The 215,216-nt window shown below is 50.3% G+C and overlaps 6 protein-coding genes and 1 long non-coding RNA gene across 35 annotated transcripts; 3 read left to right on the top strand and 4 right to left on the bottom strand.

Annotated features, from left to right (window-relative positions):
* Positions 1–27,914: 27,914 nt before the first annotated feature.
* RPA1 (replication protein A1) lies at positions 27,915–90,812 on the bottom strand. 2 transcript variants are annotated; one of them, XM_028835862.2, is made up of 17 exons: positions 90,683–90,812; positions 81,643–81,693; positions 80,204–80,282; positions 79,525–79,633; positions 72,147–72,235; positions 54,429–54,521; positions 51,097–51,229; positions 49,288–49,390; positions 47,045–47,113; positions 46,701–46,893; positions 46,408–46,547; positions 45,817–45,965; positions 42,887–43,019; positions 37,779–37,955; positions 34,397–34,504; positions 30,862–30,948; positions 27,915–28,912 (listed from the first exon to the last, which is right to left on the bottom strand). In XM_028835862.2, the coding sequence occupies exons 2-17, from the start codon at positions 81,685–81,687 to the stop codon at positions 28,808–28,810; spliced, it is 1,812 nt and encodes a 603-aa protein (XP_028691695.1). In that variant the 5' UTR covers positions 81,688–81,693; positions 90,683–90,812; the 3' UTR covers positions 27,915–28,807. The 2 variants fall into 2 exon arrangements, with proteins under 2 accessions (XP_028691695.1, XP_028691697.1); XM_028835864.2 differs by having other exon boundaries at positions 90,691–90,812.
* An 84-nt stretch (positions 90,813–90,896) lies between these two features.
* On the top strand, positions 90,897–137,173 carry SMYD4 (SET and MYND domain containing 4). Of its 15 annotated transcripts, none has more exons than XR_013405898.1 (11): positions 90,897–91,082; positions 92,802–92,947; positions 104,732–104,876; positions 111,017–111,106; positions 113,574–114,735; positions 128,493–128,675; positions 129,159–129,322; positions 131,177–131,405; positions 132,562–132,678; positions 132,879–133,002; positions 135,189–135,565. XR_013405898.1 is itself a non-coding variant. In XM_028835860.2 (11 exons), the coding sequence occupies exons 2-11, from the start codon at positions 92,802–92,804 to the stop codon at positions 135,340–135,342; spliced, it is 2,421 nt and encodes an 806-aa protein (XP_028691693.2). In that variant the 5' UTR covers positions 90,897–91,082; the 3' UTR covers positions 135,343–137,173. The 15 variants fall into 15 exon arrangements, 11 of the variants coding, with proteins under 11 accessions (XP_028691693.2, XP_028691692.2, XP_028691690.2 ...); XM_028835860.2 differs by having other exon boundaries at positions 131,270–131,405; positions 135,189–137,173; XR_013405900.1 differs by having other exon boundaries at positions 90,904–91,297; positions 135,189–135,503.
* A 2,576-nt stretch (positions 137,174–139,749) lies between these two features.
* Positions 139,750–157,955, bottom strand: SERPINF1 (serpin family F member 1). Of its 2 annotated transcripts, none has more exons than XM_077969798.1 (8): positions 157,902–157,955; positions 152,431–152,522; positions 147,723–147,921; positions 145,954–146,278; positions 145,045–145,248; positions 142,181–142,323; positions 140,535–140,745; positions 139,750–140,129 (listed from the first exon to the last, which is right to left on the bottom strand). In XM_077969798.1, the coding sequence occupies exons 5-8, from the start codon at positions 145,124–145,126 to the stop codon at positions 139,870–139,872; spliced, it is 696 nt and encodes a 231-aa protein (XP_077825924.1). In that variant the 5' UTR covers positions 145,127–145,248; positions 145,954–146,278; positions 147,723–147,921; positions 152,431–152,522; positions 157,902–157,955; the 3' UTR covers positions 139,750–139,869. The 2 variants fall into 2 exon arrangements, with proteins under 2 accessions (XP_077825924.1, XP_014973677.1); XM_015118191.3 differs by having other exon boundaries at positions 145,954–146,109.
* Positions 157,956–166,073: 8,118 nt separating this feature from the next.
* On the bottom strand, positions 166,074–179,240 carry SERPINF2 (serpin family F member 2). 10 transcript variants are annotated; one of them, XM_077969792.1, is made up of 12 exons: positions 178,508–178,607; positions 178,338–178,397; positions 178,018–178,118; positions 176,092–176,158; positions 175,938–175,976; positions 175,758–175,820; positions 175,247–175,448; positions 173,973–174,116; positions 173,623–173,826; positions 172,666–172,808; positions 168,553–168,757; positions 166,074–167,220 (listed from the first exon to the last, which is right to left on the bottom strand). In XM_077969792.1, exons 4-12 carry the CDS (start codon positions 176,152–176,154, stop codon positions 166,808–166,810), a joined length of 1,476 nt encoding a protein of 491 aa, XP_077825918.1. In that variant the 5' UTR covers positions 176,155–176,158; positions 178,018–178,118; positions 178,338–178,397; positions 178,508–178,607; the 3' UTR covers positions 166,074–166,807. The 10 variants fall into 10 exon arrangements, with proteins under 10 accessions (XP_077825918.1, XP_077825923.1, XP_077825917.1 ...); XM_077969797.1 differs by having other exon boundaries at positions 175,748–175,820; positions 178,508–178,537; XM_077969791.1 differs by lacking the exon at positions 178,338–178,397 and having other exon boundaries at positions 178,508–178,642.
* A 1,465-nt stretch (positions 179,241–180,705) lies between these two features.
* On the bottom strand, positions 180,706–195,161 carry WDR81 (WD repeat domain 81). Of its 4 annotated transcripts, none has more exons than XR_003723576.2 (10): positions 191,245–195,161; positions 189,712–189,819; positions 189,251–189,441; positions 188,938–189,128; positions 188,043–188,208; positions 187,606–187,771; positions 186,210–186,913; positions 183,853–183,998; positions 183,352–183,531; positions 180,706–181,936 (listed from the first exon to the last, which is right to left on the bottom strand). XR_003723576.2 is itself a non-coding variant. In XM_015118187.3 (10 exons), the coding sequence occupies exons 1-10, from the start codon at positions 194,903–194,905 to the stop codon at positions 181,616–181,618; spliced, it is 5,820 nt and encodes a 1,939-aa protein (XP_014973673.2). In that variant the 5' UTR covers positions 194,906–195,161; the 3' UTR covers positions 180,706–181,615. The 4 variants fall into 4 exon arrangements, 1 of the variants encoding a protein (XP_014973673.2); XR_013405895.1 differs by having other exon boundaries at positions 187,661–187,771; XR_001440222.3 differs by having other exon boundaries at positions 186,224–186,913; positions 187,661–187,771.
* Positions 195,162–203,909: 8,748 nt separating this feature from the next.
* LOC144335231 (uncharacterized) lies at positions 203,910–209,587 on the top strand. Its single transcript, XR_013405893.1, has 5 exons — positions 203,910–204,046; positions 204,834–204,976; positions 206,662–206,744; positions 207,101–207,259; positions 207,624–209,587. It is a non-coding gene; the product is annotated as an uncharacterized LOC144335231 (long non-coding RNA).
* Positions 209,588–210,826: 1,239 nt separating this feature from the next.
* Positions 210,827–213,230, top strand: TLCD2 (TLC domain containing 2). Its single transcript, NM_001194730.2, is given in 4 exon segments — positions 210,827–211,002; positions 211,178–211,260; positions 211,492–211,574; positions 212,778–213,230. Coding segments are annotated over 4 exon segments (795 nt in total).
* Positions 213,231–215,216: the final 1,986 nt, after the last annotated feature.

The following is a 215,216-nucleotide window of genomic DNA, read 5'->3' as shown; positions in this document are numbered from 1 at the left end:
CCCATGTTAAGTGTGACAGACTCCTGTAGTCCGGGCAGCGAAAGAAGAGCTGGCCCCATCCTCCTTCCACCTACAGAGTACCATGAGGCTGCCACTGGGAATTCCTTCCACCACGTGAAGGAAGATAGTGGACACCTGGAATCCCAGCACTTTGAGAGTCCAAAGCATGAGGATCTCTTGGAGTTAGGAGCTTGAGACCAGCCTGGGCAACACAGCAAGACTCCGTCTCTACAAAAAATACAAAAAATGGCTGGGTGTGGTGGTTTACGCCTGTAATCCCAGCACTTTGGGAAGCCGAGGTGGGAGAATCACTTGAACCCAGGAGTCCAAGACCAGCCTGGGCAGCAGAGAGAGACCCCATCTCAATTTAAACATAAAAAACAAATACATAAAAATATTTAAAAATTAGCTGGTATGGTGGTACACGTTTGTAGTCCCAGCTGCTCAGGAGGCTGAGGCAGGCGGATCACTCGAGCCTGGGAGGTCCAGGCTGCAGTAGGCCATGGTGGAGCCTCCAGTCTGCAGACCACTGGAAGACAATGGGCACAAGGTGACTCAAAGTTGACAATCATTGAGAAGAATCTTTACTCTTAAAAAAAAAAAGTTGACAACCAGGCCTGCAAGAACCACATAGGGGCTTCTCTGCACAGATATAAAATAGGTACATCCTGGGCCGGACGCAGTGGCTCACCCTGTAATCCCAGCACTTTGGGAGGCCGAGGCGGGTGGATCACGAGGTCAGGAGTTCAAGACCAGCCTGGCCGAGATGGTGAAATCCTATCTCTACTAAAAATACAAAAAATTAGCCAGGCGCGGTGGCAGGTATCTGTAATCCCAGCTACTCAGGAGGTTGAGGAAGGAGAATCATTTGAACCCGGAGGATGGAGGTTGCAGTGAGCCAAGATTGTGCCACTGCACTCCAGCCTGGGCGACAGAGTGAAACTCTGTCTCAAAAAATAAAAAAATAAATAAAAATAAAAATAAATAGGCACAGGTTGGGCGCAGTGGCTCATGCCTGTAATCCCAGCACTTTGGGAGGCCGAGGAGGGCAGATCACGAGGTCAGGAGGTCGAGACCATCCTGGCTAACACAGTGAAACCCCGTCTCTACTAAAAGTACAAAAAATTTAGCTGGGCGTGGTGGCGGGCACCTGTAGTTCCAGCTACTCGGGAGCCTGAGGCAGGAGAATGGCGTGAACCCAGGATTGCCCTGTTGCACTCCAGCCTGAGTGACAGAGTGAGACTCCGTCTCTCTCTCTATATATAGATATATATATATATCTATATATATATCAAATTGACTGGTCGCAGTGGCTCCCACCTGTAATCCCAGTACTTTGGGAGGCTGAGGTGACATGTGGTGAAACCCCGTCTCTACCAAAAATGCGAAAAAAAATTAGCCAGGTGTTGTGGCATGTGCCTGTAATCTCAGCTACTCTGGAGGCTGAGGTAGGAGAATCGCTTGAACCCGGGAGGCAGAGGTTGCAGTGAGCCGAGATCACGCCATTGCACTCCAGCCTGGGCAACAAGAGCAAGGCTCTGTCTCAAAAAATAAAAAAAATTTTTTTAGAGATGGGTCTCGCTATGTTACCCAGGTTGGTCTTGAACTCCTGGCCTAAAGTGTCCTCCCTACTTGGCCTCCCAAAGCATTGGGATTACAGATGTCAGCCACCACACCCAGCCCAGAATGTACCTATTTATTTATTTTTATTTATTTATTTTTTTTGAGACAGAGTCTCCCTCTGTCGCCCAGGCTGGAGTGCGGTGGCGCGATCTCAGCTCACTGCAACCTCCACCTCCTGGGTTCGCGCCATTCTCCTGCCTCAGCCTCCCGAGTAGCTGGGACTACAGGCACCCGCCATCACGCCCGGCTAATTTTTTGTGTTTTTAGTAGACACGGGGTTTCACCCTGTTAGCCAGGATGGTCTCGATCTCCTGACCTCGTGATCTGCCCGCCTCAGCCTCCCAAAGTGCTGGGATTACAGGCATGAGCCACCACGCCCGACCTGTACTTATTTATTTCTATTTATTTATTTATTTATTTATTTATTTATTTTTTGAGACGGAGTTTCACTCTGTTGCCCAGGCTGGAGTGCAGTGGCATGATCTTGGCCCACTACAACCTCTGCCTCCTAGGTTCAAGTGATTCTCCTGCCTTAGGCACCCAATATTGGCCTTGGTTTTGAGCCCAGGAGTTCAAGACCAGTCTGGGCAGCCTGAGTGGCTGTAGACCCATCGTGCCTGGCTCTACCAAAAATATTGTTTTAATTAGCTGCACAGGCTAGGCGTGGTGGCTCGCTCTTGTAATTCATGCACTTTAGGAGGCTGAGGCAGGAAGATCACTTGAGCCCTTACGTTTGTGACCAGCCCGGGCAACATAGACTCTCGAGCTACAGAAAAAAAAAACAAAAAACAAAAAACAAAAAACAAAACAAACGAACAAAAAAACCCACAAAAAATAGGCCAGCACAATGGCTCACGTAATCCCAGCACTTTGGGAGGCCGAGGCGGGCAGATCACGAGATCAGGAGATCGAGACCATCCTGGCTAACATGGTGAAACCCGTCTCTACTAAAAATACAAAAAATTAGCCGGGCGTAGTGGCGAGCACCTGTAATTCCAGCTACTCGGGAGGCTGAGGCAGGAGAATGGCGTGAACTCGGGAGGCGGAGCTTGCAGTGAGCTGAGATCCTGCCACTGCACTCCAGCCTGGGTGACAGAGTGAGACTCCGACTCAAAAAAAAAAAAAAAAAAAAAAAGCTGGGCCTAGTGGCAATTTTGGGCCTCTTCTCAAGAGCTTTTGTGAATCCTGGGACTGTCCTTGGAATTTATATTTTCTTTTCACTGTTTTTTACTCATTTGAAAAATTGTCGTAAAATTTTCATGTTAATTTCAATCAAATACGTCTACTTTTCTTATCTGGAATATTTTCATGGATTTTAATATTTTGTTTCCAATTTTAAATGGTCTAATAGCAAATTGGCTTAAAAACTGTATCGATTTATCCTAGGTGATACTACAACGTTTTACAATGTGTCTTAGTTTTTTTCTTTTTATTTGGAAATTATTACAGGTTCACAGGAAGCTGAAAAAAAGAAAGTGCAGGGAGGTCCTGGAGCCCTTTCACCCAGTTTCCCTTAATGGTAATATCTTGTGTAACTCCCTGTTAGTTCGCCATTAAAAAATATATATTGGCCGAGCGCAGTGGCTCACACCTGTAATCCCAACACTTTGGGAGGCTGAGGCGGGCGGATCACGAGGTCAGGAGATTGAGACCATCCTGGCTAACACGGTGAAACCCCGTCTCTACTAAAAATACAAAAAATTAGCTGGGCATGGTGGTGGGTGCCTGTAGTCCCAGCTGCTGGGGAGGCTGAGGCAGGAGAATGGCATGAACCCGGGAAGCGGAGCTTGCAGTGAGCTGAGATTGCACCACTGCACTCCAGCCTGGGTGACAGAGCGAGACTCCGTCTAAAAAAAAAAAAATTGGGGCCTAGCACAGTGGCTCAGGCCTGTAATCCCAGCACGTTAGGAGGCTGAGGTGGGCAGATCTCAAGGTCAAGAGATCAAGACCATCCTGGCCAACATGGTGAAACCCCGTCTCCACTAAAAATACAAAAATTAGCCGGGCGTGGTAGCGGGCGCCTGTAGTCCCAGCTACTCAGGAGGCTGAGGGAGGAGAATTGCTTGAACCCGGGAGGCGGAGCTTGCTGAGCCGAGATGGTGCCACCGCACTCCAGTCTGGGCGACAGAAGGAGACTCCGTCTGAAAAAAGAAAAAGAAAAAAAAAATTGGGCCTTTTCCTGTCAGAAGTTCCCTCTCTCTCACTAGAGACAGAGAGCTGTTTACCTTTCTCCTGTCTCTTTCTTTTGTCTATTAAACCTCTGCTCCAAACATATATATTTTTTGTTTTCAGTTAATGATATTCATTTTACCTATTTAGGTAAAGTTTTCACATATTCAAACAATTTTGATAAAGAAAAAAATAAAGCTTCCAAGAGGCACAAAGGAAGGAATAGTCCTTTTTTTTTTTTTCTTGGATATTTCTGAATGAAACTTAAGGATTTTAAACATCATTATATCATTGAACTGAGAAATGGAAAATGAGAAGTGTTTGCCCAGGTGCAGGGTTTATGGCCAGAATCCCCCTAACAAGGTTGGGGAGATGAAGAAGGAGGTGTCCACAAACCTCCTGGAATTCAATGCAGGGCCCCTGGAATGTGCAGGTTTCCAGAGCGAGCTTTCTTTTTCTTTCTTTCTTTTTTTTTTTTGAGACACAGTTTCGCTCTGTCACCAGGCTGGAGTGCCATGGCATGATCTCGGCTCACTGCAACCTCTGCCTCCTGGGTTCAAGCGATTCTCCTGCCTCAGCCTGCCGAGTAGCTGGGACTACAGGTGCCCGCTACCACACCCGGCTAATTTTTTGTATTTTTAGTAGAGACGGGGTTTCACTGTGTTAGCCAGGATGGTCTTGATCTCTTGACCTTGTGATTCGCCCACCTTGGTCTCCCAAAGTGCTGAGATTACAGTCGTGAGCCACCGTGCCAGGCCAAAAGCTTTTTTTTTTTTTTTTTTTAATTTTTTTGAGATAGAGTCTCAATCTGTTGCCCAGGCTGGAGCACAGTGGCACCATCTCAGCTCACTACAACCTCCGCCTCCCGGGTTCAACTGATTCTCCTACCTCAGCCTCCCCAGTAGCTGGGATTACAGGCATCCATCACCACGCCTGGCTAATTTTTGTATTTTTAATAATTTTGTATTTTAGGGGTTGGGTTTCACCATGTTAGCAGGCTGGTCTCAAACTCCCGACCTCAAGTGATCCACCTGCCTCGACCTCCCAAAGTGCTGGGATTACACGTGTGAGCCAACTGTGCCCGGCCTTTATTATTAATTATTGTTATTTATTAATTAATTTTATGTTTTTGAGACGGGGTCTTGCTCTGTTGCCCAGGCTGGTCTCAAACTCCCGGGCTCAAGCGAACCTCCTGCCTCTGCCTTGTTAGCTCGGCCCACAGGTGCATGCAGGCCCCACACGGCCTTTTCATCAGATCCTGAAAAAGGCTGAGAACTGGCCCAGACTCCTTCCCTTCACCCTCCGCAACGCCGCCCCCCACCTGGCACGTAGGTGGCGCTCTGCCTGGGGATGACGAGTTCTCGGCTCTCCTGGCAGAACTGGCTTGTGGAACAGCCAAGGCCGCGGCGGAAAATGTCTTTCTTGACCAGCTTGTCCTTGTGACCAATTTGGTTTCAACCCAATCGTCTACGCCTCCACTCTGTCACACAAGGAAAATGGGGGGAGGGAGTGGGGGAAATGGATGGAGCGGCTGGTTCCAGAAGACGCCGGCAACGGAATTTTAAACCCAGGCAATCTGCTTCCTTGTCATCCTAAAAGCTGTGGCAACTGGCAGGCTCCAAGCTCTCTGGAACACTGGCTTCCAAATGCTAGTTTGGAGACAAGGGGAGCCTGTGATTGCGATTTTACCGATTTGCAACGAAACATTAATGTAGGGAGTTTTTGCTAAGCCAAATTTATTCCATCTAAAGATAATCCTTTATTCTGAAATCATGTCCTTGTTTTTTTTTTTTTTTTCCTTTGGTTTGGGGAGGGAGAAGGGTGTTCTAAAAAGATCTTTCTTTGGCCGGGCGCAGTGGCTCACGCCTATAATCCCAGCACTTTGGGAGGCCAAGGCGGGTGGATGACCTGAGTTCGGGCGTTCGAGACCAGCCTGGTCAACATGGCGAAACCCCGTCTCTACAAAAAATACAAAAAAATTAGTCAGGCCTGGTGGCGGGTGCCTGTAATCTCAGCTACTTGGGAGGCGGAGGCAGAAGAATTGCTTGAACCGCGTGGTGGAGGTTGCAGTGAGCCAAGATCGCATCATTGCACTCCAGCCTGGGTGACAGAGTGAGACTCTGTCTTAAAAATATGTATATTTATTTCTTTTCTGAACCAACAGGACTGGTGCATAGCAGCTGCTGTGTCTTGGGGTCTCTCATTGGCCAAACAAAATGCTGGCAACCCAAGGCAAGCCCTCCACATTATTTCTGGAACCCTACTGCTCTGTGGAATGCAGAAACTCTGGGAATGGTGATTTTGGAGGAGTCTGGCAGTGTGGCCCTTTTGCCTTATGCTGTGCCCAGCCCCGACCCAACACCACTCTGGCCAATGGCTCTGCTCACCTGTGCCAGCTCCGTGCGCACGGCCTCCTTCCTCTTCATTACCTGCCTTCCATTATTTGCAGATAAGTGTCTGCAATAACCAGCCTGTTACCCTTAGACAATTACATTCTCTTTTTCTTTTTTTTGAGACAGAGTCTCACTCTGTTGTCCAGGCTGGAGTGCAATGGTGTGATCTCGGCTCACTACAACTTCCGCCTCCCAGGTTCAACCAATTCTCCTGACTCAGCCTCCCAAGTAGCTGGGATTACAGGCACCTGCCACTACGCCCAGCTAATTTTGTATTTTCAGTAGAGACAGGGTTTCACCATGCTGACCAGCCTAACCTTGAACTCCTAACCTCAGGCGATCTGCCTGCCTTGGCCTCCCAAAGTGCTGGGATTACACTCATGAGCCACCGCGCCCAGCCGACAGTTATATTCTTCTATCAGCAAACATTGATATTCTTTTGTTACATCTTTTAATGAAGCTGACATTAGGGAGATGTTTTCTTTTCTTTTCTTTTTTCCTTTTTTGTTTTTGAGACGGAGTCTCTCTCTGTCGCCCAGGCTGGAGTGCAGTGGCGTGATTTCGGCTCACTGCAACCTCTGCCTCCTGGGTTCCCGCCATTCTCCTGCCTCAGCCTCCCGAGTAGCTGGGACTACAGGTGCCTGCCACCACGCCCGGCTAGTTTTTTGTATTTTCAGTCGAGAGGGTGTTTCACTGTGTTAGTCAAGATGGTCTCAATCTTCAAACCTGGTGATCCGCCTGCCTCACTCTCCCAAAGTGCTGGGATTGCAGGCGTGAGCCACCGTGCCCGGCCTATTTTCATAAAGTCAAATGGCTGCCTTTTAAGAGGGTTTGGGTTCCAGGTTAATGTTTCAAAACCTTCACTAGGGGATGGGTGTTTGGTGCTGATGGTGGAAGCAGAAAAGGAGTTAGGAGGACTTCCTCCCTGTTGATCCAAGAAGAGCTGCTTTGAGAGGTCAGATCCCCAGGGGACCCAGTACAGCATGCCAGCCCCTCCCCAAGCTAATGAGCTCTAAAAGTATCAACACGATGAGCTCAGCCCTGCGGTGAAATCATTCAGACGTGTTGCTCTCATAGCTGTGGCTGCCTCTTACTGACCACAGCTTAAATCCTCCCTCCCTGCAGCCTCCTCGGGGGACCTCCAGAGCTAATCACTTCAGGGAGCTTCACTGAAATGTGCTCCTGGGCTGGGCGCAGTGGCTCACGCCTGTCATCCCAGCACTTTGGGAGGCCGAGACGGGCGGATCATGAGGTCAGGAGATCGAGACCATCCTGGCTAACACGGTGAAACCCCGTCTCTACTAAAAAATACAAAAAACTAGCCAGACGAGGTGGCAGGCGCCTGTAGTCCCAGCTACTCGGGAGGCTGAGTCAGAAGAATGGCGTGAACCCGGGAGGTGCAGTGAGCTGAGATCCGGCCACTGCACTCCAGCCTGGGCGACAGAGCGAGACTCCGCCTCAACAACAACAACAACAAAATGTGCTCCTCCCCCTGGGCTACTCATAAAAGCTTTATCGTGGGTGAAGCCTGACCCAGATGGAACAGCAGCATCTCCCAGGTCAGGGGGCCAAAGGCGCTAGCCGAGGCAGGATCTAGGCTTACAGAAATAACTCGGTTACTATTAAAAAGCCGGGGGCGGGGGAAGAGGCTGTAATTTTATCTCTTCCTGCGTGCCCCTCTCTTTACGGTTTGGGCCTGACCTGGTGACTATTTGTACTTGAGTCACTCACTGTGGGCCAGACAACATCAAGATGCAATTTCTTTCAAAGTTAGAAAAAAAGATAAATAAACGGAAGCCTGCTCCTGCTGGGTTTATAAAGAGCTGTTTTCTTCCTGAGCTCTATGGCATGGTGGCTCCAATCTGAAATTTCTTTTTAATCATAGCAGGAGTCCCAATTAGCATGTTGGGTAATCTTTCAAGTAGAACTGGGAGTTCCGTGACCATAGAGAGCCGAGGAAATGTTATGCGTGAAGCTCTGGAGGGAGAGGGCTGAGAAGGCCGTGCTGTCAGGCTCGTGCACACACGTATGTCAATCAATGTGCATTTGCAGGCTGGATCCCAGTCCCAGTTGCAGGCATGTGCACCCTGGGTTTCTTGACCCCCAGTTCTATCATACCAAGACCAGAAGGATTGTATGGAGTGTACATAGTGTTGCCTTCGGTGCAGAAACCCCAACTCTGCCCCGTCCGTAAGCCAGCATGCCAACACACAGGCCACGCACGCATACCTACCCCTTCCCCCTGAGAACACAGGGCAGGAACCAAGCTGCATGTGCCAGGCTGTGGCGCAGAGTTTGGGGCGCCCCCGGCTCTCCGTGAGATGGGCCGCAGCCCCGGACTCAGCTGGCACCGGGGCCCAGCTCCGATCCGGCACGCCGCTGACCTACTTTCCTTTGTTGTTGTTTTTGGAAGTGCTGATGTCGATGCAGAACTCAGCAGAGAGGCTGAGTGAGAAAAAAAAAAAAAAGAGAAGGGGGTAGAGAGAGAAGAAGGGAAAGAATGAAGGGGAGGGAGAGCGCCAGATAGGGATGGTGGTGGCAAGTTCCCTGCTACAGGGCTAACTGCCTACTGCCACTGTCCCTACAGGGCCTGCCCAGTGGGGCTGGGAGCAGCCTGGGCCCTGTGGGCTGAGTAAACAGGCAAGAGGCTTCTTCCCCCTCTCAATGCACAAGGGGCAGGAGGAGCTGCCCAGGCAGGCATGCCCAGAGGTGCCTTCCCTCAGAGAAGGAGCCAGGCGCGTCGGGCACCTCCCCGTGCTCTCCCCAGGTGCCTGGAGGTGCCGGGTGTGCCTCCATCTGTCACGCCATCGGAAGATGCTGAGCGAGCCGCAGCCACCCTGACGGCTGGGACTCGGTGGAGGCTCCCCACACTTGCTGGGGCTGGAAGAAATTGGCCTTTGGGGATTCTGAAGGCAGCTTCCTCTATTCTCTTGTTCCTTGGTAACCCACATGACAGAGCTCGGCCGGTAACTGGCCTGCTCACACCTCCCGTTCACAGGTGCCCCAGGAGACTGGCAGGGATTGGGGCGAGAGGAGCCCAAGACTGCCCCAAATGTACTGCAGAGGACTGTTCAACACGCTGCCCGCCCCCCTGGGGTCTGAATATCGCCCCTTCCTCGCTGCCTGACTTTCCCATGCTACAGTTGAGGTTGAACTCTGGCCCTGGGATGACAAAGACTCTGCCCTTTCCACCCATTCGCAGAGCCCAGCTGCTCCTCCAGTGTCCCTGCACCAGCTGCTACACGGAACCGCGGCCGGAGCCTCAGGCTGAACCCCTCCTCCGGACACTTGGCCAACAGTTTCTTAATGATCAAACCATTTCAGATCCACACTCCTGAAACTCAAGGTTATAAGCCTTGTGATTCCACCTACGCCACACAGCGCCCCAGCCCGGGCTTTTGTTTTTTTTGTTTGTTTGTTTGTTTGTTTTGAGACGGAGTCTCGCTCTGTGGCCCAGGCTGGAGTGCAGTGGCCGGATCTCAGCTCACTGCAAGCTCCGCCTCCCGGGTTCACGCCATTCTCCTGCCTCAGCCTCCCGAGTAGCTGGGAGTACAGGCGCCGCCACCTCGCCCGGCTAGTTTTTTGTATTTTTTTAGTAGAGACGGGGTTTCACCGGGTTAGCCAGGATGGTCTCGATCTCCTGACCTCGTGATCCGCCCGTCTCGGCCTCCCAAAGTGCTGGGATTACAGGTTTGAGCCACCGCGCCCGGCCGGGCTTTTGTTTTTATCCGTGTGCCAAAGGGACTCCATTCCAGTGGGGCTGGGACATGGAGTGTGTCAGCTTCTCCTGTTTCCCTCTCGGACGCTTCAGCTTCCAAACAAGCTTGGCACAGGATTAAAGTCACTCTCTCCTGCTCCATAAGCTCATACATTTTTCAAGCAAGGAAACATACAGAGGAGACAAAGCCCTCATATGCTGAAATTACACCCCGAAAAATAGGTTACTTGACAATGACTTGTTTCTAAGTGGAGCAGACGTTTCTAGGGGCGGAAGTGTTGGCTGGGTTGCCGGGGCCGCCGCCTTTTCCTCCCAACTTACTGCCTCTTAACCTCGCCCAGTCCCTGGGTTTAGAGCCGGGATAATAATTCTCCACACCTCCCTCCTCCCTGAGCTGGTGGAAGGCGTAATGAATCAACATCTGAAGCTCTCTGAAGAGGCCGAGTTCAGGGCGCCGTGCGAGTACACAGCACCACCAGCCACCTCTCGAACCTACATCGAGCTGATTTATTTACCTCCCAAGAAAGAGACAACAGTCATCATATTTACACTTCACGCTGCAGCTTCGTGCATTTCCCTACAGCACCCCGCCCTCTGCCATTGCTAACACTCCATTAAAGACGCTGCTTTTCCACGGAAGAGACGTTCCCTCTCCCAGCATCTCTCTCGTCCTGAGGGTCGCAGCCTCCTTCCCCAAATCACAATCTGTTGCCACAAAACATGTCGCCCCACGGTACACAGGGGGCCACAGCCTCTCCCCAGGAGGATGAGGAAATGGATTCCGTAGGAAAAGAGGAAGTCAGATGCTGCCAATAATTACGAAGCGAAGCAGAGGTGCGTGAAAGGTAAATGGATGTCGTTTAAATGTTGGTCATTTAAAGAGTGCGTAGCGCCCGAGTCCCTCATTACCACGCAGGGCCGCAGACTGGTGGCAATTAGGCTGGCACAGGTAGGACCACCCTGCTGAGAAATGGGGGGATCGTGGCACACCTGCCAGTGAGTGCTGCTGGGGGTAGCATTGGACTTCTCTTCTTTCTGGTTTTTGACAGCCCTCTCGTTTTCAGTAGCATTCCGTCCTTGGTGCTCTCACACAGCTAATAATACTAAAAGAAAAAAAGAAGAAAGAAAGAATGAGATGAAAAGGTTTAAAAGGTTCTTCTAGGCCAGGAGCGGTGGCTCACGCCTATAATCCCAGCACCCTGGGAGGCCATGGAGGGCGGATCACAAGGTCAGGAGTTTGAGACCAGCCTGGCCAAGATGGTGAAATCCCGTCTCTACTGAAAATACAAAACTAGCCGGGCGTGGTGGTGCAAACCTGTAATCCCAGCTACTGGGGAGGCTGAGGCAGAAGAATTGCTTGAACCCAGGAGGCAGAGATTGCAGTGAGCCGAGATTGTGCTGCTGCACTCCAGCCTGGGCAACAGAGCAAGACTTTCTCTCAAAAAAAAAAAAAAAAAAAGTTCTTCTTGGTTCTGAGAATCAGAAAGGCCGCTGCTCCTCGGACATCGAGCCTGGCTGGGAGAATCTCGACAGATGTTCTGGAGTGACAGGGTCCCATACGAGGGCATCTTGGGTGCCACCTGCCAGGAGACAGGATCGATGGACACTCGCTGCTTAGAGCAAAGCCCAGGGGCTGACTCCCCCACACCAACGGTAAAGGGGATATCAGCAGAGGCCCCCTTAAAAATGATGTCTTGGCCGGGCGCGGTGGCTCAAGCCTGTAATCCCAGCACTTTCGGAGGCCAAGACGGGCGGATCACGAGGTCAGGAGATCGAGACCATCCTGGTTAACACGGTGAAACCCCGTCTCTACTAAAAAATACAAAAAACTAGCCGGGCGAGGTGGCGGGCGCCTGTAGTCCCAGCTACTCGGGAGGCTGAGGCAGGAAAATGGTGTGAACCTGGGAGGCAGAGCTTGCAGTGAGCTGAGATCCAGCCACTGCACTCCAGCCCGGGCGACAGAGCGAGACTCCGTCTCAAAAAAAAAAAAAAAAAAAAGTCTCTATTTCCATACTAATCCTGGGTTGCGCTGAGAAGAGACACTTCTGGCCGGGCGCGGCGGCTCACGCCTGTAATCCCAGCACTTTGGGAGGCCGAGGCGGGCGGATCACAAGGTCAGGAGATCGAGACCACGGTGAAACCCCGTCTCTACTAAAAATGCAAAAAATTAGCCGGGCGCGGTTGTGGGCGCCTGTAGTCCCAGCTACTCGGGAGGCTGAGGCAGGAGAATGGCGTGAACCCGGGAGGCGGAGTTTGCAGTGAGCCGAGATCGCGCCACTGCACTCCAGCCTGGGCGACAGAGCGAGACTCCGTCTCAAAAAAAAAAAAAAAAAAAAAAAAGAGAAGAGACACTTCTGTCTGAAAAGCAGGGCAGGCCCATTGAAGCTCAAAGAACCACACCCAGGGGTTCTGCTGTTCTAGGAGAAGGCAGGGGGCTGGGGGTGGGGGCAGTGGTGGATGGGAGGGAACAGCCCAGCATGCCGCCTTCACGGCCACCTCTAGACCCCCTGCAGCCGATCTTCAGCTCCCGGAAGACAGCGCCGGCTCCAAAGGGATGTCACTGCTGGGCCTTCCAGCTTCTCTCCCCAGTGCTCTCCAGATCAAAACCCCCAAACTCGTTAACTAAAAACTTTGCTGAGGGAACAGTACATGCCGAGGTGCAGGATGGATGTGGTGCCAACTCTCTCATTAAAGTGCCTTTCACCACGAGAACTCACTGCCGATCACAATGAGCACTTGGTCGCTGCCATTTCAGAGTCAGAGGCTGAAGGGAGGAGAGGAAACAGCTGTGTCCAGGTCAAAACAGATCAAATTTATGACTGGTGGAATGTGGCTGAAAGCTATTTACTGCATGCTTGGTGCCACTATTTTCTTTTCTTTCTTTTTTTTTTTTCTTTTTTTGAGATGGAGTCTCGCTCTGTCCCCCAGGCTGGAGTGCAGTGGCACGATCTTGGCTCACTGCAAGCTCCGCCTCCCGGGTTCATGCCATTCTCCTGCCTCAGTCTCCCAAGTAGCTGGGACTACAGGCGCCCGCCACCACGCCCAGCTAATTTTTTGTATTTGTAGTAGAGACGGGGTTTCACCATGTTAGCCAGGATGGTCTCGATCTCCTGATCTCGTGATCCGCCCGCCTCAGCCTCCCAAAGTGCTGGGATTACAGGCGTGAGCCACCGCGCCCGGCCTAGGGTCTCACTCTGTCACCCAGGCTGGTGTGCCCTGGCATAATCATGGCTCAGAAGGCTCTACCTCCTGGGGCTCAAGCCATCCTCCCTCCCCAGCCTCCCTCCTGAGTAGCTGGGACTACAGGCATATGACACCATGGCTACTTTTTTTTTTTTTTTAATCTTATTCTGTGCCTTTCTCTTGGCGTCTGGTGGCTGCACACAATCTTTGGTGTTCCTGGGTTTGTAGGGACATCCGTCCAGCCTCTCTGCCTCTATCTTCACGTCCCCTTTTCTGGGCGTCCTGTCTCCTTTTCCTTCTGTTCTCCTAGAAGGACACTTGTCATTGGATTTAGGGCCCACCCTATCCAGGATGACCTTGTCTTGCAATCCTTAACAAACACATCTGCAAGGACCCTTTTTCCCATCAAGGTTTCATTCTCTGTTTCCAGATGGACATATCTTATGGGCAGCCACCGTTCGACCTACTGTGGTAGCCACGGTGACCCAGAGAACTTCTCTCTCAGCCCCCACTGGATCCTCTGCTGTCAATGGGACAGAGAAGAAAAAAGAGAAGGGGGTAGAGAGAGAAGAAGGGAAAGAATGAAGGGGAGGGAGAGTTAGCCAGTTAGCCAGTAACTGCCCCCGCCTACTGCCAGTAACTCAGTCACCCCTTGGGTTACCATAATTTTGGTGGTTTTTTTTTTTTTCTTCTTGAGACGGAGTCTCGCTCTGTTGCTCAGGCTGGAGTGCAGTGGCCGGATCTCGGCTCACTGTAACCTCCACCTCCCACCTTCAAGCGATTCTCCTGCCCCAGGCTCCCAAGCAGCTGGGACTACAGGCGCACACCACCACCAGGCCCGGCTAATTTTTATATTTTTGGTAGAGAAATATAAAAATTTCGCCATGTTGGCCAGGCTGGTCTCGAACTCCTGACCTCAAGTGATCTGCCCACCTCAGCCTCCCAAAGTGCTGGGATTACAGGCGTGAGCCGCTGTGCCTAGCCGGGTAACTGTAATTTTGGATCCATCACAAAGCCACGGGGGTATTGGACCTTTCCCGAGACAGGCCACACCTGCCTAAACCACGTCCCTGTCTCAGAGGGTCCCTCAGCCCCGAGTCCCTTCTCGCTGAGGCGGTTTCTAAAGCGGGAGACCACAGCAGAGCATCTTGCCCACAAGGCACCCTCAGCGAGGAACGGAGCCAAAAGAGAAGTCTGAGCCAAGCACGGGAACCAGGGATACTCCTCCTCACGTGTCCTCACCGGAAGCTGGCAGTCGCCAGGGCCAAGCACAGAGCTCTCCTCCTATAGGGGGCTTTGCAGACATTTACCAGCCTTTTGTCGATGGGAAAGGGACGGAAGCTCATTCTACTGTAATGGAACCTATTATGTCACAGGTGGGTTCTGATCATTAGAAAGCACTTTTTTTGGTTGAGTCAAAACCAACCTGCCTGCAATGCTGTTCACCCACTGTCCCAAATTTGCCTTCAGGAGCTCGAAGAAATGATGGTCACCACCAGACTCCAGAAGCTGCCTCACGCTAATCACCCAAGGGCATGAAAACATCCCCCAGAGGTTCCAGGGCACCAGCAGCTGGGCCAGACTGACCAAAGGAATTTCCATGTTTCCTTGAGCATGGATAGCAGCCATCACTGCATTTTAAAAAAATGTAGCCCACGTCTCCCAGAATTAGATGTATAAAAGAAAAAAACATGTTAGCCCACGATATGCTAGGTGTTTTACGTATGGTATTTCTAATCCTTACAACTGGCCCCGAAGGCATGCACTAATATCATCCTTGCTTTATACACGAGGGAATAAGTTCTGAGGTCAGGTAAATGGAAGATGGGGGATTTGAACTCAGATCTGCCTGACCACAGTCCTCACGTTGTCTTTCTCCCCACGCTGCCTCCCTCATGTGCAAAGGAACAGTCTATTTTCTACGCCTGGGGGCCGGAAAGTGGGGAAAGAATGAGTGTCCTCAAAGGAGGGTGAGGATAAAGCAGAAACTCCACTTTCATATCTAAACTAAGTAATCATGTTTTATTTCCATTTCCCTGAACACATAGTTCAGTTACACGGTTTAAAAAAAATACAACGGGTTCTCGAGAAATGTCAAGTATTACATTTCGGCGGACGTGTACAGAACAATCAAAATGTTGGACATCCCCAAACAGATGCAAACCTTCACCAAAGTCTCTTCCAGAGGCACGTCACTGAGGTTTGAAAAGAGCAGCTCATGGATCGGGCCCGGTTGATTTTCCTCGTGTGTGAGCTTCATACCTCCAAAGTCTGGTTCACCCAGAGGAGAAAATATAATAATTATGATTCCTTGCACATTTATGGACTGTTTTATGTTTTTCCTTTCCCACAAATTATTGTGTTTGATCCTCACTTCCACCCTGTGAGGTGGGAGAGACAAATGTGCCCCTGGCTGCACATGTCAGGACACCAGGAGGTGCAGGAGTCCCTGGAGGAGGGCGGGAGGTAAGCAGGTGTCCTCTTTCCTCTGCTCTTCTTGCAGGAGGCCCACTGTCCCCTTTTTTTTTTTTTTTTTTTTTTTTTTTTTTTGAGATGGATCTGGCCCTGTCGCCCAGGCTGGAGTGCAGTGGTGCAATCTTGGCTCACCGCAACCTCCACCTCCCGGGTTCAAGGGATTCTCATGCGTTAGCCTTGCGAGCAGCTGGGATTACAGGCATACGCCACCACGCCTGGCTAATTTTTGTATTTTTAGCAGAGATGGGGTTTCACCACGTTAGCCAGACTGGTCTCAAACTCCTGACCTCAGGTGATCCATCCACCTAGGCCTCCCAAAGTGCTGAGATTACAGGCATGAGCCACTGCGCCCGGCCCCCCATCCCCTTTCAAGCTTTAGAGTCCCCCCAAAAAAGTTGTGGCCATTGTGGGCATGGTGGCTCATGTCTGTAATCCCAGCACTTTGGGAGGCCAAGGTGGGTGGATCACCTGAGGTTAGAAGTTCGAGACCAGCCTGGCCAACATGGCAAAACCGTCTCTACTAAAAACACAAAAATTAGCCGGGCATGGTTGTGAGTGCCTGGAATCCCAGCTACTCTGGAGGTGGAGGCTGAGGCTGGAGAATCGCTTGAACCCAGGAGGCGGAGGTTGCAGTGAGCCAAGATTGTGCCATTGCACTCCAGCCTGGGCAACAAGAGCGAAACTCCATCTAAAAAAACAAAGAAATCTATCTATCTATCTATCTATCTATCTATCTATCTATCTATCTATCACCATTGGAGATCCCACCAAAGAGTTGATGTAGAAAGACAGAAGATGGAAAAGGGAGAGGAAGGACCATGGTAATTCCCAAAAGAGGAACTATGGTATCCCTAAAGCCAGAGACCGGATTACAGCTTGTGCCAGGGACACCAGTCAGCCAGAGCAGCCAGGCTCCCCCCAGAAGGAGGAACCAGAAGCCTTTTGAAATGGAATGTTCTTCCCGCTTGCAGGACCTTTTTCTTGGGACCCCGAGCTTGCCTTCAGCAACAATGGTGTTGGCCCAGAGAGATCTGGAAGGCTGGCAGACACTAGTCCCCTCTGCTGTCTGTGGCCAGAACAGAGCATAGCTGCACGTGCTTCTCCGAGGTCATATTGGCTAATGAATTAAGGTTAGCAGCTAAACACCGAAAAGAAAGGGCACTGAACTTTACTCTGCTACCACTTTGCTTCTAAGTAAATACTCTGGGGATTGCCTCACTCGCTCATCAAATGCCAGCAGTTCCTCTGAATGACAAGCTGACGGCCCCCAGTGGGCGTTCATAATACATGAGTAGACTCATTCTTCCTTGAGACGGTCAGGCTGGCCTTTGCCTCATGCAGAACTCCCAGGACATAGAAAAGCTTCACGGCCACACCTCAAAAAATTCTGTTGGCTTCATAATTCCCACCCAGAAGGGAACTGACTCCTGAAACAAGGGATCCCCAGAGCTTGGCCCCTTCCCCCATGGCCTGGGGGTGCCTTCCTACAGCACACCTCCTGGAAACCTCTGTTTCCATGTTGGGGGACCACTCTGCTCCTGCACACGGAGAAAGGAAGAGTTGAGGTTTCCATGGTCATTTTTTCGTTACAGTAATGAAAGTCTTGAAATGATCACAGAAGGAAAACTGGAAAATTTTCTCCTAAAAAGAGCTGAGGCAAATTATTATAGCAACCGAATCCTAAAAGGAATTTTCAAGTAAAAATATGGCTCATGTGAAGTTGTTATGGCAACTGACATTTAAAAGTAACTGGATTGGGGCAAGTTTCTTTCTCCACCCTCTCTGCAAAGTCTTGCAGTAACTTCATGCTAAAATTATGCTTCAATTTTAATTAGCCAAATAGGTCATAAATACAGCGTATTCCCAAATCCTTACGATTTCCGCCCTGTGCGCAGCTGATCTACTAATGAGAAACTATTTCCAAGAAAACCCATTTACCGTTAAAACTCCTATCCAATATTTTTCTAATATAATTGATCCATTTAAACACATTGCATAATGTGATTATTCTATTAGAATAGAATATTCTAATAGAATGTGTAGCATTCTATTAACATGATAAATAGCAGTGGGGGGGTGGGGAAGCCCAAGAGATTAAACATATTGCAAGCAGTGTAACTGTATTTAAATAACTCCAGCCACTGCCGAGGTAAACGCACTGTTCCCATCATCAAATACGGTCTAAACTCGGCTGCGTATCCCAGACTGCACGGGTATTAATAGGACGGCAGAAGGGGGGGGCAATAAGAAATGACAGGCAACTTCAAAGACATAAAATTTCTATTAGGCTTTGTTATAAGATTACATCAAAGCAGTTCATGTGTTTTAATCTGGGGAGAGAAGCAGCAACTACTCGGGGTTTGTGCCTGGGGGTTGCCTCTGTGTACTGAACCAGACGGTTTGCATAATGAACAATTTTCATTCAATCAGGATTTCAGCACAGATAGCTAGCTCCCTCTTCAAGGTCCCAGGCACAAGCTCCTAGTTTTCATTCTCCCAGCTCCACCTGCTGGAGAAACAGCTTGGAACCGGGAGGAAGGGGACGCAGGGCAGCGTTTCTAAGCCACGATGCTAAATTCGGGTGCCTGAAATTAGGGATCTGACTTGAGACACCCCGGCCCGCTGCGCCCCGCAGACAGGGCGTCTGTGAGATACCTGGGGGCGCAGCCTGGGTCCGCCCCTGCAGCCTGCAGAGAAGGCGCGGGGGGTCCAGGCCTGAAACCTCCGCCCCTCCCAGCGCCTCCGGAATGAGGGAATTTGGAATGAATCGAACCCCAGGGAGAACGGAGTTGGGGGAAGGCGGTTCGCCCCAGAGACTGGCGGACAAGGTGGCTGGCTTCAAACACCAAACGCGGTTCCCACCTGGCCCAGTCACCTTTCAAGTTTCCCGGCCACCCGGGTCTCCGGGAAATCAAACGGGCGAGAAAAAGCTGCCCGCGTGGAATTGCATTTTCATGCACAATGGGGAACTGAAGCGCTGAGCAGAACGTTTTGAAAACCTGGCACAGCCGACGCAGGCTGGGAGGAAGGGAAGTCCCGGGCGGGCGGGCGAGCGGCTGCGCCCGGACTCGGGGCTGCGGCCTAATCCGCGCTGATCCCGGGGCTTAGCGCGCGCCCCTCCCGGGCTGAGGCCGCAAGACCCCGAGGCGCCACCTGGCTGCGTCCCCGTGGGGAGGCCGCCCGGGGAGGGCAGGCGACATCAAGCCGCGTGCAACTGTTTTCGAAAACCTGGGATGATCATTTAAATGTTTAAAATATGCACATGGTAATTCAAAACTAATTACCCTGAGCACATTTGAAACATTTATGCCATCGTCTCTGGATCCTGCCTACCGATTGTGCGCGGCGGCTCACTCTGCTGTTTCTATAAACTGCTTCAGTGATTTTAACTTCCAGGCTAAATCCGGCAGCGCAGGCTCTGCCTCCCGCCCTTGGTTGGTGGAGGGACCCCTTTCCTGACTTCCAGGAGAGGAGGCTGTGCCCCGTTTCCCTGGAGAGCCATTTGTCACGGTCTCGCAGCTCTGGCTGCGGAATCCTGGCCCTCGTTGTGTTCATCATGGTCATATCCATTATTTAATTTAGGTTAAAAATGACCTTTCTCCCCACCTATTCCTTTTCTTGTTGTTTTCTCCCCATTTCCCCTTCCTCTGTCTTGGCACGTGGCCTCCATTTCCCAATCACAGCCCACCCGGCTCCTTCTCCATTTGGGGGTGCACCCGGAAGGCTTTTGGGGGTTGTAAGGTGGCCACATCCACCAGCTACCCTGAGAAGCAGGACTGAACTGGGCCAACCTGGGCGAACAGCAGCCACTGCCGGGCACGTTATGGTGGCTGCCAGGGCACACACACGTGCACATGCCACACACACGTGTGCACACACACCATCCACGTGCACGCATGCCTCAGACACGGAGCCAGGCCTGCTTACAGACTGGACTAATTAGACCTGGGCAGGTCCTGAAGCAAATTCACTTCCCCAATTTCCAGAATAAAATGAGTTCTCTTCCTCTGGGGGCACTAAACCAGCATGCCCGGCTCAGGGACAGAGAATGGTGGTGTGGCCAAAACGACCTGACTTCCCAAACCTATCCGGGGAGACTGACCGGGGGCTGGGATTGGAAGAGGCGCCATTCTGGAGTCCAGAAATTAACACAGGCTTATAAATATGTTCCGGGACACAGACGAGCAATGACTGGTTCCTTATTAACACTGCAAAGATGCCCGTGGCAGGTTTTAGGCGTTTAGGAATACAAAAGTGGGTTAGATTCCCACAGCCAGCTCCAGTTTGATAGAGCTGATATTACTAGGTTTAACTAGAACCATTAAGAGACTCTTCATTATCCCCACACCACCGCTACCGAAGTTATCACACGAGCCATAATGCAAGAGAATTTCCATTCCATCAACAAGAGAGGGAGCCAGTCTATCTTTGTCCAAAGAAAATGAGCAGCCCAGCACGAAGCTTGGGAGGAATCGAGTGCATAACCCACCAATAACACCCCCGGCAGGATTTCCTCAGCTATGCGGTGGGCTAAGCGGAGGCAGGCTGCTCCGGTGTGCTCTTCCCGTGTACCTGGCCTGCGAGAATGCCAGCTCTATGAGCAGCTGAAAGGTCAATTAGTGACAAAGGACACTCCTAGGACCTACATTCCACAGGGCTTAAGTCTTAAGCTCCAAAGAAATGAAGATCCACGCCGCCCTCCCGGTGTGCAGCAATCTCATTTATTTTTCTACAAAGACTCACCGCTCAAACCAAGCTAATTTTCTTGGTATCACCTGCACCTGGTTTACTGGCTCCTGCGCAAAGTGCCGGTCCTTCAGTCTGAAGTGGACTTTTCTTCCAGCTGGTCCCCGTTTTGCACCTTCACGATGATCACTCACCGGTCTTGTGTCTGCCTCCACCAGACTGTCCCCTCTCCTCCACTGGACTCCCTTCCCACACCACATACTCGGCACCCTCTGTCACTCTGCTTTTGCTTATAGAAAGTGCTCTTCCGTTGTGTGAGGCTCCCCGGCTCATGGATGGAAATTGAGAAGGGTCCGGGTCTTCTATTTCCTTCACATTTCTTGTGTCACCTCAAGTGTCTTCTCACGGGACAGACACCATGTCAGATATACGGAGGACCCGGTTTTATCGCTGGAGTCAGAAGCCCCACAAGATGACCCCGCACACCCCCATACACAGCAGAAATTGGGCCCCTCATTCAGATGTTCCTGGCATCCTATAACTCGCCTAAAGCTAGATTTATTGCTCCTGCTGTAAAGTGTATCTGCTCTAAGCCTCGCTTAAAAGCTACCACTTGGCAGAAGATCAAGTTAGAAGTGCAGGCCAGCAGGTGATGGTGAGGGAGGGGAGGAGGGGGTGGGGAGGTGGCGGGGTGGAGCCAAGAATGGAAGCGCTGAGAACTACCAGCTCAATATTTAACCTAACTGGTAATTTGCTGTGACAATTACGCCACAAACGGAACACTACCACTATGCAAGAATGTTGCGCTCTAATCAAGAGGGCTCTGCTTTTCCTAGTCACTGGCACTTTAATCACACACACAAAATGAGGCTTGGCTGCAGGAGCTCAGGGTTCTATCAGGAAGCACGTGCAGCACGCCGCGGCGGCCTGCACATCGGTCTGAGTGCTGCTGCCCGGTGAGCCTGCTAACACCTTCAATTCTCCCTCAGACAGAGATGGAAGGGAACAGAGCAGTCAGGCCCTCTCACGACGAGAGCCGCTTTGACTGACAGGCGTCTTCCCGGAGAGCCTGTGCGTGCCCCCACTGCAAATCGACACTCTTCCCAGCGCCTCTTTCCAACCAGGAAGGCTTGGTGTGGGTTTGATCCTTACAGAGTAACTTTAACAAGGATTTCCATAAAAATAAAAGTCCACGGAAACACATCTTCCTCTTCAAGATGGAGAGCAAGACAGGCACAGGGACACACACACACACAGCCAAACACCGAAACCGCCAGTTAAAGACCCTGGTATGAGACAAAAGAATATTGTTAACATCACGGCTATAAAGGATGTTGCCATCTTCTAAACTGACTGCTGGGTTCCTGAAACGTGGCTAAGTAAGACAAACTGTTTTTTGCGTAATTAGTGGCTCCTTTATGGAAGGTTTGCTGCCTGGGAAGAGCCCATTAGAGGAGGAGAGCTCATTTGCAAGGATGCACCTTATACAGCTATTCAGGTTTTGAATGAATCGTGGAGCAGGAAATGGGTGGTGGTGCTGGTGATGGTGGGAGTCGCGGCGTTATGGAAGCAGAAAAGCTTTCTGCAAGAGACAGGCTTTGCATTACAAGCCTAAGTACTGAGGAGATCAGCGTTCCCAGGCAAACATATAAGCCTCTAAAATTTTAGGCCAGTAGAAATGACCTCTGTACCATGGCTGACTGAAGATATAAATAAACTTCAACTTGAACAGCAGTGTCAACGGTGAGAGGAGATGAGAGTCCAATTGGGGCTTATTTTTAAAAAGTCCTAGCTGTTCTGACTCCATTTCAGGGCAGGGCATTCAAGAGCACAGAGCTGGAGCTCCCTGTAGCGAGCCCTCCTCTGTAACAGCCACCAGCCCCTGGGTTACCTGGCTGTTGAAAGGAGGCTGCACCACACACAAGTTAAATATAGGTTTGGTTATTTGCATTTTACAAGCACCGAGAATGTTATCTGAGGAAGCTGTCATTTTTAATGACAGCACAAACTTCCAATTACCAACTGGGTAATGCACTAGGGAACGGGCATAATTTTATAAGAACGGCTCACCATTATTAAAAGTTTACATGATCACTTTCGAATTGGCTATATAAATATTTCTCACGAGGCAGGTGGGATTCAGTTTTTCACAAGGTCTATTCAAGGCTGAAAAAAATGGTTTGTTTTATTGAAAAGTACACATTTTGAGACTCATCAACAGCTAAAGAGAGGGTGTAAAGTGACAGCTACTAAGAGCCTGAGAAGCTGCAAATGCGGCCAGGTGGCTGGTTCAAAGCCTGTCACCCACACTCACGAGCTCACTGGCGAGTCAGACCCTCTCACGACAAACCCAGTGCAGGTTAGGGGTACGGCGATGGATAACACAAGAACCTCTTACTGGCCGGGCACAGCGTCTCACCTCCGTAATCCCAGCACTTTGGGAGGTCGAGGAGGCCGGATCACCGGAGGTCAGGAGTTCAGGATCAGCCCGGCCAACATGGTGAAATACTGTCTCTACTAAAAATACAGAAATTAGCCGGACATGGTGACACATGCCTGTAATCCAAGCTACTCAGGAGGCTGAGGCAGGAGAATCGCTTGAACCCGGGAGGTGGAAGTTGCAATGAGCCGAGACTGCGCCACTGCACTCCAGCCTGGGCAACAGAGAGACTCCATCTCAAAAAATATATATATACCTTTTACTCAGCCCATGCTCAAACCCTACCCTATTTGCACCAGGAACCCAGCTCCCTTTGGTGCCTCTACCCAGCCTCCATGGCACTGCGTGGCTTCATGTCAGTGACGAACACAGCACACGCCACCGTTTCCCGGTATTGCTCTCGGTCTTCCACACACAGACCAGACAGCCCTGACCTAAATGAAGGCTCTAATCTGTGAGTCTCAAATCACCCAATTCTTTATGAAGTCTTTCCTGATTGACTGCAGTCTTCCAGCAATTTCTCCCTCAACTGCATTTTAATTTCACTGTGATGTGACTACTTAGCTTCCAAGCCTTGCTCCAAATAGTCCACAGTTCTCAGGGACAGGTATCTTTTTTTTTTTTTTCTTTTTGTTGTTGTTGAGACGGAGTCTCGCTCTGTCTCCCAGGCTGGAGCGCAGTGGCGCGATCTCAGCTCACTGCAAGCTCCGCCTCCCAGGTTTATGCCATTCTCCTGCCTCAGCCTCCCAAGTAGCTGGGACTACAGGTGCCCACCACCTTGCCCGGCTAGTTTTTTGTATTTTTTAGTAGAGACGGGGTTTCACCGTGTTAGCCAGGATGGTCTCGATCTCCTGACCTCGTGATCCGCCCGTCTCGGCCTCCCAAAGTGCTGGGATTACAGGCTTGAGCCACCACGCCCGGCCAGGGACAGGTATCTTGATTTAAAGTCACACACTGGCTGGGCGCCGTGGCTCATGTCTGTAATCTCAGCACTTTGGGAGGCCAAGGTGGGCGGATCACCTGAGGTCGAGAGTTTGAGACCAGCCTGACCAACATGGAGAAACCCCGTCTCTACTAAAAATACAAAATTAGCTGGGTGTGGCGGCGCAAGCCTGTAATCCCAGCTACTCCAGAGAATGAGGCAGGAGAATTGCTTGAACCTGGGAGGCAGAGGTTGCAGTGAGCCGAGATCACGCCACTGCACTCCAGCCTGGGCAACAAGAGCGAAACTCTGTCTCAAAAAAAAAAAAAAAAAAAAAAAGTAACACACTAAGGCCGGCGTGGTGGCTCACGCCTGTAATCCCAGCACTTTGGGAGGCTGAGGCGGGCAGACCACGAGGTCAGGAGACTGAGACCATCCTGGCTAACGTGGTGAAACCCCGTCTCTACTAAAAATACAAAAAACTAGCCGGGTGTGGTGGCGGGCGCCTGTAGTCCCAGCTACTCGGGAGGCTGAGGCAGGAGAATGGTGTGAACCCGGGAGGCAGAGGTTGTAGTGAGCCGAGATCGTGCCACTGCACTCCAGCCTGGCAACAGAGTGAGACTCTATAAAAAAAAAAAAAAAAGAAAAGAAAAATCAGCTGGGCGTGCTAGTGCACACCTGTAGTCCCAGCTACTCAAGAGGCTGAGGCAGGAGAATCACTTAAACCCAGGAGGTGGAGGTTGCAGTGAGCCGGGATCGCACCACTGCACTCCAGCCTGGCCGATAGAGACTCCATCTCAAAAAATAAAGTCACATACTGAGAGGCTGGAACCAGGAAGACAAGTGACTACATACTTTTCTCAATGACTTTTCAAAACCACCATTACAAATATAATTACAAGATTTAATGATCATTAATAGCTTTAGATAATCAGGTTGATTTATAGGCAAGTCAAATGTATTCTCAAGAGGCCATTTTTGCCAGGCTGGTGGAAAACAAAGAGTTTAGCCTCTTCATAGGCACAACCCCCATCTGTGTAGTAGGCAGGATGAAACTAGGGCTCCAAAGCCTTCCTTTCCCCTCCCCTCCCTACATTAATCTACCTGCTTCCAAGGGCCTGCTCAAATTACCTGCCAGCCCTTGATGGTCTACAGGGTTAGAGGAGTTATCCCTGGACTTGGGCAAAGAAAAATCAGAGAACCTGCGGTGGCTCAAGCCTGTAATCCCAGCACTTTGGGAGGCCGAGACGGGCGGATCACGAGGTCCGGAGATCGAGACCATCCTAACACGGTGAAACCCCGTCTCTACTAAAAAGTACAAAAAATTAACCGGGCGTGGTGGGTCGTGCCTGTAGTCCCAGCTACTCGGGAGGCTGAGGCAGGAGAATGGCGTGAACCCGGGAGGCGGAGCTTGCAGTGAGCCAAGATCACGCCACTGCACCCCACCCTGGGCGACAGTGCATGACTCCGTCTCAAAAAAAAAAAAAAAAAAAAAAGGAAGAAAAAATTAGCCAGCTACACAAGTGTTTATTACTGGTTGGTGAAATCCTAAGTAATTTTATTTTTCTTCTGCCCTTTTTTTTTTTTTGAGATGGACTCTCGCTCAGTCTCCCAGGCGACAGCGCAGTGGTGCGATCTCAGTTCACTGCAGCCTCTGCTTTCCGGGTTCAAGTGATTCTCCTGCCTCAGCTGCCCAAGTAGCTGGGATTACAGGAGCCCGCCACCACACCTGGCTAATTTTTGTATTTTTAGTAGAGGTGGGGTTTCACTATGTTGGCCAGGCTGGTCTCGAACTCCTGACCTGAGGTGATCCACCTGCCTTGGCCTCCCAAAGTGCTGGGATTACAGGGGAGAGCCATCGCACTCACCCTTTTTCTTTTTTGAGATAGGGTCTCGCTCTGTTGCCCAGGCTGGAGTACAGTGGCACAATCTTGGCTCACTGCAACCTCGACCTCCTGGGCTCAGGTGATTCTCCCACCTCAGCCTCCCAGGTAGCTGGGACTACAGGCACAGGCCACCACACCCAGCTAATTTTTATTTTGTAGGGATGGGGTCTCCTTATGTTGCCCAGGCTGGTCTCAAACTCCTGGGCTCAAGCGATTTGCCCGCCTCAGCCTCCCAAAGTGCTGGGGGTATAGACGTGAGCCACTGTGCCAGGCCCATTTTGTTTTTCTTAACTGCAGATTATCTTCCTAAAATAAACGGATTACTTGCATAAGAAATAGTCAATAGTCCAAATAATCCTTTTCTTTTTTCTTAAACATGTACTTAATATCTTAATAACAAAACATACCAGTCTTTTTTTTAATAAGTGAAAATTAAACATCTAAGCTCTGTTTTTGAGGAACTGATGATTTCCAAAGGTGTTTAGAAAAGCCAGAACTCTACCAGCACTGTGGATATGAGGCTAAGAGCTAACAAACCACATAAAAGGAGACGGGGTGGGGGCGGGGGGCGGATTCTTCTCTTTGAGACAAGGAAGCAATCAATTTACTAGGGGAATAGTGGCCTTCTAACAAGTGAAAAGAAGAAAAGGAGACCAAACAGCCTGTTTCATTCTCTATAAATAAAACCCTGGGCGGCATATTGCCAAAGAAACAGGAGTCAATATAAACCTTTACATACTGGGCAGCCAAACTTCACTTTTAGACAGTATATTAATTATGTAGTCAATAACTATGGGTTTCATTAGTGTATTAAATACCACGATCAATAGTATTTATACTTTTCGAAGACAGCCCACTCAGGAAACAAAAGTGGGGAAGGGGAACATTTTTGACTCCGCAGTTCGAAACAGGATGGCACGCGAGAGATTAGCAAGGTTTTAATGGAAAGTATAAAACACTGGAAATATGAACAGAAATCAGATTATTACCCTTTTATTTTTTTTCCCTATCTCTTTCACAATGAGACTGGAGGGAATTCAAGAACCGCTTGAAATAAAGGCGAAATGATTAGATTTTTTTCTCCTATTTGCTTTACGCTGATGTCATGGTGTATGCAAAATCGACATTGATCTCTAAGTGAAAGAGGAGAAATAGAACCACAAGAATAGCCTTTCGAGGTAAACTATATCCAAGAGAATTCTACGAACTGTGGGCCAGAATCTATTTAGGCAACCCTCAGGGACCAAAATCTGTTAAAAGCCCAACAGTGGAGCCCATTTCTGACGCTCCTCTGCTGGTGATCCGACCTTTTAGTGGGGAAATCTGTTCGAAATATCCTCCTTAAGGGAGCCCTACCCCCCAGCACTGGCCCTGGGTTTCCAATCACATCCACGGAGACGTGCTGGGTTCGTCACGCTGGCCACTGAGAAGGCGCGGGGACGGGCGTTAGCGTTCCCTGGATGCGTCCTGGTGCCACGGCTGCTCAGGCCTCTTCGCTGTGTGGACAGACACGTGGGGAGAGGAGGGAATGCTGGGAGTAGCAGGCGTAAGAGACTGGTTACTGGGCTGAAAGCTAGATCACCACTTCCCACCCACAATTTGTCAATCCAGAAGAGGCTGAAGACTGTAATTTTCTAGTCGGTGCTTTATGAGCAAGGTCAGACAGAAAAGAACTTTCGTAAAAATGGCTGAGGCCTCGGAGACTGACATGTGACCCGGTTACCATCTCCTGAGACTAGAGAAGGGTAGGAAGGAATGTGTCTAAACCATTAGTGAGGCTGAGCAGGAGTCCCTGTGTCTGTCCTCAGGAACGTCAGTCATCCCGTCTAGGGCTGGCTGGCTCCTGTGTCAAGGGCGGACAGCGAGGGGGGAGACAGACAAGACACCACCTCCTCCAAAAGCCTCCACGGGTGGCATCTGCAGCGATGAACAGCAGGTCCTCTGGCAGCAGACTGACAACTGACCGCCGCACTGCCGGGGTACGAGGGTGAGATGTGCAGCCAATGGCAGGCGGTGTGTTGCAGCCACCAGATAGATAATTAATATGATTAGGAACACACAGAGCAAGCATGCTCTTGCTGACTGAAAGGCCCAGTAGCATAATTACTGTTTTCTTACCAGCTCACTGTCTGTACACATTTCAAAGCCTGGTTGGTGTTAGACTGCTGTGTAAACATCAATAAAATCCCAAGCGCCGGATCATCCGCATCCTTTGGCAACATGGCTTTTTGTTTTTAGTGTTTTCATGCTTTTAAAGATGCATTTCAGGGCTGCAAACACTAGGAAGAAGGATCTCCATGCCTTGGACTAATCTTCGGGTTTATAGTGAGTTAACATCTCCCCCAAGTGAACATTTATTATGAAGGCTAATTAATCGCTTTCCAGTTATGGGAACTCTTTGCATTCAAAGAAAGTAGGATTCACAAGCAAAGAATATACTGTTTATTAAAACAAAGCAAGGGAAACAAAAGGCTTCAAAACCCTTTCCGTGTAACATAGCTTTAGTAAAAAAAAAACACAAAATATACGAATGCCAGGAATACGTACAGGTAGAAAAAGTACGCATTCACCAAGCGAAATGCAACATTAATTGAAATGAAAACTAAAGAAACGCTTTGTAGTCGCTTGGATTTCCCTAGGGGACAGCAAGTCAATGCTTATCAGCAGTCCTCAGAAGAGACAATTTTGATTAGTATCAGACCCATCTGACTCAGTCTATTAAACCCTGAAGGAAGGATACTCTTCAGATAGAAAAGAGATGCCTTTGATTAATAATTCTGCCCTATTGCCATTCCAAGCATTAACAACTATGTAGCACCTCTAGAAAGAGAGAGCCTTTGAATTCTAGGAAGACACACTTACTAAAATACCCAGGTGCCCACAAATGCTTCTCAGCTCTCCCTGCTGAGAAGAGCCCAAGTTGTGAGGCAGGGGGGTCACTGCTGGAGAAGCAAAAACCTAGTTACATAATTTACTTCATGGTCTGCCGTTAGGGTCAGTGACTTATGACATAATTCCTGCTTGAGGATAATGAGATTGACAAAAGCCTGAAGGCAGAGAGAGTGACTGGTCTTACACTCACCGCTGGCTGACTCCCTAGGCCTGACACGGTCTACACCGCAGCCACCCGAGCGTATTTCCTTTGCCTACCGATGGGTTCTGAGATGCACACACGAGAGGAAATTGCTTAGTCTACCATAAAGAGCCTCTGTGCGGAGTAGCTAACACGGGATCGTCACAGGGAGGTGGGAGGAAATCGATTCCATTCTGGCTCTTTATTTGCAAACTTCTACCCAATGGGCACTGCTCTCCTCACATCGACGCGCTTCTCCTGATGCTCAGGACCAGCCTTCGGCCGTACTCTCTGTAGTCCACCGGCTTCACGTCCATCACAGTGGCCTTAATTCGAGACTCGTCCTTCAAAGAGAGAAGCGGTTTGTGAGCGGTGAAAGCGTGGCGTGGAGCAGTGAAGCCCCTTTTGCTTCAGTGGTTTCAGTGAGCCCAGCGGGAGGGAACAGACACACCGGCCTCCGAGTTCAGTCATTTCGGTGAGTGACAGCCTAGTCCTGATGTCTGCGGCTGGGCGAGCAAACAGGTCCTTTCTCTAGCACACGCCCTTCTGATTCTTTACCCAAGCTCCCAAACACTCAGAAGCCTAGAATCCTAGTGAGATGGACTTTCGAGGGTTTCTCTAGTTTAATTTATTCTCTCTACTGCAGGGGATACAGGCCAGAGAGGACATGGGACTTGCCCAAAGCCACACAGCTAGTTCTGAAAGCTCAACTTTTAAACTTTCAAGAAAAGCAGAGTTGTGAAAGAAAGAACACCCGCAGCAGAGGGAGACGACCGAGCCCGTCCCGTCTCAGCTCTGGGAGGCAGCCTCTCTTCACCTCACCTGCCCCGTCCAGACACGATGGGGCTGAAGGACCCCAAAAATCCCCTCTGGGCCCAGCCCACTCCCTGACGTTGTTTCAGTGACATCTGATCCTCTATCTCATTTAACGTTGATAGTGGCACGCCTAACAACAGGTATTAAGGTAAATACATGAGCACACCTGCCATCAGCAAGGGCGTTTTCACCACTCCCCCGTCCCACTCCTACGTTTACATTCCAGGCCTGAATGGTGCCTTTCCGGGCAGAAGGGAGGAAGCCCAGGAAGGCTGCACAGGCGAGCTCGGGACTGTCACGCCGCTGTGTGCTTGGTCATTACTAAATCCAGTGACACTCATAAGCATGATCAAGAGCAAAGCTCTGAAGTCAGGCTGCCCGGGTTGGACTTTAGCTCGGCCACTTGCTAGCATACGACTTAGGCAGGTGACTTGTTCTGTGAACGCCCCCGTGTCTCTGTATGTATTCCTTCAGTGGCAAAACAGGGTAACAGCAGTTTCTACATAGAGGCTTACTAGGCTCAAGTGAGATATTCCACGTGAAGGATGTAGAACAGTATCTGGCAGACAGCGCTCAATAATACTGTTCGATTATAACTATATAACTCGGCCGGGTGCGGTGGCTCATGCCTGTAATCCCAGCACTTTGGGAGGCTGAGGTGGGTGGATCACCTGAGGTCAGGAGTTCGAGGCCAGCCTGGCCAACATGGTGAAACCCTGTCTCTACTAAAAATACAAAAATTAGCCGGGCGTGGTGGCGGGTGCCTGTAGTCCCAGCTACTCGAGGGGCTGAGGCAGGAGAATCACTTGAACCCGAGAGGTGGAGGTTGTAGTGAGCCGAGATTGTCCCACTGCACTCCAGCCTGGGCGACAGAGACTCTGTCTCAAATAAATAAATAAATAAATAGTATTATGGTCACTTTAAGGAATTTTCAAGGTAGTTTTAACTACATGTGGTCTTTGTTTCATATACTGACTGACTTAGAAATGGGGTCTCACTATGTTACCCAGGCTGGCCTTGAACTCCTGCCTCAGTCTCCGAGTAGCTGGGACCACAGGCGCACACCACGACGCCCAGCTCATATACTTAATATACTTATCCACAATCTAAATTTGTCAAAGATGTGACTCTACTGCATGTGTTATAATTTTTATCAGAACACAGATAAAAAAATCCTAGGATTTAACTGAAAACAAAAAACAAAAAAAAAACCCCCAAAAACAAAAATAAACAACAACAAAAAAAACCCATACAGTATTCGCTACCCGCCGCCGTTGTTTTGACAGGACACTTAAGCTCTCTCTCTTTCCTCATGTGAAATGGGGACAATAACAGTACCTGCGTTGGGCAAAGTCAGCACTGGGGTCTGGCACACGGTGCGTACAGTAACTCCCTGCCAGTGAGTGCCGCGGCTCTGCCGTGGGTGACAAACGGCACCTCCCCGCCACTAACCCTGCTGCCCTGGGCCCTTACTTACGTTGTAGGTCTCTACTTTGACCCTGACTCTGAATATGAAAGATCGGAAGTTGGCATTCTGGAAAACTTCTTCAAATGCCTGTTCATTCTGCAAAAACAAATAGAAAACTTGACACATGGAAACCACTGGACAACCTGCAAATACCAATAAGACTTTTCAAAAGACTTCTGAAAACCACTCTCCCGGGTTGTCTGAAATTACTTAGGAATGACTAATCTACAGGTAACATTACATAAAACTGTTTTGAGTAGAATTTTACTGAAAATTCAAACACTAATCAAATTGACAAAAGGTAGAATGGCAGTTGTCAGGGCCGGGGGAAGAGGGTTTTGGAAAAGGAGCTACTGCTCAATGTACGGAGTTTCAAATCACCGCCCATGAACAGTGGGTCTCCATTCTCCCCTTCCCTCGACCCTTGGAAAACACAAGTCTGTCGTCTGTCTTTATGAATTTGCCTATTGGCCGGGCGCGGTGGCTCAAGCCTGTAATCCCAGCACTTTGGGAGGCCAAGATGGGCGGATCACGAGGTCAGGAGATCGAGACCATCCTGGCTAACCCGGTGAAACCCCGTCTCTACTGAAAAATACAAAAAACTAGCCGGGCGAGGTGGCGGGCGCCTGTAGTCCCAGCTACTCGGGAGGCTGAGGCAGGAGAATGGCGTGAACCCGGGAGGCGGAGCTTGCAGTGAGCTGAGATCCGGCCACTGCACTCCAGCCTGGGCGACAGAGCGAGACTCCGTCTCAAAAAAATAAAAAATAAAAAATAAAATGAATTTGCCTATTAAAAAAAGTACTGGAAAAGGATGGTGGTGACAGGGGTGCAGTATGTGAATGTACCTAACGCCGCTAAATTGTACACGTAAAAATGGTTACAAAGGCAAATTTGTTATGTCTGTTTTACTAGACACAAAAAATTAAAAACACTCTTAGGAATTTTCTAAGACTTTAAGGCCGGGCGCCATGGCTCCTGCCTGTCATCCCAGCACTTTGGGAGGCCGAGGCTGGCAAATCACCTGAGGTTGGGAGTTCAAGACCGGCCTGGCCAACATGGTAAAACCCCATCTGTACTAAAAATACAAAAATTAGCTGGGCGTGGTGGCAGGTGCCTGTAATCCCAGCTACTAGGGAGGCTGAGGCAGAAGAATGGCTTCAACCTGGGAGGTGGAGGCTACAGTGAGCTGAGACTGCACCACTGCACTCCAGCATGGGCTACAGAGCGAGACTCTCCAAAAAAATAAAAAAATAAAAAAGAATTAAGAGGAGGTCGGGTATGGTGGCGCATGACTATAATCCCAAAGTTTTGGGAGAGACCAAGGTGGGAGGACTGCTTGGGGCCAGGAGTTCAAGATCAGTCTGGGCGACATAGCAAGACCCCATCTCTACCAAAAAAAAAAAAATTTAAGCCAGGTATGGTGGCATGTGCCAGTAGTCTCAGCTACTCAGGAGACTGAGGTGGGAGGACTGTCTGAGCCCGGGAGTTTGAAGCTGCAGTGAGCCACGATCACACACCACGGCACCCCAACCTGGGTGACGAGGCAAGACCTTGTCTCAGATAAAAAAAAAAAAAAAAAAGGAAAAACACTCAGAAGAAAGTTTAATATAATTCATGATTTCAGCCTCTGTATTTATAGCTACTGATTTGGCGTGCAAGCAGAGAAGACTGTTGAAGTGGGCAAAGGCTAGGGAAGGCCTAGAAACAATCCTCTTCCCTCTGTCACTCCTCAAATGCAACTTGTTTCTTTCTTAAAAAAAAAAAAAAGCTGGTAAACAGGAATTAGAGAATACACTATGTACAAAGATGCATAAATAAATGTGTAATAACTATATTAACATAGTTGATCGAGACCCTTGACAAAAAAAAAAGAAATTAATAGTTCACACCAGCCTAGCAGCCTAGTATTTTCTGCAAGTCACGCCGAGCATGAGAGCAGCTTTGCTATACAGAACTCTATTCTGTAAAGGTTACTTGATCAAAACCCAAACCCAAACCAAATGCATCCCCTGGACTTTCAGATATGAAAATAAAACAATGGGTTAAAGCTGGAGAAGATGACAGCAGCTCCCATCATACTCCCAAGCTGAGGGGCGTGGAGCGCCTACTCCAGGATCTCACGGTTCCTCGGGGGAGTTTCTGTATGTCCTCATTCACCAGCAGTAAAAACAGTCAAATATAACAAGCTCATAAAAAATCCTGAAAGGCTGACTTGAGCCTTAAAATCTGATACGAAAATTGAGGACCAGGTAAAAACAGACAAAAGATACTATCACACTTTAAAGTCAGTTCTAGTTATTTCTGTAACAGGATTTGTTGAGACTATTTTGAGAGCTCTCATGGACAATTTAAAGACAGAGTCGGGGCAGAGCCCAGACAGACAGAACTGGGGACGGGAAAGGAAAAGAAAAACACACCAGAGCAAACGGTGAAGGCTTTCATCTTCGTGGCCGTTACAAGTGCTCCAACCAATTTGGAGGAAATCGGGGAAAAACCACCTACAGACAGGTGGCCGTTTATGTGGCCCAGAAAACACAGCTTTTATTGGTCTTCCTTATGTTTTATCTGAGCAACTACCCTTCCTAAATTCAGCATTATTAGCAATCTATTCTGTGCATTAAATAAACCTAATATGTGAAAATGCAAACTTATGAAACTGAAATGGACAAAGTTATCTTACGGAAGAAAGTCACTTCATAAGAATTGCATCTGATGGGCTAAAATGGCAGGCACCTTATATGTGGATTTATTATTATTGTTTTATAGGACAGACCCAGGAACTTGATATATGTGCATTTAAACCAGGATCTGACTCCACTTTTCTGGAACATATTTACTATGTTAAAAAAGCATGCCTGTAATAATTCAGGTTGTTTCAAGGACACCTGCCGATCTAAGTCATCTCAGGCACACTAGCTCTGAGTGCTAATAGGAACAGGAGAAACGAGTGGCTTAGACTTAGAAAGTGCTCTGGTTTTAAAGTACTTTTATATACATTATTTCAATGTTAAGCACATCCAAAATGGACAAAACTAGATAACATCAGATGAGCTCTTAAATAATTATCAGGTTGAGAAACTGTATACAATACCTAAAAGAAACAAACTAAAAAATACTAAACAGCAAAAAGAGGGTCAGTGTTGGGCAAGGCGCGGTGGCTCACGCCTGTAATCCCAGCACTTTGGGAGGCTGAGGCGGGCAAATCACAAGGTCAGGAGTTTGAGACCAGCCTGGCCAACATAGTGGAACCCTGTCTCTACTGAAAATACAAAAATTAGCCGGACGTGGTGGCAGGCGCCTGTAATCCCAGCTACTTAGGAGGCTGGGGCAGGAGAATCACTTCAACCCGGGAAGCAGAGGTTGCCGTGAGCTGAGATTGCGCCACTGCACTCCAGCCTGGGTGACAGAGCTAGACTGTCTCAAAAAAAAAACAAAAAACAAAAAACAAAAAAAAAAGAAAAAAACCCCCAAACAGTGTGTGGGGGGGGGGGTCAGTGTTATAGGATGAGAACCATTAAAAGTTATAACAAAATATGTGGCTGACCTTGTCTTTTAATTCCCCAAGATAAGCAGCATTTTGTCCAAGGATAGCTTCAGCAGACTCCTGGAAACAAGTCACCCACTGATTCTCTTGAAAATCTGCAATATTTACCTAAAAAACACAATTCTACATTATTTCAGCAAAGAAATGATAAAAAGAAGACACACTAAGAAGATGGGGAGAGGTTAATGTTCTTTTTCCACTTATTAAAATAATTTCCAGAGAGGGCCGGGTGCAGCGAGACCACGTCTGTAATCCCAGCACTTTGGGAGACCGAGGCAGGTGGATCACTTGAGGTCAGGAGTTTGAAACCAGCCTGGCCAACATGGTGAAACCCTGTCTCTACTAAAAATACAAAAATTAGCCAGGCGTGGCAGCATGCGCCTATAATCCCAGCTACTTAGGAGGCTGAGGCGGGAGAATCACTTGATCCTGGGAGGCGGAGGCTGCGGTGAGCCGAGATCGCGCCACTGCCCTCCAGCCTGGGTGACAGCGAGAGGCTCGTCAGATTAGTTCCTGCCCAGGTGCAGCTGGCTTTGGATGAAGGGTTTTGAGTGAATCGGGGGAGTTCTCTGCATTTTCAATTGTCCACTCTGTAGTCACTAGGAGGAGTTCCGTGAGACGGCTCTGTCACAGATGGGCACCCAGACAACTGCAGAGCCTGGCCGTGGGCCTCCGTCAGTCACCAAATTGACCTGGCAAAGGAAATCAGCCATCAAGTGTCTCCCATTGGGCTGTGGTGTAAAATTAAATAGGAGAAAGTCAAGGAAGAAAGCGGATCTCAAAGAATCCACTTGCTAAAGTAAAAGCCTTTGTAGAAATCAGAGTAGTTTTTCTTTAAGGCATCATTTTGACGATTTTACATCTTCATTTTGCATGTGAACAAGGCTTTTAATAGAGGGAACGTGATGATGAAAAATAAGGTGACGAAACCAGTTAAAAGCACAAAGCGGGCCGGGCGCGGTGGCTCAAGCCTGTAATCCCAGCACTTTGGGAGGCCGAGATGGGCGGATCACGAGGTCAGCAGATCGAGACCATCCTGGTTAACACGGTGAAACCCCGTCTCTACTAAAAAATACAAAAAACTAGCCGGGCGACGTGGTGGGCGCCTGTAGTCCCAGCTACTCGGGAGGCTGAGGCAGGAGAATGGCGTAAACCCAGGAGACGGAGCTTGCAGTGAGCTGAGATCGCGCCACTGCACTCCAGCCTGGGCAGCAGAGCAAGACTCCGTCTCAAAAAAAAAAAAAAAAAAAAAAAAAAAAAGCGCTCTCAATACACAGCAACAGGATCACACCCTGGGCTCACACTTCCTTTACCCTGCACGATCCTTCCAAGAAGCAAAGAGTATCTCATTACCTAAGGCAAGAACTGCAATGACACAGACGTGTGATAAATATCAAATCAAACAAGTGTGCGGGAGATTGTGCCGTGGAGGAGTTTAACAGAAAGGCTGATGTTTCAATAAACTAAAACAAATTTTCTTCATCTTAGGTTCAATGAAAAGTTTATAGTTTACAAAAAATGAGCCTTAATGTAAAACTCTCCTGCTACACTTACATTTCATTTTACTTACTTATTATTTATTTTTTTTTTTGAGACGGAGTCTCGCTCTGTTGTCCAGGCTGGAATGTGGTGGCGCGATCTTGGCTCACTGCAAGCTCCGCCTCCCGGGTAAACGCCATTCTCCTGCCTCAGCCTCCCAAGGAGCTGGGACTACAGGCGCCCGCCGCCACGACCGGCTAATTTTTTTGTATTTTTAGTGGACACGGGGTTTCACCGTGTTAGCCAGGATGGTCTCGATCTCCTGACCTCGTGATCCACCCACCTCAGCCTCCCAAAGTGCTGGGATTACAGGCACGAGCCACTGCGCCTGGCCTTACTTATTTATTTTTTAAAGACAAGGTCTGACTCTGTCATCCAGGCTGGAGTGCAGCGTCACGATCACGGCTCACTGCAGCCTTGACCTCTCAGGCTCAAGTGATCCTCCTACCTTGGCCTCATGAGTAGTTGGGACAAGTGCATACCACCATGGCCAGCTATTTTACTTTTTGTAGAGACAGGGTCTTGCCATGTTGCCCAGACTGATATCGAACTCCTGGCCTCAAGCAATCATCCTGCCTCAGTCTTCCAAAGTGCTGGAGTTATAGGCATGAGCCACCGCACCTGGCCAATATGAACATTTTTAAGGCTTCTGATATGTTACTGCCAAATCATCTTTTGGAAAAATGTGAAACTGTTTTCTTTTTTTGAGATAGAGTTTTGCTTGTCGCCCAGGCTGGAGTGCAATTGCGTGATCTCGGCTCACTGCAACCTCCGCCTCTTGGGTTCAAGTGATTCTCCTGCCTCAGCCTCCCAAGTAGCTGAGACTACAGGTGCCCGCCACCACACCCAGCTAATTTTTGTATTTTTAGTAGAGATGGGGTTTCACCATGTTGGCCAGGCTGGTCTCAAACTCCTGACCTCAGGTGATGCACCTGCCTCGGCCTCCCAAAGCGCTGGGATTACTAAAGTGAGCCACTGTGCCCGGCCTTAAACTATTTTCTTAAACTGCTATTATTGCCTAGTTGAAAACAAAACAAAACAAAATAAAAACCTTAAGGCTGGGTGCAGTGGCTCAGGCTTGTAATCCCAGCACTTTGGGAGGCTGAAGTGGGAGGATGACTTGAGGCCAGGAATTTGAGACCAGCCTGAACAGCAGACCGAGATCCTGTCTCTACAATAAAATAATTTTAAAAATCAGCTGGGTGTGGTGGTGCACCCCTGTAGTTGCAGCTACTTGGGAGGCCAAGGTGGAAGGATTGCTTAAGCTCAGGAGGTTGGGGCCACAGTGAGCTGTGATAATGCCACTGCACTCTATTCTGGGCAACAGAGTGAGACCTCTGTTTTTTTTTTTAAAAAATGTAAAAACCCAACTCGACAACTTTTTTTTAAACATTTTTAAAACAGAAAGAAACAATTCTTAAAATGCAAAGAAGCAACAATCTCACATCAGCACACCGTCAGGTTCCTCTGAAGTCAGCGATACTAAAGCTAGAGAATAGATTAGCCACACGAAAATAACTCAATACAGGCACTGGCTGTGTAAGCACAATCACTGCTGTCTAAAAATGCCATTTCAAATTAATCTATCTTCATAGCAGTTATTAGCAGACACGTGTCACTGACGTTATGATTGTATGACATACATGAAAGACTGAAATCAGCTGGGGGATCTCAACGCCACTTTCTGGCGTGAAAAAGAGGAAGAATAAGCTCTTCCACACCTACTCACCTGCAGGCTTCCTACCAGGAATGCCTTTGTTTCTACTGTTGTGACCACAGTGCCTGGCACACGGGACGGCCTCAATGAACACAACCGTGGTTCTCATCTACCAAGGGTACTTACTGACAGGATCATGCGGTACTTGAAATTGGGAAATTCCGTGTCGCACTTCTCACAGCGGTACAATCCGTTCTGTTGATCAATCACTTTCTTATTGCAGTCCTGAGTCGGACAGGCTTGGTACATGCAGTTCTCTTTGCGAAGATATACCACTGTGGCCACAGAACTGAAGTAGTCCGGCTTCGGGAGAAAAGAATGGCGTGAGGCACAGAGCAGCGAGCCCACGCGGGATCAGACTGAGAGGCAGTTCAAAGCTTGCCCTTACGTTTAGGTGGTAAGTGTTTATATATTCCAATCCTCAAGATCACAAATGATCACAGGGAATAATTCATTCAGTACTTTTAGAAATCACATGTGCCAAGTACAAAACCCATGAAAGTAATAAGCCAAGTTCTAATAAGCCAAGTTCTAAGGCATATAATTCCTTAACAATAAAAGAGTTAATTCTAAACTAGACTGAGTTAATCAAAAGTGAAATTGTTTTCTCTTTGCTTGAAGACTGTATGAAAGACAAAGATTTGTTTCTCCTGATCCTGTGATCCTCCAAAGGCCACAGATCTAGGAAATACAGAATGCGGACCACGCAAATCCAGCGCAGCAACCATCAGTCATTCCTCCCGTGTTAAAAACACGACAGTCATTTCTAGGCCTAGATTCACCTTTTCCTTGTTTAGGCCAGGGATCAGCAAGCTGCTTCTGTAAAAGGCTGAATGGTAAATATTTCAGGCCTCAGCAGGCGTTTGGTCATACTCTCTGCTGCAACTATAGGCGCACCTCACTTCACTGTGCTTTGCTTTACTGCACTTGATAGGGCATTTTTCACAGATTGAGGACTTGTGGTGCCCCTGGGTCAAGTAAATGCACAATTTTCCCAATAGCAGGTACCCACTTTATGTCTCTCTGTCACATTTTGGTAATTCTTACAAGATTTCAAACTTTTTCATTATGTGTGTGTGTGTGTGTGTGTATATATATATATATATATATTTTTTTTTTTTTTGAGACAGAGCCTTGCTCTGTCGCCCAGGCTGGGGTGCAGTGAGTGGCGTGATCTCGGCTCACTGCAAGCTCTGCCTCCCAGGTTCAAGTGATTCTTCTGCCTCAGCCACCCAAGTAGCTGGGACTATAGGCATGCGCTACCACACCTGGCTAATTTTTGTATTTTTTAGTAGAGATGGGGTTTTGCCATGTTGGCCAGGCTGGTCTCTAACTCCAAACCTCAAGTGATTCACCCACCCTGGCCTCCCAAAGTGCTAGGATTATAGCAGTAAGCCACCATGCCTGGTCCTTTTTTCATTATTATTATATCTGTTATGGTGGGTTTTTTTTTTGTTTGAGACAGTCTTGCTCTGTCACCAGGCTAGAGTGCAGTGGCACGATCTCAGCTCACTGCAACCTCCGCCTTCCAGGGTCAAGCGATTCTCCTGCCTCAGCCTACCGAGTAGCTGGGACTACAGGCATGTGTCACCACGCCCGGCTAATTTTTGTATTTTTATTTTTTATTTATTATTTATTTATTTATTTATTTTTTGAGACGGAGTCTTGTTCTGTCGCCCAGGCTGGAGTGCAGTGGCGCCATCTCGGCTCACTGCAAGCTCCGCCTCCCGGGTTCAGGCTATTCTCCTGCCTCAGCCTCCCCAGTAGCTGGGACTACAGGTGCCCGCCACCACGCCCAGCTAATTTTTTTTTTTTTGGTATTTTTAGTAGAGACCGGGTTTCACCATGTTAGCCAGGAAGGTCTCGATTTCCTGACCTCGTGATCCGCCCGTCTCAGCCTCCCAAAGCGCTGGGATTACGGGCGTGAGACACCGCGCCCGGCCTAATTTTTGTATTTTTAGTAGAGATAGGGTTTTACCATGTTGGTCAGGATGGTCTTGATTTCCTGACCTCAGGTGATCCGCCCGTCTCGGTCTCCCAAAGTGCTGGGACTACAGGCGTGAGCCACCGTGCCTGGCCTATGGTGATCTTTAACGGCACTATTGTAGTTGTTTTGGGGTGCCACTAACTGCACCCACATAAGATGGGGAACTTATATTGATAAATGTTGTATGTATGCTGACTGATCCTCCAATTAACTATTCCTGTCTCTCTCCTTTGAACATATAAAGAAGAAAGCAAACAGTCTTATTGCTGATATGGAGAAAGTGGTAGTGGTCTGGATAGAAGATCAAGCCACAACATTCTCTTAAGCCAAAGCCTAATCCAGAACAAGGCCTCACCTTTCTTCAATTCTATGAAGGCTGAGAGAGGTGAGAAAGCTGCAGAAGAGGCCAGGTGCGGTGGCTCACGCCTGTAATCCCAGCACTTTGGGAGGCCGAGGTGAGAGGATTACCTAAGCCCAGGAGTTCGATACCAGCCAGGCAACATAGTGAGACCCAGTCTCTACAAAAAACTGTCAGGGCATGGTGGTGTGCACCTGTAGTCCCAGCTACTCCGGACGCTGAGGTGAGCCGTGATTGTGCCACTGCACTCCAGCCTGGGTGACAAAGTGAGACTCTGTCTCAAAAAAAAAAAAAAGCCGCAGAAGAAAAGATGGAAGCTAGCAGATGTTGGTTCATGAGGTTTAAGGAAAGAAGTCGTCTCCATAACAAAAGTGGAAAGTGAAGCAGCAAGTGCTGATGGAGAAGCTGCAGCAAGTTCTCCAGAAGATCCAGCTAAGACCACCAATGAAGGTGGCTGCACTCAACAGCCGAGTTCAGCGGAGACAGAACAGTCTTCCGGAAGAAGATGCCTTCAAGAACATTCATCCTAGACAGTAGAAATCAACGCCTGGCTTCAAAGCTTCAAAGGACAGGCTGACTCTCCTGTTAGGCGCCTATGCAGCTGGGGACTGTAAGGTAAAGCCAGGGCGCGCTGACCGTGTCAAAAATCCTAGGGCTCATAAGAACTATGCTGAATCTACTTTGCCTCTGCTTTATAAATAGAACCTCAAAGCCTGGATGACAGCATAGTGTGGTTTATTGACTGTTTTAAGCCCACTGTTGAGACCTACTGCTCAGAAAAAGAGATTCCTTTAAAAATACGACTGCTCATTGACAATGCACCTGTTCACCCGAGGGCTCAATGGAGACACACAGTAAAGGAGATTAATACTGTTTTCATGCTTGATAACAACGTCTATTCTGCAGCCCATGCAGATCAAGGAGTAACTTTGACTTTTTAAGTCTAAGAGACACATTTCACGAGGCAATAGCCGCCAGAGTGATTCCTCTGATGGATCTGGGGAAAGTAAATTGAAAATCTGAAAAGGATTCACCATTCTAGATGCTATTAAGAACAGTTGGCTGGGCACAGTGGCTCACGCCCGTAACCCCTGGCACTTTGGGAGGCTGAGGCAGGGAGATCCCTTGAACCCAGGAGTTTGAGAGCAGCCTGGGCAACATGGCAAAATGCCGTCTCTACAAAAAACACAATTAGCCAGGTGTGGTAGCACCTGTAGTCCCAGCTTGGGAGCCTGGGAGGTGGAGACTGCAGTGAGCTGTCATCAAGCCACTGCACTCCGGCCTGAGTGACAGAATGAGACCCTGTCTCAAATTAAAAAAAAAAAAAAGGAACATTCATGATTCATGGGAGGCCAAAATCCCAACATCGACAGGAGTTTGGAACAAGTTGATTCCCACCCTCATGGCTGACACTGAGGCTTCAAGACTTTAGTGGAGGAGGGACCTGCAGATGTGATGAAAACAACAAGAGAACTAGAATCAGAAGTGGGGCCTGAAAATGGGCCTGAACTGCTGTAATCTCAGGATCAAACCTGAACGGATGAGGAGCTGCTCCTTACGACGGGCAAGGAAAGTAGTTTCTCGAGATGAAATCTCTTCTGGTGAGGATGCTATGAGCATTGTTGAAAGGACAACAAAGGATTTAGAATTTGCAAATCCTTTTGCGATGGTTGATAAAGCAGTGACAGGACCCGAGAGGGACAGACTCCAATTTGAAAAAGTTCTACTGTGGGTAAAATGCTGTCAAACAGCATCACCTGCTACGGAGAAATCTTTTGTGAAAGGAAGAGTCAACCAACGTGGCAAACTTCACTGCTGTCTTATTTTAAGAAACTGACAAAGACACCCTGATGTTCAGCAACCATTGCCATGATCAGCCAGCCATCCACACTGAAACAAACCCCCACCAACGAGAAGATGACGACTTGCCGAAGGCTCAGATGATTGTCAGCATTTTTTAGCAAGTAAGTTTTTGTTTTTAAGAGAAGGGGTCTCCCACGTTGCTCAGTAGAACTCCTGGGCTCCTGCGATCCACCTGCCTCAGCCTCCCCGGTGGCTGGGATTACAGAGAACCGAAAGACTGGGTGTCCCATGACAGGACGACAAGGATCTGTCCAGTGTTTGATTCTCGAGATGTTCTATAAGAGCACTGTAAGAGCTGCTGTTGACAATGATGGATGAGGGTGTACAGTGAAATGAGAGTAGGAAGGAAACCTACACTGTATATGACGAAAATAAAAGACAGGCATTGCTATTTTAGGAGCATAAAGGAGAAATAAATGATCTAAACACTGAACTGCCGGCAGAATACAGGTTTAGATCAAGATGGGAGGAGGGTCATTAAATACAAACACTGAAAGGAAAGCTGCAACTAAAAGTCAAATATCAGGGCCAATCCTTGTCAGGGAATGCCGGCAGCTCTCAGCCTACGAGGTTAATACACTGTCTTCTACAGCCAGGAACAGCACCCGTGAAACTGCCTCATGTTTGACACTGAGCCGGACTAATGCTCATCTCAAAAAACATCTTTTTGATATGTGGGAACTTTAATTTGCAGGAAGGATCACAGAAAAGACACATGGACCCAAAGGCAGCTGATACGATACCACAAAGCTCGACTGTCACCCCTGCTCCAAGATCCCTCTCGGAATTGACTCTAAGAGTTCTTCAGACTCTCCTGCCTCCAGTCCCCTGAGGGTTAACACACACTCCCATGAGCCCACCTGGCTACTTCCCTTGCCAGGGAATCTCAACGCCCACGTCACACTCGGGTCACAGCCCCGGGTAGGAATTATAGCTCTGACAGCTGGTGTCGGAAGTCAGGTTCCTAAATCTATCCTCCTGCACACTTTGCAGGCCTCTGTGAAGGTGGTTAGGAATGCCGGGTACCTTATCGCCTTGACCCAGGTTCTCGGATTTGACCTCGTACAAGGTCTTCCAGTTGGTGTTACCCCCTCCAACGCCGCCGCTCTTTAGATCAGAGATGGAAACACCGTCTAAGGCTTGTCCTTCTGCGTCAAACCTGAGAACGTGAACAAACAGCGGATGATGAGTCCTCGGTATGTATGATATGCTTCTCAACACGCGACTTGTTGCTATACGCCAGACACAGGTTTCCCACCACCCGCCCAGCTTCCACACAGGTCACGGTCACCTCGGCTGAAGTCAGTATCTTCGTAATTCTATCTTTTTTTAAATATTTAAATTAAACAGAAAAATGGTGTCAGCGTTTCACTCTGTCAGCCAGGCTGGAGTGCAATGATACAGTCACGGTTCAAGGCAGCTCTGACCTCCTGAGCTCAAGGGATCCTCCCACCTTAGCCCCGCTAAGTAACCAGGACTACCATGCCCAGGCCCATTAAAATTTTTTTTTTTTTTTTTTTTTAGAGATAGGGTCTTGTTATGTTGACCAGGCTGAGCTCAAACTCCTGGACTCAGGCATTCCTCCTCCCTTGGCCTCCCAAAGTGCTAGGATTTCAGGGCGTGAGGCACTGCTTCTGGCCCAAAGTCTACTGAAGAAAGGGAATGACCTCTCTTTGAATCCCAGTTGCTTTGATGCCCCCCAGTGGTGAAGAGAATCACTGCCAAAGTACCGAAGAATCCCTTCTTAAACTAGCCTTGCCTATCAGCAGTGGCCGGACCACCCCAGGCCTAAAATCAGAAACCGGGAAAGTCAACAACCAGTAAGCTATAAAGTGGCCGTCTGGGCTAGTCCTTTAGGCTACTAATGCTCATTCTCAGCCAGCAGCTGCATTCTGATCTTTCCCGAAAAGTATCAGTATGGAGAGGGACAGTCAATATACCGTGATAGCAAAAGGGTTTCCATGAAAGGCCTCCTATGCCTGATACAGAAGCCAAAAGTGTTTTTTTTTGTTTTGAGACAGAGTCTTGCTTTGTCACCCAGGATGGAGGGTAGTGGTACCAACTTGGCTCGCTGCAACTTCCACCTCCTGCCAAGTGCTTCTCATGCCTCAGCCTCCCGAGTTAGCTGGGACTACAGGCACGTGCCACCACGCCTGGCTGATTTTTGTGTTTTTTGTAGAGACAAGGTTTCACCATGTTGGCCAGGCTGGTCTTGAACTCCTGGCCTCAAACAATTGCCCACCTTGGCCTCCCAAAGTGCTGGGATTACAGGCGTGAGCCACTATGCCTGGTCCAAAAGATTTTATAAACCAGAGCAACTAATCAGAAGGCATTATCTTTTTTCTTGTAGATTTACTTTCTTAGTGAAATTTTACTTTTGCTAATACTAAAGTTAATTTGTATTAAATTATGAAAATTGATTGTACTTCTTGATCACACATCAACTGATACGAAGAAAAAGGGGCCAAGGAGAAAGTGCTCAGGATCACAGCTGCGGCAGAGAGGAGCCGGCCTGAGATGAAAGGCATATGCCAAACACCATCCGACGGTGGGTAACTGCACAGAGAACAGGCTCCCGAAACGGAGACCATCGAACAGAATGGATGGTGCCCTAAGCTGCAGACAACTGCCTTCTCCTGTCAGGTCAGCGGCTAAATCCCTCACAGGGGCACAGCAAGGCCCATAAATCTGTTTCTCCACTACTAGCTACACAAGTTTACGGTTTCGAAAGCTCCAAGGACATATTTGCCACCAAAGACCACTCGTCAGGAGTGGTGACTAGCAAGAGCAAGGAGAGAGGTGGCCCTTCTTACAGTAAAAACTCTACATTGTTATGGCCAAGATCTAAACATCTCTAATCCTTGTCCAGATAGCGTGTGTGCACTGAACTTGTCTTTGATCAATGCCAAGTTATTTTATTCTGGGGACAGCCGTGCTTTTTATGTTGACTAGGATCATGGTTACTGGCAAGTAAAATATGAAGACCTTAACGTGGGAATGCAATTAACCTGGAGTGGAGCTTCAGAGCGCGAAAGAAAATCAAGCAACAAGAACAAACCAAATCTGTGGCTAGTTCTGGTCAGACTATGGACGGACCCTGCAGTGCGGCAGACACGTGTGGCCCAGTGCTCGTGCGGATGGCTTAGTGACTGAACATTCCAGAAGATGGCTCAGGAAACTGGTCAGACACCAGTGCCATTGGTTCAAATGAGTCAAAACAAAGGAGGAGTATATAAAATAAGCTCATTCTTCAGTTGCTTAAATCCTAAGACACAGCTGGAAACCGACGCACATCCCCCGTGACTACAGCTACAGGAATTACTGAAGCTCGGGCTGGCGAAGTGTTTTCCCTGCCCGCATCAATCCTTGCATCCCGTGTTTCGGTTTGAAGCACTCTTTTAAGACAGAGTTTGAATGTCCTGAAAAGCTAGATACAGTGAGGAGATTTTAACAGGCTCTCCTCATCCCTTGAGTGCTTTGGGAATAGCAATCTAATCCTAACAAAAAGCCCATTGTTCTCACCATACTTGATCAGAGTCCAGTGAATACACACTAGAAGATGTGATCGGCACCAAAGACTTGACAGAGAAAGAAAGCGTGGGTTCCCCCCACACCACCGAGGCCCAGAGCTGAAGCCCTGGAAAGCAAGGCGCCCTCAGCACTCCGCACAGCCGCTGAAGCCTGGCCGTCCCCTCCTGTGGCAGGATCGAGGTCAGCAGGCAGCACTCACATTCTAATTGCCTCCTCCGACTCTAGGTTTGTCCTGGGAGGACAGGTTTGTCAGTTTAAGGACTTTAAAGCCCTCCTCTCGGAAGGCATAACGCCTCCCAGAAACACAGGAGCTGCACCACTCAGTAACGAAGCCTTCTGCTCGGCAGAGCTCACATACTGACCGGAACCAGCTTTTCTCAAAGCCCAGCCTCAAGTAACCCTTTGTTTAGCCCCACAAAACTTACCAACCACGGAGCTTATAGGCCTCCGGGATGTCAGGATTCGCAATGATAGTGCTTGAAGACAGCACGGAGAGGCTCCGTCCACCGAAATCAGAGACTCTGGCTCCTTTGATGGCCAACACGGGCTGTCTAGAACCATCAAATTTATCAGCCTGTAAAAGAAACACCAGACATAGACAAGTGTCACTGGCAGGAAGAACAGAGACGGTTTTTATAGGAAACAAGGCAAACAGTCAATAGTAGAGTGAATGTAATCAGTGTACACGGAATCTTATACAAGACAGACCTCACACACGAGAATCTGCTCAGAGACACATCGAAACTATCACCGCTTTCCTCGAGTCGGGGGAAAGAGCGTTTCCCCACGTAAAGCTTGAATCACAGCAAATCTCACGGAGGATAAAGGATTTCAAGTATTTGCCAGACAGCACAACCCTTCCCATCTACACGGTGAAAGCTCCCAACTCATAGGACAAAATCGCCCCCACGAGGAGCTTCTCCTGTGTGTGCTGAAGACCCCATCCTACAGGACAAGACCGCCTCCACCCCAGGAGCTCCTCCTGTGTGTGCTGACCGCCCCATCCTAGCACTTACATCTTCCCCCCACAGCGTGGCAGTCACCACCTTCCCAGATGTGTCCATCAGGTAGATATTCCTCTTGGCAACCTCTCTGTTGTTAGACCTCACTGTGATTTTAGTGGCATCTTCGTAGCTCTTGCAGATCCCGATGATGTCTAAAACACAGGCGCGTGTGAGCAGGAGGCGTTCAAGGCTCCCACTCTGACGCCAGCAAAGGGTGAAGGGCAAGCACTGAAGTCCTGACACCGCCCCGTACGGTGCAAAGAAAGCGAGTCCTCCCTGCTCCTCCGTCCCATGCATGAGCTTACCTACGAGTGAGTCTTTCGACTTGCTCTCGAGGTCATCGATCCCCGTGAAATCAAACTGAACCGTAGGTAAATGACGGTCGTCTTCACAGGGCATGACGGAAGTCTCGTTATTGAAGGTCATCTCGTAGTCATTTTTAACAGCTGTGAACTGTTTGTTAGCAATCTTCAGAGTGCCTTTCGAGAAATAATACACCTGCGCAGGAGGCCACGTCACAGAATTTGAGACTGCCATCATATTGGACAGAAACCCCTGGTCTGTCACCACACACCCCTCCCCTGGGCCAGAGTCTTCTCATCCGCCTCCACCCCGGGGCGTGTCAGTTCTCAAGTCAGCACAGCCATACCTTGTTCACTTCAATAAGGGGAAAGAACTTGTCCACTTGCTCGTTGAAAGCTGTAGCTCTGATTTCACCCTGCAGAAGCAAGTGGGCAGGTTAGGGCTGCGGGACTGAGCACAGGCCACCCCAGCACCAAGAGACACTGGGACTGAGCACAGGCCACCCCAGCACCAAGTGACACTGGGATCGAACACAGGCCACCCCAGCATCAAGTGACACTGGGACTGAGCACAGGCCACCCCAGCACCAAAGTGACACTGGGACTGAGCACAGGCCACCCCCGCACCAAGTGACACTGGGATTGAACACAGGCCACCCCAGCACCAAGTGACACTGGGACTGAACACAGGCCACCCCAGCACCAAGTGACACTGGGATCGAACACAGGCCACCCCAGCACCAAGTGACACTGGGACTGAGCACAGGCCACCCCAGCACCAAGTGACACTGGGACTGAAAACAGGCCACCCCAGCACCAAGTGACACTGGGATCGAACACAGGCCACCCCAGCACCAAGTGACACTGGGACTGAAAACAGGCCACCCCAGCACCAAGTGACACTGGGATCGAACACAGGCCACCCCAGCACCAAGTGACACTGGGACTGAGCACAGGCCACCCCAGCACCAAGTGACACTGGGATCGAACACAGGCCACCCCAGCACCAAGTGACACTGGGATCGAACACAGGCCACCCCAGCACCAAGTGACATCTGAGAGCAGGGGCACACACACAAACGGGGCCCAGAGAGGACTACGGACATCCCAGGAACCCGCATTTTACAGTCACACATTCAAGTCACTGGCCCCGCTGAAGAATGAGAATTTCAACTAGCTGATCCCATAATCATGCTGCATTAGCCTCAACTGAGAAACACAACAGCACAAAAGGGCAACGACGAGTTTAATTTATTCTGACAATAAAAACCAAAAACAGCTGAATACTGAGGGACACGCCCGGAGCCCACGAGGAAGGTGCTGCACGGGGGTGATTCACCAGCTCCCTTCAGCTGCCCTCTCGGTGACAAACCACTTCACATTCGGGGCCATTGCCAAAAATGTCAGAATAAGTCATGTTTTCAAGTTGCTTGTGATCTGATTTTCACTTTTGCTTTTCTGTCAGCCAGAATGCTACAGGTGGACAAGAAATTTTAGCCAACCCACCACACATTGGAGCAATACTTTGTAAAAAAAAAAAAAAAAAAAAAAAAAAAAAAAAAAAATTAGGTTCTAATATTGATTCTGCCATCACACAGTCAAACATTCTGGGTGTTAACTTCCAGAAAAAAAAAAAAAAAAAAAAAAGACATCTACTTTTTTTTCTCCCCCTTTGGGAGTTTGAACCAACAGGAAATCTGCAGCAGTTTGAAAAGAAGGCTGAAGTACATTTTAGGAATTATTATTATTACTATTATTATTATTATTATTATTTAGATGGAGTCTTGCTCTATCGCCCAGGCTAGAGTGCAGTGGTGCAATCTTGGCTGGCTGCAACCTCTGCCTCCTGGGTTCAAGCGATTCTCCTGCCTCAGCCTCCCAAGTAGCTAGGACTACAGGCACCTGCCACCACACCTGGCTAATTTTTGTATTTTTAGTATAAACGGGGTTTCACTATGTTAGCCAGGCTGGTCTCAAACTCCTGACCTCAAGTGATCTGCCCATCTTGGCCTCCCAAAGTGCTGGAATTACAGGCGTGAGCCACCATGCCCGGCAATTGCAGGAATTATTAATAAAACTAATAGATGAACAGCTATCAAGACTGTCATGCTTCCATGGGATAGGAATTTTGTCTCATTGTCATGGTTTGGTTTAGTTTAAATAAAGCAAATAAAGAATGTGCACAGTCAGAGCCCATTTCCCACAAAACCATTTCTGTACCAAGGGCACAACTGTGTGCCTTCTGCGGTGGCCCAAAGCTGCACTGTGCTCACAAGCAGGCATCACCTCCCAGTGCTCTGACTGCACCTGCCAGCAAATCAGATGGTCTCCAGTCCCTCCTGCCCATGGGGCTACTTACACATTTAGAAAACTACTTTCTACTGCTACAAACACTGTACTTGAGATCAAAGATTTTATTTATGACCTTAACCCTCTACTCCAGACAGCATCAAAAGACAGAGGGAAAAGCACAATAACAATCATGCTTGTCTCTGGCCTACTATTATTTTTCACCTCATAGGCCCGCAGAGCTGAGCTTTTTGTTTCTCAGTGAGTCTACTACTTACTTCCCCACGTGACAAATACTCACACTTTCATCAACCAGTTCTAGAGAGAAAAGCTTCCCTTCCCCTCGGGAGTTGCTCCAGGTACGGATCTGACTTTTGTTGGTAACACGAGCACAAATAGTCCACCTACAAACCAAATCGATTATATTAGTGTTTGGAGTCTTCCTTAGAAAAGATCAAGTAAGAAATCATCTTCCTACAGCCTTTCTCGTCTTCAAACACATATTTCATTTTCCAACCTGTATTTTAATCCAGCTAATTAAAACCCCAAGATGACACATCGGTTTGACAGTTTACAGAATAAGCAAATAGTAAAACATGCAAGGTGATTTAATACTAACTCATTCTCCTGTCAAATAAGTAAATTTATAAACTCTCTCCCTTCTCCAAAAAGCATCACCAAGGCAACAATATCCCCTTAATGAAAGGTTCTAAGCTGGAAAATACAGTAACACCAGCAATTATATTTTGCCATGGTTTTCAATTATGGGAACTGATGTAACTGGTGTCAAACTTCTGCCTCACTCCTAATGTACCCTGAATAGAAATCCACGATGTCGGTGGACCATCAGGGAGAACACGCCGAAGCAGCATGACCTTGCAGAGAGGCACGGAAAAAGGAGGCACAGGGCACATTAGGTACCTTACTTATAATTTCACAGGGAAAAATATCTTCCTGCATTACAGAGTATTGAAGAATAAATGTAAACATATCTGGAAGGATTCTGAAAAAGGAACTCTAATTTTTTTTGTTTGTTTGTTTTTTGTTTTTTGAGACGGAGTCTCGCTCTGTCACCCAGGCTGGAGTGCAGTGGCGCAATCTCGGCTCACTGCAAGCTCCGCCTCCTGGGTTTATGCCATTCTCCTGCCTCAGCCTCCTGAGTAGCTGGGACTACAGGTGCCCGCCACCGCGCCCGGCTAATTTTTTGTATTTTTAGTAGAGACGGGGTTTCACCGTGGTCTCGATCTCCTGACCTTGTGATCCGCCCGCCTCGGCCTCCCAAAGTGCTGGGATTACAGGCGTGAGCCACCGCGCCCAGCCAGGAACTCTAATTTTTAACTATTCAAATTACTTTATTTTGTGTATTTGTTTTGTGAGACAGAATTTCACTCTGTCACTCAGGCAGGAGTGCAGTGGCACGATTTCAGCTCACTGCAACCTCTGCCTCCCGCGTTCAAGTGATTCTCCTGCCTCAGCCTCCTGAGTAGCTGGGATTACAGGAGTCCGCCACCACACCTGGCTAATGTTTGTATTTTTAGTAGACACAGGGTTTCACCATGTCAGCCAGGCTGGTCTCGAACTCCCGACCTCAGGTGATCCGCCCACCTCAGCCTCCTAAAGTGCCGGGATGACAGGCATGAGCCACCACGCCCAGCCTCAAATTAATTTTTAGTGGAAAAAGTCATATAAATGAAATATAGGCTCAGGGTATGTTAATGTGGTTAATACAAATTCTGCAGATTATCTAGCCAACTAAACCAAAGACGAAGTCACCTATTTATAGGAGAAGAGTAAATGCCTTTTGAATTATCAGAAATATTTATTTTTACTCATAAGACTACCAACTGATTAAGCATTAAATATTTTTAATTTCAAATTCTTTCAAAATGAATGAAACCTCACAGGCTATGGCAGATTGCTATTGCTGTATTTTCCAACAAGAGTTAAAGGTTGCCACAATCTGTACCCCTTTCCTCCTCAGAAAAAAAAAAAGAGTAAACCCATTTTATTTGGTGGTAACCCTGAAGTTTGCGCATAAATAACTCAAGGGTCCATAACAGCTTCTACGATTCTGTAATCACACTCTGAACTTATTCTATGCATAACTCACTTGGACTGGTAAGGAGTGAGGCTGGCAATGGGCACCACTTTGGACTGTGTTCCCCCAGAAGTGTTTGACAGGCTGGGACCTCCAGCTTTTCCAAATGTCTTTGAAGCACCATAAGCCTTAGAAACAGTGGAACCTTAAAAAACAAACGCAAACAGAAAGGAGCATTATTATTCTACTTAGCTTTTTTATAGTAAGCTTTACAATAACTCTAAATGTTTGAGGTGCCGCTAGTGAAATCCTATAACACGAGAGGCAAAGCTTTTCCTTTGTAGCATGCAAGAGATACGCAGATCAAACAAGACTGAGGCTGGAGGCTAGAAAAGCAATCTAGAACGAAGGCTGCGCACACAGACGCTCACTGTTACGTTTGCTGACGTCAGCCCCGAGGTCAAGGCAATAATGGTAATGAATCCAGACACTGTTCTTTCTGAAGGCCGCCCTCTTACACACTTCTCTTGCCTCAATGGGCAAGATAAAGGGTCAGAAAAAGGAAATCAACTGTCGTAACTGGTAAAACTGACGGCAAGGCACGAGTTACGTAAGAAAAAAAGCAAGAGGAAAGACAGGACGTAAAGGACGTATCACAAATCGATGGCCTCCGAATCCCCAGACAACTCCCAGATCTCCACGCGTCTAGAGGACTAAATAGTCTAGAGTGAAGTCCGTAAGAATGAGTTGAGTAAAGGGCAGGAATCAGTTCTGGTCAAGACACGTAAGTGGGTGACCACTAAGACCCTTCCGCCTCCTTAATCCAAACCTGAGCAGCTGCCCGGCACCGGGAAGCCACAGGGATCAGATGCGTTCTTTTAGACGCACCACGTGTCTGCAAAACTCAACCTCCAAATTCAGAAAATATAATTTAGTTCAGTGATTTCATACCCTCTATATCAAAACATTTTTTCAGAATAGAATTTGGCTAAAAGGATCAATACACCATCTATCCAGTATTTATTTACGGAGTTTCCACAGCATGTACCACACCCTTCTAGGCACTCGTAGTAATTAGTAAAAAATATACATAGGAGTGTTCCAGGGTTAAAATTTTCTGTTCTAACGGGGGAGTCAAGAGAGATCAATACACACACAACAGTAATTACCTCAAGACTGTGTACGGAAACGCATGTCCTTTGTAGAATACATGTGTATACCCATACGTAATTTATAATTTCATAAAACACACACAAGCATCCATTCATCCAATTTATTTCATGCTGGGTAGCTTCTCCTCCGTACATATCCAGTTCATTTTCTTTCACTACATAGTTTAGGGAACATTAACTGATTTTCATTTTTTTGAGACAAGGTCTTGCTCTGTCCCCCAGGCTGGAGTGCAGTGGCATGATCTTAGCTCGCTGCAGCCTCAAATTCCTGAGCTCAAACAATCCTCCCACTTCAGCTTCTCGAGTGACTGGGACTATAGGCGTGCACCACCATGCCCGACTGATTCTTTTAAAAATATTTTTATAGAGATAGGATCTTACTATGTTGTCCAGGCTGGTATCAAACTCCTGGGCTAAGCAATCCTCCCTGCTCTGGCCTCCCGAAGTGCTGGGATTACAGGTGTAAGCCACTGTGCCCAGCCCAGATTTTTTTAAATGTATTTTAATATAAGGCAAAGATAGACAACCAGAAAAATAATTCTGTGGAGGGAGAGAGAGGAATAATGTACTATTTGTATATCAGCCTAAGGAAATGATTATTTACTACGTTAGAGTCTATTTCACCACCCTCTTCAAAAGTGTATGTGTGTGTGTGTGTGTATTTTTTTTTTTTTCTTTTGAGACAGAATCTCACTCTGTTGTCCAAGCTAGAGGGCACTGGTGCAAACTTGGCTCACTGCAACCTCCACCTCCTGGGTTCAAACGATTCTCATGCCTCAGCCTCCCGAGTAGCTGGGATTACAGGCACACACCACCGCGCCTGATTAATTTTTGTATTTTCAGTAGAGATGGGGTTTCACCATGTTGGCCACGCTGGTCTCGAACTCCTGCAGGTGATCTGCCCACCTCAGCCTCCCAGAGTGCTGGGATTATAAGCGTGAGCCACCACGCCTGGCCAACAGCATATTATTTGAGAGTTGTGTATAAATAGATCCACTTATAAAAGGAGAGAGAGAGAGAGAGAGCTCGTAAGAGCGAGAAAGAAAGCGCGAGAGAGAGAGAGCTCGTAAAAGTGAGAGAGAGAGTGAGCGAGAGAGAGAGAGAGCTCGTAAGAGCGAGAGAGGTAGACAGACATTGCGAGGCAGATTAAAAACAACGAAGAGCAATGGGGGGAAACGTCCTGAAAGTTTCACAGAAACATTAGTGACGTCTTAACCTCGCTTTTCTTAGAATCTTAGCACTGAAAAATAGAAACTAATAGTTGAGGGGAGGAGAGGAGGTGTATGTGAAGCCGTGACAGAAAAAAGGACCTCTAAAAATAAATCCAACCACATTCTACAAATCCAAATTTTCAACGGTGACTTCCCAAATCAAGAGGTTCCTAAAGTAAAGGCCAGAAAGTAAACAAAATGATTTCATTAGGGCCTCTCAGGACCTGCTGCAGAGAAAAGTAAATGAAGAAACCATTTCTCATCCATGAAATTGAGAAGGAGAACCTATGACCAATGTAAGTAATACTGTCTTCACGCAAACGATAAACACCCACGAGGCCCAAAATGGGAAACTTGGAGACGGACAAGCCAAATTTACTAAGTGGGTCCTGAATAGTTAAGAGGCAAGAACTTGAAAGGAATGCAAATTCGCAGAAAGTCAGAGGGTGTAAAACCTGAAGAGGTGGGAAACTAAGAAACTACATGGTAAACTATGAACAGAGAAGAATGTATCAATTTGATTTTTTTTTTTTTAAAAAAAGTCTGACTATTAAGTATCTTTAAAAGACTATCTTTGGCTGGACACTCTGGCTCACACCTATAATCCCAGCACTTTGGGAGGCCAAGGACGGAGGATTGCTTGAGGCTAGGAGTTTGAGACCAGCCAGGGCAACATAGTAAGACATCATTTCTACAAAAAAATTAGCCAGGCACAGCGGCATGTGCCCACAGTACCAGCTACTTGGGAGGTTAAGGCTGCAATGAGCTGTGATGGTACCACTGCACTCCAGCCTGGGTGACAGAGCAAGATCCTACCTCAAAAAAAAAAAAAAAAAAAGACAATCTTTAATCATTTTTTCAATCACATACTCTAAAATATGAATCAGAATTTTCCTTTGCAAGACACAACCCTGTAATGAATGGCATCTGGAAAACTCCCTTTAGTCCCAGATTAAATTTCAAAACATGATTCCCAAGCCTGACGCCCACGGTCAGCGCGTGCCCTCGTGAGGCGTCTTACCCGCTCCCGAGCTTCCATGCTGTTGCTGGGGCTTGCTGCTTGCCGCCGGGCTGCCTGCTGACGCTGGAGGAGCTGCTTGTGGCTGCCCATGTCCTGAAGACCAAAAGGGAAAGCTCATTTTAGTGCAAAGGATTTGAGTTAAGAGATTTAAACTGGGGTGGAAGAAATGCTCTGGGAAAGTGTAAATTTTTTTATTTTGTCAAAGACTCCCATGGGTTAGAATTCATGCGGAGGCATTCAACGGCACGCAGTGCATCTGCTAGGGGTTCACTTTGTGTTTTCATTACACAAAAGGTTGGCTCCATCTACCTTTCACCTGCTTAGAATTGATAGCCTTCAGTTTTAATGAGGTTCTCCCCTAAAGCCTTGCCCATTTCTCCTGCAACAACCTGCAGTAAAGTCACTGGGTTGAATCTGGGACATTACCACTATTTCCATAGCAACAAATCGATGTCATCAACAGAACCGTGTGTTCACCGCAGGATCAATCAGAAGAAAAAGCTGGGTGGTAAGAAAAACCTAAAAGCAGTTCAATTGTCTCTGAAGTGCTCCTGCTTCAAAGGAAAAGGAGACATTCGGAAAGGATTCTACCCTCTCCCTCCCAAACAAAGCAACCTTATTTTGCAACTGACAGTTGGTGGAAAACGCAAGTTGAAAGAGGCTCCGGTACCGTGAAGTGCTGGTGAACCGTCACAGCAGGGAGAGATGACAATGGGGTTCAGAAGCAGGTGTGTCAAGGAAACAGGCAGATTAAAAGGAAAGGGGGGAAATGAGCGTGTCTGAAGCAGAAAATAAGAAATGCCACCGTAAGAGTATGTATTTACCCACCACTCCTTACACAAGTGTTGATGGAGCTGAAGAATGTGAAAACTGTAAAATACACCTCATTTTGTGAAATAACAGATTTCTGGAATTTGACTTTGCCTTGGCGACTGGCTCTAAAAGGCAGAAGTCAGCCTCCTCTGGGCAGCTCACCAAGGGTACCTGCAGCACACAAAGGCAACTCAAAAAAATGTACTAGAGTGCCCTAAGAACAAAAATGGTACCCACAGCTGGGAGGGCTTCCCACCTGCCACCCTGTCTCTGCCTTTTCCAACTGATGAGTTTGCGTTCCTGCTGCGTTTTCCAAGGTCCTAACTCAAACGGGCACGTTACACACTGATTTAATTTACTTCTGCCAATATTACTCTTAACTGGCACGACTAAATGAGAGGTGGTGGTGCCATTAGAGTAAAATAAATTTAGCATAAAATTAAAAAGGTTAAATGGAACCGTTTAGTTCTTCCTATGGAGAGAAGAATTGAGAGACCTTATTTACATAGAAAAAGAGCCAGATTATTGACAGTGAAATTTTTGTGTTTACATTTTGGCTTTTCCATTATCTCTGAATTTACAAAGTGTCACATAAAATTGCAAAGGAAAACTGCTCTTCTCTGACGAGGCATCTCGTGAAGGAACAGTCTAAAATTCTGTAGTGAACCTTTTTTAAAATCAGTAGAAAAAGATGAGTTGCTCAGGAAATAGTACTGGGGCTAAGTGGTTGGAAAGAAATAGAACAAAAGCTGTATCTTTACCTGCTTCATGAATTATATTCAAGAGAATAAAGATGTAAACATTCAAAAATAGAAGAGTACCATAAAAATACATAAGCCCCTGCTACACTCCCTCCCACTTCCTCCCTCCAAAATCTCTAAACTAGATAATTCCCTCCTCAGATCATGTCTGCTTGTTTAAGAACCTTGATGAAAAGGACGTGGTCATCCAATCTTGCTGATCACATAGATTCAATTTCTATAAAAATGTAGCTAAATCAGGCCAGGCACGGTGGCTCACGCCTGTAATCCCAGCACTCTGGGAGGCCAGGGCGGGCGGATCACGAGGTCACGAGATCGAGACCCTCCTGGCTAACATGGTGAAACCCCATCTCTACTAAAAATACAAAAAATTAGCTGGGCGCCGTGGCAGGCGCCTGTAGTCCCAGCTACTCAGGAGGCTGAGGCAGGAGAATGGTGTGAACCCGGGAGGCAGAGCTTGCAGTGAGCAGAGATCCGGCCACTGCACTCCAGCCTGGGCGACAGAGCGAGACTCCATCTCAAAAAAAAAATGTAGCTAAATCGTAAGAGGGATCTACCATAGACACATTCCCAGGGACAGAAAGCAGAAGAAGGGTTACCAGAGACTGGCGGGAGTGGGGAATGGAGAGCTCGTGTTTAATGGGCACGAGAGTTTCGGTTTGGGATGACGAGAAAGTTCCAAAGATGGATGGTTTTGATGGCTGTACAACAACAATGTTGATGGACTTAATGTCACTGAACTGTATGCTTAAAAATGGTCAAATGTAAATTTCATGTTAGGTATATTTTACCACAACTTTTAAAAATGTGACTTACCTTAGTTTACCTATTCTAAGATCCACATTTTTTTCATGTAAATCAATGTCTTACCATCACCTCCTTTTAGTAGTACATAATATAACGGTACAGTCTTGTGATCACTGGATTCTGAGATTCAATGAAGCACAGCATATTTAACCAGTCTCCAATCAAGCCCTATAATATGTATAAATAATAACTACCCTTTTTTGAGTGCTTACCCTGCTTCAGGTACTGCATTCAGGAGAATGCAGGTACATGCATTCCTACAGTGCCTGCCAGCCCTATGACGTAGACACTATTATCATACCCTCTAACAGATGAGAACGCTGGGTTAGAGGAACCATGTAACCTGCTCAAATCGCACAGCTGGGAAGCAGGACATCATCCTGAACTGAGCCTTTTATGACTAGATCCATGTACTTCATCATCATCTTGGTAACTGTGAACTGTGAACAACCAATTCTGGCAGCCGCAACTCTAGTTATGAGATCTGATAATTAGGAAAAGCTACTAATCCACTTACTAGAGCCAATCCTTAACTCCTGCTCTGGACCAGATGTGCAAATCTGGCACAAGAGACAAGAGACGGCCCAGAGCCAAATGGACGGCAAGAAATCAGTGCATTCGACACAGCAAGAGCTACCTTCCAGGGAATGCACGGCAGCACAGCAGCGGGCCACGAGACCGAGAAAATTCAGTCTACAGCTAAGTAAAAATCCCTCCAAAAATTAAATTACGCCCCAAAGCAGTAATGCAGAGACTTAACTTCTGATACATCTTCTGCTTTGTGTCACCTGCAAATCAAACCATTCCAATAACACAGGTCAACATTACGGTAAGTCTCGCTCTTATTCCCCAGGCTGGAGTGCAATGGTGCGATCTCAGCTCGCTGCAACCTCTGCCTCCCAGGTTCAAGTGATTCTCCTGCCTCAGCCTCTCGAGCAGCTGGGATTACAGGCGCCTGCCACCACGCCCGGCTAATTTTTGTATTTTTAGTAGAGACAGGGTTTCACCATGTTGGCCAGGCTGGTCTCGAACTCCTGACCTCAGGTGATCCACCCGCCTCGGCCTCCCAAAGTGCTGGGATTACAGGAGTGAGCCACCGTGCCCGGCCAAGACAATTTCAATGCACATTTTGGAATTCCTGCCTATTTGTGGGCTGGACTTAAGTAACTGTACTGGTCACCTCACATGGCACAAGTTCTGGATTAGGTGCTGGGAGAATACAAAATGAACTTCAGTTCTCTACCCGCTAGTACAGACTATGCTTCCTTTCCCAACAGAGGAGAAAGCACTGCTGTGAAACGCCCTGTGAGGTAGAAGTCACTACAAGAAAGCTATTTCCGCACTGGCTCACTGATCTGGTTACGATGAGATTCGAGAGTACGTAATCCTGAACAGCAATCTTCTCATCCCTCTGAGCTTTAACAGACACTGGAGAGAGGAAATAGAGGAATATTTTCCCATAGCCTTGTGTTTCTTTTCTTTTTCTTCCCCCCGCCCCTGCCCCCTTGAGACAGGTATTGCTGTGATGCCCAGGTTGGAGTGCAGTGGCATGATCATGGCTCACTACAGGCCTTGACCTCCTGGCCTCAAGCAATCCCCCCACTCAGCCTCCCCAGTAGATGGAACTACAGTTACACAAGATCACGCCTGGCTTATTTTTTGTATTTTTTTGTAGAGACTACTTTTGTGTCTACAGCTACCCAGGCTGATCTTGAACTCCTGGGCTCAGCTGATCCTCCCGCCTCGACCTCCCACAGTGCTGGGATTACAGGTGTCAGCCACGGCACCCGGCCCACAGCCCTATATTTCTGACTAAGCAATAAGTATCCTTCAATCCTTCCATCATCTCTATCTTCTTTTTTTTTTTTTTTTTTTTGAGACAGGGTCTCCATCTGTCACTCAGGCCGGAATACACTGGTGTGACTACAGAGCACTGCAGCCTTGACCTCCTGGGCTCAAGGGATCCTCCCACCTCGGCTTCCTGAGGAGCCAGGACTAGAGGAGTGTGCTAATACGCCTGCCTAATTTTTTTGTTTGTTTTTTTGTGGAGACAGGGTCTCACTATGTTGCCCCGGCCAGTCTTGAACTCCTGGCCTCCAGCGATCCTCCTGCCTCGGCCTCCCCAAGTGTAGGTATTGAAGGTATGAGCCACTGGCCACTGAGCCCAGCCCATCTTCACTGGGCTTTTGCCCCCAAAACAGAAAATGTCCAAAGCAATCATTCAATTAAATAGAGCACACACACAAAAAAAACACTAGAAACCTGGCCAGAGGTGATAAAGCTGGGCACAGTCACCTCTCTCTTGTCCTGACTGCATCCAAAGGTTTCAGAAAAATGCTAAGCATTGCTTTGTCTTAGCTCACCTTCCTAAAAGCTGAGAATGTGATAATCAATTCGCTCATTTTAACAAAACATTACTACTGCAAAACAAAACTGATGTGTCGATTTAATAATTTAGAACTTTACTTACTCAATTCCCTCTCCAATTTAAAGGATCAAATTACAATTTGTGTAAATAAAAATTAATATCTAGCAGGTTCTATTTCTGGAAAGAACATAGTGATGGCCTAGCCCCACATCTTCCCACTTCTAAAAACCAATACAGAGCCATAGGAACAAATACCGGCTGCGTACACATATGTGCGTACACATACGTGTACACACATACGTGCACATATACATGCGTACACATACGTGCACGCGCACACAGACATAGGCACATCCCTCATTACAAACGACATCTTCCGTGAAACCAGGGAACAGAGAAAACCCGCACATTCCAAGTTGTGTGAAAATGAAGCCCAAAACACTATAAATCAAGAATCCACAACAGTGTAAGACAGAAGCAGCATGAATAATTTCAGTGTAAAAACTAAAACTGTGGCTGGGTGTGGTGGCTCACGCCTGTAATTCCAGCACTTTGGGAGGCAGAGGTGGGCAGATCACTTGAAGTCAGGAGTTCGAGACCAGCCTGGCCACCAGGGTGAAACCCCATCTCTACTAAAAATATAAAAAAATTAGCCAGGCATGGTGGCAGGTGCCTGTGATCCCAGCTACTAGGGAAGCTGAGACAGGAGAACGGCTTGAACCCAAAAGGCAGAGCTGAGATTGCGCCATTGCACTCCACCCTGGGTGACAGAGAGACTCTGTCTCAAAGAAAAAGAAAAAGATCTCTAAGCATATACTAGTATATGGAAATACCTCTAGGCCAGAAAAAAACCTTTTTTTTTTATTTTTGAGATGGAGTCTCACTCTGTCACCCAGGCTGGAGCACAGCAGCACGACCCTGGCTCACTGCAGCCTCTGCCTCCCAGGCTCAAGTGATCCTCTCACCTCAGTCTCCCGGGTGGCTGCGACTGCAGGTGTGCACCGCCACACCTGGCTAATTTTTTGTATTTTTGGTAGAGACAGGGTTTCACCATGTTGCCCAGGCTGGTCGTGAACTGAGCTCAAGCAATCTGCCCAGCCTGGCCTACCAAAGTGTTGGGATTACAGGCGGGGGCCACCGCACTTGGCCAGAAAATTTTTAAAAAACAGGATATGGCTGGGTGCAGTGCTCACACCTGTAATCCTAGCACTTTGGGATTGAAGTGGGAGAATCGCTTGGGCCTAGGAGTTTGAGACCAGCCTGAAGAGCATAGTGAGGTCTCACCTCTATTAAAATAATGACAAATAAATAAAAGCAGGATAAAAAGACAAGATAGTGTACACGGAATGCTGCCTTTTGTGGAGGCAAAGTGGAGTACAGAACGAGAATATATATTTGTATTTGGTTACATTCTCATGAAGAAACGCCTGAAGGATAAAAAGAAACCACGAAAACTCTACCTCTAGAGGGCAGCAGTGGGTGGGGGGCGGCAAGGGTAGGAGTAAGACTCCTCCGAACACACAATCCGGTAGCTGTGACTTGAAGTCATGTAAGTATATTATCTTTTTGAAATCATTTAACCATATTATCTATTCAAGATTAAGGTTTATTAAAGAAAACAGATGTCTGATTATCTCAATTATATTTTACATTTCTTTAATTATGCAAGTTTTAATGGATAAATATACAAATGTGAAATAGAGATAATTTCAATTATGTATATAACATTCCTGCAATAGACTCACTCACACGATCTATGTACTTAAATACAATTTTCAAGTAGGCAAAAACTTTGGTATGAAGGTTAATCTTTGAAGCTCTGGGCACAATGGAAACTGTTCTCACTGGGAAATGATAAATGTTCATTCTCATTTCTTGTAGCATCCCCACTGTGTGACCTTGGGTAAGTTACTTCACTGCCTCATTCACGCTTTTATTTAATAATTAAAAACTGATCAACTGATCTCTAAAACAGTTTCCTCTATCTCAACATTCTGTGATTGTGCTGAATTCACAGCTAAGGTCCAGACCTGAGACTCTCCAACTTTCCTTTCTTTTCCATTATTTCACTTGGGCAAAAGCCAGGACTCACTTCCAAGTAGGAAAACGAAGACAGGATGCAGTTTGTCTCCGGCGTAAGAGTTACTGGGTTCAATTCAATTCCACTTATCCTTAAGCAAAAACCCTACTACTGTAAAAGTTAGTTACGGACAAATTGAAGAACCACGTTGCTAAGGTTATTTTTATTTATTTATCTTTGAGACGCAGTTTCACTCCTGTTGCCCAGGCTGGAGTACAATGGTGCAATCTCAGGTCAATGCAACCTCCGAGTCCCAGGATCAAGCGATTCTCCTGCCTCAGCCTCCCAAGTAGCTGGGACTATAGGCGCACGCCACCTTGCCCAGCTAATTTTTTGTACTTTTAGTAGAGATGAGGTTTCACCATATTGGCCAGGCTAGTCTCAAACTCCTGATCTCAGGTGATTTGCCCGCCTCAGCCTCCCAAAGTGCTGGGATTACAGGCACCTGCCATCATGCCCGGCTAACTTTGTATTTCAGTAGAGAGGGGGTTTCTCCATGTTGGTCAGGCTGGTCTTGAACTCCCGACCTCAGGTGATTTGCCCGCCTCAGCCTCCCAAAGTGCTGGGATTACAGGCATGGGCCACTGTGCCCCGCATATGTTGGTAAGGTTAAATCAAGACAGTGAATTCGTGTGCTTCAGTGGGAAGCAGCTAAGCACCTCTGTCTATTGGGAGCAGCAGAGAGACAGTTTAGTTTTTAAGAAACGGCTGCTTCTCTGAGTTCAAACACAGCCTCCTACGGGAAATCACTTGGGAAAGAGGAGATAAAGACGCTGGAAGATTTCAGACAAGCCACACGACCATCTTCCAGCTTCCTGATGCTGATCGGCTTAAAGTCAATTTTATATTTTCAGTGTCACAGTTATAGTTAGTTAATATATGTATTTAATGAGTGATATGTCATTAAAATTATTCGATACACTCTGAACATGTCTTTTCTATAAATTATATCACAAATGTTTTTCCAAATATTCATGACTGACCATCATCTCTTAGTGACCTCAGATTTAGTTCAAAAATTGGCTGATTAGTAAAACAATAAAATGATGTTGTTCTGCTTACCAAAAACATCTATCTGAAAACATAACAACCATTTGAAAGTTGCCTTCTACACATATGTTTTGAAAACTTTAAATTTTTAACAAAGCAAGATATGTTTCATAGAAAAACTTAAATCTGACCGGCCATTTAAATTTTGATGTTGGCCCCATGCAAGGGCTCATGTTGGTAATCCCAGCACACTGGGAGACAGGCGGGCAGATTACCCGAGCTCAGGAGCTCAAGATCAGCCTCGGCAACATGACAAAACTCTGTCTTTACAAAAAATATGAAAATTAGTTGGGGCTGGGCGTGGTGGCTCACATGAGGTCAGGAGTTCGAGACCAGCCTGGCCAACATGGTGAAACGCCGTCTCTACTAAAAATACAAAAAATTAGCCAGGTGTGGTGGCGGGCACCTGTAACCCTACCTACTCAGGAGGCTGAGGTGGGAGAATTGCTTGAAGTCAGGAGGTGGAGGCTGCAACAAGCCAAGATCGTGCCATCACATTCCAGTTTAGGTGACAGGGTGAGACTCCGTCTCAAAAAAATAAATAAATAAAAATAAAATAAAATAAATTAGTTGGGTGTGGTGGTTCACGCTCCCAGCTACTGGGAAAGCTGAGGTGGGAAGATTGCTTGAGCCTGGGAGGTCGAGGCTACAGTGCGCCGTGTTTGAGCCACTGCACTCCAGCCTGGATGACGAAGCAAGACCCTGTCTCCAAATAAGTAAATATATAAATTTTGACTGGGCGCGGTGGCTCATGCCTGTAACCCTAGCACTTTGGGAGGCCAAGGCAGGTAGATCACCTGAGGTCAGGAGTTCGAGACTAGCCTGGCTAACATGGCGAAACCTCATCTCTACTAAAAATACAAAAATTAGCCGGGCATGGTGGCGGGCACCTGTAATCCCAGCTACTTGGGAGCCTGAGGCAGGAAAATCACTTGAACCTGGGAGGTAGAGGTTGCAGTGAGCCTAGATCATGCCACTGCACTCCAGCCTGGGCAACAAAGCGAGACTCTGTCTCAAATAAATAAATAAATTAATTAATTAATTAATTTTGATCTAATCTGATATTAACATCTACTTCTTCCATGTGGACAGCGGGATAGGGGAAGTATAAGAGAGCTACATGCTAAGCTGGGCACAGTGGCTCACACCTGTAATCCTGGCACTTTGGGAGGCTGAAGTGGGTGGATTGCTTGAGCCCAGGAGTTTGAGACCAGCCTGGGCAACACAGTGAGACTCCATCGCTACAAACAAACAAACAAACAAAAATTAGCAGGGAGCGGTGGTGCACACCTGTAATCCCAGCTACTGAGGAGGCTGAGGCAAGGAGGATTGCTTGAGTCCAGGAGGCGGAGGTTGCAGTGAGCTCAGATCACACCACTGGACTCCAGCCTGGGTGACAGAGCGAGACTTAAAAAAGAAAAAAAGAGCTGGGGGTGGGGGGAGGGAGGGAGGGCAGGGGAGAGAGAGAGAGAGAGAGAGAGAGAGAGAGAGAGAGAGAGCGAGAGCACGCCACATTCTAATCTCCTGTAGTGTGAAGTTAATAAACAAATGTTTCAACTGAAAGAATTAACAAAGAGCAGCACAAACGTGTTACTTAGAAATACGGAGACAAAGAGAGATGAAACAGCTGTAGATCTGAAACAGACTGTCTCCAGACAGGAGTCAGAGGCCAAAGGAAAGTGAGCCAGGAGAATGCTGTTTTGTTTTTAAGGACACACCTTGCAAAAATACGCAACTTTTAAAACTATGTACGGGACATGATGGAGCAACAGAGACCAGGTTTACCCTGACACCTAAAATAACCCCCTCCCCCCACCAAAAAGGGAGAAAATATCTGAAACACACGGTTTTCAAGACACGAGACACGAAGCAATGAAGGGCAGCGACCGCTGTGCGCAGGAAGGAGAGCGAGTGAGTCTGCACAGCTCAGGGCCTCGAGGGCTTAGGGGGCCAAGAGTCTGGGGAGGTCACCGTCCAGCTGGCCGGACAGAGGAGCAGAGAAGAGAGGGCTGTACGCAGAGAACTCCAGAGATGGGTGGCAGGTCTCCTGGGTAGTCAGCAGAGTACTGGTCGGCCCGTGTGTGTGTGGATACTATCTGAGGCCAGGGTGAGAATCATCTGAGAAGGCCAGAAGGAGCCATGCCTGTGTTTATAGCAAGCTTGAAATCGTACCTGTTTCTACCAGTCAGACGGGAAAAATTCATATTCATGGGGCACGAAGTAGAACAGCCTGTCAGGTCCTGATTCAGTATTGGGAATAACTGCACCTAGACTAAAGGCAGCTCTCTGATCCCGCCTAGTAAATCTTAAAAGCAACACACCAAAAGATCAAACTGTCTCCAAGTTAACTGTATCCCTGAAAAAAGCTCAAGAATAATTACAGGCAAAAGTTTCCAGCACCCAACAAGGTCCGAATCCCAACATCATTCGTCCGAGGCATTCGGTCCGAGGGCCAGGCATGAAAAGAAGCCGGAAAATATGATCCATGATGGGAGAGGCCGGGATCAACTGATGGAAACAAATCCGGACCTTACACAGACATCAGAATCCACAGACAAGGACCTTAAAACAAATATCGTCTTTGTGCTCTGTATGTCCCCAAAATTAAGCAGAGACGTCGAAGAGATTTTAAAAGACCCAAAAATCAAGCTTCTAGGGATGAAAATTATACTATTTGAGAAGAAAAATACACTCAATGGGATTAACAGCAGATTAGGCATTGTCTGAGAAACGATTAGTGAATTTGAATGGCTAGCAACAGAAAGTATACACAATGGCCAGGCAAGGTAGCTTAGGCATGTAATTCAGCCTTTCGAGAGGCTATGGCGGGAGGACTGAGGCCTGCAGTTTGAGACCAGCCTGGGCAACAAAGTTAGACCCCATCCCTACAAATAAAAATAAAAGTAATGAGCTGCGCATGGTGGCACCGTAGTCCCAGTCCAGGCAGGCCCAGTACTCCACCTCCCAGACTACCAATGTAGCCTGCAGTCCAGTTACTTGGGAGGCTGAGGAAGGAGGATTGCTGGAAGTCAGGAATTCAAGACCAGTCCTGCAACATGACAGGACTCCATGTCCACAAAAAATAAAATTAGGCCGGGCGCGGTGGCTCACGCCTGTAATTCCAGCACTTTGGGAGACTCAGGTGGGTGGATCATGAGGTCAAGAGATAGAGACCATCCTGGCCAACATGGTGAAACCCCATCTCTACTAAAAATACAAAAACAAGCTGGGCGTGGCGGTGCATGCCTGTAGCCCCAGCTACTCAGGAGGCTGAGACAGGAGAATCACTTGAACCTGGGAGGCAGACGTTGCAGTGAGCTGAGATCGTGCCACTGCATTCCAGCCTGGCAACAGAGTGAGACTTTGTCTCAAAAATAAATAAACAAAAACCAAAATTAAATAAAATTAGCTGGGCGTGTTGGCACATGCCTGTAGTCCCAGCTACTCAGGAGGCGGAGGTGGGAGGATTGCTTGAGCCCAGGCCATTGAGGCTGCACTGGGCCGTGAATGTACCACTGTACTCCAGCCCAGGCAACAGAGCGAGGTGTTGTCTCTACGAGGAAAAAAAAAAAAAAAAAGAACGCCAAAGTGGCTATGCTAATATCAAAGCAGACTTCGAAGCACAGAACTTCACCAGGGATAAAGTCATTTCATAATGATAAGAGTCAATTCTTCAAGTGGACACAAGAATTCTAAATTATATAGATATTTAATAATAGAGCTTTGAAATACATGAAGCAAAAACTAATAGAACTGCAAGGAGAGATAGAAAAACTTACAATTATTACAGTTAGAGATTTCAACGTCCCTCTCAGTAATTGACAGAACAAGTAAACAGAAAATCAGGGCCGGGCGCGGTGGCTCAAGCCTGTAATCCCAGCACTTTGGGAGGCCGAAGACGGGCAGATCATGAGGTCAAGATATCGAGACCATCCTGGCTAACACGGTGAAACCCCGTCTCTACTAAAAAAATACAAAAAACTAGCCAGGCGAGGTGGCGGGCGTCTGTAGTCCCAGCTACTTGGGAGGCTGAGGCAGGAGAATGGCGTGAACCTGGGAGGCGGAGCTTGCAGTGAGCTGAGATCGCGCCACTGCACTCCAGCCTGGGCGACAGAGCGAGACTCCGTCTCAAAAACAAAAAACAAACAAACAAAACAAACAAACAAACAAAAAAAAACAGAAAAACAGTAAGGATATAGAAAAACTGAATAACAATTTACAACTCAACTTAATTGACATTTATAAGACTGCCCAACAACAGAATACATCTTCTTTTCAAGTACACATAGAATTTACCAAAAGAGATCATAAGCTGGACATAAAATAAGACTCAAGGCTGGGCACGGTGAGTCACACCTGTAATCCCAGCACCTTGGGAGACTGAGGTGGGTAGATCACCTGAGGTCAGAAGTTCGAGACCAGCCTGGCCAATATGGCGAAACCCTGTCTTTACTAAAAATACAATAATTAATTGGCATGGTGGTAGGCACCTGTAGTCCTAGCTACTTGGGAGGCTAAGGCAGGAGAATCGCTTGAACCTGGGAGGTGGAGATTGCAGTGAGCCAAGATCATGCCACCGCACTCCAGCCTGGGTGAAAGAGTGAGTCACCATCTCAAAAATAAATAAATAAATAAAAATAAAACAAAATAAGACTCAATACATTTAACAGGATTCAGGTCACACAAAGTATGTTGTTTGATCACACTGGAATTAAATTAGATATCAAAAACAAGAAGATCTCTAGAAAATACCCACATTTGGCCGGCTCGGTGGCTCATGCCTATAATTCCAGCACTTTGGGAGGCTGAGGCAGGCAGATCACTTGAGGGTAGGAGTTTGAGACCAGCCTGGCCAACATGGCAAAACTCTGTCTCTACTAAAAATATAAAAAATGAGCCAGGCATGGTGACGCACACCAGTAGTCCCAGCTACTCAGGAGGCTGATGTGAGAGGATCGCTTGAACCCAGGAGGCGGAGGTTGCGGTGAGTCGAGATTGCACCACTGCACTCCAGGCACTCCAGCCTGGGTTGACAGCAAGACTCTGTCTCAAAAAAAAAAAAAAAAAAAAAAAAGAGAAAAAGAGAAAATCCCCACATTTAAAAACTAAACACCTTTCTAAATAACAGAATGTCAAAGATGAAACTGAAAAGGAAATAAGAAAGTATTATGAATTGAATATGAAAGAGAATATAACATATCCAAATTTGCAGGATGCTATTAAGGCAGTAGCTAAGGGCAAATTTATAAAGCTACATGCCTATGTTAGAAAAAAAGATCTCAAATCAATGAAGTCAGCTTCCACCTTAAGAAACGAGAAAAAGAACATACAAAATCCAAAGTAAGTAGAAGAAAATATTAAAGATCAGAAGCATAAATCAATAGAATACAAAACATAAGAGAAAAATCAATAAAACCAAAAGTTGCTCCTTTGAGATCAATAAAATTGATAAAACTCTCAAATTCTACAGATACTCAAAGGATAACAAGAAAACATATACACACACACACACACACACACACACACACACACACACACACAGTTTTTTTTTGAAGACAGAGTCTCATTCTGTCGGCCTAGTTGGAATGCAGTGGTATGATCTCGGCTCACTGCAACCTTCGCCTCCCGGGTTCAAGTGATTCTCCTGCCTCAGCCTCCCGAACAGCTGGGACTACAGGTGTGTGCCACCATGCCTAGATAATTTTTGTATTTTTTTAGCAGAGACGGGGTCTCACCATACTGGCCAGGCTGGTCTCCAACTCCTGACCTCGTGATCCGCCTGTCTCATCCTCCCGAAGTGTTGGGATTATGGGCACGAGCCACAGTGCCTAGCACTTTTTCTCTTTTTAAATGGGGTCTCGCTCTGTCGCCCAGGCTGGAGTGCAGTGGCGCCATCTCAGCTTCCTGCAACCTCCACCTCCTGGGCTCAAGTAGCTGGGACCACAGGTGCACGAGCGCCACCACATCCAGCTACTTTTTTGTATTTTTGGTAGAAACTGGGTTTCATCATGTTGGGCAGGCTGGTCTTGAACTCCTGAGCGCAAGCGATCGGCTTGCCTCGTTCTCCCAAGGTGTTGGGATTACAAGTGTGAGCCACCGCACCTGGCCGGAAATATATTTTTTTAATCCATTTGATAATTTCTAACAATTGGGGTGTTTAGAATATTTCTATTTCTATAGACTAATAAATTCAAGAACTTAAATGAAATTAAATTCCTTGAAGCATATAATCTACCAAAGTCTACTCAAGAAGGTTGCCTGAATAACCCTGTATCTCTCTATTAAAGAAACTGAACTTACAGTTTAAGACTTTTCCATAAAAAAATAACATCAGGCCCAGATGGCTTCACTGGTGAATTCAACTGAACATCTAAGGAAGAAGTTATAACAAGTCTACACAAACTGCTGCAGCAAATTTAAGACAGAACACTTTCCAGCTTATTCCATAAGGTCAGGGTTACTCAGGTATCAAAATCAGAGATGTAACAAGAAAAGAAAACTAAAGAAAAATATCTCTCATGAATACAGATACAGAAATTCTAAACAAAGTAAATCAAATCAAATGGATTTAGAAAATCAAATCCAACAATATGTAAAAAGAATAACACATCAGGCCGGGCGCAGTGGCTCAATCCTGTAATCCCATCACTTTGGGAGGCCGAGACAGGCAGATCACGAGGTCAGGAGATTGAGACCATCCTGGCTAACACGGTGAAACCCCGTCTCTACTAAAAAAATACAAAAAAACTAGCTGGGCGAGGTGGCGGGCACCTGTAGTCCCAGCTACTCAGGAGGCTGAGGCAGAAGAATGGCGTGAATCTGGGAGGTGGAGCTTGCAGTGAGCTGAAGTTCGGCCACTGCGCTCCAGCCTGGGCGACAGAGCGAGACTCAGTCACAAAAAAAAAAAAAAAAGAATAATACATCATGACATAGACTTATTCCAGAGATCCCAGATTGGTTTAGCGCTCAAAAACCAATCGCAGTGGCCGAGCGCAATGTAATCCCAGAACTTTGGGAGGCTGAAGTGGGTGGACCACTAGAGGTCAGGAGTTCGAGACCAGCCTAGCCAACATGGCAAAATCCCGTCTCTACTAAAAATACAAAAAAAAAAAAAAAAAATTAGCCCGACGTGATGGCATACACCTGTAATGCCAGCTACTCTGAGGCTGAGGCACGAGAATCGCTTGAACCTGGGAGGCGGAGGTTGCAGTGAGCCAAGAAGGCACCATTGCACTCCAGCCTATGTGACGGAATGAGACTGTCTCAAAAAAAAAAAAAAAGTCAATCAATGTAACTCACCATATTAACCAATGAACAAAGAAAACCACATGATCATCAGATCATCAGCAAGCACAGAAAAAGCATTTGACAAAACTCACCAACCATTTCTGATGAAAGCCCTCAGCAACTAGGAACAGAAATAAACTTCTTTATTTCTGATAAAAAGACTCTAAGAAAACCCTACAGCTAACATGATATTTCATGGTGAAAGTCTGAATGCTTTCTCCCTGAGATCAGGAACAAGACAAAGATAACGAGCAAGGCTGAAGATGTTTTCTAATGTATCAGCCATCTGTTTTCCTTCTATAGTGAACAATCTATTTTTCTCCAATGCCTGCTGCTAATGAACTACTTTATTCCTTAATATGCAAAAAATTCAATAAATAGTAAAGATAGTAACCCTTTGTCAATCCTATCAGTTGCAAATATTTTATCCTAGTTTAAGGTGACATACTTTTAATTTTTTGCAGTGGGGTATAGCAGACACTTGCTGTGTCCCCAGGCTGGAGGGCAGCGGTGCGATCACAGCTCACGGCAGCCTCAACCTCCCAGGCTCAAGTAATCCCCCAATCTCATCCTCCCAAGTAGCTGAGACTACAGGTGTGAGCCATCACATCTGGCTAAGTTTTTAAAAAATTATTGTAGGTATGGGGTCTTCCTGTGTTGCCCAGGCTGGTCTCGTCCTCCTGGACTCAAAGCAATTCTTCCATCTCAGCCTCCTCAAGTGCAGGGATTACGGGTGTGAGGCACTGTGCCTGCTTTCCTATTTTTAATACGTAATTTTAAAATTTCAATTTAAACAAATATTCACTGTGAATTATTCTTTGTGCAGCCTCTTCTTTTTGATTTTCGATGGTTTCATTTTCTAACTTGAAAAGATACATCTCAAATTTATTTTGGTGTAAAGTGAGGCTTTTATTTTATTTTTTGACTTGATGTAAGGGCAAACAATCTTTTCCTTTAAGAGGGCCAGTGATTTGAAGATTTTTTTTGCCTTTCTCTAGAATTGTCTCTTTCATCTAAAGTAATGATTTTTTTTTTCAGCTTCTTTTAGGACGCAAAGAAAAAATGGACTTTTTTTTCTGATTTCATTGTGCTTTTCTATACATTTTCATGAGAAAATTAAATCATTAGTAATTTCATCATCAAGAGATAATCACAGTAAAATAATGTTATATATTCAACTTGTTTCAACAAATACTTTAAAGGCCAGCCTCAAGTCAGGCACTAGAACAAACATGATCTCTGCCTTCACATAGTTTACTCATGGCTTAGCAGTAAACAGAGATAATTCTAAAAGCTACCAGTGCGGTGAGTGCTATCACAGGAGTGATAGACTGCATGCTTCACACTTTTAAAAAACAAAAGTGTGCCAAGCGCAGTGGCTCATGCCTGTAATCCCAGCACTTTGGGAGGCCGAGGCGGGCGGATCACAAGGTCAGGAGATGGAGACCATCCTGGCTAACATGGTGAAACCCCATCTCTACTAAAAATGCAAAAAATTAGGCGGGCATGGTGGAGGGCACCTGTAGTCCCAGCTACACGGGAGGCTGAGGCAGAAGAATGGTGTGAACCCGGGAGGCAGAGCCTGCAGTGAGCCAAGATTGCGCCACTGCGCTCCAGCCTGGGCGACAGAGCAAGACTCCGTCTCAAAAAACAAACAAACAAACAAAAAAAACAAAACAAAAGTGTGCACAAGATAAATCTTAGGAAAACATGTTTCTCATTAATATTACAGATACCCTATAATATCACAGATATTTTTTTTTTACTCTAGTATAACTGAATCTTTGTCCATTACTTTCTTTTTTTTTTTTTTTGAGAATCCCACGCCATTCCTCCCGGTCCCACGCCATTCTCCTGCCTCAGCCTCCCGAGTAGCTGGGACTACAGGCGCCTGCCACTGCGCCCGGCTAATTTTTTTTTTGCATTTTTAGTAGAGACGGGGTTTCACCGTGTTAGCCAGGATGGTCTCGATCTCCTGACCTTGTGATCTGCCCGCCTCGGCCTCCCAAAGTGCTGGGATTACAGGCGTGAGCCACTGCGCCCGGCAACTTATTTTTTTTTGAGACACAGTCTTGCTCTGTCACCCAGGCTAGAGTGCAGTGGCATGATCTCGGCTCACCGAAACCTCTGCCTCCTGGGTTCAAGCAATGCCTCTGCCTCAGCCTCCTGAGTAGCTGGGATTACAGGTGCGGGCCACTATGCCTGTACTTTTTGTATTTTTAGTAGACATGGGGTTTTGCCATGCTGGCCAGACTGGTCTCAAACTCCTGACCTCAAATGACCTACCTGCTTTGGCCTCCCAAAGTGCTGGGACTACAGGTGTGAGCCACTGTGCACCCAGCCCATTTGTCCATTGCTTTCTAATTGTGCCCTTTCTTCATACATCGTTTCTTTAGAACTGAAACAGCCTGACAGAATAACCTGGTTGCTAGACCCCAGAATCACTATCATTTTTTTAACACTAACAAGTCAAACTGAATCCAAAAGGTAGAATTTCGACTATATAAAGAGGTATTCAATTGAGTGCTACAATCTATGCCAAAGCATTTTACCTTCATTATAGGGCACTGGATTGCCAATCTTTACTCCAACTGCTTCAGCGGACTTCAAAACTTCTAATTCCATCAAAATAACGACTCTCCTGCAAAAGCAGACAAACAGAAACAGGTTAGAAAAATAAATTCCGTTCAAATGATAAGCTACTCAAAATGCTTTCCCTGATGATCATTCTGACAAAACTATTTTCCCTTTGTCACCTGTTTACATAAATATTTCTCTTAAGCTTTCACCGCGTCATGATCAAGCCTTTTCTAGATTGCAGGGTTTTCATTTTTCATCTAGTTCCTTAATTAAAATGCAGTGTTCTTGCTACGTACCGTATCTTCAAGGAGCAACTGACACGGTAAGAATTTAGATGACTAAACACAAGAATGTATGGCATAAAAAGGGATGGCCTGTTTTCAGAAACACATACTCATCTAAACAATGACTTTTTCCCAGTGAAAACTAATTATGACAACGAATATGTTTTACAATGTAATTAGGACCCATTTTTAAGAACTTACTGTTCTTTGATTTTTTTTTTTTTTTTTTTTTTTTTTGAGACGGAGCCTCGCTCTGTTGCCCAGGCTGGAGTGCAGTGGCTGGATCTCGGCTCTCTGCAAGCTCTGCCTCCCGGGTTCACGCCATTCTCCTGCCTCAGCCTCCCGAGTAGCTGGGACTACAGGCACCCGCCACCTCGCCCGGCTAGTTTTTTGTACTTTTTAGTAGAGACGGGGTTTCACCATGTTAGCCAGGATGGTCTCGATCTCCTGACCTCGTGATCCGCCCACCTTGGCCTCCCAAAGTGCTGGGATTTGTTCTTTGATTTTTAACTCTGACTGAAACCTTGCGATAACTTCCCAATGACCTTAGGCCAAAAAGAAAAACTTGTGCCATGGCTTGCCTGGCCTGGCCTGGCCTTGCTAACCCCCCTCCAGCACATCCATGGGGCTGCCTTGCCCTCTGCCTTTCCTGTTTCCTTTCAGTGCTGCCATATGCGACAGTCCCTCTGGCCAGAAGGCCTTTGTCCGTGCTGCTCTGCGATCGTGGTGGTGTGTTCTTCCTCATTTTGCCTCATCTAATACTCGCTTTTTAGCTCTCATCTCAAACATCACTTCAAGAGATGCTTCCTTAATCTCTAGTTGAGATCAGGTTGCTTTGTTCTAGTCTTTCCTACAGCCACGATTTCTTTCCTTCAGAACACTCTGCCCCATCTTAATTATATGTCCATTAGTGATTATTTTATTATTCTCTATCTCTCCTACTAGACTGTACTGTCAATAAAGACAGGTCTCCATCCCTCCAGTGCTTAATGAAGCAAACGGCCCACAGTTGTTGCTCAGTACATACTTGATGAGCACATCACAATGTCTGCATTTTAAAAAGAACTGAAACACGAAGAAGGAATTTAACGGGAACACAATTGGAGGCAGGGAGACCAAGAGAAGAGACGAAATGACAGAGGCCTGAATGAGGTTAATGGCTGTGGAGATGAAGAAACTGGCCTAGAGCAATACTTACGCGATAATCTACCCGGTTTCATCACATTTTACACTTCAAATGGTCTGACTGCTGGTTCTGGATTTTTACATACAATCAGTCCGTGTGTGCTACCCTTATCAGGTTTCACATCAGAGTTTCAATCAGATAAGCTTGAAATTATCTGTTCCTGAAAACGATATCTAGATTCCCTGTAATAACTACCTGATAGATACTTAAGTGGCAGATATTTAACTACTTTCCAAAATTATACAAATCACTCCAGAACATATAAAAATAGAAGGCTTATGAATCATTCAGTATGACTCTAATACTAAAACCTAAGATGAAACACACACACAAAACCAAAACTAATTTCATCCTGCGATATCCCACAAATCCTAAATAAAATATCAGCGAGATGAATCTAGCAGCATATTAAAAGAAGACACCAATATCGACTTACAGAGAATACAGATGACAAGGACACATTAAGTGACTTTACAGGGATGCAATCAGCCAAATCCAGACTAGGGGAAACTGCATGAGGTGAAGGATGAATGACCTGGTTTCTTCAGCAAATAAACAGTAAAGGAGAAAAAAGGTAGAGGCAGAGCCTACAGATTCAGAGAGACTTAACAGACCGTCAATCTACTGTCACGGGAACCTTATTTTGGATTCTGATTCATGTAGATTGTGCAGGCGCACACGCACACACATGTGCACACACACGACAAGTTGGAAATGCAACACTGACAGCGCATTTGTTATTTTAGGTGTGAAATGGGATAGTGTCTTTTTAAGAGTTCTTATCTTTCAAAAACATATACTAAAATATTTATGGATGAAATAATACGATGTCTGAGATTTACTTCGAAATTACAGAGGAGAGTGGACGTTGCAAGGATGGAGATAAAGCAAAAGTGGACAACAGGTAACAATGAAGGGCTATATGGGGACTCATCAAACTACCGTGTATTCTGTCTATTTTTGTAGATGTTTAAAATTTTCCAGAAAAAAAGATTTTAAAAAATAAAAACAGAAAGAAAATGAGCAAGCTAAGAGGATTATTATTATTATTTTTTGAGAGAGAGTCTCACTCTGTCGCCCAGGCTACAGTGCAGTGGCACAATCTCAGCTCACTGCAACCTCCGCCTCCCAGGTTCAAGCGATTTTCCTGCCTCAGCCTCCTGAGTAGTTGGGATTACAGGCACCTGCCACCACACCTGGCTAATTTTTGTATTTTTAGTAGAGACGGGGTTTCCCCATGTTGGCCAGGCTGGTCTTGAACTCCCCACCTCAGGTCATCCACCTGCCTCAGCCTCCTAAAGTGCTGGGATTACAGGTGTGAGCCACCAGCCCAGCCTAGGATTATTTTCTTAAGGCACGATTTATTGCAAGAAAGAAACAAGAGTTGAGTATTAGGCAATCTTTTTTTTTTTTTTTTTTTTTTGAGACACAGTCTTGCTCTGTCGCGCAGGCTGGAGTGCAGTGGGGCGATCTCAACTCACTGCAACCTCCACCTCTCGGGTTCAAGTGATTCTCCTGCCTCAGCCTCCTGGGTAGCTGAGATTACAGGCACCTGCCACCACACCCGGCTAATTTTTGTATTTTTAGTAGAGACAGGGTTTCACTATGTTGACCAGGCTGGTCTCGATCTCCTGACCTCAGGTGATCCGCCTGCCTCAGCCTCCCAAAGTGCTGGGATGACAGGCGTGAGCCACCGTGTCTGGTTGATAATTATTTTTTTTTTTTTTTTTTTTTTGAGACGGAGTCTCGCTCTGCCGCCCAGGCTGGAGTGCAGTGGCCAGATCTCAGCTCACTGCAGGCTCCGCCTCCCGGGTTCACGCCATTCTCCTGCCTCAGCCTCCCGAGTAGCTGGGACTACAGGCGCCCGCCACCTCGCCCGGCTAGTTTTTTGTATTTTTTAGTAGAGACGGGTTTTCACCGTGTCAGCCAGGATGGTCTCGATCTCCGGACCTCGTGATCCGCCCGCCTCGGCCTCCCAAAGATAATTATTTTTTAAAATATTACTAATACACAGTATGTTGACAAACTTAATGACAAACACTTCTTTTTAAATAACATGTTTATTGAGAGATCACTCACATACCATAATGAATTCGCCCTTTCAGAGAGGATAATCCCAGGAGTTTTGCATTCCGCAGTTACGCAAGCATCACCACTACCTAACTTGAGAACGTTGTCATCATCCCCAAAAGAAACCATGTGTACAATGACAGTCACTCCACACTTTACCACCCCTGAGAACCAATCATTGAATTTGTTTGTATGAATTTGTCTATTCAGAAATAGGTACGCTTTTTTTTTTTTTTTTTTGAGATGGGGTCTTGCTCTGTCACCCAGGCTGGAGTACAACGGCACAATCTCGGCTCACTGCAATCTCTGCCTCCCGGGTTCAAGCGATTCTCCTGCCTCAGCCTCCTGAGTAGCTGGGATTACAGGCACCCACCACACGCCCAGTTAATTTGTGTATTTTTAGTAGAGATGGGGTTTCACCATGTTGACCAGGATGGTCTCAATCTCATGACCTTGCGATCTGCCCGCCTCAGCCTCCCACAGTGCTGGGATTACAGGCGTGAGCCACCGCACCCGGTCAATAGATACTCTTATGTAACATTTATGAGTAAAATGGGTACACTTTCCATAGGTGTCCTTTGACCCCACAATACAAATTCTAATAATCTGTTATTCAGAAATAAAAGCGTAAACACGTAAAGTACAAGGATGACTGCTAAAGTGCTGTTTAGAATAAACCTAGATGATCACCAAAAAAGCATGGAGTAAATAAACCCAGCCACACACAGGCTCTCAGCAGAGGTACAAAAGAACACCAGGCAAGCCTCCAAGCTGAGGCAGTGCAGTCAAGCAAAGCCCAGGGGAGCGGAGCTGTCCCCGTGACTGGAGAGAGTGAGCTGTGAAGAGTTTCCCAGCAGGGACTGCACCCCATCCCAGCAACGCTTCCACCTTCTCCCACGACCACGCCCTGGAGGACAGAAGAGTGGCTGGAAAGCATCACGTAAGCACCCAAGGTGGCCTGGACTGGAAGACAAAAGCTCCCACATGAGAAGACTGGCAACGGGTACCTCGCCTAGACTATGTCAGAGCAAATGCCAAGTCGGGATGGGACTGTCCACATGAAGCATGAACAAAATAAAAAGGATGACAGAGCAACCACACAACACACAACAATGCGTCCGAGTGAAAGGAACGGGGAGGCAGAGACGATTAAAGAACCCACTCTAGAAGAAAGTGCGAGCCAAGATAAGGAGCAAGCCCTCCTCCAAAGCGATCTGCAAAATAAGTACGAATGTACACATTCGACCAATGAAGAGCCAAACGACGAGCTAAAACAGGAGATGAAGAAGAAAAGGGAGCTTGAACAGCTAAGAAAAAACAGAACAAAATAAATACTATTATACATCTCATAATTTATAAAGACAGAGGAGCAGAAAAGAGAAGGCTAAAAACTATACTATTATGTTGGAAAACCTTGAGGCGAGCCAATGCATCCATTAGAAAAAAGGTTAAACTAAAGACCTATATGGAGGTCAAAGTTATCTACAACATATGTAAAGACTAGAACTCAATAAATGAAATACAAAACAACATTAAGGAATAACACACAGAAAAACTTCCTTGGCAAGAACTGAATCTGCGGACTGAACGAGCACATCACATACCAGAAAAAAAAAAAAGAATATGTGCAACTGACATTGAGGCATAGCCTGGTTAAGTACTGAAGTTGAGATATAAACAAAAAAATCTTCAAGAATATAGGTAGAAAAAGCAAAGCTTATTAGCTGGCCACGGTGGTAAGTGCCTGTAGTCCCAGCTACGCGGGAGGCTGAGGTGGGAGAATCACCTGAACCCGGGAGGTCAAGGCTACAGTAAGCCCTGATGGTGCCACTGCACTCCCGCCTGGGCAACCAAAGTGAGGCCTCGAGAGAAAAAAAAAAAAGCAAGGCTTTCTACAAGGGAAGAAATCAAACCAGGCTGCCCTTAAGACTTCTCCAGATCAACATTCAATGCCAGAAGACAAAATTCTGTGGGTAAAGTCACAGAACCTAAGAATAGACAGCCAGGCAAGTTGTCATCCAGCAGAAAGGCCAACAGGCTGATAATGGGGAATATGGCATGAAAGGGCCCGTCCAGAAAAAAGTTCTTGAGCGAAATCCAACCAACCTAAAGAGGTAGGAGAAAAGAACAGCTGGAGAAAATTAAGAGTCCTAAAACCAGTGTAACCCAATTTTAAAAAACTACTTACTTAAACCTTTTAGTATTGTTGATCGTTTTTTATCTTGGTGCTGGTGGTGGTTGTTGTTTTGGACTTTTTTGAGACAGGATCTTACTCTACTGTCCAGCCTGGAGTGCAGTGGCACAATCTCAGCTAACCGCAGCCTTCACCTCTCAGGGTTCAGGCCATTCTCTCTCCTCAGCCTTCCGAGTAGCTGGGACCACAGGCACCTGCCACTACGCCCGGCTTTTATTTTTTTTCATAGAGACAAGGTCTCACCATATTGTCCGGGCTGGTCGCAAACTCCTGGGCTCAAGTGATCCTCCCTACCTGGTCTCCCAAAGTGTTGGGACAACAGGTGTGAGCCACTGCACCTTGCCTAAAATAAGTCATTTTTTAGCCATGATAATAACAGTTCTGTTCATCATTCTATCTCCAGCATGCAGCAACTTGTTGGTGTACAACACATTCTTTTTTTAAATTTGTTTTTTTTTTTTTTTTTGAGACGGAGTCTCACTCTGTCGCCCAGGCTGAAGTGCAGTGGCACAATCTCGGCTTACTGCAAGCTCCGCCTCCTCGGTTCACACCATTCTCCTGCCTCCGCCTCCCGAGTAGCTGGGACTACAGGCGCCCGCCACCTCGCCCGGCTATTTTTTTTTTTTTTTGTATTTTTTTAGTAGAGACGGGGTTTCACCATGTTAGCCAGGATAGTCCCAATCTCCTGACCTTGTGATCTGCCCGTCTCGGCCTCCCAAAGTGCTGGGATTACAGGCTTGAGCTACCGCGCCCAGCCTTTTTTTTTTTTTTTTTTTTTTAAGAGATAGTCTCTTGCTGTGTTGCCCAGGCTGGAGTACAGTGGTGCAATCACAGCTCACTGCCGTCTCAAACTCCTGGGGTTAGGGAATCCTCCCACTTCAGCCTCCCATGTAGCTAGGACTGTAGCATGTGCCACCACACCTCGCTAATTTATGTAACTTTTTTTTTTTGTAGAGACAGGGTCTGGCTATGTCACCCAGGCTGGTCTCAAACTCCTGACCTCAAGCAACACTCCCACCTTAGCCCCTCAAAGTGCTGGGATTACAGGCATGAGCCACCATACGTGGTTCAATATATTCTATATTGGCTAAATACAGCATTTAATATAAAAGATTCAAGATTGCACACACACACACAAAAGCAGCATTACAAAATAATTATTGTTTTCTGCTGTAAAATAAGGGACCTCTTTTCATTAAAAGATACTTTTGAGGCCAGGCGAGGTGGCTCGCACCTGTAATCCCAGCACTTTGGGAGGCTGAGGTGGGCGGATTGCCTAAGTTCAGGAATTTGAGACCAGCCTGGGCAACATGGCAAACCCTGTTTCTACCAAAAACAAACAAACAAAAAAGATAAGATACTTTTGGGGGAAATCCTGAAAGCGCTGCTTCTGAAGAAATTAGAAATAACAAGATTTCTGCGTTCTACTTTAATCTGCTGTGAAATTTCCGACTTGTTTCCATGTATTTCTTCCTTGGGTGCCATGTGTTAGCCACTCGAGTTCTTAACTGAATAGCTGTTAAATTCTTAGCTGAAAACTCACTCTTGCCTTTTTTGTTCTTAAATTCGTTCCCATTCTACAATACAATAAGACAGAAAAAAAACACACGGCATACCTTCCGTCTTTCAGCGTGTTCACGATGAATCGGTGAATCTGGCAAATGCAGTTGCTGGACAGTCGTTCTTGCTCCACCAGGGGGTTCAACTGTGTTGCCAACATGAAAGCTGAAAAGCACAGAGATTTCTTCAGCCTCCAAAATCCTGCAGTCTTAAGAATCTGAAAGGTACTCATACCTGTGCTAGCGAAGAAAAACGCCTTACATATGTTCCTGAAATGAAAACTAGTCAGACTCTACATAGTGAAAAACTGTGTATTTTGCTGTTAAACATTTGCTGCTCCTCTTAAATGAGTGAATTTGCTAAAGTGGTCAAAATCATTTAAAAATTCTCTCCTTTCTCCCCTTTAGAGCTTCCGACACAGAAATAAAACCCCCAAACAGGAAAGTATAGGGCAGCTAACCCATCACGCTCACCAATGTCAACATCATCCTTAGGGAAATTAATCAGAGAAAACACAGAACACCAGTTAGAGAAAATTAATTAAGCCGAGTGGCAGCTTTCCACTACCTCTAGTCTATTGTTGGAATGCTGACAGCTGCAATTCTGTCTGAATGAAGTACACAGCCAAGCAAGTATGGACTTCATGAATGCCCCCAAATTATGGCAACCAAAGGGCTGGGTGTGCTTCTATTATTTAAATACTCACACATTTCTAGATGGATACGCCATACTCACAGGACAGAGTGTTCAATCCATCACTCATAAGCAGTCGGTAACGCGGCGGACTATTCCCCGTGGTAATGGGACGGATGTTCTAGGACAGAAAACTTGATTGATTAGCCAGGTTGTCTGCCCCGTCCCCAGGGATAAGTAAACCGAAGTGGCAGGAGAGTGAGTTTGCCATTAGTTCAACACAAACTGAACTGTTTGCCCATTCTCTTGACACCTAAATCCAAGTAAAAGAAAATTGGATTTGATGATTTTCCCACTCACCTCTCCACTAACATTATGAAGCACAATACAGAGGGAAGTAAAACGAGCTGCCTGTACTCTTGAGTTCTGACTCAAATTTGGCTGAAAATCAATTACCAAAATAAATAAATAAATAAATAAATAATGAGGCACCCAATATACACAAGGTGTTTTGTAGGAAATGTGCTAAAAATACAAAATGAACAACAAGTACCCTTGTCCTGAAGGGGCTAACGACTGGGGTGGAGATGGAGGCAGAGACCTAAGTGACATGTGCCCATGATCAGGTGGCAGAGCTGAGACCTTCATCCCCACCTGAGAGAGAGCAGAGGCAGGTTTCCAAAGGAAGTGAAATCTGCCCACAGAGGCCCACGCTGACCCACAGCTAGTGCCCTGCAACAGAGACCCATCAGACCGGCTGACTGAAACCCCGCACGCGTGAGCCCACATTCTGCCTCTAGTGTTCAAAACTCCCACTGAAGTTCGAGAACCCCTTAAACAAATGATGTGTTAACTGAAGAATGTTAAGGAGGCAAGTTCATATTAGATGTATTTCTGAAGTCATATAAAAGGCTGATGTGAGGCCGGGTGCGGTGGCTCAAGCCTGTAATCCCAGCACTTTGGGAGGCCGAGACGAGCGGATCACGAGGTCAGGAGATCGAAACCATCCTGGCTAACGCAGTGAAACCCCGTCTCTACTAAAAATAATACAAAAAAAAAAACTAGCCGGGCGTGGTGGCAGCGCCTGTAGTCCCAGCTACTCGGGAGGCTGAGGCAGGAGAATGGCGTGAACCCGGGAGGCAGAGCTTGTAGTGAGCCGAGATCCAGCCACCGCACTCCAGCCTGGGCGACAGAGCGAGACTCCGTCTCAAAAAAAAAAAAAAAAAAAAAAAAAGGCTGATGTGAACGAGACAAACCCAAGGGCAGAAAGGCAAGGTGCACCACAGTCATCTATCAACGGCGAGGAGGGAGTGAGGCAAAGCCTTCGATCTGAACCTCCAAAGACAGTAGAACTTAGCAGCTCACGTAGTAATATTTTCAAAAAGCCTGGCTCCTTTCAGGGGTACAATGGAGACTGGCCTATTTTTTGTGACAAGGCGGGGAATTTCCGAAAGTGGACAAATCTGTCCGTCCTTCATCGGACGTAATTTATAATCAGCTGACTCTAATGAAGTTGACAAGGAACACACACAGGTACTTACAATGACTTGGAGGATGGGCTTTATGGATGTATCCCCCTGCTGCATGATGGCCTGAGGGAGTAAAAACAGGTTTGTGTGAGATATGCACTCAAAGCACGAAGAAAATGACATGTTTTTATAGTTCGTATTTGGAATATACAGATAAGATTGTTAAAAGAGCCCATTCAGAGCCTGTCAGCTGAAACATCTAGTTGATCACTCTGGACAAATCATAAAATGGTAAGAGGGAGATACGTGTTTTACAACAAGGAAACACAGTACATCTCTAACACCGACATCACGTATGTATTCATTATTCACAACAGCACATTCATTTCCCTCTAGTACTCGTTAACAGGGGATTAGATAAATAAATTCTATATATATTAAAGAGATAATAAGGGAACGTTAGGAACAACTTTATAAAACAACCAAGATAAAGTGGATAAACCTCTCGAAAAATACAAATTATCAAAACTGATACAAAAGAAAATCTATGTAACTCTATATCTATTAAAGAAATTGAATTTATAATTCTAAATATTCCAAAAGAGAACACTCTAGGTCCAGATGGCTTTACTGGTGAATTCTAACATTTAAGAAAAAACAAACAAACAAAAACTTGCATAAATTATTTCAGAAAATAGAAAAGAAGACTTTCTTTCCAAGTCATTTTATGATGTTACGTTTACTACGACAGGAAAAAAAAAAAAAAGACCACCCCATGCAGTGGTTCATGCCTATAATCCTAGCACTTTGGGAGGCCGAGGTGGGAGGACTGTTTTGAGCCCAAGACTTCAAGACCAGCCTAGGCAACATAGCGAGACTCTGTCTAAAAAAAAAAAAAAAAAAAAATCTTCAACAAATAGCAAATCAAATCCAGCACTATATAAAATGGGTAATATGTCATGACCAAGTGTGATTTAGTCAAGGAAGGCAAGGTTTATTCAACAACTGAAAAATCAATGTAATTTGTCACATTCACAGAAGAGAAAAATCATTATCAACTGAACAGATACAGAAAAGGCAACACTTATTCATTATAAAGTCTTAGCAAACTAGGCATAGAAGTCATGCTTAAACTGATAGCTGACATCTACAAAAAAAATCTATGGTTACCATCACACTTAACAGTAAAAGACAATCACAGGCTACTAAGATCGGGAATAAGGCAAGGATATACCTCTTAACATCTTTATTCAACGTGGTATTAGAGGTTCTAACTCATGCAATAAGGCAAGGGAAAAATGGGCATAAAGATTAAAAAGGAACCGGCCGGGTGCAGTGGCTCACGCTTGTAATCCCAGCACTTTGGGAGGCCAAGGCGGGCAGATCACTTGAGGTCAGGAGTTCGAGACCAGCCTGGCCAACATGGTGAAACCCTGATCCTTCCAAAAATTAAAAACTTAGCCGGGCGTGATAGTGCATGCCTGTAATCCCAGCTGCTGGGGAGGCTGAGACAGGAGACTCGCTTGAACCCAGGAGGCGGAGGTTGGAGGGAGCTGAGATCGCGCCACTGCACTGCAGCCTGGGCCACAGAGTGAGGCTCCCTCTCCAAATAAAAAATAAAAATATTAAAAAGGAACAAATAAAACTTCCTTTATTTGTAGACAACATGATCCTTTACACAGAAAATCCTACGGTATCTATAAAAACTAGTAAGTTGATTTAGCAAGTTTGCAGGACACAAGGTGGGTTGTGGAAAAATCATGTGTATTTCAATACACTAGCAATAAACAACTGAAGAATGAAATTTTCAAAAATGCCACTTAGACACCATAAAAAAAAATTTTTTTTTTTGAGACAGTCTCGCTGTGTCGTGCTAGAGTGCAGTGGCGCAATCTCAGCTCACGGCAACCTCTAACGCCCGGGTTCAAGCAGTTCTCCCGCTGCAGCCTCCTGAGTAGCTGGGGTTACAGGCGTGCACCACCACATTTGGCTAATTTTTGTATTTTTGTAGAGATGGGGTTTCACCATGTTGGTCAGGCTGGTCTCGAACTCCTGACCTCTGGTGATCTGCCCACCTCAGCCTCCCAAAGTGCTGGGATTACAGGTGTGAGCCACCACACCGGGTCTCAAAAGTAAATTATTTAGGGATATATTTAACAGTACATATGTAAGAACTGCACACTGAAAACTACCAACAAGGCTCATGCTTATAATCTCAGCACTTTCGGAGACGGAAGGAGGAGGATCACTTGAGCCCAGGAGTTTGAGACCAGTCTGGGCAAGATAAGGAGCCCCGTCTCTATAAAAAGTTAGCCAGGTGGGGCCGGGCGCGGTGGCTCACACTTGTAATCCCAGCACTGTGGGAGGCCAAGGCGGGCGGATCACGAGGTCAGGAGATTGAGACCATCCTGGCTAACATGGTGAAACCCTGTCTCTACTAAAAATACAAAAAACTAGCCAGGTGTGGTGGTACACGCCTATAGTACCAACTACTTAGGAGGCTGAGGCAGGAGAATCGCTTGAACCTAGGAGGCGGAGGTTGCAGTGAGCCAAGATTGCGCTATGGCACTCCAGTCTGGGTGACAGAGAATCCATCTCAAAAGAAAAATATATATATATTAGCCAGGTATGTAGTGCCTACCTGTAGTCCCAGCTACTCAGAAAGCTGAGGAACAATCAGCCCAGGAGGTCTAGGCTGTAGTGAACTGTGATTGCACCACTGCACTACAGCCTGGATGACAAAGCAAGACCATGTCTCAAAACAAACATCTGTTTTCATTTTCTTTTTCTTTTCTTATTGTACTTTGTTTCTCTATACTTCAGCGGATGCAAAGGGATCAGTACTTTGGGAGGCTGAGACAGGAGGATTGCTTGAGGTCAGGAGTTCGAGACCAGCCTGGCCAACATGGCAAAACCCCGTCTCTACAAAAAATACAAAAAGTAGCTGGGTGTGGTGGCACACGCCTGCAGTCAAGGTGAGATGGCACCACTGTACTCTAGCCTGAATGACAGAGTAAAGCCCTGTCTCAAAAAAAAAAAAAAAAAAAAAAAAAACAATTAGCTGGGCGTAGTGGTCCCAGCTACTTGGAGGGTGAGGTGGGAGGATCACTTGAGCCAGGGAGATAAAGCTGCAGTAAACTATGATCATGTATGTCACCGCACTCCAGCCTGGGTGACTGAGTGAGATCCTGCCTCAAAAAATAAAAATAAAAATAAAAATAAGAAATGAAGCTGGAGGCCAGGCACGGTGGCTCAGGCCTATACTCCCAGCATTTTCGGAGGCCGAGGCAGGCGGATCACATGAGGTTGGGAGTTCGAGACTAGCCTGGCCAGCATAGTGAAACCCCATCTCTACTAAAAATACCAAAATTAGCTGGGTGTGGTGGCGGGGGCCTGTAATCCCAGCTATTCAGGAGGCTGAGGTAGGAGAACTGCTTGAACCCGAGAGGTAGAGGTTGCAGTGAGCACTGCACCACTGCAGCCTGGGTGACAGAGTGGGACTCCGCCTCAAAAAAAAAGAAAGAAATGAAGCTGCAGAATTTACAATGCCAAATTTCAAGATTTACTATAAATCTGCAATTTTTATGACAATGTGGTATTGACGTAAGCACCAACATAGAAATCAATTGCAGAACAGACATTCCAGAGATAGAGATATACACATATACAGTCCATTGATTTTATCTAAAGTGACTAAGTCACTCAATGTAACAGGATAGTCTTTTCAATAAACAGGGCTGGAACAACTGAATATCTATATTAAAAAAAAGATCTATATATCATAGATAAAATAGTAAACTTGAAATGCATCATGGACCACAAGGCAAGGCTAAAACTATAAAACTTCTGGAAGAAAACACAGTATAAAAGATTTGTGACCTTGGGTGGGGTAGTCAAAGATTTCTTTTTTTTATTTTTTTGAGACTGAGTTTCACTCTTGTTGCCCAGGCTGAAGTGCAATGGCGCGATCCTGGCTCACCGCAACCTCCGCCTCCTGGGTTCAAGCCATTCTCCTGACTCAGCCTCCCGAGTAGCTGGGATTACAGGCACCTATCACCACGCCCTGCTAATTTTGTATTTTTAGTAGAGACAAGATTTCTCCATGTTGGCCAGGCTGGTCTCGAACTCGCGACCTCAGGTGATCCGCCCGCCATGGCCTCTCAAAGTGCTGGGATTACAGGCATGAGCCACTGCGCCCAGCCTAGCAAAGATTTCTTAGGACACACAAATACAAGACTGCAAAAAACAAAACAAAAACAGACAAAAAACCCACAACCTGATAACCTGGACTTCACCAAAATTTAAAAATGCACTTCAAAAAAAGAAAATTTCAAAAAAGAAAGAGCAAGTCACAGATTGGGAGAAAATATATGTAATATTTATATTTAACAAAAGACCCATCAAGAATAAAGAATTCTTACAACTCTTTAATAAGCACAAAACCCAATTTTTAGGTGAACAAAAGACGTGAACAGACATTTCTTTTGTGAAGATATACAAATGGCCAGTAAGCCCATGAAAAGATGCTCATTAGTCACCAGAGAAATACAAATTAAAACCACAGTGAGATACCTTTATACTTTCACTAGACTACTCAAGATCAAAGACTGACGACTGGCAAGGACATGGAGCAACTAGAATTCTCATAATCACACTGGAAAAGTTTGGCAATTTCTTTTAAACATTCAGTTACCTATGACCCAGCAATGATGCACCTAGATATTTATCCCAGAGAAATGAAAACATATTTCCACAAAAAGATTTGTACTTAAATGGTCATAGCATCTTCATTTAAGTCAAAAGATGAAAATAACCCAAACGTGCAATAATAAACAAATTTTGTTATAGTCACACAATGGAATACTACTGAGCAATACAAAAGTGCAAATTACTGAATTAACATGGATAAAGCTCAAAAACCATTTTGGTCCAGAGTGGTGGCTTATGCCTGTAATCCCAACACTTCGGGAGGCCAAGGTGGGAGGATCACTTGAGCCCAGGAGTTCAAGATCATCCTGGACAACACATCAAGACTCCATCTCTACAAAAAATATTTTTAGGCCGGGTGTGGCGGCTCACGTCTGTAATCCCAGCACTTTGGGAGGCCGAGGTGGGTGGATCACGAGATCAAAAGATTGAGACCATCCTGACCAGTATGGTGAAACCCCGTCTCTACTAAAAATACAAAAATTCATCAGGCATAGCTACTTGGGAGGCTGAGGCAGGGGAATCGCTTGAACCCAAGAGGCAGAGGTTGCAGTGAGCTGAGGTCACGCCACTGCACTCCAGACTGGCAACAGAGCAAGACTGTGTCTCAAAAAAAAAAAAAAAAAAAAAATTTTTTTTTTTTTTAATTAGCCAAGAGCGGTGGCATGCATCTGTAGTCCCAGCTACTCAGGAGGCTGAGGTGCGAGGATCTCTTAAGTTCAGGAGGTCAAGGCTGGAGTGAGTCATGACTGTGTCACTGTACTCCAGCCTGGGTGACAGAGACCCTACCTCTGGAAAAAAAACAAAAAAATTGCTGAAAGAAGCCAGACACAAAAAGGTAGATATTATTTGATTCCATTTATATGAAGTCTTAGGAAAGTCAAAACTGACCTACAGAGAGAAACCAGAACACTGACTGCCTCGGGTGAGGACGGAGGTGAGGAAGGAGTGGGAGGTGGGGTGCACTGATGGGATTATTCTGTATCTCCACTGGGGCAATGCAGCTACAGCGGTGCGTACATTTGTCAAAGTTCATCAAGCTGTACACTTACAATAGGTGCGATTTGGCTGGGCGTGGTGGCTCATGCCTGTAAATCCCAGCACTTCAGGAGGCCAAGGCGGGCAGATCATGTGAGGTCAGAAGGTTGAGACCAGCCTGGCCAACATGGCAAAACCCTGTCTCTACTAAAAGTACAAAAATTAGCCGGGTGAGGTGGCGTGCACCTGTAACCCCAGCTATTAAGGAGGCTGAGGCATGAGAATTGCTTGAACCTGGGAGGCAGAGGTTGCAGTGAGCTGACAGTGCACCACTACACTCCAGCCTGGGCAACAGGAGACTCTGCTTAAAAAAAAAAAAAGGTACAATTTACTATATGTAAGTGAAATGTCAATGACAGTGATTTTTCTAAAAAGCAGTTATTTCTGTGGAATAGAAGTGGACAAGGTAGGGCAGAAGGTCAGTAATTACATTAAACACCTCTTTCTTTCTTCTTTATAAATGAAATAGAGACAGGATCTTGCTATGCTGCCCAGCCTGGTATCAAACTCCTTCTTGGCCTCAAGGGATCCTCCTGCCTTAGCCTCCCCAAGTGACATTAACACATGTGAGCCACCATGCCCGGCCATAAACACTTTTCTGTTCCGTTTGATTTTAAAACCACACGCGTATATGAGAGGAATTGAAAAAGTACATGAAAAATGTGCATTATGAAAAAACTATCCATGCATTTCAAAAATATTTTGCACTGAAATAAACTCATACTAACTTGTTATAACGTGTCTGAACAAGATCTAGTGTGAGGCACTAAGAAGGATTAGACATCAATTTGAAAAGAGTCCCATGGGAGCAACACGAATTCTGCTAAAATGGAAGCAACAATGAACACCAAATTCAAGGTGAAGCTTGGGTGGAAGAAGGGTGAAATCACCAATGCTTTATGAAAGAAAAGTATATGGGGACAATGCTCCCAAGAAACCAGCTGTTTACAAATGGATAACTCGTTTTAAGGGACAAGGCCAGGCACAGTGGCTCATGCCTATAATCCCAAAGACTTGGGAGGCAAGGCAGGAGAACTGTTTGGAGGCCAAGAGTTCGAGACTAGCTTAGGCAAGATGGTGAAACCCCATCTCTACACAAAATTAAAAAAAAAAAAATTAGCTGGGCACGGTGGCATGCACCTGTAGTCCCAGCTACTCGAGAGGTTGGGGTGGGAGGATCACTTGAGCCCAGGAGTTAGAGGTTGCAGTGAGCTATGATCGTACCACTACACTCTAGCCTGAGAGACAAAAAACGAGACTGTCATTTAAAAAAAAAAGACTACGGCCCGGTGCAATGGCTCAAGTCTGTAATCCCAGGACTTGGGGAGGCCGAGGTGGGCAGATCACTTGAAGACAGGAGTTCAAGACCAGCCTGACCAATATGACAAAACCTCGTCTCTACTAAAAATACAAAAATTAGCTGGGCGTGGTGGCACACGTCTGTAATTGGGAGGCTGAGGCAAAAGAATCGCTAGAACCCGGGAGGTGGAGGTTGCCACGAGCCGAGATCGCGCCTCTGCACTCTAGCCTGGGCAACAGAGTGAGATCCTGTCTAAAAAAAAAAAAAAAAAGAAAAGCCCTAGTAAGTATACAAAGCGACAAAATGTAATACTCAAGGGCACATATGTTCGGCCAGGCGAGGTGGCTCATGCCTGTAATCCCAGCACTTTGGGAGGCCGAGGCAGGAGGATCATGAGGTCAGGAGATCGAGACCATCCTGGCTAACACGGTGAAACTCCATCTCTACTAAAAATACAAAAAATTAGCTGGGCATGGTGGCGGGCGCCTGTAGTCCCAGCTACTTGGGAGGCTGAGGCAGGAGAATGGCGTGAACCCGGGAGGTGGAGCTTGCAGTGAGCCGAGATCCTGCCATTGCACTCCAGCCTGGGCGCCTGGGCGACAGTGCGAGACTCCGTCTCAAAAAAAAAATGTTCAAATGCCCCATGGAAGAAGGGAGGAGTATGAAAAATACCAGAAATCTAAATGTAAAAAAAAATGTGGGGGTGACTGGAGAGTAGGCTGAGAGTATGCTGTGGATGGGAATGGTGGCAGGAACGTATGCTGAGTGGAAGTGAACAGCCCAGGCAAAAAAAAAAAAAAAAAAGATGGTGCCAGTATGGATGGAAAGAAGCCGGTGGGCTTGGTAGATCTACGCGGAGGTACAATACACTTCGCTTGGTGAGGAACTGGACGCCCAGGTGATGGACAATGTAGGAGGAATGATTTCTCAATCTCTGGTTAGCACTGAATTGAACAGATAATGGTACCATTCGTGGAGATAGGGATCAAGAGGCCCAGACTTAGAAAGATAACGAATTTGCTTTGGGATATGTATATTGAACTTAAAAGCCTCTGAAGCATGGAATAAGCAGATAGATTATAGAAGTTTGTCTTTTAGAGTAAAGGTGGCTCAGTACAAAGAAATTTGTCACGCCTGTAATCCCAGCATTTTGGGAGGCCGAGGCGGGCGACACAATGGAGGTCTGGAGTTCGAGATCAGCCCGGCCAACATGATGAAACCCTGTCTCTAATAAAAACACAAAAAAGTAGCCAAGTGTGGTGGCGCACACATGTAGTCCCAGCTACTCGGGAGACTGAGGCAGGAGAATCGCTTGAACCCGGGAGACGGAGGTTGCAGTGAGCCGAGATCGCGCCACTGCACTCCAGCCTGGGCGACACAGTGTGACACTCACACAGTGAGTGTCGCCCAGGCTGGAAGAAAAAAAAAAAAAAGAAATTGCCTTTGGGAGTCAAGAGGGCCTAGAGGGAGCCTTGAGTCAACAAAAATTTACAAAGAGGGGCCTGCAAATAAGACGGGGATAGACCCGCCAAGCTGAGCCACTAAAACCCAAGGAAGAGGGCGTGAGCAGAAGAAGCAGGGCTCAAAAGCAAACGCTGCTGAGAACTCAGGTAAGCTGAAAACGGAAAAGGGCTGGATTTAGCAACTTGGAGGACACTGGTCCCTTGAGCCAGGGTTTTCTACAGCGATCAAGGGGATGCCTGGAGTGGGTTAAAGAGTTGATGAGAGGCGAAGAAAGGAAGTGGCTGAAACCAGACAAGAAGTTTGGCTGCGGGGCAGGAAAGGAGAAGAAACAGAAAGTGGCCGCAGGTGAAAGATCCAGAAAAAGGCAAGCGTTTATTTACTTTGTTCTTAAGTAGGAAAAACGTGAGCGTGTTTCAAAGACGATCAGAAGAATGCTTTGAGGAGGGGGTGATGACACTACACGGGGGCTCGGCGAGTCCCCACCGCCCCCCGCCTTCTCCTCCCCTCGCGTTCATCCCCCGTCGCCCCGGGCTCCCCTCCCCCTCTCCACTCCGCGAGGCTCGGGGCCGCAGCCACCCGCACCGCCGGCCCGGCCCCCGGCACCTCCTCACCGCAATGGCCCCCTCGCTCAGTTGGCCGACCATGGCTCCGCCGCCCCGACTCCCGCGCGGACCCCGCGACAGCTGGAGCTTCCCCACCGGGGTCCCGCGCGCTGCGCAGTTATTGGCCCGAGGAGTTGCGTGCGCCGCTCCCGCCCCCGACGTGCGCGCGGCCCAGGGGCGGGCCCGGGCGCTGCGCAGCCGCCACATTGGCCGAGGCGCGGCGCACGTGACTTGCTCGCGGGCCCAAAGGAGGCCTGGCGCGGAACACGGGGCGCGGGGCGGGGCGCCGAGGGGCGCGCCAGGAGCTGCGCGGGCGCGGGGAGGGAGTCCGCGGCCCAGTTCCGGGCGCCTGTGAGCGGGCTCACGAGGCTTTCTCGCCTCGGTTTCTGGCCAGTGCACGGGTTGGTAGCCCAGAGGAGGTTAAAGCTGTTCCCTGAGACCTCAGCTGCTAAATGGAGTCGCAGCAGTGACCCGGTTCCTCCAGCAACGCGGGGCTGACTTCTCGACCGGGGCCAAACCCTGAGCTTGGCACCGTTGAGGGGGGGGTCTCCGAAGGGGAATCAGACCTGGTCCCTGTCCGTGGAGAAGAGGACAGTGTGTGGGGGCACTTTATGCCGTGAGTAGCCCCAGCGCCAGGTAGACGTGGTACAGGCCCCAAGAGTGTTGGAAATCAGGGAAGCCTTCCCAGAGGACGTGCCGTTTGAACCGAGTCGAAGAACGAACCTGTGGGAATTTTCCAGGTGGACTCCATAAGCCAGGGTAGGATTGGTCCGGAAAGCACGAATAGCCTCTGCCAAAACCTTGGAGAGATGAAATAGCCTGGCAAGCCGGGGATCGCAATGAGTAGTTCAGTATGCAAGGCTGCAGAGGAACAAGTGAGACCTGAGAATTAGAAAGTCAGCCAAGGGTCAAGTAAGGACGGTTTTGTCCTGGGCTTCCTGATATGCTTGGAGTAGCGTTGATGAATTTAAGGCAGAGCACTGACTTCTGTCTCAGTGTTGGAGGCTGGATTGAAAGTTGGGGGGGGTGCCAATGGCATGGACACTAATTATGACACTCTAGGAAGAATGCCAGACGAGATGGTGAGGACTTAAACCGAAGGAATGACCTGGGGGTTGAAAGAGAACGCTGAACTATATGAGAGAGAGAAATACCTGTTAATTGAATAGTTGCTGGGGTGGGTGAGAAAGAAAAATCTGGGGAAGTGTCTCAGGTTTCAGACTTGAGAAACTAGGGGGATCAGGCCGGGCGCGGTGGCTCACACTTGTAATCCCAGCGCTTTGGGAGACCCAGGCTGGAGGATCACCTGAGGTCAGGAGTTCGAGACCAGCCTGGTCAACATGGTGAAACCCCATCTCTACTAAAACTACAAGAATTAGCCAAGAGTAGTGGCGCACTCCGTAATCCCAGCTACTCCGAGGCTGAGGCAGGAGAATTGTTTGAACCTGGGAGGCAGAGGGTGCAGTGAGCCGAGATCGTGCCACAGCGCTCCAGCCTGGGGGACAGAGCAAGACTGTCTCACGCACAAAAAAAAACACTAAGAGGACACGGATGATAGCTATCTAGTCTGCTTCCTCTTTGTATAACCATCACCTGCATGGTGCCTGTCACAAAGTAGTCTTTCAGTAAATATTTCTGAATGGAAGGATGTTGAGTGAATTGCTGTGAGAGAATATAGATCTTTCCTTAGCATGTAAACTAGAGGAAAAGACCACAAGAATTGATTTTATTGCTTTAGGCTTCCTTGAATGAAATCTTGATTTTCCTTTTTTTTTTTTGACACAGAGTCTCCCTCTGTTGCCTAGGTTGGAGTGCAATGGTGTGATCTCAGCTCACTGCAACCTTGGCCTCCCCAGTCAAGTGATTCTCTTGCTTCAGCCTCCAGAGTAGCTGAGACTACAGGCGTGCGCCACCACACCCGGCTAATTTTTTTGTATTTTTGGTAGAGACGGGGTTCACTGTGTTAGCCAGGATGGTCTCGATCTCCTGACCTCATGATCCACCCACCTCGGCCTCCCAAAGTACTGGGATTACAGGTGTGAGCCACTGCACGGGGCCAAACTCTTGATTTTCTAAAATCGTGCGTTTGTGAGATTCCTATTTTCTTCCTCATTGTATAGATGGAAAGCAGCATGGGTCTGCCTGCGGATGAGTGGAAATCATACCTGCTTCAAAAGTGGGCTTCACTCCCGAAGTCCATTCAGCTCACCATTTCTACAGCAGAGACCTTGAGCGATATCTTTCTTCATTCCTCTTCACTTCTTCAGTAAGTACATGGAAGCGTTAACGAGGCAATTGTGACCTGAAAAACGTTCTGTTTTGTCATTTGCTCTGAAGTAATCTCTGTCTCTCTCTCTTTCTTAAATAGAGATGGAGTCTTGTTATGTTGCCCGGGCTGGTCTCAAATTTCTGGGCTCAAGCAATCTGGCCTCCCACGGTGCTGGGAGTACAGGTGTGAGCCATCATGCCTGGCCCAGTAATATCTCTTTTTTTTTTTTTTTAATTTTTTATTATACTTTAACTTCTAGGGTACATGTGCACAATGTGCAGGTTTGTTACGTATGTATACGTGTGCCATGTTGGTGTGCTGCACCCATTAACTCATCATTTACATTAGGTGTGTCTCCTAATGCCAACCCTCCTCCCCCCCCCCCCCGCCCCGTAATATCTGTTTTTGATGGAAAATGCCTGAAGTGCTTTTCGTGGTTCCTTTCTATCCCAGCATGTCCTGTGAACTAATTCACTTCTGTCATCCCGCAGGATTAGCCAGATCTTTCCTCAGGAAAGCTCTCACTGAGCCTCAGCTGGGCCATCTTTACTCTGTACATTTACAACGCTGTGTGATTTTCCTTTATATATGTGTGTGCTCTTTTGACTAATGCCTGCATTTGCCACTAGATTGTGAACTTCATGAGGGAAGGGACCATGTTTGTATTTGTTTGTGTTTCTTTTTTTTTTTTTTCGAGACAGGGTCTCGCTCTATCGCCCAGGCTAGAGTGCAGTGGCGCAATCTCAGCTCACTGCCTCTGCCTCCCAGGTTCAAGCGATTCTCCTGTCTCAGCTTCCCGAGTATTTGGGATTACAGACGCACACTACCACGCCTGGCTAATTTTTTTTTTTTTTTTTTTTTTTTGAGACAGGGTCTCACTCTGTCACCCAGGCTGGAGTGCAGTGACACGATCTCAGCTCACTGCAACCTCCGCCTCCTGGGTTCAAGCGATTCTCATGCCTCAGCGTCCCAAATAGCTGGGACTACAGGCATATGCCACCACATCCGGCTAATATTTTTGTATTTTCAGTAGAGATGGGGTTTCACCATGTTGGCCAGGCTGGTCTTGAACTCCTGCCCTCAAATGATCCGCCCATCTCAGCCTCCCAAAGTGCTGGGATTACAGGCATGAGCCACTGTGCCCGGCCTGTTTGTCTTTCTATAGACAAAAATAGTGCAGTGTCAAAAAACAATTGCTCAGTAAACATTAATTGAATGATAGTTTGGTAAAGTACATAAAGTTCTTAGTTTAGTGACTGGCTCTTATTAGTGCTTAATATGTCATATAAACCAGAACCTTATATATTTGCAGATCCACAAACACACACCTTTAAAGTTCAAGGTTGACATCTTTGTGCCAGGAACTGGCACAGTGCCTGGCACTTAGTAGGTGCTCAGATATTAATTGAATGAAATAATGAGTTCAGTTTTGAGCCTTGCCAGTTCAGATACTTGGTACAATTAGGGTTATACTTCTTTTGTTATTCTTCTTTTCTTTTTTTTTTTTAGACAGAGTTTTGCTCTTGTTGCCCAGGCTGGAGTACAGTGGGGCAATCTTGGCTCACTGCAACATCCGCCTCCCAAGTTCAAGCAATTCTGCCTTAGCCTCCCGAGTAGCTGGGATTGCAGGCTCATGCCACCACACCCGGCTAATTTTGTATTTTTAATAGAGATAGGGTTTCGCCATGTTGGGTAGGCTGGCCTCCAACTCCTGGCCTCAGAGGATCCGCCCGCCTTGGCCTCCAAAAGTGCTGGGATTGCAGGCATGAGCCAGCACACCCGGCCCCCCAGTACATTTTTATTTCTAGCCTCTTTGTGTCCCTTGCCCATTTTCTAGTGGGTTGTCTTTCTTTCTCTTGTTCATTTGTAGGAGATCTTCATAAATCTAGCTGTGTAATTCTTTGCTATGTAAGTTATTATTTGCTATATAAATTATTCCCAATCTGTTTATCTTTTTTACCTTATTTACAATGTAAATTTTGTACATTTACATTCTATATAAATTGTGTATATAGGTTTTAAATTTTTAAATTTTATTTAAATTTTTTTAGAGACAAAGTCTCAGTATGTTGTTCAGGCGGACCTCAAGCTCCTGGGCTCAAGCGATCCTCCTGCCTTGCTTGGGATGGTGGAGTAAACCATCCTAAGCAAGACATAACCCAGAAGCTATAAAAGAAGATGAAGTTGGGTGTGGTGGCTCATGCCTGGAAACCTAGCACTTTGGGGGTCAGAGGTGGGAGGACTGCTTGAGCCCAGGAGCCTGGGCAACATAGTGAAAAATTAGCCAAGCATGGTGGCATATGCCTGTCATCCCAGCTACTCAGGAGGCTGAGGTGGGAGGATCACTTGAACCTGGGAGGTCAAGGCTGCAGTGAGCCATGATCGTGCCACCGCACTCCAGCCTGGGTGACAGAGCAAGGCTATTTCTCAAAAAAAAAAAAAAAAAGGAAAATGACAGATAAGGCTTTATAAAAATCAAGCCAGACATGGTGACATATGCCTGTAATTCCAACTACTTGGGAGTTTATAAAAATATTCTTTGTTGGCCGGGCATAGTGGCTCACGCCTGTAATCCCAGCACTTTGGGAGACTGAGGCAGGTGGATCACAAGGTCAGGAGATCGAGACCATCCTGGCTAACACAGTGAAACCCCGTCTCTACTAAAAATACAAAACAGTCGGGCATGGTGGCGGGCACCTGTAGTCCCAGCTTCTCGGGAGGCTGAGGCGGGAGAATGGTGTGAACCCGGGAGGCGGAGCTTGCAGTGAGCAGAGATCACGCCACTGCACTCCAGCCTGGGCGACAGAGTGAGACTCTGTCTCAAAAAAGAAAAGAAAGGAAAATAGTGCCACTGCACTCCAGCCTGGGTGACAGAGCGAGACTCCGTCTCAAAAAAAAATAATAATAATATCTTGGGTATTTTGTGTGCATTTCCCCCATGTGAACTTTAGAATTGGCTTATTAAGTTCCTTTTTTTTTTTTGAGATGGAGTCTGTCGCCCAGGCTGGAGTGGCGCGATCTCAGCTCACTGCAAGCTCTGCCTCCTGGGTTCACGCCTCAGCCTCTCGAGTAGCTGGGACTACAGGCACCTGCCACCATGCCTGGCTAATTTTTTATATTTTTAGTAGAGACGGGATTTCACCATGTTAGCCAGGATGGGATTACAGGCGTGAGCCACCGCACCCAGCCAACTTCTCAAATTCTATAAAAAATGTTGTGGGTTTTTGATTGAGAATGTGTTGGATTTATAGATTCATTTAAGGAAACCTGACATCTTGACAATATCAAATTTCCTAATCCAAGGGTATGTCTTCCCATTTATTTAAGGCTTCTTTTACATCGTTAAGTAAAGTTTTATAGTTTTCTTTATATAGGTCTTACACATTTCTTGTTCAACTTATTCTCGTTGTAAGGTTTTTGTTGTTATTGTGAATGAGCCTTTTCCCCCCAATTACATTTTCTAATTGGTGATTGGTGGTGTAAATAAAAAATAAAAGTCATCCGATTTAAAATCATTTGGCTGGGTGCGGTGGCTCACACCTGTAATCCCAGCACGTTGGGAGCCCAAGGCAGGCGGATCACCTGAGGTCAGGAGTTCAAGACCAGCCTGGGCAACGTGGTGAACTCCTGTCTCTACTAAAAATACAAAAAATTAGCTGGGCATGGTGGCGGGCGCCTGTAATCCCAGCTGATACCATGGTGGGTTATGGTAGCCTCAGAATGAATTTGGAGAGCTTCCTGCCTTTTTCTATGCTCTGAAATCGTTTATATAATGTAGGAATTATGTGGTTCTTAAAGGCTAGTAGAAAAATCCTGTAAAACTATGTAGACTGGATGCCTTAGTGAAAATATTTTCCTTCCTTAGTTTAATTTTTTATCAGAATAATATGTGTACATACTTTAAGAAATCAAATAGGCTGGGCGCGGTGGCTCACACCTGTAATCCCAGCACTTTGGGAGTCCGAGGTGGGCGGATCACGCCTACCATGCCCATGTCAGGAGATTGAGACCATCCTGGCTAACACGGTGAAACCCTGTCTCTACTAAAAATACAAAACATTAGCCAGGTGTGGTGGCGGGTGCCTGTAGTCCCAGCTACCCAGGAGGCTGAGGCAGGAGAATGGCGTGAACCCGGGAGGCGGAACTTGCAGTGAGCCGAGATCGCGCCACTGCACTCCAGCCTGGGAGATAGAGCAAGACTCCATCTCAAAAAAAAGAAAAGAAATCAAATAGTGCTTCAAAATTTATGAGGAAAAACAGCAACTCCCTGTCCACTCTTCCCCATTCCTGATTTTTATTCCCCAGAGACAGCTACTTTAAATTATTTTAACTGTTTCTTCTGGCATTTAAATTTTTCATTTATTTATTTATTTGTTTGTTTGTTTGTTTATTTTGAGTCAAAGTCTCACTCTGTCACCCAGGCTGGAGTGCAGTGGCGCGATCTCAGTTCACTGCAACATCCGCCTCCCAGGTTCAAGTGATTCTCTTGCCTCAGCCTTCCGAGTAGCTGGGATTATAGGCACACATCACCACGCCCAGCTAATTTTTGTATTTTTAGTAGAGATGGGGTTTCACCATGTTGGCCAGGCTGGTTTCAAACTCCCAACCTCAGGTGATCTGCCCACCTTGGTCTCCCTAAGTGCTGGGATTACAGGGGTGCCACTGTGCTCAGCCTTCTGACAATTTATTCTTTCTAAACAGTGCAAACACTGCTCTTTCTTGAGTTTGTATAATTTTAGATGTAATTTTGCTCTCTTATCCCCAACTCACAGGCATATACTTTGTTTTTTGCTTTTGTTTTTTTGAGATGGAGTTTCGCTCTTGTTGCCCAGCCTGGAGTGCAATAGCACCATCTTGGCTCACAGCAACCCCCGCCTCTCTAGTTGAAGCGATTCTCCTGCCTCTACCTCCCAAGTAGCTGGGATTACAGGCACGTGCCACCATGCCCGGCTAATTTTGTATTTTTAGTAGAGACGAGATTTGTCCATGTTGGTCAGGCTGGTCTCAAACTCCTGACCTCAGATGATCCACCTGCCTCAGCCTCCCAAAGTGCTGGAATGACAGGCGTGAGCCACCACTCCTGGCCTATACTTTGTTTTTCCCTCATTCCCTCATGATAACTGTTATAATATAACCAATAGAATATTAAATTGATTGAACCAACATTCAGTGCATATATTCTTATGTCTGTGTAAATATTGCTCCCATGAACCACGAAGGATGCTTTGAATTACATTTCCTTTGTTGTACCGCTCTCGTTTCCTCTGGGGTTAATAAATCACCTCCATTTTTGTTTGCTCTATATGTCTCTCACTAATTCATACCGAGCCCTCTCTCCTTAAAAACAAGTTCGCTCAAATAGCTGTTTTTAAGTCTGTTCAATCACAATCTAAAGTAACCAAAAAAGATTTAAACTTCTGATCTCCACATGCATGCCTGTTAGGTAAAAATAGGAATTGGCCCTTTAAAGTCTAAAGCCAAGCAGGCACTTTTCTTTCTTGCCAATGGACATTCTTTGAGGAATGTTTTCCCACAAGAGATGCCTTTCATCTGTTGAAAATCTTTTGAGACCAAAGATCCCCTACTGTCCACCCCTACCTCTCCACTCCTGCAATTAATAATCTCCTACAGTGTCGCAGGAAATCTTCATAACTTCACTATCCACACTCACAGCCTTCTTGCTTGTTTTTATTTTGTACTGATTCAGTTGGAATAACTTGTGTCAGAAAACAAGGAAGTGCTCGAAGACGAATAGAGTTCTATAAAAAAGAGCCTAGGCCAGGTATGGTGACACCACTCACACCTGTAATCCCAACACTTTGGAAGGCTTAGGCAAGAGGATTGCTAGAGCCCAGGAGTTTGAGACCAGCCTGTGCAACATAATGAGACTATGTCTCCACAAAAAAATTAAAAGTTAGCTGGGCATGGTGTCACATGCCTGTAGTCATAGCTACTTGGGAGGCGGAGGTGGGAAAATTGCCTGAGCCCAGGATGCCGCGGCTGTAGCGAGCTATGATGGTACCACTGTCCTCCAGCCTGGACAACAGAGCAAGACCCTAGATCAAAAACAAAAATAACATAGGAACCAGTCTGAAGAGGTTCTCACTGGCCAACATTAGCATAATTTGACCATGAAAAAGTGTAATGGTGGTAATAGTTTATGATAGTAAATTATTTAAGTCCATAGTGGTACTGTAAATATCTGAGTTTACTTTCTTATTTGACTTTTGAGCAGGCATGGTGGCTCATGCCTATAATCCCAGCACTTTGGGAAGCCAAGATGGGCGGATCACCTGAGCTCAGGAGTTTCAGACCAGCCTGGCCAACATGACGAAACCCCATCTCTACTAAAAATGCAAAAATTAGCTGGGCGTGGTATCAGGTGCCTGTAATCCCAGGTACTTGGGAGGCTGAGGCAGAAGAATTGCTTGAACCCCAGAGGCGAAGATTGACGTGAGCCAGGATCACGCCACTGCACTCCAGCCTGGGAAACAGAGTGAGACTCTGTCTCAAAACAAACAAAAATAAGTAGATACATATTATGTCTGTGTGAATATTGCTCACACAAAACAAGTAAAAGAAGAAAAAGGAGGAAGTTTGTCTTTACAAAAGAATGCCAATTAATAAATTTAGAAATAATGGTAGAATCAGAAAACTCACCATTTTGTAACCCCCGCGTGATGGATGATTCTGGCAATTATCAGTGGATGCTCAAACTTGTAGACGTAACATCATTGGGAAACAGGCTCTTCACGTGATCTCAAAGTGTGGCCCTATAGATTATTTAACTCTAAGGGAAAGGTGTCTTTACATTGCAAAGATTCAGCAATTACCACCTTAACTGAGTGACCAAACTTAGCTTCCACAGTGCTGGGGAGACATCATATGTCTCCTGATTTGAGGCAACAAGAAGTATATAGATTTAACTATGTAGTCATTTTGTTTGTTTGTTTGTTCTGCGACATAGTCTCGCTCCGTCTCTCAGGCTGGAGGGCAGTGGCGCGATCTCTGCTCACTGCAACCTCTGCCTCCCAGATTCAAGCGATTCTCCTGCCTCGGCCTTCAGGGTAGCTGGGATTGCAGGCATGCGCCACTGTGCCTGGCTAATTTTTGTATTTTTAGTAGAGACGGGGTTTCACCATGTTGCCCAGGGTGGTCTCGAACCCCTGACCCCAGGTGATTCACCTGCCTTAGCCTCCCAAAGTGCTGGGTTTACAGGTGTGAGCCACCGCACCCAGCCATATTCTTAATAAAAATTGTTTAATGTGAATCTAACCATGAGGAAACAATGAGGCAAAACCAGAATGTGAAACATTTTTCTGGTGTTGAATCTTTAAAAAAAAAAATTACGCATTAAAAAAACCCAAAAAATTATAGTTGGCCAAGTGCAGTGGCTCACACCTATAATCCCAGCACTTTGGGAGGCTGAAGCAGGCAGATCCCTTGAGCCCAGGAGTTGGAGGCCAGCCTGGGCAACACAGTGAGACCCCATCTGTATTTTATATAAAAAGTCATTTAGCTGGGCGTGGCAGTACATGCTTATAGTCCTAGCTACTCGGGAGGCTAAGGCAGGAGGTAGAGGTTGCAGTGAGCAGAGGTCGTACCACTGCACTCCAGCCTGAGCAATGGAAGTAAGACTCTGTCTCAAAAAAAAAAAATTAAAAATAAATTTAAAAATAACAGCACTATCTAAAAGGAGACTAAAGAGAAATAACTAAATTCAATACACGAGAACATAGGGTGAGAAAAAGATGAAACAGACATTTTAGGAATAATTGGTAACATTTAAATTTAAATATTTGAATTACTGTTATTTTTTAGTGATAATGATATTATGGTAATATAGGAGAATGTCCTTATTTTTAAAGCAGAGGCCTGCAAATATTTAGAGGTGAACATCCATGATGCCTGTACTTACTTTCAAATGGCTTAGAGAAAAAATGGTGCATATGTGGATATGTCCCAGTTATTAAGCTATTATGTCCAATCTCAGTAATCTGCACTCTACTTTGGGGCCAGAGCTGGGACTTTCTGCTTCACCAGTTAGCTCCGTGAAAGGCTTTACATCCCCAGGGTTCTAGGAGAGAAGGCAAGGATGGAGGAAGAAAAACTGTGTTGGTTTTTTTTGTCTGTATCCTAATGACAATCTACATGCAGAAGGCTGAAGTTGGGCCTTTATATCCAAAAATTAACTTAAGGCCGGGCGCGGTGGCTCACGCCTGTAATCCCAGCACTTTGGGAGGCCGAGGCGGGCAGACCACGAGGTCAGGAGATCGAGACCATCCTGGCTAACACAGTGAAGCCCCGTCTGTACTAAAAATAGAAAAAAAAATTAGCCGGGCATGGTGGTGGGCGCCTGTAGTCCCAGCTACTTGGGAGGCTGAGGCAGGAGAATGGCATGAACCTGGGAGGCGGAGCTTGCAGTGAGCCCAGATTGCGTCACTGCACTCCAGCCTGGGTGACAGAGGGAGACTCCATCTCAAAAAAAAAAAAAAGTCGAGTTCATCATCTATTGCTAGGCAAGAATAATTTTGCTATTACTGTTTACCACAAACCTTTTGTTTGAACTAGGATTTTTAGGTTTAACCTAATTTAAAACAAAAACAGATGCTGGGCATGGTGGCTCATACCTGTAATCCCAGGACTTTGGGAGGCCGAGGCAGGAGGATCACGAGGTCAGGAGATCGAGACCATCCTGGCTAACACGGTGAAACCCCGTTTCTAATAAAAATACAAAAATAATTAACCGGGCTTGGTGGCGGGCACCTGTAGTCCCAGCTACTTGGGAGGCTGAGGCAGGAGAATGGTGTGAACTCAGGAGGCAGAGCTTGCAGTGAGCCGAGATCGCACCACTACACTCCAGCCTGGGTGACAGAGCGAGGCTCCATCTCAAAATAAATAAATAAATAAATAAACAAAGCAAAAACAAAAAAGAACAAGCTCTATGGTGTAGCAGACAGGCATAGGGTTTTGCCTTCGTATTTTCTGGACTGGAGTAAATGTAGAACAGGCAAGCATACCTCTTAAATTAAATAAAATCATTCCTAGTTTTTCTTTTTTGTATTATTTGACCCAGACTGGAGTGTGGTGGTGCAATCCCAGATCACTGCAACCTTCGCCTCCCGAGCTCAAGCGATTCTCGTGCCTCAGCCTGCCGATAGCTGAGACTGCAAGTGCTTGCCACCACGCCCGGCTAATTTTTGTATTTTTTATAGATATGGGTTCCACTATGTTGCCCAGGCTGGTCTCAAAGTCCTGGACCAGGTGATCTGCCCACCTCAGCCTCCCAAAGTGCTGGGATTACAGGTATAAGCCACCGCGCCGAGCCCTATTTGTGACTTTCGTATGTTGTATTTAAATATTAATAAAATCATATTTGATACTAACTTTGTTTTTACCTCATACGTAGCAAAGATAAATAATGGTTTATAAAATTTTCATATATTCAAACACAAAAGTGTTATACTGAGTCACAATGTAAAAGGTATTTCTTATTGTGGGTCTTTGTAAACAAAAATTTTAAAAATACTTGTAAACATTCTCCAGGGCTTTTTGTTCTGTTTTTTGTTTTTTTGAGACAGGGCCTCACTCTGTCACCCAGGCTTGGATGCAGTGGGGCCATCACGGCTCCCGCAGCCTCGACCTCCTGGGCTCAGGCAGTCCTCCCTCCTCAGCCTCCCAAGTAGCTGGGACTATGGGCATGTGCCACCACACCCAGCTAATTTTTGTATTTTTTGTGAAGACAGGGTCTTCCCATGTTCCCCAGGCTGGCCTCCTCCTGAGCTCAGGCAGTCCTCCCTCTTCAGCCTCCGAAAGTGCTGGAATTACAGGCGTGAGCCACCGCACCTGGCCATTCTGCAGCTCTGTGATTTCTTCTTTGATTCAAGAGTTGCTTAAGAGAATTTTTAGTTTCCATGTCATTTGTGTTTCTACTTTTGTTATTCGTATTTTACTTTATGGCATTATAGTCAAAGACAATAGTCTAGGTTATTGTATATTATTTCTTTTTATTGGAAGATGGGTATATTTTTTGTTAGTATGTGTATATGTGTATATGTCTCTATATGTGTTAGCTCAGCTTTATTTTATTATGTAGCGCATTTATATATTTATTAAACTTTTTAGTTGGAAATAATTTCAGACTTACTTGCAAAAATAGTACAAAGAGTCTGGGCACAGTGGCTTACACCTGTCATGCTAGCACTTTGGGAGGCCGAAGTGGGCAGATTGCCTGAGCTCAGGAGTTCAAGACCAGCCTGGGCAACATGATGAGATCCCGATCCCATCTCTGCTAAATATACAAAACATTAGCCGGGCGTGGTGGTTCACACCTGTAATCCTAGCTGCTCCCGAGGCTGAGGCACAAGAATCGCTTGAACCCGGGAGGCGGAGGTTGCAGTGAGCCCAGATCATGCCACTGTTGCACTACAGCCTGGTGACAAAGGGAGGCTCTGTCTCCAAAAAAAAAAGTACGAAGAATTGGTGAATTCTTCCAAATTTGGCAAGTGTTCATGTTTTACTACATTTACTTTATGATTCATTCTCATTATCTCTCTTCTTTTCTGTCAGCCACTCAAGTATTTTCAGCAGTTGAAGTGGAGAATACTCCTTGGTTCGAAAGACACCATATATTAATCTCATTCTCCAGACGCAAGATCCTGGCTGGGCACAGTGGCTCACGCCTGTAATCTCAGCATTTGGGAGGTCCAGGCAGGCGGATCACTTGAGATCAGGAGTTCAAGACAAACCTGGCCAAAATGGCGAAACCCTGCCTGTACTGAAAAAACAAAAATTAGCTGAGCGTGGTGGTGCGTGCCTGTAATCCCCACTGCTCGGAGAGGCTGAGGCAGGAGAATCGCTTGAACCCAGGAGACAGAGTTGGCAGTGAGCTGAGATTGTGCCACTGCACTCCAGCCTGGGTGACAGAGCGAAACTCTGTCTCAGAAAAAAAAAAAGATATTTATGATGTATGAGCCGAGGGATGGTTCATTGGCCAATAATTATGAGATAAAGAATAAAAAATTAGCATTCAGTCCTCTAAATAGAAATTCTAGCCAGGCGCGGGGGCTCACACCTGTATTCCCAGCACTTTGGGAGGCTGAGGCAGGTGGACCATTTGAGGTCAGGAGTTCGAGACCAGCCTGGCTAACATGGCGAAATGCTTTCTCTACTAAAAATACAAAGATTAGCTGGGCATGGTGATGGACGCCTGTAATCCCACCTACTCAGGAGGCTGAGGCAGGAGAATCACTTGAACCGGGGAGGTGAAGGTTGCAGTGAGCCGAGATCATGACGCTGCACTCCAGCCTGGGTGACAGTGAGACTCCATCTCAAAAAAAAAAAAAAAAGAAAAAGAAATTCTGCTGATCATTTGAGCCTAGGAGTTCAAGACCAGCCTGGGCAACATGGCAAAACCCTACCTCTACAAAAAGTACAAACATTAGGCAGGCCTGGTGGCACACATCCTCCCAATTAGTGTAGCTACTCAGGAGGCTGAGGTGGGAGAATCTGAGCCTGGGAAGTCAAGACTGCAGTGAGTGGAGATGGCACCACTGTACTCCAGCCTGGGTGACAGAGTGAGACCCTGTCTCAAAAAAATTCTGGTCCCTGTGTCTCTGAGACTATGAAATTTCTTTCCTCTAATCACATTGCACAATATACACATCCTCATGTGTGCGAAATGTTTTGCAGGCCCGCTTTCTTGTTTTGAAGGCAATGGTTTGGAGCTTTCCTTGAAATAACGCATTTCTGCTGCTTTTGTTTCCTCCTCTCTCCACGCAGACCTGAGGATGAACTGTTTCTAAAAAGACTTTCTAAAGGTTACTTGGTGGGAAAGGACTCGGACGCTCCCCTTTTCTACAGAGAACAAGGAAACAAAAAATTTCAGGAGAAAGATTACACAGGAGCTGCAGTGCTGTATTCTAAGGTAAAACACTCCCAGCTCAAGCAATTTGTTTGTTTATTTTTCTTTGAGACAGAGTCTTGCTCTCTTGCCCAGGCTGGAGTGCAGCGGTGCGATCTCAGCTCACTGCAACCTTCGCCTCTGGGATTCAAGCAATCCTCCCACCTCATTCTCCCGAGAAGCTGGGATTACAGGCATGCGCCACCATGCCTGGCTAATTTTTGTATTTTTAGTAAAGATGGGTTTTCGCCATGTTGGCCAGGCTGGTCTCAAACTCCTGACCTCAGGTGTTCCGCCTGCCTCAGCCTCCCAAAGTGCTGGGATTGCAGGCATGAGCCACCATGCCTGGCCCAGCTCAGCAATTTAACAATGCATATTTCTTCAGGAGGTAGAGCCATATTGCTAAATTTCATAGCCAGTGTTACCTTTATCTATAATACATTGAATGGATTTTAAAAAGAAACCTGACAGAATTCTGCTGTGGTTATAGTCTAAAACAAAAGGTAGTTTATAGGCCCAGTGCAGTGGTTCACACCTGTAATCCCAGCACTTTGGGAGGCTGAGTCGGGAGGATCACTAGAGACCAGGAGTTCAAGACCAGCCTGGACAATATAGGGAGACCCCTTCTCCACACACAAAAAAATTTTTAAATTAGCCTGACTGGTGGTGGCAGGCATCTGTGGTCCTGAAATGGGAAATGTTCCCTTCTTCCCCTCGCAGGGCGTGCAGTGGAGGTGTGGCTCGCTTCTTCAGTGCCCTGCTGCTCAAACCTCTAGGGGAGCATTCAGACGGGCAGGCTGTGGGGCTCTGACCCGAGGGCAGTGTCTAGGGTTGAATGTTTACAGCTGAAGCCACAGTGGGCGCGTGTTCCATGGTGCTACTTTAGTTTGCTGTCTCTAGGCGGCTTGTGTTGACCAGCTCGGTTAGACTCGCCACCTTGTCGCAAGGATGGGGGCTTCCTGTATCCCGGGTTCTTGCCTCGGTGTACTGGAAGAATCAGATCATGCGTGGCTTGGAGAATGAGTGCAGGGTTTTACCGAGTAGAAGTAGCTCGCAGCAGGTTGGGGAGCCAGAAGGGAGATGGTTTTCCCCTGGAGTCCGGCCACTCAGCGACCCAACTCTTCTCCAACTGCTGTGGCCAAACGCTGTGTCGTTCTGCCACCGGTCGGTGGCATGCTGGTGCCTGTCGGCTGCTCTTCTGCCGGCATACTCCTGACAACGTCCAGCTGCTTATGTGTCCGCCTGCTGGGGTCTTGGGTTTTTATAGGCCCAGGCTGGGGGCGTGGCAGACCAGGGTGGTCTTGGAAAATGCAACATTCGGGCGCGAAGGCAGGAGTGCCTGTCCTCACCTAGGTCAGTGGGCACGGCCCGAGGGTGAAGCCCTAGCCAGGGACTCGCCGTTATGCAGCGTTCCCTGCCCACCTGCCATATCAGTGTCAGCTACTCAGGAGGCTGAAGGCAGGAGGGTCACTGAGACCAGGAGTTCCAGGCTTCAGTGAGCTGTGATGGTGCCACTGCACTAGCCTGGGTGACAGAGTGAGACCCTGCCTCAAAAAAAAAAGTAATTTATGTGTTCTGAATTTATTCAAGAAACTTCTGTGTCCATATTCCTTCCGATACCTTGTAGCGGTAAGCTTACTGGCCCCTCGCCTGCCTTGCCCATGTCTGTCAGCCGCTGTTGAACTGCATGCCACTTTTGTCTGAATGTGTGATGAGACTGTTAGCTTGACGGAATCAGTCATCTGTTACTCTTGGCCAGGCACAGTGGCTCACACCTGTAATCCAGCCCTTTGGGAGGCTGGGGCAAGAGGATTGCTTAAGCCCAGGAGTTCAAGACCAGCCTGGGTAACATAGCAAGACCCCATCTATACCATAATGTATAAATGACTCTTGTTGTCCTGCTTTCATAGTAAGAACTGGAACAAGATCCGTTGAGCAACTTCCTTCCATAGCTTTTAAGAGACTTACATGGGCTTAAAGCAGGAACGTATCAATCTCTTGCACCAGTTCTGTGACCTTGGATATTAAAAGAGTAAGTTTAAATTTGAAGGGTAGGCTGGGCACAGTGGCTCACTCATGTAATTCCAACACTTTAGGAGACCCAGGCGGCAGGATCGCCTGCGCCCAGGAGTTCAAGGCAGGCCTAGGTAACACAGCGAGGCCCTGTCTCTGTTCAGAACAATTTTTTTCATTTGAAGGGTGTGGATCCTACTCTGAATCTTTAACAGGTTTATGCTTGAACGTGCTTGCAGTTTGGGATTAATTTTCCAAAAACGATCACACCTACAACAGCAGCTTCTACAGTTGATAAAATCCCTGCTTTGTAGTGTTATAATAAAGTATTTAGCTAAATAATGTAAGCTTTAGTGATTGCTGAGGGATTAAAGTCCGTTAGGTGTAATGATCCAGTGATAAATGGCTTAATAGTTCTTTTTTCAGAGCTAATCTCTTCAACTTTATGTATGTGCATCATAAATGTGATCACATGGGAAGTTCTTCAAGGAAAACAGGGAAAATAAAAACTGAAGCCAGAGAAAAAATTAAGGTTTGCTCTGACTGCGGAGGGAGATGAGCCTGCCTATTTCATGAAGCCAGTATGTCGGTGATTACGGTGCTGTGCAATTTTCTAGAAAGCTGCTATTCTCTTTGTAAAAATATTTGTTGTTTTTATCTGATTGTAAAAGTAATATATGTTTACTTCGAAAAGTACAGAGAAGCACAAAGAGGAAAAAAAACCTCATAACCCGTGATAGGCACTGTTAACGTTTTTGCTTACATCCATCCAGCCAGACTTTTTCCTCCGAAAATATGTTTTTACAAAATTGGGATAATGCTGCACCTTCTGTTTTGTGACCTGCCTTTTTCCCTCGACAATTGATTGTGCCCATTTTCTCATGTTGTTAAATTTTCCACTGGAACACGATGCTTTACGGCTGGCTTAGTGTTCCATGACGGAGAAAAAGCCGTACTTGATTTCACATCTCCTAATGTTGGCAAATTGTTCGGGATCATAACACTGCAATGAGCATCTTTCTATGTAAATATTTGCATATATCCGATTGCTTGCTTAGGGTAAATTCCTAGAAGGGTAATTGCTGGGGCAGAAGGAATGTATTTTTTCAGGCCTTTGGTACTTGATGCTGAATTGTTCTCCAGGAAAGAACTAGTTAACATCCCTGCTGGCGGAGTACGGGAATGTTCATTTCTCCGTATCCCAAGCAGTACTGGTTGTGATGATTACAGTTTCATTATTATATCGGTTTATTGGTGAGTAGAGAATCTGTTCCCATAGATTTTAAAAGTGCAGGAGTGTACAGTGTCGTCTGCCTCTCCTGTCGCCTGACCACGTGATTTTCTGTTCCCATAAACTAGCACCGTTGAGTGTATTTCCAGAGCATACTCCAGACGTGTGTAAATACAGCCTTCCACCCCTGCACACACACCGTGTTTTTACGTCCGTAACATTCTGCACATATTGTTCAGCATCATGCCTTGTCCACTTAACAGTAATAGTTTAAAGATCATTCCATTTCAGTACATAAAGAGCATCCTCAGGCCGGGCGCGGTGGTTCACACCCGTAATCCTAGCACTTTGGGAGGCCGAGGCAGATGGATCACCTGAGGTCAGGAGTTCAAGACCAGCCTGGCCCACAGGACGAAACCCTGTCTCTACTAAAAATACAAAAATTAGCTGGGCGTGGTGGGGCATGCGCCTATAATCCCAGCTACTTGGGAGGCTGAGAGAGGAGAATTGCTTGAACCCCAGTGCGGGGGGTGGGGTGGGGGGGTGTGTGGAAGTTTTAGTGAGCCAAGAACATGCCACTTCGCTGTAGCCTGGGCGAAAGAGCAGAACTCTGTCTCAAAAAACAAGAGCGTCCTCATTCTTTATTATGGCTACATGGTGTTCCATTAAATGGGTGTATCAATTTATGTAACCAGTATCCTGTGGATCAATGCTTGTTTCCTATCTTTTGCTATTTCAAACAATTCTGTGATGAGAAACTTTGCACAGGGCCAGGCACGGTGGCTCACACCTATAATCCCAGCACTTTGGGAGGCCGAGACGGGTGGATCCCCTAAGGTCAGGAGTTCAAGACCAGCCTGGCCAACGTGGTGAAACCCCGTCTCTACTAAAAATACAAAAATAAACTGGCATGGTGGCATATGCCTGTAACCCTAGCTACTTGGGAGGCTGAGGCAGGAGAATCACTTGAACGCAGGAGGCGGAGGCTGCAGCGAGCTGAGATCGCCCCACTGGACAACAAAGAGAGACTGTGCCTCAGAAAAAGAAAAAAAAACCTTGCATGAATGTCATTTTTCATATATAACTGTATGATAAATGATTGTAGGATTAATTCCTAAAAGAGGAATTGCTGGGTCAATGGATATTTTATATGTATGTAAGAGATATATACATATAGAATTTTGACATATATTGTTAAATTACCCTCGGTAATTATGAAACCAGTGTACACCCCCACTAACCGCATAATGAGAATGTCCATTATCCCACTCCTTGACCAGCTCTGTGTGCCATCAATTTTATTTTGCTTTGCCTGATAGGTAAAAAATGGCCTTTCTGTACAGTTTTAATTTGCATTTTATTGATTGTATGAGGCTGAGCATTTTTTTTCACATATTTAAGAGCCATTTTTATTTCCTGTGAGAACTGTCCATATCGTTGCCCATTTTCCTGTTGATTTATTGGTTGTCATCTTAGTGATCTGTAGGAAATCTTGACAAAGTAAAGAAATCAGCTCTTTGCCTGTAATATGAATTGCAGGTATTTTTTCCAGTTCAGTGTTTGCCTTTTGCTTGTGTTTGTTTTTGGTGTGAAGATATTGTTTATTTTCAGGCAGTCAAGTTTATTCACCTTTTATGGCCTCTGGGTTTTGTGTCACAGTCAGGGATTCTTCCAGCATTACTTTGCATGCTTTCTATAGTTCTTCTAGTGCTCCTGTTGCTTTGTTTTTACATTAAGAATTTGATGTATTTGGAATTTATCCAGTGAAAGATTTATCACTTTATTTTGCTCATCGTCTACCTACTTATCCATATATATATGTTTATTTTATTATTATTATTATTTTTTGAGACAGAGGCTGGAGTGCAGTGGTATGATCTCAGCTCCCCACAACCTCTGCCTCCTGAATCCAAGCAATTCTCCTGCCTCACTCACCCAAGTAACGGGGATTACAGGCGTGCGCCACCACGCCCAGCTAATTTTTGTATTTTTCTTAGTAGAGATGGGTTTTTGTCATGTTGGTCAGGCTGGCCTCGAACTCCTGGCCTCAAGTGATCCACCTGCCTCGACCTCCCAAAGTGCTGGGGTTGCAGGCCTGAGCCACCACATCGGGTCTTATCCCAGTACTTTTATTGAATGCTCACCATCTTTCCTACCTTTACTTGAGTACCATATTTATGGTTATTATTAATCCTTGCCAATTTGATGATAGAAAAAAGTACTCTTTTTTGTTTATTTGTCTGTTTGTGACCATCTCACTCTGTCACTCAGGCACTATCTCAGCTCACTGCAACCTCCGCCTCCCAGGTTCAAGCCATTCTCATGCCTCAGCCTCCCAAGTAGCTGGGATTGCAGGCACACATTACCATGCCCTGCTATTTTTTTATATTTTTAGTAGAGACGGGATTTTGTCATGTTGGTCAGGCTGGTCTCGAGCTCCTGGCCTCAAGTGATTCACCTGCCTCAGCCTGGAATTACAGATAGGAGCCACCACGCCCATCCTAGTATCCCTTTTTTTGCATTCATTTTCATCTATTTGGCTATCCGTATGTGAATTAATCATTTGTTTTCTGTAACTATTTATGTTTCTCCTTGTGTGAATTTCTATGTGTGCCACCCACCCTTTGTTATATTCAGGAAATGGGATATTATGCTTGCAGGTACTTCCCTCAGTTTCTTATTCACCTTCAGTGTTGTTTGTGGTTGAAGCTGTATCTGACAAAGTGCTTTTAATACTGATGTCCTCACTTGCTCTTCACAGCTTTGCTCTCAGGTAGTTAAAACGTAAGCTGAAGCACAACGAGGTTCAGTAACTTTCCCAGTTTCACAGTCTTTAGTACAAGAGCCCGTAATATCTGAAAAATGTACTTTAGAGATGCTAGTTTCCATTTATACCTTTAACCAGTTCATTGTTTTGCAGGGAGTGTCACATTCAAGGCCTAACACTGAGGACATGTCGCTGTGCTATGCTAACCGCTCGGCAGCCCTCTTCCACCTGGGTCAGTACGAGGTGAGTATCAGATACCTAGTGTGCGTGCAGAGGATCCGGGGGGCCTTCACTGGAGGACTAGACCTTCGTCTCTGCTTCTTCCATGGAGCTCTCAAATCAGGTCGTGCTGCTATTGGTTGAATCGGAAACACATTAGCATCTACCTAAAGTTGGGCTGGGCGCTCACACCTATAATCTCAGCACTTTGGGAGGTCGAGGCAGGCGGATCACCTGAGGTCAAGAATTCAAGACCAGCCAGGCCAACACGGTGAAACCCCATCTCTATTAAAAATACAGGGATAAAAATTAGCCAAGTGTAGCGTAGTGTAGTCCCAGCTACTAAGGAGGCTGAGGCAGGAGAATCACTCAGGAGGTGGAGGTTACAGTGAGCCAAGATCACGCCACTGCACTCCAACCTGGGTGACAGAGTGAGACTCTCTCTCAAAAAAATGTACTAGGCCAGACATGGTGGCTCACACGTGCAATCCCAGCCCTTTGGGAGGCCAAGGCAGGCGGATCACGAAGTCTGGAGTTCGAAACCATCCTGGCCAACGTGGTGAAACCCCATCTCTACTAAAAATACAAAAATGAACTGGGCATGGTGGCAGGCACCTGTAGTCCCAGCTACTCAGGAGGCTGAGGCAGGAGTATTGCTTGAACCTGGGAGGCAGAGGTTGCAGTGAGCCCAGATCGCACCACTGCACTCCAGCCTGGGCGACAGAGCGAGACTCCATCTCAAAAAATATGTATAAATAACTAAACTTGCTCTTTCTCCTGAGTCATTTCACTGATCACAGGTGACCATATGGGATAGTGTTGATTGACAAGAAAGAGCTATGGGGCCGGGCGCAGTGGCTCACGCCTGTAATCACAGCACTTCGGGAGGCCAAGGCGGGCGGATCACTTGAGGTCAGGAGTTCGAAACCAGCCTGGCCAACATGGTGAAACCCCGTCTCTACTAAAAATACAAAAATTAGCTGGGCAGGTGGCGGGCGCCTGTAATCCCAGCTACTCAGGAGGCTGAGGCAGGAGAATCACTTGAACCTGGGAGGCAGATGTTGCAGTGAGTCAGTGAGCTGAGATCGTGCCACTGCACTCCAGCTTGGGTGAGAGAGGGCTCTGTCTCAAAAGAAAAGGGAAAGAGCGATGGGACATTCAGTGGGGATGTGGACTGTATCCAACAGGTCAGCAGTGCTCAGTGTCAGGATTAGCTGAGTGACTAGTTGCTGCTAATACTTCAGGTTCCAAGTGTTTGCAAAGTATACTGTTTGCTTCTTTTTTTTTTTTTTGAGTCAGAGTCTTGCTCTGTCACCCAGTCTGGAGTGCAGTTACGCTATCTCGGCTCACTGCAAACTCTGCCTCCCGGGTCCACACCATTCTCCTGCCTCAGCCTCACAAGTAGCTGGGACTACAGGCGCCCGCCACCATGCCTGGCTAAGTTTTGTATTTTTAGTAGAGAGAGCATTTCACCACGTTGTTCAGGCTGGTCTCAATCTCCTGACCTCGTGATCCTCCCGCCTCAGGCTTCCAAAGTGCTGGGATTACAGGCGTGAGCCAGGCATCCAGCCGTGTCAGTGGAGTTTTTAAAACAGGAAGTGACCAAAATCAGATTACTGTTTTAGGAGGATATCTCTGAGGCATCTGGAATTTGTATTAGAGAAGTCTAAGGACAAGCTCTAAAATGCCATTTTGATACATCTGTTTCAGAATTCTACAAAAATTCAAATTATACCCTAGAGTTGAGAACTATTGGAATAGTAAGAAGTCCACACTTACCTGCCCTTCAGACTAAAAGAGAAAAGCAGGAATCTAACTCTAGACTCTAAGCAAGAAAGTCCTGGACTACTGAGGCCAATGATTAGGAAGAAGAACTTCCAGTACATTTAACCCTTTATAACTTTTCTTGTTTGTTTTTTTTTGTTTTTTTTTTTTTTTTTTGAGACGGAGTCTCGCTCTGTCGCCCAGGCTGGAGTGCAGTGGCCGGATCTCAGCTCACTGCAACCTCCGCCTCCCGGGTTCACGCCATTCTCCTGCCTCAGCCTCCCGAGTAGCTGGGACCACAGGGGCCCGCCACCTTGCCCGGCTAGTTTTCTGTATTTTTTAGTAGAGACGGGGTTTCACCGTGTTAGCCAGGATGGTCTTGATCTCCTGACCTCGTGATCTGCCCATCTCAGCCTCCCAAAGTGCTGGGACTACAGGCTTGAGCCACCATGCCCGGCCCATACTATAATTCTTCTATCCAGAAGACTTTTTTTCCTAAAAAAATAGAAATATTTAATCCAAGAACATTAAGCATACCAGTATCCTCAACAAGTATTGCTAATCACTGAAAGGATCACTCAAAACTATATGATTTAAATAAGCATGTGGTTGTAATTGTTCCATTTTTAGTAATCCTTAACTTTCCTATAGATTTTTGGAAATACTTTCAGTAAACATTGAAGACTAGGGACCAAGGGTCATTGTGGGATTTTCTTTCTGTTTTCAGACGTGTATTAAAGATATTAGCAGAGCACAGACGCATGGCTATCCAGAAAGACTGCAGCCCAAGATCATGTTACGTAGAGCAGAATGTCTGGTGGCCCTGGGGAGACTACAGGAGGCGAGCCAGACCGTCGGTGATCTTGAAAGGAACTTCACGGCCACACCAACCCTAGCAGATGTCCCCCGTCAGACTCTGCAGAGAAACCTCCATCATCTGAAAATGAAGGTACAGGAAAAGGAGAATCCCACAGAAACCTTCCCAGCAACTCTGGCCAAAACCCTTGAGGATGTGGCGCTCAGGGGAGAGAATGAACGACTTTCCAACGCCTCATCATCCGTCGGCTTGTGCATAGATCCTTTGAAAGGTCGCTATCTTGTTGCCACGAAAGATATTCTCCCAGGAGAGGTCCTGGTGAAGGAGGATGCTTTTGTGAGTGTTCTCAACCCCGGAGAACTGCCACCACCGCATCATGGCCTAGACAGCCAGTGGGACACCAGAGTCACCAATGGGGACCTCTATTGTCACCGATGTTTGAAGCACACTTTGGCCACAGTTCCATGTGACGGATGCAGTTATGCCAAGTATTGCAGCCAGGAGTGTTTGCAGCAGGCCTGGGAGCTCTACCACAGGACAGAATGTCCTCTGGGGGGGCTGCTTCTCACACTGGGTGTCTTTTGCCACATTGCCCTGAGGTTGACTCTTGTGGTGGGAGTTGAGGATGTTCGCAAAATCATGAAGAAGCTTTGTGTTAAGATTAGTAACAAGGACATCTGTTTACCAGAAAGCGACAATCAGGTCAAGACACTTAATTATGGCCGAGGAGAGAGTGAGAAAAATGGCAATATGGTTGAGACCCCGATTCCTGGATGCGATGCTAATGGGAAGTATGACAGTAATTATGATGCTGTCTTCAACCTTTTGCCCCATACTGAAAACCATAGCCCGGAGCACAAATTCCTCTGTGCTCTCTGTGTTTCTGTACTGTGCAGGCAGCTAGAAGCAGCCGGTTTACAGGCCATCCCAACAGGTGTGAACTCCTCTCAGCTCACAGCAGCAGTGACACCTGAGTCGTGTCCCGACGTGACTATTTGGGGAGTGGCAATGCTGAGGCACATGTTACAGCTGCAGTGTAATGCTCAGGCGATAACCACCGTACAACACACAGGTAAGAGGGAGACTGACGCTCAGGCGATGGCCACCGTGCAACACACAGGTAAGTGGCCAGATCACAAGGTCCAGAGATCAAGACCATCCTGGCCAACATGGTGAAACCCCGTCTCTACTAAAAATAAAATTTTAAAAATTAGCTGGACGTGGTGGTGGGTGCCTGTAATCCCAGCTACTCGGGAGGCTGAGACAGGAGAATCACCTGAACCCGGGAGGTGGAGTTTGCAGTGAGCCGAGATTGTGCCACTGCACTCCAGCCTGGGTGACAGAGCAAGACTCCATCTCAAAAAAAAAAAAAAAATTATTTGATCTCGTTCTGCCCCAGTGTCTCATATGGAAAATGGGTAGTTTTATCCCAGCTAACTTTACAGAGTTGTGCAAAGCTATGTTTGTAAAATTCTTTTTAAATTCTTTAAAAAGTTCATGTTGCTGACAAAAAAAAATTTTTTTTTTTGAGACAGAGTCTTGCTCTCTCCCAGGCTGTAGTGCAGGGGTGCAATCTTGGCTCACTGCAACCTCCACCTCCCAGGTTCAAATGATTCTCATGCCTCAGCCTCCCAGGTAACTGAGATTACAGGCATACGCCACCACACCTGGCTAATTTTTTTGTGGTGTTAGTAGAGACGGGGTTTTGCTATGTTGGCCAGGTGGGACTTGAACTCCTGGCTTCAGGTGATCCAACTGCTTTGGCCTCCCAAAGTGCTGAGATTACAGGCATGAGCCACCTCACCCGGCCTTTTTTTTTTTTTTTTAAATTTACTTTTTTTTTATTCCTTTATTTATTTATTATTTTTTTATTATACTTTAAGTTCTAGGGTACATGTGCACAACGTGCAGGTTTGTTACATATGTATACTTGTGCCATGTTGCTGTGCTGCCCCCATCAATTCGTCAGCACCCATCAACTTGTTATTTACATCAGGTATAACTCCCAATGCAATCCTTGCCCCCTCCCCACTCCCCATGATAGGCCCCGGTGTGTGATGTTCCCCTTCCCGAGTCCAAGTGATCTCATTGTTCAGTTCCCACCTATGAGTGAGAACATGCGGTGTTTGGTTTTCTGTTCTTGTGATAGTTTGCTAAGAATGATGGTTTCCAGCTGCATCCATGTCCCTACAAAGGACACAAACTCATCCATTTTTATGGCTGCATAGTATTCCATGGTGTATATGTGCTCACCCGGCCTTTTAAAATGTTTTTAATAGAGATGAGGACTTGCTATGTGGCCCAGGCTGGTCTTGAACTCCTGGGCTCAAGCAGTCCTCCCGCCTCAGCCTCCCCAAGTGCTGGGATTACAGGTGTGAGCCACCGCACTCAACCTGAAATTTTTTGGTTATGAAGGAAAACTGTCTTAAACAGTAATAGCAAGTTTGTTATAAGGTACATACACAAAAGGCCTGACACAGTGGCTCACGCCTGTAATCCCAGCACTTTGGGAGGCCGAGGTGGGCCAGGTCACTTACTTGAGCTCAAGAGTTCGAGACTAGCCTGGGCAACATGACAGAATACAAAAATTAGCCGGGTACAGTGGTGTGCACCTGTAATCCCAGCTACTTGGGAGGCTGAGGCAGGAGAATCGCTTGAACCTGGAAGGCTGAGGCAGGAGAATCACTTCAGCCCAGGGGCAGAGGTTGCAGTGAGCCATGATCGCACCACTGCACTCCAGCTTGGGTGAAACCCTGTCTTTTTTTTTTTTTTTTTTTTTTTTTTTTGAGACGGAGTCTCGCTCTGTCACCCAGGCTGGAGTGCAGTGGCCGGATCTCAGCTCACTGCAAGCTCCGCCTCCCGGGTTTACGCCATTCTCCGGCCTCAGCCTCCCGAGTAGCTGGGACTACAGGCGCCCGCCACCTCGCCCGGCTAGTTTTTTGTATTTCTTAATAGAGACGGGGTTTCACCGTGTTAGCCAGGATGGTCTCGATCTCCTGACCTCGTGATCCGCCCGTCTCGGCCTCCCAAAGTGCTGGGATTACAGGCTTGAGCCACCGCGCCCGGCCAGAAACCCTGTCTTAAGAAAAAAAAAAAAAATACATGCACAAGATTCCAGAGAAAGCTATATAGTTTCTCCTTAGGGAGGGCAGAAATAATAGTCAAACCAGACTGCAGAAAGCAGAGTCTCAGTAGTTGAGTAACGTATCAAACTCTTTTTTTTCATTTTTTTCTGAGATGGAGTGTTGCCCTATCACCCAGGCTGGAGTGCAGTGGCGCGATCTCAGCTCACTGCAATCTCCGTCTGCCGGATTCAAGCGATTCTCCTGCCCCAGCCTCCCGAGTAGCTGGGATTACAGTCATGCACCACCACGCCCAGCTAATTTTTGTATTTTTAGTAGAGATGGGGTTTTACCATGTTGGCCAGGCTGGTCTCGAACTCCTGACCTCAGGTGATCCACCCGCCTCGACCTCCCAAAGTGCTGGGATTACAAGCGTGAGCCACTGCGCCCGGCCAGGTATCAGACCCTTAACTCACTCAGCTACTCTCTGTCTTCTTTTGCAATTGACCAAGATTTCCCATTTCTTCTAAATTTCCAAGAGAGGAACCCAGCCCAGTGCAGCCTTCCACCCGACACTGTACCAGCAGCTGCCAGCCTACATATTGCCCGTCCTTTGATCAGGTGGCCAGACCTCAAGGGGCCACCTCTAAACACAGACCAGCCGGCTCAGCCCTGCTTTCCTGAACTGGAGCCTACAGATAACACTATTTAAGATAGATAGGGGCCGGGTGCGGTGGCTCGCACCTATAATCCCAGCACTTTGGGAGGCTGAGGTGGGTGGATCATGAGGTCAGGAGATCGAGACCATACTGGCTAACACCGTGAAACCCCGTCTCTACTGAAAATATGAAAAATTAGGCCGGGCGCGGTGGCTCAAGCCTGTAATCCCAGCACTTTGGGAGGCCGAGACGGGTGGATCACGAGGTCAGGAGATCCAGACCATCCTGGCTAACACGGTGAAACCCCGTCTCTACTGAAAACATACAAAAAACTAGCCAGGCGAGGTGGCGGCGCCTGTAGTCCCAGCTACTCAGGAAGCTGAGGCAGGAGACTGGTGTGAACCCGGGAGGTGGAGCTTGCAGTGAGCCGAGATCGCGCCACCGCACTCCAGCCTGGGCAAAAGAGGGAGACTCCGTCTCAAAAAAAAAATAGACGGGAAGCTTGGATGTGCCGAGAATCATGATCCAGCTTGACATCTCCAGTGTGACTGTACTGACAACAGATACAGCTATTATTAGAAAAGCGGCATTTGCAGTCTTTCTATTTTATGATCTTCATTTTAGCAGAAAATGTTTTTTGACTCAATCCATTCATTATACTTTTCTTAATTTTTTTGATTAGCTCTCTTGAGAGGGAGGAAGCCAGGTGTTAGCTAAACCGAGTTTTTATAGACAGATGAATATTAAATGTGGCTTCACTGAACTACACACGCTTAGCTCATTTGATCTTCTCACATCAGGTTATCTAGAATTTGTCAGCCTATTTTGATGTGTGTGTTTATGTTTAATTCAGCAGGCAGGTTATATGGAATATAGGTATCTCAGCAGACATGTTTTGGCCAAGATTCCCTTCCCCATCCTGAAGCACATGGAACATGTAAAAATAGGACTGGCCTGGTCCCGTGAAACTACTAAATCACATTTCAAGTTGGCCTGTGTTCTCCTCTGCCCTCCTTTGCTTCTTTGAGCCGTTGCTACCATCTAAAATACAGCTGTTGAGTGTTTTTCCAGAATTATGTTATCCTTTGGGTACACTCACTTGCATTTTCTAGTATACTTATTTTGTTCTGTTTTTCTGAACATAAAAATATATGGGGCTTCCCTATTAAATGGCAGAAAGTTACCAACTCTTGATTCCATATCTTGCCTTTAAAATACTTAATAGGGCCGGGTGCAGTGGCTCATACCTATTATCCCAGCACTTTGGGAGGCCAAGGCGGGCAGATCACGAGGTCAAGAGATAGAGACCATCCTGGCCAACGTGGTGAAACGCCATCTCTACTAAAAATACAAAAATTACCTGGGCATGGTGGCGCGCACCTGTCGTCCCAGCTACTCGGGAGGCTGAGGCAGGAGAATTGCTTGAACCTGGGAGGTGGAGGTTGCAGTGAGCCGAGATCGTGCCACTGCACTCTAGCCTGGTGACAGAGCGAGATTCCGTCTCAAAAAAAAAAAAAAAAGAATACCTGAAGCCAGCCACAGTGGCTCACGCCTTTAATCCCAGCACTTTGGGCTGCTGAGGTGGGCAGTTCGCTTGAGCTGAGGAATTTGAGACCATCCTGGGTAACATGGTGAAATCCCGTCTCTACTAGAAATACAAAAATTAGCCAGGCGCGGTGGCATGCACCTGTAGTCCCAGCTACTTGGGAGGCTGAGACAGGAGAATTGCTTGAACCCAGAAGGCGGAGGTTGCAGTGAGCCGAGATCACGCCACTGCAATCCTGCCTGGGTGTCAGAGCAAGACTCCGTCTCAAAAAAAAAAAAAAAAAAAAAAAGCCAGGCAGGCACTGTGGCTCACACCTGTAATCCCAATAGTTTAGGAATTGAGGAAGGAGGATCACTTGAAGCTACAAGTTTGAGATCAGTCTGGGAAAGAGAGTGAGACCCCCATCTCTACAAAATGTAAAATAAAAAGGCTAGTCATGGTGGCATCCACCCGTAGTCCCAGCAACTCAGGAGGTTGGCCCAGGAGGATGGCTTGAGCCTGCGTTCAAGGCTGCAGTGAGCTATGACCGTGCCACTGGACCCCAGCCTGGGTGTCAGAGCAAGATCCCCTTTTGGGATTAAATTTTTTTTAAAAAGCCGGGCACAGTGGCTCAAGCCTGTAATCCCAGCACTTTGGGAGGCCGAGACAGGCGGATCACGAGGTCAGGAGATCGAGACTATCCTGGCTAACATGGTGAAACCCCGTCTCTACTAAAAAAAAATACAAAAAAAACTAGCCGGGCGTGGTGGCGGGCGCCTGTAGTCTCAGCTACTTGGGAGGCTGAGGCGGGAGAATGGCGTGAACCCGGGAGGCGGAGCTTGCAGTGAGCCGAGATCACGCCACTGCACTCCAGCCTGGGAGACACAGCGAGACTCCGTCTCAAAAAAAAAAAAAAAAAAAAAAAAAGCCAGATCCATTTGTTTCCATGTGAATTCTTTAAAACTTTTAAGGAACATATTTAACCGTAATTCAAAAAAAGAAAAGAAACATCTCTCAAGAACAGACCAAAGCCAAGCACAGTGGCTCATGCCTGCAGTCCCAGCACTTTGGGAGACTAAAGTGGGAGAATCGCTTGAGCCCAGGAGTTGGAGACCAGCCTGGGAAACACAGCAAGAGCCCATCTCTACAAAAAAGTTTAAAAATCAGTTGGGCATGGTGGCACACGCCTGTGGTCGCAGCCACTCAGGAAGCCGAGGTGGGAAGATCCATAGAGCCAGGAAGTCAAGGCTGCAGTAAGCTATGATGGTGCCATTGCACTCTATCTTGGTTGACAGAGTGAGACCCTGTCTCAACAGCCCAGGCGCGGTGGCTCACACCTGTAATCCCAACACTTTGGGAGGCTGAGGCGGGCAGATCACCTGAGGTCAGGAGTTTGAGACCAGCCTGGCCAACATGGTGAAACCCCATCTCTACTTAAAATACAAAAATTTAGCCGGGCGTGATGGCAGGTGCCTGTAATCCCACCTACTCGGGAGGCTGAGGCAGGAGAATTGCTTGAACCTGGAAGGTGGAGGTTGCAGTGAGCTGAGATCGCACCACTGCTCGCCAGCCAGGGCGACAGAGCAAGTCTCTCTCTGTATAGATAGATAGATAGGAAGCTGAGGCGGGAGGAACACTTTAGCCCTGGAGTTGGAGACCAGCCTGGACAACATAGCAAGACCCCACCACTGGGAACAACAACAAAAGAACAGCTCGTAGGCCGGGTGCGGTGGCTCACGCCTGTAATCCCAGCACTTTGGGAGGCAGAGCTGCACGAATCACCAGGTCAGGAGATGGAGACCATCCTGGCTAACACAGTGAAACCCCGTCCCTACTAAAAATACACAAAATTAGCCGGGCAAGGTGGTAGGCACCTGTAGTCCCAGCTGCTTAGGAGGCTGAGGCAGGAGACTGGTGTGAACCCGGGAGGCGGAGGTTGCAGTGAGCCAAGATTGCACCACTGCACTCTAGGCTGGGTGACAGAGCGAGACCCGTCTCAAAAAAAAAAAAAAAATACAAAAATTAGCTGGGCATGGTGGCAGGTGCCTGTAGTCCCAGCTACTCAGGAGGCCAAGGCAGGAGAATCGCTTGAATCCGGTAGGCAGAGGTTGCAGTGAGCCGAGATCACACCACTGCACCCCAGCCTGGGCAACAAGAGTGAAACTTCATCTCAAAAAAAAAACCACACTGAGAGGCAGAAGACCTAATCTCCTGAACCTCTGTGTATCTCAGTGTCGTCACGGACATGACTAGATTGGATAAGCCTCAGAGCCTCTGGGGAAGGCCGTTTACAAACATGACCACAGTTTCTCCCATCCCTGTAAGTTGCCTCTTTGCAGCTTGACATTGCTGCTTCTCTTGTTAAAAAGTGGAGTTTTTTTCCCCCTTCCCTTGAATCTGGGTTAGCTCTGTAACTTGCTTTGACCAATAGACAGAAGTGATGTTATGTAACTTTGGAGTCTAAGCCTTAATTGCCTCCACTGTCACCTTCTTGGAATGATACTGTAGCCCTGTGAACAAGCCTGGGCTGGCTGCCTTGAGGATAAAAGACCACCTGCCACAGGAATGCAGGCATGTGAGTAAGCCCCAGGCAAAACCAGCAGAAAAAAAAAATATTCAACTGAGCTGAGCCAAAACTGCTGGGGTACAGAATTGTGAACAAATGAAATTGTCATTGTTTTAACAACACCCCCCCCCAAAAAAAACCTCATAAACAAAAATCAAGATGTAAATGGACAAAATGAGGGAACATCTCTAGCAACTATACAGCTCTTAAAATCAACGTTTAGAAATATGCATAGCGGCCAGGCACAGTGGCTCATACCTGTAATCCCAGCACTTTGGAAGGCTGAGGAGTTAAGAGACCACCCTGGGCAACATGGCTAAACTCCGTGTCTACAAAAATACAAAAATTAGCTGAGCGTGGTGGTGCACGCTTGTGGTCGCAGCTACTCGGGAGTCTGAGGTGGGAGGACAACTTGGGCCCAGGAGGTCAAGGCCACAGTGAGCTGAGGTCAGCCCATTGCACTACAGCCTGGGCAACGGAGTGAGACCCTGTCTAAAAGAAGCAAGGTAAAAATAAAAATGTGCATAATGATGAAAATGTAAAACCGGTCATGTTTGCCCAATCATGTAAATTTCCCCCCAAAAAAGCACTGAATTGTACCCGTAAGTGAATTTTATGGTAGACGGATTCTATCTCAGTACAGCTGTTAAAAGCATACATGCAGGGCCGGGCATGGTGGCTCACGCCTGTAATCCCAGCACTTTGGGAGGCCGAGGCGGGCGGATCACAAGGTCAGGAGATCGAGACCACGGTGAAACCCCGTCTCTACTAAAAATACAAAAAATTAGCCAGGCGCAGTTGTGGGCGCCTGTAGTCCCAGCTACTCGGGAGGCTGAGGCAGGAGAATGGCGTGAACCCGGGAGGCGGAGCTTGCAGTGAGCCGAGATGGCGCCACTGCACTCCAGCCTGGGCGACAGAGCGAGACTCCGTCTCAAAAAAAAAAAAAAAAAAGCATACATGCGCAAGCACTGTATTGATAATGATAAGTAAAATCGGTCATGATTGATATTATTTATCGATAGTGATAAATAAAATAGTGATAAATAAAAACGGTCACTAACCTCTCTCTAGTAATTAAAACCAGATACTCTTGTGGGCCTATCACAGCAGCAAGTTATTTTATTGGTTTTGTTTTTGTTTTTTGAGACAGGGTCTCTGTTGCCCAGGCTGGAGTGCAGTGGCACGATCTCAGCTCACTGAAGCCTCGACCTCCAGGGTTCAAGTGCTCCTCCCTCCTCAGGCACCCAAGTAGCTGGGCTCAGGTGTGCACCACTACACCAGGCTAACTTTTGTATTTTTTGTAGAGACAGGGTTTTGCCACATTGCCCAGGCTGGTCTCAAACTCCTGAGCTCAAGTGATCCTCCTGCCTCGGCCTCTCAAAGTGCTGGGATTACAGGGGTGAGCCACCGCACCAGACCTGTATTTTTAATTCTAAAATGCATTTTAGGTTAGGATTTAAAGACAACATGTTATATCTGTGTGATGGCATTGCAAGTGACTGTCATTTTCTCTGTAATGTTCAATTTTTTTAATTTTTCTCTGACTACCACGTATTCCTTTTGTAATTTCAATTAGTGGCTTTTTTTTTTTTTTTTTTTTTTTGACAGGGTCTCACTCTGTCACTTAGGCTGGAGTGCAGTGGGGCTATCATAGCTCACTGTAACCTCGAACTCCTGGGCTCAAGCAATCCTCCCACCTCAGCCTCCCAAAGTGATGGGATTTCAGGCGTGAGCCACTGCGCCTGGCCTTCTGTGACCATTTTTAAGGCACTTGATACATCTTGCAAAATTGCCCTCCAGGAAAGTTCCACTGTTACGCGCCCACCAGCAAGGTTCACTTTCATTTTTAAATTTCATCTCATTTTGTTTTAGTCTGCTCATATTTCTAATCTTGTTATATCCCTTTTTATTATTTCTTTGGGGTTCCGATGCCTCCCAATTTAGTGTTCTCGTTGAATTTCATTAGCATCTGTTTCATTAGCAGTGCAGGCGAAGGATTAAAGTGTTAACTAGGATAGACTGACAAAAACCTATAAAAATGTATGTTATTATCTTTGCATAAATCCTATTTAATCAAAGTTCCCCAGAAACCTCGCACCAGGGCTTATCTCAAGGGACGGAACTGGCCGCTGATGATTTTTCTAGACCGTGGCATGTGGCTCTGTCTCAGTGGGCATGGTACATTCGTGATCTATCTGGATTCCTGTCATAACACGGTTTTGCTGGGTTTCTGTGTCCTGTCACATCCCATCAATTCACTGCCCGTTGCTTTCACTCTTCAGCAACAAAGGAATCTTTTTTTTTTTTTTACTTTATTTATTTATGTTTATTTTATTTTTTTATTTTTTTCTTGAGACGGAGTCTTGCTCTGTCTCCCAGGCTGGAGTTCACTGGCGTGATCTCCACTCACTGCAAGCTTTGCCTCCCAGGTTCATGTCATTCTCCTGCCTCAGCCTCCCAAGTAGCTGGGACTACAGGGGCCCACCACCACGCCGGGCTAATTTTTTCTATTTTTAGTAGAGATGGGATTTCACCATGCTGGCCAGGATAGTCTAGATCTCCTGACCTCATGATCCACCTGCCTCGGCCTCCCAAAGTGCTGGGATTACAGGCGTGAGCCACCGCGCCTGGCCAAAGGAATCTATCTTTAGTTTGGGTCCTTGATTAGACACACACCCACAATTTTCTCATTATGTAAAATATATACCAAAGGATGTATATTCTCTTTTTTTTTTTTTTTTTTTTTTTTTGAGACGGAGTCTGGCTCTGTCGCCCAGGCTGGAGTGCAGTGGCCAGATCTCCGCTCACTGCAAGCTCCGCCTCCCGGGTTCGCGCAATTCTCCTGCCTCAGCCTCCCAAGCAGCTGGGACTACAGGCGCCCGCCACCTCGCCCGGCTTATTTTTTTTTGTATTTTTAGTAGAGACGGGGTTTCACCGTGTTAGCCAGGATGGTCTCGATCTCCTGACCTCGTGATCCGCCCGTCTCGGCCTCCCAAAGTGCTGGGATTACAGGCTTGAGCCACCGTGCCCGGCCAAGGATGTATATTCTCAAAGTATTGTGAATGAATCTTTTTTTCTTTACTTGAATCCCAGTTTAAATGCACTAGGGATGGCCAGGCAAGGTGGCTTACGCCTGTAATCCCAACACTTTGGGAGGCCAAGGCGGGTGGATCATGAGGTCAGGAGTTCGAGACCAGCCTGGCCAACATGGTGAAACCCCATCTCTACTAAAAACACAAAAATTAGCCGGTTGTGGTGGGCACTTGTAATCCCAGCTACTCGGGAGGCTGAGGCAGGAGAATCACTTGAACCCAGGAGGCGGAGGTTGCAGTGAGCCTAGATCATGCCACTGCATTCCAGCCTGGGGAACAGAGTGAGACTATGTCTCATAAATAAATAAATAAATAAATATAAATAAATACACTAGGGATATTAGCAAGGTACCCTTTTGGTATACAATCACTCCCTCTTGGCCGGGCGCGGTGGCTCAAGCCTGTAATCCTAGCACTTTGGGAGGCCGAGACGGGCGGATCACGAGGTCAGGAGATCGAGACCATCCTGGCTAACACGGTGAAACCCCGTCTCTACTAAAAATACAAGAAAATTAGCCGGGCGAGGTGGCAGGCGCCTGTAGTCCCAGCTACTCGGGAGGCTGAGGCAGGAGAATGGCGTGAACCCGGGGGGGCGGAGCTTGCAGTGAGCCGAGATCGCGCCACTGCACTCCAGCCTGGGGCACAGAGCAAGACTCCGTCTCAAAAAAAAAAAAAAAGAATCACTCCCTCTTTGTTTTAATACAAAATGTCACAGATTAAATTTGGTTGATGAAGTACATACATATTCTCACTTTCTGTTATCTCTACTGATAGATGATTAATGCAAAATATTGAGTAATTTTTAAAAATCAATACTTAATTTTTTAGAAATAATTAGAGGTTTAACTCTGACATAAATACCCACAGTTCCTGGGCCTACTTCTGTCAGAGGGTAATCTATAAATAATTCACAGAGCTGACATTACTCACTGTAGTGTGATCATTCTTTTCTGGAAAATTTTAGCAGCGGTTCTAATACAGATTGCCAGTTATCAGTAGTTGGCAATGCAAGTCCACTTTTAATTATGCACACGCTGATTATTCAGACTACAAATTGTCCTTGCCCTGGCCGGCTCCTTCCTGCCACCTGCCTTTTAGCATTTTCACTGCTCGTTAGCACATACACCAGAAGGTGGGCATTGAACAAGGCAGAGAAGAAGAAACAAAATCAGTGAAGCACTTCGGAGAAGCTCTGATGAGAGATTTTAATACAATTTGTAGAATTTTTTTTTTTTTTTTTTTTGAGACGGAGTCTCGCTCTGTCACCCAGGCTGGAGTGCAGTGGCCTGATCTCAGCTCACTGCAAGCTCCGCCTCCCGGGTTCACGCCATTCTCCTGCCTCAGCCTCCCGAGTAGCTGGGACCACAGGCGCCCGCCAGCTCGCCCGGCTAGTTTTTTTTTTGTATTTTTTTAGTAGAGACGGGGTTTCACTGTGTTAGCCAGGATGGTCTTGATCTCCTGACCTTGTGATCCACCCGTCTCGGCCTCCCAAAGTGCTGGGATTACAGGCTTGAGCCACCGTGCCCGGCCAATTTGTAGAATTATTAACTAGAATTGAGTCATTTGGATTCCCTGTGAAATGTATTTACTTGTTCTATTCTTGTTCTCCTTAGCAACAGATAGTAGACTTGCCTCCAGAGAGACAACATTATTCCTATTATTCCTACATTTAGTGTTTTCCTTTATAAAACTTATTTTTTTTTTTTGGAGACAGAGTCTCACTCTGTCGCCCAGGCTGGAATGCTGCGGTGCGATCTTGGCTCACTGCAACCTTTGCCTCCCAGTTTCAAGTGATTCTCCAGCTTCAGCCTCCCGAGTAGCAGGGATTACTGGTGCGCGCCACCATGCTCAGCTAAGTTTTTATATTCTTAGTAGAGACGAGGTTTCACCATGTTGGCCAGACTTGTCTCAAACTCCTGACCTCAAGTGATCCGCCTGCCTCGTTATCCCAAAGTGCTGGGATTACAGGCATGAGCCATGCACCCAGCCTATAAAACATTTTCATGTGATGGTTCATAATATTTTCTTTATCCATTACATTTATACCTAGACTATTTATTTCTTTGGTGAATTTTTTTGTTTTGTGAGACAGAGTTTTGCTCTGTTACCCAGGCTGGAGTGCAGTGGTGTGATCTTGGCTCACTGCAACCTCTGCCTCCTGGATTCAAGCAATTCTTATACCTAAGCCACCAGAGTAGCGGGGACTACAGGCGTACGCCACCATGCCCAGCTAATTTTTGTATTTTTAGTACAGACAGGGTTTTGCCATTTTGGCCAGGCTACTCTCAAACTTCTGACCTGAGGTGATCCGCCCAACTCTGCCTCCCAAAGTGCTGGGATTACAGGCATGAGCCACGGTGCCCACCCTGGTGAGTGGTTTTTTTGAGATTCCTGGCATGTGTTCGGTGATATCACAATTATTTGATGCTTTTTCCAGTTTTCCAGAAAACTGAATGTTTCCTCTTAGATACTAGTATCTTTTATCTTCCAACCTGTTTTGTTGGAAACATAATTTGCCTCATGCTTAAACTGAGGCTACTGAACATAATTGAAGCATTTCTGTATGCCCAAGATTATCTTTACTGTACATACTCCTAGGACAGATGGCTTTGACAAAAACTGGCACAGGTAGAGCCTCTGGCTAAGTGAAACGGTACAAGTGGACTTTTAAAATGCTAATTAGCCACCATGTTTTCTCAAATGAACAAACTTTTTCTTTCTTTTTTTTTTTTTTTTTTTTGGAGACAGGGTCTCACTCTGTTGCCCAGGCTGGAGTGCAGTGGTGCGATCTCGGCTCACTGTAACCACCACCTCCCGGGTTCAAGCAATTCTCCTGCCTCAGCCTCCCGAGTAGCTGGGACTACGGGTGCCCGCCACCACGCCCGGCTAATTTTTTGTGTTTTTGGTAGAGACGGGGTTTCACCATGTTAGCCAGGATGGTCTCGATCTCCTGACCTTGTGATCTGCCTGCCTCGGCCTCCCAAAGTGCTGAGATTACAGGCGTGAGCCACTGCACCCGGCCAAAATGAACAAAATTTTAAAGTAAACTACTATGGGCTTGAAAAGACCAAAAAAGAAAAAGATAATAAATTTTACAAATATGGTAAAACTTTTTTTAAATATTTATTTTTTATTTTTATTTTTTTATGTGTGTGGTTTTTTTTTTTTTCCAGACAGGGCCTGTTGTCACCCAGGCTGGAGTGCAATTGTGCGATAATGGCTCACTGCAGCCTCACACTCCAGGGCTCAGTTGATCCTCCCGCCTCAGCCTCCTGAGTAGCTGGGACTACAGATATGCACCACTGTGGCTGGCTAATTTTTTTAATTTTTTTTTTTTTTTAGAGACCAAATCTAGCTGTGTTGTCCAGGCTGGCCTTGAACTCCTGGGCTCAAGCAATCCTTCTGCCTGAGCCTCGGGGTTACAGGCAGGAGCCCCGGTGCCTGGCCTGCTTAAATATATAAAGTTCAGGTTAGTAACTAGGTCGCTTGTTCTATTAACCAGCCAAATACCAGATAAACAAAAGCCTTTGGGCTCTAAAAGTCTTTGGGAAGTCACCTCGACAGGGGCTCTGGTTTCTGTGTTCTCCCTCAGGAACATCATGAAACTATCTAGAACGCTCCCTACTCTTCATTCTTTTTTTATTGCTTTTCTATAAGTTCTCATCTTTGGCTATTTCGTGGTGTAGAGACACAGTCGTTAGGTTCCAGGACTCCAGTGGACTTGGTGTGGTTCATCCACTTTGCTTCCTGGGGACCGGAGCTTGCCATGAGTCATGTTCCATCTGATTTACATTGGATCCGGCTGTGGTGCCATGACTCACATGGGCTGCAGGCCTAGCTGCCCGGCTCATCTTCTGAGGCATAGACGGCGGGGCCAGGGCTCATGTCCTGACACCTTTTTCCTTCTTTCCTCTTGCCCTGTCAGGATCTAAAGGGAGCATCGTTACTGACAGCAGGCAGGTGCGCCTTGCCACAGGCATCTTCCCCGTTATCAGCCTCCTGAACCACTCCTGCAGCCCCAACACCAGCGTGTCCTTCATTAGCACTGTCGCCACCATCCGCGCATCACAGCGGATTGGAAAGGGGCAAGAGATTCTCCACTGCTATGGTGAGCCATCCCTCCGCACTGCTGTCCCGCCCCGACAGAAAAGGACAGGGGGACGCGAGTCAGCAAGCCCCCGGGCGTGTGACTTCACCTGTCTACTGTCTGCTTCCTGGAAGAGGCGGTGAACACTCAGGCCTAAAACAAGGAAGGGAGGGAGGGAGGGAGGAAGGGAGGGAGGGAGGGAGGGAGGGAGGGAGGGAGGGCCTTCGTACTAGGGCTCTCTTGTGGCTAAACTATGTCTTGCTCTGTTTAATCACTATGTATTTCCTGTTCTGAAAATGGGCTAGGAACAACTTCTTGGCTTCTGTTTCTTCCTGTCTCAGCAGCTTGGAAGCTTATTTTAGTATCCAGTTCCACAAATGTCTGAGTAAAGGTTAGCTGTCACATGATAAGTAATTGTCCAGACCCTCCGCTAAGCTGAAGGTTTTTAAGTCGTGTTTGACTCTCTCTTGCTTTCAACATTGGCTGAGGGTGATCTCCCTCCAGGGCCTCACAAGAGCCGGATGGGGGTTGCCGAAAGGCAGCAGAAGCTGAGGTCTCAGTATTTCTTTGACTGCACCTGTCCAGCTTGTCAGACTGAGGCACACAGGATGGCTGCAGGCCCCAGGTGGAAAGCATTCTGTTGCAACAGTTGCAGAGCTCCCATGCAGGTAATTCTCTCCTCTCCCCTCTACTTTTCCCGGAGGTCAGTTTTCCAGCCCGAGGGTGATCAGTGTTTGGGAGGAAGCCGCCTCCGTTGTAGCCAGTCATCCTCCATTGTAGCCAGTCAGCCGCATACACTGCTTCCCCTCCACAGAAACTACAGGGAAAGGTTCCGTTTAATGTTTCTCTTATAAAGGACAGAAAATCCCTTCTGAACTGGTGTGGGATTTGGGGGAGACTGGGAATCTATTTGCTCAAGTAAGTCATTGAAAAGTCCCAGGATAGGCCAGACACAGTGACACTTGCCTATTATCCCAGCACTTTGGGAGGCTGAGGTGGGGAGATCACTTGGAGGCCAGGAGTTCGAGACCAGCCTGGGCAACATAGCAAGACCCTGTCTCTACCAAAAAAAATTTCAAGAAAAAAATTCCAGGATAAGTCTACTTAAGGTACAGCTTGATCCAGGGGCTTTCTGTCCACCCCTCTCAGCTTCATTTTCTCTGTGGTGGCCCATCCTCACACAGACTTCCCTGTAATGGTGCAGGAGAGCTGCCAGCAGCCTGCGGACCTCCTGCCAAGGAGGATAAGAGCACACACCGCTCTAACAGCAGCCTGGGCAAAGATGCTACTGAGTTTCATTGACCTGAGAACTGTGGCGACATAGTTTTCCTCCAGCCATTTGGGCCAGAGAAAGGAGCTATATGTGAGCCACATGCCACACCCTCAGCTGTAGGGCACCAGCCGTGGGACTGAGGGTGAGAGGGATCCTCATGAGAAACTGGGCTGCTGTTGCTAAATGAGAAAATAGATATTGGCCTTTGAAACACAGCAGATGTCTACCTCAGAGGATTTCCCCTCTGCCAGAGGTGCCGTATTCTTAGGAGAGTCGTGAGTGAAACGCAGAGCTGGTTGTGTTAGAAAGCTAAACTTGCAGACCTGAGGTCAAATGTAGGGCGATCACACCTAGCACCTTTTTCTGTTGGTTTTCATTTTTTTTTTTCCCTAAGATGGGGTCTCACCCTATCACCCAGGCTGCAGTGCAGTGGCATGATCTCCGCTTACCACAGCCTCAACCTCCCAGATTCAAGCAATTCTCCTGCCTCAGCCTCCCCAGTAGCTGGGATTACAGGCATACGCCACCACGCCCAGCTAATTTTTGTATTTTTAGTAGAGATGGGTTGGCCATGTTCTCCGTGTTGGCCAGGCTGGTCTCAATCTCCTGGCCTCAAGAGACCCACCCGCCTCGGCCTCCCAAAGCGCTGGGATTACAGGCATGAGCCACTGCGCCCGGCCTTTCTATTGGTTTTCTTTTCTTTTTTTTTTTTTTTTGTGAGACTGAGTGTCGCTCTGTCACCCAGGCTGGAGTGCAGTGGCGCTATCTCAGCTCACTGCAAGCTCCGCCTCCCGGATTCATGCCATTCTCCGACCTCAGCCTCCCGAGTAGCTGGGACTACAGGCACCCGCAACCTCCACGGCCTGCTAATTTTTTATATTTTTAGTAGAGACGGGGTTCACTGTGTTAGCCAGGATGGTCTCGATCTCCTGACCTCATGTTCCACCCACCTCAGCCTCCCAAAGTGCTGGGATTACAGGCGTGAGCCACCGCGCCCGGCCTTTCTATTGGTTTTCTTGGGACTTTTTCATAACCACTAGAAATGTTCGTCATGTAAAGTCCTGGCCCCAAAAAGCGACGAGAGGGGCTGTAGAAATGGAAAGAAATGGTGCACTATCCCCGTTCTGTTCCAAGAATGAAACCTCAGGTGGGATCAGCTCCTGCCTTCATTGGAACTGCCGCCATCAAACTAAATTCTATCAGGCTTTGGTCATGATGTGCTATTACAGGCGTCTCTTTCCTCCATGAGGTAAGAAACTGTGCAGCAATCCTATCATGTGAGCACAGGCAACGTTGATAACCGCCCCGGGCGTTGGAATAAAGAGAAAACTGACTTCCACAGGGAGATGGCGTGCTGCGCTGTGGCAACAGATCTTGTGCAGAATCCGTCGTCAGCAGAGACCACCTAGTCTCTCGGTTACAGGACCTTCAGCAGCAGGTCGGAGTGGCCCAGAAGCTTCTCAGAGATGGTGAACTAGGTGAGACTGGCTCCCCGCTTTGGTCCTCCAGCCCCTTCCCTTTTATTCATTCTGATACCATTTTGGACTCAAGGATACTCAGTACTGATGGAAGAATTGAATGTCATTATCCCCATGCCAGCCACAAGATGGCTATATAGGCCAGTGAGACCAAACCCTGACCCAGCCCTGTTACTGTGGGGCCCTTGAAAAGGGGCCAGGTGATTTCAGCTGTTGTTTTCTTCTGCATCCGATTGCTAAGTTGAAGTACCCCTGCCAGCGAACGGGTCATCACTGACATCCGTGAGCTTTGTGCAGTTCCAGAAGTTCAGTGTCATTTATTTTAATTCCAGGGCCTAGCAACGTAACTTCCTAGAAGGGCGGTTCTGCCCTCCTCAGAGCTGGTCTGTGCTGGGGAGCAGTGGGGCGAGAGCCCAGCTGATAGGAGTGTCTTGCTCTTTTCAGAAGGAGAGTTGTGGAGCTCCCCATCGCCCTTGAAAACCCTGCCTTAGAGCTTGACGCCATGGGATTGTGTTTGCCCTGCTTTATGAAAGTTGACCTTTAGCTTAGATTTCAAGGTCAAGAGAAGTCATGGTCGTACGTGGAAGGTAGAGTTGGTCGAGTTGGCAAGTTGATGTTGAAAACCCAGGGTAGGCCGGGCGCGGTGGCTCAAGCCTGTAATCCCAGCACTTTGGGAGGCCGAGGCGGGCGGATCACAAGGTCAGGAGATCGAGACCACAGTGAAACCCCGTCTCTACTAAAAATACAAAAAATTAGCCGGGCGCGGTGGCGGGCGCCTGTAGTCCCAGCTACTCAGGAGGCTGAGGCAGGAGAATGGCGGGAACCCGGGAGGCGGAGCTTGCAGTGAGCCGAGATCGCGCCACTGCACTCCAGCCTGGGCAACAGCGTGAGACTCCGTCTCAAAAAAAAAAAAAAAAAAAAGAAAACCCAGGGTAAATGTGGGAAGGCCTCCCCTAGCGCCTTTCTCCACTGACAGAGAAAACATAAGAGAACAGCAGCTTTATTGGAACAGACGCTGTGGGTTGGTGACAACCCAGGGAGGCCGAGGGGAATGTCCACATTCAGCCCAGCTGATTCAGAGAATTTGAGACCTGGGTTCTCATTTCTAGGACTGAGCTTATGTCTGTAGTGAGGCCTCTTTCCTCTGAATTGACAGAGCGAGCCGTTCAGCTGCTGTCGGGGTGCCAGCGTGATGCCGAGAGCTTCCTGTGGGCAGAACACGCCATGGTGGGAGAGATCGCGGACGGCCTGGCCCGGGCCTGTGCTGCCTTAGGTACGGCGTCGGCCTTCATGTTCTGAGTCAGGAACAGTCTGCTGTGGGTGTTTCATCGTGGCCCCGGCCTTGTCTGCCTGGTTACCCCAACTCTGTAAATGGACGCCGCTCCCCCTCTCATTCCGTTTTCTCACCCCAAAAATGTGCATCCACAGTTGACTGTGGTTCTTTTCTGGAACAAGACTTTTCTCTTCTCACAGGGGACTGGCAAAAGTCAGCCACCCACCTACAGAAGAGTCTCCGCGTGGTGGAGGTTCGCCACGGGCCGTCCAGCGTTGAAATGGGTCATGAGCTCTTCAAACTGGCCCAGATCTTCTTCAATGGGTGAGTCCTCTTCCCACCTCACAGGGCACACACTGTTCTTTTCCTAGGCTCTTCTGGGTGTTACTTTTTTTCTATGGTGTTTTTAAAAGCATGTTGAAACTTCTTTATTTCCTCTTTAGGAGAGAGCTTTGCCTTCTGTTTTTCTAACAAACTTAACGCTTTAGAATTTCCTCCCGGGAGGCGGAGCTTGCAGTGAGCCGAGATCGCGCCACTGCACTCCAGCCTGGGTGACAGAGCGAGACTCTGTCTCAAAAAAAAAGAATTTCCTCCTGGGAGATATGGGGAAAGCTTTTAGATCTCAAGTGAATTTCCCAGAGAGAACTTGGCCAGGCAGCCCCACCCACCCTTCAGATAGTGTTCCTTCCCGTTTCTCTCGGGTTCACCACAGCCCCCTTGGCTGTCTCATTCCCAGCACTCTCAACTCCAGGCTCTCTGCCTTGTCCCTCCTCTGCATCCTGTTCCTTGTAAAGCATTTGCTTGAACCAGGGAATCAGGGCTGATTTTACCCCCAGACAACATGTGGCACTGCCTGGAGACTTTTTTTTTTTTTTTTTTTTTTGAGAAGGGGTCTTGCTGTCTTGCCCAGGCTGGAGTGCAGTGGCACCATCACAGCTCACTGCTTCCTCAAACTCCTGGGCTCAGGCGATCTCTGGAGACGTTTTTGATTGTCATGACTTGGAAGGGGGGTGCTACTGGCGTCTAGTGGAAAGAGGCCAGAGGTGCTGCTAAGCATCCTGCCGTGTACCGGACAGTGCACCCCACCAGCCCCAGCAAAGAAGGATTCAGCCCACAGTGTCAATAGTATCAGGGTTGAGAAACCCTGCTTTTTTGTTGTTGTTGTTATTTTTGAGATGGAGTTTCACTCTCGTTGCCCAGGCTGGAGTGCAATGGCGCGATCTTGGCTCACCACAACCTCCGCCTCCCAGATTCAAGTGATACTCCTGCCTCAGCCTCCCAAGTAGCTGGATTAGAGGCATGCACCACCACGCCCGGCTAATTTTATATTTTTTAATAGAGACAGGGTTTCTCCATGTTGGTCAGGCTGGTCTCGAACTCCCAACCTCAAGCGATCCACCTGCCTCAGCCCCGCAATGTGCTGGGATTATAGGCGTGAGCCACCGCGCCCAGCTTTTGTTTTTTTTTTTAATCCTCTGTTCTAAGCAGAGGAACCTGCTTTGAAGGTTAAAAGGAAAGAACAGCACACTGATACGCTAATGCCAAATCCACTTTTGTACTGAGACCATTTAGGGCCCAATTTCAGGATTTCTGGGTGGAACACCTCCAACCTTGGTAAAGCTGCCCTTGGTGTACATTGCTATGAGAACGTGTTTAAAGATTCAACCTCGGCGGCTCACGCCTGTCATCCCAGCACTTTGGGAGGCCAAGGCGGGTGGTCACGAGGTCAGGAGATCGAGACCATCCTGGCTAACACGGTGAAACCCCGTCTCTACTAAAAAATACAAAAAACTAGCCGGGCGAGGTGGCGGGCGCCTGTAGTCTCAGCTACTCGGGAGGCTGAGGCAGGAGAATGGCGTGAACCCGGGAGGCGGAGCTTGCAGTGAGCTGAGATCCGGCCACTGCACTCCAGCCTGGGCGACAGAGCGAGACTCTGTCTGAAAAAAAAAGGTTCAACCTAAGGCTATGAATGGTGAGTGGGCCGATACCCAAGACACAGAGACATTCTGTTTGGTCAGAGCGAGGGAAAAGGGCTGCAGAGTTAGGTCAGAGGTCAGCCCTAAGATGGTCACTCTAAAATGAACACTGCTGTGTAAACCTGTGGTCAATACCAGATGAAAACTTTGAGGCCGAGTGTGGTGGCCCACGCCTGTAATCCCAGCTACTCAGGAGGCTGAGGCGGGAGAATCACGTGAACCCGGGAGGCGGAGGTTGCGGTGAGCCGAGATCGCACCACTACCTGGGCGACAAGAGTGCAACTCCGTCTCAAAGGAAAAAACACTTGGAGATTTGCCTCTTGTTCTCAGGATCCTGGAGTCTATACTGTCTTTTATAACTTTTTTCTCACATTCTGCTTTGCAGCGTGTTTGTGACAGTGTCTTACTGTTCTGGACTGTAAGATCCTTGATGACAGAAATGATCTTATATTCCTCACGGTGTGTGAGTGGGCCCTCAATGAACATTTGCCTCCCGAATCAGTGAACTAACTCCTCTTACCTCCCTTGGCTCAGGTTTGCAGTACCCGAAGCCCTGAGCGCAATCCAGAAGGCTGAGGAGGTTCTGTCGCTGCACTGTGGCCCGTGGGACGATGAAATCCAGGAGCTCCAGAAGATGAAATCCTGTTTATTGGACTTACCACCCACCCTTGTAAGGTCTTCAGTTTAGGGTCCCAAGGGGATTTTGACCCACAGGAAAGGAGCCCGTGGAACACAAAGTAAAGAGGTTATGGCCGGGCGCGGCAGCTCACACCTGTCATCCCAGCACTTTGGGAGGCCAAGGCGGGCGGATCACGAGGTCAGGAGATCGAGACCATCCTGGCTAACACGGTGAAACCCCGTCTCTACTGAAAATACAAAAAATTAGCCAGGCGAGGTGGCGGGCGCCTGTAGTCCCAGCTACTCGGGAGGCTGAGGCAGGAGAATGGCGTGAATCCGGGAGGCGGAGCTTGCAGAGAGCCGAGATCGCGCCACTGCACTCCAACCTGGGCAACAGAGTGAGACTCCGTCTAAAAAATAAAAAATAAAGAGGTTTTGTTTGCCAGCGGGGCACGGCGGCTCACGGCTGCAATCCCGACACTTTGGGAGGCTGAGGGAGGCAGATCACAAGGTCAGGAGTTCGAGACCAGACTGGCCAACATGGTGAAATGCTGTCTTTACTAAAAACACAAAAACTAGCTGGGCGTGGTGGCAGGTACCCATAATCCCAGCTACTCGAGAGGCTGAGGCAGGAGAATCTCTTGAACCCAGGAGGCGGAGGTTGCGGTGAGCTGAGATCGCTCCACTGCATTCCAGCCCGACGACAGTGTGAGACTCCATCTCAAAAAAAAAAATAAGAGGTTCTGTTGCTGGGTGTGGGTTCTGTGGATCGGGTGCGGGTTCTGCGGACCAGGTGTGGGTTCTGTGTAGGTTCTGCAGGCCCGGTGTAGAAGCTTACATCTGTGATCCCAGTACTGTGAGAGGCTGAGGTGGGAGGCTCACGCCTGTAATCCTAGTACGTTGAGTTGGCCGGGTGTGGAGGCTCACGCCTGTAATCCCAGTACTTTGAGACACTGAGGTGGGAGGATCGCTTGAGCCCAGGAGTTCAAAACCAGCCTGGGCAATATAGTGAGACCGTATCGCTACAAGAAAAATTTTTTTAATTCACCAAGCATGGTGGCACATGCCTGTAGTCCCACCTACTCGAGAAGCTGAGATAGGATCACCTGAGCCTGGCAGACTGAGGCCGCAGTGAGCCAAGATCGCACTATTGCACTCCAGCCTGCGTGACAGGGTAAGACCCTATCTCAAAAAAAAAAAAAAACTAAACTAAACAGGTTCTGTTGCTGCTGAGCTTTCAACAGGAGACGGGACTTTCCCAACAGTCCCAAGCCTGGGATACGAGGGCTGGGGGGACTCAGAAACCATTGCAGTCAGAGAGACATGTATTTTGGTGGATATTTCTTGAAATGGTTAAGTGGCCTCCAATACAAACTCCCAGTTCCCAGAAAAGACTTAAAACTAGTATCTGGAGAGTCCAAGTCCTTTAAAAGGATTTTAGCTGATCTGCAGGCATCTGGAGGTTAGCCTGGGGTTTTGGCTGGATTCCACCTCACTCGATGATGATAGTCTGTTTCCCTGGAACATTCCTGTGGTTTTAGTAGTAATGAGATGTGTGCACCACTCCAGTGGGAGCTGAAACTCTCAGTAGTTACACTGTAATTGAAAAATAATTGTAAAACAAGGAATCAGTAAGGCAGCTTATCTCCAGAGACACTGGGTTCCACTTACGGCATCTAGCTTCCCCGAATCCTTTGTGAAAATCGGTGGAGTATAAATTGTGACTAGAGAAGTGAATATGGAGTCATTGTATTGAGCAGTTTCCTCCAGGGATGGCGGCTCTCAGTGTGTTTCCTGCCAGTTTTCCAGTCCTTATTCTCTGCCCTTCATTCTGTACTCTTGGCAGAGTCACTAACCAAACACTAATAAAATCAAACTTGTAGTAAAGACTTTATAACACATATCCCTCTTTCTAAGTTATTGTTGTTGTTGTTGTTGTGTTTTTTTTGTTTTTTGAGACAGAGTCTAGCTCTGTCGCCCAGGCTGGAGTGCAGTGGCCGGATCTCAGCTCACTGCAAGCTCCGCCCCCCGGGTTCACACCATTCTCCTGCCCCAGCCTCTCGAGTAGCTGGGACTACAGGCGCCGCCACCTCGCCCGGCTAGTTTTTTGTATTTTTTAGTAGAGACGGGGTTTCACCGTGTTAGCCAGGATGGTCTCGATCTCCTGACCTCGTGATCCGCCCGTCTCGGCCTCCCAAAGTGCTGAGATTACAGGCTTGAGCCACCGCGCCCGGCCTGTTGTTTTTGAGACAGAGTTTCGCTCTTGTTGCCCAGGCTGGAGTGCAATGGCGTAATCCCGGTTCACCGCAACCTCTGCCTCCCAGGTTCAAGCATTTCTCCTGCTTCAGCCTCCCAAGTAGCTGGTATTACAGGCATGCACCACCACACCTGGCTAATTTTGTATTTTTAGTAGAGACAGGGTTTCTCCATGTTTGCCAGGCTGGTCTCAAACTCCCAACCTCAGGTGATTCAGCCTCTCAAAGTGCTGGGATTACAGGTGTGAGCCCGGCCCTCTTTTTTTTTTTGAAACAGAGTCTCTGTCACCCAGGCTGGAGTACAGTGGCACAATCTTGGCTCACTGCAAACTCCACCTCCCAGGTTCAAATGATTCTCCTGCCTCAGCCTCCCTAGCAGCAGGGATTACAGGCATGCGCCACCACACCCAGCTAATCTTGTATTTTTAGTAAAGACGGGGTTTCTCCATGTTGGCCGGGCTGGTCTTGAGCTCCCGACCTCAGGTGTGCCATCCGCGTTGGCCTCCCACAGTGCTGGGATTCCAGGTGTGAGCCACCATGCCCGGCCCTGAGTTCTTCTCTTTGTTGTCAAACCTAAAGAGACTCCTTTTCTCTGCCAGACCTCTCCAAGCTGGCGAGTCGAATACAGACTGTATGAGAACCGGGGGCGGCAGGGGATTCGTTGCTGTTTGTGGTTTAGATTTTAAGAGACCGAGGGTAGGGATGGCCGCTCCCTTCCACCAGGATGTGTAGCAAGAGTCCAACCCCATTCCAGTCAGAAGGGTACGGGGTTCCCTAGGTCGGAACCCTGGTTGCTGTGTTACCACTGGTGACCAAGTAGCTCAGGTGCATTCGTGGAAAAGAATGCCAGATCCACGCCGCTGCTCAGAGCTTCCCCACCCTGAGCGTGCCCAAGAAGTGCCCGTCAGTGGCCGTTGTATTATGATCAGGAAATCAGTAGCCCCAGAGATACCTGGCAATAGCTTTTTGGGAATCTGGAATACAATTAGCACTCAGACATCTGTAGAACGAAGGGCCCCAGAATATCATTTCTCCTCCTGTCTAATACTCTGTGGCAAGGGAGAGGACAGTGATTTTTTTGGTAGAGCTTTTTCAAGAAAAAAAAAAAGTTTAGTCCTGTGGACAGTTCGGTAGTTATTCTACTTCAAACACTGGGCATGTTTCATGTTCCTCAAAAAGCCCAGTTGGCCGGGCGCGGTGGCTCAAGCCTGTAATCCCAGCACTTTGGGAGGCCGAGGCGGGCGGATCACGAGGTCAGGAGATCGAGACCATCCTGGCTAACACGGTGAAACCCCGTCTCTACTAAAAAATACAAAAAAAACTAGCCGGGCGAGGTGGCGGGCGCCTGTAGTCCCAGCTACTGGGGAGGCTGAGGCAGGAGAATTGCGTGAACCCGGGAGGCGGAGCCTGCAGTGAGCTGAGATCCGGCCACTGCACTCCAGCCTGGGCGGCAGAGCGAGACTCCGTCTCAAAAAAAAAAAAAAAAAAAGCCCAGTTATACTTTGGGTTTTTTGTTGTTTTTTGAGATGGAGTTTCACTCTTGTCACCCAGGCTGGAGTGCAATGGCATGATCTTGGCTCACTGCAACCTCTACCTCCCAGGTTCAAGCGATTCTCCTGCCTCAGCCTCCCGACTAGCTGGGATTATGGGCATGCGCCACCACACCCTGCTAATTTTGTATTTTTAGTAGAGACGGGGTTTGTCCATGTTGATCAGGTTGGTCTCGAACTCCCAACCTCAGGTGATCCGCCCGCCTCGGCCTCCCAAAATGCTGGGATTACAGCCATGAGCCACCGCACCCGGCTGTACTTTGTAAAATAGGCATACCTCCTTACAAAGAATATGTTTAGAATCTTTACATATCGGGTCTATTTACTGTGTCCTTGAAAGCTTTCTTTAAATGATTTATAAAATAACAGTTTCCTTAAGTTACAGATGGCCTCTCTCATCTCTCCGTGTGTTGTTTACAAGCGTGCTTCAGTGATTATGGGGGCAGGAAATGGCCTCCCGGGAGGATCACAGATCCTAGTACTGAAACACCCCCATAGCAGAGCTGTCCCTGCATTATCCAACACAGGTACCTTAAAGTTCTTATAAACAGTGACTTTCTGCAGCGTTTAGATAAAACCAGGCTAGAAGCAGAGGACCACCTCCTAAAGAGCAGTTTCTCTTCATATGATACTTAGCATAGCTCAAAATAGGAGGAGGAACAAAGTAGCAAGTTAAGGATAAAGCTCTTTTATTGTATGCATTGAAACCTTACGGGAGCAGCTTTGTGTCCTGTGGAATCTGCTGTCCCTCTGGGGTTCCCTTCTAGGGCACTGGAATGTTAAACTGGGGTATTAGGTGCCTCTGGGGTCCAGAATCTTGCCAATGAAGAGAAGGGCCCCTGTGTCCGTGTCCCTCAGGACGAAGATGAAAGGCTGGTTAAGGTGATAGTCCAGCAGGAAGGTGAGGTGCGCAGGCTGCAGCCCCGGGCTGGGGGTGGCTCCCGCCCCATCCTCGTTCCACTCGAAGCCGGCCCGGTGTTCCACTTGAGTCAGCTTGATGGGTTTGCCTGTGATCTTGCTAAAGTCTGGTGAATCAAACAAAGACTGCAGCTCTGTAGAGATGGAGAGAGATTTCCGTTAAAACCCTGCCTTCCCCGACACCCCGACCAAGGGATCCAGTTGCAAGCAAGCTGGGATGGCGCGCCACTGCTGACTTTCTGGGACGCCTCAAGCGCTCCGAGCTGGCCGAGGGTGGAGCGACTTGCCCAGGAGCACTTGGCAAGTTAGGTCAAGATGAGAAAACAGGTCAGACAGACTCGTCATGAGCGCCTGTGAAGGAGGTCTGCTCGTGAGGCCGAGGAATGAGCCTGATGAGAGAAGGCAGGCAGGACGAGGATTAAGGAATCATGCACGGCCCCTGCAAGGCCGTGGAGCCCTGAGTTCTCCTCAGCAAGGTGGAAGTCCCGAAGACCCCGGCCCGCCCCACCCACCAAAAGCAAAAGGGTCTCCAGACGTACTCGTCTCCTGCAGCGACTTGGTGACTTCGCCTTCGTAACTCAGCTTCAGCTTGGGGAGGGTCAGCACCGCCTGCACCGTCTTCAGTTCCCGGTCTATGTCGTGAATGAACTCGGAGGTGAGGCTCTCCTCTATCAGGGTCAAATTCTGGGTCACTTTGAGGGGCAGGAAGAAGATGATACTCATGCTTCCGGTCAAAGGCAGCTGGGCAATCTGAGACAGGTGAGAAAGCACGTGGGTTAGTCCTTTAGAGGCCAGAAGCCGGGGACAGACATAGCCGGGAGCTGTCTTCCTCTCCCGTGGCGGGGCCCTGGCCTCGTCCTTCCCCCAGCCCCTCAGCTATTTAACAATCCCCCTCTAGGTTCGAGCTTTCTGGCAGCAAGCCATTGCCTGAGATTTCTTCAGAAAGGAGGCTGTTGGCCTTTCTTACCTTGGCCTAATACCAACTGAAGTTATCTGCTGAAAGAATGTTCTCCTGTGGTTTAAGGAGCTAGAATTGAATTTCAGGTCTTTATTTTCTCCCAAAGTCTATCTGCCAACATTGACTGATCATTTGTTAGGTAGAGAGCGCTAGACTAAGACAGGGAGAACCGGGGATAGGAATACCGAAGGGGCCGTAAGAGGGCTTGGAGGCTCCACCCCATCTACCCACGAAGAGCAAAAGCATCCTTTGAACAGAGGCTCTCAACCTACAGTCCATGGAACAGATGGTGTCAGGGTCCCAAGAGTCTCCTGCAATCGTTGATAGAAACGTGTGTGTACACCTGGCAGTGCTCTCCCGGGTTTCAGAAATGTGTGTGTGTACACCTGGCAGTGTTCTCCCGGGTTTCAGAAATGTGTGTGTACACCTGGCAGTGCTCTCCCTGGTTTGAGGCACTGTCGTCAGATTCCCAGAGATCCCATGTGATGGCCATGACCCAACAAAGGTTAACAGTTACAGACTTACAACTAAAAGAAGTCAGGTACACGGAAAGCCTTAGAATGCCAACGATTGGCTGAGCGCGGTGGCTCACGCCTGGAATCCCAGCACTTTAGGAGGCCGAGGCGGGCGAATCACCTGAGGTCAGGAGTTCGAGACCAGCCTGGGCAACATGGTGAAACCCTGTCTCTACTAAAAATACAAAATTAGCCAGGCGTGCTGGCAGGTGCCTATAATCCCAGCTACTAGGGAGGCTGAGGCAGGAGAATTGCTTGAACTCGACAGGGCAGAGGTTGCGGTGAGCCAAGATCATGCCACTGCACTGCAGCCTGGGAGACAGAGCAAGACTGTCTCAAAAAAAAAAAAAAAAAGAATGCCAACAATTTGGAGTTTGTCATTATTTTTCAAAGTCTGGCTTTAAATTCTAGAAATAGGAGTCTGAAGGAAAGAAAGAGAACTAACATTTGGGCACCCAATCTGAGGGCCCGTTTCACATTACCTTACTCATCCTTCTAACAAACCCTGGGAGGATAAGTGTTGATAACAATCGCCTTCCCCATCTTAAGAAGAGGAAAGGCTCAGAGATGTTATTAACCTGCTCAAAGTCAAACAGCAGGCGAAACGTAGACAGCTGTCAGATCTCACAGGTCGTTTTATTCCCACTCCCCTGTTTTGCTTCTCTGTCCTCTCCCTCCACCCATCACCCACATTGCCCCTACCCCTACGGACCTTGCAGCTGAGATCCGAATCCAAGCCATAGCGTAAAATAGCCTTAGGGTCTGACATCATGGGGACCCTCACGGTCCTCTCTTCATCCAAGTGGAAGTCCTCGAGGGAAGTCTTTCTGGGGTCAAACTTTGTTACCCACTGCCCTGGAATGAAATGAATGACATAGTCTGAGCCCCAGGAGACCAGAAAGACAGTGGCACCATGCTGTGTCCCCAAAGCGCATTGTTGAAAATTGCCTGACTTAAGGGAGCTTAGCCGTCAGGGGCTCTGATGCCTCAGGGAATAGGCCTGTCTCAGTGTGTGTGGTTTGGACCCCACAGTTATTTCCAGGACCCCAAGTACCCTTCACCAGCAAACTCCAATGGCGAGACGTTGATTTGGCTGATTAGGCTCTCTGGATTGTACACATTCTGTGATAGCCTGCAAGAAAAGTAAACTGGTGGCCAGGCGCGGTGGACTCACACCTGTAATCCCAGCATATTGGGAGGCCGGGGTGGATGGATCACTTGAGGTCAGGAGTTTGAGACCAGCCTGGCCAACATGACAAAACACTGTACTAAAAATATAAAAATGGCCGGGTGTGGTGCCTCACGTCTGTAATCCCAGCACTTTGGGAGGCTGAGGTGGGTGGATCATCTAAGGTCAGGAGTTCGAGACTAGCCTGGCCAACATGGTGAAACCCTGCCTCTACTAAAAATACAAAAATTAGCCGGGCGCAGTGGTGGGTGCCTGTAATCCCAGCTACTCGGGAGGCCGAGGCGGGAGAATCGCTTGAACCTGGGAGCCAGAGGTTGCAGTGAGCCAAGATCACGCCACAGCACTCCAGCCTGGCCAAAAAGAGCAAAACTCCGTCTCAAAAACAAAAGAAAGAAAAGTAAACTGGTGTGCACTCCTACGGCAGTGTCTGTGGGCGACAGTCAAAGACGGTCCGAGCTGGAAGAGACCTCTGAGGTCCTCTGGATCATGCCCTCTCGCAGCTGAAAACGGGCCGAAGCCAAAGAGGTGAAGTCACTGGCTGACGCTCGAAGCCAGCTGATGGCCAAGCTCCTCTAGCTTAATGTGACCTATAGTATCTGGATCCAGAGCTGTTCTCTCACACACTAGAGATCAGTGCTTGACATAGGAAGCCATTCGGATTTTCTGCAGGCTGGGGGCCACTCTTGATGGTGCCTCAGACAGTTACAAAGCGTTTTGTTTTGTGTTTTTTTTTTTTTTGAGACGGAGTCTCGCTCTGTTGCCCAGGCTGGAGTGCAGTGGCCGGATCTCAGCTCACTGCAAGCTCCGCCTCCCGGGTTCATGCCATTCGCCTGCCTCAGCCTCCCGAGTAGCTGGGACTACAGGCGCCCACCACCACGCCTGGCTTATTTATTTATTTATGTGTATTTTTAGTAGAGATGGGGTTTCACCATGTTAGCCAGGATGGTCTCAATCTCGGACCTCGTGATCCGCCCGCCTCGGCCTCCCAAAGTGCTGGGATGACAGGCGTGAGCCACTGCGCCCGGCCGACAGTTACAAAGCATTTTAAGGGAGAGGGTGCCCAACCTCTCCCCCTGCCCCACGCCACCCCACAAGGCCTTATCTGAACGGGGCTGGCCCCACACTAGGCCTGTGGAACGATCTCCAAACACATAACCACAGCCTAGAAGGATGTCGTTGGTCACCTGCCATGTCTTGGGTACAGAACTAGAGTTGTTGTAAAACTTGGAGACAACATAAAAAGGTGTCTATGAAGTAGGTGTATTATCGTCACGTTGAAGGTGAGAACATAGGCCTGGAAAGGTTGCAAAATAAGTGCAGAGTTCCTCAGCTAGTACAGGCGGAGGTGGAATTTAAACCTTGTCTGATTCGGCCAGCACAGTGGTTCACGCCTGTAATCCCAGCACTTCGGGAGGCCGAGGTGGGTGGATCACCTGAGGTCAGGAGTTTAAGACCAGCCTGGCCAACATGGCGAAACCCCCATCTCTACTGAAAATACAAAAATTAGCCGGGCGTGGTGGCGGGCACCTGTAATCTCAGCTACTCATGAGGCTGAGGCAGGAGAATCGCTTGAACCTGGGAGGTAGGGAGGCTGTAGTGAGCCAAGATCGCACCACTGCACTCCAGGCTGGGCGACAGAATGAGACTCCATCTTAAAAAAATAAATAAATACATCTTGTCTGATTCAAAGGCCAGGAAAGCCCCAAACAGGCCCACTGTTCATTCTTTCTCCCTCTCTGCTCTTCTGTCTCCACAAGTCTCTGACTCTCTATAGACATTCATACCTTGGCCTGGATTTGATGACAAGCAGATAAGCTCCAGGTGAGTGCAGTTCCCAGATCCTCCCCCAGCCGTGCCCCAGCCCCCATGCTGGGCAAGGTCTCTGACACCTCCCCTTTCCAAGCCCCCTCTGACGCCTGCCACCCACCCTTGGTCAAAAAAGAAGTGGAAAGTTGAACATGGTAATCCCAGCACTTTGGGAGGCCGAGGTGGGCAGATCACCTGAGCTCAGGAGTTCGAGACCAGCCTGGGCATCATAGCGACACCCTCTCTTAAAAATAAATTTAAAAGGGCCAGGTGCGATGGCTCGTGCCTGTAATCCCAGCACTTTGGGAGGCCGAGGCGGGCAGATCACCTGAGCTCAGGAGTTCGAGACCAGCCTGGCCAACATGGTGAAACCCCGTCTCTACTAAAATACAAAAAATTAGCCGGGCGTGGTGGTGCACGCCTATAATCCCAGCTACTCGGGAGGCTGAAGCACAAGAATCGCTTGAACCTGGGAGGCAGAGGTTGCACTGAGCTGAGATCGCACCACCGCACTCCAGCTAGGGCTACAGAGTAAGACTCCGTCAAAATACAATAAAATAAAGAAGTGGAGACGCGCTCACCCTTGAAGTACGCCACACCGAGAAGGAGAATACTGATCTCATCGGGCAGCTCCTTCGTGGACCTGGCGAGCTTCCCTTTCATCTGGGCCTGCACCCAGTTGTTGATCTCCTGCAGGTCCAAGCGAGGGTTGCCCGTCAGGACTCTGGGCCTGGTCCCATATGACTTTTCCAGGGGTGCCACAAAGCTGGATTTTATGCGCAGCTCTGAGAAGAGGCAGAGCAGAGGTTAGCGTGTGCGACTCAACGACCAGGATCCCATCTTCAAGAGCCTGCCAGGCTCGGGTTCTGGTTTACCGCTTAGCAGGCCCTGACTTCCCGCCCAGCCTCTTCTTGTGACTTGCCAGGACTTCTGCTGGCATCCCCAGGCACTGGCCAGGGGGCAGCAGATCCCCACATCGTGCCACTGCCCTCCCTGCCCCTCCCACCATCTCCTGCAGCCCACTTCCTCTTTCTGATCCTCTCTGGGTTCACGGACCTTTCCTCCCCCACCAGTGCCAGGCCGGGCCTGAGCATATATGATCTGTTGTTCAGAAAGAACCCCAAGTTGGCCGGGCACGGTGGCTCACGCCTGTAATCCCAGCACTTTGGGAGGCCGAGGCGGCCGGATCACAAGGTCAGGAGATCAAGACCATCCTGGCTAACACGGTGAAACCCCGTCTCTACTAAAAAATACAAAAAACTAGCCAGGCGTGGTGGCGGGCGCCTATAGTCCCAGCTACTCGGGAGGCTGAGGCAGGAGAATGGCGTGAACCCGGGAGGCGGAGCTTGCAGTGAGTGGAGATCTGGCCACTGCCCTCCAGCCAGGGCGACACAGCGAGACTCCGTCTCAAAAAAAAAAAAAAAAGAACCCCCAGTCTGCAGCATGGAGCCCACATTCCTCAGGCAGCTCGGGCCGCAAATGTGACTTACTCTTCTCAAAGACGATCCGGGAGGCACTCTTGAGGTTTTTCTGGGGGGCGGTGACCGTGCCAAGGAGCTCCTTGTAGGTGCCGTGGATGTCTGGGCTGCTGATCAGGTCATAGTAGAGAGCCCGGTGAATGACGGATTCCGTTCGCTGCTCCGCTCCTGCCAGAGACAAGGATGTGGACGTCAATAACTGCACCCCAGGGCCCAAATCAAGCCCCCTCCCGGAACACAGATACTATACTCATCTTTTTTGTCTGCTGAGAGCCCAAGTAGGTTGATCTTCAAGACCATCTAGGTGGCCAAGGAATTTTCATCCTTAGAGATTTTCCTGAAGTAGGTTAAAGGCGTCAGGTCTGGAAGGTGGGAGTGAGGGAGTGAGGGGCACCAGTCCCTGTGCTTCTCCCATCACAGCCCTTAATACTATTCTGGCCGGGCACAGCGGCTCATGCCTATAATCCCGGCACTTTGGGAGGCCGAGGCGGGTGGATCGCTTGAGCCCAGGAGTTTGAGACCAGTCTAGGCAACATGGAGAAACCCCGTCTCTACTAAAAATACAAATATTAGCTGGGCGTGGTGGCAGGCGCCTGTCCCAGCTACTCTGGAGGCTGAGGCAGGAGAATTCCTTGAACCTGGGAGGCAGAGGTTGCAGTGAGCTGAGATCGAACCACTGCACTCCAGCCTGGGTGACACAGCGAGACTCCGTCTCAGGGAAAAAAAAAAAAAAGACTATTCTGTAGTTACCTGATACTAGTTTCCCCTGTGAACCCAGCTGTGTGCTCAGTGAGGGCAAGCCCGCACCTGCCTGTTTGCAGTTATATCCCCGGAACTCACGCTAACGGCTAGCACCGCACCAGGTTGGTTAAGGAATGCAAGAATGTGCCTTGAAGTCACCGTGTCAGTCAGCGACCCCTGAGGCCAAGTACGCTGGGACCCCCAGGCTGGGGAGCTGGGGAATCGTGTGTGTGTGTGTGTGTGTGTGTGTGTGTGTGTGTGTGTGTGTGTAGCCCGAGTTCCCGCCTGTATGGCTGGGACCCCCGGGGCTGGGGAATCTGTGTGAGAGAGTGTGTGTGTGTGTGTGTGTGTGTGTGTGTGTGTGTGTGTGTGTAGCCCGAGTTCCCGCCTGTATGGCTGGGACCCCCGGGGCTGGGGAATCTGTGTGAGAGTGTGTGTGTGTGTGTGTGTGTGTGTGTGTGTGTAGCCCCAGTTCCCGCCTGCAGGCTGGGGAGCTGGGGAATCGTGTGTGTGTGTGTGTAGCCCGAGTTCCCACCTGCATGGCTGGGACCCCTGGGCTGGGGAATCTGTGTGTGTGTGTGTGTGTGTGTGTAGCCCCAGTTCCCGCCTGCAGGGCCAGGGGAGCTGGGGAATCTGTGTGTGCGTGTGTGTGTGTGTGTGTGTGTGTGTGTATATAGCCCGAGTTCCCACCTGCACAGCTGGGATCCCCGGGCTGGGGAGCTGGCCGGGGGAGCTGGGGAATCTGTGTGTGTGTGCGTGCGTGTGTGTGTGTGTGTGTGTGTGTGTGTGTGTGTGTGTGTATATATATATATAGCCCGAGTTCCCACCTGCATGGCTGGGACCCCGGGGCCGGGGGAGCTGGGGAATCGTGTGTGTGCAGCCCGAGCTCCTGCTTACATGGCTGGGACCCCCAGGCCAGGCCCTCAGTGCTACTTCACCCCTCCCTGAGCTCCAATGTCAATAAAGTCAGCCACGTTTACCCACAGGCCACAGGGGCCCTCTCCAGGTCTGTCTGGGGCTTCCTGCCTCTGAGCACTCACCCAGCGAGAGAGCTGAGAGGGCCGTGGCCACACTGAGAGGAGACAGGAGCACGTTGGTCGTGGGGCTCATGCTGGACCGCACCCGGTACAGGTCATAGCCAAAGTTGGAGACAGCCGCTGCCAGCTTGTTCACCGGGACTTTGAAGAAAGGATCCTCCTCCTCCACCAGCGCTCCTGTGCTGTCGGGGTCTGGGGAGCCCTGGCAGGAGACAGGAAATCTTGGGTTTGAGTTCAGGGACCCGCGGAGACGCACAGCGACCGACTGTCTCCGTGTGGCTTTGTGTAGGGTGGTGGTTCTGGCCCCTTGGGGCTGTCCTTCCTAATTTTTTTGTGTTTGGCCTAAAACTGGAATGAGTTTTCCTCCCCGATCATGCATGAGCTCTCTGCGGGGAGACGGCGCAGAAGAGAGATTCGCTGGTTTTTTTATTTGAGACAGAGTCTCACTCTGTCGCCCAGTCTGGAGGGCAGTGGGGCAATCTCGGCTCACTGCAAGCTCCACCTCCCCGGTTCAAGCGATTCTCCTGCCTTAGCTTCCCAGTTGGCTGGGATTATATGCATGCGCCACCGTGCCCAGCCGGCTGACAGTTTTTAAAAAGTGGGTCACAGGGGCCGGGCGCGGTGGCTCACGCCTGTAATCCCAGCACTTTGGGAGGCCCAGGCGGGCGGATCACGAGATCAGGAGATCAAGACCATTCTGGCTAACACGGTGAAACCCTGTCTGTACTAAAAATACAAAAAATTAGCCAGGCGTGGTGGCGGGCACCTGTAGTCCCAGCTACTCGGGAGGCTGAGGCAGGAGAATGGCGTGAACCTGGGAGGCAGAGCTTGCAGTGAGCCGAGATCCGGTCACTGCACTCCAGCCTGGGCGACAGAGCGAGACTCCATCTCAAAAAAAAAAAAAAAAACAACACTGTCAGCCAAGTGGCTCACACCTATAATCCCAGCACTTTGGGAGGCTGAGGTGGGTGAATCATTGAGGTCAGGAATTCAAGACCATCCTGGGCAACACGGTGAAACCCGTCTCTACTAAGAATACAAAAAAATTAACTGGTCATGGTGGCGGGTGCCTGTAATCCCAGCTACTTGGGAGGCTGAGGAATGAGAATCGCTTGAACCTGGGAGGCAGAGGTTGTAGTGAGCTGAGATCGTGCCACTGTACTCTAGCCTGGGTGACAGAGTGAGACCCTGTCTCAAAAAATAAATAAATATAAAAATAAAAATTGGGAGCCAGGTGCGATGGCTCATGCCTGTAATCCCAGCCCTTTGGGAGGCCAAGGAAGACTGATCACTTGACCTCAGGAGTTTGAGACCAGCCTGAGCAACATGGTGAGGCCCCATCTCTACTAAAAAATACCCAAAATATTAGCAGGGCGTGGTGGCATGTGCCTGTGGTCCCAGCTACTTGGGAGGCTGAGGCATGAGAATTGGTTGAACCCGGGAGGCCAAGGTTGCAGTGAGCCAAGATTGTACCACTGTACTCCAGCTTGGGTGGTGGAGTGAGTGAGACTCTGTCTCTAAAACAAGAAAGTTAGGCCGGGCGTGGTGGCTCAAGCCTGTAATCCCAGCACTTTGGGAGGCCGAGACGGGCGGATCACGAGGTCAGGAGATCAAGACCATCCTGGCTAACACGGTGAAACCCCGTCTCTACTAAAAAATACAAAAAAAAAACTAGCTGGGCGAGGTGGCGGGCGCCTGTGGTCCCAGCTACTCGGGAGGCTGAGGCAGGAGAATGGCGTGAACCCGGGAGGCGGAGCTTGCAGTGAGCCGAGATCCGGCCACTGCACTCCAGCCTGGGCAACAGAGCGAGACTCCGTCTCAAAAAAAAAAAAAAACAACACTGTCAGCCAAGTGGCTCACACCTATAATCCCAGCACTTTGGGAGGCTGAGGTGGGTGAATCACTTGAGGTCAGGAATTCAAGACCATCCTGGGCAACACGGTGAAACCCGTCTCTACTAAGAATACAAAAAAATTAACTGGTCATGGTGGCGGGCGCCTGTAATCCCAGCTACTTGGGAGGCTGAGGAATGAGAATCGCTTGAACCTGGGAGGCAGAGGTTGTAGTGAGCTGAGATCGTGCCACTGTACTCTAGCCTGGGTGACAGAGTGAGACCCTGTCTCAAAAAATAAATAAATATAAAAATAAAAATCGGGAGCCAGGTGCGATGGCTCATGCCTGTAATCCCAGCCCGTTGGGAGGCCAAGGAAGACTGATCACTTGACCTCAGGAGTTTGAGACCAGCCTGAGCAACATGGTGAGGCCCCATCTCTACTAAAAAATACCCAAAAAATTAGCAGGGTGTGGTGGCATGTGCCTGTGGTCCCAGCTACTTGGGAGGCTGAGACATGAGAATTGGTTGAACCCGGGAGGCCAAGGTTGCAGTGAGCCAAGATTGTACCACTGTACTCCAGCTTGGGTGGTGGAGTGAGTGAGACTCTGTCTCTAAAACAAGAAAGTTAGGCCGGGCGCGGTGGCTCAAGCCTGTAATCCCAGCACTTTGGGAGGCCGAGACGGGCGGATCACGAGGTCAGGAGATCAAGACCATCCTGGCTAACACGGTGAAACCCCGTCTCTACTAAAAAATACAAAAAAAAAAACTAGCTGGGCGAGGTGGCGGGCGCCTGTGGTCCCAGCTACTCGGGAGGCTGAGGCAGGAGAATGGCGTGAACCCAGGAGGCGGAGCTTGCAGTGAGCCGAGATCCGGCCACTGCACTCCAGCCTGGGCGACAGAGCAAGACTCCGTCTCAAAAAAAAAAAAAAAAAAAAAAAAAAAACAAGAAAGTTGGAAAAAAGAACTGAGTTTTTCTTTTTTCTTTTTTTGAGATGGAGTCTCACTCTGTCGCCCAGGCTGGAGTGCAGTGGCACGATCTCGGCTCACTGCAAGCTCCGCCTCCCGGGTTCACGCCATTCTCCTGCCTCAGCCTCCCGAGTAGCTGGGACTACAGGTGCCCGCCACCACACCCAGCTAATTTTTTGTATTTTTAGTAGAGACGGGGTTTCCCTGTGTTAGCCAGGATGGTCTCAATCTCCCGACCTCGTGATCCGCCTGCCTCGGCCTCCCAAAGTGCTGGGATTACAGGCATGAGTCACCGCACCCGGCCCCTCACTGCAGTCTTAATCTCCTGGGCTCAAGTGATCCTTCCACCTCAGATTCTCAAGTAGGTAGTACCACAGGCACGTGCCACCACGCCTGGTAATTTTTGCTTTTTTGTAGAGACAGGGATCTCACTATGTTGCCCATGCTGGTCTCAAACTCCTGGACTCAAACAATCCTCCTGCTCGGTCTCCCATGCTGCTGGGATGACAGGCGTGAGCCACTGTGCCCAGAACTGAGTCTTTTTTATTTGCGTCCATTGCCAGCACCTGTCGAGTAGGTGTTTGGTAGATGAGAAATGAATGGGTGGCCACATGCCCTGTAGAATGAATATTTTTATCCCATTTCATAGGCAGGGAAGCAGAGACCGAGGTAAGGGTTTTCTAGGGTCACAAAACTAGGAGGAGGGAGGCTCAGAATTCATACTCCGACCTCACAAAAGTCCAGGGCTCTTGCCAAGATGCCCAGCTGCTCTTGTCCCTCAAGGGTGGGCCACCCCCAACACTCACCCCGTAACACTCATATGGCATGGCCCAGGCTTCCCTCCATGTGCCTGTATCTGCCTTGGCAACCCAGCTGTGCCCTTTCTGGGCAGGAGAGAGGTCAGTCCATACCCTCGCTCCCTGCCACAGCCTGGTCAGTATCCGAACCAATGTGTGGGAACATGACCTGCTCAGTGGAGCCCCCACTAGGAAGACAAGGTAACGAGAAAAGGTAACGGCCGGGCACCGTGGCTCACGCCTGTCATCCCAGCACTTTGGGAGGCCAAGGCGGGCGAATCACTTGAGATCCGGAGTTCAAGACCAGCCTGACCAACATGGAGAAACCCTGTCTCTACTAAAAATACAAATGACCTGGGCATGGTGGCACATGCCTGTAATCCCAGCTACTCGGGAGGCTGAAGCAGGAGAATGGCATGAACCTGGGAGGCGGATGTTGCAGTGAGCTGAGATCGCAATATTGCACTCCAGCCTGGGCAACAAGAGTGAAACTCCATCTCAAAAAAAATAAAAAGTTTTTTTGTTTTTTTGAGACAGAGTCTCACTCTGTCGCCCAGGCTAGAGTAGGGCAAGGGCACCATCTCAGCTTACTGCAACCTCCACCTCCCAGGTTCAACTGATCCTCCTGCCTCAGCCTCCCGAGTAGCTGGAATTACAGGTGTGTGCCATCACACCCGGCTAATCTTTGTATTTTCAGTAGAGACGGCGTTTCTCCATGTTGGCCAAGCTGGTCTTGAACTCCTGGCCTCAAGTGATCCACCCACCTTGGCCTCCCAAAGTCCTGGGATGACAGGTGTGAGCCACCGCGCCCGGCCAAGACAACATTTTTACTCAGGGGGGCAGCCCTGGACTTGTTAAAGTGCTTTGGATTTTTACTTTTTTGGGATCTTATTCTTGTCCCCACTCCGTCCCCTGAAAGGCGAGGCGAGACATGCTCTCTCTGTTTTGCCGCTGGAGAAACTCCAGCCCTGGAGAAATAAAGGCCGGAGCCTGGCCTGGAACCTGGGTCCTGGTTCCCGGCCCCGTCTCCCGTGCTGCCTGCCAAGGAGGGGCTGGGAATGCTGACCACGCCGTCCCCACCCGCCAACCGCGCCGTCCCCACCCGCCGACTGACCTCCTCCGGGCCGCTGGCGAGGCTCTGGCAGCTGCTGTGCCCGAGGAGAGCTGCAAAGCAGAGGAATAGCACCAGGGCCTGCATCCTGGGGCCTGCAAGAAAAGCACGAGGCAGCAGGCCGCTCTCCTCCCCCACTGCACTGCCCCGCTACCCCTTCCTGGCCACCCCAGCCAGGGCCCAGAGGATGGGCAGAGCTAGGTGCTTTCCCTCACCCGCGGCAGTAACCACCTCCCAGCCCCCCATTCTCCCAGAAGTGGACCCTCCGCTTGAAGGCTCATCCCTCCCAGCAAGGTTCTCCCGTCCCTCCCCCTGCCTCAGGGCCCACAGTCATACCGTAAGCTTGTGCTTTTTTTCCATTGTCTGCGTCCGGGGACCCTCCTTTAAACCTAAGGCTTTTATTTATTTATTTATTTATTTATTTATTATTTTATTTTTTCAGGCAGAGTCTGGCTCTGTCGCCCAGGCTGAAGTGCAATGGAGCGATCTGGGCTCAATGCAACCTCGGCCTCCTGGATTCTCCCACCTCAGCCTCTCGAGTAGCTGGGATTACAGGCGTGTGCCACCACGCCCAGCTAATTTTTTGTATTTTAGTAGCAATGGGGTTTCACCATGTTCACCAGGCTTGTCTCGAACTCCCGACCTCAGCTTATCCGCCCGCCCCAGCCTCCCGAACTGCTAGGGTTATAGGCGGGAGCCATCACACCCGGCCCCTGAACCTTTTAAAGATCCAGAGCAGAGGGGCCCCAGCCCCAGCAGGGCTTCTCCATGTGGAGTATGGCCCAGCACAAATGTACACTAAGGCTTTGCCCTGGAGGCAGCCAACCCGCTCCGGTAATAAGACCTGGAGCGACCTCTCCCAGGAGAACGGGGCAGAACCCAGGTCTCCTCCGTGGAATCTCCGGGTACCAAGCAGAGGCACCCAGTCCGGCACCTGCCGTCCCTCCACATTCTCAAACTCTCTTTGGAATTCTCTGGCCTAAAACCTGTGGCCTCACAAGGAGGCTCATTCCCTTCTCCCAGAGTTCCCTTTCAGGAGCTCTTCCTCCCATGGTGGAGTGCAGGGCCTAGGGTCAGAGAGCCTGGGTTCACATTTCCATTCTGTGTCTTTTTTTTTTGGAGACAAAGTGTTGCTATGGTGCCCAGGCTGGAGTGTAGTGGCTATTCACAGGCACAACCACAGCACAGCCCGGAACTCCTGACCTCATGTGATCCTCCTGCCTCAGCCTCCTGAGTAGCTGGGACTGCAGGCGCATGCCACCACACATGGTCTCAGTGCTGTGTCTTTGTAGCTCTCCAAATCACCATTTTTTCTCTTGTAAAATGGAAATAAAATAACCTACTATTAAAATAAAACAACTACCGAGTGCAGTGGCTCACGCCTGTAATCCCAGCACTTTGGGAGGCTAAGGTGGGTGAATGACTTGAGGTCAGGGGTTGGAGACTGTCATGCGCGTCCATGTGAAGAGACCACCAAACAGGCTTTGTGTGAGCAATAAAGCTTTTTTTTTTTTTTTTTTTTTTTTTTGAGACGGAGTCTCGCTCTGTCACCCAGGCTGGAGTGCAGTGGCCGGATCTCAGCTCACTGCAAGCTCTGCCTCCCGGGTTCACGCCATTCTCCTGCCTCAGCCTCCCGAGTAGCTGGAACTACAGGCGCCTGCCACCTCGCCCGGCTAAGTTTTTGTATTTTTAGTAGAGACGGGGTTTCACTGTGTTACCCAGGATGGTCTCGATCTCCTGACCTCGTGATCCGCCCGTCTCGGCCTCCCAAAGTGCTGGGATTACAGGCTTGAGCCACCGCGCCCGGCTGAGCAATAAAGCTTTTTAATCACCTGGGTGCAGGCGGGCTGAGTCCGAAAAGAGAGTCAGCAAAGGGAGATAAGGGTGGGGCCGTTTTGTAGGATTTGGGTAGGTAAAGGAAAATTACGGTCAAAGGGGGGTTGTTCTCTGGCGGGCAGGAGTGGGGGTCACAAGGTGCTCAGTGGGGGAGCCTTTTGAGCCAGGAAAAGGAATTTCACAAGGTAATGTCATCGCTTAACGCAAGGACGGGCCATTTTCACTTCTTTTGTGGTGGAATGTCATCAGTTAAGGCGAGGCAGGGCATTGGCACTTCTTTTGTGATTCTTCAGTTACTTCAGGCCATCTGGGCATATACGTGGGAGTCACAGGGGATGCCGTGGCTTGGCTTGGGCTCAGAGGCCTGACAGAGACCATCCTGGGCAACACAGGGAAACCTGTCTCTACTAAAAATACAAAAAAATTAACTGGACATGGTGTCAGGCCCCTGTAATCCCAGCTACTTGGGAGGCTGAGGCAGGAGAATTGCTTGAATCCAGGAGGCAGAGGTTGCAGTGAGCCGAGATCGCGCCACTGCACTCCAGCCTAGGCAACAGAGTGAGACTCCATCTCAAAAAAAAAAAAAAAATGTAGACTCTAAATGACTTTGGCTCCCCTGCCCTGGCCCCCTACACATCATCCTTCATTATCCGTTTACATACACAAACATCCACCCACACAGCACACGTACTTTTCGACTTCCCAGAACAAACTGGATCAGAAAATTAGGGAAGATATTGTGTGATTGTTGGCTCTAGTCCTTAAAATTAAATCTGATAATCCACTGGACAATATCGTGGGAGGTGAAAGAAGACTGCCTTTGAGTTTACTCAGCTTAAGGCGGGACTGGCAGAGGAAGCCGCCTGGCCTTCTTTCTAAACCCCGCCTCCAGTGAGAGCCCCGCAGACCCCCGCGTTCCCAGCCAGCTGCTCTGGCACGTGGCTGCCCTGACATGCAGGGAGAAAGCCTTCGTGTAGACAGCAGGAAAAGCTTTCTGCAACGCAAGACAGAGTCCTCACCCCCATCCAGCCTGTCTCCACCCACCTCGGGCCAGCCCCAGGCAGCTGCCAGGAGCCTGCCTGCCCTGAGCCTCTCCAGACTGGTTTATTTTATTTTTTTTTATTTTTTATTTATTTATTTATTTTTTTTTTTTTGAGACGGGGTCTCGCTCTGTCGCCCAGGCTGGAGTGCAGTGGCCGGATCTCAGCTCACTGCAAGCTCCGCCTCCCGGGTTCCCGCCATTCTCCTGCCTCAGCCTCCCGAGTAGCTGGGACTACAGGCGCCGCCACCTCGCCCAGCTAGTTTTTTGTATTATTTTTTTAGCAGAGACGGGGTTTCACCGTGTTAGCCAGGATGGTCTCGATCTCCTGACCTCGTGATCCGCCCGTCTCGGCCTCCCAAAGTGCTGGGATTACAGGCGTGAGCCACCGCGCCCGGCCCAGACTGGTTTATTAGAGACCAAAAATTCAGTGAGGTACACAGGAGGCAAGGCTAGAGAGAAGTTGTCATCTCTAGTTCCTCTGGCCCAAGTAAGAAATTAAGGGAGAAGACAGGCTTATCCCGGCATAGTTTATTAAAATTTTTTTTGAGACAGTTTCACTCTTGTCGCCCAGGCTGGAGTGCAGTGGCGCGATCTCAGCTCGCTGCGACTTCCACCTCCCGGGTTCAAGCGATTCTCCTGCCTCAGTCTCCTGAGTAGCTGGGATGACAGGTGCCCGCCACCACACCTGGTTAATTTTTGTTTTAGTAGAGATGGGGTTTCACCATGTTAGCCAGGCTGGTCTTGAATCCTGACCTCAGGTGATCTGCCCGCATCCCAAAGTGCCAGGATTACAGGCGTGAGCCACCACCCCTGGCCATTCTCCTGGCATAGTATTTAAGGAAACGAAAGTCACAATTCAAATGAAGGAGGGACTTTAGTCTCAGTCCTTACAGAATCTAAGCCCAAACCCCAGATCAGGTGACAGATGACTGTCACAATGTGGGTAGGCGGAGGTGAGGTGAGGCAGCCTGGCAGGGAAGAGACCCGGGTCCAAAGGTGGCCCCCAGCTAGACACAGGGACCCGGAGGATTAAGGGCAAGTCTGAAACCTCCACTTCAGGCCATCTGGATAAGGGAAGAGGACAGATGATTGAAAACCCTACAAGGGCAGTGAGAGGGCAGAGCGTGGGGGTCTACACGGGCACCCCGCAGCGCACACCCAATGCCCTGTCCACGGTGGTGTTTTCTGGGCTGAGCAGGCGACCGCTGGCTGGCTGCGGCCACAGGCAATGATGCCATCCTGTTCAAAGGGCAGTATCCAAGCCCCACTCCTGTCCTAGCAGGCGGGGGAGGGCTCAGGGAGCAGTAGATACCCTCCCTGCTGGGCCAAGGTCAGGCCTTATTTTCTGACAATTGCCCACATCAAGGAACACAGAAACTGGGATTTTTGTGATCTTGCCTCCAAGTTAGGCGGATCAACTCAAGCCAATACATGTGTTTCAGATTAAACCCAGTTAGGAGACAAACACCCTCCACAGCCGCCGCCTCCTCTTCCCAGAACCGCAGGGCCTTCAAGCCACAGGGCGGTGGGCCCCGGAGATAGTGTGGGGAAGGGCACCTCCCCCTCCCCTGGCTCTCTGGAGGGGATTCTGAGGGGTCCTCCCTGGCCCACCCATGGTGACCCAGCCCCAGACAATGTTTCCTGAAGTTTTAGAACCTGAATGAGTCAGCCCCGGGTGCCGTGGAGTCACACTTCCCCACACCGCAGAAGCAGCAGCCCCAAGAATAGGACTCCCTGCCCCCCAACCCCACGGCCCCACGGAAGCCGGGGGCTAGGCCTGCGCCGGACGGAGTGGCGTTTCTGCCAATCCTGCTTAGATCCGCCCCTCTCGGTGGCTTGCCACAGGCAGCAGAAAGGGTGCACCCCAGAACGGACGGCCTTTCCCTCCAGCACCGCAGCTGGGCCCCCAGGCCCTATACACCTGCCGGGCTAAATAGTGGACAATATCTGCCAGAGGCCACAACCTCATTGGTCTCCCAGCCTTGACTCACAGCTTGGCCAAAGAGAGTGGGTGGGGGCTGGCTAGAAGGACCCAGCTGTCCTCCATCCCAGCCCTCAGCCAGGGCGCCGAGGCCAGCGGTTTGGTTGTGCTGGGAAATTGCCTTAGCAGTCAGCACCAGCTGATTCTTGAAAAAGTAGCAGGGAGGCCAGGGAGCAGGGGCCAGGGCTGGGCTGCAGGGCGGCCGCCTTCCTGACTGCCTTTGGTGGGAGCAGCTCCCCAGAGCCTCCTTCCCTCAGGCTCCAGTCCCTTTGGGGTGCTGCTCAGACCCAACCCAGCAGCTTAGCTCCCCCTTCCTCCCCACGTCCGGCCTCACTTCATTCAAAAGCCTTTCCAACCGCTTCCGTCGGTGCAGTGGGATTTGGGGATCACGGGATCCTGGCCTTCGGCCTTGTCCCCCCACCCCCCACTCCCTCTGCCCTCTCTCATCCACTCATCCTTGTGCCCAAACTGCAGGGGCTGATGTCTCCCCATTTCCTCTCCCTTGCACCCCTCTTTTCTGCTCCCTCGAGTGCCCCTGCCTCTCCCCTGTCCCCCGAGCCCAGGGAAGCCTCTCCCGTCGTCCCTGGCATCAGAGCAGCCAGGGAGCTGCTTTACCTGTGGATACGCTGCAGCTCCACACCCAGCCTAGTCCCACCAAGCCTGCACACTGAGGGGGCTCCAGCCAGCACAAGAGCTTTTTTTGCTGCCTTCTAATCCAGCGTCCAGCAGGCTTCAGATTACAGCTACTCCTTTCTTAAAGCGACCTGCACTCAATTTGGATTCTGAGATTGCATCACTGTCTCGCGTTAACTTTAACCCACTGCTGCAGCTGTCCCTTATCCCCAAGGCACACACATTTACACACCTTCCTCTTCCTTTAGATTTTCCTTAAGGGGCCAGGCGCAGGGGCTCACACCTGTAATCCCAGCACTTTGCGAGACAGAGGGCAGGTGGATCACCTGAGGTCAGGAGTTCAAGACCAGCATGGCCAACATGGAGAAACCCCCGTCTCACCTAAACATACAAACAAACCTGGGCACAGTGGCTCACACTTGTAATCCCAGCACTTCGGGAGACCGAGGTGGGTGGATCACCCGAGGTCAGGAGTTCCAGACCAGCCTAGCCAACATGGTGAAACCCCGTCTCTACTAAAAATACAAACAAAATTAGCCGGGCGTGATGGGACGCACCTGTAGTCCCAGCTACTCGGGAGGCTGAAGCAGGAGAATGGCGTGAACCCAGGAGGCGGAGCTTACAGTGAGCCGAGATCACACCACTGCACTCCAGCCTGGGCAACAGAGCGAGACTCCATCTCAAAATTAAAAGAAAAAAGAAAAAAAAATTCTCAGTATAGTGACAACCTTCTATTTCCTCCTCAATTCTTCCCGTATCACCATAACCGCCATCTTGAATTTGATTTTTATTATTTTCATGCATTTTTTACTTTTACCATGTAAGTTTTTTTTTTTTTTTTTTTTTTTTTTTTTGAGACAGAGTCTTGCTCTGTCGCCCAGGCTGTGGTGCAGTGGCCGGACCTCAGCTCACTGCAAGCTCCGCCTCCCGGGTTTAGACCATTCTCCTGCCTCAGCCTCCCGAGTAGCTGGGACTACAGGCGCCCGCCACCTCGCCCGGCTAGTTTTTTGTATTTTTTAGTAGAGACGGGGTTTCACCGTGTTAGCCAGGATGGTCTCGATCTCCTGACCTCGTGATCCGCCCGTCTCGGCCTCCCAAAGTGCTGGGATTACAGGCTTGAGCCACCGCGCCGGGCCTTTACCATGTAAGTTTTTGTCCCTAAGTGATATATAATATCAGTTTGCATGTTCTTAAACCTTACTTAGGTCAATGTATCACACTGCTTTTTTTTTTTTTTTTTTTTTCAGATGGAGTCTCCCTCTGTCACCCAGGCTGGAGTGCAGTAGCGCGATCTCAGCTCACTGCAACCTCTGCCTCCCGGGCTCAAGAAGTTCTCCTGCCTCAGCCTCCCGAGTAGCTGGGATTACAGTCACGCACAAGCACGCCCAGCTAGATTCGTTGTTTATATCCTCACCAATGCTTGGCATATTGTCAGACATTTAAATTTTGCCAATCTGATGAGCGTGAAATAGATGTCCTGTCCTTATGGTTTTAATTTGCATTTCCTTGATTACTAGTGAGGATAAAAGGTATTTTCATAGTTTCTTGGCCACTTAGGATTCTCCTTGTGTGAACTACCTGGGCCTGTTTTTCTGCTGTTTTTCTTTTTCTCGTTGATTGAGTCCTCTCTGGATTGCAGCTAGGAATCTTCTTTGTCAGTTTTCTGTGTTGCAAATATTTTCTCCCAGTGTGAGGCTTGTCTTTTCATTTTTATGGCGGGGTGTCCAATCTTTTGGCTCCCCTGAGACACCCTGGAAGAAGAATTGTCCTGGACCACACATAAAATACACTAACACTAATGATACCTGATGAGCTAAAAAAAAACAAAAAGCAAAACAAAGCAAAATCTCAAAACAATCTCATAATGTTTTAAGAAAGTTCACGAATTTGTGTTGAGCTGCATGCAAAGCCATCCTGGGCCTCGTGCAGCCTGTGGGTCGTGGGTGACACAAGCTTGTTTTATGGTATCTTTTCATGGAAACACGTTTTTAAATTTTAATGCCAACATTTTCAATCTTTTCTAATTTGTGCTTCTTTTGGTATCTTTAAAAAAAATCTCTTCTTCCCTGAGATCACACAGGGATTCATCTATACTTTCTTCTAAAATGTTTACAATTTTAGGCCGGGCGTGGTGACTCATGCCTGTAATCCTAACAACTGGGAGACCACGGCGGGCGGATCACCTGAGGTCAGGAGTTTGAGACCAGCCTAACCAACATGGTGAACCGTCTCTACTAAAAAAATAATAATAATAAAATAAAATATTACAGTTTTGCCTATTGTATATGTGTATTTGTATTAGCTTTTTTTTCTTTTTTTTTTCTTTCTTTTTTGTTTTGAGACAGAGCCTTGCTCTGTGGCCCAGGCTGGAGTGCAGTGATGCAATCCCAGCTCACTGCAACCTCTGCCTCCCGGGTTCAAGTGATTCTCCTGCCTCAGCCTCCGGAGTAGCTGGGATTACAGGAGTCCGCCACCACGCCCGGCTAATTTTTTTTTTTTTTTGGTACAGACAGGGTTTCACCATATAGGCCAGGCTGGCCTTGAACTCCTGACCTTAGGTGATTGCCTGCCTCGGCCTCCCAAAGTTCTGGGATTACAGGGGTGAGCCACCACACCCGGCCTGTATTTGCTTTTTAAAGCACAATACTGTTTCCAAAAGGATACAAAAAAGAGATTAAAAACACTACATCCCAAGAGTAGAATCCATTAACTGGAAATCAGAATGAGACGAAGGCTTTTCACTGGGTGCTTTTTGTTGCTTTTGAGTTGTGAACCATGTGAACAAAATACCTATTCACAAATAAGTAAATCATTTTAATAAATCCTTAGTAAAGGTTCTGGGCCAGGTGTGGTGGCTCAGATTCTATGCCTATATGCCTATAATCCCAGCACACTTGAACCCAGGAGTTGGAGACCAACCTGGGCCACATGGTGAAAAATGCGTGTCTCTATAAAAAAGAATAATAGGCCGGGCACGGTGGCTCAAGCCTGTAATCCCAGCACTTTGGGAGGCCGAGGCGGGTGGATCACGAGGTCAGGAGATCGAGACTATCTTGGCTAACATGGTGAAACCCCGTCTCTACTAAAAATACAAAAAACTAGCCGGGCGTGGTGGCGGGCGCCTGTAGTCTCAGCTACTTGGGAGGCTGAGGCGGGAGAATGGCGTGAACCCGGGAGGCGGAGCTTGCAGTGAGCCGAGATCACGCCACTGCACTCCAGCCTGGGAGACACAGCGAGACTCCGTCTCAAAAAAAAAAAAAAAAAAAAAAAAAAAGAATAATAAATAAAAATCTTAAAATCATCAATTATAAAGATTTCTCTTTTGTCCGACCCCTGTGAGAAGAATGTGTCCTCTCCTGCAGGGTTAGCGTGTCCGGCCCTCAAGGATCCTTCCTCAGCCTTCAAACATCCTCCATTCCGCGCTTTCTTTTTTTTTTTTTTTTTTTTTTGAGATGGAGTCTCGCTCTGTCTCCCAGGCTAGAGTGCAAAGGCACCATCTTGGCTCACTGCTACCTCTGCCTCCCGGATTCAAGTGATTCTCCTGCCTCAGCCTCCTGAGTAGCTAGGATTACAGGCACGTGCCACTACTCCTGGCTAATTTTTGTATTTTCATTACAGATGATGGTTCACCATGTTGGCCAGGCTGGTCTCGAACTCCTGACCTCAAGTGATCTGCCCGCCTCAGCCTCCCAAAGTGCTGGGATTACAGGCGTGAGCCACCACACCCAGAAACTTTTTTGTATTTTTACTAGAGACGGGGGTTTCACCATGTTGGCCAGGATGGTCTTGATCTCCTGACCTCATGATCTGCCTGCCTCGGCCTCCCAAAGTGCTGGGATTACAGGCGTGAGCCACTGCACCTGACCCCCCACTTCTTTAAGAGACACTTCCTTGACACCACATCCCCTAAAGCCACTGCCCATTTCTCGGTGCTCCCTCAGAGCCGCTCTGATAGGAGCAGCTTCCTCTAATGTCTATGCTGCCTCGGCTCCCATTTCCTCCAACCCCAGGCTTGTGTCTGTGCCCACTTCTCCACTGAAATTCCTGTCACCAAGTTCATGGGTGACCTCGTGTCAACTGGCAGTGGACACCTCCGTCCTTGGCAGGGGGCAGTAGAGAGTTCCTCCTTCTTGAAACCCTCACTGTCCACACTCTCCCCTTTTTCTGCCACCTCACACACCTTACCTTTTCTGCCTCCTCTGCTGGCGATCCTGGGACCTCTTTTCTTCTACATCTCCCCTTAGGCAATTTCCATCAGTTCCGTGACTGTTTTTTTGTTTTATTTATTTATTTATTTTGAGACGGAGTCTGACTCTGTCGCCCAGGCTGGAGTGCAGTGGCGCGATCTTGGCTCACTGCAACCTCCGCCTCCCGTGTTCACGCTATTCTCCTGTCTCAGCCTCCTGAGTGACTGGGACTACAGGCGCCCGCCACCTCGCCCGGCTAATTTTTCGTATTTTTAGTAGAGACGGGGTTTCACCGTGTTAGCCAGGATGGTCTTGATCTCCTGACCTCGTGATCCGCCTGGCTTGGCTTCCCAAAGTGCTAGGATTACAGGCGTGAGTCACTGCTCTCGGCTTTTTTGTTTATTTTTGAGACGGAGTCTCACTCATGTCAACCAGGCTGGAGCACATGGCATGATCTCGGTTCACTACAACCTCTGCCTCCCTGGTTCAATCAATTCTCCTGCCTCAGCCTCCCCGAGTAGCTGGGACTACAGGCACGCACACCACACCTGGCTACATTTTTGTATTTTTAGTAGAGACGGGGTTTCACCATGTTGACCCGGATGGTCTCAAACTCCTGACCTTATAATCCGCCCTCCTCGGCCTCCCACGGTGCTGGGATTACAGGTGTGAGCCACTGCGCCCGGCCCAGTTCCATGACATTAAATGCATCTGTGTACCCCCAAAAAGACAATTCTATCCCTGATCAAATATTCAATTGCCTGCTTGACATGAAAGATGAATAAATGCCAAGCACAGTGGCTCATGCCTATAATCCCTACATTTGGGAGGCCAAGGCAGGAAGATCGCTTGAGCCCAGGATGTCAAGGCTGCCGTGAACTGTGATCGCACCACTGCACTCCATCCAGCCTGGGCGACAGAGCCAGACCTTGCCTCTTTTTTTTTTTTTTTTTTTTTTTGTTGTTGTTGTTGAGACAGAGTCTCGCTTTGTCACCCAGGCTGGAATGCAGTGGCCGGATCTCAGCTCACTGCAAGCTCCGCCTCCCGGGTTTGCGCCATTCTCCTGCCTCAGCCTCCCGAGTAGCTGGGACTACAGGCGCCCGCCACCTCACCCGGCTAGTTTTTTGTATTTTTTTTTTAGTAGAGACGGGGTTTCACCGTGTCAGCCAGGATGGTCTCGATCTCCTAACCTCGTGATCCGCCCGTCTCGGCCTCCCACAGTGCTGGGATTACAGACCTTGCCTCTTAAAAACAAAACAAAACAAAACAAAACAGAATAAAAAAACCGTATGTTACGGGAAGTCAGAAGAGTTCTGTTTCTGCGCCGAGCCACTGTGTTACTGGCAGTCAGCAGAAGGTTCTATTTCTTGAGCCGGTGATGGTTGCACAGCAGTATTTGGTTCATGGAAACAGTCATTAAGCTTACAAATAGTTAAGACTTGTGTACTTTGCAGATTATATTTCAACTAAAAATTGTAAAGGAAAACCCCCTTCAGCAGCTTCGTTTCTGCTTGGAAAAAAATCCAAACCCTTGCTGTGGTCTGCGAGGACCCTCGTGATCCGGCCCCGCCTGCGTCTCCAGCTCCATCTTCCCGGTTCTCTCTGACTTTGTCACGCGCTGGTCACACTGGCCATCTTTCTGCTTCTCTAGTGATCCAGGATTTTTCCTGCCCCAAAGGCCTTTGCCCAGGCGGCTGCCTCTTCCCCTGTTTCTGAACGGTCAGGTCTTCATACCATCTGTCTCTCAGCGAAATGGCCCCTGGAAAAGGCCTCCCCACAGTTACTCAGTATCGCAAAATCTCTCCAATTTCATTCCTAGTACATCTCCTGTTTTCTGCATCTGGTCCTTCTTGTTTTGAGGTGGAGTCTCGCTCTGTCACCCAGGCTGGAGTGCAGCATCTGCCTGTTCGTTGCTGCATCCCCAGGGCTTGGTGTGCTGCTGGGTTGACAGGAGGTGCTGAAGAGGCACCTGCTGGGTGGAGGTTACAGTGAAGGCAGCCAGACCAGAGACAGGGAGGGCCTAGCAGGCAATGTCAGGGATCCCAGGAAGTGAAGATGAGGCCCAGGCCGGGGCGCTGGGAGCTGCAGTGGAGAGGAGGGGAATGCTGAGAAAGACTTGACAAGCATTGCAGGACGCAATGGCTCACACCACTTTGGGAGGCCGAGGCGGGCGGATCACCTGAGGTCAGGAGTTCAAGACCAGCTTGGCCAACATGGTGAAACCTGGTCTCTACTAAAATACAAAAATTAGCCGGGTGCGGTAGTAGGCACTTGTTTTTTTTTTTTATTTATTTATTTTTTTTGACACGGAGTCTCGCTCTGTCACCCAGGCTGGAGTGCAGTGGCTGGATCTCAGCTCACTGCAAGCTCCGCCTCCCAGGTTTATGCCATTCTCCTGCCTCAGCCTCCCAAGTAGCTGGGACTACAGGCGCCCACCAACTCGCCCGGCTACTTTTTTGTATTTTTTTTTTTTTTTTTTTTTTTTGAGACGGAGTCTTTGCTCTGTCGCCCAGGCTGGAGTGCAGTGGCCGGATCTCAGCTCACTGCAAGCTCCGCCTCCCGGGTTTACGCCATTCTCCTGCCTCAGCCTCCCGAGTAGCTGGGAGTACAGGCGCCCGCCGCCTCGCCCGGCTAGTTTTTTGTATTTTTTAGTAGAGACGGGGTTTCACCGTGTTAGCCAGGATGGTCTCGATCTCCTGACCTCATGATCCACCCGTCTCGGCCTCCCAAAGTGCTGGGATTACAGGCTTGAGCCACCGCGCCCGGCCGATAGTGGGCACTTGTAATCCTGGCTACTCGGGAGGCTGAGGCAGGAGAATTGTTTGGACCCAGGAGGCAGAGATTGCAGTGAGCCGAGATCACACTGCTGCACTCCAGCCTGGGCTACAGAGCGAGACTTTTTCAAAAAAAATAAAAAGGACAGACTTGACAAGACAAAAACCACAGTGTTTATCGTGTCCCTAGAGCCTAAAGGATCTGTCCTGAGCTCTTCTCTGACTCCTCCTCCTCCTCCCGCTCACTCTCTCCACTCCAGCCCCACCATCCTGCCTGTCTTGAGCTCCTCGGCAGGACCTCTGCCCATGCCGTTCCTCGGCCAGGCCACGCTTCGCCAGGAACTCCGTAGTGCCCTCCTTCATCCCCTTCAAGGCCCTGCTCCCGTCTCAGCTTCTCACGAGGCTTTTCCTCCCAGCCCTGCCCCTTCCCTACTTCACTTTCACCATCGCTCTTCCGGCAGCGTATCCTCGGACATACAACGTATTTCTCTTTGTTGATTAATCATCTGTCTCTCCACACTGCTTGTCTGCAAGAAGCCAGATTCCATGCCAGGCCTCTCTCTGACCTTCAGGCACTTGCTCTTAACCACTGCACATTAGGGCTCCAGGTGGCCGCTGCCACGTGGACACCCTGCACCCCCAGCAGGGAAGCGTGCCCACCCACGCTGCCCCAGCTCCTGGGCTCTGGCACAGAGGAAGGTGTCAGCCCTGTGCCAAGGTTTCCCCACCTGCTTCCCCCAAATCCTCAGGCACTGACTGTCTCCAGCTGGAGCCGGGTACTCCCGGCAGCCTGCCCCCGGCTGGCGGGCGCCAGCTCCTGGCAGAGGGGCTGGCGTGTAATTAGAAGCTCCGCAAACTCCCTAATTGCCAGTTCTTCTCCCAAACCAGGAGGCTGGCGCTATTCTGAGCCGCCCTTGTTGCCGGCTGCCTGAGGCATAGAGAGAAGAAGAGGTCAGGAGCAGAGGCAGGCTGGCGTGGAGGTGTCCCGGGGGAGGGCTGGCGAGGTCAGAGGGGACCATGTGGAGAAGAATGCCTGTCGAGCGGCCAGAGGCCAAACGTGGCACTGTGCGGGCTGCCGCCCTGCTGGGCCTAGGGTTCCTCAGCACAGTCCGCCCTGCAGCCGCCTCCCCTCCTTCCCCACCATCCTCACTTGTCCCCACCCATGCCCAGAATGGTGACATCAAACCAGCCAGGCCCATTCATTGTTTATTCAGGTGGCATAAAAATCACTACAAAAACCTTACAAAAGAGCCTTAAGGAGCCCATAGGACCCTTCCCTGCCTCGGCTCCTGAGCTCCCGGGCAGAGGAGGGAGACAGGAGAGAGGAAGGAAGGGAGATGCTGGCAGTGTTGGGATCTCGAGGAGCCGTGGGAAGCCTGGGATGACAAGGCCCTGGGGGTGGGATGGAGGCTGATGGGCTCTCAGCAGGTTAGGCCGCGGTCAGGCTGTGCCAGACGCGAGTTCCACGCGGGGCTGAGGACAACGCTGTCCTTCCGGGGCCACCACCAGGGCCCGTCTCTCCCCGCCCTAGCCTCGGTGTCCCGGGACAAGTCCAAAGGCGGCCCTCTCCCCCTCCCTTTCTCTCTGGTAAACAAAAGTAGGGATGTCCCAGCTGACGTGGGGAGCAGCTAACCTGTCTCCTGGCAGAACTAGAAGCACCTCCCTCCTGCCCAGGCCCCGGCACAGGACACCCTCTGAGCCCATTTGGAAGAAAGATGGGGGTCAGGCTCCCGGCTCCCCGATGCCTGCCCTCCGCCCAACCACCCACCCCCCACGCCCTAAACTCCCCAAGAGATGTTGGGAAAGAATGGCCTCTCTCAGACAGCCCCCCGGCCCCTGCCCGAGTGCCACAAAGCAGGTTGGAAAGAGTCACATGAGTGGAGAGGCTGGTCCAGGCAGGGACTCTGGATGCCACAGCTATGGCCCCTCACTTAGGGCTGCCAAGCTCAGGGTAATCCTCCTCCAAGGGGGGCGCAAGTTTCAAGTCAGGGCCGAAGAGCTTGTCTCCGCGGGGGCCGGCTTTCAGGCTGTGGAGGAAGTCCTTGTCTCCCGGGGAATCCTGCTGCTCCTTGAGCTCCCGTGGCGCGCTGGGGTTGGGGTTCCTCACGCTGCCCACAAAGAGGGGAAGGCCTGTGGTGTCCTCAAAGATGAAGAAGAGGAAGGGGCGGTTCACGCTGAAGGAGGACAGGGACATGCGGGACATGGCGATGCTGGTGGCCGCCGCCGCCTCCACGCCGACCTCACTGAGCTCCAGGGTGGACTGATGCTGCACGCCGGACACCACCAGGCTCTGCTCAGAGATCCCGCGCAGGTCTGGGGCCTGGAACAGCTCCTGCAGGCCTGCCCAGGGCCAGAGATGGCTGGTCAGAGCTGCCCTTGGCCCCACAGGCTCCTGGAGCTGCTTGGGAGGGTATCTGAGATCCTGGCCAGGGCACACCTTGAACTCATAGATCCCTGCTTCATTCCTGTTTGATTTCCAAGTCTCAACTTAAACATCACCTCCTCCAGGAAGCCTTCCCTGATCCCCAGCTCTAAAGTCCAGCCTAGGCACATTTTCAGTGTTCTCCTGGGTGAGCTGGAGAGAAGCCCTCTCTGTCTTATCGCTTATGCTCTTGTAAGTATGTGATTGCTCGTCTGCCCACCCCACTGGACTCAGCTGTTTGCACAGGGTCGGCTCCCAGTGCCTGGTGCAGTACCTGGCATACAGCAGCTGCTTAGCAAATGGCTGAAGGATAGATGCTTTATTTATTTATTTTAGTTATTATAATTTTTTTTTTTTGAGATGGAGTCTCACGCTGTTGTCCAGGCTGGAGTGCAGTGGCACGACCTTGGCTCGCTGCAACCTCCTCCTCCCTGGTTCAAGCGATTCTCCTGCCTCAGCCTCCCAAGTAGCTGGGATTAGAGGCACGCGCCACTATGCCGGATAATTTTTGTATCTTTAGTGGAGACGGGTTTTCACCATGTTGGCCAGGCTGGTCTGTAACTCCTGACTTCAGGTGATCCACCCGCTTTGGCCTCCCAAAATTCTAGGATTACGGGTGTGAGCCACCGTGCCCGGCCTTTATTTTTATTTTTGAGACATGGTCTCAGTTCCGTTGCTGAGGCTGGAGTGCGGTGGCACAATTACGGCTCACTGCAGCATCAGCCGCCTGGGTTCAAGAGGTCCTCCCACCTCAGTCTCCCCAGTATCATCACCACACCCAGCTAATTTTTGTATTGTTTGTAGAGACGGAGTTTCACCGTGTTGCACAGGCTGGTCTCGAACTCCCGCGCTCAAGCAATCCACCCACTTCAGCTTCCCAACGTGCCAGGATTGCGGGCATAAGCCACCCCACCCAGCATTTCTTTAACAGTGTGACACCCCAGCTTTTCCTCCTTCCCGTTCCAGGGGAGCCGGCGAGGCTCACATGCCACCCCCGGCTCTCTACCCAGACTCTCCTTGCAGTGCTAGGTCTTGGGCAGCAAAGCAGATCCCCATTCTCCAGGCCACCCCAACTTGCACCAGGACAGAGGGTCCAGGGGCTCATATTCAACCCTCTCCCCCTCTCGAAGCCCTGGAAAAGAGCAGGACACAGGGCAGCCCTGACTCAGCTCCACTGCCAGCCGGAGGCTTCCTCCTCACCCGCCCTGCCCAGCCTGACCTCGGGGGCTGGCCCGCACCCTCCTCCTTACCCAGCCGGCTGAGGGTGGCCATCAGGTCCATTTGGTGTTTCAGATACAGCTTAGGCAGCCAGACCTTGGTGGGCCTCTCCCACACCGAAGGTGGGTACAGGGTGTCCCAACTCAGGTTGGCCAGTACCTGGGACACGTTCCATTCAAAGTGGGTGGGTACAAGGACCACAAAGCTCATGTTGTTCCTAAAGGGAAAATGAGCCACCTACGGAAAAGGGAAGGGAAGAGCATGAGGACCAGAAAGCCCCGAAGCTAAGTGGGGACGGGGCCAGCACATGCTCCTGAGGCAGACGCTGGAGCTGCGGGCCTTCCTGCCAGGTGTGTGCCTGACCCCGCTGCTCCTCCACGTCCTCACTGAGGGGTGGAGTCACACTACCTCTCCCACTGCAGGCGGACACGTAACCGAATGAGATGCTTTCAAAGTTTCTAGCAGTGTGGCCGGGCGTGGTGGCTCACGCCTGTCATCCCAGCACTTTGGGAGGCCGAGGCAGGCGGATCACCTGAGGTCAGGAGTTCCAGACCAGCCTGGCCAACATAGCAAAACCCCATCTCTACTAAAAATACAACAACTAGCTGGGCATGGTGGCAGGCGCCTGTAATCCCAGCTACTCCAGAGGCTCAGGCAGGAGAATCACTTGAACCTGGGAGGCGGAGGTTGCAGTGAGCCGAGATCACGTCACTGCCCTCCAGCCTGTGGACAAGAGTGAAATCCGTCTCAAAAAAATACTTTCCAGCAGTGTCGCTGTCATGGACAGTGCTCAATACCTGCTGGTTTTCTCTCTCTTCACCTGCTACCAGCTGGCCCTGTGACCTGGCGTAAGGAATCGCCTGTTCTTGTCTCAGCTTCTCCAGATGTACCACAGACAGGGTCACTGGCTGTCACACCACACCTGGGTTCTGTGGGTGAGTCACCACAGAGTAATGTCCTCCCCACCCTCCCTCACCTCCCTCTTGTGACTTTGCCAGCTGTGTATATATATTGTGATTTGGCTTAAGAGTTCTTTTTTTTCTTTTCTTTTTTTTTTTTTTGAGACGGAGTCTTGCTCTCTCGCCCAGGCTGGTGTGTAATGGCGCGATCTCGGCTCACTGCAACTTCCACCTCCCAGGTTCATGCCATTCTCCCGCCTCAGCTTCCCAAGTAGCTGGGACTACAGGCACCCGCCACCATGCCCAGCTAATTTTTTTGGCATTTTTAGTAGAGACAGGATTTCACCGTGTTAGCCAGGATGGTCTCGATCTCCTGACCTTGTAATCCACCTGCATCGGCCTCTCAAAGTGCTGGGATTACAGGCATGAGCCAATGCACCTGGCGTCTTTTTTCTTTTTCTTTTTTTTTTTGAGACAGAGTTTGACTCTTATTGCCCAGGCTGGAGTACAATGGCGTGACCTCAGCTCACTGTAACCTCTGCCACCCGGGTTCAAGTGATTCTCCTGCCTCAGCCTCCCGCGTAGCTGGGACTACAGGCGCCCACCATCTCACCTGGCCGATTTTTGTATTTTTTGTAGAGATGGAGTTTCACCATGTTGGGCCAGGCTGGTCTCAAACTCCAGACCTCAGGTGATCCACCTGCCTCAGCCTCCCAAAATGCTGGGATTACAGGCGTGAGCCACCGCACCCGGCCATTAAGATTTCATTTGAAGGGATTCTGCAGCAAAAGCAGTGTGGACACCACAGGGCTCGAGGGCCTCCTGCAGTTGTGACTCCTTGGGTTCCAGGCAGAGTGCCTGTGTGGAGAACCCCTGCCCGTGGGAGGATAAGACCTGGGTTCTGGCTGTATGGGTCTGTAGAGGGCCTGAGGACAAGAAAGGCTGAGGAGGCCCAAGGAAAGGAGACAAAGGATGAAGGAGGAGTGTGCAGGACACAGCCTGGAGGAAAGGGGAAGCAGGAAAGGGAAACCTCTGGGGAGGTGGATCAGACTGGCCTTTCAGAGTGAGCTGCCGGGAAGCCAGGACACACTCCAGCCGGCCTTGCCCACAGCCCCCTCCCAGCAGGGCTGCCCAAGTGGCTTCCAGCTCCTTCCTGCACAAGTGGCTGTGCTCTGTGTCACACTTGCCTTGTGAAGCTAACAAACATGGCCATCTCAGCCACAGCTGTCTGGCCCAGGGATCAATGCCCAGGCCAAGGGGACCACATTCCAGCTAGAAGCAAGGGAGGCCACACCTGAGACAGCCTGGCGCGGAATTTTATCCAATCAGAGCTGGGCGCAGTGGCTCACGCCTGTAATCCCAGCACTTTCGGAGGCTGAGGCAGGCGGATCACTTGTGGTCAGGAGTTTGATCCTGAAACCAGCCTGGCCAACATGGTGAAACCAGTCTCTACAAAAAAAAAAATTACAAAAATTGGCTGGACGCCGTGGCTCACGCCTATAATCCTAGCACTTTGGGAGGCCCAGGTGGGTAGATCACGAGGTCAGGATATGAAGACTATCCTGGCCAATATGGTGAAACCCCATCTGTACTAAAAATGCAAAAATTAGCCGGGCATGGTGGCGGGCGCCTGTGGTCCCAGCTACTCGGGAGGCTGAGGCAGGAGAATCGCTTGAACCTGGGAGGCAGAGGCTGCAGTGAGCCGAGATCACACTACTGCACTCCAGCCCGGGTGACAGAGTGAAACTCTGTCTCAAAAAAAACAAAACAGGCCGGGCGCGGTGGCTCACGCCTGTAATCGCAGCACTTTGGGAGGCCAAGGCAGGCGGATCACAAGGTCAGGAGATCGAGACCACGGTGAAACCCTGTCTCTACTAAAAAAAAAAAAATACAAAAAAAATTAGCCGGGCGCGGTTGCGGGCACCTGTAGTCCCAGCTACTCGGGAGGCTGAGGCAGGAGAATGGCGGGAACCCGGGAGGAGGAGCTTGCAGTGAGCCGAGATCACACCACTGCACTCCAGCCTGGGCGACAGAGCAAGACTCTGTCTCAAAAAAAAAAACATTAGCCAGGCATGGTGGCACATGCCTATAGTTCCAGCTACTCGAGAGGTTGAGGTAGGAGAATGGCTTGAACCCGGGAGGCAGAGGCTGCAATGAGCAGAGATCGAGCCACTGCACTCCAGCGTGGATGACACAGCGAGACTCTGTCTCAAAAAAAAAAAAAGGGAAGTTTGTCCAATCGGAATGTTTCACGCAGGATGCTAAGAAATCCAATCCAATCAGATCCTCCCTTCTAAGGAGCACTGTATGAGGGCCCAGTGGACTCTCCCAGGCTGGGGGCTGCGGAGACCCTGAGTGGCTACATGGCCGTGGGGTGGTCCCTGTGCTGCCCCAAAGTCCATGGGCCCTTGTAATAAACCCTTATCACCAATGGTCACCTGAGTCTCAATCCAATGCCCCCTCCTCACAGAATTCACCCTTACCACTCTAAAATGCCTAAATAAGGCCAGGCATGGTGGGTCACGCCTGTAATCCCAGCATTTAGGGAGACTGAGGTGAGCAGATCAGAGTCTCAATGTGTTTCCCAGGCTGGAGTGCAGTGGCACAATCTCAGCCCACTGCAGCCTCCACCTCCTGGGTTCAAGTGATTCTCCCGCCTCAGCTTCCAGAGTAGCTGGGATTACAGGCGCCTGCCACCATGCCCAGCTAATTTTTGTATTTTTAGTAGAAACAGGGTTTCACATCTTGGCCAGGCTGGTCTTGAACTCCTGACCGTATTATCCACCCGCCTGGGCCTCCCAAAGTGCTGGGATTGCAGGCGTGAGCCACCAGGCCCGGCCAAAATCACCTTCTTTTTCAGCTTTCCCTCCACAGCACTTCCCACGGACATCAATTCCTGTGTTGATGTCCATTCACTGTTGCACTGTGTATCCTCCCTCCTAAGAGCAGAGACCTGGCCTCCCACATGCTCCAAAAAAACCCTAGTGCTTAGAACAGTATCTGGCACACAGCAAATGCCCACTATATTTTCACTGAATTACTGAACCTCAAAGAGCCTGAAGCCTCAGTTCTCCTGCCGGGTAGGAGGGGGGGATCGTGGGACCTTTTGCAACTGCCTGCCTAGGGGACGTGGCGGCAAAGAAGGCGAGACACCCTCCACCCATCCCTGTGCCTGCTCCACAGCCTGTCCACTGCCTTCCCCACCTCCCAGCCTCAGGCCCAGCCTGCTGGACAACCAAGAGTGACCTGGATCTCGGGCTGCTCCAGCATGAACCAGCGCAGAGGATACGTGCGGGCTTGCATCATTTCCACAGGCACCGTGAACTGCTCGTCCAGATGGAAGGAGTCTCTCTGGGTGAGGCTCGGGTCAAACTTGCTCCTCCAGAAACCTGAAACCAAGCAGAGGGCAGGGGTCAGGTCGACGGGGACCAGCTTAGGGCAGAGGGCAGGGGTCACGTCGACGGGGACCAGCTTGGGGCAGAGGGCAGGGGTCACGTCGATGGGGACCAGCTTGGTCTCTGCACCCCCAGCCCATTGCCCATCCCACCCAGAATCCATTCAAGGATGAGAGAGCGGAGGAGGCCAAGACCCCAGGGAATGCCCGTTGGCATCCAATTGATATAATGTCTCTTTCCCGTAGCATTTTTGAAATCTGGGCTTGTGTTTTCCCCAATCCCTGCAATTCTCCTAGGAACCTCCTCCTGGATCTTTTCAGACCATTGGTTCCCAGGGTATTCTCTCTAGAACAACTCATCTGGCTCCTGGGTACCCGTCCCCACCAGACCCAGACAGCCCCCTGCCTCATGGCCCAGACTGAGGAACAAAGGAGACCCTCAGAACAAAGCCTGCATGGCCGGGCGCGGGGGCTCACGCCTGTAACCCCAGCACTTTGGGAGGCCGAAGTGGGCAGATCACCTGAGGTCAGGAGTTCAAGGCCAGCCTGGCCAACACAGTGAAACCCTGTCTCTACTAAAATCCAAAAATTAGCTGGGCGTGGTGTCGGGCACCTGTCATCCCAGTTACTCAGGAGGCTGAGCCAGGAGAATCGCTTGAACCCGGGAGGCGGAGGTTGCAGGGAGCCGAGATCACGCCACTGTGCTCCAGCCTGGGCGACGGAGCGAGACTTGTCTCAAAAAAACAAAAAGGCCTGCAGGTCCCAGCTCAGCCTACAGGGCGGGGGATCTGAGAGGAGGAGAAGCGCACCCTGGAAGTGGATGGCGTTGAGGAGAAGCAACACGGTGTCTTCCGGTAGCTCAGAGAGGAACTCCGGAATCTTCCCCTCCGTGGCCTCCTTCACCCATTGGTTGATGTTTGCCAGGTCATCTTCCTGCTTTCCCGTCAGGCTCACGGGCTTTGCCCCAAATAGCCGTTCAGACTGTTCCAGGAAATCTTCTTTGATGGGAAATCCTGCATGGAGGGAGTACAAGCTGTTCCCAGGGCTCAAGGCTCCACAGCCAGCCACGCTCCCACTGGCTACCAGAGGCCCAGCCCCTCTCTCTCACCCTCCTCCACCCCGGGCGGGACTGAGGGAGCTCCCTGCCGTCAGTGCCTACCTTTCTGCAGGTACATCCTGGCAGCCAGTCGGAAGGCCCCGGGGCCCATGTTCTGGCAGAGGCGGCTCAGCAGATGGGGTAGGCAGGGCCCTGAGCCTGCGTGCAGCACCTGTTGCAGCCTCTGCAGCGTGTGGTTCTGAGCACCTGGAGGGCACCGCACAGGCTAAGGCCCAGCCGTCGGGTCCTTACTCACCCCCACTGCCCACTCCAGTCCCTCCTGGATGCCCATGGCGAGCACATCCACGGGATCACACGCCGTCCTTCCACAGCCACGGATCTGCTCTGCGTGACTCTCCCCGCTGTGGCTGACAGGCTGGGTGACCTCACCTCACGCAAGTTGCCTTCCCTCTCTGGGCTTCCGTTTCCCAGAGAGAGACCCTCCAGCACAGTGGGAAAGAGTACAGCTATCAAACTTGTCAAACGTTTGCATAAGAATCGCCAGGACGGGCCAAGCACAGCGGCTCACGCCTGTAATCCCAGCGCTTTGGGAGGCAAAAGTGGGTGGATCACCGGAGGTCGAGAGTTCGAGACCAACCTGGCCAACATGGTGAAACCCCCGTCTCTATTAAAAATACGAAAATTAGCTGGGCACGGTGGCTGGTGCCTGTGATCCCAGCTATTCGGGAGGCTGAGGCAGGAGAATGGCTTGAACCCAGGAGGCGGAGGTTGTAGTGAACCGAGATCGCACCACTGCACTCCAGCCTGGGCGACAGAGCAAGGCTCTGTCTCAAAAAAAAAAAAAAAAAAAAAAGCAGGAGGACTTGTAAATAAGCAGATTCCCCAGCCCAGTCCCTGAGACCTGAGTCACACAGACGGACAGGTGGGGGCCCAGGAATCTGCATTTGTTGTTGTTATTGTTGTTGTTGAGATGGAATCTCGCTCTGTTGCCCAGGCTGCAGTACACTAGCACGATCTTGGCTCACTGTAAGCTCCGTCTCGCAGGTTCAAGCAATTCTCTGCCTCAGCCTCCCGAGTAGCTGGGATTACAGGCACCTGCCACCACGTCCGGCTAACTTTTTTTGTATTTTTAGTAGAGACGGGGTTTCACCATGTTGGCCAGGCTGGTCTTGAACTCCTGACCTCGTGATCCGCCCGCCTCAGCCTCCCAAAGTGCTGGGATTACAGGCATGAGCCACCACACCCGGCCTAGGAATCTGCATTTTTACCAAATAGCCACGTGACCCTGGTGGAGGAACCACCACGGAGAACCACTGAGTACTGAGTTCCTACTGGCCTCCCAGCTCTCTTGGTCTGGACAAGTGGTGCCAGGGTACCTAGTGCCAGGTGAGACAGCGCCAGGGCCACACTCAGAGGTGACAGGATGAGGTTGGGGCAGGTGGACGTTTGAGCCACCAGGGAGAACAGGTCGGCAGTGAAGGCCATCATGGCCTGGGCCAGCCTGCGGGTCTGCTCGGGGGTGGGGTCTCTGCTGCAGAGTCCTGGGAGACTCTTCAGGGCAGTCTGGCCGCCAGGCTCCTGCAGGGACAGATCAGGGGTCAGGGAGGTCAAGCGGTCAGCTCCAGGTTCTGTGTTGAAGGTCTTGTCACAGCCCCCGTGCCTGAGGACAGCAGGGCCTTGTCCCAGCCCCAGGGGAGAGGGAGCGTCAGGCAGAGGGCACTGGCGTTCTGGGGCCTGGCGCCCACCTTCGGTCCTTCCCGCCCTCTCCCTTCTGGCCTCTGCACTCCAGAGCCTCAGCCTCACCACACGCCCCTGCTCCCGACCCCTGCCGATGGGCCCTCCTCCCTCGGGCCCCGCCCACTCTTCCCCAGCCCCACCTGGTTGTACCTGGTTGCCCAACTTGAGGAGAGTAAGTGGGGGCACCTTCTCCTGGTTTGGCCCACTAGTTAGCTGCAGAAAGGAAGCAGATGGAGAGCGACCCTTCCCACAGGTCCCCCACCCTGCCCAAGCCACCGGTGAGACCCCCCGGGCCTTCCACCCAGTCACAGGCTCCTCGCTCCCCAGTACCTGCCAGCCCAAGGGCTCCATGGCGCTCACAGGGGAGAACTGTGGAGAAAGGGGTGAGGATAGGAGGCCCCTCGGAGCCAAGCCCTCCCTCCACGCCAACGTCCCTCTTCTTCCCCCTCCAGCCCACCCCACCTCGACTTCAGCCCAGCCTCACCACGGAGAGGGGACCTTGCAGGCAGGACCAGCTGAGCACCAGGAGCCCCCAGAACAGCGCCATGTTCCTGTGGCAGGGACAGAAAGCTCTGTTCCCGTCTCACGTCCCCACGCCCGCCAGGGACTCCTACCCACGCCATCACAGATACCACCAAGTCCTGGGTCACGATTGCCAAGGGGAAGAAGCAGGCTCCAGGATCAGAGCAGATCCCAAACACAGGAACAACGGCTGCCGCTCCTGGGGCTGGGACATCCCCCCCGGCTTCTTCCCCCTGTTTAGTTTCGGTGTTTCATATTGCATGCACTGAGGGCGTTTTGGTGAATAGGAGGGAAATACCAAAACAAAATGTTCTCATTCTTCAAGGCCCTGAGCTGTGAGTCAGGTCTGCATCTGCACCCAGGCTGCCTCTTGCCAAAGAACCTTGGCACTTCCCGTAACTCTGCCGGGCTTGGCCTTACCTTGTAAAACGGTGGCACAAGTCCCTTATTCCTCTCACATGCATGGTGAGGACCAAAATAAGACCGTCTTTTGGGGGTATTTTTGTTTGTTTTTTGAGATGGAGTTTCGCTCTTGTTGCCCAGGCTGGAGTGTAATGTCACAATCTGGGCTCACCGCAACCTCCAGCTCCTGGGTTCAAGGGATTCTCCTGCTTCAGCCTCCCGAGTAGCTGGGATTACAGGCGTGTGCCACCACGCCCGGCTAATTTTGTATTTTTTAGTAAAAACGAGGTCCTCCGTGTTAGTCAGGCTGGTCTCAAACTCCCGACCTCAGGCGATCCGCCCACTTCAGCCTCCTCCCAAAGTGCTGGGATTACAGGCGTGACCATCTTTGTGGCCAGGCACAGTGGCTCATGCCTGTAATCCCAGCACTTTGGGAGGCCGAGGGCAGGTGGATCAGCCTGGCCAACGTGATGAGACCTCATCTCTACTAAAAACACAAAAAGTAGCCAGGTGTGGCGGCGGGCGCCTGTAATCCCAGTTACTCAGAGGCTGAGGCAGAGAATCGCTTGAACCCGGGAGGCGGAGGTTGTCGTGAGCCGAGATCACGCCACTGCACTCCAGCCTGGGCGACAGAGCAAGACTCTGCGTCAAAAAAATAAATAAGGCCGGGCGCGGTGGCTCACGCCTGTAATCCCAGCACTTTGGGAGGCCGAGGCGCGCAGATCACAAGGTCAGGAGATCAAGACCACGGTGCAACCCCGTCTCTACTAAAAAAATACAAAAAATTGGCCGGGCGCGGTGGCTCACGCCTGTAATCCCAGCACTTTGGGAGGCCAAGACGGGCGGATCACGAGGTCAGGAGATCGAGACCATCCTGGCTAACACGGTGAAACCCCGTCTCTACTAAAAAATACAAAAAACTAGCCGGGCGAGGTGGCGGGCGCCTATAGTCCCAGCTACTCGGGAGGCTGAGGCAGGAGAATGGCGTGAACCCGGGAGGCGGAGCTTGCAGTGAGCTGAGATCCGGCCACCGCACTCCAGCCTGGGTGACAGAGCGAGACTCCGTCTCAAAAAAAAAAAAAAAAAAAAAAAAAAATACAAAAAATTAACCGGGCGCGGTTGCAGGCGTCTGTAGTCCCAGCTACTCGGGAGGCTGAGGCAGGAGAATGGCGTGAACCCGGGAGGCGGAGCTTGCAGTGAGCCGAGATCCGGCCACTGCACTCCAGCCTGGGCAACAGAGCGAGACTCCATCTCAAAAAAATAATAATAATAAAATAAATAAATAAATAAGCCCGTCTTTGTAAACCCTGAGTACGATGCTTGGCACTCCCCCGGCTCAGCTCGGCTCAAGGCCACCTCTTCCTGGAAGCCTGCCCTGAAGCCTCCAGCACACGGCTCCCAGCCCAGAGCTCCTACCCAGCCTGCTGCGTCCATTTAGCCCGTCTTTCTCAGGCTGGTCAGGTCTTGCCCACAAGGCTGGACATACCTGTGAGGCCCTGAGGTCTCAGGAGGGGTGGCGAGGTGGCCAGAGAGCTGCCTTTTGACCCAGCAGGGGAGCCCAGTGAATGACTCTGGCTAGAGACACCCCTGCATTTAGGAGAATCACAGGCCTCGACCTGCACTCTGCCTCAGGCTGGCACTGGGAAGGGCAGGTGTCGGTCTCAGGAGGATAAGTCAGAGGAGGTCTCACAGTCTACCCCCAGCCCACCCCCATCTCAGGGCCAACCCTTCTGGAGGATCCTTCGGTCACCCCCGGCCCCACCCCCATCCCACACAAGAGCCCTTGGCCGGGGCCCCGACTCCGACCTGGGCATTAGAATCTTCCTGCCAAGAACAGGCTCCAGTTTTTCCAAGTCCCAGAGGAGGCTGGCGAGTGACAGGCCTCCTGAATAGATCCAGCCCAGACCCCTCAGCCAGGGAGGCAGCTCCCTCCTCTCCCGCCCAAGGAGCAGGCCGAGCCGTCCCTCCCCTCATACCTCTGCGGGCTCCTTGCTGCCACACACGATGTTCCTCTGGTCCCACTTGGGTGCTCCCCACACTCCGCCCGGGCTCCAGCCAGCCCAGCCCACCCCTCCCCTCCCACCAGGACCTTTACTCTCAGCCAACCCCTGTTCAGGTTGCCTTCTCTTCTGGTAAATATTGACATGCACATCCGGTTAAACATTGACCTTGAAGCCAGAAGCCCCTTTCCCACCAGGGCGTCTAACCCTGAGGCGGCCACACAGAGCCCCCTATATTTGGGTCCCCCCTGAGCCTGGAAAGAGGAAGTTCACGAGGAGAGAGGTGAAGAGACTGGATCTGGCTAGCCAAGAGAGCGGATCCAGAAGGCACAGGAATCTAGCACTGTGTTAAGCCTTCCAGAGACCCCACGAGGTGTGGATTATCCCTGGTTCAGCCAGGCTCAGAGAGGCCCTGTGACCTGCCCAGGGACACAGAGCTGGGCTGAGTCACATCCAGATTCTCACTTCCATTGTCCTTTCTTCTCCCCGGGGAGGAAAGGGGAAGCCACAAGAGCCTGTGCAGAGAGCCCAGGATAGGAAGCTCACCCCCAACCTCACAAGCGCAGGATCCGGGGTGGCTGCCCGGAAGGCAGGGTAAGGGAGGAGAGATGAGAGGGACTCGGCCTGTCCCACCGTCCTGCCACTCCAGAGCAATGTCTCTTTCCCCTACCCAAGCACGAGGGCTCTGGAAACTGGCCCCGGGCTGTGTGAACTAGAACTGGCAGCCCGTGCAAAGATCAGGTTCCTTCCCACCTTCACACCTGCTCTTCACTGCCCTGCATCAGGCCGCTTCCCACCTTCACACCTGTTCACTGCCCTGCATCGGGCCGCTTCCCACCCTCACACCTGTTCACTGCCCTGCATCGGGCCGCTTCCCACCCTCACACCTGTTCACTGCCCTGCATCGGGCCGCTTCCCACCCTCACACCTGTTCACTGCCCTGCATCGGGCCGCTTCCCACCCTCACACCTGTTCACTGCCCTGCATCGGGCCGCTTCCCACCCTCACACCTGTTCACTGCCCTGCATCGGGCCGCTTCCCACCCTCACACCTGTTCACTGCCCTGCATCGGGCCGCTTCCCACCCTCACACCTGTTCACTGCCCTGCATCGGGCCGCTTCCCACCTTCACACCTGCTCTTCACTGCCCTGCATCGGGCCGCTTCCCACCCTCACACCTGTTCACTGCCCTGCATCGGGCCGCTTCCCACCCTCACACCTGTTCACTGCCCTGCATCGGGCCGCTTCCCACCCTCACACCTGTTCACTGCCCTGCATCGGGCCGCTTCCCACCCTCACACCTGTTCACTGCCCTGCATCGGGCCGCTTCCCACCCTCACACCTGTTCACTGCCCTGCATCGGGCCGCTTCCCACCCTCACACCTGTTCACTGCCCTGCATCGGGCCGCTTCCCACCCTCACACCTGTTCACTGCCCTGCATCGGGCCGCTTCCCACCCTCACACCTGTTCACTGCCCTGCATCGGGCCGCTTCCCACCCTCACACCTGTTCACTGCCCTGCATCGGGCCGCTTCCCACCCTCACACCTGTTCACTGCCCTGCATCGGGCCGCTTCCCACCCTCACACCTGTTCACTGCCCTGCATCGGGCCGCTTCCCACCCTCACACCTGTTCACTGCCCTGCATCGGGCCGCTTCCCACCCTCACACCTGTTCACTGCCCTGCATCGGGCCGCTTCCCACCCTCACACCTGTTCACTGCCCTGCATCGGGCCGCTTCCCACCCTCACACCTGTTCACTGCCCTGCATCGGGCCGCTTCCCACCCTCACACCTGTTCACTGCCCTGCATCGGGCCGCTTCCCACCCTCACACCTGTTCACTGCCCTGCATCGGGCCGCTTCCCACCTTCACACCTGCTCTTCACTGCCCTGCATCGGGCTGCTTCCCACCTTCACACCTGCTCTTCACTGCCCTGCATCGGGCTGCTTCCCACCTCACTGTCCTGGAAACTGCTGGGTCTCAACTTTCCCCACCCTGACACCACCAGCAAGATAAGCCTCAGGCCGGGAGCGGTGGCTCACACCTGTAATCCCAATACTTTGGGAGGCTGAGGCGGGAGGATCGCTTGAGCCCAGCCGTTGGAGACCAGCTTGGGCAACATAGTGACCCTCCATCTCTATTGAAAAAAAAAAAAAAAAAAAGACAAGCCTCAGTTTGCCCCATGGCTCTTCCAAAGGATTTATTGGTCCTATTTACATCTATTGCAAATTGTGAGGAGGCAGCAAGGGCCAACCCCTGGACCTCATCTCCGTCTAGAAGGTGAGGCTGCAGGGATGCTTAAGTCTTCCTCTGGCAGAGACCCGAGGTGCAGAGATGATTTGTCTCACCCCTTCGCTCAGGGTCGTGGAGCCCCAGCAGGGGTTCAGGGCCCAGAGGCTGCCCCCTCAGCTCAAGGCACAAACACTGTAGTTAGGGGTAGGCAGGCAAGGCATGGGCTCACTCCGGGCAGGCACCACTGGCCAAGTGCACCTTCTCTCCCCTGCTCCTAGCCTCTTTCTTCCTTCCCCTCCTGGTCCCACACTGGCCAGGGCCTGGGTGGGTGGCCACTTAAACCCCAGACCCAGGCCCTTAACTCCTGGACCATGGCCAGCCTCCCTTAGGCTGGAATCCAAGCACCATCAGTGCTCTGGACCAGGCCAGATTCCCTGTCCTAGAGGGACAGGGCAGAGAGAGCCCAGTGTGGGGTGAGGGGCTAGAGACCGGCTGGGCAGGGCCAGTCTCCCTTCCCCTTCCCGAGCTTCCCTGTCCTCATGTGGACCCAGAGGGCAGAGCTGGGGAGAAGTGAAGGTAGCAATGCTTCTTCCTGCTCTCACTTCCTGCTTGCTAGGAGCAGTGCGTCCCCAAGTCATGAATGAGACTCCTCTGGCAGGCTTGGTGGCTCTGGTGATTTAAGGGCCGGGACTCCCCCACTCCAGTTGGAGGCCCTAGTTGGCAGGACATGTGGGCACCCAGGGCGTGGGACCCAGGGCCTCCGGGGAGGCAGCTGCTGCTCGGGGAACAGGGTGAGCAGACACGCTCCCACAGATGTCTTCCCACCCTTGCCCGGCCAGCTCCTGCCTCAGCCTATGCCAGGAGGCGGATAACCCCGTTGTCTGAGCCCAGCAGGAGGTGGCGTTTGGTGGGCAGCAGGGCCAGGCTGGTGAGCGTGCCGCGGAAGTTCTCAGAGCTCAGCTTCGTGGTGGCCTGGGAGGGCGGCTCAAGCAGGGAGCAGACGCCAATCTTGTTGGACACAGTGCCGGTGACCGCCTCGCTGCCGTACAGGTCAAAGGTGTGGATGGGGTCGGACGCTGACTTATAGTGATGGGTGGGTTTCTGCTCCAGCTCCTTCCAGACGGTCAAGGAATGGTCAGAGGAGGAGCTGACCAGGACGCTGCCCTCCACCGCCTGTCCCGGGAGAGGAGAGTCTCAGCAGGGTCCTGGGACCTTCCGCATACCCTTGAGCCCCAAGGCCTCCCCAGTTCCCTCCGCAGTCTCTCCAGGGAGACAGGCCGTCCTGGGTGGGTGACAGACCACCACCCTCCCACACACACCATATTCATGTTTCATTTTTTTTTTTTTTGAGACAGAGTCTTGCTCTGTCGCCCAGGCTGGAGTGCAGTGGCCGGATCTCAGCTCACTGCAAGCTCCGCCTCCCAGGCTCACGCCATTCTCCTGCCTCAGCCTCCCGAGTAGCTGGGACTACAGGTGCCCGCCACCTCGCCCGGCTAGTTTTTTGTATTTTTTAGTAGAGACGGGGTTTCACCGCGTTAGTCAGGATGGTCTCGATCTCCTGACCTCGTGATCCGCCCGTCTCGGCCTCCCAAAGTGCTGGGATTACAGGCTTGAGCTACCGCACCCGGCCTGTTTCATTTTAATACACTCAGCATCCGTAACCCAGTCATCACATAAGTTGAGAACGACCCATAGGCATGGTGCCAGGCGTGCACGTGACAACCTTGACCTTCATAACAACCCTATGCGGTGGATGCTGCCATTGTCCCCATTTCACAGAGAGGAAAAGCGAGGCTCAGAGAAGTGAAGTAACCATACCAAGGTCATGGGGCCCGTAAGCAGCAGAGACGGAATTCACACCCGGGCCGACCCCAGAGCTCTCCTGATACTTTCTTGGAAAGTTAGAATTTAGGGTAACTTGAGCTCAGGGTTCCCTGGGGCTCTGGAGGGAGCCAGTGACGGCCTGCTCTCAGCAGGGTAATGCAGGACTCCTGGCCTCCAGCCAAGACGGGGAGGAAAGTCCCAGCTGCCTGCAGAAATCCTCCCACACGTAGCCCTGTTCCTCCCCTCCTGGGCCTCTCTGAGCAGCTCCCTGAGGCCTGTGACTGAGAATGGAGGGAGGGGAGGGGAAGGAGAGGGGCAGGATCCCCAAGCCCAGGCCTGCTCCTGCCCCCGCCAGGGCAGCCCAGCAGGACCATGGACTCTGCTCAGTGGTCCGCGGGCAGTAAACAGCCTCCCAGCTGAGCTTTATTTAACCTGAACTGGGTCACGGACAGGACCTGACCCCTGATCCTCCAAGCAAGACAAATATGGACAAGGGTTACTCATTAGAACATCTCCATGAGCAACAGGGTCAACCCTGCCCTGTGGCTCCCGCCCCCATGGCCTGCCTCCTGCTGAGGCCCCTGCAGTGCGACTGGCTCCCAAGTTGGCCCAGGAGGGCCACCCTCCCTGCCCATCAGTCCTGGACCAGGTATATAAGACAGACCAGCTCGAGCCTGTCCCTGGGCAGGCAGGCCCTAAGCAGGGGTGATGGCTGGACACGGGCGGGGGCCGCATAGCAAGGGGAGGGGGACCTGGCCTGTCACCTTGATCTGCAGAATGTCCCCCTCGTGGGCTGGCCAGCCTCGCAGAACCAGGCCCGTGCGGGTGTCCAGGAGCACCATGAAGCCCGAGGAGAAGCCGGCCACGACGCTACGGCCACTAGGGCTGACGGCCAGGGCGCGGACAAGCCCCGGGTTCAGCCCACCGCCCAGCCGGAACTCGTGCTGCAGGGAGAGGGCGGCTGAGCTGAGGCACCACCTTCCCATCCCACGCTCCCCAAGGCCCTGCCCCCCACCCAAGCCCCCACGGCAGGAAGGCCTGAGCCTCTGACCCTCATCAAGGGGCATGAAAAGCCCAGAACCCCACCCCCATCACAGGCCAGAGTACTGCCCCACAGGGTGTGCGGCTTCGGGTGATCTAGCACCAAAGAGAAACTAACTAGCGCCCCAGAACGACATCCTGGCTTTCTGTTTTGGGGGAGTCTCTCCTCCCTGCCAGGTCCCCAGAGAACCAGGCGAGTGCTCAGGGCACTGGACCCCCCTGACCTGCAGACCCGGCTTCCTGCAGTCCACAAAGCGCAGGGTAGAGTCAGAGCTGGCCATGGTGATGCTGGTGTGGGGGGCGGGCATGACAGCCACCGCGGTCAGAGGCACCCGGCTGTCCGGCGGCTCCACTGTGCGAAGGGTCTTCCCTGGGAAGGAAAGTCACAGTGGATCTGGGGTCGCAGCAGCTGATGGACGAGCCCTGGGAGCTTCTAATCCCCCAACTCACCACACAGCTGCCTCCCGTCCCCCAGGGATCCTTAGAAAATGCTAAAGATGTTTCTTTTTTTTTGAGACGGAGTCTTGCTCTGTCGCCTAGGCTGGAGTGCAGTGGTGTGATCTCACCCAGGCTGGAGTGCAGTGGTGTGATCTCACCCAGGCTGGAGTGCAGTGGCGCGTCTGGGCTCACTGCAACCTCCACCTCCCAGGTTCAAGCGATTCTCCCACCTCAGCCTCCTGACTAGCTGGGATTACAGGCGCCCGCCACCACGCCCAGCTAATTTTTTTGTATTTTTAGTAGAGACGGGGTTTTGCCATGTTGGCCAGGATGGTCTCCAACTCCTCGCCTCCCAAAGTGCTAAGAGTACAGGTGTGAGACACCATGTCCAGCCTAAAGATGTTTCTTGGCCCAGCGTGGTGGCTCACGCCTGTAATCCCAACACTTTGGGAGGCCGAGGCGGGTGGATCATGAGGTCAGGAGATCGAGACCATCCTGGCTAACAAGGTGAAACCCCGTCTCTACTAAAAATACAAAAATTAGCTGGGCATGGTGGCGGGCGCCTGTAGTCCCAGCTACTCAGGAGGCTGAGGCAGGAGAATGGCATGAACCCGGGAGGCGGAGCTTGCAGTGAGCCGAGATTGCGCCACTGCACTCCAGCCTGGGCGACAGAGCGAGACTCTGTCTCAAGGAAAAAAAAAAAAAGATGTTTCTTGACTCTCCCACCTTCCTGCTTCCATGGCCCGTCCAGGCTCCCATCCCCAAAGCAACCTCCTCTCTCTGCACAGCATTGCTGACCCAATGCCCCCTCCCTCTGTCTTCCCCGACACCATCTCTTTCCCCCTTTTAACCATATTTCTCCCTATGGTGATACCAAAAAATAAGCAACCATTGGCCAAATATCATCTGCTACACATGAAGCCAAAACCCTACATGTATTCGTGTATTCTCTTCTTCTCTTTTTCTTTTTCTTGAGATGGAGTCTCGCTCTGTCGCCCAGGCTGGAGTGAGTGGCGCGATCTGGGCTCACTGCAAGCTCCGCCTCCCAGATTCACACCATTCTCCTGCCTCAACCTCCCGAGTAGCTGGGACTACAGGCACCCGCCACCTCGCCTGGCTAATTTTTTTATATTTTTAGTACAGACGGGGTTTCACCGTGTTAACCAGGATGGTCTCGATCTCCTGACCTCGTGATCCGCCCGCCTTGGCCTCCCAAAGTGCTGGGATTACAGGCGTGAGCCACCGCGCCCGGCCCTTTTTTATTTTATTTTATTTTATTTTATTTTTTTTTTTTTTTTTTTGAGACGGAGTCTCGCTCTGTCACCCAGGCTGGAGTGCAGGGCTGGATCTCAGCTCACTGCAAGCTCCGCCTCCCGGGTTTACGCCATTCTCCGGCCTCAGCCTCCCGAGTAGCTGGGACTACAGGCGCCCGCCACCTCGCCCGGCTAGTTTTTTGTATTTCTTAATAGAGACGGGGTTTCACCGTGTTAGCCAGGATGGTCTCGATCTCCTGACCTCGTGATCCGCCCGTCTCGGCCTCCCAAAGTGCTGGGATTACAGGCTTGAGCCGCCGCGCCCGGCCTTTATTTTTATTTTTTTGAGACAGAGTCACGCTCTGTCGCCCAGGCTGGAGTGCAGTGGTGTGATCTCGGCTCACTGCAACCTCTGCCACCCAGGTTCACGCCATTCTCCTGCCTCATCCTCCTGTGTAGTTGGGACTACAGGCGCCCCCCACCACGCCTGGCCAATTTTTGTATTTTTAGTAGAGACAGGGTTTCACCATATTGGCCAGGATGGTCTCCAACTCCTGGCCTCCTCATGATCCGCCCACCTCGGCCTCCCAAAGTGCTGGGATTACAGGCTTGAGCCACCGCGCCCGGCCTTCCCACATGTTATCGTCTAAGCCTGTTTTGCTGATTTTGTTTATCGATGGGAAAACAGATGCTTCCAGCAGCAGGAACTTGCTCAAGGGAAGTGAGCTGGTGGAGCCAGTTCAGACTCAAGTCTAACAGGTTAGAAACCCTAACTGCTCTTCTCGGTGGCCTCTCTGGGTCTCCCCAGACTCCGCAGCATTGCAGCCCCACCCTCGGGCCCCTTCCCAGAGGCCTGGCGGGCACAGGAGCAGGAACAGAACAGGCCTCACCTGGGCCCGCTCACCTGTGAAGGGGTCCCAGACGTGCACAGCCCCGTCACAGCTCACCACGTGCTGCGGGGCCTCGAGCTGGCCCACGAAGAAGACGCTTTTGCGGTGCTGGGCGTAGACGAGACGGGGGGCCGTCTCGCTGGTCCCGTCGCCGTAGTTGTACAGCGGCCAGAGGCGCACGGTTCGATCCTTGCTGCCGCTCAGGAAGAAGTCCTCGCTGCTCAGGGGGGCCACACACTTGACGGCCCCCGAGTGGCCTGGGAAGCTCTGCAGGCGGATCTGGTGGAAGTGAAAGTGGGCGTCCTGCTGGCTCACGCCGATCTCGTACTGCCAGTACGCCAGCCAGTTTCCGCTCAGCCCGTGGGCGCTCCGCGGCAGCTCCTGCTTCAGGGCGTTGTCCTCGCTCCCGCTGCCCAGGCCCCTGCCACCCACCCCCGAGATGGGGCCCAGCAGTCCGGGGGTCTCAGGCCGAGAGTCATTAGGGATCTGAATGCGATTCCCCACCAGGACGCTCCCAAAGGTCCCCGAGTGGCCGTCATCCTGAGGGCAGCCCCCACCCTGGGGGTCCCACTCGGGGCCGGTGCTGGGCACGGTGGGCTCCATGCTGGCAGGGTTGCGACTGCTCGGGCTGACACTCTCCAAGTACAGCCCCGCCAGCTCCCCAACCAGCTCGTGGTTGGGGATGATTTTCCGGATGATGTCACCTGGATGGGAGTGGGAGAGGTCCTGAGACAGGGAAGATGGCAGGCGGCTGCTATCACCCATCCAAGGACTCGGGAGCCACAGAAGACGGGGCAGGAACTGGCTCTGCAACTCTGGGCAAGTAACTCTGTCTCTGAGCCTCAGTTTCCTCCCCGGTGAAATGTGCATTCATTCCGTTGTGATGTACACATGAGCGTCTTCTATATGTGCTGTGCCGTGCTGGGCACTAGGAATAGAATACGGAACAAGACAGGTGGTGCCCTGGCCTCCCAAAGGCTTAGATTTCAGTGGCGGGATGATAACACGTGTCACCACAGGGCTGTCTGTCCTCTGCAGGGAGATGACACGCTGAAACGATTAGCACAGCACCATGCAGGGCCCAGAGGGGAAGCTTCGTAAACAGGAGGCCTCTCCTTCCCTCTCAGCTCCTGCAGACAGCCAGTCCACCGCCCTGACTCTCCTGCCTTCCCCAGGGATGCTACAGGCCAGCTCCTGGGCCTCTCTTGCTGGCTACTGCTCAGTCCCTGTTTGTATGTCACCTTGGAGGTACGGGTCTGAGGCCAAATCCCTTTGCTCTCACCCAAAAAAACTGCTTAGAACCTACTGCTGACTCTGGGGCAAGGGCAGAGAATGGGGCCTCCCAAGGGAGGAGACAGCCACGAAGGCTGTGACGGGGAACGTGATGGGGCAGTACCCAACAGGCAGGAGAAGGGGACGTAGATTGTGTACGCCATCTCCAGGGTGAACACCTTCTGCAGCTCGTCCAGCAGGGCAGGGTCCACGGGCCGCTGCTGCCCATCAGAGAAGACCACCTGTGGCAGCTGGTCCTCACCACGGCCCGCGGGGTCCAGCTTCAGATCCTGTGAGCGAGATGCCCAGGGGGTCAGCCGGGTCCACCGCCCCCACCCCAGCCCGCCCTGGCCCTCGCCGAGGCCCTCGGGATCCAGCTTCAGATCTTGTGAGCGAGACGCCCGGGAGGTCAGCCGGGTCCACAGCCCCCACCCCAGCCCGCCCTGGCCCTCGCCGAGGCCCTCGGGATCCAGCTTCAGATCCTGTGAGTGAGACGCCCGGGAGGTCAGCCGGGTCCACAGCCCCCGCCCCGGCCTGCCCTGGCCCCGCAGATCTGCCCACCTGTTGCCGAAGCTCATGCAGCTGAGAGAAGATCTGGAAGAAGGTGGCCACAGGCTCGCTCAGGTGCTGCTGGACCATCTCCTGTCCGATGCGCAGGCAGATGAGGGCGATGAGGCTGATGGTTTTCACACACAAGATAGTCCGGGCCTGGGCCCCACTTGGGAACCTGGAAACAGAGCTCATGAGCTCCAGTCCCCGGTTCTGCAGGACTTGACCAGAATCTATCAAAAGCTTCAGTTATTTTTATTGAGACGGAGTCTTGCTCTGTCACCGAGGCTGGAGTGCAGTGGTGCGACCTCGGCTCACTGCAACATCTGCCTCCTAGGTTCAAGTGATTATCTTGCCTCAGTCTCTCGAGTAGCTGGGACTACAGGGATGAGCCACCATATCTGGCTAATTTTTTTTGTATTTTTAGTAGAGATGGGGTTTTGCCATATTGGCCAGGCCGGTCTCGAACTCCTGACCCTCATGATCCACCCGCCTCGGCCTCCCAAAGTGCTGGGATTACAGGCGTGAGACACCAGGCCCAGCCTTTATATATATTTTTAGAGATGAGGTCTCATTTTGTTGCCCAGGCTGGTCTTGAACTCCTGGGCTCAAGCAATCTTCCCGTCTTGGCCTCTCAAAGCGCTGGGATTACAGGCATAGCCACCACACCCGGTCATATCAAAAGCTTTAAATGAAAGGAGCTCCAAGACCAACTGGTCCAAACCAGATGAGGAAACTGAGGCACAGGAAAAGGGTGTGGCTTGCTCAGGGTTAAATAGCAGGGATCAAAATCAGGACCCTTGACACCCAGCCCAGCGTTACGTCCTCTCCCCTGAGCTTCCCAGCCCCTCCTGGGCAGCCCCTCCACTGGGCCGGTCCCCCTACAGCGGCTGGGGCAGAGGCCTACCCCGTGACGAGGGAGGTGAGGAAGCTGAGCACGGGCAGCAGGACCTCATGGCTGATCCGGGGCAGGATGTCCATGAGCGTGGTGTCTGAGAGGTACACGATGATCTTCTGAGTCAATGTCACTGCGGCCAGCAGCCCTGCCTCCTTACGGCTGTTCAGTCGGCTGGGGCCTGAGGCACTCCCTGGGGCCACCTAGAACCACCCAGCAGATGAGGGCCTGGCAGCCCCAGGGACCCCCTGGCACCCAGAGACCCCGGGCCGGCCCTCAGGTCCTCAGCCTTCCCAGCCCCGGGTCTGCCAAACCAGCGACTGACCAGGTAGCTGATGTAGGGCAGGTACTGGTAGGTGAGGACGGGCTCCCCATACAGGTGGGCGATGTGGAGGAGGCAGCTGAGCACCGGCCCTGACACGATGTCGCCCAGGACCGGCCTCTTCTGGTAGATGTTGCCAGCGCTCAGCGGAGGGCTGTCGCCACTGCTCACCGTGAACTGCTGCCGAGTGGGTCCTACCAAGGAAGGGCCAGCAGTCCTGAGTCGCCAGTGGAGGGCCGGGGGGAGCCTGACCCTGCAGGGCTGTACTGGCTGCTTGAGCTCACTCTGGCCTGGGGACCAGCCCGGCCCTACCCAATTGCTGGCGCTTACAGACTGGGACCCAGCACCTGGCCGGTGGGTGATTTGAGCTAGGGGTGGGAAGGATCCCCGCTGGAGAGGGCTTAAGCTAGGCAGAGGGCCTGGGAGAAACCCTCATCTCCAGCACCGACCACAAGCCTCCTTACCAACATAACAAGACGTCAGCAGGCGGAGCAGGTTCCGGGCCACGTGGCGAGAAGCCACTGTGGGGCCGAGCTTGGCAGACAGCCAGCGGACCATCTTGCAGGCTGTATCTGTGGGGTGGGAGCAGGCCCTGAGCTCCTCAGATAACATGAGTTCACGACCCCTCCCACCCCACCCCACGGCACCCCACTCAACCACCTTCGGCTGCAGCTCTGCCAAGAGCCCAGCCCAGGCCGGCTGTCCCACACCATCCCCCTCCACGTAACAGTGGCAGAGGTGCCTAGGCCCTGGCCTGTGGGACTCTGGCTGCTCCAGGCTCCTCTCCACAGGCACGACCTGCAGGAAGTTAGCCTGCCCGTGGGTCTTCTGAAGCTCCTTAACGAGGCCTGGCCCGGCCCTGGCCACCTCCCTTCTGGCCTCTCTTCCCTCCACTCCCTCGGTCTCCCCATAATGGCTGTTCCCTGCTTTTCTTCTTTTTTTTTTTTGAGACGGAGTCTCGCTCTGTCGCCCAGGCTGGAGTGCAATGGCACGATCTCAGCTCACTGCAATGCAACCTCCACCTTCCACCGCCCTGACTCTTCTCCTTAAACCTCCAGGGTCAAGTGATTCTCCTGTCTCAGCCTCCCGAGTAGCTGGGATGATAGGCACCCGCCACCATGCTCGGCTAATTTTTTGTATTTTTAGTAGAGATGGGGTTTCACCATATTGGCCAGGATGGTCTCGATCTCCTAACATTTTGATCCACCCGCCTCAGCCTCCCAACGTGCTGGGATTACAGGTGTGAGCCACCGCGCCCAGCCCCCTGCTTCTCTTCTTTAATGGAACATGACAGCCTCAGAGCCTCACACACGCTATTCCCTCAGCCTTCAGACTTTCTTTTTGCCCATTTTTGCCTACCTCCTTCCTACTCCTACCTGAACCTCAACTGTCTCTGCTTTTAAGGAAGCCTGCTCTGACCCTTGAAAACTAGATGTAAAAGCACCTTTTTTTTTTCTTTTTTGAGACAGAGTCTCGCTCTGTTGCCCGGGCTGCAGTGCAGTGGCACAGTCTCGGCTCACTGCAACCTCTGCCTCCCGGGTTCAAGCCATTCTCCTGCCTCAGTCTCCCAAGTAGCTGGGATTATAGGTGCCCACCACCACGCCTGGCTAATTTTTGTATTTTTAGTAGAGACGGGGTTTCACCATGTTGGCCAGGCTGGTCTCGAACTCCTGACCTCAGGTGATCTGCCTGCCTTGGCCTCCTGAAGTGCTGGGATTAGAGGCGTGAGCCACGGCGCCCCTGAAAAGCTCCATGTTCCACTCCCTCCTAGGAACGCAGCCGTGTTCTTTATCGCACTAACATAATACACTTGCTTAAGACCGTCTACACTGCAGCATCTTGTCTGCTGGGTGTGAGTTCCGTGAAGGCAAACCCACATCTGTGTTGCAGGTGGCCCTGGCTCGATCCACTGCTTGGCACAGAGCAGGTGCTCTGCAAGTGTGCAGGGAGAAGCAGGAGGTGTTTTTGACCAACACCTCCCAGACCTGGCAGCTTACCAAGGAGGATCTTCTGTTCTTTGCCCTCTGACTGCTCAGACAGTGGCTCCTCCTCTTCTTCCCCATCTCCCCCACTGCCGCCGGCCACAACCGTCTCCATGGACAGCACCGTGTCAGACAGAGTGAGCTCAGATGCTCCGGTGACCTCCTCCTGCTCCCCCTCCTCCTCCTCTAGCCCCAGGCAGCCGTCCTCCTCCTCCTCTTCCTCCTCGGAGCCCTCGCTTTGCTTCAAGTCCTGGCTGCTGTCGCCTGATCGAAGGCTGCTCTTGTCCACGGGGGCGCCCCCCTCGTCTGGAGCCCGCTCCTCACCCAGGGAGGTCTCACTGGTGCTGCTCTTGTCACTCAGCCGGCCCAGGCTCACAGCCTCAGCCTCCTGGGGCTGGGGAGACTCAGTTACATAGAGCCCGGCCTGGAAGTCCTCTGTCTCAGGGAGGTCAGCCTGGTCGTGGAAGCTGACGCCAGACGTGTAGTCTGGCAGCCCCAGGCCCGAGGAGGCAGGAGGCTCCCCATCCATGGGAATCTCCTCCCCAAAAGCACAGGAGCCAGGCCCGGCCCCAGGCAGCCCGCTCTCCTCCTCCTCGGCAGCCCCTACCAGGTCCTTGCTCTCCTCCTGGGAGGCCTCCGCGCCCGCCAGCACCTGCAGGACATGGGGCAGGAGGTGAGTGAGAAAGGCCTGCAGGCCCAGCCGCACCATCAGCTGGGCCACAAAGCAGTCCGTGTACAGGTAGAAGCGGCCGTGTAGCTGGCAGGGGTTCTCGTAGGCACCAATGAGAGGCTTCAGGAGGTACTTATTGGCATTTTTGGGGCCCAGTGCCTTGGCAACAGGTTCAAACAGATACCAGGCAGTGTACACAGCCGTGTGCTCCTCGGACATAAGTGACAGCACGAAGGGCAGCAGGATCTCCAGGCCCTCGGGGGTGATGTCCTTCAGCACTGCGCCCAGCTGCTGCCACAGGGCAAACACCAGCTCGCGCCCCTGGGCCTCGTCCTCCACGCGCCTTGCCTGGTACAGGAGGATGAATCTGTACAGCGCCGGGAAGTAGGGCGGGAAGGGAACCACGGAGCTGAAGGGGCTGAGAAGCTGGCTTGGGCAGGGTGGGGGCAGGCCCTGGGAGACAGGCCTGTACTCAAACAGTTGGTCCAGCTTGCTCCTCTCTGCTCCCATGGGGACTTTGGGGCCACTCAGCTGCAGGAGTGTGTCCAGCACAGGCTGCAAAGACACAGGGACCTCCTTGGGGTGGCGTGTGCAGAGCCCCCGGACGGCCTCGAAGCGTACCCACAAAGGTGCATCGGGCTGCAGCGTCCGCACCCTGGTGGCAAACACCATCTCCGCCAACAGGACACCCAACGCCTGCATGTCCCTGTGAAGCAGGCACTGCAGTGGCACAGCCGGCTGGACCCGGGGCTGCTCAGGCACCTCCAACAGGCCCCCTAGGCCTTTGGCCAAGAAGTTGCCCGTTTTTTCCAGCTCCTCCAGGGCCTGCACGGGATTGAAGCCCTCGGGAAGAAGAATCCTCCCCTCCTCGCCCTCCCCAGGGTCTGCCCCAGCAGCTTTATTCCTGCGGCCTGGACGGGAGGCTGAGAAAGACAGAAGGCCAGGGGACGCTTGACCGGAGAAGGAGCCCAGCTGGTCACCTGCTTTCCCAGCAAGGGAAATGGAATCCAGAGCTTCTGTGGCCTGTTCCAAGTCGTCTTCTCCTGCCACCGGCCTGTCTCTGGTCCAGCTAGCCTCACAGGGAGTGGCTTCTAAAACTGGCCGGCCCACTTCATTTGGAAGCTGTCCCAGGTTTTCCGTGAAGTCCTCCCGGCCTGTGGTCTCCTGGATGGTCTGGACCAACAGCTTGGGGATGAGGGGAGGCTCAGGGGGAAGGGCAGGAGCCCCAGCCAGGCGCTGGGGGTGTGGCTGATCGAAGAGCTGCACCACCCCGTAGCTGGCCAGGTGAGTGTGGGCGTCCACTAGGTGCAGACACACATTCTTCTCTTTGACTGCCTCCTTGCCCTGGAGTTTATAGCCAAACGTGAGGTCGATCCAATGGTGCAGGTCCCGGGACACCTCGCGGCTCTCCAGCAGGGCTCGGTGGGCAGCCACGAACTCCTGGCTGGAGCTGCACCAGGCTGGCACGTCCAGGTCAGGCATGTCAGGGTGGATGGAGCGGAAGATAGAAGGATCGGTGTAGAACTCCGGGATACACTCATCGGGGGTCCAGTTCTGCATCCGCTCCATGCTGGCCGGGTACTCATGGGGCTCCCACTGTGCGCGGACGTGGCCGCACAGCACCGACCGAGGCGTGCGCCGAGCCTTGTACACGTAGTAGGTGATGTCGGAGAGCACGTCTGAGATGTGGTGAGGCACGTGAGGGGGTTCCCCGCCGCCCGCCCCGCCTGCCACGAATGCCTGCCGCGTCATCTCGTAGGTGAAGTCCAGTTGTTTATCTCCCTTGTTGAGGCGGAACTTGGACTTGCGCAGATCTCGGAAGCGCCCACGCGGCGTAGTGAAGTCCACCACCCAGGGCAGCACGGGGTGGTAGTTGGGGTCCCCCTGCCGCCGACCTGCCAACCGATTCAGCTGCATGAGGTAGTGGAAGTTGCTGATGCGGCCGTGCACCCAATCTAGCACAAGGCCCCGAAGTTCCTCCTGGCCAGTGGGTTGCCCAGGTTGCCCTCCCTGCTCCCCTTGAGACACAATGCCCGCCTCATCCCTTGCCACTGGGGCCTCTTCATTCTCGTCCTCCTCGGGCCTCTCATAAGCACTCAGGTCCAGTCGCAGCTCGCTGCAAAGCTTCTCATCCACAGCGACGTGATGCAAAGACAGGGCCCCGCACGCCAGTCCCTGGCGGTGACAGGCATCCATGGCCCTCAGCACGCGGAAGAGAATGAACAGCACCTTGGCCTGGCTGTTGGTCAGCTTGGCAGGGCTGAAGGTGACCACGTCATGGAGGGAGAACTGCACGTAAGGGTGTACCACATACAGCATCTCCGGCGACTCCAGCAAGGCCTCAGCCCGTAGAAGACTAGGACAAGCAGGGGTGCCCCGAGGGGGACAGGGGCCTTCTCTGGCATATGATGGGCATTGGGGAGTTTCGCCCACCGGCAGGAAGGGGCAACCATAGACCCTCTGCAGAGCCTGCCGTACTGAGTCCAAGGCAGGGACAGCTGAGGGGGCAGGGCTGTGACTATACGGCTGCCCGTAAGTGTGGTATGCATGGCGCCACAGGTTGCGATAATTCTGGGCGGCAACCTCCTGCATGAAGCGAGTGAGCGTCTCAGGGCCGCAGGACCCCTCCTCAAAGGGCAGGCCCCCGCCCAGAGGGTAGGACAGTCTCCGCTTCCGCAGCCCATGCACCTCCACGCGCGTCCAACCGGCAGGCAGCCTCTGCACAGAGCGCTGCAGCAGAGTCCTGACTTCCGCTTCTCCCAGGCCCTCTGCGCGGGGACAGGGTCCCGGGCGCAGCCGGCGATCGCGGAGGCCGGCCAGCCAGCGCGCAGGCACTAGGGCCACCACGTGGGTGCCCCCCGGGGCCGGAGCCAGCTGCCTGGGATCGATGCTCAGGTCCCTCTCCACGCTCCGGAGCAGCTCCTGCATGTCTGGGCTCGGGGGCGGGTGCCAGCCTCCCGCCGGGGTGCTGAGAGCGCCTGCCCGCCCCCCGCTGCCCTGGGCCATCTCCTCCAGGCCGCCCGGGGGCAGCGCGGGGCTGAGCCCGGCCACGACCCTGCAGGCGACGGCTTCCGGGGTGCCAGGCCGGCGGGGCTGGGATGGGCGCGGGGCAGGGGCTGGGGCGGAGGCGGCCGCTGGGAGCCGGCGGCGGCGAAGAGGCGGGCGTGGGGGGCGCTTACCCCTCCGCGGGTCCTGCGCTCCGGGCGCGGCGGGGCAGAGGCTGCCGGGCGCGAGCACCGGGCTCCACCGTGACGGGTCAGCTGACGCGGGTCACGTGATCGCCCCAGCACGGAAACAAGCGCACGTGGCTCCGGAGGCCCGGGCGGGACCCGGCTTCCTGCCCCGCGGCCTCCGCGCCCTCCCTCACGCTGCTCCGCTCTGGCTCGGTCCCGGCCCCGCTTCCTCCCGGGGCTGGAAGGGTCTCCAGCCAGCTCCAGCCGGGCCCGGCGGAGGGCGATGCCGACCTCCCCACCCTTGCCTGCTCCCTCCAGCACGCACCAGCGCGCGGGTCCGGGAGGCTGTGCCCAGAGATGCCAGCCTCTACGAAAGTGCCAGCCACAGCCAGGGGCAGAACTGGGACTTTTTTTTTTTTTTTTGAGATGGAGTCTCCCTCTGTCGCCCAGGCTGGAGTGCAATGGCGCTATCTCGGCTCACCGCAACCTCCGCATCCTGGGTTCAAGCGATTCTCCTGCCTCAGCCTCCTGAGTAGCTGGGACGACAGGCGCGCGCCACCACGCCCGGCTAATGTTTGTATTTTTTGGTACAGACGGGGTTTCGCCATGTTGGCCAGGCTGATCTCGAACTCCTGGCTTCGTGATCCACCCGTCTGGGCCTCCCAAGGTGCTGGGATGACAGGCGTGAGCCACCGCATCCGGCCAGAACTGGGACTTTTGACATCAAATCCCTTCGGCGCCTCCACGCCGCCTTCCATAGGAAGGAGCTTTTTAATTTGCCAAAGTACTTCAGCAGTCACATTCCATTTGGCCCTCACAACACACTGTGAGGGAGGGAGGACAGTTATTACTGTTTATATTTTACAAGTGATAACGGAGAACCGCCAGAGAGGCTTGTCCGCCTGGCGGAATGGAGACTTAGAAGCTGGTGCCAGACTTCTTTCTGCCCCGGAGCACTCCCTCCTGACAGACCTCTCACGGCCTTTTAAAAAACAAAACTGGCCAGGCCCAGTGGCTCATGCCTGTCTGTAATGCCAGCACTTTGGGAGGCCGAGGTGGGCGAATCATAAGGTCAGGAGATTGAGACCATCCTGGCTAACAGGGTGAAACCCCGTGTCTACTAAAAACACAAAAAATTAGCCGGGCGTGATGGCGGGTGCCTGTAGTCCCAGCTACTCGGGAGGCTGAGGCAGGAGAATGGCATGAACCCAGGAGGTGGAGCTTGCAGTGAGCCGAGATCGCGCCACTGCACTCCAGCCTGGGCGACAGAGCGAGACTCCATCAATAAATAAATAAATAAACAAATAAAAATAAATAAATAAATAAAATAAAAACAAAACCAAGCCCTGGGCCGTCTGAGGGAGAGAAGTGGCCCAGGCCCAGAGGCCTGGTGTTCTGGGGAAGACATGTTCCCCCAAGACTTCCTGTTGAAGATTGGCCTTTGCGGTACCACAGAGCCTGCCAGCTGTGGTCAGAGCCTTCCAGATGGCTGGGGGAAGGGTGCGGCACAGGGAAGGGAATAGAAACCAGACAGCTGGCACCAAAACGACCTGATTCCTTCAAGGGGTCTTAGTTCTGACTCATCTGCTGGACAGACAGACCTTTGTCCACAGTGAAACCACTGGCCCTGTTTCTTTTGTCTCCCTCTTCAGAGAGAGTTTGCCTCTTTTTTTTTTTTTTTTTTTTTTTTGAGACGGAGTCTTGCTCTGTCCCCCAGGCTGGAGTGCAGTGGCCGGATCTCCGCTCACTGCAAGCTCTGCCTCCTGGGTTTACGCCATTCTCCTGCCTCAGCCTCCCGAGTAGCTGGGACTACAGGCGCCCGCCACCATGCCCAGCTAGTTTTTTTGTATTTTTTAGTAGAGACGGGGTTTCACTGTGTTAGCCAGGATGGTTTCGATCTCCTGACCTCATGATCCGCCCATCTCGGCCTCCCAAAGTGCCGCGATTACAGGCTTGAGCCACCGCCCTGGAAGAGTTTGCCCCTTGAAGGAGCTTGGTGTACAGGTGTGATGGTCCCATAAAGGCACTTAGGAAAACTAGGCTTTGGCCGGGCGCGGTGGCTCACTCCTGTAATCCCAGCACTTTGGGAGGCCGAGACGGGTGGATCACGAGGTCAGGAGTTCAAGACCAGCCCGGCCAACTTGGGGAAATCCCATCTCTACTAAAAATACAAAAAAATTAGCTGGGTGTGGCAGTGGGCGCCTGTAAACCCAGCCACTCAGAAGGCTGCGGCAGGAGAGAATTGTTTGAACCCTGGAGGCAGAGGTTGCAGTGAGCTGAGATCCTGCCACTGCACTCCAGTCTGGGTGGCAGAGCGAGGCTCCGTCTCAAAAAAAAAAAAGAAAAAAGAAAAGAAAAAAGAAAACTAGGCCTGATAGGAGAGAAAATAGGAGGGCCAGGTGCAGTGGCTCATGCCTGTAACTCAGCACTTTGGGAGGCCAAAGTGGGCAGATCACCTGAGATCAGGAGTTTGAGACCAGCCTGACCAACATGGAGAAACCCCGTCTCTACTAAAATATACAAATTAACCAGGTGTGGTGGCGGGCACCTATAATCCCAGCTACTTGGGAAGCTGATGCAGGAGAATCACTTGAACCCAGGAGGCAGAGGTTGCAGTGAGCCAAGATCGCATGCCAATGCACTCCAATCTGGGCAACAAAGTGAGATTCCATCTCAAAAAAAAAAAAAAAAAAAAGAGAAAGAGTAAACAGAAATGTCTCAGCCATGATCTGATTTCATCTGTCTCCTCTTTCTTGAAGGGCAGCTGGAACCTCTCATGTGCTTGGTCATATGACCTTGGGCAGTAATAACTTACAACTAACATGTGTGGAGCATGAACAGGAGCTAGTCACCTGTTAAGCATTTTGCATACCCTGTTTTGTGTAATCGTCGCCACCCTTTTAAGAAAATTTTTTGTTTTTTGTTTTTTTTTTTTTTTGAGACCGAGTCTGGCTCTGTGGCCCAGGCTGGAGTGCAGTGGCGCGATCTCAGCTCACTGCAAGCTCCGCCTCCCGGGTTCACGCCATTCTCCTGCCTCAGCCTCCCGAGTAGCTGGGACTACAGGCGCCTGCCACCACGCCCGGCTAATTTTTTGTATTTTTAGTAGAGACAGGGTTTCACCTTGTTAGCCAGGATGGTCTTGATCTCCTGACCTCATGATCCGCCCGTCTCGGCCTCCCAAAGTGCTGGGATTACAGGCTTGAGCCATCGCGCCCGGCCGATTTTTTGTTTTTTTTAAGACAGAGTGTCTCACTCTGTTGCCCAGGCTAGAGGGCGGTAGTATGATCTCAGCTCCCTACAGCCTCGACCTTCCAGGCTCAGGTGAACTTCCCACCTCAGCCTCCTGAGTAGCTGCGACTACAGGTACATACCACCACATCCAGCTAATTTTTTGTATTTTTGTAGCGGCAGGGTTTTGCCATGTTTCCCAGGCTGGTCTTGAACACCTGGGCTCAAGCAATCTGCCCATCTCGGCCTCCCAAAGTGCTAGGATACAGGGAGCCACAGTGTCTGGCCAATTTTTTTATTATTTTTTTGACACAGGGTCTCACTCTGTCACCCAGGCTGCAGCGCAGTGATTTGATCACAGCTGACTGCAGCCTTGACCTCCCCAGGCTCAGGTGATCCTTCCACCTTAGCCTCCCAAGTAGCTGGGACTACAGGCAGTGTCACCATGCCGAGCTAATTTTTTTTTTTTTTTTTTTTAAGATGAAGTTTCACTCTTGTTGCCCAGGCTGGAGTGCAAAGGCGCCATCTTGGCTCACCACTACCTCCGCCTCCCGGGTTCAAGCAATTCTCCTGCCTCAGCCTCCTGAGTAGCTGAGATTACAGGCATGCTCCACCATGCCCAGCTAATTTTTTTGCATTTTTTTAGTAGAGATGGGTTTTCTCCATGTTGGTCCGGCTGGTCTCGAACTTCCGACCTCAGGTGATCTGCCTGCCTTGGCCTCCCAAAGTGATGGGATTACAGGCGTGAGCCATCATGCCCACCTTAAGAAGATATTTTTATGCCCAGTTTAGGATAAGGAAGGTAACTGACTACCTTAGGTAACTTGCTCAAGGTCATGTAAGAAGCTAAGAAGCAATAGAGCCAGGATTCACATCCAAGCCTGTCTGATTCTAAAACCAGCATTCTCGGCTGGGCGCGATGGCTCATGTCTGTAATCCTAGCACTTTGAGAGGCTGAGGTGGGCAGATCACCTGAGGTTGGGAGTTCGAGACCAGCCTGGACAACATGGTGAAACCCCATCTCTACAAAAATATAATTAGCCGGGCATGACAGCAAATGCTTGTAATCCCAGCTACTTGGGAGTCTGAGTCAGGAGAGCTGCTTGAACCTGGGAGGCGGAGGTTGCAGTGAGCCGAGACTGCACCATTGCACTCCAGCTGAGCAACAGAGCAGAGTGCAGTGGCATGATCTCAGCTCACTGCAACCTCCACCCCCCAGGTTCAAGTGATTCTCTTGCCACAGCCTCCCAAGCAGCTGGGATTACAGGTGCCTGCCACCACGCCCAGCTAAGTTTTTTTTTTTTTTTTTTTTGAGACGGAGTCTCGCTCTGTCGCCCAGGCTGGAGTGCAGTGGCGCGATCTCGGCTCACTGCAAGCTCCGCCTCCCGGGTTCACGCCATTCTCCTGCCTCAGCCTCCCGAGTAGCTGGGACTACAGGCGCCCACAACCGCGCCCGGCTAATTTTTTGTATTTTTAGTAGAGACGGGGTTTCACCGTGGTCTCGATCTCCTGACCTTGTGATCCGCCCGCCTCGGCCTCCCAAAGTGCTGGGATTACAGGCGTGAGCCACCGCGCCCGGCCCCAGCTAAATTTTATATTTTTAGTAGAGCTGGGATTGCAGTCGTGAGCCACAGTGCCCAGCCCCAACTTTGATATAAATACCTGAAATCAGAGGATATGTTTTGATGGTCAGGAGGTGGTGCTTGCTTCTTAGTACCAATAGAGCTGGCTGGGTCCACCTGTTCTTTGCGCTGGTCTCAGTTTACCTAGATTTAGCAGGCACTACTTTTACCGTCTGCAAGTCTGTGTGTGCCCTGCCCTCTAGCGGTACTGGGGTTACACTGCAGCAGTGACCTTGCGTGTACCTGATTTTACCTCTTGAAATTCTCCTTTCCTCCCTAGAATAGAGATATCCTTGCAATATTGGGAACTGGTGCACTGAGATTCCTGGGGCATCAAATTGTGGCCCGATCTGAGCCCTAGGGCAGTAGTTTTCAAACTTTAGAGCGTAATTCTTTTTTTTTTTTTTTGAGACGGAGCCTCACTCTGTTGCCCAGGCTGGAGTGCGATTGCACTATCTTGGCTCACTGCAAGCTCCGCCTCCCAGGTTCGAGCAATTCTCCTGCCTCAGCCTCCCAAGTGCCTGGGATTACAGGCGCTTGGCTAACTTTTGTATTTTTAGTGGAGACGGGGTTTCACGTGTTGACCAGGCTGGTCTTGAATTCCTGACCTCAGATGATCCACCTGCCTCAGCCTCCCAAAGTGCTGGAATTACAGGCGTGAGCCACCGTGCCCGGCCCTTTAGGGCATAATTCTAATTCAGTAGTCTGGAGTGAGACCCAGGCATCTAAATTTTTAACAAGTACCCCAGGCAATTCTGATGCAGCGAACTTCAGGCTACATCTTCAGAAGTCAAGTCTGTAACAGCTTTCTTCTCTTCCGAATTTCCCTCTCACTGCCCCGGGTAAGCGTTTTCCCTGGATCCCAACGCAAGCACCTTTGGGCTTTGGGGAATCTCAGACCAAATTAGCCACTCCCCTTGGCCAACCTCAGTATTGGGTTTCCAGGAGGTCATGTCTTGGATAGTCAGGGACAGAGGCTGCAGCTGCCCGAGCAGTCAGCCCATGTTGAGTGTGGCCAGTTCTTGCTAATCTGGCAGGGAGAAAAGTAAAGGAAGCTCCACCATTTAGTGCACCAACTGCGGACCAGTGTGGCAGGTACTATGCTAGGTGTTTTCTAATTAAATTTGTTTTTCGTCTTTTTTCTTTTTTTTGAGATGGAGTCACATTCTGTCACCTAGGCTGGAGTGCAGTGGCGCTATCTTGGCTCACTGCAACCTCTGCATCGGCCTCCTGAGTAGCTGGGACCACAGATGTGCACCACCACACCTGGCTAATTTTTTGTATTTTGGGTAGAGCTAGGGTTTCACCATGTTGCCCAGGCTGGTCTCAAACTCCTGAGCTCAAGCAGTCTGCCTGCCTCAGCCTCCCAAAGTGCTATGATTATAGATGTGAGCCACCTCGCTAGGCCATTTTTTATTTTTTATTTATTTTTTTAAGAGACAGGGTCTTGCCATGTTGCCCAGGCTGGTCTTGAACTCCTGGGCTCAAAGTGATCCACCTGCTTCGGCCTCCCAAAGTGCTGGGATTACAGGTATGAGCCACCGCACCTGGCCAAATTTTGAATTTTTAAAAAATTTTTAATTGGTGAAATCCCTACAACAAACCTTGAATTCCTTATTCACCGTATGTTGTAGATGAGGGAAAATTATCTGTAACAATTTCACAGCTAGTAAGAGCTGGAATTTGAATCTAAGTGTGTCTAACTCAGTAGTTCTCAGCTGGAGGAGATTTTGGCCCCTAGGAGACATTTGGTAACGTCTGGAGATACTTTGGGCTGTCAAAACTGGGAGCTGGGGATGGGTGATGTTGCCACTGACATCTAGGACAGAGGCCAGGGACCACGTAAATGTCCTACTGTGCACCCAGTAGCCCTCCCACAAGAAATTATTCTACTTCAAATGCCAGTGGGTGCTGAGGTGGAGAAACCCTGGACTCAAAGCCTGTGCTTCTGGCCTTGGGGGTGGGGTCAGTGTTCAGAACAAAATGGAAAAGGGTCACCCCAAGGGCCGTGAGCGGGAAAGGGATGGGATTTCTATGCTGGGGATAATGGAGAATAAGGGCCGCTGGTGAGGCTTCGTTTTCTTCCACGTTTGGCCAGGGCCCTGCTCAATTTCTCCCTGCCTTGCCAAGTCAGTCCTTAGGACTTCACACTAAGCTTGTCCTGGAGTGACCCTGACTCCCAACGCAGGATCGGGGCAAAATATTTACCTGGGTATTCCTGCAGCACTTCCCAGCCAAAGATGCTGGCTTTTGGGGCCAACATGTCCCACCTGCAGCCCTTGAGCAATTAGGACCCTTGCTGTGGGGGGTGGCCATGTGGGCAGGGCACTGCTGAAAGCCAAAAATGGAGTGGCCCAGGGACCAGGTGGCAGCTGAGAACAGTTAGAAGTGGAGTGAATGTGGCAGGGCACAGTGGCTTACACCTGTAATCCCAGCACTTTGGGAGGCTAAGGCAGGTGGATCACCTGAGGTCAGGAGTTCGACACCAGCCTGGCCAACATGGTGAAACCCTATCTCTACTAAAAATACAAAAATTAGCCGGGAGTGGTGGTGTGTGCCTGTAGTCCCAGCTACTCGGGAGGCTGAAGGAGGAGAATCGCTTGAACCCGGGAGGTGGAGGTTGCAGTGAGCCGAGATAGCGTCACTGCACTCCAGCCTGGGCAACAGAACGAGACTGTCTCAAAAATAATAATAATAATAATAATAATAATAATAAAATAGGCCGGGCGCGGTGGCTCACGCCTGTAATCCCAGCACTTTGGAAGGCCAAGGTGGGTGGATCACGAGATCAGGAGATCGAGACCATCCTGGCTAACACGGTGAAACCCCGTCTCTACTAAAAATACAAAAAAATTAGCCGGGCGTGGTGGCGGGCACCGGTAGTCCCAGCTACTTGGGGCCGGGTGTGGTGGCGGGCACCTGTAGTCCCAGCTACTTGGGAGACTGAGGCAGGAGAATGGCGTGAACCCAGGAGGTGGAGCTTGCAGTGAGCCGAAATTGCGCCACTGCACTCCAGCCTGGGCGACAGAGCGAGACTCCGTCTCTAAATAAATAAATAAATAAAATAAGTGGAGTAAATGGGCAAAACCAGGAAGATCCTATCAGCCCACGGAGGAATAGGGCAACTTGAGTAGGAAGTAGGGGGCGGCTGGCCTGGGAAACAGCGTTCTGAACTGCAAGTTTGCTTCCCATAGCCATTCCTCCTCCCCAGGCTTGGTCCTCGGGTTCACTATACCCTCCCCGGTGCCAGCCACCATTCTGGACCTCCCCAATACTGGCCTCCCCCTAGACCAGGGAGGATCTAGACCAGAGAGTCTGAATTGACTATGCTAACAGGAAATACCTCTTTCCAAGCCCAGAGCCTCTGAAGAACTAAGGAGTAGAGCGGGGTTCGGGTTGGGGTTGGGGGTAGACAGTCTTGGAGTGATAGGGGAAAAGAAAGATCATACAATCACATCCCCCATGTTCTTTCCTTCACCACCCATGGGGGTGGATAGGGGGATGGAGGAGGGTAAGCAAGGAGGAGGATGTGGTAACAGCTGATTCGTCCCCTGAGGTCACACTTTCCAACAATCAGCTGTTACTGGGGCGCAAGGCAGGAAGTTTCCTTAAAGGCGCAATGTCCTGAACGCAGGCTCAGAATTCTGGAGCTCCAAGGAACTTGATCAATTACCTGATGGAGAGCGTATTTAACAGAGGGAAGGATCTCACCCTCCAGGCTCGTCTATCCTGCTCAGTTACTCTCAGCCCTTATTTGGAGCTGAAGGAAAAGGCATGGATTTCAGTCTACATGTTCCTCTTTCTGGGGCTTGCGCGGAGTGATAAGGTGGGGTAGGCTTGCCCCTTTAAAAAAGCCGACCAACAGCTTTTGCCAAGTCATTGGGTTCATTTCAGTTTTTGCCCATCCCCCGCTCATCGAGACTCTGATTGGCCCCTGGGGAAGGAGCAGTCTGCTCATTGGTCTCCACCTTCGAAATCTCTTCCCTAAGTAGGCCTGAGTCAGTGAAGAGCTTTGGAGGGCGGGACTGAATGGGGGTTAATCAGAGGATGCGATTGCTGACCATTTGCACTTTGGCATGGCCCATCCCCTAATTTCTGACCAGAAGCCCTCCCTGTACCCGAAGGTGAGGACTGTGCTATGAATCTATTGTTAGAAAGCTACCTCTTGGGAGGCTCTGGGGGCTCTTCTGGGACTGGGAAGAGACATCCCAGAAAAAAGCCTCCTCTGGTTAGGAAGGGCCCCCAGGAGGAGTGGGCTGGGTCTCTCCAGTGAAAGCTGGGCTGGGCGAGGTGAGCATCCTCCCTCCTCCAAAAGGCCTCGATAGCTCTCCAGCGGCAGCCTCTGCTACCCTGGGGACTGACGCTCTGTCCACTCCTGCTCCTTGGTCCGCGCCACCTTTCCTTAAAGAGCTATAGCGTCCCGCCGAGGCCGGCCAGTCAGTTTGGGAGATGTCTAAAAGAAGCACTCACGGCTCCAACAAGGAGGGGCTGTCGCCCTTTAAGGACTTCCCTGGGCCGGATTCCGAGCTCAGTTTAAAAATGCCAACTCACAGAGCGCACTGGGTTCTGGGAAGGAGGGTGTCGGGCTGAGAACTACACGGACCAGCATGCATTGCAAACGCAGACGCCGTGACTTTCGCCTGCTCTTTAGGACTCTCGTTTGACGTAGCGCTTTTCTAAGCGGGTCGCTGACGCTAAGGGCTGGGCCACGCCTTTCCGTCTATTGGCCGGCTCGTGAGTGGGTGGGCGGGGCTTGGTGCAATTCCGCCCGGCAAAAGGGTGGCCTCCTTGCCAATCAGAGCCAGGGCGCCTGGAGAGGCGGGACCAGGGCGAGGCCCCGGCGCCCCCGGGTGGGCGTGGCCACGTTGCCCAGCAGTGGGCGGTGATTGGCCCCGGGCGGTGCATTCGCAGCTCGTGCGTCACGACGCCGCCAGCTGATCGGAGCCTGGAGCCGGTGTGTGCTGGGCGCCGTGAAGAGACAGCGCCGCCGGCCGTGGGGAGAGGACGCGGTGATTTGCTCCCCTCTGCGCAGCAACCCCCACACCCAGCACCAGGTGGGTGTGAGCTGGCCATCCGGTCACGCAGCGGGGAACCGCGGTAACGGGATGGAGGGTGAAAGTGGGGTCCGGGCGGCCACACCCTGCCCTTCCGGGGAGGAGAGAGGGGGCGGCGGGGGCAGGGGCGCTTCGGGAAGAGGGGCCTGGACTGGCCGGGTTAGTGTGTCAGGAGCTCTGAGGAAAGAGTCCGGGACGGGAGTCGTGGCGGAAGGGCTGGCGGAGTGGCGGGGTTGGGGGAGCCGAGGGGCCGGAGGGCCGGGGGCGGCTCACCCGGCGGCCCGCGGTCTGAGGATACAGGGGCCGGCCATCTAGCCTGGGGAGGTTCTGGACCCCCCGAGCGGGCGGCGGGGAGGTGCTTTGCCTCTGTCGGCGTTCACTGGGTCAGAGCCAGTTCAGCGCCAGTTTAGCTCCCTGGCAGGGAAGGGGTCGCTGGGCGGGCCGGCCCCTCCTCTCGTTCCCTCCAGGGGATGTTATGTAAGGGGGGAGGGGAGAGGAGTAGGGGGCGGCGGTGCCGGGGCCTTATGCAACCCAAAGGTTAGGGTTTCACCGCGGTTGGGCGGGGGAAAGAGGGCAAGAGGAGGGCCTGGAAACTCTAACCCCCCCTCCCCAGACTAACTGGCCGTCTTGGGCCGAGAGAAGGTCACCTCTGCACCTCCCCCCAGCCTGTCCGGTTGTGAGGCCCCTAGCCCAGGCCTGGCCCTGACTGCCTGGGAAGCCGGCTGGCTGGGTGGGGCGCCTGGGTTAGTCATCACTGGGCTCCCTCTCTCCCCACCTCCCGGCCAACTCTTGGCCCCTCCCCATGGCCTCCGGCGAGGCTGTCGCCCCCACCTCCCTCCGGCCCTGGTTCCAGCCTCCAACTCCTTTGGCCTGTCATCCTGGCTGTCAGACTGGGCTAGGAGCTGTCAGAGTGCCAGAGAGTTGATGGAGCAGCTGGTCAGAGGGTCAGTGCCCTGGGCCCACCCCGCCCTGCAGCCAAGGGCACCTGCTTGGCATAGACTCTCAGCAGCTGCTGACTCCTCTGAGTTGAACAGAGCTATCTCAGACAGAGGAAGGTCGGACGGAGTTGGACTGGTCACCCAGGGGAAGGAAGATACACAAAGTTCATGCCTCCCAAGAGGGTTTCGGAATTTGAACCGCACCCCGTATCCGCCAATCTTTCTTACCCTCTGAGTATAGAAATTCCAAGGCAAGACCGCCTTGGCCCCTCAGCCTGGCGTGGGCCATGCCCTTGGACTGAGTGTCAGCAGAGACCCGCCCTCCCCAGCTCACATCCCCCGAGCCTGCCACGCCCCCAGCCCCCTCCCTGGGCCATGCTGCAGGGCCCGGCTTTTCCTGCTGATTCATGCGTTGGAACTGTGGGGGCGGGGCTTGGAACTTGGAACAAAGTTCAGACATGGAGGGGCCGGCAGACAGCCTGGAATTCATACCAGATGTACCCGGAATGCGCAAGCGGAATGCCTGGCATCCGAGAGTCCTGGGGAAGCTGCCCAGCCACCCTGCTCATACCTCCCTCCCCTCCAGCCTGTGGTCCCCTGCCCGCCCCTCACAGCCCCAGCCACCCTGCCCACACCTCCCTCCTCTCCAGCCTGTGGTCCCCTGTCCGCCCCTCACAGCCCCGGGGCCTCTGCTGACCTTCTTTCAAACGCTAGGCCTCCTCCCTTCCTCACTCTTCCCCAATCCAGGCCCCCAGAACTCTCCTTCCAGCTGAACTCCCTGGGAACAAGTCATTTGGGCTGATGACTGAACTCATATTTCTGGACCTGAGGTACCACACTTCTAGTACCTGCGTGCTGGTGGGGTGTGTCCAGGGTCTCGGGCTCTGCCCTGTCTGAATGCTGAGGAGGCTGGGCCCCCGGGGGCTGCTAGGGCAGGGGTGGCTGAGAGCAGGACTGGATTTCTCTAGACTCCAGTTCTGGAAAGAAGAGTAAGGGAAGTCTGTTTACAGCTGCCTCTTGCTGCTCACTGAGGCTAACAGCTTCTGCAGGCCCACATCAGAGCTGCAACCCTTCATTAGAATCTCAGAGGTCTACCGGGGCAGGACCCTGATGGCCAGTGAGTGGGTCAGCGTGGCAGCAACATGCCCTGCTCAGATCTTTCCCATTTTCCCTCCCTTTCCCCTAGGAGCCTGTTCCTCTCACACCCTCACCTGGCTGAGCCGCAGTAGTTCTTCAGTGGCAAGCTTTATGTCCTGACCCAGCTAAAGCTGCCAGTTGAAGAACTGTTGCCCTCTGCCCCTGGCTTCGAGGAGGAGGAGGAGCTGCTTTCCCCATCATCTGGAAGGTGACAGAAGTGGGCTGGGAAGGTCCGAACAGCAGGGTTGATGATACGTTTTGGGAAAGCTGGAGAGCCTTTGCCCAGATTGGCCCAGCAAGGAGCGGTTTTAGATTAGAGACACTGGCTGAATTGAGGAGTAGAAGGCTCAAACAAGCCCAGGTTAGTTGGTCTTTGTGTGACAGTGGGAAGAAGTGGAGAGAACACTCTGTCTCCCCAACTTCCTTCTTGACCCTCCTTCCGTGTCTCTCATTCTTCCCCACTGGCCTTTCCAGATGAGGTCCGAAAGTAAGTTCACTCTTCCAGGAAAAGTGACACTGAACCCGGTGTGAGGATCATCCCTCTGCTCTTATTTTTCCCTGCATTTCCTTAGGCTGGCCCAGACTCTCGATTCCTGGCCGCTTACCTGTGTCTGAGACCCTTAGGCCTCCTGTCTCAGTTTCTCCACCTGTGAGATGGGCAGCCAGACAGATGAGTGTACGTGAGGGAGTCAGAAGCCCACCTGGGCTCTCGCGCCGCTGTGGGTGGGAACACACACTTTTCACATAAGCTGTTGTCCCTCCCCCATCCCTGACACCATCACCCAGGAGCTGGGCGGGGTAATGGGAAGCTGGAGGAGGGGGTTAGAGTTAGACCAATGCAAGGAGCTAGGAGGAGCTCGCCTCTCCACGATGTCCCCCCATGCAAGGGTGGCCCAAGGCTTCCCCTGATATCCAAAGCAGGACAGCAGCCCCTTGGTGGGATTCTAACTGCCGCTGCCCTGTTTCTTTCCTCACTTTGCTTTCCAAGGTGGTGTGTGATCCCCAGCTCAGGCCTGTGCAGACAGGAAATTCTCCCCTGCAGCAAGCAGGGGAGGTGGGTTGTGGGATGTGACCTCCTTCTGGATATCAGGCAGTGTAAACCTGCCCCCTCCAGCCCTGATCCATTCTCACCCAGCGGCTACAGGAAGCTGTCTGTTCGATTTGGTGGGAGGAGATGTGCAGGGAGCTGTATCTTATCCTCCGCTTGTGAAAAACTCAAGGATGTGGAGAAGAGTAGACTGTGGAACCCTGCCCTTCTGCAGCCAAGCTGAGTGGGACAGTGGTAGAGAGGAGGGGATAGACGCATAGGCTGCAACAAAGGTCACTCTGTTCCTGGACACTGCCTCCGTCCTTTCTTCTTGCTTCACTGGCCACAGCGTCTCCCTCCAGCCCTCGCATGTGCCTCTGCCATCTTCACCCATCATGGAGCAGAGGTGAGGAAAGGGAGCCTGGAAATGCGGACACCAGTGAAGGACCAGGCCTGGAGAGCACAGGGTCCTACCTGGGCATCCAACAGAGGAGCCCATAAAGGCCAGGAGCACCCCAAAAGGAGGGAGGACAGCCAGCCTCCATCGACGGCAAGCCTCCAGCCCTCTCCTCCTTTGATCGCCATTTCTCTCCAGGCTTTCTGCCTCCAAGATGTGGCACCATAGTGCAGTGCCCTGTGGCTTCACCGCCCTACTTCCACCTCCGCCCAGCCTGTAATGTTTATGTAAGCAGCCTCAAGGACCAAGAGCCATCTGCGAAAGGACATACACAGGAAATTCATAAAAGAAATCGGAATGGATAAAACCATGAAAAAAATGTATGCTTCATTAGTAATTAAAGAAAGGCAAATAGAGCTGAAAGCATTTTTCCCTTAGCAAACCATAACAGAAAAAAATAAGACCCAATATTGGCAAAGAGACTATTGAAATGACATTGCCATATATTGCGCGTGGGAGTATACATCGTATACATCGGTGCAGGCTTCCTGGATGGCGGTTGGGTAATATGTGTCATGTAGCCTAAAAGCTCCACGTCCTTTGACCTATGAATTCTATCTTTGGGAATTTATCCTAAGAAAATAATTAAGGATTTAGTTAGTGATAAGATGTTCATCCTAGGTTTGCAATGGAGAAAAATGGGAAGCAATGGTTTGGTTGGGAATTCATTCCTTTTCTGCTGTAATGAAAGTTTGCAGTAGGGGATTTTGCTTAGGGAAATTATTGTATCTCCATCCAGATGGTGGGGTACTGCACAGACATTAAAAGTCATGTAAAAGAACATCTGACTGAAAGAAAAATACTCCTTGAATATTAAAAGGTTGTAAAAATAGTGCATGTTATGTGATCTCAATTTTGTCTTTTAAAGTATGGGTGTATACTTGTATACGTAGAGCAGATAAAAAAGACGAAAGGCATGCTAAAAAATGTTCAGTGGTTATCTTTGGATGGTGGAACAAAGTCACTGAAATTTTCATCTTTAGTTTTTCTGTAATTGCCAAATTTTCTACATTAATTGTGTATTGCTTTCCTATAATAAATATAATTTAAGAGATTGGTGTTATTATTTAAACCTTTGGAGAAGTGGGGGTAGAAGAATGAAGGGAAGACCTCAGCTTTTTGGTGAGAAGGTTTGGTTGGGATGCCTCTTCGTCTATGAACTTAATTCTTTGAAGTAGCTGGAATCCTTCCTCTCAGGCTGCAGGAAACAGCTCTGAATTGCTGGCTGACTGCTAGCTGAAGAGGTGTGGAGTGGAGTAAGGTGGAAGGAAAGCAGTACAAACCTGGGGCTCTTCAGGTGGTGAGGGGCTGGGGGAGACTTTTCCTCTTAAGGCTGGAGGGTTCTAGAATCTTAACAGCCCTGCTACTGAGAGCAGGACAGATCTGTTTTTCTCTTCTGACTCTGTCCCAGCCTTGAAGGGACCCTGTGTTACCTTTCCTTGTCCTTGGATTGTTAGATACCCTACCTACCCAACAGGTACCAGGCCTTTGGGGAAGGGGGGTGCTTTTCAAGACCGGCGGCCAGCGATTCCCTTTTGCCTCGTCTTCCTAATGAGGCTCCTCTGTAGGGCCAAAAACAATGCTAGGGGTCAGGGCGGGGCCCAGTGCGTCGCTTCTCCAACATGGGGGCTCCTGGGGGTTGTGGAAGCGGGGAGCAGAACTGCTGGAATTACAGGTTTTCTGGGATATGTTAAAGGCCTGGAAACCTCAGGAGGCAGAAGGGGTGGCTCCAAGAAAGTGGGGCGCCCCCTCCCCACCACGGATGCTGGGAGGGAAGTGGGGGCGGCGGCGAGACTCGGGCAGGCACGTGTGGGCTGTGCTGGCCTCTGCCTTCCAGGGTGTGGCGGTGACGCTCAGTAGGTGAAAGGCTCTGGAGCTGGAAGAGGAGGTCGAGGTTCGCGGGCGGGGCCCGGGAGTGTCAGGTGAGGTTAGACTGGAGACCCAGGTCTACAACTCCAACGCTTCAGGATGCCTGGAGCTGGGGAGGAACCCTATTGGTGAACATCCTGGAGGCCCCCCGAGCTCCAGGGTCCGGAGCTCCCCTGGCTGGGGCGGGACGCGATCGGTGGCCAAGGCTCCGGGGGTGGTGGCCCCGCGGCTGCTCCAATCACCGCGCAGCCGAGGGATGGGGCGTGGACGAGCAGGGAAAAGTTCCTGCGGATTTCGAAGGCGGGGCGGGGAGGGGAGCCGGGGGCCCAGCCCTGCAGGAAAGCGGGTTCCAGTCCTGGCCGAGAGTGCGGGCACCAAGCGGACAGACTTGGACCCCCCGCCCCCCCAACCGCTGCCCGGTCATGGCGCCCCCGGGGCTCCTGGTGGCCGGCGCCTCCTTCCTTGCGTTCCGAGGGCTGCACTGGGGGCTGCGGCGGCTGCCCACGCCGGAATTGGCCGCTCGGGACCGCTGGCAGTGGCGGAACCTCTGCGTCTCCCTGGCGCACAGCCTGCTCTCGGGGGCCGGGGCACTGCTCGGGTGCGGGCTTGGGGATTCAAGGCGCACCGGGCGAGGGCGAGGGGTGGGAGGCTGAGGCCGGGAGACCCGGCGGGCGTCTCCAGAGTTGAGACTGGGGTGGGGGCGCCCACAGAGAGAGCGGGGTCAGGGCCTGGAGAGGCTAACCATGCCCCTCCCTTCCCCCTCCATACCCCAGCCTGTCACTGCACCCTCAGATGGCCACCGACCCCATCCATGGCCACCCGAGCTGGGCCCTGGTGCTGGTGGCCGTGTCTGTGGGTAAGTCTGCAGGGAAGGCTGGGCTGGTGGGGCGACGGGGGGTGCGGGGGACAGCTTCTGCTGTCCTTCGAGGTCCATTCCCCTCCCCCGTGGGGGTTAAACGTTCCTGAAGCTTTTACCAAGGGAAACCTAAGAACTGGGAGAGGGGCGGGGCGGGGAGGGGGGAGCTGGAAATCCTCTCTAAGCTGCCCAGGCTCTGAAGCAGCCTAACCTCTACCCCCATGCCCACAGGTTACTTCCTGGCAGACGGAGCTGACCTGCTGCGGAACCAGACCTTGGGCAAGACTTGGGATCTTCTCTGTCATCATTTGGTGGTGAGACTGAGGGGAGAAGCCAGACAGGAGGGAGGAGGGAACCCTGTCCAACCTGAGCTTCCCAGTCTCTCCTCTTTCTTCTTTTTTTTGAGACAGAGTCTCACTCTGTCACCCAATTTGGAGTCCAGTGGTTCAGCCTCGGCTCACTGCAGCCTTCGCCTCCGGGGTTCAAGCAATTCTCCTCCCTCAGCCTCCCATGTAGCTGGAATTACAGGCACCCACCACCACACCCAAGTAATTTTTATATTTTTACTAAAGATGGGGTTTCTCTATGTTGGCCAGGCTGGTCTCGAAATTCTGACCTCAGGTGATCCACCCACTTCGGCCTCCCAAAGTGACGGGGTTACAGGCATGAGCCACTGCCCCTGGCCCTCTCTTCATTTTTTTATCCTATCATTTCCCACAGAGTCTCTGCCCCCAGCTGGTGCTTGGCTCCCCAGTCTTAGGCTGAGTTAGGGGGAGGAGGTGGCTGCTGGCCACAGCTGGGGAGTCCAGACACCCACCATCCAAGGGCACCTACCATGTGAGCCTAAGGAGTTCGGGTCCCCCCACAGGTGTGCAGTTGATCACGGAAATGTGGAATATGGAGCTTTTCTGAAAAGGGGGTGCCCTAGTATAGGGTGCGGGTATGCGGTATGAAAGCCCTAGGCCAGGTGTAGTGGCTCACGCCTGTAATCCCAGAACTTTGGGAGGCCGAGGCAGGTGGATCACGACGTCAGGAGATCGAGACCATCCTGACTAATACAGTGAAACCCGGTCTCTACTAAAAATACAAAAATTAGCTGGGTGTGGTGGTGCACGCCTGTAGTCCCAGCTACTCGGGAAGCTGAGGCAGGAGAATCTCTTGAACCAGGGAAGCGGAGGTTGCAGTGAGCCAAGATCACACCACTGCACTCCAGCCTGGTGACAGAGTGAGACTCTGTCTCAAAAAAAAAAAAGAAAGAAAGAAAAGAAAGCCCAGGAATGGGAAGTTAAAGGGGTGTTAGGGGATGAGACAGCCCCTCCCTGGGCCAATCCTGGCTCCATCTATGGAAGGGTTGTTTCAAGGCTGCTCAGGGCCCCAGGATAAAGGTAAAAGCATAAAGGTCAGGTGTTTGGGGAGTCCCACAGAGTGCGTGGAAGCCTCTCTTAAGGCCTGGGTTATTGGGACATGATGGCTGGCAGGTTGTGGGGGGTCCTCTGACCTGTGACCCTGGCTCCCAGGTGGTGAGCTGCCTCAGCACCGCTGTTCTGTCTGGCCACTACGTGGGCTTCTCCATGGTGTCTCTGCTCCTGGAGTTGAACTCTGCCTGCTTGCACCTGCGGAAGCTGCTGTTGCTCTCTCGCCAGGCCCCATCCCTGGCCTTCAGCGTGACCAGCTGGGCCTCCTTGGCCACCCTGGCCCTCTTCCGCCTGGTCCCGCTGGGGTGGATGAGTCTGTGGCTATTCCGGCAGCGCCACCAGGTTCCTCTTGCTCTGGTCACCCTGGGTGGAATTGGGCTGGTCACTGTGGGCGTCATGAGCATCATATTGGGGATCCGCATTCTGGTCAATGATGTCCTGCGGTCTCGACCCCATCCACCCAGCCCCGGGCACGAGAAAACCAGGGGGACCAGGACACATCGTGACGATGGACCTGTCACCAGGGACAATTCCACTCTCAGCCTGAAAGACTAGAGAAAAGCCATGGGCCCCTCGCTGGGGGAGGTGGGGCCAGGACAAGGAGATGAGGGTCTTCCATGCACAGTCCCCCATCGGGGTGAGGGCCAGACTGGCTCATCAGCATCTCAGTTTCTCTTCCAGCTAACTCACATCCCTTCCCCTTGCTAGGATCTAAGAAGAATAGCTGATGTTGGATAGGTGGGAACCTGGGTTTCTGTTTACTGAAATCCGTCATCAGATGAGTGCCCTTTCCAGCAAATAAACTCAAGAAGTACAGCCAGATCTTCAGTAAAGGGTGGCAGGAGGCAAGCAGCTGGAAGAAACTGCCAGTGGAGACAGAAGCTCTTTGCTTTAACCCAGGGACATGTCGGGGAAGGTGAAGTCCCACTAGGATCAGAGAGATCTGGTATGGGGCGAATAGGGACAGAGAAAAGAGATCTCACCTATAACCAAATTCTGGCAGGGGGAGGAAGGTAGAGGAGGTGCTATCTGTCCCGGCAGAGATGGACGTGATAGTTGCCAAGAGACAGAACCTGGGCCACAGCAATTGCTGCTAATATTTCTGGTTCTCAAAGCCACACTCCTGTTTTTCTTTCTTTTTTTTTTTTTTTTTTTTTGAGACGGAGTCTCGCTCTGCCGCCCAGGCTGGAGTGCAGTGGCCGGATCTCAGCTCACTGCAAGCTCCGCCTCCCGGTTTCACGCCATTCTCCTGCCTCAGCCTCCCGAGTAGTTGGGACTACAGGCGCCCACCACCTCGCCCGGCTAGTTTTTTGTATTTTTAGTAGAGACGGGGTTTCACCGGGTTAGCCAGGATGGTCTCGATCCCCTGACTTCGTGATCCACCCGTCTCGGCCTCCCAAAGTGCTGGGATTACAGGCTTGAGCCACCGCGCCCGGCCTTTCTTTTTTATTTTTTTATGAGATAGCATCTCACTCTGTCACCCAGGCTTGAGTGTAGTGGCACGATTCCAGCTCACTGCAACCTCAGCCTCCTGGGTTCAAGTGATTCTCCTGCCTTAGCCTCCCAAGTAGCTGGGACTACAGGCATGCACCACCAAGACCAGCTAATTTTTGTATTTTTTGGTGGAGAGGTTTTACCATGTTGCCCAGGCTGGTCTTGAACTCCTGACCTCAAGTGATCCACCTGCCTCGGCCTCCCATAGTGCTGGGATTATAGATATGAGCCACTACGCCCGGCACACACTCCTGTTTTTCTGCTTAACCCTGGTCCTACTGTGTCCTTTTAATTTTTTTAAATTTTTTAATTTTTTTGGTGTCTTTTTACTTTTCGTTTTTTTTTCTTTTCTTTTTTTCTTTTCTTTTTTCTTTTTTTTTTTTTTTTTGAGACGGAGTCTCGCTCTGTCGCCCAGGCTGGAGTGCAGTGGCGCGATCTCGGCTCACTGCAAGCTCCGCCTCCCGGGTTCACGCCATTCTCCTGCCTCAGCCTCCCGAGTAGCTGGGACTACAGGCGCCCACAACCGCGCCCGGCTAATTTTTCGTATTTTTAGTAGAGACGGGGTTTCACCGTGGTCTCGATCTCCTGACCTTGTGATCCGCCCGCCTCGGCCTCCCAAAGTGCTGGGATTACAGGCGTGAGCCACCGCGCCCGGCCTTTTTTTTTTTTTTTTTGAGACAAGTTCTTGCTCTGTCGCCCAGGACGGCGTGTAGGACTTGATCTTGGCTCACTGGAATCTCTGCCTCCCAGGCTCAAGCAATACTCCTGCCTCCCAGCTTAGCCTCCCAAGTAGCTGGGACTACAGGTGCACGCCACTGCACCAGGCTAATTTTGGTGTTTTCTTATAGAGACCAGGTTTTGCCATGTTGCTCAGGCTGGTCTCAAACTTTTGCACTCAAGTGATCCACCCACCTCAGCCTCCCAAAGTGCTGGGATTACAGACGTGAGCCACCGTACCTGGCCTCTTTTGACTTTTCAAAGACAATTCGGATTATTAGAGGAATGAACACAGGGCTAGGTCTGTCTTCTTAGGATGGCACTGAAGTC

The sequence above is a fragment of the Macaca mulatta genome, chromosome 16 (assembly GCF_049350105.2).
Source record: "Macaca mulatta isolate MMU2019108-1 chromosome 16, T2T-MMU8v2.0, whole genome shotgun sequence".
Taxonomy (NCBI): domain Eukaryota; kingdom Metazoa; phylum Chordata; class Mammalia; order Primates; family Cercopithecidae; genus Macaca; species Macaca mulatta.
Note: the sequence above shows the minus strand (reverse complement) of the source record. Positions and strands in the feature narration are given on the sequence as shown.

Bases quoted from the DNA above. Each gene is read 5' to 3' on its own strand.
- RPA1 (XM_028835864.2), bottom strand. From the start codon at position 90,723: ATGGTCGGCCAACTGAGCGAGGGGGCCATTGCG. The intron at 30,949-34,396 runs GTCAGCCACATA...TTGTTTTTGCAG, and splicing joins TTGGGGAATTAAAAGACAAG to AATGAACAGGCATTTGAAGA. The intron at 28,913-30,861 runs GTAAGTAAGGGC...CTCTCTTTGAAG, and splicing joins TCAAAGTAGAGACCTACAAC to GACGAGTCTCGAATTAAGGC.
- SMYD4 (XM_077969784.1), top strand. From the start codon at position 92,676: ATGATCCACCCACCTCGGCCTCCCAAAGTACTGGGATTACAG. The intron at 92,718-92,801 runs GTGTGAGCCACT...CTCATTGTATAG, and splicing joins CCAAAGTACTGGGATTACAG to ATGGAAAGCAGCATGGGTCT. The intron at 114,736-128,492 runs GTAAGAGGGAGA...TTGCCCTGTCAG, and splicing joins AACCACCGTACAACACACAG to GATCTAAAGGGAGCATCGTT.
- SERPINF1 (XM_015118191.3), bottom strand. From the start codon at position 152,514: ATGCAGGCCCTGGTGCTATTCCTCTGCTTTGCAGCTCTCCTCGGGCAC. The intron at 145,249-145,953 runs GTAAGTCACATT...GCCTCTTCTCAG, and splicing joins CCGGATCGTCTTTGAGAAGA to AGCTGCGCATAAAATCCAGC. The intron at 140,746-142,180 runs GTCCGTAGGGGT...CACCTGTCTCAG, and splicing joins ATTCGGATCTCAGCTGCAAG to ATTGCCCAGCTGCCTTTGAC.
- SERPINF2 (XM_002800241.4), bottom strand. From the start codon at position 178,695: ATGTTTAACCGGATGTGCATGTCAATATTTACCAGAAGAGAAGGCAAC. The intron at 175,449-175,757 runs GTACAACCAGGT...CTGTCCCTGCAG, and splicing joins TCCTCAAGTTGGGCAACCAG to GAGCCTGGCGGCCAGACTGC. The intron at 173,827-173,972 runs GTAGGCACTGAC...CCCTCCATGCAG, and splicing joins CAGGATGTACCTGCAGAAAG to GATTTCCCATCAAAGAAGAT.
- WDR81 (XM_015118187.3), bottom strand. From the start codon at position 194,905: ATGGCCCAGGGCAGCGGGGGGCGGGCAGGCGCTCTCAGCACCCCGGCG. The intron at 189,820-191,244 runs GTAAGCTGCCAG...CCCACCCCACAG, and splicing joins AGAACAGAAGATCCTCCTTG to ATACAGCCTGCAAGATGGTC. The intron at 189,129-189,250 runs GTCAGTCGCTGG...GGGTGGTTCTAG, and splicing joins TGCCCTACATCAGCTACCTG to GTGGCCCCAGGGAGTGCCTC.